The 271,330-nt window shown below is 34.5% G+C and overlaps 1 protein-coding gene and 2 long non-coding RNA genes across 3 annotated transcripts; all 3 read right to left on the bottom strand.

Moving 5' to 3' along the window:
• Positions 1–65,177: 65,177 nt before the first annotated feature.
• LOC138711833 (uncharacterized) lies at positions 65,178–105,182 on the bottom strand. The gene is made up of 3 exons (XR_011335488.1): positions 105,018–105,182; positions 87,739–87,800; positions 65,178–71,073 (listed from the first exon to the last, which is right to left on the bottom strand). It is a non-coding gene; the product is annotated as an uncharacterized lncRNA (long non-coding RNA).
• Positions 105,183–134,365: 29,183 nt separating this feature from the next.
• Positions 134,366–183,731, bottom strand: LOC138711560 (uncharacterized). Its single transcript, XM_069842730.1, has 3 exons — positions 183,611–183,731; positions 149,394–149,563; positions 134,366–136,772 (listed from the first exon to the last, which is right to left on the bottom strand). Exons 1-3 carry the CDS (start codon positions 183,663–183,665, stop codon positions 135,948–135,950), a joined length of 1,050 nt encoding a protein of 349 aa, XP_069698831.1. The 5' UTR covers positions 183,666–183,731; the 3' UTR covers positions 134,366–135,947.
• Positions 183,732–222,197: 38,466 nt separating this feature from the next.
• LOC138711832 (uncharacterized) lies at positions 222,198–263,914 on the bottom strand. The gene is made up of 3 exons (XR_011335487.1): positions 263,773–263,914; positions 243,636–243,694; positions 222,198–231,876 (listed from the first exon to the last, which is right to left on the bottom strand). It is a non-coding gene; the product is annotated as an uncharacterized lncRNA (long non-coding RNA).
• Positions 263,915–271,330: the final 7,416 nt, after the last annotated feature.

The following is a 271,330-nucleotide window of genomic DNA, read 5'->3' as shown; positions in this document are numbered from 1 at the left end:
AGTGTATTCTTGGGTGGCTCAGTCTGTAGATCGTTCGTGTACTAAGCGAAAAGTCCCGGGAACGACACCCAGCCCCGGAATAATTTTTCCCTTGAAATTATTCACACAATACTTTTCTTCGTTGAAATTCTCTTACTCGCAATGTTTGTATTCTAGTTCTGGTAACAATTGAAAACAGCTTAAATAATAGTCATAGACGGCTGGACTGACTGATATATTGAATAATGTGATGCGTATTAGTAATTAAACTGTAATTTATAACATTTTGATTCTCTGAGAATGTTATATTCCCAGTTCTTCGTTTCCTACTATTTACTTTAGAACTCCTGTTCCAGGGGATGCAAAAATTTTCTTGTTAATACTAATTTAAATATTTAGTAAATCGAAACATCATATGAATCAGAATGTTCCACAACAGTAACTACAGAAGCTCGAATCCTACCGTTCGTAATCATTCACGGTTCGAATCTTTGAAAATGATGATAGCAAAATTGAAAGATAGCGGCAGAAGAATTGAATATTAGATATTCCAGGAAGCAGAATGCGTCGACATTGTCGAACCCAATGCAGGTTATCGTCGATCTCTTATGCCTTTAAGTATCCTAGACCATATATTCTATCACAACCAAACTTTTTGTTTGACATGTTCAATATATTTTGAAGTAATTCATAAATTTCACAGGACAAATAAATTAATTTGAGGAAATGGAGATAAATTAGTATTGAAATATTGCTGGAACTATGAAAAGAGCAATTGAAAAAACTACAAGTAGCCTATATCCAACGAAGGGAATGACTAGAAGAAACGTTGGAAAGCTGAAAGATAATAAATATGTCTATCTGCACATATTTAATATAAAGTTATCACACGAAGGCTAAAATTCATAACATCCATATGACGATATCAATGTACGTTATGCCCACCTCTGATTTCGCTTTGTGAAACCATTAGATACCACCCACATGTCTCGACTGCTATTTGCCTGTCTAAAGAAAAATGAACGGCTTACGACAGACTTCCCATAGTATTCAGTTACTCTATATCCAAATGAAGCATGCTATTATAGTGCTCTGGCGGAGAAGAAATGAAGAGTCGTTTAAAGCCAGACCGAAATAAGTGTCTCTCGTGGATTAATTATGGCCAGATTTGTTCTGTATTTTAGGAGATATTTTAGGTAAAATATGTTCGATTATTTACTGAAAGAAACATGAATTGCATTAAATTTGGCTATTGTAATTAGAATGGGATACTGAAAAGCTTAGAGTCTATGAACATGTGGCATGTTATAGGGAATATAAATTCTTTAATAACTCAAGTTTGTGCTTATTTGTAATCAGAAATCTTAAAATAGAAAATAAGGTGATTACTGTAAATCGTACCTGTTTGTTGCAATAATAAAATTGTTTTCATCAATGCTGTACTGATGTATTCAAGATCTTGCTATTTGAAAGAAACTACTGTACTATTCTGAAATCATAATGTTAAGATTCAGCTATCTACATATGTGACTTCAAATACATTCTTACACCTGATACAGTTATAACTACGGTTCGAATAAAGTAGCTTTATCAGGATGGGCATCCTTGTCCGTGAGTTTTGTTTACAAACATTAACTAGGGATGTACTGTCCATTCACTGATGTTTGAGCTAGGAGGTGGGAAGCTCTCTTCCCAGCAGTTACTATTTGTAAACCAAACGCACGGACCAAGGATGCTTTTCCTGATACAGCTGCTTTATTCGAACCGTAGTTATAACATACAAAGTGAAATGTTTAAGTACTTAACCATGCAGTTACTCAAAACATAATCGGAGAGCTTAAAACACTGTACAATTAGCAGTAATCTGTGAAGGAATAGCTTGTTACACGAGTTTAATTTTTGCTTAAGTATTTAAAAATTGAAAAGTTATTTTTTACTTTCTTAAAAGGGAAAGTACAACTTCTTCCACCTTATTCTGTACTATATCGGTACATTAACTCCAAAACCTCTTATGTAAACAAAACACGATTTTAGAGTACAGAATAAAAACAGTTTATTATGAAGAATATAATTATGGACAGGGTATTCGAGGTTTGTTTTTACACAACATTTAGTCTATATATATATATGTAATTTAACTCTTGTGTAGTCGCCTGATACCATATACTTTTAATGGTCGCATCAGGGAGAAAACCTCCGGATTATAATATTTTATAAAAAAATGTATTCAAAATTATAAAATACATGTTATTCTGAGTTAGTCCGATATTAACACATGTTAACTTAATTATCCACTCTCTAGCAGTCTCAATCTAGGGGTAATAGAGTCAAAAGTGGTAGTCCTGTGAGTTTCTTTAATTGAGAAGTTGGTTGGCTATTTTTTCACTGTTTTCTCTCATGTGTGCTGGTGTATTTATCGCATCTATGGAAACACTTGTTCAATTATTAGAATTTTTCATTATTGGAAGAGCTTGAACGTTACAAAACGATACACGAATTAGCAAATAATGTTTATTACTATATTAGCTTACTTACTTATTTACAAATGGCTTTTAAGGAACCCGGAGGTTCATTGCCGTCCTTGCATAAGCCCGCCATCGGTCCCTATCCTTTGCAAGATTAATCCAGTCTCTATCATCATATCCAATCTCCTTCAAATCCATTTCAATATTATTCTTCCATCTACGTCTCGCCCTCCTCAAAGGTCTTTTTCCATCCGATCTCTCAACTAACACTCCATATGCATTTCTGGATTCGCCCATAGGTGCTACATTCTCTGCCCACCTCAAACGTCTGGATATAGCTATATTAGCTAATATTACAAAATGTGGAATCTTGGATGTTACGTACATTGTAATTATTTGATATTACACTTTATACACAATTTAAAGGATAACGCGGAAGATTAATTCTGCTGCGATTTTTAAAATGAACTGATTTCTTTAATCACACGGTATCATACTCTTCTTTCTTACCTTCACCATCATTTCCCTCCTCATGGGTGCATTTCCGACAGGAATGAATGGTGATTACTGATTTACAAATGAATCGGTGGCACTTGTAGCATCTTACAGTGGTTTGGCATTTTTTTTCCAATTACGAAAGGCACATTTTCCAGATTTTTGACGATCAGCTACAGCAAGTAGAGGTAGCTCCTGTGATGATTCAGAAATATTCGCAAGGTTGCACAATATCTTTGACCGAAGTTATGATGCAGCAAGTAATCTTGTACGCGAGCAATTTCAAGTACTGACTTCTTGTAATCTTCTTCTGGATTTAGCTAGATAAATAATGTAGCTATTTATACCACCAATTTTATCAACGCGAAAAATAAAACCAGTGGCCAACTCCGGGTTTGACGTGATAGAGAGTATGTTGCTTTCATTTGATCTAATATATCAACTCCTCCTTTCGTATTGTTGTAGAATGTCAGGGGGGCTTTTCAGCTTCACCAAAATCTTCGTCTATATTATCAGAGTGATGCATGTCGAAAGCAACTATTTTCATCTACAGTTTGTTACAAAATCCTTGTCAACAGTGTAACCGTGCTTGAAGATATCGTATTAATAGCACAACGAAGCATTACACTTGATTAATTTTTTACAGATGCAGATTGTTCATTAATGTTTTGTGTACCAGTTATATAGTTTTTACTCGAACTGGCTCAATTTTATTTTCGTTTACCTTGGCATAACGGCAGTCCAGAAAGAAATTTTCTGTAATGAATAGCCAATGGACTGATGAAAAGAATGTGCTTAACATGACGTGTTTAAAAACAATTCTAATTCTACAATATAATTTTAAAGACATGAAATATGTTACAAATCATGATTACCTCATGAATAAAGATGTTCTATTAGAAATTGCCACTATCTGGTATATACAGTATTTTATTAAGATAAATGCGCACAAGTTGTACATGAGATTACATCAATATATGACAGCATACGTATACCTTTCAGTCACTTCAAATATTTCACACAAAGTTCAACCAGTGAATTGTCTCGTTATCTGGTATAAATAGAATGGATATTGGTTCAAATATAAACGGCCAGGACTTTCTGAGTGTATGTCATATCTAAGGACTACGTTATTGAAGAGAATGTAGCAAAGCTAGCCAGAAAATTTCCAGGATAAAATTACAAACGAGTGAAGTCTTTTCTGGAAAGGGGTGTAAAGTGGATGACTCTCTAGCATTAACGCAATCACTGTTGTTAAGCATATTTGTCTCCCAAGAGCTGAAAAAAAATGAGAACTTCAGCTCTTCCTTAGACTCCGATAACTGAGTTACATTTTTTTTAAACTTGTAAGAATTTTGTACGATATTTTTAAAAGTCAAAAAATTTAAGAGAAAATAATAATTCAGGCGGGATATTTTTCTTGAAACTGAAATTCAGGACTATTTCTATTTTTTTAAATGTATAGCAACCCTATCCATAAGATATGATAAAACACAAAGCAACTGATACTCTTTCCCTTTCCCATTATGTTATATTTATTTTAACCACAATCATATTGGCATTATACTGTATAGCTATGACTTTTTAAGTTTACCCCAATCTTGTCTGCCACAGAAATAGAAGTTGGTGACACTGTGCAAATTATTTTAAAGAGAGTTTCCCTCATTATCTCAGAAAACGTTAGGTTCACTAATCACTTCCTTGTCTTGTACTGTTATACTAACGTCCTTGCGAGCGGAACAGTGATAGCGAAAGTGAGGTCGGCTTCTAGCTCTTATAAATGAAGTACTTAGAAAGGACGACAAAATAAGACAATCGTATAAGTAACCTGTAACGTGGGAGCCAATGAAATGCCAAGGCCGACTATCCGACAGCTGACCTTACGTCCACATGTATCAGTCAGCAGAGGTGAACAATCATCCAACAGGAATGAGGGTAATGTGTGGTCAAAACGATGTTCAAAATCCTGGTGGGTACCGGTTCCATATACTGACCGAAATTTAATGAAAAAGTTCCTTCCCATGGGAATTCGAGTCAATGCTCATTCCGTAACGTAATTCCAGGCATGTTATCTTGCACAAGGAAAAGGTAGGCTTCTATGTTAAAAAAAATATTCTTTCATGTTTCACTATGCTCTGTTCCAATGCACTCCGGTTCTATTGCAGGAATAAATCTAATTTTCTATTCGAAAATTCTTAACTTATTCGATTAATCATATAGGATGAATATTAGCGTCCAAAATATTGAAGAAAATATATTATGTACTATTTATTTGTTCCACCTCACCCTACCTCCACAACATGTCACTCTACGCTACCCACCCCACTCCACTTCACCGCACCACACCCCACCTAAATCCACTTCACTCCATCCACTCCACAATATTTCAATTCATTCCAGTTAATAAATTTATTTTCATTCACATATTTTACCCAACTTCACCCTTTTCCTGTATTTCCTTGCATAAAGTGAACATATTTGCGATGCTGCAAAATATCGACTTGGGGATTTTCAAGGTAATACACGTTTATAGCATTCCTTCTTTTTCATTTGTTGTCCAAATTGCCTGTTCTCATTGAGCTTAATTCCGTCATCTTCTCTTAATTCTACTAGGGCCTTTCCTTCTTCTAGGTACATTATCTCTAATAATTCTCATTATTAGAGCCCGGATGTTTGGCAAAATGCCTTTTTTACTGGGTGGAAATAAATAATTATTTTTATATACGTATATATATGATTTAGGGTCAATCAAAGTGATAGGAAAAATTTCTAATTTGCCTATTTTGCCTATTTTACCTTTTTACTAATTCAATAAGAATGCCTTTTTGTCAATTTAAAGCGATATTTCTTGTTTATTTGCAATTTTTAATTAATTGTAATGTACTATGTATGAAATTTAAATATGTGAAACAATGACTCACTTTACTAACAAAAGTCAATAAAAGTAATTTATTTCGGCGCTTAATCTGCTAATAATCGTGCTTTAATACTATTGCTTTAATAATGATTGACAATCTACAATTAAAAATACACTATCTACCAAAAAGTAATTTGGGCACTGTTTTTGCTCCTTTAGAACCTCGTGGTACCACCTCTTGTTGCTATAACAGCAGCCACCCTGTCAGGCATGCTCTCCACTAGTTTGGGTAGGATATCCACTGGAATGCGTCGCCATTTCTCTTGCAACATGGCACTCAGTTGGACAATAGAAGTTGGCCCCATGTTTCTGCGGCTACTATGCGGTGGTATGCAGACAATAATGCTCACCGGTTGGATTGGACTGCACAGAGTCCTGATCTCAATCCCATTGAGCACCTTTGGGACGAATTGGACCGGCGATTGAGGTCTCGGGAGATACCGCCAACTTCCATTGACCAACTGAGTGCCATGATGCAAGAGGAATGGCGACGCATTCCAGTGGATATCCTACAAAAACAGGTGGAGAGCATGCCTGACAGAGTGGCTGCTGTTATAGCAACAAGAGGTGGTACCACGAGGTTCTAAAGGGACAAAAAAGGGTGCCCAATTACTTTTTGGTAGATAGTGTGTAATGTCATTTCTTCTCGATACCAACAATCAGCTTTATAATTTTAAATATTAAGCCCATTCTCATAGAAGTTGCCACGAAGCAGTTTCAATTATTTGCTTTCATATTTTCAAATCTTACTGTTACAATTTTGTGCTACACGTGTTCATTGTTGTAGGAGAAAGAAATTTGAGTGAGGAACAGTCAGTTATTGTCGGGTGACAGAAGGTATAAGATCGGTTAGCTAGAATGCCTAAGTTCAGTACAATAATAAACTTCATGCTTACGTTAGTGAATTTGGTGCCCATGTGTTTTCAACCGATGAAACAGTTTTGTTATTTAAGGTTTGTGAAAAGACAGTTATTAACAAAAAAAGTATTTTATAAGGGAACATGTGTCAACTACGAAGTAAAAATGTGAGTTACTTTGATATTATTTAAATTTATTGCTAAAATATATTATGCTTTTTAAAATTTATAATGCCTTTTTCAAAATTTGTTATGCCTCTTTTTACATTCTTTGCCTTTTTTTGCTTGCCTATTTTAACTATTATAAATGCCTAAACATCCGGGCTCTACTCATTATTTATCCTTCGTGCATTCTATAATTTTGTCCATCCGATATTTTTCTTCCATTCACGCAATCATTCATTCTCCTATTTCTTGTAAAGTCTGATTCTATCATAGCGCGCCTTCCTCACTTACAGAAAAAAAAAATGATTTGTAGCATGTCGTTTGTCAGTCCTTTATGTGAACATCAGTTTCTCCTAAACTAATGGACGGATTCTGTACATATTTAACCCTCCGCAAGCTGATCTGAAATCCATACGCTGTAAGCTAAGAGGGTATGGGTTACAAAATGGACCCCGCTAGCTTGCCGAGGATTAATATCTACGAGTCGGCCTGGGTGGCGCAGTCGGTAGAGTGCTTGACCTTCTGTGCCCGAGGTTGTGGGTTCGATCTCGGCCCAGGTCGCTGCCATTTAAGTGTGCTTAAATGCGACAGGTCCATGTCAGTAGATTTACTGGTATGTAAAAACTCCTGCGGGAGAACATTCGGGCACACCGGCGGTGCTGATATAACCTTGAAAGTTGCGAACGTCGTTAAATAAAACATAATTTAAATTAAAATTTAATATCTACAGCTCAATTATCCGAGAACTGTATACACTACAGATGCTATATAACGTTTAGTAAAAAATGAATAGGTCTTTAACTTAAATCTCAAAGAAAAAATACCTTTCAAACGAATTCGGCTCAACCAAGTTTTTTAATGCCGATATTGTCTCATATGCGATGTCAATTTTGGAGCAAAACTTTAGTTGCAGTCTACTGTGATAGAAATTAATCTAATCTTCAAAATAAAGGATATTATATTTTCTGATCTTGGGCCACCTTTCAGCGAGGCTTGTTACACCGCGACGGTATCATATTGTTTTTTTTATGCAAAGAATTTGGTGACAATATTTCAACGACTTCTAAATTTTTGACACTTCTTCCACGAAGGAAACAGTAATCTGTCAGCATAAACATCGAAACAGTCATCTGTTAATATAATGTCAAAGCTATATGCCGGATATGGTAGTAGTTCGATTCCCCTAATTCCTTGATTTTTCCATGATTCTTCGTGCGGTGTGGAGTCTTCCATTGTACTGTTATAAGAGAATTTTATTTCGATATAGGTCTACTAATGCTAGATGCCTTTTTCACAAAACTTTATGAACTCGTTCTACCTGACGAGACTAAAGATCCACACCGACTGCACATCAGTTTGGAACCAATTCCAAGTGAATCACACTTTCAAAATTCCAGAAAACACATAACATTACTTCGAGGCCGAACAGATTTTTAATACGAAATATTTATTTTCAGGTCAATGACTTTACTTTCTATATATGTGAGGTGCGAGTCCTTACATTAGGGACTACATGATTTTAATATTATGAACGTTTTCGTCGGTTTCATACCAACATCATCAGATACAACATTTTATACAACAATATCATCTCTAATAAGTACATATGTCTCTACAACCAAATGTATGTACTTATTAGAGATGATATTGCTGTATAAAATGTTGTATCTGATGATGTTGGTATGAAACCGACGAAAACGTTCATACAATATTAAAATCATGTAATGTAAGGACTCGCACCTCACATATATAGAAAATAAATATTTCGTATTATATATCATAGACTTTTCTGAAAATTAATAAAAAAAAAACAGATTTTGTTTAACGATGACTTTGGAAGGCTGACTGGAACCGAACTACTGTATTGAGGTGGTAGCGATAATAACCTACTTTTTTTTATAACATGTAGTAATTCTCCTGATAAATCTATCATCCATGGGACTAACGATTAATTGACGAAGGTATCCATTATATGCTGAGTCTGTTCAGGCGTCAATTCGTGTGGTACAGATCTACAAGTTCTGTATGATTCTCTAAGCGTCTTAATGTGGCAATGTGTGTTACCTTTTGAATTACCAAGTTCCTCTGACAATTTCTTTGCGAATTTTCTTACAAAACTCTGCGTGTATTCTCAATATATCCTACATTACGTCTTCCAAGATGTGTAAATCGTTAATGTCTCCTTCTCCAGCATTGAAACGCTGCGCAGGAAGCATCGTTGTACTACATGTTCACTAACGACACCTTCACCCTCGACTTCACATTCGAGCCGCGGCAGCAGCTTTAGAGTCTTATTTCCGATAGTGTGTTAGAAGGACTCTAGTCTCTAACTTTATCACGTATATTTTACATTCCTTTTATTAACAACTGACAATTGGCACATGCTACAATATGCAATAATCACCATGGTATCCTTTATATTGCATTGTCCAACAAAAGAAAATCTTTAAAAATCTAACAAAACATCAACATTAACAAACCGTCATTACTTATAAGACGACCCAATGTTATTTATTTAACAAGAAGAGACTAATGGAATGATGCAGCCGGTAGGTGCTTCTAATCATGTGGTATAATTCAGATAATGTAATTATTGTTAATCACTGAGTTTTATCCATTTTTTGCGAATATTTAAATTTCAATGCGCACCACATTACATCACATTGAGTACTATACATTATCCTAAACACATTCATTTTATCTCGCGTCCGTGAACTGATCATGCAGATTATTTGTAACATTTATATAATTTGTAAAAGTGCGTTTTCATAAATATGGAAAATACTTAGGAATTAATGTTTTATATGAAGGCCTATTTATATTACGTAAACCTCTACAAATGTTAATTATACAAACATGCCATTCATTACTTGTTGAAAGAAACTCCTAATTCTTTCGTTGTATCTTAGTTATTCCATCCTTTCTTATTTATCACAATTTTCTATCTTTTAGTTTTCGTTTTTTTTTATTTTCCGTCTTTTTTATTTTTACCCCTTGTTCGTTCCTCTAAATATTTTTATACATTCACATTTTTTACTTCCTTCGCTCTTTCTTTATATTTTTCTTGATATTTCCATCTTTCTTACTTTTCCCATGCTTCTTGCTTCATTCTATTCCTTCTCAACCCTTTCATTCTTGTTCCTTCTATCCACCTCTCTTAACGTTCTCCACTTTCTTTTAATTTTCCCATATTAAATTATTGGGGATCATCAGTGTGGTTTTAGACGTAATAGATCAACTATTGAGCAGATATTTTGCATTGGACAGATAATGGAGAAAAAATGGGAATATAAGGGTACAGTGCATCAGTTATTCATAGATTTCAAAAAGGCATATGACTCGGGAAGAGAGAAGTTTTATATGATATTCTTATTGAATTTGGTATTCCCAAGAAACTAGTTCGATTAATTAAAATGTGTCTCAGTGAAACATACAGCAGAGTCCGTATAGGTCAGTTTCTGTCAGATGCGTTTCCAATTCACTGTTTTTAACCTTGCTCTAGAGTATGCCATTAGGAAAGTCCAGGATAACAGACAGGGTTTGGAATTGAACGGGTTACATCAGCTGCTTGTCTATGGGGATGACGTGAATGTGTTAGGAGAAAATCCACAAACGATTAGGGAAAACACGGGAATTTTACTGGAAGCAAGTAAAGAGATAGGTTTGGAAGTAAATCCCGAAAAGACAAAGTATATGATTGTCTCGTGACGAGAGTATTGTACGAAATGGAAATATAAAAATTTTAAATTTATCTTTTGAAGAGGTAGAAAAATTAAAGTACCTTGGAACAACAGTTACAAATATAAATGATACTCGGGGGGAAATTAAACACAGAATAAATATGGGAAATGCCTGTTATTATTCGGTTGAGAAGATTTTATCATTCATTCTGCTGTCAAAAATCTGAAAGTTAGAATTTATAAAACAGTTATATTACCGGTTGTTCTTTATGGTTGTGAAACTTGGACTCTCACTTTGAGAGAGGAACATAGGTTAAGGGTGTTTGAGAATAAGGTGCTTAGGAAAATATTTGGTGCTAGGTGGAATGAAGTTACAGGAGAATGAAGGAAGTTACACAACACAGAACTGCACGCATTGTATTCTTCACCAGACAAAATTAGGAACATTAAATCCACACGTTTGAGATGGGCAGGGCATGTAGCACGTATGGGCGAATCCAGAAATGCATATAATATGTTAGTTTTGAGGCCGGAGGGAAAAAGACCTTCGGGTAGGCCGAGACGTAGATGGGAGAATAATATTAAAATGTATTTGAGAGAGATGGGATATGATTGTAGAGACTGGATTAATCTTGCTCAGGATAGGGACCAATGGCGGGCTTATGTGATGGCGGCAATGAACCTCCGGATTCCTTAAAAGCCAGTAAGTAAGTAAGTAAGTAAGTAAGTAAGTAAGTAAGTAAGTAAGTAAGTAAGTAAGTAAGTAAGTAAGTAAGTAAGTAAGTAAGTAAGTAAGTAAGTAAGTAAGTAAGTAAGTAAGTAAGTAAGTAAGTAAGTAAGTAAGTAAGTAAGTAAGTAAGTAAGTAAGTAAGTAAGTAAGTAAGTAAGTAAGTAAGTAAGTAAGTAAGTAAGTAAGTAAGTAAGTAAGTAAGTAAGTAAGTAAGTAAGTAAGTAAGTAAGTAAGTAAGTAAGTAAGTAAGTAAGTAAGTAAGTAAGTAAGTAAGTAAGGAAGTAAGTAAGTAATCATCTCTACTTCATTCCGACTTATATTCTATTCTTGACTTGATTCTCTGCTTATGTCTTCGTTTATTACCCCTGATTTGAAATAATTTTATTGGTTTTGTAATTTTTATTGATTTTTTATGTTTCATTTAATACAAAATAGTTATTTATTGGAACCGCTCCCGAATACAAGCTTACTGAAATGGGTGTGCGCTACGTCAACAGTATGTACTGTATTTATTTTGTACTGTATGTAGCCATAAATATTAAATATTTCTTTTCCATCTTTCTCACTTCTTTTCATCGTTCTTACTTCTTTGCATTTACATTACTTTTCACAAATTCCTCAATTCTTTCCTTATGTCTTAATCCTTCTTTCCATTACTTAATTTTTCCTCTATTTTTATATCTGTCCCCGTTGTTCCATCTCCATAAAGCAGGTTTCAATAAACTTGGTTTGATTTCTTCTTAAGAAATTCACAAAAAAATGTAGCGCAAGACTTTCGTATTTGTTCTTTACTCTTGCGTACTTTGAATACCTTCTCGCATTGTTAAAAAATTGCGTTTTTGATTTCCATTTGTCATTATCATTAAAGTTTTGAATGTCATCACATAATCAACAAGTTGAGTGTCAAAAGAAGACGTAGAACATAAAATTTGGAGGCCTTGTTTTGTGATTAATAAAAATCGTGATTATTTTAAAGGAGGCCTGGAAAACCAATCCCTTATTAAAGCAGCAAAAACGTGTAATTTATGGTTTGAAATTGTTTTAAGATAAACATATTTCTGTTACGTCACAAGTACAATATTTCCTCTATTTTCAAAATACATATGGTAGCACTGAAATATTTTATCTATTGTAATAAATTACATTTCCTCTTCTGTTCAATTGTTAACTTATTTTGTCCTTATACGTTTACTAACAACCTGAAGAAAATGCTGTGACACCTTGGCCTATTAATTTGTTACTATCTTTAAAGGTAACAGTTTAAATTCCTTTGATATAGGGTATTCAAAATAGGAATGTCAAATGTAGATAAAGTTGAAATAGATAACGGACATGAAATGATGATACAACTATAAGGACATAACTGTGAACATTCGTTCATGTCAGAGATAATACATCGTAGAAAACTACTTATTTCCACATATTATTTTACAGTCGTGTCTTATTTTATTTTTTATTTATGAAATATATGGTCTGTGTCTCGAGATGTTTCAGAAATTATATTTTTTCATGATATTAATATAATATTACGTTTAATGCTCTCCTCTATCTACAGATATTTTTAGAAAGGATGAGGTGATTATATGGCAGTAATGGAACAATAGCAGAGTGAAGTCAAGAAGGGAAACCAATCAAGTAAGAGAAAATCTGTCATCAGAAGTTCTTTGTGACATAGTGTACCTATGAACATTTATTGTACAAATATTACAATGGATAGTGATTTTTAAACAGATTCAAAAGGTGCATATCTAAAGCACTAATAAAATTATGTCAATGAATTAAAACCTTTGTGTATAATTAGGTAGGCTTTAAATAGTCTACCTGTCGAATTGGCTTAGGCTTATTCCTTTATGTCGCTCGGATAAACATTTGTGTTAATGGTGGTTTTATCCTCTGATTTAATATCTTCGCACTTTTATATTTCCCACTCAATCTGATTGAACGTTCTTGGGTAACTGCTTCGTTTCTGTTTCCTTTTTGTCATTATCACCTTTCAGATAAGACTGAATCTACTTGTGAATGCAATAATATTATTCTTTCTCTCATTATTATTATTATTATTATTATTATTATTATTATTATTATTATTATTATTATTATCATTTCGGCTTCTAGTCGTCATGAAGAGCAGTCGACTTTTTGTGTAGCTCCGCTGTTTTCACAGTGTTTAGTTATTACTACATTCGTCCGTGTCCTCATTTAAGGCGCTTAGCTAACTGCATACAATGCCGCCTAGTAAAGATACATGTTCTAAATGTAGCGCTGCTTTCTTCGGCAGACAAAAGTTCCTAAAGTGTGTTGGGCCTTGTGGCCTAAGATTTCATCTTGATTGTTTAAATATGAGTGAAGTGGAATACGATTTTTTCATGAAGGGAGGCATTTCCTCCTTCAAGTGTGATGAGTGTACCAGTGCTGCGAAGGCGGTTCATGGTGATAACACTCCTGTGAAACCGACCAAGAAGACCGATAAGAAGATCATCTCGCCTACTAGAGAACTTGAACTACCTAATTTACAAAGTAAGGAATCTCTCTCTGTTCAAATAGAGACTGTACGATTGAATAGTGAATCCATTCTAGATACTTTAACAGTTATTCTGGAGCATGTTAAAAATCTTGAAAAAGAAATGGGTGAATTAAAGAGCGAGAATACTGCCCTCAAATTACAAATGGCCGAGATTTTGGTAAAAAATTCCTGTCCTTGTAAGCCTGATCAGTCAACATTCCACTGTTCACCCGGTTACTAAATCCTACAGTAGTGTTTTGTCTGACACTGTTAATTCTCGCAATCATGCGAAGTCAGCACCGAGTACTTCATTTGCTCTTACTCATCATAACAGTAATGAGGTAATCTCTGCTGTTGTACGCACAGACGATAGCACTGTTGCGTTATCAAATAACGTAGACTCCGATGGTTTTCAAACTGTCACTCGCATAAAATTTAAGAAACGAGATCCTAAAGTTGGCACTCTAACTAATAGCAACTTAGAAATGGCTCCAGAGAGAATCAGAACCAAATCTCTTTTTGTTTCTAGATTTAGTCCTAATGTAAACGAGAATAATATTAAGGATTCACTCTTTCATCAACGTAAATTAAGGTCTCTCGAAATAACTAAATTGAAAACAAAATACCAGTCGTATTCCTCTTTTCATATCTCAGTTGATGACAGGGATTTCGAGTTAATAATTCTGATGTTTGGCCTGCGGGATGCCTCATTGCACCCTTTTTTGGTAAACTTAAACCTGAGCAGCATTTTGCTCCACCAGGTACTTCAGTTGATTCTAGGGTTAATGCCTCTTAATATTATTCTCTAACTCTCAATGCACAGTTCTAATAATCATCTTGAGATATTTTACCAAAATGTTCGTGGTCTTAATACAAAAATTGATGAAATTTTTCAAAATGTAGTAAGTAATAATGATATCATTATCTGTCTTACTGAAACATGGTTATCTGAATCAGTATTAAATACAAACTTATTCCCTAACAATTATACTGTGTTTCGAGCAGACAGAACGTATGAGGACACCAATAAAAAAAGAGGTGGGGGTGTCCTAACAGCGATTAACAACCAGTTACCTTTTACCTGTCGGCGATATGATTTAGAAATTATTAATGAATGTGTCTGGATTGAAATTAAAATGGCTGATGGTATTAATTTATTAATTGGAAATCATTACTTCCCACCTGATTTCGGTCATAATCACTTAAAATCTTACCTCAATTTTCTTGAAAAAAACCTTGATACTCATAATTTTAGAATAGTAATTATTGGTGATTTCAATTGTCCTGGTATGAATTGGTCAACTGGTTTTAATCTTAATGATATTCATTACTACTCTAAAATTAAGTCCAGTGATTTATATTCCTCGTCTTGCCTTCTAGGATTAAACCAAATTAATTTTACTGTCTCAAATAAAAATCTACTTGATCTTGTCTTTACTAATATTATTAATAGTACAGTAAAACTAGCCAATCATTCTCTAGTTTTGGAGGATTCTTATCATCCATCTATCTCCATTAATCTTGAAGTGTATTTGTCGCTACCTGATCACTGCCAATCTAGTACCATCATAAATTATTCTCAAGGTGATTACTTGAAACTTTATTCCACTCTATACAATCATGATTGGAATTCCATATATCAAACTACTGATGTTAACGTTGCTGCTAACGCGTTATCCCAGATTATGAACAAAGCTATTTCTCTTGCCGTTCCTGTCACTTTCGTAAAAAAATCGCACTATCCTAAATGGTTTTCAAATACCTTGTGTATACTTATTAGGAAAAAGAACAAAGCACATAGAAATTTTAAGAAATTCAAAACTGATCACCATTATCAAATTTTTTCCAATTACAGAAAACAAGTTAAAGCTATGATTAAATCTGACAAATTTAAATGGTTACAATCCATTGATGAAAATTTGAAGAATGAACCTAAGAAATTTTGGAAATACGTAGAATCTTTTCGTAAATCCAATAATTATCCCACCGAATTATTAATAAATGGGATTCACATTACTGATCAGCAAGAAATTGCTAATGCATTTGCTAATCAATTCAAATCGATTCAAAAACAGCCTAATTCTAATCTCTGTTTGTTGGAGTATAATTCTACTGACTTCTTATCCTTACCTAAAATTACAGTTGAAGACGTTTCATTAGCCATAAAAAAGCTTAAACCTAATAAATCAAAGGGCACTGATGGCATTCCTTATTTTATTATTAAGGGATGTTCTAATATTCTAATACCCGTTTAACCTTTATATTTAATTTAAGTTTATTAACCGGTACATACCCTATGCTTTGGAAAGAAGCATCCGTTATTCCTATCTTTAAGAATGGTAAAAAAAATGTTGTTTCCAATTATAGACCTATTTCAATATAAACAATTTCTCAAAAATTTTTGAAAAAATAATCCACAAACATGTTTCATTTTATGTTAAGAATAAAATTAATTCAGCACAACATGGTTTTACTAAAGGTAAATCAACAACTACAAACTTAGTATCCTACCTTAATCTTGTTATGCCTGTTGTTGAAACCCAAGGTCAAATTGACTCAATTTATATCGACTTTAGCAAAGCGTTTGATGTTGTACCTCACAATATTCTGATAAATAAATTAAAAAACCTTGGTCTCTCTTCTAACTACGTGAGCTGGTTTGAAAACTATTTAACTAATAGACAATGTTGTGTTCGTCTTTGTGATTCTCTCTCGGACCCATTTAATTGTTTATGTGGAGTTCCCCAAGGATCTACATTGGGCCCTCTATTATTTTTATTATTTATTGATGACATATGTAAAAGAATAAGTTCAAACTACCTGTTATTTGCTGATGATCTCAAAATCTTTCGCTCAATAAATAGTTCTGCCGATTGCCAAACTCTTCAAAATGATATTAACTCCATTCAACTTTGGTCTGACATTAATGGAATGAAAATTAATGAAACAAAAACTTTTGTCATTTCGTACTCTCGAAAAACTACTTCCATAAAATTTAATTATTCTCTTAATAACGCCTGTATTATTAGGAAAAATTCTATAAAAGATCTTGGTGTACTACTCGATTCTAAATTATACTTTCACGATCATGTTCAATATATTTATAATCATTCAATAAGAATGCTTGATTTAATAAGGTCTATAACTTATTCTTTTTCTACTCCTGAGTCACTATTAATTCTATACTTTACTTTGGTTCGCTCTGAACTTGAATATGCATCTGTAGCCTGGAATTCCATTACTTCAACCGATTCGGTTAAATTGGAAAATATTCAAAGAAAATTTATTTCCTTATGTGCTTTTCGATATATACCCAATTCCACTGGCTTTAACTATGATATTACCTGTAAATATTTTAACTGTTGTAGCCTTTATGCTAGACGTCTAAATGTTGATTATCAATTTTTTTGCAAAGTTATCAAGGGTGATATTGATTATGAGTCTATCATAAACAATATCAGCCTTCGTATTCCTACAAAAGGTTTAAGATTTCAAAAAATTTTTTATAACCGAAATTCAAAATCACTTTCTCCAGTCTGTAGATGCATAAAATATGCCAATTTGCATGGGCACAATTTAGATCCTTTTAAGGTTTAGTTTCGTTTTGATTATTAGTTATTACTGTTTGTACTCAATTGTATTCGTGTATGTTTTTGTTATTTATGATATTATTTATTTTTGTTTTGCACCTTTGTATCTTCTGTTTGTGTATTGTGCTGAACTATAATTGGCCTCTGGCTGTTGTTCAGCACACAAATATAATAATAAATAAATAAATAAATAATAAATAAATAAATAAATAAATAAATAAATAAATAAATAAATAAATAAATTATTATTCGTAGAATGAATTAGTGGGGTTTAAAAAAAAGGGCGCGTCAGCTACTATGGCTATTTGCACCCTTATCTAAAATTTTCCACTAAACACAAATACAATACAATAACCAGTTAGTTAGTTAGTGGGGTTTAAAAAGGGCGCGTCAGCTACTATGGCTATTTGCGCCCTTATCTAAAATATTTCACTAAACACGAACACAATACAATAACCAGAATGCTTAAAAACAACTAAAAAGCTTTGTCACAGTTAGAACGAGGCAAACAAATGCAGTTTCAACAAGGTGATGCATAAAAACCATAAAAGTGAGAAGTTCCCAGACCCTAAGTAGTATTTAAAAAGAAACAATAAAACAAATGCCATCAGAAATAAATTGTCTGGCGCATTTATAAAATGCACGGATGTAAAAGGTCCGAATGTCAAATTTGTTAAAATCATATATTAAAAATTGTAAACCTCCGGATGTAAAGAGTTCGGAGGATAAGTAAAACGGGCCATTAAAAAAACTACATCACCCTGTGAAGTCCTGTATCCGATAAAAAATCTCAGAACTGTATTTGTACAATTAAAATCGTTTCCAAGAGCGTCACGTAGAGTCGGCCGAATTCCATACTGCCGACGGACACGGTCGAATTTTCTACACTGTAATAAAAAATGTTCCACGGTCAGTGGAACATGGCATAGATCACACTCCGGCTGAGGCTCGCCACGTAGGAGATTTATTCGAAGATGGGAGGATAATATTCAAATAGATTTGATGGAGATGGGATATGATGATAGAGACTGGATTAATATTGCACAGGATAGGGATCGATGGCGGACTTATGTGAGGCCGGCAATGAACCTGCGGGTTCCTTAAAAACTATTTGTAAGTAAGTAATTATTATATTATTATATGTCTATATTCATAGTTCGCATTAGTGCCATATGCAATTCGAGGTTCTGGTTCTGGACCAAAAATCATGGACACTGCATACTTTCGCAAGCCGTATAGCCACATCAACAAACGTTTAGGCTTGTAAATACGTCTTTCTCTTCATTAAGAATGGGGGTAACTTGGGAATTCGCTGTTACATAAAAATGCAACCCGCCGCTATTGCCGCTATGAGATAATGTATATGCCGTTGGATAGAGGAAAGAACACTGCATCTAACAAGATATGAACGTCCCCCTCTTAAATAAAGTATTTTGAATGCCACATAGCCTAAAATCTAAGTTGGAACGAACATAATTTATGTTCAAATTTCCATAGAAATCAGCCATTATCGCGTGAATAGATAAAACATATCCAGACAGACAGACAGATATACAAACAAAAATTTCAAAAATGGGATTGTTGGTTTCAGGATGGTTAATTATATATTTGAACACCATTTATTTTTATAAAAGCGAAAATTACCAGAAAAAGTTTGATAAGAAGCAAACAATTTCAAAGCAATTCCATTAATTCCTATAAGTTAAATAGTTGTGTGTCTAATAGTTGAAAGGCCATCTTTCAAGCCAGCATAAAATAATAATTGTTCTTTATTGTCAATGATACAACGTATGGGAATGTGAATGGTGCTCGTAACCAAACACCTAATAAATTATAAAATCTCACCTATTATGAAGAATCTGCTGTTATTTTTCTCTAGCAATTACACTTCCTGTCTGACTGTCTGACAATTTCCTGAGTTTTTGGAGCTATAAAGTACCTACATTTGCATGCATGTTCACCTTATGTGTGTTGACTCAATGGAGCATGCTCTATGCCAGTTAGAAACAGTCTCCTGTCCCCTATGAATAATATCTCATATCAGGCCGTTGTCCTGCCTGTCACAACATTGGTTACTGAGGATGTTTCTTTTTCGGCACATGTTCTGTGGTGTTACTTTGCAAAGTGGTTCGAATTATCGGGGTCAGCATTTGTCGAGTAATAATACGAAATTGTCAACTTGTAGATAAGTTTACCACCCAATTCTTCCTAATGGTATTTGGCCTCTCATACTGATGAAACACAGGACACTAAATAGTAACAGTTTACAGTATAACTCTCCTAATATTATCTTAAGTAATGATAAAGCCACTAATGCATTCTTGATCCACGGTATAAAATCCATGATAGGCTTGAATGTCTACAATTAGCTAAATTTTATTCTGAATCGTCAGTTACCCATTACATTCATAAGAGTAATCTATTCGATTAGAATATTTCTTTTCCGCCACATGTTCTGTGGTGTTACTGTGCAAAGTGGTTCGAATTATCGGGGTCAGCATTTGTCGAGTAATAAATAATACGAAAGCGTGGGCTCCATGATTGAGCACCTTTGAAACATTCTGATGTGGACAGCAGAGCAAGACGCATTTCCCTGTATTCTTGAACTGACGATTGCCGAGATGCTATACGTCAAAGCTTTTTTCTTTATTTGAACGGTACCCGACTGCAGAAAACTTCGTTTAGATCAAGCAATTCGCATTTAGACTTATAGGGTAAATTATATAGACCTATGCTAAGAAGACGTACAGGGCGAAATGTGCTTTCCGTGTCCTAACCGTTTAGAGGAATTTTTTGCCGATTAATGAGGAAATATAATACTTTAATCCGAGTATTCCCTATCACGCAGCTATATAGACCAAACCACCAATATAGAAGACATAGTTGAGACAATTCCTGAATATGTCGCGAAAATATCTATCTGATCACTTACGATCCAGATTAAAAAGAAATGAAGTGGTTGTAGGAAAAGAACTGCTGGTAAATTTTTATCCTACAACAAAGAAAGTTGTAACACACCGTTTATATTTTAGTAACAGCAGATTGCATTAGATATGTTACTTGACACCTCCTCTCTTCTCCATAAAGATCATAGCCGAATATAGAGAAATCTACCAGATAAAAAATGGTATTGGTTAAGATATTGTGGACTGAAGGAAATTTCGTAACTATAGTCCCGTCGTTCTAATTTCCGGCAGCCAATCGCGTTGCAGGTCGGCTACATTTAAACGTGTGCGTCTTGTGATTCGCTGACGAAGACGTTATTCATTTCTTAAGGCTCGATAAATACTTAATATAATAGCCCGCCATTTTGGCTCTTTCGTTGGCGTTCGCAGAAAGCACACGAAGACGTTATTTGCCGCTCAATAATTTGCTGAATTACAGTGCGTTTGATTTATTATCATAGGAGCTACGACACGAAAATGTTTAACGGTGTGGCAAATAGATTCCTCGTATGGTAGCTCGGCAACGTGCGGCGGTCGTCGGTCGTCGTCGTCTTTGTTGCCCACGACGCCTTTCCTTGCCCTCGGCTGCCAGCTCCGTCGTGTATGGAAAGTGTCTCGAGGCACTTTGATGTAAATAATTAAAGATGTACACTAATTAATTTGGGCGCCAGCCTCCTCGAGATTACTCCGATAGAGATGAGATTTCCCAGGTCAGCTGCAAAACGGTTGGGACATGGGGTTTGGGAGACTTGCTCGTAGATTAAAATGATGTAGGCGCACACCAGAAGTTGTTGGTAAGAAATCTCTATGAGAACGTTTATTATTATGAATTGTTGGTTTCGGATTAGCAGAAATGCGTGTCCAAGTGTATAATATCTTGCTCTCACTACATACAAGTTGGTAGACTAATTTCTGTCTTCGCGTAATTATATGTTTTGTACTATAAAACACCGGTAATATAACGGAGAGTTGATAACGTGATGATGATGTAATAATAATGACGAGAAAAGAATTCAGACTTATAAGAATGATACAACACACGACTTCTTACTAAACCCACTAAAAAATTCTAAGTCCGTAAATTGTTATCCTTCCGAGTTAGGTTCGCCGAGAATATGTGGAGTGCGTCCTCTCCGCACGCGTTCTATATGCCCGCTGTGTATCTGCCAAGTCTATCCTCTACTTGCAACCACCAAACATACAATTTCGCCCTCCTATCTATAAATCACGTGTCTCTATTATGCATCCTGATTGGCCATAATTACTCTTACGTCACTTAAGACGCGCTCTTCAAAAATTGTTCGTTAACTAGATTCTCCCCTACTTCCGGTGTTTTCTGACAATTCTCTGACATATTCCAGATCACCTCCTTTTCGAACCTGGCTTGGCGTCATCTTGCTGACCACCCGCAGGCAAAGTCCACACATTCCCTCATCGGTCAACTCCACACCTGGACACATGTTTCCTGTCCGCGTAGCGTCGCTTCGGCCTTTCTGCCCAGCTGTTACTTCTGTCTCATATTCTGGAACTTTCTTACACGCCTCACACTTACTATCCATATAAGAATATTAACACGAAATGCTAATCCGATGAAAACCTCCTTATCCTATACGAGGAACCGTCTCAAACGTAAGAACAAAAATGGCGAACGATACTACCTACCTAGACTTTATAGAGCCTTCACTTTCTAAGACGTAAGCAAAGAGGAGGAGTCACGCAGGGAATAACAGCGTCGCGACTATACATGGCTTGACGTCTTGTCAATCCTTGTCAGGAAACAGAAAAGGTCACGTACGGGCGTTAATTTTTTCATAGTCGTCTGTCAAAGTGAAAATATTTCACTGCAAACCCAGTATTCTCCAGTCTTTACTATTTCCGCCTTATGTCTACTAATTTTAGAAACTTCAAAATTCTTGACGCTCTCAAATATCAGTGTATTTACTACAGAGTATGTTTTCACATGGTATTGCTACTTTCAATAAGAAAACTGTATGGTATATACATTATATAACCTGGAATGATTCTCTTGGAGTACTTCAGCTTTTTCGGGCCTTTATTATAATGATTTTTCTTGATGCAAATCCTCAATCCGTTTTGCGTTCACTCCTGGCGCTGGGATCTCAGGTTGGATTGTTGTTCTTTCCGAACCACGTCGAAATTTATGGTAGCGAGGCAGCGAATGTTGCAATAAAAGACGTTGCTCTAAATGACACGCTGGTATATTAATGTAATAGGTGGCAATATGTATCGAATACTTAAAGACGTCTATTTGGTTGAAACGAGAAAATGATTGAATAAAATTTTATTAAGAATACTTTTCGATAATGACTTGAAATGATGTCTATTTTAGAGGTTGAAAGTTGGTCACTACCGCCTATCACAAGCTACATTCTACGTGACGATTTCCTACTAGAGTCTGATGCTTGACACGTTTCACTGATGGAAGATATTTTACTGCGTCCTAAGTACAGGCCCATTGCCAGGGGGTCAGGACAAGCATTGCCTATTCAGTCCTTATTTTCGACCGACCTAGGAGAAACATCACAAAGAACTATTCGGCCTACTAATATCATAATTGGACTACCCATTTGTTAAATACTAAAAAATTGCATTGTTAAAGACTTGTAATATAGTTAATATCACGGATACGTAACAAAACATGTAGTGGTTGTGTCAATGTTAAAGTATCGGCCGTGTTCCGTGTGCGTATGTTCACTGACGTTCAGAGATATCTGACCTACGAATTTATGATTGTGAAAGGCAAGACTGGGCAGCAAGAGCGGATTCTACTCTCTCACGGGGAGCCATATAAATTCTCTCCATCCCATTTCTTCTGACTGATGAATATTAAGCGTCCCGGTTTATAGCCTGGATGTGCTCCCGATGCCAAGCCCTGGATAAGCGAACTTTTTAACCACGGAATAAGTCAGAACAAAAGACATAAAAAAATTGAAAAACTTTGAAACAGTTTCGCTAGTTCACAATAGGTGGCATCATTATTGAGTCGGTTAAAATAGCGCCAGGGAAAATTATTACATAGATTAAGCATAAAGTATTCTCATAATTGACAATATTAGCGGTTTCGAGCTAAACCCAGTCTTGTTTTAAAATGAGCAGAGGGGATTTAAATATTGAAATGTATAATGTGAGTATATTTATGTACGATTGGCAACACGATTCGTCATCTATTCATAGAAGTTTTAACTAAAGAAGCCACACTTGCACCAAAAAATAATCGATCACAATCAATCAGTAGGGTCTGGTATCTTTGAACGTCAGTGTACGAGATCATGACCTCTATGACAGTGGCAGAAATTCTAGACCCCATAGTTACGACACCTCAGCCACGGCAGTATGGCAACACTGCTTCAACATTTCATCGATGCCACTGTTCTCGTAAGCCAGTAGATGTGAATTGTTTTGTGATTTAGTGCCGTTTATATTGTGATACAATGTGCGTTTGAGTGATTTTGTGCATCATTTCCTAAATACCGTCTTCTAAGACTTGTTATAGAATGGATGTAAGAATAATTTCTACAAGAGGACTTCACGGCAATAAGAATCGCATCGAGCTCCAACATTTCGCCGCTGCCGCTGTTCTCAGAAGTCAGCAGATGTGAATTGTTTGTGATTTAGTGCCGTTTATATTGTGATAGAATGTGCATTTCACGTATGGAGGAATCCAGAAATGTATATAGGGTGTTAGTTGGGAGGCCAGAGGGAAAAAGACCTCTGGGGAGGCCGAAACGTAGATGGGAGAATAATATTAAAATGGATTTGATGGAGGTGGGATATGACTGGATTAATCTTCAGTTTGTAATATTACCTATATTACAAGCTCGAATTCAACATCATTGAAGGATGAATTCTAGAAAGTTATTGATATGGTATTGTCTCAACTAACTGAATGCTTCTGTGAAAAAGAAAATCTGCTTCTCAACATATCCAACGTACAGGAGTTTGATGTATCAAAATTCCAGTTAGCCCAGCTTGGTGAACCAGGCAATGAAAGTTAAGCATATAATTTTGTTTTCTTTATTAATATTATTTATAATAATTGTTGTAAAATAATATGCTTATGTTATATTCAACTCCAAAGAGCATCAATTGGTCTTTTTCGCTATAGACATCAACATACCTTCGACTGAAGAGTTATCTGTTACAAAAAGTTTCCTTGTTAACTATGAAGACGAAAAAGGCAGCTTGAATATTTTGTTTAAATGCAGGGAATAACTTGCAGCTTCATACCAACTTTTGGCTTCAGCAGCTACATGTGAATGCGGTACTGTCACGTGCGAATTAACTTTTAATACCTTGGCAACAATCAATCGATGATTCATAAAATGGCAAACTTATTAGTGTTAATTATTATTATTATTATTATTATTATTATTATTATTATTTTAATTAACACTAGTAAGTTTGCCATTTTATCAATCATTTGTATTTAAGTGTTAAAAATAGTGTACGCAAGATTCAAGATGGAATCAATCGATCTTAAAGGCACGCCATGTCTCAATAAAGAATGACACATTTAAATTTCTTGGATTTTGAAAGGAAACACACAAACAGTATGGACATACGAGTAGAAACAGTGCTGAAGAAATTTAACAAGAGAAAGGGGGGACGGTTGCAGATGTTTTAAGTGTCAAGTTCTCTAGTGTATTATATCTGTAATTATTTTGGTAATTAGAGCTCTCTAAGAAAAATTATTCTTCACACATTTTATTTTTATATAAGTTTTATGTAAAAACACTCAAATTAGGTTGCTTCATCCCCTAAAACCAAAGACTGGATATGACAGTATTAGGAATCAATATGTTGTGCTATCTATGCTAAATGATACCTTTTTCAAATTACTTTTATGCCTGTTGTTTTAAATTGTATGGTGGGATGTGACAAAACAAGTACTATTCTTAATTATTATAGAACAAAACAACACAGTCCTGTAAGCATCAGGATACTATTTGGAAATAAGAATTGTTACTGTACCATTTAATTACATATCTCTTTCTTGTGAGTGCTGAACCATAATAATATTTTATGTAGACTATGAAAGAATAAAGACTGTAAATAAGGTAGGTGTCCCTGATATGGCCATGCTAAGGTTTGAGAATTTTTCTAGCCGCCATTTTGAAAAAAAAAATGTAAACCACTTTTTTGTTACTCGTTCTCAGTCTAATGGACTTTCATAAAATAATTTCATTTTCCCATAAAAATAGCTTCAATTATCCAAAAAGGCCCAAAATCCAAAAGTCTACCTAGTGGCCATATCAGGAACATGTGCACATGATATAGCCACCCTTGTTCCATGTTCTACAAATCGTGATTGTTTTCAGTTTGATAGCGCAGTTGTGCTAAAATTAAATAATTTTGGTATAAATTGAATAAACATGACACTCAATAATCTTTTTCATAATTCAAAATTGTAGTCAAAACAGGTTTTTCCATAAAAAAATTAAGTTGTTTTTCTTAAAATACAACATTTTTGCATAATCCCAGCTATAAGGTATGTAAATTTGTCAGGTAAAAAAAAATAAAAGTGAAATGAACTTGATATGGCCATGGTGCATTTGATATGGCCATATCAGGAGCAGGTAAGCTTTCACGAAAATCGTTTGATTATGAACAACTCGCAAAAGATACGCCATCAACGACAACACCAATCAACAGAACATTAAAAACGGAATGGATTACTATGGTTTTCATGAAACAAGTCTTTGAAAAACATGCATAAAACGAAGGAGACTTACCAGAGAAAAATAAGAAGAGGTCACATGAAAACCACAAAACAGGCAATTGACGCCATATTGCTCAACCTGACAGGATGGAAAACGGTCAAGTAACATAGCAGGATGCCCTTTCACTGGATGCTGCTGCAATTTAGCGAATTTTTTGGTTAACTAACTCACAACAGGGGGGTGGCCATATCAGGAACATGGCCATAACAGGAGCACTCATCTTATTATTGCAAATAAACTAAAATATTGCTGACGACCATTTCCAGATCCAAAGAATAATATTTGTAAAACTTTCAGGATAAACAATGTCAATGATAATCATAGATAAACCATTTCGGTCCAACTAATGATCAAATATAATCTACATAAACTGGGAATTGATACATTTACTAAATTGGAATCCACACTAATTTTGAATAACAGTATGTGCACCTGACTTTACGATCTTAATAAGGTCGAACGATAGGAGAAAGTGTGTTACAAACGTTACTAAGTAGAAATTATACAAAAATAATATTATTTGTCCGGCATAAGCTAAAAAGTTTGCATGCAGAGCTGTGTGAGAAAACGAACTGTCATTAGCTGTACCGGTGGCCATTTTGGCGGCCAGATATCATATGGAAAACAACAATAAATATATAGCTGTATGTCTCAAAGTGTACTGATATTTAATGGATCTATCGAGGACCAGAAATAATTACATAATCGATGTTCTATTGCATTTGCCTGCCTTCTCTGATGATGGAACAAGTAAGTAGCTACAAAACGTTGGGAATTTTCGAAGTTATATTGAGTGCAAAAACTATAAATAGGCCTAAATTGTACGTGTTGAATTTAAAAACTCAATGTGTAAGATTTTTATACCAATTTAATTTATTCAACAGAAACAATATTTCATTTTAGAATATCGAATTTATAACGCATTTTACAGAAGAATTTATTATTTTTGCAACTTGTTCATGTTTTTCTTTCTTAAATTGAATAGAATGGGTGATATGAAATCCCTAATGAATTTCTTTACAATTCCCCATAATTAGTAAAATTATTTAAACAGTCAGAAGCTTTTCCGGAAAACATGTGGATCTCATCGCAAATTCATGGTATTTTATACACAGCTGACAAATTTAAAAAAAAAGTACAAGTCAACAGTAAATCTGTTCCTCATGAATCTATAACTTGTGAGTTATGGAAATATTTTCCAACACTAAGTTTTACTCGGACGATAGGTTTTCATTAAAATTTTACATGTAGGACGAGTAATATGCAGAAAGAAAATTTTATAATAGTTTTGCCCATTTTTGCAAACTTTTAATGTGAATTGAACAAATTATCTCGCCACCGCCAGATATTATTATTATTATTATTATTATTATTATTATTATTATTATTATTATTATTATTATTATTATTTTGTATTCTTCACCTGACATAATTAGGAACATTAAATCTAGACGTTTTAAATGGGCAGGGCATGTAGCACGCATGGGCGAATCCAGAAATGCATATAGAGTGTTAGTTGGGAGGCCGGAGGGAAAAAGACCTTTGGGGAGGTCGAGACGTAAATAGGAAGATAATATTAAAATGGATTTGAGGGAGGTGGGATATGATGGTAGAGACTGGATTAATCTTGCTCAGGATAGGGACCATTGGCGGGCTTATGTGAGGGCGGAAATGAACCTCCGGGTTCCTTAAAAGCCAGTAAGTAAGTAGGCCTAATTATTATTATTATTATTATTATTATTATTATTATTGTCATCATTATCGTCGTATAAAATAATCTCGTTAAATTTCATGTTCTATTGATCGGTTACATTTTATATGGTGCAGTTTATGCTTCTATTGCATAAATTGAAATTTAGCTATATGTCAAGCAGCACTTTTCATTTTTCTTCAAAAACGATACACGAATGCAAGCTGACGTAATTATTCGGAATTACGTCAATTTGCATGTGCCAATCTGACCTCTATGAAATACAATTCAGTTTAATGATAAGAACTTGTCATCACTTATCGAGTGGAGGACGTCTAGTCGCTGAAGCGTTGAAAGCTGTTGTACGATACAAAACCTGTAATTGACTTTCCTGTCACATTCAAGGGTATAAACCTGTGGTCGTCAGCACTCGCTGAAATGAGTAAAGGATATGAAGTTTAACGAAATATGCTCTGTCTTGCAGAAGGGAGAGGAGAGTGCATACCCGCTAGCAACCACAGATGCACGCTAGTGCCTCTCTTATCCGCGGGTAAGAGACGCTAGTCCGAGATTTCGTAGGCCATTCATTCATGCTTAGTGGTAGAAATGGCTCAAAGTCATGTAAGTGTGGATGGAGGTTATTAGAAGCGATAAATACTTGGATTAATGAAGCAAGGGTTTCTTCCTCTGAAAGAAAGAAGTATGGATAAGATTTAAGGTCATTTTGCCTTAAAAGTATTTGTCTTATCGAACATAAATTTCTCATTATAGACACTTGATTTCAGTTGACGATATTTTGTCAGGGGAAGAACAATTGTTTTTATACATCTGAAATCTATACTGTATAGTGTAATATATTACTAGTCAGTGTTATATGCAGGGACCGGATTTTGATGGCATGTTATCTTTTTTTCCTCATGCAGTATGCATTGCTCTCAGATATTAAAATCCTGAATACGAATCTCTAGTTACAAAAATATTAATATTGTATTGTGCATTTTTTCGTCATATTTCCTGTTTTTGAAGTTTTAGATCAATTTTTCAAGTTTAAAGTCATTTTTTGGTCATTGTTTTCGTATAGTACTTCCTTTTCTGGCCCTTCTCTTTTTTTTTTTTTTGCAAAATATTAAATTAATTGAAATTATTATATTATTTAAGATTTATTTTTAATCTAACGAAATAAATGTAAGTTTAATCAGTGGCTCGACAATGTACACGTTAAAAGTCTTTATCTTTAGACTTATTTTTGTCGCTGCAACTAATTCTTCTACTTCCAACCTACCTGTAGTAAAAAAAAAAAAAAGAACAAGCCGCTCGACAACATACACTGACGTTCAAAAGTATCTGACTCTACTCATCGATTGTGACCAATAATTTGGTGGTATAAGACTAGTGTAATTTCTTAAGTTATTACTTCTATCTCAGATCACATATAAATTGCTCATTTCTATGTTAAAATCGGTTGTACTTTGAAAAAAACAACCGCCAGGTTCGCCACGCGTCCGCCGTAAACGAACACGAGATTTCAGTACAGTCGCTAATGCATTTCAAATGGGAGTTATGACATGACTCCTTATGTAACAACTAGATGGCAGCATAGTAAACCTGACAAAAGTTGTTACCGCCAAAGCCTATAACGCAGAGTAATCTGCGTATATATGATCTAGGCTTCTATGAATAGATGGCGAAGTTAATAGTCAGTGTTGCCAATCGTACATAAATATACTCGCATTATAGAATTCGATTTTTCATCCCACCCTGCTGAGTGTAAAACAACACTGGGCTTAGCTGAAAACCGATTATATTATCAATTATGAGAATAATTTATGCTTAATCTACATATTCATTTTTCGTAACACATTTTTAATCGCCCCAGTAATGGTGCCACCTATTGAGAACTAGCGGAACTCTTTTAAAGATTGTCAATTTTTTATATCTTTGGTTCTGACTTATGCCGTGGCTGAGAAGTTCGTTTACACGATCGTAAAATTGTAGGTCAGATATCCTTCAATGTCAGTGTACATAAATCTTGAAAGTAGTTACTTTAGCTACTTCCTGACGCGGCAAGTGTTTGATTATTTTTTTTCACTACCACAGATTTAGTTAATTACAGATTTTCAGAGAGGAATGTTTGGTGTTCAGTTTTCATAGTTTCATTCAGTGTTGCTTAAAATAAAGCTATATAAATCTTGTAATTTAAGACAGATTGTATCTGAATTTGGAGATGATGGTGAAGTATTACTTTGTAAGTTGTGCGGAACAAAGGTATCAGCCGAAAGAAAATTCACTGTTGAACAACATGTGGGTCGCGATAAGCATACACGCGCAATGGAACTCGCAAGTAAAAGGAAATCCACGCGACGTTTACTGCAACAAAATGTATCCATGAAGGAGAATAAATCGTCACATTTTTACAGAGACTTTATGAAGCATTTGATGCTAACTGCATTGAAGAAAATCTCACTGCCAGTGATTTAGCCATTTCAAGTATGCTCCAGTTGTATCAGCGGATGTGGAAAGGAGTTTTTCACAGTACAAAAATGTTCTTTCCGACAACAAGCGTTCCCTAACTTTCGAGAACCTGCGCATGCTGCTGGTTACCTAATACAATAATTCTGAATGAGATAATATTTTTATGCGTGCTCTTTCCTAGAACATACAAATTTGCGAATTTAAATTACTATTAATTTTTAATTTCAGTTGTAACGTTGTAGAAGTAAGAACAATGTGCTGTACTGTCATACCTTAAAATGAGGACAAAAATTTTTAAGTAATTTTTTTAGATCATTTTATTCATTTTTAGATAATTTAATAGAACATTTCTTTTTAGATATTTTAAGTCATCAAAATCCGGGCCCTGATTATATACAATGGAGAGGGACAGGAACTGGCCACCCTATCTTATTATCTCCTACGTTAGTTAATTTGAAAGGCATGGTGAGGACCGATAAGCTAATAAATTGAAATTAAGAATGGTCAGGGTCCGTCTGTGCTTATCTGCTTAACAAATATTAATTATTAGAATACTTGTCACATTATTTATTCAGTTTAACGTTCTGGGCTGAAATAAGCCATCTTCAGAAGAAATTATGCCTAGAAATACATGAATAGAATTGGTGCATGCGTGTGTATAGTAAAATATGGATAAATTAGTTAATTATGAGTCTCTACCGTTACAATAGTTAATTAAAATGTTAAAACAAGGGCTATATAAGCCATAGTCATAGATTATTAAAATACTAAAACGTTAAAACATTCCAAGCGTAAAATATTATTATAAGTGCGAAATGTTGGACCATCTGTGACAATTTCCAATGCTGACTTGTGTGAAGATGATTCAATATCGTGCGTAAGGTGATGGTAGCTCTGTAGTCAGTGGTGGTGGAAAGACTACGTTAGTTGTCTCATGAGCGATGTCTTACTAATGTCACTTATGAGGTTCCAAGCCTATTTTCGGACAGTTCATTAAACAACAACGGACGATATATGACGATATAGAAAGAATAAATTATTTTCTTAATGCTGTGAAATCAGTAATAAACACTAAAGATAACTCCCCAACTTTATTCGTCAGTAACATTCTGTTCAACATGTCCTTTCTGTCCTTTCTACGTCCTTAACTTCCCTCCCCCCTTCTTCTCCTTTTTGTAGCTTCCACTGGTGAAATGACTGAATCTTTAAAACATTTTTGACATGCCAGTACCATATCATAGTTTCTTTATCAATGTTGTCAGTTGTTTCTATGTAAGTCACTTCATGTTAAATGGATCCAGTTTTCATTTTATCGTTTCCTGCCCTCTAGTAATATACCACTGTAAAGATGTTTTCTTGTATTATTTTTGTTGTGTATTTCCCCTAGCTGCACAATCAATAAACACAAATATTTCAAGTTATTAAATTTTTAAAACACTTACTTCGAGTAGGGTAATTCGAATGTCTGACCAAACACCATATGATACTGACTGTTAATTTATTTTTCGTCCACCGCTGTGAAGTAACGGTTAGCATATATGTCTGTGAAACCATCGGGTCAGGGTTAAAATCCTAAAAGTGACAACTTTTTCCTAATCATTTTGAACCAAATTTTGAGAGCATGTTTAGGCCTACCATATAAAGGATTAACCAGATCCAAATTTTGAACTCCCAGATGTTTTCAGCTTTTGATTTCTATTTTTTTCTATACTTATCTGAAAGAAATATTTTCATACCGAAGTTTTTAGGAGAAGATCTCAATTTTTAAGTTTCCTTCTTTGTTTACATTCACAAGACATAGAGAAACATTTCTTATGCATTCATTTTATGAAATAGCTAATTTATTTCTTTCAAAAATTCTTTCGAACTTTTTAAAAGTTATGAAAACAAGTATTAATAAAATAAAGTAGCAGTATTTCTTATAAAATAAATGCATACAAACATGCGAAACATGCAGCTACCACATAAATACTTGAAGTAAAAAATTTCATTCAGATTGATTAATATTTGGCATAGAAAAGTTGGTTTGAATCTAGAAAAATAAACTTATCAAAAAATGGATTAGAAAGTAAAATGAATATTTATGTAACACATACCTATTAAAATCCTCCTCAGCTAGATTCATCTAGTAACTTCTTGGAGCTAACTTTACAAGAGAAACTTACTAGATATATAATCAGAAATTTGAAAAAGAATTTTTAATGAAACATAATTTTGACAGAAAGTTATAATTTATTAAACAGTTACATTACCGGTCGTTCTATGTGGTTATCAAACTTGGACTCTCACTTTGAGAGGGGAACAGAGATTTAGGGTGTTTGAGAATAAGGTTCTTAAGAAAATATTTGGGGCTAAGAGGGATGAAGTATTGGACGAATTCGAAGAGGAACTTTTAGCAGAGATACAGGAAGTCGAATTTGTGTTTGTTCTTTCTGATGAGACCACTGATATATCTAAAACGTTTCAGCTTGTGATTGTAGTTAGGTATTGTAACAGAGAAGAAAAAGCCGTGAAGAGGTTCTGAGGTTTCTTTAACCCAACCAGACAAGATACAAGTGCAATATCATACTGCATACTTTCACAGCTAGAAACAATTAAAAAAAATGAAGATAAGCTTATTGGACAGAGCCACGAAAGAGCAGCTGTGATGCGTGGTGTATTAAATGCGGCACAAGCAAAAGTAAGAGATTGTTACAAATAAGCATATTTTGTGCATTGCTATGCCCATCAGTTGAATCTCTTGATGAAATTTTAAAATAAGAACAATAAATGTTGTTCATGAGAAGAAGGAGCCATTGATAGAATGTTTTGAAACCATAATGTAATCTTAAACATCTAACAACATCGCAATAAATGAGGCAAACGCCCTGGTGCGCACTCTTGAAGATTCTCAATTCAATTTATGGCTCAGTTTTTTCATTTATTGATGCCTCATGTAGGTATATTATACAACCAACTACAACATCGTCAGTTAGACATTGCTAAGGTTCAAATCTGCATATCAAGCTTTATTAATGCCATACAGACAATACAGAACAGTGCACAGTTGAGCAGCGAGAACTGTGAAAATGAAAACCCTAGCAAGTGTCGTAAGGTCGAAGGGAATCAGACAAGGGTTGCAGCAGCCAAGGAAGTGTGTGACCTCATTATCACACAAGCTAACACCTGATTTCATTTCATAGATCATCTGATATTATCTTCTATTCTGTGTCAAGAAAAATTTGAATGCTACAAAAAGCTCATTTCCTGAAAATGACCTAAATGTATGTCTGAAGCTTTTTCCAATGTTCGAAAAAGACAAACTAAAAACGGAACTCACTGTGTTGTATCAGAGACAAGAAGCCAAGCTCTTGCAGTTTCTTCTATCTGAGTACTTGCAGGCCCCATTTTCAGAAGTTGTGAAACTACTACGCATAGCTATCACCATACCAATGACAACTTCCGAACCAGAACGTTGCTTTTCGTGTTTGAAAAGAATAAAATCCTATCTTAGAAATCCGATGAGAGAAGAGAGACTGATCGCATTAGCTATGTTGTCCATTGAACTTTATTGGGTTATTTTACGACGCTGTATCAACATCTAGGTTATTTAGCGTCTGAATGAAATGAAGGTAATAATGCCGGTGAAATGAGTCCGGGGTCCAGCACCGAAAGTTACCCAGCATTTGCTCGTATTGGGTTGAGGGAAAACCCCGGAAAAAACCTCAACCAGGTAACTTGCCCCGACTGGGATTCGAACCTGGGCCACCTAGTTTCACGGCCAGACGCGCTGACCGTTACTCCACAGGTGTGGACTGTCCATTGAAAAGACTGTGTTAAACGACATATCGGACTTTAACAAGAAGGTGACTCAAAAGCCTGCAACCTAACCTATGGGTACAAGACGAGGTGCATGGAAATAATTTTTAAATAAAGTAAGTTTCATGGTCTATAATATATTTTTGTATGCAGCCCCTATGAATTCAATACACACAAGCCGCCACTGATCCCATTTACGTTGTCTAAGTTAATCTTCTGACTTGCAGCTGTCTGGACTCTGGGACTGTTATTTATACGTACATCAGTCGCCATCGCTGTGAGTTACATATCGGGCAGAGGTGGCGATTTCTCGGAGCTGTGATTTTGAAATTGCAGTCATAGACGAAGCCAGTGACAAATCTATCACAGTGACAAAATCACAGATATTTAAATCACATCCCACCACTATGAGGGACTGTCAGATGCACCAATCACGCACTCCGTGACAGAGTTAATTGCACTTCGTCCAATGGATCTAGGAATAAGTCATACATACATACATACATACATACATACATACATACATACATACATACATACATACATACATACATACATACATACATACATACATACAATGTTCAACTGTATGCATGTATATTTACGAGTAATTAATATTAAATTACAATAATCCATCGGTAAGTCAAGCAGGAACATCATCCTTTCATTCAACGTTAGCAGGTCCTATAGTCTATGACGTAACTGTTCATGATGGTGATATTAAGAAATGCTGCATTCGTTTGTAGCTCCTAAAGATTTAATAAACCAACTAATTAATATTTTAAATCTTTTGGGTGCTTGACTTTTCGAATTAAATGCCTCGCAGTGCCTTTACACAAATGTCTAAGTATTAGTGTCACATTGTAGCCTATGTATATACTGTATATCTGACATGACCTCATTAACGATGAAACGACGACCTATGAAAACAATCTGTAGACTCCGTAGCTACATGTCATGCCATCAACTTATTTTACGTACGTTTCACACTTGAATGACAGCCTTCACACACTACGAGTAATCTACTTGCATGATATCATTATCCATTGTTGCCGTTAAGTTTCTTCCAATGACGAAACACGTCTTGTCAGACGCGTATTAACAATGCTACCACATTTTATAATAACATTGTATATATGCAGTGGCTTTTATAGAATTTTGTCAAGGGTAGGGGGTTATTATTAAAATTGCAAATCTGGCTTTGAGGTATTTATAGCTCTCTGTGACGCTGATTTGAATAATTTCAAGGAAAAAATTGCTCCGGGGCCGGGTATCGAACGCTGGTCCTTTGAGTGATCGCGTGAACGCTCTACCGACTGAGCTACCCGGGAACTAGACCAGACACCGGGTCAATTTTTCCATTTATCATTGGAGAAAGCTGAGTTTTTCAGTGAAAGACCTGCTCTTGGCCAGAACATTAAATGAAATGAATGAAATGAAATATTCAGATACCTCAAGTGGGCTTACAGGCCACATATAATTATTATTAAAATTGTTTACAATTTATATTTTCGGTATTTTAAATTTCTTTTATTATTATTATTATTATTATTATTATTATTATTATTATTATATTATTATTATTTTATAGACCTATTATTATTATTATTATTATTATTATTATTATTATTATTATTATTATTATATGTTACAGTATATTTATTAATATCTTATACTATGTTTTAATAGAGCATATTCATGACTACCCTTATAAAATCTGTGAAACGTGATTTTTTCGCAGCCATCCAATTGTTAACAAATTTTAACTTTTGTTTTAATTTTGTATAATAGAAATGCTTGTGTCATTATTACACTTGCATAATAACCATAAATATATTTAGTCAAAAGTTATTTGTATAAGATAGCCGATAGATAAGACACTTTACTTTCCATAACAGTAAATCCCACGAAAACAGTTATATGAAAACAAATTTAATTAAACACAATAATGGAAGATGGAACTCACCAGGCATGGAGAATGAATATATTGAAGGAGGAGTAGGAGCACTATGCCTTATATCCATGTAGATTTAGTTACTCTGACAGTTTTTTTTTCATTTCATGTATTATATTCCATAGATCTTACATTAGCAACGAAGCTTTAAGATGTGGATTAAGTGAAAATTTTACAAGATTACAATTACAAGTTTGACAAATTTTGTACAATTTTTACAATTTTTTACAACTTTTATTATTTTGCAATTTTCTACAATTTTCTACAATATTTTTTTTACAATTTTTTGTTGAGATGTAGTGAGGATGAGGTGGGGCCCCAGGATTCGACAAAAGATTACCTGGCATTTGCCTTATGGTTGGGGAAAACCTCGGAAAAAACCTAACCAGGTAATCAGACCAAACGGGGATGAAATGAAGTGAGGCCGAAGACTCGCCATAGACCATCCGGCATCAGTCCCACGGCTAGAAGGGAAAACGATTACGGATAAAAGAATACTCAAATCTAAATACGTCATATTTTTAAGTTCAAGGGGGTTCTCGAACGCCTCTGTGTGTATGTGTGTGTGTGCGCGTGTGTATGTATGTATGTATTTTTTTTTAAATGTTAGTTGAACGGCATGTCCCATTACAATAAAGGTAATACTACATGCCTTGTTACCTGTATGTTTATAATATAACACATTATGTCTCGTTTCTGTCACTCTCTAGGCGTATGTAAATCTGTTATTCTGTTGTGAAAATTTGAGTCTTTCATTATATCTATTGCCTACTCTTATCTATCCTAGATTAAATTATCCTACGATGTATGTATGTATGTATGTATGTATGTATGTATGTATGTATGTATGTATGTATGTATAGACTATGTATGTATTTATGTACGTATCTATGTATGTATGTAGGGAGAGAGTATGCGTGTGGTCGTACATTTTTTTTTTTCAATGTCGTGACAAGAGGTATATTTCTTGAAACAAGTTAATTACGACAACTTCCAAGAGATCGCTCGTTAAAAATCGAGGAAGATCACGCCATAGTTACGTGAAAAATCTGAAACATGAAGACGAGAAGAAGGTGGTATCTGGAAGGACAATTATTTAATTGTAGGGTTTTATTTAAAAGAGTCTTCAACCGCAAATTTTATTCAGAGTAAAAGTTCAATTTTAGCCTGAAATTATACTTCAATAATTTTGCCTGAAGTGTTTTCTGCATGCCGTAAATTTAGAGCGCGTGACTTTTCTACCCTAACTGAGCGTGCCACACTAAATTAAAGTCACCCTTTTAAAATGCATTGCCCGTGACCCGGTTCAACCCCGCGAACTTGGAGTCTAACTGCCAGCATGATGACTCTGAACTCTTCATTACTGAACTTCTGTTGGACCAACATTATTAACAAGCATTAGCCTGAGAACCACTCACTTTGTGTGGATAGAAGTACTTCACTAATATTTTCTTAATTAGCAGCATGTTATTTCAGACATGATTATCTATTTTAACACTTTTTCTTCACTTACAACGCCGCCTCACATACAGTAGACTTTTCTTTGAACAGTGGATTTTGAGCAATGACTGCAAATTGTTTATGATCCTGAATAATTTCAAGGCAAAATTGTTCCGGGGCCGGCTTTACAGGGAGCCTTACCTGAAAGACTAGATTTGCATAATATATATGTCACTGTGTACGTTAACAGAAAACCACAATTCCAAGTCACACAGAGATTGTGTGCACTCGATGTGGGTCTCTGGCGTTTCGTCAGCCCACGCGAGTTGTGTGGATATAAAGGGAAAAGTTGAGACGGTGTCGGGTGGAGTTCCCGGGTAGCTCAGTTGGAAAGAGCGCTAGTACGTTCAACCAGAGGTCCCGGGATCGATACCCGGCCCCGGAACAATTTTTCCCTTGAAATTATTCAAATCTGCTTTATAGGGAGCCTCACCTGAAAGACTAGATCTGTTTATGATCCTGTTCAGTAAGCCGTGGATATTCAGATTCTTGTTCAATGCTCAGGATTTTGACTTTATCGCCATTTGCTAATATTTGCTTATAATATAAAATGTTTGCACTACGTCAGTTGCCATTGCTTTGATATATATTTAAAATATCTGTTTTTCAAAAATCATCACAGCGTCATTCTTTTGATGTAAACTGATGAAGATTCTAAAACCGGCGTACGTCTCGCGTAGCAATGCTGTCAACCTGAGTAGCCTGCCAGACGAATGATCAGTAATGAAGAGTTTTATCAAAGCTGTCGATATTCAGAGATTGGCCAATGATCTACTACATACTACAAACAATTACGACATTATTAAAAACTCAATTAGACAATCTAAAATATTCAATTTCTTCTATTACTTCACAAGATTTCATACAGAAATTTATCAACCAGATGCGATGATTGGATGGCATGTCCTTTTTCCAATTTGTATATTAATCCATTAGAAAGAACTAGGGATTCTTTACACCTTTCAGATCTCTTCACCATTAGAATTTCAAATAATTATTAGCAAATAAAGCACGAATAGTTCGGTTTGTAATAAAAAGTCAATTAAATGTTCTTATACAAATTAATGTCTTTCCATCATTACTAAGAAAGCCATCCTGATTTGCTTTTAATTCTACATAATTCAAGAATCATAAGGAAAAATTTCGACGGATTATACCGAAACAGGAAGGGAGGCTGGCGGGCCTTAAACTACTTCCTGCATACAGCGAATGCTAAAACATTTAATTTCAACGAAAATTTCACAAATGATCTTTTACAACAATAAGAGTACAAGGCTGCAGTATTGTTTCTTGAAATGAAGCAGTTAGAGTGGATCGGGGGAAGATGCCTGACATTTATTTTGATTGAAAATTTAAGATACTGTTCATTTAGTTTTGATTTTCATATTGAAATTTCAAAGTATGCAATATATTTTGAAGCTATATTTTTGGTACAAAACAGAAAACATTTGTTACCTTGTTTATAGATACCGGTTTTCTTCTTGCCTGCACTGTAGGCATCTTTTCCCAACAGTCGGGTAAGGTGGCAAATGCAATTAATACTTTTACTGATATATGTATTTTATCTGAACTTGGTTTGATACATATATATAACATAATTGACTTAATCTAAAGCTCATGGAAACTTTTTCACTTGTTTATCACTACTTAGAAACACAGTCATTGCACATATTGCTGTGTGTAAGACTCGTGAAATCACTTCTTGCACACAATAAATTCAATCCAGTACATTATTTTTGTCATCAGTCTTTTTAGACGGCGTTTAAGGGTACAATAAAAAATCCCATATGCTTGCGATGCTCTAAAACAGTTTATACGCTCTGTTACAACAGGTTCCATCGCAAGTTGAAGACTGTCCTAAATAGACGGACATCAGAGTATCTTACGTAATGTTTACACATTTCCTGCAATAAAATAAAAAATAAAACTCTTGCAACAAGTTGTCATCTGACAAGGGAGGTGGTGTACGATCATCTTCTCCTCCTCTACTACTTCTTATAGTGGCTGTTATTCACCAGGTGGATGGTACATTGGAAGATTAGATGTGCGCAGTGGAAGACTTTTAGAAATAAATAGTGTGAATTTGTATAACAGATATTATTAACAATAATAGATAACAATATACATGAATGATAAATGAAATAACATATAAGTGTGAAATTAAATGAATGTAAATATAACAAGTTAATGTAAATAAGTACCAAAGCAATGACTGAATCGTGGAGAGTTTAACTACACTGGGCAAACATACTTATAGGTCGTAATAGAATCTAATACGCCCATCTCTCAATAATCAATTACTGACCCATTAATCATTTAGTCATTAAAACATTCTGTTAATATATATGTGTATATCCAACTAGTATAAACCTCAACATGAACGCCCAGTCAGTACACTAAGTCATAACACATGGCCCATTCAATTGTAGATAACATAATATCTGATTAACCAAACTCAACATACACATGAACTCAGTAAAACACAAAGAATTTACCCAGTACGAACCGTCACATGACTGATCACAATATACATTACCAATTCCACATACGTCTCACATAAACTGTGCAGATACCACTAACAACAATCTCTGTACTTTACAATTAAAGAATGCCCAACAGAGAGAGAGAGAGAGAGATACGATATGTGATAAGTAACCGACAATAATTTCAAATACCAAGAATCATTTGAATAGCAACGGAAAGTCAATGCACTCGATTCCAGAATACCGGCGTGGAAACCAATAATAACCAAAACGGAGTAGGAAGTACTAGAATAGGTAAATGAGGCCCATACTATTCTAGTTCATTACAGCGTCAAATACCATGTAACCCAAAAGATCGTAATCACTACGCTAACACCCAAACCGTCTTGGAACATCAAAACTCACATATCAAATAATATTTCCTCACGTAATCCTCTAATAGAATACAACCTCCAATATCACAATACATCACTTCACGCAATCGCAATTACTTAACCCAAGACGTATCATCAGCGAGTGATTTCCAATACACGATCCCGCACAATATCTCAAACACATATAACCAAAAATGAGAATATCACAAGCCCAAGTTTGCCTACTCCAATGATTACACATCTGATACAACTAATGCCGCGCTAAATCCCAAAATATATTCATATCAAACAAGGTTCCATATAGTCCGTAAATACTCAAGTGAAATATGACACACTATTCTCGAACAATCTACCAGGATGAACTTAAGTTACCAAAGTAGAATACAGTTCGAGCTCCATTTCCCGAGTGCAGGTCGATTGGCTAAAAGAAACTGTCGATACGTAAGCTGAATATAGAATTGGACTTAATATGGAACCTTGAGGTACTCCTGCATGAATTGGTTTGGAAGTGGAAGTTTGTTTTTGATAATGGACTTGAAATGTTCTTCCTTCCAGAAAGTTTGCTATTAGGTGAATGTATACATCAGGGATTGAGAGTTTTTGTAACTTATACAGAAGTCATCATGCCAGATAGCATCGAATGCCTGCTCTATATCTAAAAATGTAGCAACGGTATGTTGTTGAGATAAGAATCCTGTCTGTATGAAGTGCGTTAGCCTGACCAATGGTTCCCGAGTGCTATGTTCAGATTTGAATCCAAATTGTTCGTTTTGAATAACATCTGGAGCAGTTAAGATTGGACGTAGTCGTGATAGCTCATTCTGGTAAGTAGTAGCTGTACCAAAATATAGTCTTTCTTGCCACCGATAGATTGCATTAAAAATTAAATTCAGCATTTCGAAGGTAGTAGCCGTATTATATTTTGCGATTGCAAAGTTTAGGTTGAACATTACTTTGTTAGTTTGTTTTGTATTGCTCAGATTAATTTACACCGAGATATTTTTAACTTTTACAAAAATTAAGAGTAAACTGACTCCTAGAGCTCTCTCTCACAATGAAGAACTCCTCACATTACATGTGTCACAGGTTAATTTTTTCCATAAAGGAACATGGTTTTGCCGCTCTTTTATAATTAAATGACCTAGACGAAATTTGAAACCGTGAATGTACTATTTACTGGAAATCATGATAATAACATATTCTATTCCTATACATATTTATTTACGTCCGATTGAGGTTCTAGTTGATATGTATATGTATTATCACGCAATAGCCTATATCTCACTTGACGATATGTGTCAGAGGAAGAACAATTCTTTGTATGCATCTGAAGTCTGATTAGTAGAATATGTAGCTAATCGGCGATGTATGCATTTGAGGAGGGAAGGAACTGGCGACCCTACTACATTAGATTCTGACTTAGTTGCCTCATGAATGATGCCTTATTGGTGTTACTTAAGAGGTTCAAACCTGTCTTCGGACAGTTGACTTAACAACTTATCGTCGTTGATTTTACAGAACATACTTTTTTCATCGGAAAGAAAAAACACCGAGATATTTTTAATTAAAAAAAAAAGAGAGTAAACTGATTCCTCGAGCTCTTTCTCACAATGAGTAACTCCTTACATTACTGTACATGTCTCACAGGTTAAATTTTTCCAGAAGGAAACATGGGTTTTTCGCCTTTTATAATTAAGTGACCTAGACCAAATTTGAAATCGTGAATCTCTTATTTAATGGCAATCATGATAACTAGAGCTCGGATTTTATATAGCTACATATTCTATTCCTATATATCGTCATTGATTTTATGAAACTTCTTTTGTGACAGTACAGAGCATACTTTTTTTATGAGAAGAAAGTAATTAAATATCAAATGGCCTATATAAGAATTTTAGATATTTCTTTACAAAACGTTGGTAAATATGATGAACATCAATGAGATCATCGAGGATCAGCGTAGACCTATTCATATTCATTTAATTTTGCCTTCCTCCTGAATATGTTAAATCACAAAGTTACGTGATTGCAATTTATTATCTATATGATCATCGTCCCCAGGTTTCCTTTAATTGAATGACTTAGAATCAAACTGCACTTTGTCCAAAAATTTGATTTTTCACAAATGGCGGAAAACTAGCGCAGTTAGACTTCATTCGGGAATTTGACTACTAAAGTTTGTTGTGTTGTACACCACTGCCTATTCTCTTTGTTTCTTCTAACATCCTACCTGACATAGTTTATATTAACTCTTGCTAGATGGAGTTGGTAAAGGTTTGTTTATTTTCACTATAGAGGGCATTTTCTTGGGTAACATGTTAATCTTTTTCGTATTGCTTGCATAGAGGGCAACACTATTGTCATTTTTACTTGTCAAATTAAAATGTGTTTTCTTTTCCTGCGTTGAGAGGTTCTTCCTGGTCCCCCTCTACCATTGCCAACCATTGAGCCGTATGCAATCAGTATATCGGTAATTTTTGTATGACGTTACTGTAACACATCACCAACGACTCAATTAAAATGTGAAGCATGGACTATGGAATGATGTCGCTCTTTGCAGGAAAGCGCACTCTTCTGCGCAGGTAGTCCATCCACCTTGCGCTGATGCCTAATGGGTTGCATAAATACAAGGGCGCCAAAAACAATCGAAAAAAACTTTGGTTCTCCATTGCAGCCAAACCAAGCATGTCGGACATGGTTCCCTGCATGAAAAATGAACAGTTTCCTGTCTTGTACGACATACTTAGGATTGTCGGTGATATTTTCAATCACTCTCTATACGTTTCTATAAAGGTTTTCGCATGATTGCTTGAGTATGTACAGATACGGAAATAAAATTTGGAACTCTCTTATTGTTTTCGCTTACGTCACACTGCGCATGTACTGTAAACAAGAGCCCTTGTATATATAATATTTGTTGACAGTTGTGCAAAATTTTTGCCTACATACAGATGGACTCTCATCGAGACTCGATTCAAATTTTAATTTCGATCACTTATTTGACGCAACTTGTTTATTTATTTATTATTTTGCTAATAATTATTACATAACATATAATATATACAGAAAAAAACTTTAGCTCGCCCCTTAAAGGGGAGAACAAAACTAACATAATATCTGGTTTTACTCCGTACGCAACTAACTTTCTTCAAAATTGCAAACAAAGTACTTTGAACTCACGTGCGATGTTCGTTGCATGTGAGCCGTGTATCGGAATATGGAGTTGGATATTCCGATTTACTATTTAGACGAGAGTTTGACTCTTTACATTGTAACGGTTTGATGCTATGTCTTCAATTTTTATCTTATCATGTCATTATTTAACCATCCAGTAGTCCCGCGGCATAAAATATGTGCAATGACTGTGTTGCTAAGTAGTGATAAATGAATGAAAAAGTGCCCATGAGCTTTAGATTAAGACAATTTTGTTACATGTATCAAACCAAGTTCCGGTAAAAAACATATATCATTAAATGTGTTAATTGCATTTACTATCTTACCCGACTGTCGGGGAAAGATGCCTACAGTGCAGGTACCGTAAGAAGAAAACCTGTGTAATTAATGTTTTCTATTTTGTACCAGAAATATAGTTTAAAAATACCATCCAGACTTTGATATTTCAATGTGAAATTCAAAACTAAATGAACATTATCTTAAACTTTCAAACAAAGAAAAAGTCAGGCATCTTCCCCGATCCACTCTATTGTAATTCGAGCCACGACAGGTGTTGCAGTCAGGTGCATTTACAGTAATTTATACAGACTAATTATAAAATATCATAATGGTTCGTTCATTCCTTCTCTTAAATAAAGAACATTAATATTATGTGATATTAGTCTCTCTCTTAAATGTTCATAAATTAATTTGTAGTAAGGTTAATTGAACTGCATTTTTTGTACGTTGTGTTACCGCATGCAAAATTGTACAGAATACTTTACATAATATTGTATAATTTTTCTTCATTGGATATAAACCATAAAATGTCTATGGAATAATATTAAATATAAATTAGTTTTACAGTTTGAAATTTGTTTCTTGTTCCTGTATTAATAACAAACATTATAAATGAGGCTGATTAGTCGATCAGAGTAATTGTTTCATATTGAAACCTGCATTAAAAATTCATTAGAGTTTAAAATTTCGCGCTCCCTACATCAGACCTGTGATGGAACTACTGCATACCCAAGAAGAACAATTTGACTGGAACAGTTATGGTCTCAGAGAAAATTTCAGTAGCATTCCAGACAAGATGAGTGGAAGATATTTTTCTGACTCAGGGTATAACTACCCTATAGCACTTTCTCTATTGGTCTATGATCCATATTCATTTTAAGAAATATTTGAGAAATATTGTCACGCGTTATAAAAGCCTCGAGAAGGAAGTAAAGTTGTTGAGATTGCATTGTCTGGCAGGAAGGAAATTAGCTGACATAGCTACGAACTTTGGTCAGACGTCAGAAGACATTGACACTCAAATGGATAAGAATCACAGTAAATTTCTTTTATTTGTTGTTCTTATTCTAATAATTATACTTTACTGTACTTTTGGTAGAATAAGAATATTTTCATTTTATTTATTTTTTTAAGGTAGTCTTATTCCAACGTATGGTTGTGTTTAATTCTATAGTCCCGACGCTGTTATTTCCGGCGTGACTCCGCCTCTTTGCTTACGTCTTAGAAAGTGAAGGCTCTATAAAGTCTAGGTAGGTAGTATCGTTCGCCATTTTTGTTCTTACGTTGCCGAGCTACCATACGAGGAATCTATTTGCCACACCGTTAAACATTATCATGTCGTAGCTCCTATGATAATAAATCAAACGCAATGTAATTCAGCAAAATAATAATTGAGCGGCAAATAACGTCTTCGTGTGCTTTCTGCGAACGCCAACGAAAGAGCTAAAATAGCGGGCGATTATATTAAGTATTTATCGAGCCTTAAGAAATGAATCAGCGAATCACAAGACGCACACGTATAAATGTAGCCGACCTGCAACGCGATTAGCTGCCGGAAATTAAAGCGACGGGACTACAATCGGCTGTCGAGACGGATTGTTAACATAATTATTTTCCTGAGCGGAATTTCATTGTTTTTACTTACGTGGTACAGTCATTAAATTCTGAGACTGGGCGCATTGTGGCGGTGTGATGCACTAGTGTGGATAGGTGGCGCCGTGGTATGGTACCTTGTCAGTCTCTTGTCCCAGCAAGAGACAGTTGTGTGAATATAGTGTAAGTAGAACTAGTATCTCTGTTGTGACGGTGATTGGAATGCGCGCGTCGGAACTCGAGCATGTCGCACTTTGAACAACGGGAAAACGTCAAAGTTTGCCAGAAATTAGGCAAAACCGCTGCCGAAACGTTTCAAATGATACAGCAAGTTTACGGTGACGACGCATTGAGTCGCAGTGCTGTGTTTAGGTGGCACCAACGTTTTTCGCAAGGGAGAGGCAGTTTGGAGGATGATGTGCGTACTGGTCGGCCACAAACGATTCGAAGTGAACGCAAGGTCGAAGAAGTTCCAATGTTGGTGCGTGTCAACCGCTCCCAATCGGTAGACGATCCCGCAGCAGCAGTAGGGGTCAACCATGATACGTGCTACAAAGTTCTATCTAATGACCTGGACATGCCGCGTGTTACCCAGCACAGTGTGCCACGCATCCTGACGCAAGACCAACGTGATGAGCGCATGACGATTTGTGGTGACCTGATTAGTAGTGCTGAGATGATCCGATGTTTCTCAACCGGATCATAACTGGAGACGAAACATGGTGTTTCCTTTACAATCCGCAACTGAAGCGACAATCCGCCACCTAGAAGCGCCATTATCGCCACGACAGAAAAAATCGCGACAAGACAGGTCGAAAGGCAAGGTGATGCTTGAACTCTTTTTTGATTCATATGGAATTTTTCACATCCCTCAAGGTGAAAATTTAAACAAAAACCTTGGCCGTTTACGCGATTCAATTCGTCGTAAGCGTCCTGAGCTTTGGCGTAGGAAGAATTGGCTGTTGCTACACGAGTTGTCGTGTTGGCCCCTGCACATCGCTCTGTCCTTGTCCAAGAGCAACTTGCAAGGCAACAGGTCGCCGTTTTTCCACAACTTCCGTACTCGCCTGATCTCGCACCATGCGATTTTTTTCTCTTTCCCCGCATGAAAGGAATCCTACGTGGGCGTAGATTTTATTCAGCCGAAGAGGTCATGACTGCCACAAGAGAAGCTGTACGGGACCTTCCTGCCAATATCTTTCAGCGGTGCTTCCAGCAGCTATACCAACGTTGGCAACGTGCATAACGGCCAAAGGCGACTATTTTGAGGGAGGCTGTGGATCTGTTTAAGTGTACGCCGTGTTACGCGGCATCTTGTGACACATGCTGATTCGTGCGAGTGCTTACTCTCCAGACGTCAGTCTCAGAACTTAAGGACTGTATCACGTATATTGACTTTGCTGTTAAATATAATCCGACGTGCTAATTTGTATTCTGTCTTAATGATGATTAGCCGTACCCGTGCGCTCCGCTGCACCCGTTAGAAATAAATATAAAGTAATTACATAATTAAAATAGGACGTTTTATCCAGGGAACATTCGTGTTTGATAGAAGGATAAATCGTTTAATATGTTACTTAATTTAAATTTCATCCAAATAATTAAAATGCGATCATTTTGGTCCAGAGACACTCATTTGGTGCAATGACAATTCCTTTAACCTGTTTCTTAATTTTTATTACATGCAACCATAGTTTAATGAAGATTGACATCATTTAGATTTAATGTGTATATTTTATTTTACTTGTTATAGGTTTCCATTGAATTATGGTAATAACTTAATTTTAACCCTTGTTTTCTACGTATTAAGTAAATGGCGCTTGGCCCACTATGGTTGTGAACCCTTCAAATGACTTAAATTGTATTATATAATATTACATTACATATATTATATTATATTATATTATATTATATTATATTATATTATATTATATTATATTATATTATATTATATTATATATCAGAAGTTACTGTAATAACATTATAGCATTATGTCCATCTAGAGAAACTACACTTTCCAATGGTGAAATAATAGTTAATTATACAAATCAGTTAATTTAGCTTCCGATGTTACTTCATACAAACACAGAAACATTCTCTGTAGGCTATCTTTCATAGCTTTCGATTGTTGCTGTCCAAGGCCCCTTATAGACGAAGTCATTTGTTTTTTTAATTCATTACACGGCCTTAGATGGCAGTTATTTTAATTTTAAAACTCATTTATCCCATTAAATATCAGTCCTATCAAAATTTTTAAAGGAATAAAACTTATCGCAAATTATTTTTAAAGAAAGTTTTGTTACGTAACATTTTTCACAAAAATCAATAATAAGCGCGATATTTCGATTTATTTAATTCAAGCCCCCTTATAACCCCCCTTTTAAATAATGTATTTTGAATGCCATGTAGCCTAAAATCTAATGAACTTAATTTATATTACAATTTTCATCGAAATCCGTTCATCCAATATCGCGTGAAAAGGTAACAAACATACAGACAGACAGACAGACAGACAGACAGACAGACAGACAGACAGACAGACAGACAGACAGACAGACAGACAGACAGACATACAAACAAAAATTTCAAAAAAGCGATTTTCGATTTCAGGGTGGTTAATTATATATGTTAAGACCAATCATTTTTGGAAAATCGAAAATTACCAGAAAAATTTCGGCTACAGATTTATTATTAGTATAGATGACACTACGGTTTTTCTTAAGGCTTAAACATCTTAAGAGTAGTTTGCTTATTGATGGTGAGATGCGATTGTTGGGAATACTAAACCCGTTGCTCCGAGTTCGTGAGGATCTCTTTATTATCCAATTACGGTTGGCTGTTCACCGTCTAAGACTAGACATGGATTGCAGAATATATTTCAAGAAAATTCGGAAGAAATTATGGCATCAGTTGACCGATGCACGAACGAATGAAGATAGCTGTTTTATATAAGTATTTCGAGCCGAATGCAGTCCGTTCTGCAATCCATCGGACATAAGCTGTCGCGAATAACAAAATTGATGTTCAGTAGTACGACATCACAACAATTTGGTATTAGAGAAGCAACGCGGCCCAACAGTATGTTATACATTTCTCTGTTTCCCCTGAGTAACAATCCGTGAGAAACTCCTACTGTTCGGAACAGAGTGTTTGATTTGCTGTTCTTTTTTGGAATTGTTCTTTTCTGGGAACTATTTGAAAAGTACTTTTATGTTTCTATTTCCCATCTCATCATTACCCCATTCACTGTGGATGCAGAGGTGTTCCTGTTGAGTTTAGGCTAGATATTATAGATGCACAGTGTAATTCATTCATTCATTCATTTATTTTATTCCATAGATCTTACATGAGCAATGAAGCTTTAAGATGTGGAACATGTCAACATTTTACAATATTACAATTACAATTTTTACAAATTTTTATAGTTTTACAATTTAGTAATTTTCTACAATTTTTACAATTTTGTACAATTTTTTTACATTTTTTTTACATTTTGGCGAGATGTAGTGAGATGAGATGAGGTCCGAGGATTCGCCAAAATATTACCCGGCATTTGCCTTTTCGGTGGGGGAAACCTCGGAAAAACCCAACCAGGTAATCAAATCAAAGGGGTTGATGCCAAGGACTCGCCATAGACCATCCGGCTTCAGTCCCACGGCTGGGGAAAACCTCCGAAGAAACCAAAGTCCAAAGGGAGATCCAACCCAAGCCCGAACGCAGCTCCGGATCAGCAGCCCAGCGAGTCTGTCGACTGAGCAACATCGATGGCTCTACTAAAAGTATACAATACATAGCCAATCAGATTATTAAATTTACAAACGCAAACGATCATTCATAAGTTGAGCTGTATTATAATACAAAACAATTTAATTAAATTTAAGGCATAAACAATTCAACCAGTTGTGATATACAGAAATTAATAATACATATCATGCAAACTACTTCAAATTACAAACACAAACAATTTATCAGTAGAGCTATATAGATTACTATTCAATTTAAAGCATATACAATTCATCGGCCAAAACTATACAAATATATACAATACAAAGTAGCATACTTTCATTAAGCTATACAAATTTGTGCAATTAATATCAAGTAGATTAATTCAATTTATAATCATAAACAATTCATCAGTTGAGCTATACATATTACCATTCAATTTACAGTAGGTCTATATACAATTCATCAGTAGAGCTACACAGACTAGTAATCATTTTAAGAACATATACAATTCATCAGCCAAACTATACAAACATATACAATCAAATTAGTTCAATTTACAAACTTATTTTCGTTAAGCTATACAATTCATATGAAGTAGATTAATTCAATTTATAAGCTTAAACAATTCATCAGTTGACCTATACAGTATACTATTCAATTTACAGTACATACAATTCATCAGTTATGCTAAACAAAAAATACAATACATAGTAAACAGATTAAGTCAATATAAAAACATATTTTAGTTGAGCTATATAAAATTGTACATGTCATTTAAGTAGAACAATTCAATTCACAAGCATAAACAATTCATCAATTGTGTAGAAGGTATGAGTATGTAGAAATTTGGTGAATTCTTTTCTGAACCTTTTCTCGTTGTTCTTCAAATCTTTAAGATAATTAGGCAGTGCATTGAAGACAGTTATACATGAATAGCGAACTCCTTTTTTAAAACAGCTTAGACTAACAGAGGGTAGATGAAGATCTGATTTATGTCTTGTATTAAAATGATGAATGTCTTCATTAGTACTGAATTTATCTTGGTTCTTAATATACAACATCATTAGGGAAAGAATGTATTCACAAGGTAAAGTCAAGATTTGTAAGTTTCGGAAAATATTTTTACATGAGGTCCTTTTATGCACACCGGCCATTATTCTTATAGCTTTCTTTTGTAAAACCAAAACGTGTTTAGCTTCAGACGAGTTACCCCAGAATATTAATCCATATTTCATTACAGAGTGAAAATATGCAAAGTATGACATTTTAAGTAAGTTTATATCACCAATAGTAGATAAGGATCTTAATGCATAACAGGCAGAGCTCAATTTACGAGTAATACATTCTATATGCGTTTTCCAGTTCAAGTGATTATCCAATTCTAAACCAAGAAACTTTGTGCTTATAGATTCTTTGAGATGAGTTCCATTTAATCGAATACTGTAGGAAACCTGAGCACTATTGTGTGTACTAAATTTGACTGCACTGGTTTTATCAACATTAAGTGCTAGTTTATTTGCATGGAACCATTCATTCATTAGATTCAGCACTGTATTAGAAGTGTTTATAAAATGATCGTATTGTTTGCTTGAAATAATTACACTTGTATCATCTGCAAATAAAATTACATGGGATGAATTGTTTATAGTCAAGGCTAAATCATTAATATAAACTAGAAACAACAATGGACCTAAAATTGACCCCTGCGGAACACCATGTTTAATATTTCTAAATTCTGAATAAGTAACTTTATGACTATTTGGTACATTTATTTCTACTTTTAGTTTTCTATTTGATAAGTACGATGTAAACCAACCCAACATCTCATCTTTAATACCATAAAACTTCAATTTTTTTTACTAATATATTATGGTCTACACAATCAAATTCTTTAGCCAAGTCACAAAAAATCCCACCTACATGTAGTTTCGAATTTAATGAATTTAGTATTTCATCCACCAAACTAAAAGCAGCATTCTCTGTCGATTTTTGTTTTCTAAATCCAAACTGTTCTAAAACTAGTATATTGTTGGACTCCAGGTAATGATATAATCTATTATACATAACTTTCTCAAACACTTTTGAAAATGTTGTTAATAATGATATGGGTCTGTAATTAGCAATAGTACATTTATCTCCCTTTTTGTATATTGGTTTTACTATTGAATATTTGAGTCTTTCTGGAAAAATACCACATTGCATTGACAAATTGCATAGATAGCTTAACGGAGGGGATAATATTTCAGAACAAGCTTTCAGAACTTTACTTGGAATTTCATCATATCCAGAGGAATATTTTGTTTTTAGTTGTTTTATCACATGCATGATTTCTGCTGCGGTAGTGGGAATAAATTTGAGACCTAAAAACTCAGTGTTAAATGCATCAGTTAGGTAACCAAGTGCAGCATCTTCTGCACAATCTTGAATGTTTAAGTTCTGAATAATATTTATATAGAAGTCGTTAAAATGATTTGCAATTGATTTTGGGTTATCTATTTTACTATCATTGATTTTAATGCAAGTAATATTTTCACTCTTTGAATATCGATTAGTTTCATTTTTAATAATATCCCAAATAGTTTTAATCTTATTATCTGAATTTTGTATTTTTTCATTCAGATACATTTTCTTTGCATCTTTTATAACTTTTGTCAAAATTTTACAGTAATTCTTGTAGTAATTAAGAACATGAGGATCATCACTATTCCTACTCATTAAATATAGATTCGTTTTTCTAGCACATGATATTTTAATTCCCTGAGTTATCCACACGTTTTTACTTTTACATTTTATCACCACCTTGACTGGAAAACATTCATTGAAATAATTCGTAAATGTAGTGAAAAATGCATTAAATTTAGTATTAATATCAATGGTATCGGTACTATATACATTTTCCCAAGATTCATTTTGTAGACATGTATTTAAATGATGAAGAGATTCAGCATTTATAATCCTTTTTTTATTTTTAGATTAACACTTTGGAAGTTTTCACTCATATTGAAAACACTTAGAATTTGTGCATCGTGGTCAGACAGGCCATTGACTAATGGTACTGTTGAATAGGAATTCAATCTACTTTTATCTATAAATATATTATCAATGGCAGTACTACTTCCAGCTTGTGTTCTGGTTGGAAAACTTACTGTGTGACTAAGATTATAAGTTTCAAGAAGTGAGTTTAATTTTCTTTTACGTGAGCTTTCTGATAGATAATCTATGTTTATGTCACCACAGATTACAAATTCGGTATGTGGTTTATAAAGTCTTTTCAATAATGAATCTAAGTTAGTTGTAAATTTCTTATAATCTCCCATTGGCGCCCTATAAACACATAAGATAATTAAATTTGATATCTCATAACCAATTTGTATTCCACAGATTTCAATATCTTGTTCAAGGCAAAAATCAGATATATCAATTTTACTAAATAATAGATCCTCTCTGATAAAAATACAGGCACCCCCTTTTTGGAAGACATGTCTACAGAAATGAGAACCTAATACATATCCATGTAAAGACAGTTGTAGTATTTCCTGTTGCTTCATATGATGTTCAGTTATACATAATATCTGAGGTTTATGCTTTTGAGTTGCTAAAGAAGTGATCAATTCATCAGTTATTTGTTTTAATCCCCTAATATTTTGATGAAAAAGAGTGAAGTTACTGTGTTCATTTCTATAAACATCAGAGCATTTACAATTTAGTTGAACTTGTTTCAAACACCTTACTGGTGGGAGGTTTAACCTAAAAAAGGAGAAGCCCTAGCATTAACTAACACAGGAATATTACAACTCTGCTTTTAACATGGCTGCCTCTGATGCTATTAGCAATAAGAACCGAAAGGTGCTCCTTGCCTCTACCATTCAGATGCAGGCCATGTGACGTATATTCATACCTTCTTATAGGGCTTACATCTATCAAACCAATGTGTGATGCCCCAGGTCTCATCAGAGCCCGCTCAAGCCGCATATTCACGCTCCGCACCCTCCTGCGAAGATACGGCTTGTCGTACCTGCTGAAAAGACTGAGAAATCCCACATTGGTATGGCTGCTCATCTCAATTATATTGTTGACATCTTTCTTAATAGAATAGTTACAATCGTTATCAATACTATTACCTGGCCCACCCACTATAACTACATGATCCCTCTTAGAAAATTCTGAACTCAATTTCATCATATCCTCAACAACATTCTTGAGAGGAGCATTAGGCTTACATACACTAGATACTTCAAACTCATTGCCCAGTTTCGACTTCAAAAGTGAGGAAATACCTCTTGCATGGCTGCTTCCTAAAATCAATACTTTACTCCTACACTCATTAACCTTATCTGTTTTCTGACTTACCTTTACTAGTGTCGATACTGGGTCTGAGTTCTCCTGATCAACATTCATTGCTTGAAGAGCACTGAATTTGTTGGTCAGTTTGATTGATGCAGCATCATCCGCAGAGAAACGTCTACTCCTAGATTTGGAATTCTTCGGTTTCATCCAAGTGTGAGATCTCTCTTTATTCGAAACACTAATACTATCTTTCAAAGCTCTCAATTTATTAATTTCACACTTTGCCTCATCTAATTCCAATTCTAGGGCTCTGATTCTCTCCAATTGATCGCGCATCTTTCTATCATATATACAATCAATACATTCCCAACTACCTTTGTCAACAAAATTATCAGGATCTATATCTATACATTTCCAATGAAAACTGAAATTACAATTATTACATACCAATCCTTTCACTACAATCCTTCTACAACTACGACAGTTTCCAGACAGAGCAGCCATAGCACACATTATGTATATACTGTACCTTATTTACAAATTCAATTTCACTCACTTTTCAATTTAATGTACTTACGTATATTAGTTTTAGGTTATTTCTACCCTTTAGTATCACCACACTATAATATTTCAATAGGCCAACACTACACTTTATCACTTCACTATACCACACTTTTCGACGTTGAAACTACACGACACGTCACTGCGCTTATATTTCGGTCTAGATGAAACTTCACTATTTATGTTTTAAATTATTTCTACTTTGAAGTATCACCACACTACAATATTTCAATGGATCAACACTACACTTTATCACTTCACTATCCGGTACAACAGTTGTCGACGTTAATCTACACGATACGTCACTTCACTGCACTTATATTTCAGTCTTGATGCAACTTCACTATTTATGTTGTTTAACACACGCAATTTCTTAACCAACAATAGTATTTATATTGAAATGTGCTATTAATAATTTAGCCTAGTCCTTGTTAAAATATGTAAACACGTTCTATATTAGGTGTTACAATTAAGCCTACTTATGTATCAATTAAATATTTCAACTTTACAAATAACAAAGAGCCTTAAAATTAGTCAACTTATGAGTTAAGAATTACTCAAGTTAAAAGAAGAAAAGGTCGGGAATAGTGACCAAAGTGTTGATTTGAGGTTAACTGTTTACAATATGGCGATTTATGTTGTGTATGAAATGCGAAGTATATTATTACAAAATTGCGTGGAAAATGGATGTTATGAATTTATGATTTATATATCAAATGATTAGTGAGTATTTTAAGTATCTTTAAATATGATGCTATGAATATATATATATGAGAATTGTGTTAAATATGAGTATGAAAACACAGAGCTGCTTTATGGCAATCTTATCTCCTCAGTCACTACTACCAATCCCAATAGTGGAATGAAGATGAAATATGAAAATAGGGAAATTTTGTGTAATTTTCTTTTCGAATTTTCCATATGTCAGATTTCTCAGGCTTCATCAGCAAGCTTCCCGCATACTATGCATGTTCGGAACCATGTACATATGCGAACAGTTGTTTTCGTTAATGAAAATAAGCAAACTTCACCAAAGAAGTAATTTGTCGTGTTCAATTTACAATATTTCCAGAGATTATGCACTGCCGACATCATCGTGCCTAATATTGAATAATTCGTATGCAAGAAATGTTTCTGAAAACTAGCATTATAGGAGATCAGTAAATATTCTCATTAATGACCCATTAATGCATTTATGCTTCGTTTATATGAAGTAAGTTACTACGTAAATATCATTTAATGACAGATGGAGTATCCTACAATTCACTGTAATAGAGATAAATAATATCAATATAGGCTTTCAGTTATCATGTTCTGTAACTTTTTCTACCACATGTTTTGCAACAATTTGGTATGACACACATATGCGTAAAATGCAGTAACTAATATTACTCTATATTATATTTCATGACATATGAATATGAAAAAGTACAAATCTAAAATACATATTTAGTTTACTGCAGCTTTCATTTCATCCCTAAACTAAGAATAAATTCGTTTCTTATACTCGTAATAATTGCGGTTTGATGCATTCAGATTACTTAGCTGCATGTGATAATTATGAGAAACAATGATCAAGAAAAAGGAGTCGCCACTGACGTTACAGAGGATCCAGTTGATGATAACTTACAGACTAATAAGACAATATTTCTCGAAACGCCTAGAGAGAAGACATAATTACGTAGATATACAGTATGTATTACACGTTTAAAACGTTGTAGGCGGGAGCGAGATTCGAAGTCGGGACCTCTCCGTTAGAAATCCTCCGCTCAAACCATTTGTTCAGAAAGCACAGCTGCGGATATGTAGGTCAAACTTGCTGTCTAACATATAATCTTGAGATTTCTGATTCATAACGAGCGAGACATTATTATTATTATTATTATTATTATTATTATTATTATTATTATTATTATTATTATTATTACTACTACTACTACAGAATATTTAATTACTATTAATAATCTTAACATCGTAGTACTATACGAATTAATAATAATAATAATAATAATAATAATAATAATATGTCAGTTAGATGGCTGTAATAGTCAAAGCTGTTAGTACACCAAATATAGCCTACTTGCCTCGGACGCGGTAACAGTGTTAGCAATACCGCAAAGGCACTTTTAAATAAAAGAATTGCAACGGAAGCAAGTAGTCCTGCTTAATGTTGTGGTAAAACAGTATAGATCTTACACCAGAGGCTTTGGCCACTCCCTATGCTGTCATTTGGGTTGCCTATCCTTAAAAAAAATGGAGAGCGATTCAGGGACATTGTAGAATTAGGCCTAAATTATAAATAGGCTATTTTCAATTATTTTGCTACTCTGCACTTTTAACATGAACAGCAGTATTTTTATGTTGCTTTAAATTCGACTTTTCCCCAAGGCCTATCTGTCGGTCCAACTAATAATTTTATTCTTAATGAAAATAAGTTAATAATTATTAAATAGATTCCCTTGAAAACCATGTAACCAATAAATGGTTTAATTTCATTGTTTTTTTTTTATTTTTTTAAATAAAAAATGAACTTTCTACCCGTGCTCAATCAGGTACGCTACACATTAAATGAGAAAGATCTCTTCTAACGAAACAGAGTTAGGAAATGATCCCAGGATGGAGGCAGCATTCCCTCGCTGAACCGCTATTCCAATGCGTTGACGAAGGAACATTTAACATCAAATTACATCTTCGTCGCTTTTGCAGTTGAGACCTTTGGTCCGTGGTGTAGAGACGCTAAAGATCTACTCACCCAAATTGGTACACGCCTACTGTCCCGTACCGGCGATCCTAGATGTATCAATTTCATTGTTAAATTTCCATTTGAACATTTGAGCAATAAATAATAAGAAGTTTCTATATCCGAAATAAAATCAACAAAATATAGAGCTCAATATTTGTAGCTTAATGTGGAAAAAAGATAAAATTCAAACTTCTTTTAAAATGTCGAAGGGAAGATCTTTATTAATAAAATTCGCTACCTCTACCTGATTTATACATTCTTGGACTTGTAGTTTTGCTGTTTCATACTTAATAATGAGCAGTGTAATAAAGATAAATATGTAGGACAACTTACCTCTTTAGCTGAGTACTAACGGAAAATTATCCTTCCATCTGTCGTAAAACCTCTGTCTCCACAAACTCACTCCTTCATTAACATACATCTTCAACGCTTTTCTTTTATCATTCTAGTGATTGTTAGCATACCAAACCGATAAGCATACTGGAAATATTTATGGGCGAGAGTTGTAAGTACTATCAATAATATCAATAGTTATGACTTCAACTAACTTATGGGTCTCGCAAGCACGGATTACCGACGGAAGGAATGCGAATCAAACACTGCGATAAGGAAGAGCGGGCGAGAGGAAAGGTCACGAGATAACTTTAATGATATTTAGGAGTACAGTCGGAAGAGAAATGACATCGATAGAATCAGTCTTGCGTCGTGATAGTTACGTTACGACTTTAGTTTGTTCCATTGCATGTGAATGTGTGTGTTGTATCGCACGGTATTATTATTTCATTCGTAAACATATGTTGCGCATTTAATTAGCTTTGAAATTTTTTCTTACTACGTTATTTTTTTCCACTGCGATGTCCTCATTTGTTCATATTCTTGGAAGAGACAGTACTTCCATCGGCTCGCACCTCTCCTCCCTCGGCGTGCCAACATACACACGTCAAAACAGACAGCAACGCCACCGTTTTCGGTAGTCGTTTCTTGCGCGAGCTTATAACATCGACAGTCAAATTGCTTCCAATACTATAGAATATAGATAGTTCAGGCGGTTATTGATAGTATCGAAGAAGGAAACCCCAGTCTTCATAGTTTAAAGATGGCTTCAGCCAACTAGGTGGTGTTTGTTATTTGTGGACGTTTTTCAGGAAAATTTGGAGAAAATAAATTCATTATCAACTATGTTCAGCAATTGTAAAATGCACTGAAATTAGTAAACTCTACTGCAAATAAATAGAAGATTTAATGACTTACTATGTAATCTGCAATGAGGAGGCGATGAGTCGAATATGTGAACTATAATGAGGTAATAACTTAAAATATTTGCGCAGACTGTAATAAAACTTAAAAAATAATTCGAATAGCTTATTCTACGTAAGCATTATTACTGTTGCGCGAAGGTAAAACGGTTATTTTTAATGAAATTGAAGCGATCAATTTTTTCTTCTTGATAACAAGAAATTTGTCTTGGAGCGTAGTTCTATTTCTTGTTTGTGTGAGAATTTTGCCTCCATGTGTAAAATTCTCGTACTATTGAATTTTATGTAATTCTCGTTCTGATGAGAGATTAACTGGTCCACAAGACATATATCGATGGATGAGAGGAATAAAAACAAGAATTAAAACAGAATTAAAAGTTTCGCTTCCATTTGTTGTCCGGCCGGTGCAGTGTCTGCACAGTTCTCCTACATACTTGAAGAAATTACCCAATCTGATCAATATAATAGTCAACTAAGTGAGAAGAAAATTTCATTACACCCTTATTTTCAGGTTGTATGACATCAGATAAACGCAAACGGCTCTAATTGTAAGCAAATAAACCCGAATAAACATTGTAACCTGAGTAGAGTCTGAACCAAATTTTGTCGGAAAATTAATGAAATGAGAAATAGTGTAATTTTCTTCATTCAATGAAATTTGCCATATATAAAATGAGTACGATTTACATACAGGAATTCAGTTCAGTTTACTATATCCCTTGCGATCAGACATTACTTTCATCCCCACTTGCTTCGGAAATCCCCAAAACATAGCAAGTGACTATCGCTCATCTCTAAGTGAAAGTGATAATGTGCTTTGGGTAATTGTAAGAAACTGAGAAGAAAGTCGTCAATTTAACGTCATGTTTGTCTCAAAACATTATTTCAGAGGCTATTTCGTTACGAGCGCACAAATCTGCAAGAATACTGGAATGCTTGATGTAAACCAATAGTTGGTAATAAAATAATTCTAATTTTGAACACCAAAATTAAGAGATAATTCTAAAGGTCGAAGTAGTAACACAAACCATTTTTAAAATATTTAATAATGAGCACCAATTGGTAAAGTAGACTGTGATACATAAAATAGGCATTCATAGGCATTACAAAACTTGGCGCTTTTAATTGACCTTACATGGATTAAATTCCCTAAACTTTATTGGCCTACACAGGAATAAAATGGCGAGAAAAGCAATGTCCGAGCTCCAATGCTCACTTCATTAACACCACTAATATATTTTTAAAGTTAATGAATGATTGGATTAATGTAAATGAAATAGGAGTTAACGTTCGTAAAACCTATGTAATCCAATTTAGCATACATAATAGCGTTCAGTTTTGTTACAATAATATATTAACATTCCAAGTATCTGTAAGTAAAAATCTGTTGCTTTGGAATTCGATGATCACTTCAATTGGAATACTCAAATAGAATATAGACCTATTAGTCCAAAATGGAACTCTGATATTATTTTTTAATATCCTGCATAATTAGTCTCATTGAGTAAGCTCCTTATATTAGGATGACTCTGTCCGCAAATGATGTGCTTGTACTTTGTTCCATCCTTTAACCAGAAGGCCACGTCACGAAACGATAAATCTCTCCCCACTTTCTTAACTGCGCATGCTCTATCGGTGAAAGTTTTTGGTTGCTAAAGTTACGCTGGTCTCCGTTGTAAGCATAAAAATGTTATATTTACAACATGCTGAGCCCTTGGTTGACATGTACAATTTCTTATCTAGAAGGCAGTGGTTGTATAATAGGCGTACGTATTAGTTAATATATGCATGTCTATCTTTACTGTTTATAGATACTACTTTATATTATTGTCGGCACAATTCATTATTATTCCGCCTCGTGTTATCCAAGCCAAACGTTATTTTCAAATGTTATATTGCAAAATCATTGCATATAAGTTAATGTACTTGTATTAAGATTTAATTGTAGTAATATCTATATTAAATTGGTTTCATCAATAGCGTAGCTGTAAAACGACTTACGAATATCGTGTGACGCAATAAAATATAATATCTAAAGACGTAAAATTACTATCATTTTAGTTATTTTATAAGGATGAAAACGGAAAACCCTCTTGGTATCTTTACTTGCACTATGACCTCAAGAAATTATCCCATAGGAAAGAAATGGGTGTATCAAAACGTTGTATACTGTTTTCAAATTACCTGTGTCAAGAAATTTGGTTAATCGTTTCAGTAAAGATCAGTACATATTCTATCATAAATAATAAGGTCAATGTGGATATCCCAAGTAAATTTGTCGATTTATAAATCAAGGAATTTATTATGGTTTCTAAGATTTGCTGATTTTTTATGTGTACATTAAGAGGTTTTTCTGTCCTAGTTTTTCTTGTTTGAAATATAATTAGTTTTATCGGAGTTAGTAAATAACTTATTATTTTAAAAGTATTGGATAACACATTCATTATTAATGAAAGTTGAGATCTGGAAATGCACGATGTTTGAGTTGTTTGAGAAATGTTGTATCATCAGCATACATAGTAATCTACCCGTTGGTGGTTTGATAACATTAATAATAAACAATAAGGGTGCCAATATCGGGTCCTAGTTAATTTAATTTTCCTTCAATTTTATTTTCCGTTTTAAAATTGATCGCTTTGTATCATTTGTAATTTATTGGTTGGATAGGACTGAATTAGTTTTAATGGTATGCCCCTAACATCCTAATTATATAGTTTTCCAGTTAAAATATGACCTATACAATCAAATTTTTTATAAATCCATAAAGACACAATTTGTTGCTATTTATTATTGTTATTATCATCATTATTATTATCATCATCATCATCATTATGTTCTTGAAAATAATGATACGATATTATGTTCACCTTCTCTATTTTAGGTACCTACATGTTTTAATTGCCTATTTCAATTTGACTATTTACTAAAAATGGTACAGCAATGTTTGCACATCACAGGCATTATTAGAAACGTTTAAACAGTATAAGCCTAAAATGAAATTAAAACCATTGCTCACAAAAATACGCAAACAATTCAAGAGCTAATTCAGACTGCTTCAGACGATAATTCGATTTTTTGCTTACATCAGGGCCAGGAAAATTAGCCCATGTGCAGTAAAGAGAACCGAAGGTTGAGATTTATCCGCTCATGGTCACGCCGTTGTCGATTCTACGACCCACCAAGGCTCCATCTATCCGAGTGAATTACACTCTCCCTGTCTACCGCAGTCCGCTATTGAAGCCCCTACGGCTTCTTGGAATTTGTGCAGCTCCAGTAGACAGATGTCATCTGTAGGAGAATCCTGGAACCACATCCGATATATCCTCCTGATTGACGCAGAAAGTTATCCAGCAATTCTGCTTCATTTGGTTGAAGGAAAACCTAGGAAAAAAACCCAAATCATACTTCTTTCCATAAAGTCTGACCGAAAAGTAAACATTGCCAACAAAGGAGAAGAGAGGTATAATTGCTATTCAACCAATGACAGAGATTTCACTCCACGCTTGTCTTGAAGTTGGGCGGGGGTGGGACGCTTCAGACTGCCCAACTTCAAATCAATGGTGAAATGAGACCTCTGCCATTGGTTGAATAGCATTTATACTTCTCTCCTTCTCTGACGGCAATGTTTACATCTGCTATTAGACATTATGGAACGACGTATAGGTAATTTGTCTCAACCAGGGTCCGAACCCGGGTCCGCTCCTTTCACGGTCCGGCAAGCTAAACGTTACTCCACAGGGGTGTACTACAGACTCATATAAGTTGGCGCCACTGCAAATACACACACACAAATTGGCATACCTTGCACACTTTCACTTCATAATGAAATTGTGGAATAGTATCATCGGTTTACAAACAAAACAAATTAAGTCAATTATTTTCATTTTTTTACTTAACTGTACTAACCCACTGTATGTGTTTTTTGCCGCCTTATATACTGGTAATACCCATTAAATCCTACAAGGTCATCTTACTAGATAAATTTAATTACTTTCATTTTTACTAAGTCTGAGGATATGAAATTTTTTCAGGTAAAATAGGTTAAGTGACTGTGTGTTTAACCAGATTAACTTAGTGACTTAGTTTAACTTAATGTATTTTCACTGTTACATTTTTGTATTTCCTATGACATCACAATTCTTATTATCACCATCCTTGAAAATGCCAAAAACAAGTCAACAAGATCCAGTGTGCAACTTTTCTGAACTAAAGTTCAAATGAAATTGTTGTCTATTTGTGGTGTTATCTAGTCAAATATGTAGCAACAGTAGTAGTAATTGTTGTTTTATTTTGACTGGCAGAGTTAAGGCTATAAGGCCTTCTCTTCCACTCGACCAGGTTTCAATAATATACATAAAATACAAAATTATGTGATAGAATACAAAATAACACGAAAGAAGGTACCTCAGATATTACATAAAATATAGAAGAAAATTACAAAGAGGATCAGTTACATAACATAAGGGGAATATAAAATAAAGTAGAAAATTACATATAATCAAAATCAGTTACATAACATAAGAGAAATATATACAATTTATCAGACATAAAATGCTCGAGATAATTCGACGACTAATTCACTTGAGATATAATATACAGTTAATATACTAAGCGGAGAACACATGTGAGTTACAAGACATAAAAAGTTTAATAGAAAAAAACGTACTATATAGCATGCAGATACAAACAATTAAGTAATAGTAACTGCAAAGGATAAAATGAGAACAACAGAAAAACCTCCTTCGAGGGAAAAATTGGATCGGTGTCTGGTAGAGTTCCCGGGTAGCTTAGTTGGTAGAGCGTTGGTACATTTAACCAAAGGTCCCGGGTTCGATGCTCGGCCCCAGAACAATTTTTCCTTCGAAATTATTCAAATCAACTTTACAGGGAGTTACACCTAAAAGCTTGATTTGTATATTCAACTTTAAAAATAAAACAAAAATATCTCAGGACTCATGAGGATAAGTGTGACATTAACAAACAGAAGAAAGACATTAAGTTCAGTTATGTCACTTGCTAGAATTACTTAAGGCAAATAAAACAAATTAAGTCATTTTTTTCAGGTTAAGTACATTAAGTCAGTGTTATCTTTTCATAAAATCTTTTTATTATACTAAGTAAGTTTAGAAAATATTATTTCAATTCCACAGAGCAATTATACGTACCCCAATAAAGCAAATCCATATTTACAAAAATAAGAAACTCAAATCTTGGAGATTCAGTTTTGTTAAACCTTACAAATCCTTTTTTCTCAAAAGTAACATTTTTGACTTAATGTATTTTTCGTGTAAAACGACGATGTTATAGATTAGCTCATCTGAAAACGAAACATATTTTTGCTGCAGACTACAAAAGAATGTCTTGATAATAATGACAGCTGTGTAAAAGAACATCTTGTACAAAGTTGTTCCTGTCTTCAGATACGGTACATTAAACATTTCAGGACTTACATGCCAATGCCTATAGGGGAGGGAATGGTTTTCTTTGTATCACACATTAGGCACAGACACATATGTGGATCTCCTTAGCCTGGGATCAGCAGAGCATAGGGGCGTCCACAGACACACACAGGACAACACATCTACGAAGGACACTCATCCATGTCCGAGGCGGGATTCAAACCCACGAACCTTGGACCACTTCGCCTAAGAGGAGCGATTGTCAGACTGTATAGGCACTCTGTGTGATCCCTGATGATATAAAAATCAATATAGGCTACGTGTAATACTAACTAGAACATTCATATGTTTAACCACAAAATAAATAAAAAAAAAATCAAATTTAATGGCGAAATGTAAATGAAATGCAAGGCAAGTTTGGAATAAAACTAAAAATGTTGTTATTAAATTATTCTATTTATTATGCATTTCCACATCTCGAAGTACGATTTCTACAATGTAATTAAATGAAAGTTTATACACATAAACTAAAATTATATAAAATAGTTATTAATAGCAATGATTACAACGTTCTATGTACATACTGAAATTTATTACACAAAGCGGCTAATAATAACAATGATTCAATTATACTGACAACAGACAGTAAATGGAAGATAATTAATTTTAATGCTAAAAGACCGTAAATTAATTCTATAAAAATCGACATTACGTAAATTAAATGTAACACATTCGCATTAATAGACCTATATATTATGTAGAAAAAAATTATATGTTAAATTTATACACGATTATCTACGTAAACAGATCAAGAAAACTAGTTGAACAAACAATCATATATATATATATATATATATATATATATATATATATATATATATATATATATATATGTAAATTTACAAAATAGAATAATGTAGCAGAAATTCTAGAATGTAATGCGTGTTGCAACTGATTTCATATCCTATATGTAGCATTATGCTTTTCATGATAGTTTATAAAGTTCAAGTAGACATTTAATATTTGAGGAGAAAAATTCGCTCCGGCGCCGGGGATCGAACCCGGGTCCTTAGTTCTAAGTACCAAGCGCTCTGACCACTGAGCTACGCCGAATTCAATGCACAGTACCGGATCGAACCTTCCTCCTACAGTTTGTTTCCCGGGTTCGATCCCCGGCGCCGGAGCGAATTTTTCTCCTCAAATATTAATTGTTAGAATAACATATTATTCTGTTGGACCAATTAATAACATCCTTAGTAAATTCAAGTACACATACTAGAATATTAGCCAGTCAAACTGCAAGTTTCACATTCATAGAGTAATAACGATAACACTTCGTGATCAAAATTTATTTTAAATGGGTGGAAGGACAATATGAACTCGTTGTGTTCCAAAAAAGTTACAACGATCTTAGTTTCGATGAAAATGTTGCATCCTATAATTTACCTAACATAAACAGAAAATACAGTTATGTTGTATTGTTGTGTTTTTCCGATCATATGTTGATCTTGCAGCCTTTGATATATGTTTGTACAATATAAAGTAGTTTCTAGTGCTAATGATAGTACACAAATCATAAGCGCAGGCATCGTTGGAGCAGTTGTACCCTTAGCTGAAATATCTGCTTTCTCATTACCTAAGGGACCTGTGTGGCTACACACCAATGTGCATATTGAATCTAATCTTTGTCTTGGGACCTCGGGTCCCTGGAGCTTATCGATCTACTCGTCTGCGGATGGGACCTGGCTTTATCAGGGGCTGAAGTAGGATGGCGCACCTGTCAGCGTGGGTTTCATTATGCTGATTGAGTTAGGGCTTGGGACTTTTCAAGCTACTCGTCTAAGGATAGGGCCTAGCTCTGTGAGAGGCTGAGGCAGAATTGCCCACCTGTCACTGTCGGATTCACGAATGCTACCCAGATCATCTATAGGAATATGACAATAATCGTAACCTATATAATGGGCACACAATGGCCCAAATTATGCCTAAGTGTAAAAATGCCAAATCTAGCCAAGAATGTAATTAGTATTACACTCTAGTTCTTCTTTATTTCTAAAAACAATACATATATAGCATATACTCCTTTTTTATTAATATGGGAACTATGAGAACTTTCGGTAGACTATATATAGGCCTACCATGTCCCTAAATGATTATCGGAGTTTTAGATGGTTGGCATAGCTTTACAATCGAAAGTGGATGTAAAAGTGTAGTGAAAGAAGAATTGTGACTGTTTCATTTCCTGAGCGCAGCGTTTTTGTTTCTCGTCTTTATTGCGTCACAGCCAGTGGCGATTTCTCTTACGGAGCACAGGAGCAGTGCACCACCTCTTCAAATAACACATGTTTTAAAATTTATATCAATGAGCTGCAGTAGACTATGTGAGCGACATAATTCTTTATTATAATACTATGTAAAAATAACACTGCATGACTGTACTGTACTGTTCTTGTTGACGACTGGGACTTATGTTTACCGCTCGACACTTGCGGCACACTGTTCCATTCGAGCATGCGCAGTAGTACTGTTTCACTGGCAGGCTTTGGAGTATGGTAGGGAGGCAGTACAGTGTCCGTAGGAGGGGTTAGGAGCACTTTCAGATATGTTCTCAAGCTCGTTCCATTACAGATGTTACAATGAATAGTGTGTAAAATCTTTTAGATGTGTAATTTTCTATAAGACCTTTACACGAAAAGATCAAAATAAAGATGATGGGTAGACCTACATATGAATTAAAATTATAAGTGACGAAGTACAGTAAAGAAGTGACAAGAAAATTCAACATTCGGACTTACGAAAAATGCAATATGCGGCTGCAGTATAAAGACGCTATATTTTGTTTTCCTTGCCTATTGTTCGACGGCGAACATTTATTGACAAAAATAAGTACGTTTTATGAATTTCATTTATTAACTAAATAATTTTGATTATCGTTCTGCAGATATGATTGATTTGAAGCTCATGAATGAAAGAATTAAAAAACACGATTCTTCATCTGCACACATCAACAATAATGTTAAATTAGCAAGCAGTGTTGGGTCAAACAAACATACAGACACAATTGGATTCAATTGGATTGTTCAACTTCACAATGATAAAGTTACCAAGAACAGATATGTGCGTGCGGTTTTGTGGAACTTTTGAGTTGGCTTTAAGAGGTCACGAAGACGGAAACTCATCTTAAAACGCTAGTATTTTTCTTGGCCTCATCAATTTCAGTTCTGAATTAGACGCACTCTTAAGGAACATTTGGAAAGGGGAACAGTGCTTAAGAGCACATCAAACACTATACAGGCCGAAGTCCTTCAAGCCATTTTGATGTATGCCATGATGAGATTTCAAAGAAATAAAGAACGCTGCTGACTTTTTAGCAGTTAAGGCTGATGAGACGACACACATATCGAATGCTTGTGAACGTGTGAACTGTGTTCAAAAACGCAATATAGCGCCGAATGTCCCCAGCATTTGCTCTTAATGGGTTGAGGGAAAACTTCCGAAAAACCCCAACCAGGTAACTTGTCAGACGTGCTAACCGTTACTCCACAGCGGTGTTCCGAATGGTGGTCACATTGAATACTTATATTATACCGTATGAAAACTCGAGATTTTCTCTTTAATCTCATGTAAGGTTTGTTTTTATGTATCGCAAATGAGAGAAAATGCACAACCTTGAAACTCTGATAACTATTTAGGGAAACATTGTAGTTATTATGTACAATTTTATACTAAATTCGTCTAAAATACTGTTGCTTTGTGCCTGGTTAAGTGGTCTGTTTTGGGTTTGTAGGGTTATTCTATATTTTATACAGACACATGTCTAAAATACTGATGATTTGTACCTGGATAAGTAGTCTGTTGTTTTGTGTTTGTAGAGTTCTTTTATATTCTATACTGAAACATGTCTAAAATACTGTTGATTTGTGCCTGGTTAAGTGGTCTGTTGTTTTGTGTTTGTAGAGTTCTTTTATATTTCATACTCAAACGTGTCTAAAATACTGTAGCTTTTTACCTGGTTATGTGGTCTGTTGTTTTGTGTTTGTAGAGTTCTGTTATATTCTATACTGAAACATGTCTAAAATACTGTTGATTTGTACCTGAATAAGTAGTCTGTTGTTTTGTGTTTGTAGAGTTCTTTTATATTCTATACTGAAACATGTCTAAAATACTGTTGATTTGTGCCTGGTTAAGTGGTCTGTTGTTTCGTGCTTGTAGTGTGCTTTTATACTTTATACTGAAACGTCTAAAAAACTGTTGCAGTGTATCTGGTTAAGTGGTCTGTTGTTTTGTGTTTGTAGGTTGCTTTTATATTTTTATTTGTTAAATTTCTCTTTTCCTTAAAATTTATTATGTTTGCACCGAGAAGTCGGTTTGATACAACGGTTCCATTCCGGCTATTAACAGTGCTGTCTCAATCAAATTGTAGAAGGAGTTATAAATATTAATAGTTCTATTTTATTGGTTCTTATAATGTTAATAATGTTTATAATAATTAGATGTAGTGTAATATGAATTTTACTGTATTAAGGTAGATGTTTTATGATTGGTCTTATATATTTATATTTACTGATGAGGAAAGTAAAATAATCATCTACCAACAGTAGTAAGTAAAATTAACAATAACTGAACTTTAGACAGATTTTTCTGCACTCTTTTCCTGTGCAATGTATCACTATCTCGAAGGTCATTTATTACATGGTATATAAATTGAGATTTATGATTAAAAAACCTAACTAAATGTAGTACCTCTCCTCAAAAAGAACTCAGAGACAGCTATTAACTTATACCTAAATGAAACAATTGACTAGAGGGGCTAGTGTTCGTTGGCTCGTCTCTTACGTTATTCGCGGTGTACTCAATAGCTGTAGTCTCTAAAGTTGCTTTGAAATCTAAGACACTGAGTTTCAATTCTCTTCAGAGAGGCAAGTTTTCCTGTTACCACCATCGTGATATTTACTGATACAGCTACTGGGTGAATGTAACATGTCATGCTGACAATGCCACGGAAACCCCGTCATTTATTGAATCAAAATTATATTATCTCAGGATAATTCAGATACGAATTAAAGCGAGACTTTTACAAGGGCTCAAAATTAACACAGCTTTATTACAGTACATCTTTCTACCCTTGCCGCATTCTTCGGAATGGTAGAAGCATTGCTACAGCTGGAAGCAGGAACCTCAAAATCAATACAAACAAAATGCTTCTCAATAATCTGACAATTGATTTATTATATCTAACATTGGATAAAAATCCGAAAAATTCTGCCAATGTTTTTATCATATTTGCAATACCTGAGCCTACGAAAGGAAAAAAGATTTTTCCTGCATTATTTACTAAATTAAAAAGCAATCGAACTGCTGTTTGTATAACGTTTCCTATCGCTTTTGATAAATTCCTCAGTGGTTGGAAACCTCCACTTTTACTAGACTGGCCACGTAAAAATACTGACATTAGTAGTCGCCATATAATTGTTAGTATTGCTTTAAGAATGAGAGCAACAACAACGACGGAAACTACACGCATAATTAGTTTCAATAATCTTCTCAAATTTGAAGATTTTATGTTGCCCAAAATATGTGAAATTGGATTGATTCGATTCAGAAAAGCTAAGAAATTGCGAATGGGCAGCGTTATGATATTAAAAAATGGAATTCTTCCTAAAATATATGATACTGTACTGCTTATAAATTTTAACACAGTGTTAAAGAAATTTAGAATAAATTTGGCAGTGTTTGAAAGAAAATAAATTATTCTTCTTATAAAAGCTGTTACGTTACTTGGAAATTTTAAAATATTTCGAAGCAAAGTGGGGAATATTCCAGTTCTTCCTCCTAGTAATATCGAATAAATTGTTGTGAAGATGCTGCTAATAAAGGATGTAACAGTTTTAAATATATTTGTAAAAAATCTCAAAGAACTTGATATGAAATCTTTAATTCTTTGAATAAGAATATTAGGTATGTTGAGTATACGGGAAAGCGTCATACGAAAGAAAGATAGAATATTTCTGATAAATTTAAAAATATTTCCCACAGGATTTTGAAACCATTCTCTTATTCTGTTAGGTAAATTTCTTAATCTTATTATGGCGTCAACAATGTTCCGCAGAATTTGTATGAAGAATCTGACTGGGCGTAAGCGTGAACCGTTCACCAGACGTTCAAGTGCTCTGTCAACTATGTTTCCTAAAATATTGGTAGGTTTAAGACTTCGGATAAAGTTTCGTATTGATTGTAAGACAGGATTTTGTGTTGAAGGACGGTTTAGAATTTTCCTGAGCAATTCCCTCCAAAGAATTTGGCTGATGATTTGGAGAAATCGGTTCAGTATAACAAATATTATTAGAGAAGAAAAGAATGTGCGTACAATTTTAGGTCTATTAAAAATTTCTCGAAGAATTTTTATAGCATTTATAACAAGACGAGTAGCCACGTCTGCAATGATGTTCACAACAACACCGATAAATCGAAGGAAAACTTCCAAGATACCGGTGAAGATGTTTCCAACAAATAGAACTAACCGTCTAACGTGCCTCAAGAAACGCTGATAAAGTGAATCTGATATATTCATGACACGGTTTCTTATTGATTGAATAAAACTACGGATTGCATTTTGTAATGCGGAGAGTGCCCTGGACACCGAGGCATTTAGATTCATGACTGCTCTTTTGAATAACGCTTGTGGCAAAGAAGTGGAATTGGTATCACTCAAGAGATTTTGAATGGATTCATTGACAATTTTATTAAATTGTGTGATTGGAAAAAAAATTGTGCTCAATATGTTTGATGTTACTTGTCTCAGAGCTCTGAGTAGAAATGTCACTGGTGATAGAATTAATCGCAACAGATTCGTCAAAGTTGCGTTTAATATTGAGTTGTTGATAAGCGGATCGTTATTATTTGGGTAAAATATTCTATACAGAAGCCGCAGTGGACTGAGAAGAAATCTTAGCAGGAATGGTATAAGGCCATTCCCATAGAGTGGACTCAGTTGATTATTGTAGGAATCATAAGACGATATTGGTTGTAACTGCATATCTTGGTAGCTACTTCTTATAGGTCCGTTGTACAAATTATCATTAATATTGGAATTCGAAATGGGATAAAATGACCTGAATGGACTTACTATACCTCGTAATAAAGATGGTATCAGTCCATTCCTATTTAATATATTTGTTGGTTCATTATAATTGTTGTAGTATGGATAATAACTTTGTGAATACTGTGTGCCGTATTGCAGAAATGGTGACATGATAAAGGATTTTCTAATTTCAGTTTCAGTCTCGATTCTGGAAGGTGATTTTGTGTCGTTAATTTGTTGTGCTGAGAAACTCGTATTTTTATCTTCGACATTTGAATTTGTCATATTTTCTGTCGGTTCTTTTACATAAGCAAAATTACCCTGATTGGTTTCAAAATTAATAGAGTGTCCTGATGATAGTTTTCTTTGAAGTGAATCTTCAAATATATATTGGTTTGTTGGAAAAAGTTCACCTTTTACTTCTGCAAATACAGTTTCATTATTCTCTGACCTTGAAAACTTGTCATTGTAGACTGTATCATTGACTACCATTTGACGTCCCAATAATCTTTTAAATGTGTTATCAAATTTTAATCCTCTTGTGTTATGCAGTTTCCATGTACTTATGTTCATATCCGCAGATTGCTCCATCGAGGTGTTTGATGATAGGGACGTTGCTTCAGTTATGTTCTCTGCCTGCAAAAGAATAAAATAATAAAATTTATACAGTCGTAATATTTTACAATTTTAAATTGAGTTAGTAGTTAAGAAAGAACATTTTTAACGATAGTGTGTTTTCTCATCGTTACAGCAAACGGACGCCACTATTGAAAGCTGATTTTACTGAGTTGCCAACCTAGATAAGTATGTTGAAATATTATAAATAACTGCCCTAGAGTTGTAATGAAAACCATTGCCTTCTATGTATGCTACAATTCTACAATGCCTGTAATATTCATACACAAAAGGCAATATTAATTAATATATATTATGCGAAACAAATCACTGCATTTTAAATGAACAGAACTTTATTTAAACAATTCAAACTTCACTTAACAAAAAGAAATAAAAATGATTCCAATTGAACACGAAATATTACAAGTACCTGAATCATTATTCTCCTTCACATTGAAGTTGATGGTGAAGTTTGTATGTAGCCAGACTGCTAACATCAGTCAGCTGTTCATAGTGTAGTGCACATAATGTATACTATTAAGATTTTCAAAAAAAAATGTTATTTTCAAAAGTCCCGCGCCGTAGTGTCGCGGTCTAAGGCATCCTGCCTAAGACTCGCGTTACGGAATGCGCACTGGTTCGAATCCTCATGGGGAAGAAATTTTCTCATGAAATTTCGGCCAGTGTATGAGACCGGTGCCCACCCAGCATCGTGATGCACTTGGGGAGCTACGATAGGTAGCGAAATCCGGTTGCGAATGCCAGCTATAACGCCTGGGGGGACCATTGTGCTAACCACACGATACCTCATTCTGGTTGAATGATCTTCCACCTCTGCTTCGACATGTGGGCGTGAGGCCAGCAGCCTGCTGGTCGGTCTAGGCCCTTCACGGGCTGTAGCGCCACGGATTATTATTATTATTATTATTATTATTATTATTATTATTTTCAAAATATATTATTGTGCAAAAAAGGTGCTATACAATACACGTTTGTGAAGTACATTACAAAATCTCGGAAATTGAAAAACTCGTTCTGTTCGTTTTTCAAACTTTTCCTCGATTTTGTAAAAAATACTTTCCAACCTTGTACCGTAATATACTATTATAGCAGATAAAAGTGTAAAAGGATAGGAAGTTATGTTGATTCTTAAGACAAATTTATCTAATATTTCCTAGAAGGTCATCGTTTAAATATATAAGCGGAAGGAATACATGTCTAGTTAGTTTTCACTATGATAGCTAGAACCGTTTCACTTGTATGGGTGCAATCTCTAGAACTCGTAACGGATTACTTAATGAGATGCAGAAGTTCAGAGCCGTTCTGAAAATCCTCTAAGAATCCAATATGTTATTATCCAGATAATATCCATTGCTTTCTTTTGAGCTATATCGGCCATCTATAATTTACTCCCGTGGAATCAAAGATACAAATGAAGAGATACGTCAATATGCCGTTTAAGAAATTTCAACGGAGTAAATCCATAAAAATTAACAAACAACTTCTGAAATATGGAGTAGTTTTCCTTGATATCGTCATCAATCGATTTCACATCATATAAATCCCACATCATAAGCGTATCCTAGTACAGGTTACAGGAAGAAAAAAATTGGTAGAATGGAAAACGTAAAAGACACAGAAAAATAGAGAGAGAGAGAGAGAGAGAGAGACAAGAAAGACATTAAAACAGATATGCGTAGCCTACTCTTGAAATCACCCTTAGAGATTAGGTCCACAGAAATCTTATGGGAAGGCTGTCTTTTCCTATATTCGATTCGTAAGCGTTGTAATTCAGGATAGTTTGTTGGAGTGGGAGATCATACTTTACAACTATCATCATGAAACACAATAGCAGCCCATGGATGTATAACGAAATGCATAATCGCTTACTTGCAGATTATGCGCGGTATTTACGGTACCAATACAAATTTTTCTGAAAATCTTCAAATTATTAAGAATTGTTTTTCTTGTTGATTATGCTAAGTTCTGTAATTGTCCTAATAATATTTCATTGTAAATGTCCCAGATAATCTCACTTAATTAAGAATTTTTCTTAAACTTTTTTTATTATACTAACCTGTATTGTAAAACTGTACTCATATAGTTATATATTCTTCTAAAATATTTTATTTTTTACTTTAACGTGTCATTTTCCTTACTAACTGCTTTTAAGAAACCCGGAGGTTCATTGTCTCCTTCACATAATGGTTATTATAGGATAAAAATTCGCTCCAGCGCCGGGCATCGAACCCAGGTCCTTTATTTCTACGTACCAAGTGCTCTAACCACCAAACTACGCCGAAGTTCAATCCACAGCACCGGATCGAATCCCTCTCCTCTAGTGTTTTTCCCTTTTGCGGCCTGACTCCATGTTCAGCATATAATTATGTTGACATATTATATTAAGTCAACAGCCATTATACCAGAAGCGCACTCAAATGAGTGACTTTAATGGCCGGGATTCAACAGTATATGCACTGCTGGGTGAAGAATCTACGTAAAGATTAATTTCTGGTCCTACATCATTTATCTGTTATGATAAAAATGGTTATTAGAGGAGAAAAATTCACTACGGCGCCGGATTCCATAAGCCCGCCATCGGTTCTTAACCTGTGCAAGACTAATCTAGTCCCTATCATCATATGCCACCTCACTCAAATCCATTTTAATATTATCCTCCCATATACTTCTCAGCATCTCCAAAGATCTTTTTCACTCCCAACTAACACCCTAATGCATTTTTGGATTCGCCCATACATGTTACATGGCCTGCACATATCAAATGTCTTAGATTTAATGTTCCTAATTATGTCAGGTGAAGAATACAATGCGTACAGTTCTCCGTTGTGTAACATTATCCATTCTCCTGTAACTTAATCCCTCTTAGCACCAAATATTTTCCTATGAACGTTATTCTCAAACACGTTTAATCTGTGTATCTCTGTCAAAGTGAAAGTCAAAGTTTCACAACCATACAGAACAACCGGTAATATAACTGTTTTATAAATTCTAACGTTCACATTTTTTGACAGCAGACTAGATGGCAATAGCTTTTCAGCCGAATAATAAAATTTCCCGTATTTATTCTGTGTTTAATTTCCTCCCGAGTGTAATTTATATTAGTTACTGTTGCTCTATGATATTTGAAGTTTACATTTCTTCGAAGGATAAATTTCCAATGTTTATATTTCATACTATGTTTTGATTACGAAACATTATCATATACTTTTTCTGGTAAGGATTTACTTCCAAACATGTCTCTCTACTTACTTGAAGTAAAATTCCAGTTTTCCCTAATAGATTGTGGATTTTCTCCTAACATATTCACGTCAACAGCATTGATAAGAAGCTGATGTAATCCGTTCAATTCCAAACACTCTCTGCTATTCTGGATTTTTCTAATGGCATATTCCAGAGCGAAGTTAAAAGTGTAGGTGATAGTGCATCTCCTTGCTTTAGTCTGCAGTGAATTGGAAAGGCATCCGACATAAATTAGCCTATATGGACTCTACTGTACGTTTCACTGAGACACATTTTAATTAATCAGACTAGTTTCTTGGGAATACCAACTTATTTAAGAATGTTACATAAAAGTACCCTATCAACAGAATCATATGTCTTTTTGAAATCTATGAATGACTGATGTACTGTACCCTTATACTTCCATTTTTCTCCAATTCTGTAGAATACAAAAATAATATGACCCATAGTCGATCTATTACGCCTAAAACCATACTGATGACCTCCAATAATTTCATCTACATACGGAGTTAAACTTCTTAAAAGAATATTGGACAAACATTTTTACGACGTTAACAAAAGTGTTACTTCACGAAAGTTACTAAAGTTAGTTCTTAAAAACATGTACAATTATGGACTTCTTCCATTGTTTTGGTACAATTTCCTTTTCCCAAATAGCAAATACAAGCTTGTTAGTTTCTTAGCTTATTAATTTTGTTAATTTATGTAATTGTACTGATATATCTATAAATTTTCAGAAAAACTTTCCATTACTAAGCAGTTATTTATAATTTTTTTAGTTTACTATGTTGTATAATTATAATTATATTAAAAATTCTCCTGAAAATGCTTATGAAGCTTTTTTCTAGCTTATTTACTTCGCTTTGTCTTATAACTGCACTGGTATAAATATAAATTCTTTTTAACATTTCCTCCTATTAGGCAAAATTTTAGCTCCTTGCTTTTGCTAAGTTATATAATTGTAATGATCAGGGAACGGATTTATATGGACTAAAAATATATGAAATATGTAAATATATATGTAGTTATTTTTACCAAAATATGGAATTAAATATGGATTTTTACCAAAATATGGAATTAAATATGGACTTAAAATTATAAAAAAATGACTATGTACGTTAAATATTGGTACATTTTAATCAAACTAAACAAAAAATATAATGGACGTACCTTATCTTCCAATGTAGTTTCAACAAAACACAATTTTTATTGTCTGTTACCATAACAATAGGTTACAAACATACCTTTCAAGTGCTGAAAAGTGAATCTTCTTCTATTGTCTCTGAGGATAGATTTATACTGACTAAAAGAGCGTTCGACGTCACAAGAAGTAACTGGTACATAATTCAATTTCACAATGTCTGCTGGGGATAAGTCCAAGTTAATCTTCACTGTTGATTCACCACTCATCACAGCAACAACCTTTTGTAGTTCTTCATATCCAGGGTTTTTTGAAAGTACAGTGTCCACCTTAGCTCTTACTGCATCTGCAACTTTACCTCTACCACGATTCAGTTGTTCCACAGTACTATTTATAATTTCAAAACTTTCAGATAGTGAAAGGTGCCTATTTTGGAGACTTTTGAGCGTTTTTATGATGCATGAAAATGTATGCTGAATGTGAGCTAAGTCATTCTTCACACTTATGTCACAGGTAACTGTTTTCGCAGTATCAATTGAGACTGCATCTTCAGAGTCCAATGCAAGGAGAACATTGTTAATAGAGTCTATATGTTCGGCATAATATTCAACTGCTTCTAGCCATGTACCCCATCTAGTTAAAATTGGCTTTGGTGGCAATGGAATTTCAGGGTACATTTCTTTCAACACGTTAACTCTACTGGGAGCTTTGAGAAATACTTTTTTCACTGATGAAATCAACAAATCTACTTTAGGGAAATTGTTTCTGACCACTTCTGCCACACGATGAAATGCATGCGCCACACAAGTAAAATGAGTCAATTTAGGATATACAACAGATAATGCTTGTCCAGCTTTGACCATATAAGGGGCAGCATCGCTAATAAAGAATAACACATTATCGTACATAATACCCTTTGGCCACAGGATACCCATAGCTTCGTTGAACAGTTTAACTATAGTTTTGTTATTGCACTTTTCTAGAACATCACAATGTAAAAGAATTCGTTCAGAATATTGTTCACTTAACAAACCGATAACTACATTACCAACAAGTCTACCTTCTTTGTCGGGAGTCTCATCAATGGAAACCCAAATTGAACTATCTTTAATTTCATCTCTTATCTTCTGTATTGTCTCATCGTAGATGGATGGAGCATACGTCTTCCTAAGTGTTGACTCATCCGGGATTGTATGTTGAGTATATTTTTCAAGGAATTCCCTGAAGACCTTATTCTTTAGTTTGTAGAGAGGAATATCAGCAGAGATGAGAGAACGGCACAGGTCGATGTTAAACTCAGATCTTACATTCGATGTTGTTGGTTGTGTTAAAAACAATTGTCTCTGCTTGGAATTTAGTTGTTTGTTGGCCTGATGTTTACTAGTTGTAATGTGTTGTTGCACCAGGAACTTTTGTGTAGATGATACTGCACACTGACACAAATTACAAAATAATATTTTATTGTCAGTTGATAAACCATCTTCTTTAAATTCTGAAATGTAACTTGTTAGTTTTGATTTTAAATTGACTGAATGACGTACTTTTGGCATATTTACCGTCTTTATAGTATGATTTACAAAACTGAACCTATGTGTACTCTGACTGGCATTTAACTGTTGAGCTGCACAACTGAAGTCTGTTAAAAATTTTAAATTAAATTAATACAGTTTTGTAACTTACTTTCCCATTGTTGATAGGACTGCTAATTTTCAAATAACTCTGATGTTAAAGGGATTACTGAACATGTGTTTAAATCTCTATTGTTGAAATGTATTTTTAAAAGTTAATGGAATTTTGTTTTGTTTTATTGTTAAACCTAATATAATATGGACTGTTTTATATGAAATATGGAAAATATATGGAAATTAACGAAAATATGTACTAAACTCTAAAATATGGAAAAATATGGAAAATAAAAGTAGGATTTTTCAACCCTACACATTGTGAAACATAAAGATAATGCAAAATATAAATTATATTAGCTTTATAAGTAAATATGTATTTACATATAAATCCTTTCCCTGGTAATGATATTACAAGTTGTAATGAAAGCATTTTTTTAGCTTATTGATTTTGTGAAGTCTTATAACTGTGCTGAAATAAAAATAAATTATCCTTAACAACATCTCTATGAAGAATTTTTAGCTCAGTGCTTTTCCTAAGTTTCATGATTATACTGATGTAATTATTATTTTCCTGAAAAATTTCCTCTTATTATAAGCAATGTTTTCAGCATATTGATTCTGTCAATTTTTATAATTTATTGTATTGGCAGAGTTATAGTACCATCTTGATTTTACATAATTTATTTTAATTCAGGCAATATATCAAATGTTACAGGTTTGTAACTATTTGCTGTTTATTCTATTAATACTAAACTAGATTATTAAGCCTGTATACCAATAGCATATTATACTCGTATATACTAGATGAATATTTTTCATAGTAATGTTATGAAGGATGATTTCTCAGAATATTGCATGATTTTCGTGAATATTATTCCATATATTTTCCTGAAAACTGTGCAACATATTTTTGGTCTTCTACATAGGGTTCTCTTAGACCAGATTGTATACTACTATTAACAACTAGTTTTACTATTATCACAACTAATATTACTACTATTGTTCAAAGTAACTGCTACTACTACTGCTGTAAATCTGCATGGACATAAATATTTATTATTTCACGGCCTTTGGAAACATATTGAAACCTCACGTAGGTCACAAACTAGATATAACTTTTCCAGTTGATAAGAAGGCAGTGAAACATATAATTAAGATTATTGTATGTATCACAAGGCCGTTAGAAACGGCCTTGTGATAAGCCTATTGTTAAGGTCAAGAAATTGTATTTATCACGAGGAGAATTTGTTATTGGAATCACTGAATACAAACTAGTAAATTTATCAGCACTAGTTTTGAAAAACAATTGCTTGAAACTGTATAAAAGTAACAATACATCTAAGCTGATGACATAGCTGTTAGGTCAACTGAGAAACCCAAATATTATTCTTCAAATAACAATATAAAGTAGTGAGAGAATGAAAGAGAGAAAATAAATATCTACCATCGAAATGAAATTAAGAATGGCGATGTATCACTGAGTAAATTAAACACTAATTGAAAATACAGTCCGGATAGACTCGGGCTCTAATAAGTCATATAAAGTTGTAGTCTCCAACCTTTAGCTGAATTAAAGTTCACATCCTGGGAAGCACACCATAACAAAGTGAGCCACTATGTACATTAATAGCGTAGCGATGTCAGGGAACTTCCCTGTGGGTTTATGGACGTTAATGATCCCTCGTAGTGTAGAATACGAAAATTAGGAATGCTGGCCAGCGCGCTGTTAAGAATGAAACAGACCATCCCTTATTCTGTAAAGCGATGATATCCAAACGATGTTCCACCGGTGAATTATATCACACAGACGAAAGTCGTAGCTATCCAAATCAGCGGGGTTACCCCACCACCGCGATCACGTAATACGATGAGTTGACGACTATCTCAGCCGAGACGGGAGACTGCCCGTTTCTCTCTTGATGTCGTAACTCCGTCGAGTTCTCTCATATACACCGGGTTTTAATTTAGAAACTTTCCAGTCTAAATAATTACTTATTTCAATTTTAAATTAATTTAAACAAAAAACACGTCAATTTAGATATTGAGGGAGAAGTATAAAACCAGTGATATCAATTGCATTTTAGGTTTCATTCCTCAACCTCCTATCACCCGTTTGAAATTTAGGGAGTAGGAGTTGTCGGGGAGTTCAGAGGCGGCCCACAGGGAATCTGTAGCGCAGGGGAGGGGCATAGAGCATGCACACCATTCCATTCCGGGCAGTATAGTGAGCCTATCCAAGCGGTCTGTGTGCGTAGACAGTCCACAGCCCGTGCCCCTCCCCTCAAGGGGGACTAATAATAATAGGTAAACTATACAACGACGATCTCATCATACCCCTGCATATCTACAATTACTTTGAATCAAATTCTTTGTTCACCAACTGTCAATATGGTTTTAGGACTTCAAATAGTACTGTGGTGGCGGTGGTGTCCTTTGTTAAACGTTGTTTTGTGGGTATTGAAAATGGTTATCATATTAGTAATAGTTTTTATGATTTCTCAAAGGCATTCGACACAGTTTCTCATGAAACTCTTTTACTTAAGCTTAAATATTATGGTTTATTTGTCTTAGTGTAAAATTTTTAGCGTCTTATTTGAATGATAGGCATCAATCTGTTTTGGCAAATGGTAAAAGGTCACAGTATCAGGTATTAAAATATGGTGTGCCTAAGGCTCAATTTTGGGACCTTTATTGTTTATTATTTATGTTAATTATCTTCCCGACTATATTCGGGATGGATGTTCTGAGTCTTTCATGTTTGCTGATGATTTAGCCGTTAATACTATTCATAAAAATAGTGACATATAGGCCCGGTTTCTTCAACCTTTGTTAAATTATAACAGTGTGTTATTCCATTTTAACTGTAAACTTAACAATTGAAGCATTTCTTCAACTACTGTTAGTACTAACAGGCTGTTAAAACCTATGTTAATTTAACGACCTATTTCATGCAGTTAAATCATTTAACTCTCTGTTAGCATAGAAGTATCCAATATGGCTGGTGCGTTAGATGCTGAACTTATATATCTGGATTATTTAGAAAATGGTATCCATGAATACATAAACAGAGCGGATGATTTCTGTGATTTGACAGGCCAGAAGTTCATACAAAGATGTACGCTATTTTCTGCCAAGCCTCACGTTTCGCTTTCAACTTAGATCCGTTTGTTTGTTTATTCTCATTAATTGGTTTATACTGCGAAATAATTTCCAGCAGAAGGTTTCTTTCGAACGAAGAGAAATTAGTCCCACGACTTCTTTTTGTTCCAATGTTTTCCATTTCATAACAGCAATTCCAATACGCTACTCCATGCTATTGTGATACAGGCGAGGAAAGAAGCAGAAATCAAACCTGAGAGAATAGAAAGACTTCTATCCTCTCTGAATCAAACAACGGAAACAAGCGAAAATCGCAATTGTCAGAGTTGAGAAAACATAAGTGAGCCTATATTTGGTTATAGGTTATGGTTTAACGCTAGAATCTCTGGTTCTAACAGAGAGTTAACAAACAGAATGTTAAAATGTGAAGTGTAAAGTTGAAGAAACACAATATTTTAACAGCAATTCATACCTTTAACTTACAGTTAATTAACGCTATGTTAGGTGCATTTTAACAAACGTTGAAGAAACCGGGCCATTACCTATGGAACTTGCTGATGTATCAAGTAGGGTTGTTGATTGGTGTAGTGCGAATAACCTTATGATTAATTCTAACAAAACTGTTAAATTAAACTTTGGTATTAATCGTCTTACTACTGTTAGTAATAATGCTGTTAGGTTTCTGGGCATCTTTCTTGAGCCTAGAATGGGATGGAAAACGCATGTTAACTATGTTGCTAAGAAAATAAGTCAAGGCCTATATATGTTAAGGTTGTTAAGGAATAATTTACCTAACAAGGTATTGTTTACAATATTTCATAGCCATATACAAAGTCATTTAAATTATGGTATTATTCTTTGGAGTCATCATACTTCTGCTCAAGCTCTTTTCATATCACAAAAGAAAGCTTTAAGATTAATTCATGGAGTATCAAATACGACTCTTTGTAAACCTCTTTTTATAAGGGCACAAATTTTGACATTGCCGTCTATGTATGTATTGGCCTGTGTCCTTTACATTCGGTATAACATTAATAATTACTTAGCATGTACATCTGTTCATAAATATTCTACAAGAAATAATACAAATTTATATATTAACAAATGTAAATACAGTATTAATCAAAACAGTTTTCTATTCTTTGCCTTTAATGTATTTAATAGTTTACCTGTTGATATAAGGAATCTTCCATTCCGAGTGTTTAGGACACGAATTAGGACTATATTATTGGCAAATCCATTGTATGATGTCGATGAGTTTTTCAATATTAATGTATCTTAATTTGTATCCATTGTATGATATCATGTATTTTAAATTGTATATGACGATGCCATACATGTTCCACATGTTTTTGCAAAATAAACTATCTGTCTGTCTGTCTGTCTGTCTATCTATCGAACTTATGGGTCTATGTAACCGTCATTGATGTAACGGTTGCGAAAACGGTTCTCATAGTATCAGCAGTTCGTAGTTCATCATTAGTTTCATATAAATTTACAGCCACTGTTACTTTGACGTAGGTATCCCCCCAGGCTGTTGCCTGTTGTGATCAATTCGGAGGCCATGTTGGGGATGCACGGACGAACCATCTCTCAGGAAAGTTGTAGTTTAGGAAATCACGAACAGTAAGCCCGAAATGCGCAGGTGCACTGACGTGCTTAAACAGTATCTCATCCGTAACTCCAGGTCCAGTCAATTGGGTTATAAATGAAATTAGAAACATTTGTGTGTTGTTCAGTAAACAGTCCTTTCAAATAATGTTGCCAAATCGCACCATTTGCAGCAAAACCTTCCCACGTTATGTAACATGTAATGTACGCCTTCTTGCACCCCAGTTCGTTTCTGCCAACTTCACAGTATTGTTTGAAGGTGCGTATATACTTGGCGAATGAACAACAAACGAATGATGAAGCAAAATTTCGTTGTTCGTTCGCTGTTTGGAACAACGTACAAGTCATCAGCAAATGGTCAGAAATCATTCACGTTCGCTTATTATCCGCAATAAAGGCAGACGAAAATATAATTATAGCAAGTGCTGCCGTTGTTATTATAGGCAGTTTAACAAAAAGAAAGTTAAAAACCAAGAGGTGATGGTGGCAGACGCCACTCTACGAAAGTCGCAATCAATATAGAGGCATTGACTTGCTTAATGATTCACGTCGAATGGAATCGGGACAGTTTCACAACTTCTGTCGCATTTCAGAAACAGATTTCGAAATATTACTTTGCAAAATAGGGCCAAAAATTTCCAAGAAAGGCACAGGCTGGCGAGAAGCAATATCTATTCAGGAAAGGCTAGCATTAATACTTCGATATCTTGCTACAGGAGATTCGTATAGTCTACAAGTTTAATGTATTTATTCAAAGTGTCGCAACAGCTGATTACCAGGATTGTTCTAGAAGTATGTACAGTTGTAATTGAGGAACTGGAAGATTTTATTAAGGTACAACTACAAGACAGGGGAAAGTTACAATATACGGATACCTCACTGACAATAATTACACTAGCCTGCGAATTTCAACTTTGTGTTTGTTGCCTAAAGTAAGTAATGTGATTTTATATAATGTCGATGTGCTGAATCCGAATTTTCAATCCGTTTGCTTCTATCACGTCAGGTTTGTTTGCAAAATCACTTTAAATGTATTTTATAATTACGTGAATTTCATCACAAACTTTTTCATTTCACTTTTTTATTTCAAATTCAAAAACAATATTTAAAAGACACAACTTGCTGAAATTATGTGTATATTTGTTCATACATGTCACTACAGTGTTTTTGCTTTGTTTTGTCTTGTTTACTTCACTATTGGATGTATAAATTAGCACAATGTATCACACAAAAAATTACACCACTCGCTTCTTAGTTGAGAAAGTCCTCCTGTTCCTCTTTCTTTTGTTTCTCTTCAGGTATTTCACGCTTTAACATCCAACAATAATCACCAAGCATACTGATGCTCCCGCGTCCCTGGCACCTTCTTTCGAACTCCTGCAGATCCTTGTGAAATCGTTCATCTTACTCTTAGCTGAAAAATCCTAAATTTTTGGCGAAATAATCTAGGTGAGAAAACAGAACATGAATTTTGATACTCATGTTACAACCAAATTCCTTGTATGATTCAAGCATGTTAGCCACAATGTTTCGGTAATTAGGATCCTTGATGCCAAGAAATTTTAAAACAACTTCACAAAACAACATCCATGCTGATTTCTTCTTTTCACCCATACTGTTTTTAATTGCTGCACCAGACATGTTTTCTTATGTCAGGACCATTAAATATATATCTTCTTTCAATTTGCTTCAGATAGTAGTGGAAATTTCTCACGTATTTACTTAAAACAGTCTTCTTCCTTATTTAAAGCTTTTACAAGCTGTTTCATTAAGCCAAGCTTGATGTGGAGAGATGGCAGCACAACTTTAGAAGAACTGACAAGGCTTTGGCGCACAACATTCTTACAACCGACTTCCAAATTTTGTCGAGGTGGCCAGTCTTTCATAGTCCAGTGATCAACTCGTGCCCTACTATCCCACAGGCAAAGAATGCATGGAAATTTGGTAAAACTAGATTGTTGACCCAGTAACATAGTAAGGACTTTGAAATCATCACAAGCTTGCCAGTTGTGTTCCTATAGTCTAGTCGCAATAACAGCAGTTGCAAATTTGTGTATGATTTTTTGAGGATCACTGAATAGGCAACGGGCACTGAACCAAAAATGTTTCCGTTATGAAGGAGGAAATCCTTTAAACTTTGCTTGGAAGCATCAATGAACAGTCTCCATTCACTAAGGTCATAGTATGGAAGTCCAAGTTTTAGCATAAATTATTTCACATTACTGCAATATACAAGATTATCATCTTCGGAGAAAGAGTATTTAAAACCTATTTCACGTTATCAGTACCAATAGAATGATGTTTAAGATTTTCTGGTCGCACAGGGATTGGTACATTAGGCACAGGTAAAATGGCTAACTGAACAACTGAATACACGATTTGATTTTTATGTTTAGAATCGTACCCCTTCACATCACACGAACAGAAGTAGCAGTCATTACTATGGTTCGACTGCTCTCTCCAAACCATAGGTACTCCAAAAGATAGCAACGGTCTTCTCCAATTGATCAAATGACGAAGTTCTTCAGTGCATACTCTACATACATTGTGTGGTGCCCAAGGTTTACTTTGGTCCCCAAGTTTGATTCCAAAATAGACATGGTATGACTTTTTCACTAAATGTGTAATATTATACCTCTACTTAGGCAATGTGTAAATCCTACATAAGTTATATAACAAAAGTGGTCTGAATTATTTAGACATCCTCGATGGAACATGGTGAATACTTTCTTACTGAACTAAAAACTTTCAACATTCTACTCCACAATGGAGCTTCAAACTGATTTCGTTTCATTTCCAGATGAAATGCAGACTAATGAAATGTAAGAGAAACTAGACGAGTTGAGTTCAGTCTCTCACCAAGGAGTGGCTGACATTTCTGTCTTTCACAAATAAAAATAATGACAAGGCTGCACGTTATTTCACCCTAACTTCCTTATGTGCTTGCACCCCCTATCTGCTAAGAAACATCCAGTGTCCTTGGTTTTCAATATAAACACCTTAAAAATATGTTGAATACATTTGGTTTTCATATCCTAACATAGTAAACCTACATATGTTAAAATATTACAGTTTAAATAATTACGGTATAAATTGTCGTATTATATTATAAGAAAATTAAAATAACAAAAAATGGTATGTGACAGGAACTTTTTGGCTTTGAATTTGATTTCAGCATGCTAAAAATACCCTAAAAACATTAAAATTTTGGAGGCAGGAATTTCATCGCAGACTAGTGTTATCTTAAAATACTAAAAAGAGAGATGTTGCCTGTGTTTGTCGAATGCGCATCATGCTTACGAAAAGGCACTTTTCAGTGCCAATAATTATTTTGTGTGCACAAGGTTGGAACTTTGTTTTTTCTGGGCGTGAATTTGTCCAAAAGGAACGACATATATTTATACGCTAACCAAGTTCCACTTCATGACTCCTCATTCCAGATTTTTTGTGGACTTCTGTCTTTCCCTCCGGAATGATGTCTGTAAGGACTCAAATTTCTTTTTGACTCATGCTCCCTACATTAAACAACAAATATGTATCCACTGAAAATAAATAAACAAAAATAATTTTCAAATTTTGCACGTGTTTGATTCGCCTGACTTGCAGTTGAACATCTTTCCGATAGCTTCCCAAACATAATGCTTTCTTACTTTATTTGCGGTAAGTAGGATGCTTGGGATTCCATAAAATTTCCTGCTCCCTATATGCATTAATAAGATTTATAACAGCGTCTTCCGTCGATTCCAGTTTCGACATCCTGTTAGTGAAATTGAACTAAGCGCTGCATTCTGCTACGAACTACAAGCTAGTGGCAAATCCCGTCCACAACGAATACCAACTTCCTTTGATGTACCGACAAGCGACGGATCACTTCCGAAAGCAAACCAAACGATCGGTTTGTCTTTGCTGTGACGTACACACGTTCCGATTTCAATCAGCGAATGCATTCGTTTGTCGTTCGTTCGTTGTTCGTTCGCTAAGTGTGTACGCACCCTAACGCATCACTTGTTGTAAAATATTTGGGACGATCGTGTTGTTTTGTAACAGAAAAATATACATTTCGTCTGGGATCTTTCGTGGATCCATAATTACGTAACCCAGCGCTCTTCAATCGAAAATCTTCTTATATCAGTCATCTCGCGACCAGTTGTCCTAGGTCCCGGGTAACTGAAAAAAGCGATGTTTACCTCACCAGTGACTGCTAACAACCGTTTGTTTACTTTTCCCCTTATTCTTGGTATGACAGGTATTTTTAAATAAATCTAGCTTTCAGGTAAAGCTTCCTATGAAGCAAACTCAAATAATTTCAAGGGAAAAATTTTTCCGGGACCTTTGGCTGAACGTACCATCGCTCCACCGACTGAGCTACCCAGGAACTTCACCCGACACCGTCACAATCGTTCCCTTAATGTCCGCATAACTCGAGTGCGGCTAAGAGGGATGAAGTTACAGGAGAATGGAGAAAGTTACACAACGGAGAGCTGCACGCATTGTATTCTTCACCTGACATAATTAGGAACATAAAATCCAGACGTTTGAGATGGGCAGGACATGTAGCACGTATGGGCGAATCCAGAAATGGATATAGAGTGTTAGTTGGGAGGCCGGAGGGAAAAAGACCTTTAGGGAGGCCGAGACGTAGGTGGGAAGATAATATTAAAATGGATTTGAGAGAGGTGGGATATGATGATAGAGACTGGATTAATCTTGCTCAGGATAGGGACCTATGGCGGGCTTATGTGAGGGCGGCAATGAACCTCCGGGTTCCTTAAAAGCCAGTAAGTAAGTAGTAACTCGAGTGCGCGACAAGGTGCCAGAAACCCACTTCGAGTGCACAAAAACTCTGTGTGACTTGAAATTGTGGTTTTCTGTTAACGTACCTACAGTAAATTATATATTATAATATAATATTATAATATAATTTTATTATCTATCTATATAAAATTAGTATATATATATATATATATATATATATATATATATACGTAGTATACAGTATAACCAAACTAAAACCCTAGCATACCACTTGGTAAATTAGGGTTCTTTTGAGCGGATATTTAATAGTAATAATAATAATAATAATAATAATAATAATAATAATAATAATAATAACGTAATTATGATGTGGATTTCTGGCATCTTGTCAGACCACTCGAGTTATGTGGATATAAAGGGAAAAATTGACACGTTGTCGGGTGAATTTCCTGAGTAGCTCAGTCGGTAGAGCGTTGGTGCGGTCAGCCAAAGGTCTCGGGATCGATATCAGGCCCCAAACAAATTTTCCCTTTAAATTATTAAAGAATTTTTAAGTTATTCTGATGATAACATCTGTGCAGTTCGTAGGTGTACAGTCACTTATGATCTATTCTCTATAGGGAAGGGGCTTTTAGAACTTAGGAAATTCACGAAGGAGAGTCTATGTAACGTGAAAATTTAACATTATCGTCTATACGGAAATTCTATTTATAAGACATGGTATTCAATTTGACTGCGCTTTGCCGTATATTTTGTGATATAATAATAATAATAGTAATATAATAATAATAATAATAATAATAATAATAATATCTTACAAGATGAATTTTCAATGCAAACGGAGCAATTCCGCTAAATTAACGTACACCAAATCTCTACTATGTTATTATTACGAGTTTTGCCATTATCAGATTTAGTATATTTAGATAACAATCAGTCTGAATTTTTTCAATTATGCGGACGATTTCATTCTAAATAGTTTCAATGTCAGTAAATAATGGAACGATATTGTGAAGGATGCTTTCTTCAATTGATTAAATTTCATACGCACATATTATTAAAGTACTATTTTATATTCATATAACTTTATTACTCCCAATGAGCAGTTGTCTTTAAACTAGTATGGTAAATAAAGAATTGCATCCACTTTTTACAAACATCATAATATTAGAATGACATTATTTATACACTCACCTTTGTACTGTTAGCACCCATCACTGTCCCGTTAAGATATGCAGTTTCAGTTTCGCGTACATCTGCATGAGAAAGGGAAAATATTGTTGTTAGTGTAGAATATATGTAAATTCTAAAAGGCGGTATTAAATAAACGATGCAGATGTAATACACGTTCAATTGCATCAACAAGTTTCTAGTTGCTCCTTATCCTGTAGGCAGGATTTTTCAGGTTGCATAACGTTTCCGATGAAATATGAAATACTTTCAGAAAAAGAGCCTAGTTTTTCTTTAATATTATTGTAACTTCGCTAATCGTTAACAATGATTAAGAAAAGCATTTGAAAGTTTACATCGAGCTTCGTCATCGTGTGAGGAATAGGAGGAAGAATTATACTGTTTTTTATTATTTATCATTTTATATCACCAGAAAGTGACAATCTAAGCCAGCTATGTCTAAGTGAGCCATAGATGGCAATTACCATAGTCGTCGTTCGACTTTATAAAGTGGCCAGATGATTGACAGCTCATCAAAAGCTCGAAATTAAGGATCACTTGACTCATGTCAGGGAACGTTCAAAATGACTGACAGCTTGATTTTATGTTGTGATAGCTGTGTGCACAGCAAGAGAATCGATCGTTTCATCTTTAAGACGTTATTTTGATACAAGTTGAGAAAAAGAAATGTTTGTGCAAATCTAGTTTTCGGGTAAATATCATCCTGCTACACATATTTTAATGTCATATTTCTCAGGCTGCCTATTATACCAGTTTTTAACTTTTAACGATTGTTTTTTACTGGAATATCTTAAGTGTTTATTTTATGTTAATATGTTTTTAATGTGACCTGAAGATGCTAAATTTATTGGCGAAAGCATTTGTCATAATTTGTAAATACTACTTCATGTAATAACATAAAGGCTCAATACATGTAATATTGTTAAGTAATTGACTGTAAGAACTTATACCATTTAATTGATACTATACTTAACGGACCCAACATGCCTTTAAAATTGCATATCGATGGTGTTTAGGTAAAATGACTTAACGTACAAAAGAAAAAATGTCAGGAACATCAAAATTATATTTTAACAAATTATTATTAATTAACTTACATGAAGAAATGTAAACATAGGCCTAATAGTTGTCAAGAAACATATCTTCACGTAATTAAATTTTAATTACAGCGACATAGTCACATTAAATAAATGAGGGTTAAGCCATCGATATGTTATATAACTAATTACCTTGATATTTTAAAATAAGCATGTAAGCCTATAATATTAATTTCCGAATAAACCACTTTTATGAATTTGTTTAAATGCGAACAAACATATTGTCCACAAAGTTCAGGACTTCATGTATAGTACCATAAGTACAGTGTAAAACGTAAGTGTTCGAAGAATGTAGCTCATAGTCTGTGCCTACATCGAACCCGAACTGTAGGCAACGACGTCACAATTAGACAGGTGCTACGACTGGCACGCTCACCACAACTCTCTCGTAGTAGACGGTGTCCTTGACAGAACTGGTCTAAGCCCATAATTAGAATATTTTTGTTCAGATATTGGACGAACTTGATGGAGCTCGCATAGATTTTGGGCCTCCTTTTAAATTTACAGTTGAACTAGGTTATAGCGTCATCGTAGAAACTGAATAAATGACGGCACAATAAACGTATGTCCGCTTCAATAACACTAGCCTGCAAATTTCAACTTTGTGTTTGTTGCCTAAAGTAAGTAATGTGATTTTATATAATGTCGATGTGCTGAATTCGAATTTTCAATCCGTTTACTTCTATCACGTCAGGTTTGTTTGCAAAATCACTTTAAATGTATTTTATAATTACGTGAATTTCATCACAAACTTTTTCATTTCACTTTTTTATTTCAAATTCAAAAACAATATTTAAAAGACACAACTTGCTGAAATTATATGTATGGTTGTTCATATATGTCACTAGAGCGTTTTTGCTTTGTTTTGTCTTGTTTACTTCACTATTGGATGTATAAATTAGCACACTGTATCACACAAAAAATTACACCACTTGCTTCTTAGTTGAGGAAGTCCTCCTGGTCCTCTTTCTTATATTTTTGTCTTCAGGTATTTTACGCTTTAACATCCAACAATAATGAGGATGCATACTGATGCTCCATCGTCCCTGGTATCTCCTTTCGACCTCCTGCAGATCTTTGTGAAATCGTTCACCTTGCTCTTCGCTCAAAAATCCTAGATTTTCGGGGAAATAATCTAGGTGAGAAAACAGAACATGAATTTTGATACTCATGTTACAACGAAGTTCCTTGTATGCTTCAAGCATGTTAGCCACAATGTTTCGGTAATTAGGACCCTTGTTGTTACCAAGAAATTTTAAAACAAATTCACAGAAAGATATCCATGCTGCTTTCCCCTTTTCACCCACAGTATATTTAAATGCTGAATCAGACATCTGTTATCTTTATTCAGGATCATTAAATATGTTTTCTTTTAATTTGCTTCAGATAGTAGTGGAAATTTCTCACATATGTACTTGAAACAGTCTCTTTCCTTATTTAAAGCCACGTTCTGCAGCACCCGACTCTGGTAGATAGTCACTGTCACTCATCACAATTTCCCTCACCACTACATCAGACTCAGATGAAAACTATTCAAGATTGTCTAGTCGCACAGTGATTGGTACATCAGGCCCAAGTGGTACGGGTAAAATGGCTGACCGAATAACTGGATACACGATATGCTTTTTATTTTTAGAATCGTATCCCTTCACATCATACGAACAGAAGTAGCAGTCATTACTATGGTTCGACTGCTCTCTCCAAACCATAGGTACTCCAAAAGATAGCAACAGTTTTCTGCCGTTAATCTAATGATGAAGTTCTTCAATGCATACTCTACATGCTTTGTGTGGTGTCCAAGCTTTACTTTGATCTCCAAGTTTGATTCCAAAATAGCCATGGTATGACTTTTTCACAAAATATGTAATATTACGCCTCTGCTTAGGCAATGTGTATATCCTGCATAAGTTACATAACAAAAATGGTCTGGATTATTTATACATTCTCGATGCGACATGGTAAATACTTTCTTACTGAACTAAAAACTCTCAACTTTCTACTCCACAATAAAGCTTCAAAAACTGATTTGGTTTCGTTTCCAGGTGAAACACAAACTATTGAAATGCGAGAGGAACTAGACGAGTTGAGTTCAATCTCTCACCAAGGTATGGCTGACATTTCTATCTCCCACAAATAAAGATAATGGCAAGGCTGCACATTATTTCACCCTTACTTCCTTATAAGCTTACACCTTCTATCTGCTAAGAAACATCTGTTAACCTTAATTTTCAATATAAACATCTTAAAAATATATTGAATATATTTGGTTTTCATATCTTAACATACTAAAACTACAGTTGTTAAAGTATTATAGTTTAAATTATTACGCTATAAATTGTCGTAATATATTATAAGAAAATTAAAATAACAAAAAACATGGTACGTGATAGGAATTTTCTGGCTTCGAATTTGACTTCAGCATGCTAAAAATACCCTAAAAACATTCAAACTTTGGAGGCAGTAATTTCATCGCAGACTAGTGTAATTATATAATTTATAACCCCATATTCGTACTTTTATATAACTTCTCTTAACAGAACTCCAGGTTTATGTTCAACGTATCTGCACCAAAATTATGAGTGACGTTTTAAGAGATATTAAGAAGTTTTGTACGTGCGTTTAAAATTGTAAAACATAGTAATATTTTATTATTTACTTGTTATCGTCTGAAAACAACACTTTATACCAGCATATTCCTAATATCCGTAGAAGCAAGATATTCTTTCGTGCTACATACTTCTGAAGTAAATCATTAGATTTCTATTTTCAGTTGTGTTGTAACACTGGGCTGATACTACTCTATTCCCTTCTGGATATGCCAAGATACAGAATCGTCATGGTCGTTCTGATAAAATATTGCAAGATAGGCCTATACTTAAGTGTTCTGGTCGAGCTTAGACTTGTTTACTCTCATGAAATGTATCTGCATATGTACGAGTAGTAAGTAGGAGAACGAGTTCATTACGTCAAATAGATGAGGTAACATTGAAGACAATGATATGAAATACAAGTTTCTAATCTTGATATTGATGCTCGCATATTTTTCATGTTTGCAGTTCGTTTTCCGCATATACTCCAGTTACATTATTATTATTATTATTATTATTATTATTATTATTATTATTATTATTATTATTAAATTGGTATTAGAACAAATTAGTATTAATATTACTTCATGTTCTCGAAACCATTCATAAACACTTAATTTCCCGTTGTCAATAAACGCAGTGAAATTCGGTGAATTATTTTTTTAACTATTTCCTGACTGTAGTGCAAATGTATTTCTTCCATACATTTAAGCAGCATTTCTTTGAAGTAGTACGAACAATTTCTTAATGATTTTCAGATATGTACTAAGAGGAATAATAAATTATTTATTAATGATTTTCAGACTCCTTTATTGAACAACTGTTTTCAGAACATGGGAGAGATCATTGTAAGATGAAGAAAAAAGTCCGTAAGATTTGCTGATGATGTGGAGTAGTTAGCAGAAGACAAACGATATGAACGTTTATGCTACTGGAGATAATAATAGCTATGAGCAATATGGGATAAAAAGAAAAGCAAACAATACGAGGACCATGGTTGTCGGGGGGGGGGGGAAATATATATATATATAACAGTGCGAATGCGAAATGAACCAGTGGAACAAGATGACACCTTCAAATACTTGTGGTGTTAATAGGAACTACTGCAAGGAAGTCAAAAGGAGGATAACAATGACAAAGAAAACTTTTAATAGGAAAAAGAGCATCTTCTGCGGACCACTGCAAAATAACTAAGGAAGAGATTAGTTAAGCGCTTCGTGTGGAGTGGAGAAAAATATGAACATTACTTGGAAGTGAAAAGAAACGACTGGAAGCAATTAAAATGAATATGGGTGAGAATGAAGCGTGCGAAATGGACAAACACAATACGAAATGAAACTGTGCTAAAACTTATCAAGAAGACAAAAAGAAATTGGCTGGGTCACTGGGTGAGAAGAAACTGTTTACTGAATGATGAAAGTACTGGAAGGAGATCATATGCGGAGACAAAGAGGAAGGCGAAAATTGAGAAAACTAGAAAATACAGGTTATTCAGTGAAAAATCTGCTTTAGGGCACAAAACTATGTATAAATGAATTCAGATCTCTTGAATTATACTTGTTGTTCAAATTGATATTGAAATTCTCTTACATTTTAGTCAATATATCGAGTAACCTCCCTCTAATTTTAAATTATTTTTAATTCATCTCTCCCAAGTTAAATAATTATACAAATTACCGTCGAAACATATCTTACACATCTTTCTTTAACGTTCCTGAAGAAATTCATATAAGTAAGTAATTATATTAGTGCTTAACATAAGTCCTTATTATTTGCTTCGTAAGAATTTATGTACAGCCACAATCGCTGTTCTGCATGGTTCCTTTCTTACAGCAACGTCATCTAGCAACAATGCGCTAGTCCGTCCATGACAGTGGGTCCCATGGCAACCGCCTCGACCACACCAAATGAATCAGGGAATACTAAAACGTTCTAAGTCACTATTTTTACGAAATTGATTTAATGGCGGGAAGTCATTCTTTGAAGGTAAATACAACTATATATGCAAAAATATTCTAAGTCAAGTCTCTTTGTATGGTGATATAAGAGTTCTGTATTGCGTATTGAAAACAAAAACGTTCTGAGTCAGTGACACAGAGCCATTTTGTTTCCATTGGCCAGACTGACTCAGAAGTTTTTCGTTTGTATTGGCTAGACTGTTCTCCCGGTAAATTGAAACGGTGACAGCTGAGTTTGTTTTGTAAGATTTCAGTGTTAGTAAGAGATTGAAAATGGATGGAGAATTAATCAATCAAAAACGTTTTATTCACGGCTTCAGTCTGAAGTATGTCCTGACAAATCTAAAGATCAACATCATGTTCTTGCCATTGCATTCGATTATATGCAGAACATTTCATTGCCAGTTATCCCTGTACAAGGCACTTTTTATCTGAGACAGCTAAATGTCAACTCATTCTGCATTCATGATGTCAAGAAAAACCATGCAACTTTGTACATTTACAATGAAGGCATCGCAAAAAAAGGCCCTAATGAGGTGTGTTCTTTCGTTTTCGAATACCTTAGCTCTGTCCTAAATGATATAAAAGAAGTTCGTGTTTACTGTGACAACTGTGGAGGTCAGAATAAAAGCCACGCTCTTAATAGTGTATTTTTGGCCTTCACAGATTCGGAGAGATTAGAGAAAATTGAACAATTCTATCCTATCAGAGGGCATTCTTTTTTGCCCTGCGATAGGGATTTCGCAGTATTGTCAAAAGGACCATGAGAAAACATGACAGATTTTACAGCCTGCATTAGTTGACAAAAATTATCATAACTTCAAGTTTATCTGAAAATTTTACAGTAGTAGAAGTTGAAATATGTGACATTAAAAATTTTAAAGACTGGTGGCAAGAGTTTTACAAGAAAACATATGTATCCGAGGAAACAAGAGGGCGACAGGTACAGAAAAAGAATCTAAGTGCAATTTGGTATAAGTTCTGTAATGCAGTGTACTTATGATGGTGACACAGCTGTTAAAGGTACCATAGTCACAAGAAGCCACATTGATGGGTTATTAGTAAACACGTACAAGCTATTGTACAACAGTGACCCTCGACCATCTTTTCCAGTGCGATTAGCGTACGAGACAGGTAAAGTATATATAAAACCCCAAAAAGTACAAGAGATTAGATCACTATTGCCATATATGTACCTCTAGCGTACACAGACTTTTATGAAGAGTTGTTAAACTTGCCCACTGGAGGCGTAGATAACGGCGCGTAGGAGCAAGAAGTTGATTAAAATAATAAAAATTGGCCTAAAATACGTTTCTATCCAGTACACTTTATTAAAATGTGAGTTTTAGTTGACACTATTGTTTGTACACAAAATAGTTTAGACAATATAAATATTCCATGAACAATTTTTCAATTTCTTCTTAATTTTCCCTCAAGTAAACTAAAAGGTTCTAAGTCACACACCCCAATTCTATTTTTTTCTCATACATTTTATTAAAATGTGAGTTTTAGTTGACACTTTTGTTCGTACACAAAACAGTTTATACAAAATAAATATTCCATTAAGAATTTTTCAATTTCTTATTAATTTTCCTGAAAGTAAACTAAAAGGTTCTAAGTCAGACACCCTAATTTGAATTTTTTAAGGTTTATAGAAGGAAAAAAAGTGATTTTGGTTATGATTTAGCTCAAGTTTAGGTCATATATTAAAATGTAATTTTTTCATATTATTAAACAAACCCAGAAAGTAAAGAAACAGTTTTTTTTTTAGTTTTCCAAAAAACAAGGTTGGATGACTTAGAACGTTTTAGTATTCTCCGATTCGAATACTCTCAAGGTAGCTTCTTCGCTCAACAACCACACTCTTGCTCAGCATCGGCCAGTGGTCACTCCTTTCATCTAGAAGTCCATACGCTTCCATAGAAGTTACTAAGCTTATCTGGATTGTCCACCATTTCCACTTCCGGTTGTCTCGAACATTCTCGAAAGGAATCTTCTAATAATATCCAAGATTATTCACTTAAGGAACACGCACCTCACTTCAGTCAGAGTTCGGAATTTTTCAATGTTTCTTGTGACATTTCACACACATTAATCCTACAAAGTTTTTGGAACTTTAATAGTTAGGCGAGAAAAATTTCACCATGCTGCATCTCTTGAATCCAAGCTTCTAATTTTCCCTAATTTGCCAATCATTGTCTTTCACATTCCTACCCTTCCTTGTTTCTCTGACTTCATTATTCCATGAGAGTCGGGATCTTCCTCTTTTTCTAGACTTTAATGGCTTTGAATAATATGTTTTTGAAGACAAGTTCTCCTTTGTCATTTTTCTTACTTGCCCTTCCATCTCCATTCCTTTTACTTTTCATTCATTTCTTTTCAAAATTTTCCACATTTTTGCGCCATACAAAGTATTACTTTTTACAATTATTTTATATTATAATATTTTTATAACTTTTTATCTGGTATAGCCTACTAATAAGTTATTACTGTAGTTAAGATTGTAAAACTGTTTGTTATTACTTGCCCACTTGTTAGCAGAGAACGTGGGAAAAAAGAAGATAATGACATAATAATATCATCAGATAATTTGTTTTTGAAGTAGATGATTTAGCGCTAAAGTAATTATGTTCACCTCGATGTGCAGATGCTGTAAAGTTTGGCAAATGAAATGAAAATCGAAATAATTGAATAAGTTGAGAAAATGTGGTACTTTTATATAATGATGCATGAAATCATAGATGTGGCAAATCATGGGGAACTGACTATTGTGTTGAAATATGCAATATGAGTTAAAATCGAAGAAGAATATCTCGGTGTTTTTGAGACAGACCTTACAAATAAATGGGGACTCATCGTATCGCCTAATTCTGTCAGTTCTGAACGATGTAGGTTCAGAGACCTCTAATATAATAGCTCAACGTTATGACGGGGAAACAAATATGTGTGAAAAAGGTGTGGCAGAACGATTGAAATTCTCACATAATCTCTGTGTACTATTAAGTGCATTTTTTAAAATTTGTTCTTGTCGATTTGTAGAATATTTCCATGATTGGCAATGTTTTCAGTATAGTACAGTAGTCCAAAACTGTTGTTATATTGAAGCCTCATCAAAATGCCAAGAACAATTATAAAAATAAAGTAAGTCGTTATCGGTTATATTAATAGAACAAACTTGTTTTTCAAAATACTGAGTGACATTTCATTTATCAGTAGATAAGGAAGTCTGCGTGCTGTTCAACAGCACTTGCAAGAAATAATGCAAACTGCAAATTTCATTGAATAATACTAACTGAACTGCAAATAAATAAAAGACTTAATGATTTGCGAAGTAAACTGCACTGGGAGGGACAGATTCCAACATGTAAACTACACTGAGGTGGTTCTCTTGAAATGTTTGCACAGTTGTTGGACGAAAGGGTGAAACTGCACTTTTTTGGGGGTGAATTGATGTTCCCAGAGTTGACTCTCTCCATGCTAGGTCTAGCAGGTGGTGTGTCTTAAAATTGCTCTTTTATAGCTATTTTCACAAACTGGAATGACATTGTTTTTGAGTAGGTTAGTGGGAACAGACTCTTTCTTAGCCAAGGAGTCTGCTTGTTCATATACATAGATCGAGCAGTGACCAGGTATCCACTGTTGAGCAACTATTTTATTGATTGCTATTGCTTGGACTTCCCCAACAAAAGCTGATGTATTCTGGCCTACAGGGATATAAAATGAGAACAGGCTAGTACAGATTCTAGCTCCAGCATTCAAGTGTTCAACTATTTTGGATTTATCAGTGTAGATGTGTAGTCAATTGGATCCTGAGTGTGGATGGTCTCAGATTAATTAGGAAAGTTTAAGACTCATCTGATTTACTGGCGAAACGCCTCTCCCGTTTTGGGAAGACAACGTATTGAAAATTGTGTAACTCTAATACAGAGATGGACCGACATCACCTTTCAGTATGTTCTGGCCAACAGTGACTCACAGAAGTGGAACGCTATTGAGAAACCAGAAAGATGTTTTTTTTTCTATGAAATTGTTTTTAATCTTTCTTAATGTTTGTTCACTTGTTGTTTTCTTTGTGGGTTAATGATTCTGTAATCAATTTACCAGCAATTAGATAAATAAATAATACATAAAAGAGTTTAAATTACCCGAAGTGCACAATATTTTATGATACAGAGAAAACGACAAAGAAAATGCGTACTGGGGAAAAACCAACACAATCCATTCACCACGTCTAAAACAACAGAGTCCATTCAAAAGTATTAGTTCTTTCTGATGACGATTAATCATGAAACAGTTTCATTATGGGGTGTAAGTCCAATTTAGTTATTTTAAACCTGAATTGATTTTTTATGATATTATTCATTTGGGTCTGAAATATTTTGTTCTATTCAGAAAATATACAGCTTACCAAAATATTTCATTCATCCAGCTACATAATAAAGTTTACCTTTCTTCTAATATGATCTTAATTTTTCAGAATAATGAGTGGCTAGGTTTACATTGAGAAAGTTAGTAATATTAAATCTGAAGGTACCTGGCTATTCTGTGGGGACGTGCGATTATTGTTCCCGTTTTAACGTTTAGTGTGTATGGTATTATGAGTGATTTAGTTCATTTTGTAACTGAATCTAATTCCGAGAGTGATGAAAAGTCACTTGATAGTTAAAAAACGGCATAGAAGCGGAAGATGGTAAGCAAAATGAAGGTAGCGTCGGATGTTCATGTGACTAAACCATATTTGAGCACTGGGGAAAATGATTGACGTCAAAGTACAAGAAAAAGCTTCTAGTAGCCAGAAGGCTTGTTTGACAATTAAAAATCTGTGAGAACAAACTTCATTAGCGAAGTACATAGAGAACTACAATGGGTCATTCATTTTTACTGTGATGACGGAGAAGAAAAGGAGAGGATGACGTTTACCAATGACCAATTTCAGACCAAGTAAACTAGGTGAACTAGAAAGGCTGTATAATATTCTCCTCCAAACTTTCTGTGGAGAAATATCGTGATTTGGAGGACCATGTAGGACTCTATGAAGACAAAGGCTTCCCGGAAGTCTATTGTCATCTTCTTTCTGAACCTGAGGCTGTTGGTCAATAAGAATACTCAGAATATGATGAGTCTGATAAAGATTTTTAAATGGTTAGTACTACGAGTATTGTCAAGGTCTGCACTCTCCCGTCTCTTACGCCCACACTATCTTGCTACCATATCGCCGAATTTCATCGACTGGGAGTAATCATTTCTCCCCCATTTCAGGTGGGAACACTATCTATGGAAATTATGCTCTTGAAATAGGAAAGTTAACTTATGTAAAATATATATTATATAAAAAATTGAGGAAGTCTGATATGCTGCATTAAAATAATGTACAGTAATAATATTTTTATCTAATAACATTACTATATTTAGCATTATTTCATTAAAAAGTTGAGGAATTTTGATATATCTCCTGTATAGAGTATATACGTAACAATTTTGTGTTTACTGATAAACTATCTTTAAGGGGTTAAGTACAGCTTACAGCAGTAAAATTTTGGAAATATTCAACATTTTTCCTCCATTACTGTATTTTATACAACAATGAAAATTAGTATGTGTAAAACACTGTCCTTCTGCTGTATGAAAAAAATATTTTTACGATTAAAAAACAAATTATCTACATTTTTTTTTTCAAAATTCAATTCACTGTGCAGTGATGACGCGTTTCCCATATACCTAAAAAAACTATCCAACATCCCATGATGAAATTTTTGTGGGTATTTATGCATTTCATCTACAATGTGATGCAAGATCACTTCTCTACCTTTGATAGATTGTCTGATAAAAATAAATTCATTTTAAAAAATGGTCATATATCAGTATTTTCTTCTAACACAAAATAAAAAAAATATGATTTATTAAGGAATGTAGTTGAAAGAGCATGATATTGTAAAAATGAGTTCAGCAATAAAATAAAAGAGAGAGAACATGAAAAAATTAACAACTTTTTGAGTTATGACGGAAACGCTTGATCACTGCACAGAGAACTGCCATCATTTGGAATCTTGAAATTTATATATGTATATATATATATATATATATATTTTTTTTTTTTTCAAATCTTAAAAATATTTTTTTTTCATATAGCATAAGGACAGTGTTTTATACATACCAATTTTCATTATTGTACAACATAGAGCAATGGAGGAAAAAAAAATGTTGAATATTTCCAAACCTTTTACTGCTGTAAGCTGTACTTGAACCCTTAATACTGTAATTAATAGTAACCAAAGTTTGTTTGAAAGTCACGAAATCATTCAATAAGAAAAGAAATTGGCTATACTTGGAAAAAATCAACAGTGTTCAATTAATAGTTACGTAATTAATTAAAAACTCTGAAATTTATTGGTGTCTTTACATCATATTACCAGTTGTGATTGATAATAATCTAAGGAATTTTTTTAAATATTAATCTCCTATATTAACTCTTTCTTTAAAGATATATAAGTATTTTCTTTTTGAAATTAAGTTCCTGAAATTTGTGTAAATGGACTCAGTTCTCCCTTTGTACCTTAATTTAGTAATATTTTGTTTAATAATATGGGTACGTTTCTGTCAATTATCAAAATTCACTACTACTATTCCAGTCAATTATTCCCCCTTTAGGAGAGGACTCAGACTGGGAATGTTATCTCACGCAGGCCGCTCGTGTGGACCCTTTGTACTACTCGGGATGGATTGATGTGCATTCCTTAAGGCCCTCCGCGCTACAAATCCCTTCGCGCGCCGCCACCGAACTCTCCTACAGCTTACATGATCCTTTTACCTTTTTCGCATAGGCCTCATCGCGGTCCATCAACTCCAGTCCCAATTCTGCTTCAATTGGTTTAGGAAAAATCTCAGGAAAACAACAAGATAACTTGTCCCAACTACCGTTGATCTGGTACTACAATAATTTGGCATTGTTATGTATGTTTTCTAACCTCTCACTTCTTTTATTTAATACATTCTCCTCCAAGTTTCTCCCTGAAGCGAATTATACATAGCTTCTACCATCGGAATTTCCTCTTTGAATTTATAGTCTTATCATCATATATCTTCTCCACAGGAATCAGCCAACGCAATTTGGCTCATGATGTAAATCATCGTTTCTCAAACTTTTCTGAAGTAGGGACCACTTTTTAAAATCAGAACAGTATTGCGGACCACCTTACTCTTGTTCCCTTCGAAAGCAAATTTATCATTTTTGTAGCATATTTTAAACCAGTATACTTATAGCCTATTTTAAAATAGAATTAATGAATTAAAATTAATTTAATGTAATTAATTTATATTAGTATTAACTAATTAAGTTAATGTTAATAGAAGAAAAATCGTTTCCGATTTTTTAATAATTCAAGGTATTAGAGTTTAGATAATCTTTAACTAATTACCTTCTGTTTCGAATTTCATTTCGAGAGTTCAATTAATTTTTTTTTCTCACTCAATGAATGTGTGTTGTTTTCAATAGTCCAATGAAAGGGATCACAAACCCATAAACATTCGTCATGTTTACTTGGAAAATAAGTTTTAAATTGTGTTGTATTATTGGTGTACGACGTACAGTATGTGACCATTTGAATGTGCAACCTGGGTGTCGGAAAAACTATTAAGAAAGTCATAAATACATGAAAAGGTTCGGTACTTGGGTCCTCTGTTATGAATTCGGGTGGTCCTTGACTGGGTTACAGGCGCCAGATATACAGGGGAAAGATGGCGAGAAACACCACATTCATAGTGCTTTAAATCCCTCTTTTGTTGTTGAGAGTAGAGTGGGAAGTCGCTAGACAGGAAGGGTAATAAATTTCATTAAATGTCAGTACTGGGAGAAAAAGTGAAAGGCGATTGCTATGTGTCATTTCCAAACTCTGAGATTTTCAGCTATAGTATGACAAGCAATTCGTTTGAATTTTATTTTTTCTTCTGCCTTTTTTGAAGGACCAAAAGGTGAGACCTCGAGGACCACAAGTGGTCCGCGGACCATAGTTTGAGAAACACTCATGTAAATTATTTAATATGATATGCATTTTATACTTATCGTATTTCTCTCTGTTTTTATTTCTTCACAATTATACCATTAAATGGGCTAAGGATTATTCAAACTGAATTTCTCCTCCTAGGGAATGAATACATGCCTCCCCTTAATCTACGTGGTATCCTGTATTGTCTTTGTCGTACTAAATTTCTCATTATAGAAGTTCCACCTTATATCAGTCAAATGTGGGTGTAGAATAAATCCAGCTTGGGGTCTTGAAAACACTTAACAGATAAAAAAGGTCCCTGGGTAAGAAAAGTTTAGCGCTAAATTAATGACTCGCTGTTAGTAAAGAATGACAGTTTGTAACAGCAAATATGCTACATGGCTGTAATATAGTGTGTTGTTGATAACATTGTTTTTACGGTTACTACTCAACAGAACCCATGTTTGGTCAAGGCATTGAAATGGTATTCAACTTGTATACTTCTGATCTAATAATATATATCCGAACTCTATGGGCATAATTAAAAGATGTTTTCGGAAGAGTTGTAAGGCTTTGTTTTTACATAGAGAATCCATGAACGAAAAACTTTACTAATGTAGCAAATTCATAAGTGTGGTACTGTTAATTGCAATTATTTTAGATCTGAACGTGTCTTCATAGCTTATTTGACTTACTGCTGAAATCGTTGCTAAAATGTTACATTTAAGTTCTCTGATAACCGGTTGCATGTAATTGCTTTTTATTGGACACACTTTATTAGATAAAGTTACTGATTTTTGTTCTGTTCCTTCTACAGTATTTTACTATAACTTTGTATAGTATCGTGTATTGTCTCCAAATTGAATATATCATAAGGTACACTTGGACATCCCCAATGGACGACTGGAGATATGTGATAGACTACATAATGGTGCAGGAAAGATTAATAAATTGCGTAACAATGTAAAATCTCTACCAGGAGCGGATAATAACTGAGATCATGTCCTTCTAATAGGCAAAATAGATACACCTCTGAAGAGGATAAGAAGAAGACAGGTGCCGAAGAAATTAGACATGGAAAAACTTAAGAACGAAGAAGAAAGAAGAAAATTTGAAGAACATTTTGAAGAGAAAACAGCTGAATTAGAATTTACACCATAATAGTAATGAGTACTTGACTCATATAAAAACTGTATAGAGAAAACAGCAGAAAAGGACAATAGGATAGAAAGAAATTATGAGTATTGGAAGACCCTGGGTCATAGGGAAAATGCTGGAGAAATAAGAGAAAAGGAGAAAATGGGATAACACCAACGCAGAAAAAGACAGAAGGAACTACAGGAAATTAAAAGACTAAAAATAGAAACCGTTAAGGCAAAGAAAGGCTGGATGAAAGAGAAATGTGAAGAAATAGAGAATCTGTAGAAAAAAGTAGATATGGTTTAATGTATAGCGAATTAAAATATTTGGACCTCAAAAATAAGAACCGATATTCCATGTGGTTGATAGAAGACAAAATCGTTAATGGAATAACAAACAAAGGAATACTGAACACATGGACGAAATATGTAAACGAGCTATATAAGACAGAGAATCGTCGAGATACTTTAGTTACAAAAGATAAAGCAGCCGTATCGGAAGTTAAGTTGAGTTTCCTACGCCAAAGAAAGAAGTTAGGCCTAAACTAGCATTGAGAAAGGAAGAAGGGAAAGCAACAGGAGCTCATGAAAACCCTATTGAATTAATGAAATGCTTCCGTGAAGACAAGAAGAAAATGATATCATGCACTATCTTCTGTGAATACCGAATCGACGTTTATATTTTAACAGTAAGATGTTAGGAAAGTTGGAAGAAGAGGAATTCGGCTTAAAAATGGGAAAAAATACGAGATATGCAATTGGACTGTTGCGAATAATCGAAAAAAGATATCTGGAGAAAAATAAAGACGTGTTTGTATCTAGTATTTGTGCACCTGCAAAAGGCTTTTAAGAGAGTATAGTGGAATAAACATATGGAGATCCTCAAAAAAGATTGGAGTGGATTGGGAAGAGCCGGGGATATTAAGTAATCTTTATATGAAACAACAAGTCAAAGCCAGAATAGAATAAGAAATGTCAGAGGGAAATGGAATAAGGAGAGAGGTACGACAAGGATGTCCTTTATGATCTATTCTGTTCTACATCTTCTTGGATAATTTAATGAAGAACAGTTTTCAGTATATGGGAGAGGTGATAGTAGGAGGAAGAATAATAAAAGGTGCACAAGATTTTCTGATGATATGGCGTTGATAGCAGAAGAGGAGCCGATACTAAGGCATATACTATTGTAGCTGAACGACAGTGTTGTGAGCAGAATGGACTGCAGATAAATGCAAACAAGACGAACAACATGGTTACCAGAAGAAAAATAATGAATAAAAATAAAAAATTGCGAATTCGGAATGAGTTAGTGGAATAAGTAGACAGATTGAAATAATAGGGATGTAACATCAGCTACTGCCAAGATGTTGAAAGGGAATTAACAGTGCAATAGAAAAAGAAACATTTTGTACGACGGGAGAAATGTTGAAGGACAAAAAGTTATTAGTTGATAGGCAACATTAAGATATGTAGTCCACACCTGTGGAGTAACGGCTAGCTCGTCTGGCCGCGAAACCAGGTGGAACGGGTTCGATTCTCGGTTGGGGCAAGTTACTTGATTGAGGTTTTTTCCGGAATTGTGCGATTATTAAACTTTGTCGCGGTTATTTAATGAGAAATGAGTTCACAAACATATTATACGGTAAAACTCATTAATTGGATCACAAAAGAAAATTATTCATTTGAAATCAAGGAGAATGATAATAAACGACAGATAAATTATGTATTAGTGTAAAGAAAATAGGAGTGACTTAAATGCACCTGGATATCGTAATGCAACAACTAGGAAATAGGAAATGTATCCACCATAAGCGCCAATTATGCACATGGAGATACAACGGTGAATCTCTGTGCCTTCTTGACCTTGGCACTAGAAGAAGGTGGTGTAATACAACAATAATACATCACTTAATTTTCAGTTAGCTGTATGCTAGAGTAGATCATGAGACATAGCGCTCAGAGACAGAAAATCAGCTACCTATACCTACCTAAATAAGCTAATAAAGTGATAACTCATTCAATATAGATCTCTTGATTAATCGTGTTATGAACACGAAAATGGAAACAGAAAGCTGAATCTACACAATACCACCCAAACTACAATATTTCAAGCATAAGTTCTTATATGAAAATTTGTCGAGCATTATTAATTTTCACAGAGAGAAATAAAATTTCAGAAATGTAGTTATGGGAAGTAATTTACAAAATATTTAATGAAATATAATATCTTACCTAGAAAGCACGTACCCACGGATAGGGCAATGGAAGTCTACTACAAAAAAGCCTATTCTTTGTTATAAAATGAGAGGAAAATATGTTGTAAGAGACCGAGATAAAAGTAACTACATTAATTCAAAATTTTGATTTTCAGAGAAAGACATGAGATAAAAGGAAAAGTCATTTAAAGTTTCATGAGGAAAATGATGATAATTACAACTATATTACGTAGTAGTATCCTCTCTGCTATAGATTAAAAAGTAACTGAGACTAACATATGTACAGTATTTCGGAAACTTACCTGAAATTATGGTGAAAGCGACGAGTGAGAGAAGAAGAATTTTCCTACGGAGCGTTGTTCCCCAGTTCTTTAAAAGAGGCATCATTGGTCCGTGCGATCTGTAGCGTGGTGGGTTGTTGGACATGTTTACTTAGCGTTTAGCGGCATAGTAAACATACTGTGAAATATAGGAATTCAAGGCATACTGAAAACTTATCTGTGTTACGCTTCAAATACGAAAACTTTTCAACCGCTTCGTTTTCCTACACACTACGAGTAACACCCCGCCTACGTCATTATGGAGATATGCACACTTGCCTACGTACATAACACAGAACGTAAAGAACACTGACAAAGATACATCCTAATTCACTCCATCGTGTCGTTCAAAAAGCGCGCCAGTTGTGATATATCAAATTATGGAATTTATTTTGGGTATTCTTTAGACCATTTCCCACTACTGCAGTTATGCCGCTTTTGCTCACAATGGTATATAATCAATGTCGCCAACATAAGAAACAACATGTTAAAAGTAATGCTAATATGTAATAATCCCCTAAATACTAAATTCGGTACGAAACGTTGGTTAATATGACGAAGGTTAGGTTTGGCTTGTTAAGGTTTTTAAAGCTTGTTCTCATTCGAAAATTCTGATAACAAATAATGATGCCTGAAGTATAGGAATTTTTTCCACGGCCTACATTAATTTCAAACTGCCATGATATACGACTACTGAAGACAAGGTCAATGCAGGAACAAACCTCCCCCGCCCTACATCCCCAGTGCAACCTGTCCATGCAACTTCCCCACCTACTTCAACCCCTGCTAAACCTACCTCACAGCTGTTGAAGCAGTTTTTCTCACTCCAGCCCACGTCTCTGAAAATAGCACATATAAATGCTCAAAGTCTGTTATCTCATTATGAAGAAGTATCTTCAATTTTCTCTAACCAAGACCTTCATTGTATTCTCGTCAGTGAATCATGGCTTAAACCCTCTCTCCCGTCCTCTATTGTCCATTTAATTTCTTATACTCTATGCAGAAATAACAGATTACATAAGCGAGGGGGTGGGGTATGCGCTTATATTAGGAATGACTTGGAACCAAAAGTTCTTCTGAAATCCCAAGGCGATGCTTCACATCCCGAATACATATTCATCGAAATACAAGCAAGCCTACAGAAATGTCTTGTAGCCGTTGTTTATAAGCCCCCTAAGGGTAGGTACACGTTGGAGCAACGATAAACGATAAAAGAAATGAGCTAGCGACGCTTTGGTATTATCAAAGAATCAAGTGTTCATATTGGAGCAACGAGGACGCGGGAAGCGAACACTTTGATTTATCAATAGAAGATATTCTATACATTCTCTTAATGAAAGAAGATATATAGGAAATATCAGCTGCTAGGTTCAAGTTTAATATAACTTAAATACGTACAAAATTGAACCCGTTTCTCATCCCAAAGGTAGTATAAATTCGTTGTGCTGTGATTGGTTATTGTGATCACATAATGTATCACGAATAAATACACAACTGATCAATTTGCCAATATCTACACAATTAATTTAATATGCCGAAATAATAATAAATATATTAATATTCAGATATATTGATAACCATCGGTCATTATACAGATCAATATTATCTTAATCAGAGATTATATAAACGACAAGAGCGAAGAAAATGGAACTTATATTTTTCGTCGCTTTTATCGTGTATCTTCGCTTTTATCGTTACTCCAATATGCACACCTCAATGACAATGCATGCTTCAATTCTCTCTGATATAGCATCGCTGCTTATTTTATCGTTTATCGTCGCTCCAACTTGTACGTACCCTAAGGCAGGCCATTTATCTGAACTAGAAAGTCCACTAACTAATCTTTTATCGCAATATGAACACGTTCTAGTTTTCGGTGATTTCAACACCAATCTTTTAGCTCCTAAATCAAATGGGACTAAACAACTGTGTAACATGTTGGAAGCATTTAACTTAAAAATTCTCCCCCTTAACCCCACCCATCATACAGCTAGCCTACTACTGAAACTCTAAAACATCTAATTTTTACAAACAGTCCTGACAGAATTGTAACATCAGGACAGTTGCCTGTTCCTGGAATTTCCGCACACGACTTAATATTCGTAGAGTATTCTCTCCAGTGCCCGAAAGCTGTACCGAAATTCATTACATATAGAGATCTAAAACATGTCGACGACGATCAATTAATTTCCGACGGCAAGGAATTGCCATGGCATACAATATTTAACTTAGTCACTATTGACAGCTTTTAATAACATGGTGATACAATTGGTTGATAAACATGCACCATTAAGGAAAAGACGTGCCACTCATCGTCCTGCTCCATGGATGACTGATAACATACGTAACCTCATGGCGTCACGTGACGCTGCCTACAGGAAGTATAGACACAATAAATGTGAGGAAAATTTTTACAACTATAAAAAAATTAGGAACAGAACAACGCAAAGCAATAGAAATGCCAAACGCCGTCATGCTCTCAGTCTTGTCGACCCCTCCATTTCCCCACGGTATCTTTGGAAGCATTTACGTGACATGGGAATAGGAAGTAAAACTACAGAAACTGAAATCCCAAACATATCACTTGATAAACTTAATCAGTCCTTTACTTCACCACCCACCTCACAACCTGATAAACAACAAAAACTTAACACCATGAATACTCTCTTAGCCATTCTTTTTTCTGCTCGCGAAAAGTTTTTCTTCTCTAATATTACAGACACTGAAGTTAGGCAGGCTCTTAAAAACACTAGATCATACCTGCACAAACAGCGCTCAACGAGCGCGCGCGCTCCTTCTTCTTCTTCTTTTTTTTTTTTTTTTGTTAATTTCGACCGGCCAGAGGCCGTTTTCCAAAGTTATCTATTTTTGTTTTTCTGTTTGTTTACCTTTGTTTCTACTTATACTAATACAATCACAACACCCATACCCGAGGCGGGACTCGAACCCACAACCCTTCGGACCAAGCGATAGGGACATGCCGTGCCCCTACCGCTGGAGCCATCCGGGCCGGCCCTTCGGAGCTGAAGAGCTGTGTTTACCGCTAGCCGAATAGGAGAGGAAGATACGTCAGAATGACATAGACTTGCTATAGGTAGAGGAGAGGGAAACGACCACTCAGCTATCTAGTGGAGTGCAGTGCGTATTCTTAGTAACTGTTTCACGTTGCTTACCTAGTGCTACAGTACAGCATGAAAAAATCTAAAAGACGGAAAAGTTTTGGTTAGGAAAATTCTTTCAATGTTGCATGGGAAAATGCTTATTTTTTCATAGCTGCTGGAGTAAATACTCAGTGCTTTATCTGTCACAACATTTTGAAAGGTAGAAAGAAACGTAACATAATGCGTCATTACGAGTCCAGACATAAAGGTACTAAAGATATTAATCTTCAACAATTTAAATATCTCTCTTCAGGAAAAAGGCCAGCTCATTGTTGATATGTTGAATAAATTACGGGATTTCAGTCGTAAACTTACACTTTTCGTAAGTCAATTTCGGGAAGGTAATATGGCTTACTTTCAATCGATAGAAACTGCTCGTGATGAAGCCATGTTAAACGATTATGTGCAAATATTAATTGAAATTCAAAATTAATTTAATTCTAGGTTCCAAGATCTTGTCTTCAGGTCCTGTGGAGTAACGGTTAGCGCGTCTAGCCGCGAAACCAGGTGGCCCGGATTTGATTCCCGGTCGGGGCAAGTTACCTGGTTGAGGCTTTTCCGTTGTTTTCCCTCAACCCAGTATGAGCAAACGCTGAGTAACTTTCGTTGTTGGACCCCGGACTCATTTCACCGGCATTTTCACCTTCTCATTCAGATGCTAAATAACATAAGGTGTTGATAAAGCGTCGTAAAATAACCTACTAAAAATCTTGTCTTAATTGGAAAGAAGTTTAAAGTTATCATAATAAATTCCTTCAACACCAGTTGAAACAATGTCGTATAAGTTACAGGTGAGCCTGGTTGGCGTAGTTGGTATAGCGCTGGCCTTCTATGCCCGAGGTTGCGAGTTCGATTCCGGGCCAGGTCGATTGCATTTAAGTGTGCTCATATAACCTCGACAGTTGCGAACGTCGTTAAATAAAACATAACATTTAACGATTTACAGATCGGACTTATTAATCTTCAATGTGGCCTAAGGGCTAAAGATCGTTTGAATAATACTACTAGCCTGGTTGAGTTTCACAAGACTAAACATTAGCAATAATATCGACGACTACACAGGCTGACTGTGAAAATGATTGCTATGTTTGGCTCAACATTTATATTTGTAAGCAACTGTTTTCTATAATCAACATTAATAAAGGCAGGCATCGAACATCTGTTACTGATGTTTCATTACGATCAGTAGGCTACTGTTCCTTTCAGCTGTCAACAGCATAAAACCTCGTTTTGATGTACTGATAAATAAAAATATAACAAAATGATATTGTACATTTAAGTAAGTATAAAATTTCTATTATTTCTGTAAAATAAATATTTCTGTATTAATTAATAAGTCCAAAATAGGTTTGCAAACACTGAACGGGAATTCATTTCATGAACCTCGTAGTAGTACTTCCTTTTATGTACATCTTGTACGAGATCATCCCTTCTTCCAGTCCACCCTTATACAGAGCGCAGCTAATATATGCATTGCGCTCATGACCTGTGAGCCGGCTCGGAGAGCGCAAACCTTGTGCAGGCCTGCTTTAGACCATATCCCACTACTGCAGTTATGCCGCTTTTGCACACAGTTCTATATAATCAATGTCGCAAACATAAGAAACAACTCGTCAAAAGTAATGATAATATGTAATAATCCTCTAAATACTAAACTCGGTAGGAAACGTTGGTTAATATGACGAAGGTTAGGTTTGGTTTGTTAAGGTTTTTAAAGCTTTTCACATTCGAATAATCTGATAACAAATAATGATACATGAAGTATAGTAATTTCTTCCACGGTCTATATTCATTTAAAACTGACATTGTATAGTTGCTTCTTGGTAATGAAAGAAAAGGCAATGTGGCGGATGTCAGTGGGAAATGGTCTAAAGTTTCTCCTTTATTTTTTCAAAATACTTTAAACTAGGATATAAACATGTTCAACTCACCTTCCCATTTAAGGTATGGAAAATGATGTCGGGCATATGACCCCATCTATTGCGCTGGCATACAAGAACTCTGACCGTGAAATTCGCTATGACTGCCTGACAAATTTCCACTTGGATTTCGCCTACAACTGGTCGAATGTCCTCATTTAACTCCCGGATGTTTAGGGGTTTATTGACATACACCAGTGATTCAAGATTGCCCCATAGAAAAAATCGCATGTCATTAAATCACATGACCTTATTGGCCATTGGTGGTCACTATTACGCAAGATGAGATGATCCGGGAACTGCTCATGGAGTAACTCAAATTGTTTCGCTGGCAGAGTGACTGGTGGCATCATGGTGGTAATGGAGATCATATCGGAGAATTCGCCGTACTGAAGAACATTCTATGCCTAATTCTCGGGAACGGCAAAGAACCGATTTCATTGGACTAACAGTCACACTGTCACGAACTACACGTTGCGCAATAGTAAACTTCTCCATGGCTAGACACACAATGACGAAATGCGAGAAATTCAGACTGAAGCAACTATCGGAATGTTTATGGATATCGAAATGAAATAAAACAATGTCGACACACGACAAACAAAAAAATACCAAGTGATTCAAAACTGGCGCGCTTTTTGAACGATCCTATAGTGCGTAATGCACTCTTTTATACATGGCTAACATAAATTTCGTTTCTGAAAAAAGAAATCCATTTCTATGTAGTAGGTTGTATCATTATGATGCAACTTTTTGGTGCAGCATTAGGTATATATATATATATATATATATATATATATATATATTATCATCGTCATTATTATTATTATTATTATTATTATTATTATTATTATTATTATTATTAATTCACGTGGTTTTATGAATTCCACAATTTAAAACGCTTCCAATTTTTTGCAACTCCACTGCTGTTCCGTTGACTGAAATCAGAATGAAATTTTAAATCATTCTTCGAAAGTTGTACACCGGCGAATTATTGAAAGTCCACTGTAATAATAATAATAATAATCTTCAATATTATTTCTTTTACAAATAGTTTCATAAATTTGAGACAGCTATAAAAATAGTACGATTGAAAATTGGAGAGAAGCTTGAACGATTTTCAGCTATTGTAGACGCACTATTCGTCTGTAATGCATTGTGTATCTGGATGGAAATTACACGAAATATAAATGTTATATCTGGGAAAACATCGGTATGCATTACACATACAGTAGGCTACTTGTATTCTGGTAGAGAAGGCCTGATGGCCTTAACTCCACCATATTGAATAGTAATAATAATAATAATAATAATAATAATAATAATAATAATAATGTACACATTTAAAGTTGAATCATTGTAAAAGGAATCTCAAAGTTTTATCCATATATCGCTCAGGAACAAGCATCAGCTGGTGACTTTAATTGAGCTCAATAAGCATTTCCATCAAAAAGGAAAACTTTTCATACGTGTCCTGCCTAGTAGAGTTGAACTCTGTTACTGTTATTCAGTGTTCTTTACCTTTGTTATTCCCATTAGAAGCCATGAACGCCCACAGAATGGAGAGAGGTTAAGACTCTCACATATGGAGGGAGTTTTTATTAATGGCAGTAGGAATGTCAGTCCTAAGCGCCCGCCGCCTTTATTTGCAAGGAAATACCCCTAGTACACATTTCTGATAGTGTTTTTGTGGAGAAAATCTATGATCCCTGTAGGGCAATGGTGGGCAAAATGAACGCAACCCACAAGACAAGATTTAAATGGCAACTACATAGTGTGAGAGGGGTTGCACTCTACAGTGCAGTGACGGATTTACAGACAGTTGCGCCACTACACTCCTACCTACCATAAGTAATTAGAATAGTCCATTCACGTGATATTTAATTAATTATTTTTCAAAGTAATTTCTTCGAAATTGGGATTTATATCTGTGCATGCTATTTTCAGTTGCGCAAGGAGATGAGCATTGCTTGAGCGAGATCTGTGGCTGGACTTTATAAATTTTATTTTAGAAAACCGCCGTTCGCACTGGTAGGTTGATGGATACATACCGTCATTTCCCATAACTATGGTCCTGGAACACAAATATGGTCCACGATACAACCATTCAAAGATCATTGTAGAAGTAACATAGACCGTTCGTAGATAGCTGCAGTGACTTTAATTCAAACTACAGTACAGCAAGAATATAGATAAACGAGGTACTACGTTATGGAGTACAAAATTTGAATAGTTGTATCGTGGACAACAGTTGTGTTCCAGGACCATATTTATGGGAAATAACGGTACTCATTATTTTTTAAGCAAACTGTCTAAGCAGTGGATATGTAGTACTGGACATCTTTTAAAAAATTTCAGCCCCCAGTAGAACTTCACATTCTACTTTCAAGAAGCCATCATTCTGCAAATCCAATACCTCTAACTGCAGTTCTGGGATAAAATTTTCAATTTAAACATGAAAAGGAGTGGCAAAAATATTGAAATCTTTCTCCATCCTATGAAAATCACTGAATCTGTGTTCTTTGAACTCGTATAACAGGTGATCTATTTTAAGAATGTACATATTTAAGTTCGAGTTCTGAATATTTGTAACTAATCCTAAATATGAGAAATGAAAGAACAGCCTTTCTTGTAAGTGTGATATCCTCCCGATTCATATGATTCAGCGAAAGACATTGTATCACTAATGAAGCTCCGAAGTACAGCAATCCAGTATAATCCGACACGTACACGAGCAGTATTTTCATGGAGTGGGAGAAGGGGAAGGTAGGGCATAAGTTTGGTGCGTCGCTGAGGTCTGACGTCACTGCTGCAATGCCGCAGGAATGCCCACCATTGCTATAGGGGAATAGCGAAACCGCAACCTTCCTGCTTAGACTTTTGTTTGAACCGTGACGGTATTGCGCATCTCAAAGTTTTGCTTGAAAGCAGAATGGTTATAAAGTCTTAAAAAGGAAAAGCATCCGCTTTGAGAAAACAAATTGAGGATTTATTTTTATTTTGGATAACTTACCTTTGGATCAAATCTATCTGGACACATCCATACTTTTTACTCAGGTGGAATATAAAATACTGGGTGGCGCATGAAAAAAGCGCGCCTCTCCTTCGAATGAATGTGATATTTGACAGCTTGAAATCCATTATCGTATCGTATTGTGTAAACATCAACAGCAATTATCAGTTTTATGCAATAATTGATAGCTGGCGATCTTCTGCCAGCAGTTTATTTCATTACATTAATCGAATCACACGTTTCAGTTCGCATTCTGCAAGTTGATTTACTGGATAGAAGAAAGAGTGCAAATTGAGGAAGCATACTGTATGTGAAAACGATTTGTTTAGGAAAACCCGTGAATTTTTTAGGGACAAGTTTTCGCGTAGAAGTCAACCAGCAAAGAGAGCTATATAGGCTTTGGTTAATAAGTAGCTCTGTATGAGATCTGTACATAACGCCAAAAAACAAATAGTCATTCAGTTCGCACGCCAGAAGTTATTCCTCCCGCAAGTTCGCTTCCACGAATCGAAATCGTTATCGTAACGGTCGTCAGGGTCAGAGATATTGAATGGCCATTCGACAATGTTTGACTAACATAATTTACCTCCATTAAAACTGGTTACTCACTATAATTCCCCAAATTCATCACGATGCTGAAAGACACCGCACCGGTCCCATAAACTAATGGGAATTTCATGAGAAAATTTCTTCCCCATGAGAACTTAAATCAACCATCATTCCGTAATGCTTATACAAGACAACATAGATAAGAAAGAAGGAAAATTAATTATGCATACACAAATAATAATACATTTTAGTGTAATATTTTATGGAAGCAAGATAATCAGTGTAGCCAGTAATAACTTCATGCCACATAATTCTTGGGAGTGTCGCAATCTTCCTACTGTCACTAACTTGGTTGGAAGAAATGAATAAAAATTTTGACGTTAATAACACAGTACATATCGCATTTTATTATCTTCTGTGTGTGGTGACATATTTCTCAAATATTAGCGCATGATTAGAGCATAAATGAGGGCGATGACTATAAAGTGAAGGCCATAAGCCAAATAGTTTCTAGTTATTTGTAAGTTATTAATTATCCTTTCACTAATGGAACATAATTAATGTACACAAATAGTGAGTCACATAGACTCATTATTATTATTATTATTATTATTATTATTATTATTATTATTATTATAAGAAGCGGTATGCAGGATGCAGTGATGCTGGCGCAACGTCTCAAATGGAAATGAGGCGGACACGTGAGTAGGATGGACTGCAGCAGGTGGACGTATGCCTCGACCATGTGGGACCCACGCATCGGGAAAACAAGCAGAAGACGTCCAAGGAAAAGGTGGTCGGATGCTTTCCGGAGAGAGACTGAAGCGCAGTGAACGAGAACAGCGAGGGACAGGCAGGCGTGGAAAAGACTGGAAGCAATTATGAACATTATGTAAACTGTGTATAGTTGTGCATTGTTTATACATACAATAGTTTGTTCTTTTTGTGTGTGTTAGTTTGGATAGTTTGAGTCCGTGTCAACTATATGTCGGTAACATATAATGGGGAAATGCCCCATATACTGAAAAGACTACAAATTTGAGAACCATTTCGGCAGATAGGATGGATGGATGGTTGGACAGACTGACGGACGGGACGTGACGGGCGGGCTGGCGGGCAGGCAGATAGACGGATAGAACAGACTAACAAAAGGAAAGGCGGACAGACAGATATTTTATGATTTCTGATAAATGGTTTAAGTATTGGCTGTAAAGTTCCTCCTCTGCTCTGTTCATAGCAAGTAAGGAACCCTTATCACAAAATATTTGGCTACAATATAAGAATATTCTATGCTAGCGAAGTATCGCAAGAAATTGCTAATGAATTGAAGAGTGTTATCCCAAAACGTATTCAGTCAATTTTTATTAAAGAAAAGGGCTACTTTTATTTTTATCCAACGGTCTATGAACTTTGCGAGTTTTCAAGTAACATGCACAATAATACAAACTTTCAGACAAAGTTTGGCGCTGTTTTGGAAGAAAACAAACTTAAAATATAATGATAGCAGTCTCAAGCAAAATCATATATATATACAGGTGTTTAAAAAATACGGGGCATAATTTCAGGTATGTATTTCTCACATGTAGACAATCAAAATAGTTCATTACAACATGTGTCCGGAAATGCTTTATTTCCGAGTTATGGCCTTCACAACATTGAAATTCACCGGAACGTTTTTCTTTCCGCAGGTCGTTGTCATTACAGAAGATGTTCAAAATGTCCACCTCCTGCTTGAATACAGACCTCACATCGATGTCTCATTGACCTGCGAAAAAAGAGTCATGTTCACAGCCTTCAAAATCTCCTCCTGTACTTCTGGAGTTGTAGATCTTGGTCGTCCCCTTCCCAAACCAGGAGAGTTAAATTTTCCATACTCGCACAGACGGTAATGGAGACGTACAAATGTCTTCCGATGTGGACATTGTCGCTGTGGGTACCTCTCCTGGTACAAACGACGAGCCAGCGCAGCATTGCCGTCCGCCTTACCGTACATGAAGTGTATCTCTGCCAGGTCTTGATTTGAATACATGTCGCACAGTCTAACGCCTACACAACACTGAATGTAACATTCGCCTCGGAATGAACTGTCAGAGTGCCCTCTTAATGTCTCCTTTGACGGCAACGACCTGCGGAAAGAAAAACGTTCCGGTGAATTTCAATGTTGTGAAGGCCATAACTCGGAAATAAAGCATTTCCGGACACATGTAATGAACTATTTTGATTGTCTACATGTGGGAAATACATACCTGAAATTATGCCCCGTATTTTTGAAACACCCTGTATATATATATATATATATATATATATATATATATATGTAAATCATAAAAATGACAAAATTGACTGAGCGAATTTTGGGATCACACTTTTGAATTTCATTCCCAAAAAATCGCCAATAACTTTAATAGAAACTGATGTAGTACCTCGTATTGGTGTAACTAAGTATTTTGTAATAAATTCAGAGTTATATTTTCAAAGTCTTCAACAAACTTCGTCTTAGCTACATCGTAACATTTTTAAACGTACTTGAAAATGTACAGTTTTAACGCTGGCCCACACCTCAACATTGAGTTGAGCATTGTATTTTAACAGCAGATTATTGCTTTAAGGTATGTCTACAATGTCTCGGATGTCCATTTAATATGCATCTTTTATTGCTGTTGTGTTACGACGGCGTCTATACAGGGTGATTCACGAGCATTTACCGTCCTTTACGGAGCTTATTTCTGAAGACATTTTGAGCTAAAACTGTTATATGAACATAGCTCTTACTCTCAATATTTTCAGAGTTACACTAAATTAAAGTTTTTGTAAAATACGTTTTTTCTTTAGTTTGAAGGTAAACGAATAATACAAATAGAGAATGAACCATTCAGAAATATCATTTCTTTAATTGGCAAGTATTATGAATCTAAAAATGTGCTGTGAACTCCTTAGTTGCTTCGTACAGACATCTTTTTCTATTTTTAACTAGAAAATTACAATATTCTTACGCACTTATCAAAACAATTATTACAAATCACACCACTTCCACCGACTTAATTATTTGTAGTTCAATTTTGCATCCTAATTTACAGTCTTAGGGGGTTTACAATAAATTTTTAAAAATGTCGCCGTCCGCTTGAGTACACTTGGCCGCACGCATGTGAACGGCACTCGTCGCTCTACGTAACTGCATACTGCTTGCTATCTTTGATTTCCGTAGCGCTCGCGCTGGCTGCTGGCTGTACGCTCACCAAGATCACGCGTTCACAGTAATGCATTAAAATAACGAAATGTTAACTCTGTAAATATTGAGAATAGGACCCATGTTTATATGTCATTTTTTGCTCAGAATGTCTTCAGAAATAAGCTCCGTAAAGGAGGGTAAGTCCTCGTGAATTACCCTGTATAAAGTATAGACGTTTAAATTTTTAAATTTAATTTCTCAAAATTTCTCGGAAAACCTCGAAGAACATAACCCATCGTTCATACTTGTGTCTAATAGAAAAAAAATAATAGGATTTTTTTACCGCAGGTTCCAAAAACTGTTCTTTATACTCATACTAATATGTCGTATACAGGACACGTATCCTGATTTGGTAATTCGGAGCAGACAACAATTAATTACCATCTCCAAGTTCTCTCAGTTTAGCGTCTCGAGCATTAGCAGCATACAGCACTGAGAAGTCCTCGTTTTTTTTTTTAATTCCGCTACGTATGCATAGACAATAAAGTTAAAAAAAAAGTGGAGGATAACGAAACTTAAGTTTAAGAGTCACTATCTAACATTTCTAAGTTTTGTGGACAGATAATAATTATAAAAATTGAAATGAGAGAAATATGTTAATTTGTGGATTAAAATATCATAAAATTATCCATATAAACAGAATCCGCGAACAAATATATGCATGGCCTTCTGTATTAAACACATTTATTATTCTAGGAGTTGAAAATTCGTGTAACGAACAAACTTACACATGGCTTCCTGTATCAGTTCAATGCCCGTTCGTTGAGAGCAGGGAAATCAGTATCGTCTTGTGGATTACAAAATAAATGCTCGTTCAGAATTCTTACCGAAATTTTAGCTCACAAGCAAACGTTCTGATGGGGGCAGATAAAAAAGTTAATTTTGTTCCTTCCACCATTTTAATAATGTCAAAAGAAGTGCTTATACAAATTTTGACCACTCGACCGCAATTACGAGGCCGTCCAGAAAGTGATTTTCTGGGGCCGTTTATAGAAAAAAAAACACAATTGCATAGAAATATTTATTGAAACAGATACAGAAATTGTTGCGCCATTTGTCAACATATCCCCCACTGGAACTGAGACATTTGTCATACCATAAGATCAATTTTTGTGTCGTAGAAGTCGGCCGCCTCAGATCGGAACCAGCGTTTGACTGCGTCTGCACCACTCTCTGTCGATCCCATGATATGAGAAATGTCTCGATTCCGATGGAAAATATGTTGAAAAGTAGCTCAACAATTGTTGTGCCCGTTTCAATAAATTTGTCCAATGAAACTGTGTGTTTTTTTGTGTTAGCGGCCACTGGCGAACTTATTTTTTTACAGCCTTCGTAATTGCGGTCGAGTGGCAAAAATTTGTATAAGCACTTCTTTTGACATTATTAACATGGTGGAAGAAAAAAAAATACTTTTTTATCTGCCCCCATCAGAACGTTTGCTTGTCAGTGAGCAAATTGTTTGAATTTTTATTAATTTTCATATAATCTTGAGAATCTAAGTTTTAAAATGAGTGATAGAGGGTCACAATCGAAGCTTTCATGTGCTTACAATTTCGTTACCATATATATATATATATATATATATATATATATATATCGCAATTTCAACAGGACAATATTATTATTACAGTATTATTATTATTATTATTATTATTATTATTATTATTATTATTACTATTACTATTCCAACTGCTCTTGTAATTCTATTAATTCTATACTACATATTAATCAGATCTAAACTATAATATGTATCTGTTGTCTGGAATTCTACTTCTACTGATTCGGTTAAATTGGAAAATATTCAAAGAAAATTTATGTCCGTATGTGCTTATAGTTTTTTTTTTTTTTACCTAATTCTCTTTTCAATCACAAGCGCACTTGTAAATATTTCAACTTTTCTAGGCTTTATGCTAGACGTCTTGAACTTGACTACTTCTTCATTTATAAGGTCTTAAAAGGCGATATTGATTGTGAATTCTTCAAAAGCAATATCTACCTTCGGAATCCTTGTAATGGATTAAGATTTCAAATCTTTTTTTATACCCATAAGCCTAAATCTCTCTGTCCAGTTATCAGATGCATGGAAGCTGGCAATTTGCATGGTATTAATTCGGATTCGTTTAATGTTTTGTTGTTTGGTTATTCTTATATTAAGTATACATATCTACTTCATATCCATTACTATTGGTTGATTAGTGTTGTTTTTTAGTTATTCTTCATAATATAGTTTAACAATAATGATAATAATAATAATAACAATAACAATAATAATAATAACAATTATTTATTTATTTATTTATAGCCTACTGGAAGAGTTAAGGCCATATGGCCTTCTCTTACACTCTACTAGGTCACACAGTATACAAGCATTGAAATTTAACAAAAAGTTCAGGAACAGAATACCAACATATTACCACAGTCTAGTATATACAATCGCGAAGCTTGGGGTGATTTTTTGCATTCCTCGCGATAGTTGCTAGCCGCTTGGAGCGCTGTGTGTACTAGGAACAATAGACTGTGTCACTGGTATCGTGATCTAATACAGGCCTTAAGGCAGACCATGTGACTCGCTTAACCCGATCACGAAGGGCGGCGTTTCAACCATATAAATTAATTGGAATGCATAAAAAGTAACATATATTTCTCTAAAATGTAGTGTAATTGCATTAATAAAATTTAAAACAATGATTACTAGACACTTCAGACATAATTCTTTGCGAGTTAAGTTGTAATATTTTTGGTGTGAAAATTACGTTGTTCGTATGTGTAATAGACCTACCTGCCTTTATTTCTATTAAATATTGCGAAATTATTGTACATTCATTTATGCACGATTCAATAATTTTCAGTTGCACCACACGAATATTTAGATATGTTGAAATTATAGGTTATCTTTACTGTACCAGTTGCCCCTTTCTGTCTAATTTTAGTGGTCTCCAATGAACTGCCATTCATATGGAAATATTTTAGGTTATGTTTACTATATCTTATATTTCTAAATTCGCAATTATACATTATAATTAAGCATAATGTCATGTATGATACTCCGCACATTCAATTTGTCTGTATTTTAATACTACAATTGAGTATTGAATTATTGTATTTATCTACTACCTAATAGACGAAGTAACAATCGTACGTACACTAAATTCATAAGAGTGGTATGATAAATTTTCTGTCTTTATCAAGGAAGGTAGATGTGCTATATTAAAATCACAATATAAATTCTTTTTTATTAAACCTCAAAATAGCTTCCATTCTAAACTTAAAATGTTGATGCGACAAGATTATGTTAACATGTAAAATTCTCTTCACATTAAAATAACAAAGTTTTGTAATTATTTCTGCAACATAGGCTATTATGCAACAAGAAGTAAAGGGAACTTATGGACACATTACACTAAATGAAGCTCAGCAATGATGAGCAATAAGTTATAATATAATAATTCACTGAGCTCCATACACTGAAATAGAAAACCCGAACATATGAGTATATACTTTATGAAAATAATATATAAACCTTATGTATTTCGTATTTCAATAGTGGAAGGAAGGTGTTAATTTTTCAAAAGAACACGATATCAAAAGTGCAATACATTTTATCGTCTGCTAGGGAAAGAGTCTGTGATGAGGCGATAGTAGGCTAGCAACTATCTATGGATGCATATTTCAACTGTCTATGTTTGCATATTTGGTATGTATTGAGCTTCGCAACTGTATATACTAAACTGTGATATTACGTTATTTCCGAGCTACCCCTTTTAGTGTAGCCTATGTGCAGTGACTTGTATCCGAGGGTTTTTTTTCCGTATGAGAAAGTGTTCGTTCTATCCGCTCGGGGGTGAAGTTTATTTCCCAATAGCAGATAGTGGAGAAGTACAGATATTTAAATATATTGATATGTGTCATAGGTGATTTCTATTTGCGTCTGCTTAAATTGCACAGCGTTATTGTGCGTGTAGTGGATTTCACTTACCGTTTGGAACGTGTACTTTAAACAGGGTAGGCTATTGTGTGCTCGGCGTTTCTCATTTTGATGTAAATTACAGAACTGGTACCGGGGCGAAGAGTTATTTTATGGGGGACATGGTACATGGTTTGTGTTTTAAGAGGTATATTGTGAATGGTTCACGTGAGTGCGTTCGTAGCTCGACCGAACCGTTCCGCGGCGGCCTTGGACTGAGTGAAAATTGGCGCGCCTGCCGCCAGAGTTAGGCTTCGGCCACAGTGCAAGCCGTATACTATTATAACGTCTTTGGTGCAAGCGGTAGGCGGCGCGGCGCGTTGAGTGGCGGCGTAGATGAATCACAAACGCATGTTAGCAAATGCAGCTGCCATAGTGTGAGCGGACCGCCATTTTGGAGGGGAAGTTGGTTCAAGGACAACGCTATACGCCGCTGGCCGCTCGCTCTTGTTTGAGATTTTAGCGGCGCCACTCACAATTGCAAGTATGAATTGTCAAGAAATGAGAAAGAAGTTATCCTTTAAGAAGTGAAAACCCGAATATTCCTGTGGAATAATTGGGAGAAGAACTTCAAAAACCTCTCCATGACGAGGAATATGTAGGAAGACATTTTACTGAACGCGAATAATATTTTAATAATATGTCGTGTGATGATTATTATTATTATTATTTTTTTATTATTATTATTGTTATTATTATTGTTATTATTGTTATTATTATTATTATTATTATTATTATTATTATTATTAATCATACTTCGTAGAATATTGTCGGGATAAACGCTCAGTACTGCGTACAATATTAAACATTTTCCAACTCCGAAATAAAGGTACAATTATATGATTAAAATATTTCTGTTGTTACGATTAACAATCGTTAAAGCAAAGAAATACCGGCAGGATTAAAACTATTAGGTCAAAAGTAATTATTTACAATCTCATACAAGAAATTGGCACTTCTGTTATGAAAAAAACACAATCTATTAAGTACAAATTATAATGTTATATTAACATCTGCGACTGACTGAAATAATCAGTGAAGTTATCCTTATTTGTCTATCAAATTCACTGCAACTATTATTTCTGCGATCTGAGTTCTAATGAGTTTACACATCATCAGTTCTGTAAATTTGTAAAGTCGTTTCATGATAATGCAGATCATTCTTTGTCGCAATCTTTCCTCAAATGAAAGATTATAATATGTGCTGGCTCTTTTCACATTTGTGTCCATATTTCTATCGTGAATCGCCACTTAGCACGCAATATTCAGAAAGCACATTCCACTTATTATTTTTCGAACACTAGATAAACGTTGATTAAAATTTTCCCTTCTAGGCGTTAGTTCTCTCACTATATATTGCCTCATAAGATAAAGTTTTAGAGGATGGGCTTCATCTCCAAAAAGTACAAGTGATACCGTTACATGTGAGTTCGATAGTTCAGGCACATTGAACCTGTTGGTCTCCAACAAATTGAAAAGTGTAAAGTTGTGAAAATGCCTCCATCACTGTGTTTTCCTCTTCCCACCAAAACAATGGCTAAATTTTAGTCTGCGCCAGCAATACTCTGTAGTAATACTAAGTAAATTAAAATACCTGGAATCGAATTTATCAGGACCCTTTACCTGACCATGCTTTTCGTCGTTTTTTACGAAGCAATTAGGGAACCACAACGTTCGTAGTAATCACTGACTACTTCGTTTAATTTTTCTTTATTTGGTTCTGGTATAAATTCTTTAATCGATTCATTTTATATTACCTCACACGTTTCTCTTGCCATTACAATTGCTGTAAGTTTTCCTACCTACCCTGAAGGAAAATGCCAGTGATCGCAATGATGTCCCTGTGGCAAAAATAAATGGTAGAATTTAAAAGATAAATTTGAGAAGGAACTCCAGAAGCTCCCAAAGATACGAAGCGGTTCCGAAGCTCTTGAATCACTACATCGTTATGGACGTTTTTCGACCTGACGATGTTTATGAAGGACGTCGTCCTTTCTGATAGGACTTTAGGAAATCTTTCCTTCCAGGAGATCCCATCGACTCCAAACAGTCCTGATTTGGGGGAAAGTAAAGACAATTGTCAGCGATGATAACGTATCACTTCAGACGAATATGTCTTCGAATGCCTCAGCACCAAAGCCAAGGGCTCGAAAATAAATATAAATTATTTAAATATATATAAAAATATATTTATGTTAAATCTATTTATCAATAATTGGTTATTTAAAATAGCATCTTATAGGCCTATCCAGTGGTCCTGAGCATAATTTTTAATGTCTCTTTTGGCGCATATGCAGTGGAAAAATTAAAATTGCACAGCACACAATTGTAAGAAGTTTTAAATGCAATAAACAAAAATGAAAAAAAAAAAAAAATTAAATATTGAAAACTGCTCATTTCTAATGTTAAATTTTCGTAAGTATAAACATGTGTTTGCCATGTAAGATGCAGCCCATGCAATTATTCGTAATGAATGAGACTTAATTCCATCAACACAAAATTTTAAGGATTCGTAGGACTATTCTTATTTAATTTAATTTATATGCAGTATAGCCTAACTGCATCATTTCTCGAAGAATGCATGATCCCGTGTCTTTAACTTAAAATAATTTTATTTTAATATAATGATTAGCCATTGTGCAATAGTGATAGATCTCCGAAATTTGATGGCTTGCTTCTGTAGTCGCTCCTTATTTTTCTTTAGAAAATAGTCGAAAGTTGTAATAGGCATGCCAGTATACTTCAAATATCTATCTGGAAATGTCCCTAATTCTCCGTACAAACAATGAAATTCTCTGAGTTTCACATCTCTTATTAAATGGATGAACATAAAATTCTCTTCCATTCCTATTTTAAGCTGTTCTTTCTAGATAAGAATTACCTAAAAGCAAACACTGTCATGATCTCATCTCCACGCCGCGCCGCGCAGCTCACCAACTCTGCGCTATATGGCCACACCAACGCTCTTTCCTCCCCACTCCTCAATTTTTCGAGAGCGGTACCGCGTCGCTCGACGCTTCCACTGTGGCCGCAGCCTAAGGCTCTCGAAAAATTGAGGAGTGGGGAGGAAAGAGCATTGGTGTGGCCATATAGCGCAGAGTTGGTGAGCGGCGCGGCGCGGCGTGGAGATGAGATCATGACAGTGTTTGCTTTTAGGCAATTCTTATCTAGAAAGAACAGCTTAAAATAGGAATGGAAGAGAATTTTATGTTCATCCATTTAATAAGAGATGTGAACCTCTGAGACTTTCATCGTTTGTATGGAGAATTAGGGACATTTCCAGATTGATATTTTAAGCATATTCGCATGCCTATTACAACTTTCGACTATTTTCTAAATAAAAATAAGGAGCGACTACAGAAGCAAGCCATCAAATTTCGGAGATTTATCACTATTGCACAATGGCTAATCATTATATTAAGATACAATTATTTTAAGTTAAAGACACAGGATCATGCATTCTTCGAACAATGATGCAGATAGACTATACTGCATATAAATTAAATTAAATAAGAATAGTCCTACGAATCCTTAAATTTTTGTGTTGATGGAATTAAGTCTCATTCATTACGAATAATTGCATGGGCTGCATCTTATATGGCAAAAAAAAAAAAAACACATGTTTATACTTACGAAAATTTAACATTAGAAATGAGCAGTTTTCAACATTTTTCATTTTTTTACATTTTGATTTATTGCATTTAAAACTTCTTACAATTGTGTGCTGTGCAATTTTAATTTTTCCACTGCACTTATAGGCCTAATTATTACTTTTCATATGCGGCAAAACAGACATTAAAAATTGTGCTCCGTACCACTGAAAATATGCTCTCTTGCCGTTGCTTTATTAACAGGATATCGAACTACTCTAGTTTCAGCATCAATAATTTTTTATAATATTATATATATAAGGTCCTATTTTAAATAACCGATTATTGATAAATAGATTTAACATAAATATATTTTTATATAAGTGATATATATTTAAATAATTTACATTTATATTCGAGCCATTGTCTTTGGTGTTGAGGCATTCGAAGACATATTCGTCTGAAGTGATACGTTATCATAGCTGATAATTGTCTTTACTTTCTCCCAAATCAGGACTGTTTGGAGTCGATGGGATCTCCTGGAAGGAAAGATTTCCTAAAGTCCTATCAGAAAGAACGACGTCCTTCATAAACATCGTCAGGTCGAAAAACGTCCATAACGATGTAGCGATTCAAGAGCTTCGGAACCGCTTCGTATCTTTGGGAGCTTCTGGAGTTCCTTCTCAAATTTATCTTTTAAATTCTACGACTTATTTTTGCCACGTCTTCTGAAATAGAATGCAATAATGAATATTTAATGAATTAGTGACTGAAATATTAATATATTCTAATATTAAGTCTTCTACTAAGTTAAAATGAACAAAAGTTAAGGTAAATTTCTAACATTACTCTTTCTTGTAGGTTTATAACCACAAGGACATCATTGCGATTACTGGCATTTTCCTTCAGGGTAGGAAAATTTACAGCAATTGTAATGGCAAGAGAAACGTGTGAGGTAATCTATAATGAATCGATTAAAGAATTTATACCATAACCAAATAAAGAAAAATTAAACGAAGTAGTCAGTGATTACTACGAACGTTGTGGTTCCCTAATTGATTCGTAACAAACGACGAAAAGCATGGTCAGGTAAAGGGTCCTGATAAATTCAGTTCCAGATATTTTAATTTACGTAGTATTGCTACAGAGTATTGCTGGCGCAGACTAAACATTTTAACCATTGATTTGGTGGGAAGAGGAAAACACAGTGGTGGAGGCATTTTCACAACTTTACACTTTTCAATTTGTTGGAGACCAACAGGTTCAATGTGCCTGAACTATCGAACTCAATTGTAAAGGTATCATTTGTACTTATTGGAGACGAAGCCTATCCTCTAAAACTTTATCTTATGAGGCAATATATAGTGAGAGAACTAACGCCTAGAAGGGAAAATTTTAATCAACGTTTATCTAGTGTTCGAAAAATAATAAGTGGAATGTGCTTTCTGAATATTGCGTGCTAAGTGGCGATTCACGATAGAAATATGGACACAAATGTGAAAAGAGCCAGCACATAATATAATCTTCCATTTGAGAAAAGATTGCGACGAAGAATGATCTGCATTATCATGAAACGACTTTACAAATTAGAGAACTGATGATGTGCAAACTCATTAGAACTCAGATCGCAGGAATAATAGTTGCAGTGAATTTGATAGACAAATAAGGATAACTTCACTGATTATTTCAATCAGTCGCAGATGTTAATATAACATTATAATTTGTACTTAATAGATTGTGTTTTTTTCATAACAGAAGTGCCAATTTCTTGTATGGGATTGTAAATAATAATACTTTTAATCCTACCGGTATTTCTTTGCTTTAACGATCGTTAATCGTAACAAGAGAAATGTTTAAATCACATAATTGTACCTTTATTTCGGAGTTGGAATATGTTTAATATTGTACGCAGCACTGAGTGTTTATCCCAACAATATTCTACGAAGTATGATTAATAATAATAATAATAATAATAATAATGATAATAATAATATAATCATCATCATCACACGACATATTTTAAAAATATTATTCGCGTTCAGTAAAATGTCTTTCTACATATTCCTCCTCATGGAGAGGTTTTTGAAGTTCTTTTCCCAATTATTCCACAGGAATATTCGGGTTTTCACTTCTTAAATGATAACTTCTTTCTCATTTCTTGACAATTCATACTAGCAATTGTGAGCGGCGCCGCTAAAATCTCAAACAAGAGCGAGCGGCCAGCGGCGTGTAGCGTTGTCCTTGAACCAACTTCCCCTCCAAAATGGCGGTCCGCTCACACTATGGCAGCTGCATTTGCTAACATGCGTTTGTGATTCATCCACGCCGCCACTCAACGCGCCGCTCCGCCAGCCGCTTGCACTGTGGCCGAAGCCTTACACGTAAACTACCGGCAAGTCATGGGTACGGAACACTAACTACTCTACTGACATTAGGCTTACCTGCATCACAACAGATGTTGAAAGTGATGACCTTCAACTCGAACAAATTCCCTATATCTCCGAAAAGAATTCTGGTTCACTCGCAAAAGTTCATATTGACTGATTGCTTGTATTTCTCTCGTGATGTCCTTCAATTCTTGTAACGTGTGCGGATTTTATGCGTACACTCTATTCTTTAACGTTCCCCATAAATAAAAATCGCATGGAGATAGGTCAGGGGAACGAAGTGGCCACAATCCTCGACTAATTATTCTGTCACCAAACACACTTCGCAATTGAAAGGCTCAGAGCCAAAGGCGACTAACCCACAATTACAAACTGAGTAAATAAGAGTTGATATTAAGAGAATCCTGACAAAAATGATTGGTTTCACAACTTATTTTAATTGGTCTACATTGAATAAATACAACAAATATCATGAATCTATAACAACAATGTATAGTTTTGAAAAAAGGCTTAATAATGGCCAATACAAACTGTAGGTTGGTCGCCTTTGGCTCTGAGCCCTTCAATTCATGCATAGAATTCGCAGCGGTGTGAGTTGTAGCTGAATCCTACTGAAACCAGCCACTCAATCGTTCATTTCTTGTTAGTTGCGAAAAAAAAAAATATTTAAAATTGAAGTTACATAAATGTGTGAATCGACTGTTGTGTCGAAAAATATGAGACCGATAATTCTACTCGCACTCACTGCACACCAAACCCCAACATTTGCAGCGTCGTGAGGAACGTCATGAATAATATGGGGATTTTCGGTAGACCATATCTATTGTTCTCAGTAGAAACGTGACCCTGAAGATGAAACCACGCTTCATCAGTGAAGAACGTTAAAACTGGCTCCACGTCGCCATTATGAACGGACTGCAAAAACCAATTGCAATAATGAACCTTACTTACAGGATCTAGTGGTTGTAAAGCATGAACTACAGTTACCCTGTACGACTTAAGTTTCAGAAGTTTCGTTGCCACAAAAGCTGACGTCTTGGAAATGTTAACCTCTTGTGCTAAACGTCGCAGTGATTTGCGGGGTGAGTCCTCTAACCGGGCCCCTACTTCATTAAGCTTGTCTTCTGTCAGTACATAGCGTTGTTGAACACGATTCTTGTTCAAAAAGGATACTGTAAGCCTGACTTTTTTGACAAGGTCATGAATAGCTGACCTGCTAGGAATTCGAACACCTGCAAACCGATGTTCAAATTATCTTCGACACCTTCTTGCAGTAGAGTCTTTCACATACGCATCATAGAGAAAAATACGTTGTTCTAAAGTGTATTCAACCATTATTAATAGACACTCTACCACAACGAAACAACACAATTTTACTCAGAACACGCGCACAGACATCTTTCCCTCACGACAGATCCAACTCGACTGACTGGCGCGTCAGCGGTAGCTACAGCGCTACTCTGGCGGCAGGCGCGCCAATCTTCACCCAGTACAAGGTCCCCGCGGAACGATCCGGCCGAGCTACGAACGCACTGTATGTATTTGCAATTGGAGTGCGTGGCTATGTAAGAGTGTGCTGTGGAATATAGTTGGTGTAAGTTTTCTTTGGATTGTGCAATTGTACATATAATTATATAGATATTCTTTTAATTGTACTTTTATTAAAGTTGTTACGTGTTTAAGTATAGCTGTTCTATCTTTATCTTATTTATTCAATAACGTAACTCGAGAGTTTACGCGAGGTCTATGGGAGCCGAGAAACGAAGTGTGGCACGAGGCGCGTTACAAATAATAAATTTAATTTTAATTTTAAGTTATTTTAAAGTATAGGGTATTTCAAAATTCAGTTGAAACATTAAACCACTATAAATATTATAATATATGAGATAGGGGAAAAACAAAATCATCACAGTGTTGGACAAACAATGGAGTTTACAAAACATTGGGAAGATGTCCGCCGTTCTCTTGTTCAACGTACAGCATTCTGTCGCGACACCATGCACGGAATTTTGCAGATAATGCCTGGGAATATGGGAAATTTCTTGCGAGATGGCATCTTTTAGTTGGAATAGGGTTGTTGGATGTGTCAGGAAAACTCGTTCTTTAAGGTAACCCCAAGTCGGCCGGATTGAAATCTGGAGATTCGTTTTCCGACCAAAGTCATCAGTAGGCACGTTCTAATAAGTAGCCTTCGCGATCTCCAGATTTCAATCCGGCCGATTTTTGGTTGTGGGGTTAGTCGTTAGTCGTTATTGTATATTTTCAATAAATTTATATATCATTGCTTCATTGATTAGACATAAGTTAATTTTTCAGAAATTTCGTATAACTTAAATTCTGAACAAATGCCAATAATATATTATTGAGGCGCTCAGAATAATAACGGCAGATTCCAACCGAAGTCCATTTTAAGAAAAGTGACATTATAGTTTTGTTTTTCAAACTAGGCGAATTTTTAACATAATAACTTCATTTCTTCAGAATTTGTTAAATATGGTCCTTAAAGTTCACCTAAACATTTTGAGCCCTTGTTATTAGTGGTTTGTCTGTTTTTGCTGATGTTTACTTAATAATAGAGTATATGAAAATTAAAAAAATAGGATAATAATGAATTTTATTTATTTATATATCTAGTTACGAATAATCTATATGAATAGCTGATTTAAAAAACAAATAATACGCCATTTTTTTCTACTTTCGTTTTTTTTTCGGTATTCTGATTTTACGGAGCTAGACACATGTGTTGAGATCAAAAACACCACAAGGTTCCGGATAGTTTGCGGTTAAACATGATACTCAACATTGCAGTGATTATAAAAACAAACTAGACTATTTGGTGGACATAGGGTGTTTTTTCACTCAACTTTTTCAAGAACTTAATTTTCGATTGATATACAACTTATTAAAAGTAAAATATCCTACGTCCATGATAAAATACGAATATTACAATAAAATATTCAGAGAAAATTATAATTATAGATCTGGAAAACCGCAGATTGACAGTTGATTCTCGTATTATGAAGATAGATGCAGTCAAGGGAGCTGCTGTGGCAGAATTAATTATCCATAAACGGCGTGTCAAGAAATTCTATACTGCATTACAGGAGGCACAAAAATATCAAGATAACAAGGAGGCTTTGGGCATATGTTTTGATTATATGCAAAATGTACAGCTATCACGCGCTATTGTACAAGACATCTTCTACTTTCGACAGCTTACTGTCTTAGTATTCTATGTGTATCCATAATCTAACAACTCTGAAGTCTGTTCTTTTCATTTACCTCGAAGGCAATAGAAAAAAAGACCAAAGGATGTGTTGATATGAAATTTTGAGGTGGCCCACCACTGGGATGGAACATGTAGACCTTCCAGCATATTTATTTATTTAATTTCTTCCTCTAACCACTACATATTGCCATCGATAAAGATAAAATAGAGTAAATGCCTTGAGGCCTGGTGATACATTGTTGTTAGAGTGAAAAATAACAATTTGAATTATATTGAAACACATGATATTAAACGAAGTAACTTCAAGGAGATGCGAATTAGTCATGGTCCATATGTATGATGCCTGAAAATAGCTATTGAGCCTTTGAGTGCTGCAATTGTTAGATTTCTTAAAATATTTTTATGCTGGCCAAAAGATTTACAGAAGTCGACTAGGAACCAGGGTATGGTCTCACGGGCTCCTATCATTAGTCCCGTAATGACGATGGATTCCAGATGGTATTTGTCCTTATAAAAACTGATGGAAGGTTCATATATATTCCTTTTTTCCTCGTGTACTTCTTCTGGCTGGTGTTTGTGCGATACGAATCTCACAGTAGGGTCTATGATGTAACCTTCAAGAGAGGGAGGTTTAAATGCAATTATGTCGATTCTTCGATTACTGCCCTCACTGGATATGCCGTGTATTTCTTCATATACTGAATAACCTTTGTTCCTTAAGGCAGTTGCTAGTATAGATCTTACTGTATGATGCCGCGTATTTCGTAGAAGTTCACCGTGTGGACAGGCCCCCAGGACATGGGCAAGGGTTTCAACCTCCCTACAGCTACAGAAGAGTGAGTGAATGCTTAGTAAATGTGATATGCTATATTCCTATTTGTTCACAGTTAGGACAGTTCATTTCATAATGGTTTTGCAGAACATAATCTGGATACTTTTGTAAAAAAAATAGTATAAAATATTGATAATGTAGTATCACACTTATGTTGATTGCAGAAACAACGTATATCCACAAAGTTTGAATAATTATATAAAAATAATTACACTCGTAAACAAAATAAAACTTTTTTCTTTCATAAGAACTAAATTAACTGAATCTAAGTGTCTTTGCCATGCTGAGTTCAAATACGAGTATGCTATCAGATTTTTTTCCATCAGGGAGGAGTTTTTTGTGACACACATTTAGAGTTTTTATAAAATTAGTACTTACATAATGCTAAGTGATAAATATACACCTTAATTTGGCTTGCTTAAAAAGTTTTATATGATGATTTTGGGGCATATTTTGCCTTTGGGATGTCTCTCTTCATGGTCCAGTAGTAGTCGGCCAGCATACTGTAACTCTAGTTACCTTGATATCTCCATTACATCGTAGAAATCTGCTAATGAAAATGCTCTCCATGTTCATCACTACAGTATAAGCCCCAAAATTTTCCGGAAGAACACTGGGTGAGAGTTCAAGAAGTGAACTATTAAAGACATGTATCTTTGTATGAATTCACAAAATCACTATTTCAAAATAGTTTTCTCCTTTGTGATCCCCCAGAAAACTACAACAGATATTTTTTTAGTGATTTCGAGGCTGATTTTTCTAGTAGATGTAACAGTTTCTCAAAGCTTTCATTATCCAATATTCGATCTTATTTTTGGTTCTATAAAAATGCCTTCCTTCAGTTTTACATCACTAGCTTCGGGAAATTTAGATTTTAAATAAGTACATAAATGCAGCAGAATTTGTGTCAACTCTTTTTATAAAATTTTTCATAAATCACAGTTTTTTATGTAGGGGAGGTAATATACTTTTTAAAGATTTACTAATCAGGTATTTGGCACATTTTTATGCTCAGGAATAAAAAAATTCATCTTTAGGCCATTGTTTCCTTATGTAGTGAGTCTGCTCTCCCATTCACACAACAAACAACAGAATTTAATGTCTCCAAGTTGCAAATCCAGCAATAAAGCTATCATCTTCAAAACTCCACATATATACCAGTTATATTTTGTATACTGGATTTTTCTACTAGTAATTTCAAAATTTTGATATGTTTCTTTCATATCAGTGACATGAGCCACAGGTATTGATGGGAACTCATTACCATAACGCAGAAGTACAGACTTGATAACTTTCGGAAAGTCTGTGAACAATCGCCACTCATCTGGCTGGTGCTGATATCTGAATATGAATAAGTGTGCACAATGTTGCCAACCATTCTAAATACAATTTTTCACGTTTAATAAAAAATTGTCACTTATTATGACTTGAAAATTATAACAAAGAAAGCCTGATATATATAGAAGTATACAGAGTTAGTTAAAAGTCTCGCACCACCTAAATAACTTTTGAAGCATGTGGTTCAGTGACAAGAAACTTGGTATGTGGGGATAACCATATACTAAGAACTCAACAATGGTATTACCGAGTTTTTTCTACTTCCGTCTGTCTTATTTTAAATGGAACACCCAATATATATTTTTTATTTTTGAATAGTGCTCTTTAAGAGCTTTTCAAAAATACCCACTCTTGATACGTCTATACAAATTCAGTGTTGCTAAGTCAAGAAAACAGAAAAGTATATCGAATATTGAAATAATAAATGCACTACCTAAATAACTTTTGAAGCATACGGTTCAGTTATATGAAACTTGTTATGTGAGGATAACCATGTGCTAAGAACTCAATAATGGTATTACCGAGTTTTTTCTACTTCCAGTTTAACCGGAATAACTCCAACTCTCTTATTTTAAATGAAACACCCAATATATATTTTTATTTTTGAATAAAGCTCATTAAGAGCTTTTCAAAAAGTACCCACACTTGATACTTCTGTACAAATTCAGTGTTGCTAAATAAAAATGGAAGTGGTGCAAGATATTTCTAAAGCCTAGTTAAATTATTCCTTAAATGGTTTCTGTGATCGAGTGACACATTGTAAAGCAGCTGAGAGCTACCAATTTGAACGCATAATTTTGAAGGTATGCTAGCTTTGTTTTTTTTTTTTGTTAAGGAAGGAGTATTTTATTATTTTAATATTCGATACACTTTTCTGTTTTCTTGACTTAGCAACACTGAATTTGTACAGAAGTATTGAGTGTGGGTACTTTTTGAAAAGCTCTTAATGAGCACTATTTAAAAATAAAAAATATATATATATATATTGGGTCTTCCATTTAAAATAAGAGAGTTGGAGTTACTTCCGGTTAAACCGGAAGTAGAAAAAACTCGGTAAGACCAATATTGAGTTCTTAGTAATGGTTATCCTCACATACCAAGTTTCATGTCACTGAAAAGTATGCTTCAAAAGTTATTTAGGTGGTGCGGGACTTTTAACTAACCCTGTATATTATATACAAAGAGACTATGATCGAAAAAACTATGCCTGATGGAAAAATTTTAATTATTACATATTTGAATTCAGGATAAAAAACGCATTAGAATCAGTATTCAGTTTCCTTGTGAAAAAATTATGTTGACAAATGTTATTTGTAATTGCAAGTGTATGTGCTTCATAGTAGGTGTAAACAATGTATTATTTTCTGAATACACAATTTGTTAAACAAAAATGGTCATAATTTGAAAGTAATTCAGTTTTTTTTTTTCAGTTTTCCTGAACTTTACTCTTTGCGATATACGTTGTTTTTTAAATCAACCATTCATATATGATTGAATCTGATTCATTTTTACTACGTAAATCCAAATAGGAACAATATGAATGTCCAGTAAAAGTGTAAGTCAATCTTGCGATGGTGATTAATATTTGCGGGCGAGAGCTATTGTATGCCCGCTGCGCGCGCGCGGAGCTCTTTTACCTGTAAACATTGCTAAAGAATGTACAGATCTTAGAACACAGCGCATCATGACGGAACGGGAGCGCTTAAAGCTTTCAAGGAAGAGTGGAACATACAATATTTATGTTTCGAACATGGTGATGAAGTCCAGTGTTTGTTGTGTAAAAAAATATCGTTTGCAAAAAAAAAAAAAAAAAAAAAAAAAAAAAGCAACATAAAACGGCATTATGAGATGCAACGTGAAAAAATATAGGCATTATTCAGGAGAAGAGAGAAATAAATTCATTTCGAAATTTACATCGAAGGTAAATTAATTTACATTTGGGTCAGCAGATAGTATCTAGATTCATTTTATTTCTTCTTTTTAAATGTATTGTTGATGTTTTATTTATTACTTGTTTCTGGATATTTACTTTTATTAGACTACTGTACGTGTTTCTTTAATTTAGAAATAATATTTTATCTTTGATTGCACTTTAACTTATACTATTACTAAACTCAAAATGCTAATTCACTTTTATTCCAGTAACTATTTTCAGGATTTTTAGCAAATATGAACTAAACATTTTGAAAACTTTGATGCAAGGAGCTTTTTTAGTAACGTCAATATAAAATATAATTTCAAAACTATTAGACATAATTGCACAAAATTTTGTACAGATGATATTATTATAGATCTGCTTATATAGTTTAAATTTCACAAATTTTGGCCGAAATTGTGGAAGTTTTAAAAGTCATACATATCCCCTTAAATTATTGACCCCAAAAATTACGATGGCTCTCAATATCATAATTTAATCAATTTGTTTTTTCGTGTTACTTGCATCTCACAAATCACTCTATTAAAACTCATTACATAATCACGACAGGAGAGTAAGGACTACATTTTCACAATCACACAATCAATATACTCTATTTCAATCAATATTGTCATTATTATTTTTTCAACAAATACTCAAAAGTACTTATAGATCACACACGTCGAGCAGGTAGACCCTATTAGTTTCTTCTAACCAATGAAGTGAAGTATTTCCATAATAAATAATTGCTTTTAACAATAAAATGGTTTACATACAATTAACTTTTCCTATTTCTCTTTTTGTTCCTAAAAACCCTTCCCTTTGCGATTTGTTTATATATGTACATGTATATTAAATAACTGAGTAATTAGCCCTATTACATAGCCAGAAATTTAATAATGCAAGTTATTGTAATAATTCCTGCCTTTATTCGCTGCTTATGCATGTACATCCCTGTTGTGTACGTTACGCTATGCGCTCGTGATCAAGGTCGAGCTCTTCTACCATGATTGGGAGCTAATATCGTCTCATCCCTGATGTAAGTGGACGCCATCCTATTGACTACAACGCCATTAACTTACAGTGGACGCAAACAAAAACCCACACAGTTGGAATATGTCATTTATGTACTGAGAAAGCTATCTTTGTCACAAAGGACTAATTTTTAATGTGGAATACGAAAGCTTTGGCATATACCAATTATTATGTTACTTCACCGTTTGAAAGGTAAATGGCAGGAGTACATAGTCATATATTTATCTCAAAATTGGAGGTCGGTTGGGATCTGCCGTCATTATTCTGAGCGCCTCAATTTTGAAGACAAAATTGAATCACAGGAAGCTGTATTTTATAATACGTGAATATTTATTTTGTTATTTGATTTCACAATATTTGCAGTTACATTATTACCATTAGAAATTACATAACAAAATACCATAACTTGATGAGTAATACTTCACAACACACACCAATATTTCCCATAGTGCTTTGAAAATATTAAGAATTTGACTGTGAATTACAAAAAGCAAGCAAATGAGTAGCAAATATTTAGAGGAAGTTTATAATTCTTAATATTCCTGTGATATATTAAATAATGAAACAAAAGCTTGGACTTCATCTTATTCTCTGAGAATAAGAAATATATAATTTCTTTGAATGTATTAAAAATAATAATTTTTATAAAGTACTGTTCTGTAATTTTTCATATCTATTTTTTTCTGTGCTACATTCCCAACTTTGCTTTCCACATTAACTTATTCATACACTACATACAATTTTTTTCACGTTAATCATGCAGGTTTAAGTAAGCCCCAATGATATCTAGAATTCTATCCACTGCATTCTGAATGAAATGTGAGAAGGGAAGAAATTTAATTATTTTTAGTAATGAATGGGAAATAAGTCCTACTGTACTAATTATTTCCTTTGAAAAGTTTTTAAATACGAATTTTACCTGCGGGCCTACAAACTTCCAAATACCCTTAGTTACACCCCAAACTGAGGCGACAGGTGACGACTGAAGAAATGTATCGAATAGAGGTGCACCAACCTTTGCTTGAAGGTAGTGAACGAAAGGAATCACTTCCCATTTGAAGGACATCGAAAATAGCTCGTCTATTTCGTCCAACTTTTGAATTATGTCTTGAGTTGTTTTTGGGAAACTGGAAAGCAATTGATTAATGATATTAGTGTAAAACTTCTGGTGACGTGTAAAATACCCTCTCATCGCGCGGTGAATATATTTCCTTACTGCTTGTATGAAGATCAGAAATCCTTTCAATGCTACATTAAAGCCTGTCCAGCCACTCCTGAAAACAGCCCAGGCTGGACTGAGAGGAGTAGCTAAGATTGCTGGGCCTACCAGAGGAAATACGTAATTATTCAGAACAGGCAACACGACAGTGAGGGTGTAATTCACCAAAGGCTCCGTAATATTAATCAAGCGCTCCACTACAAGAGCGGGAACACGGGGAATTGGTTTGATAAGCTCTCGTCCGAAGCGAGTACTATTCAGGATGATGCGCACAATAAAATTTCCACGCTCGTACAGGATTCTGAAAGGATTCTTCAACTCTGGGAGAACTTTGTGGAAAAGCACGCCCAAGCCATCCTGTAAAAAGAAAATAATAATAATAATAATAATAATAATAATGTTTTATTTTCGCTGGCAGAGTTAAGGCCATAAGGCCTTCTCTTCCACTCAACCAGCCTTAATCAATGCAATACATATTTAAATTACAAATATATAAGTTTTAAAGGCTAGTAGACTACATATTTATTTAAATTTAGATAAACGTATAAGGTAAAGTAGTAACTTAATTTATGACTTAATTTAATTCAATGAATTATAATTAATTTGAGATTTGAGATAGCTAGTAAAATGATGAAAATTAATTTAATATAAGCTTACTAGAACTATGTTACAGGGAGAGAAAAAAAAAAAATATATATATATATATATATATATATATATATATAAATCTAAAATATATTTCTATAATGAGAATATTGATGTACTCGTAATTGCCATTAGAGGTTTTGTAAATCTATTTAGAGAAATTAATTAATAAGAATGGACAGAAGTTAGTTTCATTATATGTAATAAATATTAATCAGAAATTAATCTGTTAAGTAAGAATTTATGTAATTTTGACCTAAATGAAGTTATTGTCCAACAATCCCTTACATCGCTCGGTAGCGAGTTCCAATTTCTAGCAACTGAAATAGTATAAGATGAAGTATATAAAGATGTCTTGTGGTAGGGTATAATGAGTAAATTGTTATGATGAGATCTTGTACTTAGCTGATGATACTTACTTACAAATGGCTTTTAAGGAACCCGAAGATTCATTGCCGCCCTCACATAAGCCCGCCAGCGGTCCCTATCCTGTGCAAGATTAATCCAGTCTCTATCATCATACCCCACCGCCCTCAAATCCATTTTAATATTATCCTCCCATCTACGTCTCGGCCTCCCTAAAGGTCTTTTTCCCTCCGGTCTCCCAACTAACACTCTATATGCATTTCTGGATTCGCCCATACGTGCTACATGCCCTGCCCATCTTAAACGTCTGGATTTAATGTTCCTAATTATGTCAGGTGAAGAATACAATGCGTGTAGTTCTGTGTTGTGTAACTTTCTCCATTCTCCTGTAACTTAGCTGATGATATGCGGATAAATTTTGAAAACGAGAAGCCAAATAGATTGGGGTAGAGGTGCGCAGAATTTGAAATAAGAGAACAAGAGAATGCAGGGCTCGTCGATCGCTTAGCCTTAGCCAAGACAGAGTTTGGAAAGAAGGCGAAACATGATCATACTTACGAATATTACAAATATATCGGACGCACGCATTATGCACACGTTGTAGCCTGCTGCTCAAATTTGCATTTAGGTTACTTAATATAAGGAAAGTTTTCTTTTCTCAATCGTACTATCAGGGACTGGAATGCTTTACCTGCAGACTTACTAAAGGCTTTACCAACAACCAAAAATGTATTTAAAAATAGGCTTAAGGACTTTACTAATAGACGATAATTATACACAGTATTTAAAGAGTGTAATTAATATTTTGTTAGTGAAGTGTTCCATCAGTGAAGAATTAGCCTATGTTGTGTCAGTGAAGTGTGTTGTGTCAGTGAAGTGTGTTGAGTAAGTGAAACGTGTTCCTGTCAGTGAAGCTTTATAGTTTATAGTGGCAGTGCAAAGTATTTGAACAGTGAAATGTTTTTGAAGTGTTAGTGAAATCAGGATAGAATCAGTGAAATGTGTCATAGTTCCAGTGCAGTGAGTGAGTTGACAGCGAAATGAGTGTAGCGCTGAAAGGTACTTGTGCAGATATGAACATATCATAATCGTGGGTTTTAGTTCGAACATAGGTTTAAGGTACAAATTAGATTTTAAATGTTATTTTAACTGATCGTGCTTCATTTAATTTAGGATGTTCCCTGTTATTATTATTATTATTATTATTATTATTATTATTATTATTGTTAGTATTAATTATTAGTATTATTATTAATTGTATTTTTTATTAATTGTGTTTATTATTGTCTTTATTGAGTGTAATTAGTTACTACTGCCACCGGGTATATACCCATTGCAGTGTGAATAAATACATACATACACATAATATCGCAGTAGTCGAAGTGTGGCATCACGAGTGTTTGTACAAGGATTAATTTTAATTTATCAGGAAGAAAGTGCTTCAGTCGCTTTAATGAGTGAATAATAGAAAATATTTTTTTTGGAAGTGTGATTCACTTGTTCATTCCATTCCAGGTGACAATCCATATAAATGCCATGGTTCTTCACAGTCGAATATGGATTAAAAATAATTTTAATTTGACTTTCCTGTTGTGAATATGAATCAGTTTTGCAACAGTGTTGTATTGAATGTCAATTTATTCAACGTTTCGGTTCAATGATATTCCTGGTGGATACTTTACGCAACAGTTCCAACAGTTAGGTTCTGTTTTCCCCACATTTGGTAAATTTGGAGCTGATACATAGCTCCGAAACTTTGGATGTTTCTATGTTTATTACATGTTGTGAAAAACCACGTGAATAACTTGAAATCATTTAAGTTGTAAATAAGTTATCTTAATAAGTATATGGCAGATCGATTGTTCTAAGATACAATAAAAATAAAATTGCTAAGTGAAATGGAAAAGTAATGCAATAAGATGGAAAAAAATGCCTTAATGATATTCATGGCAGGTCTTTCACTGCAAATTCAGCATTCTCCAATGTTTCCTATTACCCGCCGTCCTCTTAGTCTCCGCATATGATCCATGTAATCTGTCTGAATTTTTTTTACCTTGGGGAATTTAATTGAATTGAATTTATTATGGCAGGCAGAGTAACTATCTCATGCCTCCATGTTTTAATTTACTACCAGTGCATTTCATTAGAACCAGGTACCCAGCTTCGAAGCCGTTAGCCCTGAGAACTTACAGTGTATTTATTTATCCCCTGTTTTCATATTACAGGGTTGTTATCTAAGAAATTAGCAAGTTCTTTGTAATAGTAGAAGAGAAAGTGTGGGGGAAGGGAAGGATCCATTTCTTTTAGGGCTCATCCCGACATTTGTCTTATTACTCAAGGGAAACCACGGGAAACCTTGAGCAGGATGAGGTGTCGTACTGACGACAAACCAATTGGCTTCATTGGGATATGCATATATTCAGGAGGAAGGTTGACTTTTAATCATAATTTAAAGTACAAATACATAATAAACCATATAAGCAGTTACAATAACAACTTTTTTTTTTCAATACATACTCCTATGCATCCAAGAACGTGATGGCCTTGAAACAGAGAAATATCATTATTAGTGCAGTGATATACGTATGTTTGTCTTCCGAGTCATCTTGTTGTTTAATGTTCAATTTGGTTTGCGTCTTGTACGTTTTCGTTCCAAGCTAGAATGTGGAGTACGCTTTTAGGTCGTTTGTGTTTATCTAAAGCAGGGTTGTAGCTACCTAGTGAAGAAATTAGTGGCTTGGTGCTGCTATACGACTTGGTGTATGTGCAGAAGGCTTGATTTGAGATATATTCTTGAATTGTCCAAATTTCGAGTTCTTTGTGAATCAATGTAACAGGTGTTGCTCTAGGAAATCCTGTAATGAATCTTAAAAGTTGTTTTGGAAAACCTGTATTTTTTTAAGGACTGTAATAGGTGCATGTCCCCAAGCAGGACAAGCATATAATATTACTGACCTAATTAATGTTTTATACAAAACCAAGGCTGTGTGTGTGTTTAAAATTCTGCTTTTATTTAATATTGGATAAAGCTCCACCATTCTAGAATTGGCAAGACTGAGTTTTTGTAGTACATGTTCGGAGAAAGTGAGCCGCCTGTCTAGTGTTACTCCGAGATATTTAACTGAAGTTTTGTAATCCATTTATAGCTAATTTTATGTGATTTATTCCTGGTCTATTGAGTTTATTTATTTTCCTAAATAAGATGGCTTGTGTTTTTGATATATTTAATTTGATTCTCCATCTATGTGGCCAAGGTTCAATATCACGTAGGTGATCTTGAAGTCTGTTTATGGTAACAGTTGGCTTCCATGATGCCGTGAGAAATGCCTAATCGTCAGCGTATAGCGCTAAAATGCTATTGTTGAAATTTGGATTAAAAGGTAGGTCATTAATATAGATTTGGAAAAGTATCGGTCCCAGAATGCTGCCCTGAGGCACTCCAGCGTTGATACCTCGCGACGTGGAGTGCACGTCGTTCAGTTTAACCTGGAACGTTCTGCCCCGAATATAATAAATTGTCCAACAGTTTTACTAGGTGGCAATTTAAATTATTGTTAATTAATTTGTGTATCAAGCCCGCATGCCATACTCTGTCAAAGGCTTGTGTATAATATAGGAATATAGCCCTACTGTTCGGTTTAAATTAAAGGCAGTAGTGATGAATTCCGTTGTGCGCAGCAATTGCTGTGTTCACGAATGACCTGAACGGAATCCTAACTGTTCGTTTCGGATGAGATCATTGTTTCCGAGTTCGGATTTCAATCTTTCTTGTATGTTTTTTTCCGCAATTTTACCTAAAACATTTAGTAAACTAATGGGGCGATAATTATGTGGATCAGATTTATTCTTTCTGGGCTTAGAAATTTGAATAATGTGCGAGTGTTTCCAAATGTTAGGAAAATAGCCTACCCGAAAGATAGCGTTTATGATACTTGTAAGCAATTTAAACGCTTTTGGTGATAGCTCTTTCAGTACTTCAGCCTGTATGCCATCAGGGCCAGGAGATTTTTTTATTTGGCAAGTGTCTAACTTGCCATTTTACCTCGTGAACACTAGCAGGACGGACCTGTGGGTGCGTCGTTGTTGTTGAGGTCCACGTTAAGTACGTATTGTGTCTTGTGTTATTTTGTCATGTATTTGTCTGTCATACAAGTCACCATGTGGATTGAATATGTTCTCGAGGACTTCCGCAAAAATCGTAGGCTTCTCTTCTGGACTATTGTATGTTGTCCCATTGTGCTCGATGGGAGGGATATCAGTATATGGCTTTGTGAAGAACTTTGTGATTTTGCACATATCGCTCATATTGTCGGTATCTAATTACTAACTTTTTGAGTTCAGGCTTGAATGATCTGATCGTTTATTTTCTGAGAAATTTCCCTTTTTAAACGATTCATCCGTGGTCTTAAGCGAGGGTCCCGCGTTCTTTGTCAGGTGCGCTGACAGTCATTTCTTTCCCTGATTAATTTTAAGGTGTCATTTGGAAGCTCTAATTTCCCCGGTATAATAATTTTTGTTGGAATTACTGACGTAGATTCCTGTATAGCGTTCGTTAGCATTTTAGCAGCATCGTCTATCTCAACAGATGACGTAGGAACCAAGTCCAAGTGGGAGCGTCCAACTTATCTCTAAAGAGGTCCCAGTCGGCTGCTCTGTATAGTAGCACAGTTTTTGGAGGGGATAATTGTAGTTGCGCTCGAAACGTAATGATAACGGGTTTATGATCTGAATTTGCTAACGAATCATGTACCGAAATTTTGGTATGGAAATTTATGTTTTTGAATAAAGAAATATCTAAAATGTCAGGTTGATGGTGAGCATTGTCTGGGATATGCGTGGGTGTACTCGGGGCACAAACCACATAGTCACTCTTAAGGGAGTGGCGATAGAGTTTATTGCCATCCGAGTTGCCCACACGACAGCCCCAGACAGTGTGTTTTGAATTTAAGTCTCCGCCGACTACCATCTTTCGTCCAGTAGCCTATGCATGAGGATGTCTACATCCCTAAATTTCAGTGGTTGGGGTGGACTATATACTGCAATAAACATTATAGGTTCAATTAAGATCTGTAATGCTATCGCGGTGGCTTCCAGTTCCTCTAGTTGAGGGAGCAGTTGCTCGTAATGAGGAATTCCTCTTTTAATTAGTATGGCAGTGCCCCTTCCCCTGACTGGTCCGTCCTGTCCCGGATTGACTGAACGATCCGTACGGTACACTTTGTAATGTCTGTCTTAATGTTGTCTATCATCTGATATATTCTTCTGCCCTGAACTTTTCCTCCGTTCACCATTCCTTCCAGTAGGCAGTTTCTTCTAAGCCAGTAACCCAGCCAGTTTCATTTTATATTCGTAATCATTTTCAGCATTATTCTTCCTTCACCCACTATTTATAGCACAGTTTCATTTTTTATTCTATCTGTACATTTCACAAGCTCCATTCTTCTTCATATCCATATTTCAGATGCTTCTAGTCTCTTCCCTTCAGTTGGTCGTGATGTCCATGTTTCTGCCCCATACAATGCCACACTTCGCTAGTTTCTTCCTTAGATCTTTTTCCAGAAGTTCGCAGAAGATGCTCCTTTTTCTATTATAAACTTAGGCTACTTTGTTATTGCTATTTTCGTTCAGATTCCTGGCAACAACTCATGTAACTACTAGAACACCACATAATTCTGAAGCTGTCCACTTGTTACACAGCCTCATTTATAATTTGCAAGCTTATCTTCTTTAGTCTTCGTCCGAGTAAGAGGTACAGAAAAAAGGTGAAATCCAATTTATTGATATTAAGGGCTAATATGTAATGACGTATAATAATAATAATAACAATAACAATAACAACAGTAATAATATAATAACAGTAATAATATAATAACAGTAATAATAATAATAATAATAATAATAATAATAATAATAATAATAATAATATATAGGATCTTAAAATTTCACAGTAATTAAGAAATAACTAATGAAGTAAATATTATGAAATTATTAATAAGTTTGAATACACTTAAATGAGTAATAGAAAATATTATTAAAACAAGACTGATATTTTATTTCTTTATCGGAGCTTCCTCAAATTAGAGGCTGCCATTAGACAAAGCATACAAAACAATACAAGAACAAATAGATGATGAGAGCTAAAAGAGTAAGAAAAAAGGCAAACAAATACACAAACAAACAATGGCAGTTTACAGAAGAAAAAAAAATTTCAAGTAAAGAATCAATGAAAGCTAAGAAGGAAAAAGAAAAATGATAATGGTGCGTCAATTTTTTCCATACACTGAATTAGAGTCCATATAGATGGTTCCGTAAAAGTTTGACTGACTCGCTAATTATGAGGAGGGCCAGTTCATTCAGAAAAGATTGTGCAGTCCTAAGGTCTTAGAGAATTTAGAAGAGAAGTTGGGTATCGTTCCTCTTGCTCCAAACATCAATCCCGTAACACTGATATCGTGAAGTTGGTATTTATCTTTATAATACGGGTTGGTTGGAACAGTATATAAGAAATTAAATGCACAAAATTGACTATAGTGTATTTTATAGATATGCACCGGCACATTATGGAGAAAATTTTAACAAAGTTTGAAATTGGTTTTGGAAAAATATGAAATTATGAAATGAATATTTAATTACTGAAATATTTCATCCCTAAACCAGTTGGATTTACAAAATTGGGCTTTTTAGAGTTCAAAGGTTTTGCCTATATTTAATACGCTATCAAGTAAACTACCATGAATCTGCATAATTAAGCAGTTTTACTAGCAGTATCAAATCCTTACCCAATAGCAAGAGCTAGGTAACTCAATTTTTAAACTGAAGAGACAAAAATGCTTACATTTACTAGGTTCAATATTGTTTACAGTACAACACAAGTATCTTTTCTATATGTTCCGGTAAAGTACCACACATTCTGTCAGTTAATATTGTTTTGTATGTTGGAAACCGACGAAGCTGCAAAAAGGGGGGGGGGAATTTAAAAGACAGCAAAATGTATGGTTGAAACTCATTCATACCATCAATCTGCACGTGTAAAAGTAGACATGGCAACACTGAAAAGACTTTCACTGGATTCGAAGAAATGAGCAGAGTTGGAATAGGAACCACTTATATTGTTTTTTTTTTAATTCATAGATGTTACGAGATCAATGACTCTAAAGAGGAATTTGGAGCTTTACCTTGCCCTTCGGAATCCCAGAAATTTGGTGGATAGGACAACTTTTTCTTTCTTAATATTTCCTGGAAAATATCTCTATTGTCTCGCTATAATGAATGGAAATCGCAATTCAGTGGTAGCTATAGAAATATTACCGGAGGGCAAGAATGGTAAAAAATATGAAAACATATGAACGTTGTTATGAAATATGAAAATTTTACCAAATACTCGTACTATGAAATATGAATGTGGTTTTAGGCGTAGTAGATCGACTATTGATAAGATTTTTTTGTATTCGACAGATATTGGAGAAAAATTGGAGTATAGGCCTAAGGACACAGTACAGTAGTTATTCATAGATTTAAAAAAGACATACTGGCTTTAATTGCATTCTACACACCGTAAATCAGTGATGTCAAAGGAAGCGCATTTTTCTGACCTTGACGTCGTGCGCGGGCAGCAAGCGCTAAGTATGGAAAGAGGAAGTGTTGTGTATATGAATAAGCAACCTGTTGGATTAAGAAAACAGTGGTGCACAAACTTCAAACGGAACGTGAAATTTTATGTCGTTATTTTTATATGGCTTCTTTCTGTTTAATTATCTATATTTTCTGTAAAATAAAAGTACTAACATTGATTTCTTAATATTGTACTTGTGTTTTAAATCTTAATAACATGATAGAGAGTTAAGAAGGAATATTTACTTAAATTCCATAGTAGTATAATATTATACTTTATTAAGTGGATGGAACACATCATTCATAAAGAAAGTGATATTCCAAAGAAAGAGATTGAGTATGATATGATAAGTTGGAATTTATATTGATGGTATCTTTAGCTTACAAAAGTAATCAATAAACTAATCAAAACAATATTACAGTACAAAGCAAAGTTACCTAGATACTGTATCTGTTTTAAGTGTAACTAATATTACATAACAAAACTCTTATCGCATTATTCTTTTAAGGTGATATCTGTAAGCAACTTCCTATCATCAGAATATTAAATTATTTTCTCGAAATCTGCTGAAGCTATAGAGCTGACATTTTTACAACACATGGGCACGTATCTTTTGCTTATGACGTAACAGTAGTTGCTTTGTTAATTCATTTCTTTACAAACAATTTCCATGCGAATATTTTCACAATTTTCAATACAATATCTTCAGTAATACGTATATACGATATATTAGATTTACGAAAACATTATGTAAGGCTACTAAATAAATAGGCCTATACCTGAAAATTTCACTTTTCTATGCGAAAAGTTGAGAAAGTATTTCTTTTGAATATAAAATTCAAACTTGTGGAAAATTAGCATTAAAATTAAAATTTACATTCTTATAATGCACTTATACTTCTCAAGCAAATCTAAAAATTAACATGGATACAGTTTTAATACGTTCTCTTCCCTTTATCTATTGAATCAGTGCTGGCCATCCCTGAATATAGCTCGACCAAGCGGCATATACCACCTCTTTCGTCTGTCTCTTTCCTTTCCGCTGTAAAGCGCTCAGGCTCTCTAGGGCTCTAAAGCGCGCGCTTGCTCCTGTGAGCATCAATTGACATGCCTGCCGTAAATTGTGGAAATGATTTTTCTTATACTGCTAGTATAGAATATTAAATTTTCATATTTTACCTACCTGTATTAATATTAATAACGTACAGTTGGAAACTGGGTTATAGGTTTCCAATGTACTGGTTGAAATATTTGAGTTCTCTGAAGTTCATTAAGTGGAACGTATAGAACATTGTATTATTTTGTTTTTTGTTCTGTGTTCTGACAAATAGGTTGCATGACCATACCCACTTTTCGTATCAGGGATGTTGAGTAGGTGTATTTCTGTCTGAATCTCGAAAGGCAATTTTTGCAGATAAGGTATACTTGGTCAAAATTAAAGTGGCCGGCGTCTGAGAGACTAAGTTCGAATCGGGTATTTCCGTGAGCGCTTGGGACAGCAAGGCTTTGTTCGAAATATTGCATATATTCTTCTAGAAGTTGTAGTGCGGAACACATCTATTAATCATTAAAATCTTCCGAAAAAATAATTCCTATACGAGATTTAAAACAGACAGATTGTTCAGAGTGTTTAAACAGTGAATAGCTTTTTTAAGTAGGTTATTTTACGACGCTTTATCAACATCTTCGGTTATTTAGCGTCGAATGAGATGAAGGTGATAATGCCGGTGAAATGAATTCGGGGTCCAGCACCGAAAATTACCCAGCATTTGCTCATATTGGGTTGAGGGGAAAACCCCGGGAAAAACCTCAACCAGGTAATTTGCCCCGACCGGGAATCGAACCCGGGCCACCTGGTTTCGCGGCCAGACGCGCTTACAGTGAATAGTCTATTGTAATGCAAACACTAGACTGTATAACAGGTTCTCAAGTGGAGTATAACTATTGCTCGTTACAATGTCATTCTGACTGCAGTAAAACGGTTAGCGTAGTTTGTAGAGCGGTAGCTAAGAGCTGATAAGGTTGCAAGTTCAAATCTTCGTGGAGTTACTGAACTGTCTTTTTGTTGCCTTATAAATGCATCAGTGAAAATATAACAGGTTTTCGTCATTTTTTTTCCCTTAGAATACTTTTCGCTTTACTATTATTTTCGTGTTAATACTGTAGAAACTTTTGACGCTAGATGGAAGTAACACTAAATACGACAATTAGGGGCTTTCATATTAAAATGCTGTGTTAATTATTTCATTAAACCCTGCTGCTTTGCACTCTATTGCCTAAGTAACATTCAGTAAATTAGAAATGACCAAATCACAAAATCACTATATTTTCCCACAGTTAAAGATAGACTAACCGTAAAGAATTATGAACCATCTTACATATCCACGCAATTCATGATTGGACACGGAAAATTTAATTCATATTTTGAACGTTTCAAAATTGACAACCCAAACGGCTCTTCATGTCCCTGTGAACACCCCACACAAACAATCGACCACCTGTTATTTGAGTACCCACTACAAGAACGCAAGAGATACCGGCTAGAAACCCATCTTAGCATGTGCGATACAACTTTCTCACCACCAATAACAAAAGTTCTTCTGAAGCAATGTTGCATAAAGAAATTTCACAGATTTATTACAGGTGTATTTAAGACCTTGTAGAAAATAACAGTATTTAGTAACAGTGTCCTATTTATTCTTTTGCAGCCAAATTTGTAACTTTTAAAAGTATAGTTATCACGTTGAAGTGTATGTGTTGTAGAGGATGCTTGAATTTGTTGTGTATGTGAGTCATAGTTATGGGATGCTTGATTGTGATTGTGTGACTATTGTGTATTAATTTATGATGTATGTTAGGGAAAGTTGCTTAATTGTGTTATAGAGTACCGCTATAAGAAATGTTATGTTTATGTGTTGTAGCTGTTTTCTGTATGTCTCAATTGATGCCTGATGTTTGATTTGCAATCGCAATGTTTAAATTACGGATTGTTTATGTTTTATTTCCATTGTGTAAGCTAATTAATTTTTCTTTTCAATTTGTTTTATGCTTAGGCATATTTTTTGTGTAAAACTATAGCCCTAGCATACATATGTAAAATAGGGCTATCCCCCATTGGAGATTTAATAATAATAATAATAATAATAATAATAATAATAATAATAATAATAATAATAAATATGTTGACGGTTAAATTATTGGCAATAATTAATTTGCAATTTGTGCTACAGGGAATATGATTATTATACTAATCTAAATCCGTGATCATCAGGGCCTAAACGTAGTAATTGTAAACAGGAAGAGAAACCATAATTCTGATAACAAAATATATTCTGATTTCCTGGAATTTTAACAACAAATTTTCACCAGTTTTGTAATTATCTGTAAGCAACATGAATTAACATAACCAAATTATTTGACTATATTACACTAAAAGGAGTTGTAAAAAATAAAAGAAAGAATAAAGCAAAAAATTTACTACGGAGATTCGAACTCGAACTGTCTGCATAGAAGTTAAGTAGCTTAACCACTGCTCCACGCCAAGCATGTTGTGGAGGTACTATTAAAATACTGTGTTAGCTAATTTATTAATCCCTGCTGCTTTACACTCCACTGCCTAAGATACATTCAGTAAATAACATGTTGACGGTTAAATACTTGGCAATAATTAATTTGCAAGTTGTGATACATGGAATTTGATTATTAAATTAATCTAAATCCGTGATCATCAGGGCCTAAACGAAGTAATTGTAAACAAGAAGAAAAACTATAATTCCGATGACAAAATATGTCCTGATTTCCCGGAATTATAACCACAAATTTTCGCCAATTTTGTAATTATCTGTAAATAACATGAATTACTTACTTACTTACAAATGGCTTTTAAGGAACCCGCAGGTTCATTGCCGCTCTCACATAAGCCCGCCATCGGTCCCGATCCTGTGCAAGATTAGTCCAGTCTCTATCATCATATCCTACCTCCCTCAAATCCATTTTAATATTAACCTCCCACCTGCGTCTCAGCCTCCCCAGAGGTCTTTTCCCCTCCGGTCTCCCAACTAACATGAATAAACTTAAGCAAAATTATTTGATTATATTACATTTAAAGGAGTTGGAAAAAAATGAAATAAAGGACAAAACAAAAAATTCATTACGGAGATTCGAAGCATGCTGTGGAGGTAGCCCAAATCAGCGTCTTGTATTTTGGAGTTAACTGAGGCGGCGCACGGAGGTTCACGGTAGTGAACTGCGCGCTCACCCGAAGGGACTTTTGAAAATTGTCGCTGCTCAAGAGACTTGCCACTTTCATTTTGACCAAGTGTACATCCTTTGACAACCTATTTGTTAGTACTTACGTCAGTACTATTTCCCGTAGTATTTCCCGTTGTCATTTCTGTAGTGGTTCGTAATGTTTCTTCCGTAGTATTTCCTGTTGATTTTTTCGCCATGTTTCCGGTCGTAGTGTTCGCGATTGGTCCTTCCGTAACGTGTCCAAGAATTACTGCCGCGTCAGCGATGTGATGGTCTATGAACAAATAAAGAATGAAATCACCATATTATTATACTTTTCTTCAACAATAAAAAACCTCCATCATTCAAAACAATACCTCAGTACGCAACACAAAATTATGGATTCATCATCCAATTTTACTTTAACTTCACATTTTTGATCGTCAAGAAAATGTTGTTACTTGATATTGTTACCTGACAAGTTTATTTATGCCTAGTTGTTGTTTAGTCAACTGTCCGAAGACAAGTTTGAATCTCATAAGTGATACCAACAAGGCACTACTTATGAAGCAACTAGGCCAGGAGATAATAGGGTAGGGTGGCCAGTTCCTTTCCCCCTACATTGCATACATCATCGATTAGCTACATATTGCACTAATCAGACTTGAGAAGCATATAAACAATTGTTCTTCCTCTGACACATATTGTCAAGTGAGATGTACTACCTGATAATAGATGCACAAAAGATGCCAACCAGAATCTCAATGAAGGGTATTACACCTGGTATAAACGATATAAACTGCCATGGAAATATTGTTACTTAAGCAGTTTGTTTATGACCGGTATAAACCATATAAACTTCAATGAAAATATTGTTACTTGACAAGTTTGTTTATAACCGGTATAAACCATATAAACCACCATAAAAATATAGTTACTTGGCAAGTTTGTTTATAACCGGTATAAACGATATAAACTGCCATGGAAATATTGTTACTTAAGCAGTTTGTTTATAACCGGTATAAACCATATAAACTTCAATGAAAATATTGTTACTTGACAAGTTTGTTTATAACCGGTATAAACCATATAAACCGCCATAAAAATATTGTTAGTTGGCAAGTTTGTTTATAACCGGTATAAACCATATAAACCGCCATAAAAATATTGTTACTTGGCAAGTTTTTTTATAACCGGTATAAACCATATAAACCGCCATGAAAATATTGTTACTTGGCAAGTTTGTTTATAACCGGTATAAACCATATAAACTGCCATGAAAATATTGTTACTTGGCAAGTTTCTTTATACAGAGTGAAAACTATATAAACTACCTGAAGTAATTGTTAGTAGATCATAAATACCTGAAGAGAAAATTGAAATAATGTATTTCTGCAACTGCGAAGGTTTTCCCAGAAAAAAAAAGGTTGTATGAGTGTAATTATTTTGAAAATGAGAATACAAGTAGACAGCCATTTTTTTTTTTTTGCCTCTATACGTAGGGGAAACCCGGGAAAAGCGGATAAGCTAAGAACAAATAATGCCGCAGGCTATATTTTGGTGCTCCCAAAATAAAATCTTCATGATATTGGTTGTGACAAATGTCCATATATATATATATATATATATATATATATATATATATATATATATATATATAAACCAGCAATTCGTTTCTCGTACCTAGGGACAGTGATATGATTTGAGAAAGAAAATATAGTTAATTATTCGCTTTGCCCGGGTACACGGGCAAAGTGAATATCCCTATAATATTTTCACATTTCTATTTAATTTTTATTCACTGATAATAAAATTAAATCAACACATAAACACGGTGTTAATGAGTTATATTGGACGATAGGAAATGTTATTTACAGCCCGTTACAGCACGTTAGCTTAGTACAAAATACAAATTTGAACAAGTCGACGTTTCACTAGCACTGAAGACTTGGATTTCTTCTGCTTTTACTCCTGCCCATAAGTTACTTCTCTTTCAACGTTTTTAGACGTATAGATGTAAGAACTTCAGAGCGCTGACATTTTCTTCGTTTACCTTGTATCTTTCAAGCATCCACTTTTGGCACTAGTCTAAATCAAAAGAACTGACTTCGATTCTCTTGCTGACGATGTTGAGGGTTTTAGTGTAACCGGAAGTGAAAATCTGAGTATAATTGGTGTATTCAATATTCCTTCAATCTCTGAGGATAACGATATCACAGAGGTGGTTGATTCTGAGTGAGCATTAACTGTTTCTTCAGCCGCTGAAGAAGATGGCACCGCAGAATTTGTTAAATCTAAGAAATCGCTGATTTTTATCTCAAGTGGGCGATCTGTAAGTTGATCTTGAGCAAGATCTTCATCAACAAACACATTATGGTTGTATGGCCAGATAGCAGAACCACTGATTGGAAGATTTTATTTCTTCAAGTGCTTTCTTCATGGCTTCTTCAGACCATTTGGCTTGTTCCGTCTTCCTCTTGAAAAATTAAACCATCTGAAAACACATTACGATCTTTTAAGTAAAAATTGAGATCAGTGTTACTGATTTATAATTTAATTAGTGTGACTTAATGTCTACACTATGTAAAATGATCTAACACGCTTTATTACAATAGACAAATACATACAAAAATACAGCTAACACTTATATAGTCAATTAAAGATGGCAGGGCAAAGCGGATAAGTTATCCACTTTGCCCTATTCATTTTGGCCTCAGACGCCATTTCGCTTTTCATTTAAGGTTATACAAACATAAACGTCAATAATCTTCATCGTAAGTACGGCACTTTAGAAGTAATCGTATCGCCTATATATTACTATCACATAACAAAAATTTTCTGCAGTATTGTGTGTTGTACATTAGTTTCTCTTACCTTGAAATATTTTAAGAAAAGTCAATTTTCTTCAAACACACGCTGACTTCTTCTCTCACTAGCTAGAATGACGACAAGTCAGTTCCAGCAGCGAAATCTGGTTGGGATTCTTCCCCAACATAGCAGAAAGCGCTGCCTGTTGGCGTTTCTAAGAAATATGGATTATTCTCTTTGCCCGGGTTATTCGTTTTGCCCAGGTCTCCCTTACTCTGAAGTAGTCTTTGTTATTCTGTTGTGTATTGGTATATGTTGGGCACAACGTAATTGACAATGACATTCAAGTTCAGTCGAAATGTAAAAAAGAAAATAATTAAACTACTATCAATCTTGAAAACATGATATTTTACAAATTAATAATACAATTAAAACAAATAATTAAGTTTCTCTGAACCCACAATTATAAGCCGAAATTGCAATATAAAATCTGAAAAAGTACAAGTCTCCAGGTATCGAACAAATTCCACCAGAATTAACACAAGAGAGTGGAAACGAATTAGTTGGTGAAATTTATAAGCTTGTACTTTCTATTTGCGAAAAGGAAATTGTACCAGAACAATGAAAGAAGTCCATAATCGTTCCTATCTTTAAGAAGGGAGAAAAGACTAACTGCAGTAACTTTCAAGGAATATCACTTTTGTTGACGTCGTATAAAATTTTGTCCCCTATACTTTTGAGAAGATTAACTTCAAATGTAGTTGTAGATGAAATTATTGTGGATCAGCAGTATGGTTTCAGGCGTAATAGATCGACTATTGACCAAAATTTTTGTATTCGAAAGATATTGGAGAAAGAGTGGGAATATAAGGATACAGCATAGGCCTATCAGTTATTCATAGATTTCAAAAATGCATATGACTCAGTTAAGAGGGAAGTTTTACATAATAGTCTTATTGAATTTGGTATTCCCAAGGAACTAGTGCGAGTAATTAAAATGTGTCTCAGTGAAACGTACAGCAGATTCTGTATAGGCCAGTTTTTGTCTGACACTTTTCCAATTCATTGCGAGCTAAAGCAAGGAGATGCATTATCACTTTTACTTTTTAACTTCGCTCTAGAATATGTTATTTGGACAGTCCAGGAAAACAGAGAGGGTTAGAATTGAACGGGTTACATGAGCTGCTTGGATATGCGGATAACGTGAATATGTAAGAAGAAAATCCATAAACGTTTAGGGAAAACACGGAAATTTTACTTGAAGTAAGTAAAGAGACAGATTTGGAAGTAAACCCAGAAAAACAAAGTATATGATTATGTCTTATGACTAGAACATAGTACGAAATGGAAATATAAAAACTGAAAATTTGTCCTTTGAAGGAATGGAAAAGTTGAAGTATTTTAGAGCAACAGTAACAATATAAATGTCATTCGAGCGGAAATTAAACGCAGAATAAATATGGGAAATGCCTATAATTAGTCAGTTGACAAGGTTTTTTTCATCCAGTCTACATTAAAAAAATTAAAAGTTAGAATTTATAAAACACTATATTACCGGTTTTTTGTATGGTTGTGAAACTTGGACTATCACTTTGAGAGAGCAAAAGAGATTTAGGGTATTCGAAAATAAGATGCTTAGGAAAATATTTGTGGCTAAGAGAGATGAAGTTACAGGAGAATGGAGAAAGCCACAGAACGCAGAACTGCACGCATTGTATTCTTCACCAAACACAATTAGAAACATTAAATCCAGACGTTTGAGATGGGCGGGACATGTAGCACATATGGGCGAATCCAGATATGCAAATAGAGTGTTAGTTGGGAGACCTGAGGGGAAAAGACCTTTGGACAGGCCGAGACGTAGCTGGGAGTATAATATTAAAATGGATTTGAGTGAGGTGGATATGATTGTAGGAACTGGATTAATCTTGCTCTTGATAGGGACCAATGGCGGTTTTATGTGAGAGTGGTAATGAACCGCAGGATTCCTTAAAGGCCATTTGGAATTAAGTAAGTAAGTAGGTAAGTAAGTAAGTAAGACATTTTTCAGCAGACCTTTACCTACTATCCACATAATTTGGCAGTTTATGTCACTTACAGTCTGCATTTTTTGTCTACATATCATGTTAAACATATTTCGATTTAAGAGTTAATTAGCATTTCATTCATCTTAAACACTTACATTTCTCACATTCATTACACAGTACAATTCACATAAAATACTAAGAGTAATATAATTAAAATACAGAGTGGCCGAAAAAAATGTATACAAGGTTTTATGGCCATAACTCTCAAATTAATTGAGAGGTGAAAGTGTAGCTTAATGTTCAAACTATTGAAATCAATGTAGGTGTTCAAAGTAGTCACCATTAACATGCATACACAGGCGATGCCGACTAACTGCTGCACGAACTGCCGACTGAAACGTGTGCAGTTGGACATCTGCACAGGAATGTACGATGGATTCTCGTAGCTTATCCAATTTGCGTGGCTTTTATCGAAAAACGACGTTCTTTAGTGACCCCCATAGGTTAAAGTCCAGAGGTGTTAGGTCAGGGGATCGTGGTGGATATTCGACAGCACCTCTTTGTAGATTTTCGTTGGGATACCTCCAGATCGTAGAATGGAATACTGCGAGTGGTTTGATAACATGATGCACAACGATGAAGCGTTTGCATAGATGATTGTGTGGTCTGATGAGTCGCGATTTTAACTCAGTGGTACAGTAAACCGCCACATTTGCGTGTCATGAGCTGTCGGAAATCCGAACGTCCTTGTGGACAAAACCATTTACCCGGAGTGAATGTGTGGTATGGATTGTCTTTTCAGGGTTTGATTGGACCGTTCTTCTTTGACGGCATAATTATCTGTGAGATGTACCTGGAGAAGCTTGAGATATTCATCTTACCTGTCACCGTAATCTGGACTTTTATCTATGGGGGGCACAAAGGACCAGTGGCGTAGCGTCAATGTAAGCTAAAAAGCTTAGCTTCCCCAGTTAATAATAATTTCATAATAAACCTGCAGTTTATGGAGAAAATTATTTATTAATTTTAATAGAATTTATATTTACGCGTTAAATATTGTGATGCGGCAGCTCAGGATTATTTGTGATGCAGCAGTAACCAAGAAGCCTGCACGCACCAGCTCCCAAGCAGACCGGTTTCTTCTGTGTAATCCACCCCACAGATTTTCTATCCCTTTTAAACTACCCTAGTCGCAAGGCTCGAAAAAAAGCTAGCTTTGACATTGAAAATAAGTAGTTTCCGAGTTATCCCTATTCGTCAGTTGTGTTCAGTTGAAGTGTTAGTGTGCATTGTGGCTGATATAATAAATAATGAGCGAAATAACAGTTCCTGACACTAATTTACTTGAATTTTTTTAGGACAATTGTATTATCAAGACTGACTTACGAACAAAAGTGTGATTTAAAAAACAAATGACCGACTCCCTTGCTGTCAATGAAGGACACAACCAAAAGACAGACGCATACTTACGTAATGATACTAATATTGTGATTTCTCTAAGTATGACAGGGAGTGAGCTAATGTTATACGTATACGTGTCTATTTGTTAAGAGATATGTGTAAACCGTGAAATCGTATTTTATTACGTCTCATTTGAGGTCATGTCTTATTGGTGTTACTTACGATGTTCCAGCCAATCTTCGACTGCTGACTTGACATTAACTACTATTTATTTTAAGACTGTATTTTTGTAATACGTTTTCTCATATTGCATGAAAGACAACTTGAGTTAGCTTCCCCTGCTCAAAATTTCATGCTACGCCACTGCAAAGGACGTCGTTTATCGACACAAGCCACGCATATTGGACGAGCTACGAAAATCCACTTAACCTGACAAGCATGACTTTTTCTTACCTCATCATCATCATGATAACCATTTCACATATTTGACCTAGGGTCTGTTATGGTCTCTAGCCAGCGTTTTTTAAGTCTTCTCAATTTTCTCCGGCCTCTTGGAGAATTGCGTAAGATCAATTTTGGCAAGCGGTTGGAAGGCATCCTGGCAACATGTTCTTTCCAGTTCAGTTTGTATTGTTCTATGTACTGGGTAATTGAATCTACTTTTATGTCTTTAAGATTTTTTTTACCTGCCTTAAGTAATCCTAGCAAGTCAAAATTACATAAATTCTTACTTAACAGATTAATTGCTGATTGATATTTGTTACTTATAATGAAACTAACATCTGTCCATTCTTATTATTATTATCATTAATTTCTCTAAATAGATTTACAAAACCTCTAATGGCAATTACATTAATATTCTCATTATAGAAATAGAAATATATATATATTCTCCCTGTAACATAGTCCTAGTAAGCTTATATTAAATTAATTTTCATAATTTTACTACCTATTTCAAATATTAAATTAATTATAATTCATTAAATTAAATTAGCTCATAAATTAAGTTAGTAGTTTACCTTATAGATTTATCTAATTTAAATAAATATGTAGTGAAGAATATTGCTGGAGAACCTTTTAAGTGTAGTGTAAATATTTGTAATTTAAATTTATGTATTGTATTGATTAAGGCTGGTTGAGTGGAAGAGAAGGCCTTATGGCCTTAACTCTGCCAGCGAAAATAAAACATTATTATTATTATTATTATTATTATTATTATTATTATTATTATTATTATTATTATTATTATTATTATTATTATTATTATTATTATCACTGGACTTAATATCTTTCTCTTATTTATTAATACAGCATTTATAGCACATAATATGAGATCTTAGAGCTCAGTTTAAGCACTAGGTAGTAGTGTTATAAAGAAGTTTATTTATTTATTTATTTATTTATTTATTTATTTATAATTACATAAAGTCTCTGCGCACCAAGTTCCAGTTGAAATACAATAGAGAGATAATAACGGAGACGCCTACTTGAAATTGTGAATTAACACGATGTATATTTGAGAAATGAGAACTGGAAAATAAAATGCACATAATGAGAAACAACTTAATAAAAATAATAATAGTATTTCAGTTACATTCGAAAAAGTCCACCATTTTTCGGGGTTTTCCCCTCACTCCTTTGGATGAATATCAGGTAACTTTATCAGGCGATTGGAACCCCACTCATCTTCGCCACTTCCTTTCCTCCCCATCATCCTTTTCTTATCATCTCGTTTCTGGTTTCTCAGATCACTCTACCGGCGGCCTCCCGAAGCTGCTGACTCTCTCGACCGGCCTCCGTGGAATGTAGTTAAGCGATGTTGGATGACACCCGAGGCGGACCTACTCGGGGGAGGAGTTTCGCCTCGCACCGACAGGGGGGCCTTAGGGGAATTTGTCGGAGGAGGAATGGTATATGGATTCTGTTGGCTGTAGAGACCGGTCGTTAACGGAGTCATGTGATTAGGGCGGTGCGCGTAGGGATCTGTGGCACGCAACTCATTCTATATAGACATCGCAGTAGATCTAAATAGGTCGCAGTGCTGGGCCATCCGTGCCCTCCTCAGTTAAATTCCATTCCATTCCATACATAAGGAAAATAAAAATATATGGTAATGCACTATTAGAATTAAAATTAGAACTAGAAAAGCCCATTACATCCTTATCAGTCAAGGGCCTCCTATCATCGGTAGGGCAGCTCTACTTTTGCTCACAGGGTGAGCTAGTCACTGTGGGCCTCACTCAAAGTTGAGTCACTTCACTTCTCCGCACTTTACTTCACGTCACTGGTTTGTGTTCTACTGTTACTTATTCTAAATCTAAAATTATGTCTTTCTACTTTTCTCTGTCTCTCGCAATACGCTTCCACTGCGGTCCTATCACGTCAACGAAGTCCTGTGCCCACCTCCTTCTTGGTCTTCCCCTTCCTCTTCTTCCCCTCCTTGGGTCCCAGACTGTAGTGGCGTATGCCCATCTGTCGGCAGGTAGTCTGGCTACATGTCCTCCCCATTTCCATTTTAGTCTTCTCGCTGTCTTGCAGGCCATTTCGATACCGCTTTTTAATCTCAGTTCTTCATTTCTTACTTTGTCCTGTAGTTTAATCTCTAATATCTTTCTCTCCATTTTGCGTTGGCATACCTGTATCTTCTGTGCTTGTTTTTTAGTCAACAACCAGGTTTGGCTGCCATATGTTAGGGTCGGTATGATACAGGTCCGTAGGGTTTGCAGTCTTAATTGTATATTAATATATTTGTCTAAGAGCAGGAATTTGAGTCCCCAGAATTTCCCCCATGCTATGTTAATTCTTCTCCAAATTTCTTTGTCCCTCTTTTCAGTTAGGCTGACTTTTTGTCCCAAATATACATACTGTTTACAGTACTGAATGTGTGTGCCGTCTATCATTATTGGTGTCTCTATGTCGTTTGTCATTGCTTTGGTCTTTGTAGGGTTCATCTGTAGCCCCGCTTTTTCGCTTTCTTTGCTCAGATCTGCTAACATTTCCTGTAGTCCTGTGGCGGATACGCTATAGGGGAACTAAATATATAACTTTAATAACAATAAATTTTACTCTTAGGAAAATAAATGTGAAGTAACGGTAGCATCTCTGACCTGAAACGAACGGGCTAGGGTTCAAATCCTGGTTAACACAAGTTATATGGTAGAGGCTTCTTTACGGTTTTCCCTCAACCCATTAAGAGCAAATGCTGCGTAAGTTTCGGCGCTGAATCCTGGGCTCATTTCGCTTGGACGCTAGATAATCATCGCAGTTGATAAAGCGTCATAAATAAATCAATTAAACATAACTAAATAAATAAAAAGAGCAGCAATTTAAATAATCGTTAAGATTACTTATATGCTCCTGGGAAAATGTGAAAAATACATAATGAAATGAAGGTTGGTAATATAATCTAAAATATTAAGTTCGAGAATGTGGAAACGTTATAAGACAAAAGCTGACCGGTCTAATCCTTATTTTCTTCTTCTGAGTCTGCTTTAGCTGACTGAGCCGTTGTGTCTTTTGCAGAGGAAGATTTCATACAGATGAGATATATTTTTATCGCATTGTTTCAAGACATCATGCTTCTTCGCTTCAGAGATGGGAAACTGTCTTGAATAAAAATATGGCATCATTACATCTTCCAGTTTCTCTTTCCCTTTTCTGTTCAGAAGCCGTCTTGATGATGCAATATTTGGAGGGTTCAGAACCATAGTGGGCCAAGCGCCATTTACTAAAACCGTAGAAAACAAGGATTAAATGAAGTTATTACCATAATTCAATGGAAACATATAGAAACTAATATAAAGTATGCACATTAAAATTAAATTATATATCAATCTTCATTAAACAATGGTATTCACTCTTGCATTCTCCCGTTTTAATAAATGGCGCTTGGCCCATTATGGCTCTGAACCCTTCATTTATCTTTTCATACTTATTTGCGCGAAGATCGTAATTATATTGTATGATGTTAGGCATTTCCTTTTCGTATCTGGAACACTTTACCTTTATATAGTTTATAGTGTGCCTTTTCTCATGTTTTTTTTTTTAGTCACTGTTATTTTGAACCGGTCTCTTTAAGTTCAAAATGCATTGTGCAATACGTCTCGAATATGATACTTTGATTTATGGTTCTTTCTACTGGAGCATGCAATTTTGAAGACATTTTTATATTCGTGTTGAACAGAAACTTGTGAGCTATCACTACTTCTACTTGATGGCAAACAGTTTTTGTCTGTAATGTAATCGTCAGAGTCACAATCAACATTACTAACTCGACTGTGTTGCAGATAGGGTTCAGAAACCTTATTAACTTCATTCAGAACTAAAGTATCGTTACTGTCACTAATTATGGCTCGGAACCTATACCTATGATAGCATCATCCTGATCTGGTTGTGGATCGTCTGTATGTGTAAATTTAGGTAGTGCAACCTGAAACTTATTTTAGTGACCAAATAAATCTTCTGAGAACATAAGTAGGGCTCAATGTATGATAATTTTCTCGCATAGTTTCAGAAAATTATTGTTCTTTGCGTCAGAGATGGACAACTATGTTGAATAAAGTTATGATATCATTATATATATCTTTCAGTTTCTCTTTCCCTCCTCCCTGCAGAAGATGTCTTGATGATGCAATATTTAACTTCTGATATTCATTTGCACGAAGGTCATACTTATATTTTTTTGTTCTTATTGGTCTTTCTATTTTGAAGTAATGTAAGTTCAGAAATTCATTGTACAGTACTTCTCGGATAAGTATCCTATTCTTCTGGATGAATTTGAAGTAATAATAAGGGAGTAAAGGGTTTTTCACCTTCACCATTGTGTAGATTGTCGTATGCTGAAGGCAATGGTATTATGGTGGTAACAATAATTGCTAGAAAGTGAAATATAAAGTAGACTGCCTTAAGTTTCACATTTTGCAGAGTAAACTTTATTTTATTATTTACATCATATAAAAATGAACAGTTACCGACTCACTTTATATATTCTTTCCCACGATAGTTCGACTTTATAAAAAAATAATATTTTCAACTGTTGCTATTATTGAATTTAAATTAGACATTTTGTTTAGGCCATAACAAAAGTGTTATGAAAGAAAAAGTACTTTTAAAACACAATTTTTTAAATCTTAATCTAGTCCCTCCTATTGATGTAATATTTAAACGTGTATGCATTGCGCTGCCAAGATATTAGCACGTGGACGTAATAATCGAGACGTTGCCCGAAATAACATTTTAAAGTATGTTTCGTCGTTTTATCCTTTTTCAGCATATATTAAATTCTTAACGATACCTTTCCACCCTGACGAAACATTATTATCCTCCAACAATCACAGCGCTCTCTACTAGAAACATTTGAATTTCGTTCTGCGTAATTCTGTTATACCAAAACTAAAATACTTGTTTCAGTGCAGCTCAAATTCAAGATTTGGTAATTAAATTCTTGTTCTAGAGAACGTCTTAATTATGCATGCCTTTTATATGAATCCATTTTTGTTTTGAAATAAATAATAAAACAATAATTCAACTACATAAATTTATACTGGCGCGATTAAAACAAACCTTGACAGTAGAAAGTAAGCTTTCCTGGCTTACCATATGATTTCATCATTAATAATTAATTAGAAGTAAATATGATCTAAATTTCATCAATTTGCTGCACATTACAAAAGCATAAAATAAAATTAACAGTTTTTTTAAGAGCATAGGAGTGTTTTCTGTTATTCTCATTTTGTACTTTGCAGTTACACACTTGAATAATCAATACCGATTCTACAAAAAACCGACAATTATTTTATTAACACCAACATTGGAAGAATAGTTCAAAAAATTTTCACACAGGATCTTGTTGACTTGTTCTAGACGTTCTCAAGGATAGCGACAATAAGAATCATGATAATTGTGTCACAGAAAACACAAAAATGGAACAATGAAAATGAATTAAGTCAAACTAAGTCACTATGTCTGCCAAAATTAATCTGGTTAAACACACTAAGTCACTTAATGTGTTTTACCTGTGGAGTGTTCATATCCTCAGACTTAGTGAATGTAAAATAATTAAATTTACCTAGTAAGTTGACCTATTACCAGTGGATGGAGCGGCAAAAATCATATAGGTTAACGTAATTAAGACGAAGAGTGAAAAAATTGACTTAATCTGTTTCGCTTGTAAACCGACGATATGTTTCTGACGACGAATTTGTGAAACATGTATTCCTGTTACTCGTGGACACATTGAACATATTTTGTATGTATAGATACAAGGAACTGGAATGAAAAACTTGTACAGAACTTGATTCGTATTGCATTTCCGCAATCATTTCAGGGACACTTTGTTGTATATGTATATATTTAAGAAAGCAACGATAGTAGAATAACAGATAACGTCAAGCTATGTCATCACAAAGTAGAGATAAAGAGTTTTCTAAAGAAAAATTTATACAGAAATGTTGTTACGATGAATACTTTAGTTACAGAGCAACTTTAACTTTCAGAATTGTATTGAAGCTTTGGATATAAACAAACATACTACTTATGACACTTAGGAAGATATTACAGGTCTATTGGATGATCGGTAATCCAATGGACCGCGCTGATGAAAATAGCTCAAACATTATAAACGAAAAGTAATTAATTCGTTTTTAACTGACTACAAACTAACGAGGACAAATAAAATAGTGATAACTTAAATGAAGCAAGTTATTTCATCATTTACAACCCTGCTTCATTACATGACATCTAAGTATTTCTCTAACATTCATCGTTTTAAAGGAAATCGTTAAGTTTCTATGAAACATTTGGCAACATCACGGCTGCTGCAACAACTCTAAGCAAGCGCTGCTTCCACTCCTTACCTTCCTCTCCCCCTCTGCTGTATTCAGTAGGTAAAACGCTACGTTCGCTGCGTTGCAAGATTTATTTCAATGATTTTCGCTATTATTTTGTTTAAAATCATGGCCGAATGTATTAATTGGTAAAAAAAAAAAAGAAAGGATTCAAGGCATTGTCTGTTCATATTATTTTTACCTATCTGCTTGTTTAGCAGTCATCTATTTCTCTCGGGCCGTTAACGCAAAGAGCGCTGCAAACATTGGCTGAGACTATTTTTTTCTCTGCTTAATGGTGCTTCATGGAAGGAAAAGTGTAATACAATTTTGTTATGTTTAACATGTAGAATCACCTCTACATGCTATAGGCTATATATATGTATATGTATATGTATATATATATATATATATAAGAACATACAAAGTAGCATATATTAATACAATCGCGTTTCAAAATTAATTTCGTCGCCCAGTTTTAAAGACAATGTGTGTTGGCCACTTCCTTAGTCAACTTTGTGATCACAGTCATTCTTTGCCATCATTTTTAGGACGGTCTTCTTTTATGACATTGACAAAGTCGCCTGATAAACTATGAACCAAGCCATCAATCAATATTATCCATAATAATTTCCTTGCCTGAAAATTTAGTTGCCTTGTATATATTTGCACTTCTATATATCTCTATATATGACTAATTTTAATATAGGCTATATAGTGTGATCTATGGTAAGAGAGCAGTTTTCTTTCATTTACTGTAATTGAGAACCCAAGTGAACATTAATAAGATACAAAGAATGTTGATGTAATCGTACTTTTTTGCTTGTGTTATTTGAGTTTTGCGAAAGACGATATAACAGACACCATTCGTATTGTACAAAATCAAGTAAATATATTACTTACGAACGTTAGAAAAATATCTTGCTGTGCGATCCATGCTGCATAAGAAGAAAATTTGGCCAGAGATAGTTAATAAATCGATTAATAGAGCTGAAAAAAAATCTGCACAAAATTAAAATTGAACGAAACCATTGCATTTCAACTTCAGCTAATAGGGCTCATGTAACTTGAAATCTCTAAGACTTATACTTATTCTTAAGGACCTCGCCCACTCTGTAATGAATATTGTATATTAGATAACCTATATAGTCGTCACATATATATTCTTATATGGTTTATTAACGACGTTCGCAACTGTACAGGTTATATCAGCGTCGCCGGTGTGCCGGAATTTTGTCCCGCAGGAGTTCTTTTACATGCTAGTAAACCTACTAATATGAGCCTGTCGTATTTAAACACACTTAAATACTATCGACCTGGGCCGGGATCGAACCCGCAACCTTGAGCACAAAAGACCAGAGCTATACCGACTACGCTACCTAAGCCGATGTCACATATATAATACTTACTTACTTATTTACTGGCTTTTAAGGAACCCGGAGGTTCATTGCCGCCCTTACATAAGCCCGCCATTGGTCCCTATCCTGAGCAAGATTAATCCAGCCTCTATCATCATATCCCACTCCCTCAAATCCATTTTAATATTATCTTCCCATCTATGTCTCGGCCTCCCCAAAGGTCTTTTTCCCTCCGGCCTCCCAACTAATAGTCTATATGCATTTCTAAATTCGCCCATACGTGCTACATGCCCTGCCCATCTCAAATGTCTGGATTTAATGTTCATAATTATGTCAGGTGAAGAATACAATGCGTGCAGTTCTGCGTTGTGTAACTTTCTCCATTCTCCTGTAATTTCATCCCTCTTAGCCCCAAATATTTTCCTAAGAACCTTATTCTGAAACACCCTTAATCTCTGCTCCTCTCTCAAAGTGAGAGTCCAAGTTTCACAGCCATACAGAACAACCGGTAATAGCCTATAGCTCTTTTATAAATTCGAACTTTCAGATTTTTTGACAGCAGACTAGATGACTAAACTTCTCAACCGAATAATAACAGGCAATTCCCATATTTATTATGCGTTTAATTTCACATATGTAATATATACGTATATATAAATATATATATATATATATTATTGGAGAAAAATTAGTTCAGGCACCAGGATTCGAACCCAGGACTTTTAGTTTGGTGCGCTGAGTGCTCTTAATCAACTGAACTATGCCAGGCACCGAATAACAGTTTGAATGATTTCAGAGTGATCGAACAACAAAATATAAAGAAGTTATTGATGTTAATTAATAGTGACTACGTTGGGAGTAGCTGTGTTAAGAGCCACATCATTTGCTACTGGACCTCTGCACATCCAATGTCATGTTTTAGTTTCACAGACAGGACGTGAAAATTCAAGTGTTTATGCTATCCTTGCGTTTAATTTATTTCAACTAGAGTTCTGAAAACTACTAGAAATATTGACTTTGTTCCTTAGTAAACAGACAAATATAGATAATTTTTCACCATATTATGCAGAAAAGTGTAGTTACTGAGACAATTTCACAAAGAAGGAGACTAAAAAATATTCGGCAATTGTACGTTCATTTATGAATTGTAGTCGACTCGCTTTCCATAATCAAATTTATATTAAATTATCGAAGTTGACAGAAAAAATACGTCTAGAACCTTTACTGTAAACCACTGGCATAAGCTAAATGAATTATTAAATAAATTTCTTGCTCAGATTTTCAATATCGTTAATTAAGAACTTAATCTTGTTGCCGGAAATATCTTAAATGATCGGAGATATGTATTCAAAGTACAGTAGGATTATCCTTTGCAATACTACATTTAATTCAGAACAGAATAGATATTGGGTTAGGATTTCTCTGGGTGTCTTGCACTGTGGCCTTAGTTAGAGTCAAGTTACAGTACATGTAATCTATGTTTCGAACATAAGGGGACTTGCCGAGACAATGCTAAACTGCTCCATTTTGCTCACCCAATTCTGAAGAAACTGATGTGGCTAAAGGCTTGAAATGTTTGCTACAAATAATTTACAGTGTATTGATGTCATTCATATTTTTAACTTATTGAAGGCTTTGATCATGTTGAGAAATTATTAAATTAAGATAATTATTAATATATCTATTATTTTCACTAATATTATTTCTTTCTCGGAACTTTAATTTCTTACTTCCCAGCAAATTGATTCAGTCCAAAACACATTAAGAAAAATTACAGACGTGTAACTTCAGTACTTTCTGAGTTAATGTGGCATTGTGTTAAAAAAATATTTTAGGTTTTCCATAAATTGTAATAAAAGATTTGGGACTTTGTAAATCATATTAAGAACATGAATACTTTGAACATTTCTGTGAAATTAAATAAGTATACTCTTTGCGCAATTTTTTGCCAATCTATGGAGAAAAGAACAGCGATTTTTTTATGACACAAACAATGACATGTTCAGACGGTATTTTGGTGGGAGAGGTTTCCTTAAGTAGTACATGGGTCCAAAATAATGCAGCTGTATTTGATCTATTTGTATCTATCAGGAACCACATTGGAACAGAAAATAAGGCAACGTTTCAGTTTCTTTGCCTCATTTCCTACACCAACAGTTACAAATTTCTTTACATGCATATATGATGACTAGTGACAAGCTAGTTTCTCTCATGATATAACTTCTGCTCAAAGTGCCTATATACTGGGACTTTTACAGACTAAGTACAGTGTAATTACCGGTATTCTTATCAAGTCACGAGGTTGCCTTTTGACGGGCGGCGCGTTGGATTTTCCCCGCTTCTTTTTTGTTTTAAGCCCTGCAAACAACACAATCGGTAGATTGTCCTTATTAACTTAGTTGTTGCACGAAGTCGATGTTACAATACGCACACCTTGTCAGGAAAAACCAAGTGAAAAATAACAAAAAAATCACATATCAGAAACTACTGAATTTATTGTCTCAATGTTTACACGTTTAGAAAGAGAAACTGACATTCCTTTGTGGATGCACTCGCAGTGAGCTATGCACATGCGCATACCGTTTTGCAAGGAGAAACAAAAAATGTTTTGCCTGCATAGCGATTTTTGACATTGTTGCTGTCAGTTTGGCTTTGCAATTTAATCTTGTATTCTTTGGAATTTAATCTTGAACTGGGAATGTGTACCGGAGAAGGCCCCGTGCGTTTTGTGTCTGACAGACTCAGTGATGATATTCGACCGGTTCGCACCGGTTCGGACGAATCGGTTTTTAATTCTAGGTAATATTTGCAATTACCATGGACATATTCAGTATATGTTTAACATAGGTATATACACATGAGAGAATTGGTAGTGAAACTTCTTGAATATCACCAAACTAATATGCAGCCGACCAAAAGACGTTTTCAGACAGAACGAAACAGAATTCCACCGACATGTGACAGTATCCTGCACTGGGGACAAGCAATTTCGGGAGACGGGTAGTATTGTATGTGAGAGCGGAAAGGCAAGCAAACAACACTTTTTTAACGAAAAGTTTCCTGATTCTTGACTCGTCCGAAGCCTACCTGCGTCATTGTCACAAAGATCGTCGGACTCACACCAGACATTTTTATTTGGATTTATCAAGGCTCGCGTGTACACTGGCGTTCTGACCTACGATTTTCTGATCGTGTAAGCGCACTTTCCAACCACGGGATAAGTCAGAACTAAAGATACTCTACTGCAAACTTTGAAGAGTTCGCAACAGTGCTGATCGTAGAAGCGTCTTATCGAACAGTGCTCTGACATGTTTTGTGTTTATGTAGTTGCGCAGTGTTTTCAAGTTCATATTTAGTGGAATCATATTATTATCGCTTAGTTTAACGACATTGTGTGGAGTTTGTTTAAGTTATAACTTTATTTCTTCATAATTTTTGTGTTACGTGCACGATCATAATCGAGTGATTGTGTAGTAATTACTTTAGCTGGCTCTCGGAGCCAAGCATGGTGTCTGTTAAAATGACGCAAAATACTAAAGACTAGTGTCTAATCGAAAACCAACCTGGCATATATAACATAGTGACTTCACATACAATATCAACTACAACATCTGTAACAACCATTATCCCTACACCAGCAATAAATATATGTGATCCTAGTCGCGTACCCAATTCAACTAGCAAACAAATTAATCCCGCTGAAAACGCAACTTCAAGTAAAAGTAAAGTAAGTGTTCATGTCATTAAGAAACAGAAACTAAATACGGACAAAGCCAAACCAAATTCTACAGTTTCCAATACACAAACAACTTTATCTCATGAAACATTAATTCATCCGGATATCAAACTACAAAATATTTTTGATCCTCTTGTCCATGAAAGGGATACCGACATATCACCACCAAACCAAAATAATCCTCAACTAGGGAATCAAGAAGATAACACCAATACAGAATTTTCTAGACCCAAATCAGCTCGAATACCATCAATAATTGTGAAGAATATCCCAGCCGGAAATTTCTTTGCAAATAATAAAAAATTACAGTCACTACTTAGCCAGTCAATGAAAATCACATACTCTGCTGAAGGAATGAAATACTTAACTAGTTGTCGTGCTGATTATGACAAATTATATAATATCTTGGAAACCGAAAACCTTCAGTTTTATTCTCACGAACCTCGGGAAACTAAATTACTACAAATAGTACTGAAAGGACTTCCAGCTTTTGTAGAATCTGCTACTCTCAAAACAGAACTTGAACTCTTAGATTTTCAAATAGAACATATTCGTCAAATTACTGTTACTTGCTCCGACACTGATGGCATACCGACACGACGTCCCATCCCCATCTGGATAATTACACTTCCAAATAATGAACACTCCCGAACCATATACCAATTGCAAGATATTAACAATCATATCATAAAAATTGAGTCATATAAACCTCGTTCACATATTACACAATGCCATAAATGTCAGGATTTTGGACACACCTTACGTCGTTGTAATGTGTAGATGTGTTAAAAGTGGAAATAATCACTTATTCGCAGACTATCCTGTGAAAGGTCCTATACATATCCCTAAATGTGCAAATTGTGACGGCGCACATACTGCCACCTATAGCCAGTGCCCCGTTCAACTGAAGAAGAAAGCGGAACTTCAAGAGAAGATGAAGAACAGGAGAACTCTTTCTGAAGAACGTTCTACACAACCAACTTGGAAACACAGTGACTTTCCTTTACTTGCAAATCCTGGCAACACCAAAGCTTTCCAGTTAACATTTAATTCTCCCAGTGCAACATCAACATCATCAGAATCAATATCAGACTCCTTCAAAGATATTGTTAACATCCTACGCTCACTGAACATTCAACATACAATTCAGCTTATCCGCACTAAAATTGAAATAAAAAGTGTCATGGAATTTACGAAAGCTTAAGTACTTCCAACCACATTTTCTTAAAAATAACTTAAGTGCACTTAGGCCTATACCCTTTGATTCTGACCCCCTCAATTATCTTTATCTTGTAAACAACTTGAAAATACTATACTACCTACAAAATTAAAAAATTATGTGAACAGCACATTTAATACTTCAAACTTCGTTAATCATAAAAAAGAAAATCAAACTCATTTTTATTTTAGTTCTTAAATTTCTTTATGTCCTGGGTGTTCCTGCTACTTTCTGAAATTCACTGTACATTTTCGCCTCTGTGAAAAATACGCTGAGTACTGGACGTATGGGATTTCTGCACAGCTTGAAAGACCTATGTGTAAATATTACAACCATACGAAAAACTGAATTTAAGAAAAAATTTGACTTGTTGGGTTTCTTCAATTCACGATTCAAATATAAATATAATAAATGGAAAGATATAATCATGATACAATGTAAAGAGTAAGTGAATTGAAATGATATACGCGCTGTAACTTCTTAAGATCTCTGTCCCTTTTACTAAGCAGGAGTCCGAAGGCTTGCACCGAATTCTGAGGCTTTTTGTGCTTACCATCTTGTTGCGAGAATGTTAATTGTCGCCGATTGTCATGCTCTTGTACATAGGGCCTACGTATACAGCATGCTGCTTCATAAACTTAATTGGAGCTACAGTAATGGTGATAATGATATATGAGTAAATAATAGTGAAATGAATCCGAGGTCCAACTCCGAAAGTTACACAGTAATTCTGCTTGTCCTGGATACTCTTAACTAATTAGTGTTGTTGGATTTAATCTATTAATCTCATCGTTTAATTGATCAATTTCTATTGCAAGATTAATCGATCAAAAATATTTAATCGAATAATCGAGTCGATTAAAATTAATCGCTTGTACTTGATATTAAATATTTTGTTAATGCAAACTCTGACTAAAAATTCCGACAATATTCGTCTCTCAGAAATTACTTACTTGTAAGCAGAATAGTACGGTTATTTTGTAACTAGCATAGGACAAATATTTGCACAAACACTTCAATGCGAAACCCTTGATAAGTTTTACAATTTTCCAAGAAAAATTCCACCTGGTTGTCAGTTCGAATTCCTAGTATATGAAATGCATACTTTTCTGGAATTTTTCCCCTCAGCCATGGCTACACTGTGTGCAAATGAGAGAATATCTACCTTCTTCTCTATCTAAAGTTTTGTAATCCGATTACAATAGGGACCAGTCTGCTGTTTTGACGACTGCAGTTTCTTTACTGAGTTCATAAATGAAGCGTGTGTGTTTAGTTTGCTAAAGAAGAAAAATCAGATTTCTGTGTTGTGTGAAAAGTGATAGAGGAAACATTGTTAGTAAACGTAGAACGGCACTTATTTCGGAGCATGTGAATACCCTCACATGGATGACACAGTATTAACTACGCGAATCTTCATATTTTTTTTGTATTGTTTTATAATATAATGATACATTATAAACAAATATACAACATTTTATACTTATGCTTTGCCTATTGCCAAACACAAATTAAATTTAACAATAATTGTGTATTACAGTATATTATAACTTTTTTCAAATTGATCATAGCTCGATTAATCTATCGATTAATCGATTAAATTCAAATAGTTAATCGATTAAATATTTTGATCGCTCGACAACACTACTCTTAACTCATGTTCTTAGAAATGTCACCTGTATCACTTTGCTTCTGACCCCCTCAATTGTCCTCCGTCTTCTTCTCTAAAAGTTTTTAAAGATATAATAAGCATGATTGTTACATCTACTCTGTCCAACAGCCTGCTACTCAGAGCTTCTGGTAAAGAAATATTTTCAGAACATGAGACGGATAAACGTAGGAGGAAAAAAGAATAAAGTGCATATTAAGATTTGCTGATGATATGGCATTGTTAGCAGAAGTGGAGACGATACTAAGGGATATGCTACTGGAGCTAAATTACAGCTATGAGCAATATGAGATGAAGATAAATGCAAACAAGACGAAGACCATGGTTGTCGCAAGAAAAATAAAGAAAGTCAACCTGCGAATTCTAAACGAGACAGTAGAACAAGTGAACAGCTTCAAATATTTTGGATGCACTATGAACAGTAACAAGAGTTGCAGCCAGGAAGTCAAAAGGAGAATAGCAATGGCAAAGGAAGCTTTTAATAGAAAAATGAGCATCTTCTGCGGACCTCTGGATTAAAAACTAAGGTAGAGACTAGTGAAATATTTTGTGTGGCACTGCATGTGGCATATGTATTAGGTATTAACTTCAAATTAAATTACTAGTAGGCTTATATAAATTTTAAATTGCATTAAACAGGACACAACATATAAATATCGATTGTTAATTGAGTGTTAGATAACTGAGGTTAGATTATTTTAAATCGGATGGTGCAACGTTAATCTCTAGACAATTAGAAGTCGAGTTATTCGCAATTTAAGATTTCCCCCGCGTGACGTCAATAAGCCAGGTTCTGACTTGCAATCTAATTGAGTTAGTTATTTAACATGCCAGTTAAATGGCTTCACGTGTTTCCCTGTTTATAACCATTGTTAACAACTTACAGTTCACAACAATGACACTAAATTAACTTCATTAATAAAATCAGTAGTGTAAACTTTGCATGCAAATTTTACCCTGAAACTTATTATCGAAGCTATTTCTAAACCACTTGCCTTTATATTTAATTTGTGCATATCTCAAGGTGTATTTCCCTCACCCCTAAAACATGCTGTGGTGATACCAATTCACAAGTCTGGCGATAAAAATAATCTTAATATTTACAGACCCATTTTACTATTACCCGGTCTCTCTAAATTATTTGAAAAATGTATAAACACACGTTTAATACAATTTTTAGAAAAAAAAATACTAAATGATAATTTGGTTTCAAAAAAAATTTGTGCACTGGTGATGCTATTATGGCAGTTACTTCAAAAATAATTAAACAATTAGATGTAGGAAATAAATGTCTAGGAATTTTTCTAGACTTACAAAAAGCTTTCGATACAGTCAATCACAGTATACTTTTGAATAAAATGGCTAGATTGCTAATTAATGGAATGGTTTTAAAATTATTTATATCTTACTTAAGTAACAGAACTCAAGCAACTAAAATAAATGATCACCTTAGTGAATCACGTAACATTGATATATGTGTACCTCAGGGGACGATTTTAGGTCCTGTTTTGTTTTTAATATATATCAACGATTTACTTAAAATTGACATTGAAAAATATTCTGGTACTCTGTATTCTTATGCTGATGATACTGTGGTTATATTTAGCGGTTCGAGTTGGAATGAAACTTATCAAAATTCTAACAGTGGTATTAACATTATTAAAGAATGGCTGGATGCTCACTTATTTTCTTTGAAAGTTTCTAAAACAAAATTAATGCCATTTTCATTAACATCACATAGCCTTGAGCAACTAAAAATGAATAATAACAGAAGTATAACAATACATGATTGTAACCTACCTACTTGCTCATGTAACGCTTTGAGTATATCCTCACAAGTTAAATATTTAGACGTTATTATTGACCAACATTAAAGGAGCATCGTTTCGAAACGTATTAAGTCCCCCAGTGGGCGAAATTAAATTTGTTACTTTCTATTTAGGTATTTATCTTTCATGCTGTGAAGTCTGATGGTTCCAAGTCGTCATATTTGTAAACTGTGAAACCAGTACTTAAAAATGATTTTGTGTAGTGTTTTGAAAACTTCTCTGGTTAACGAGTAATCCAGTTTTTCGTCGTTCGTGTAAAAAAAATTGTAAGTTGCACATAATACGTTTTGAAACGATACTTTAAAATGGCACAAGCATATCTCCTTCCTGTGTAACAGTTTGCGTAAAACAATCCACAAATTTTCCATTCTACGCTCTTATTTGATCCTCACGAATACCATACGAGACAAAATTACAGTTTCTTTCTAAACACTCCGAAATGTCACACAACTGCTGGATTAAAACACAGCAGAAATTTTGGACCCAAAATATATAATGAATTAATTAGAGCGTACCCTGAGCTAAGTACACTTAACACACATAGATTTAAGAAACAAATCAGATTAATTATTTAATTGTTTAAGCTAATTTAGTTAAAAATTGATACTCTAATATTTATGTACTTTTTTATTTTCTATTTGTATATAGACTCTATTATTACATGCTATATAATTTTACCATTTATTAATGTTATTGTGCTCAATGAACTCTCATAATTTTGTGATATATTCTGTATAACTGATCTGAACTGCGCCCGAGCACGAGCTTCTGCTCTTTCGGGTTGCAATGCCTAATGTAGATCAAGTGTAAAGTATTAAATAAATAAATAAATAAATAAATAAATAAATAAGTAAATAAATAAATATATATATAAATAAATAAATAAATAAGTAAGTAAAAAAATAAAATATTATGTTGTAATACAGTAATATGAAGTGTACTTTTGTAATGACGGCTAATTTATTTTTCTCTAAGCTAAACCAATAATAATAAAATTCTCTCAAGAACTAGTGGATCTGCGTCTGATATTAAGTTATTATAAAATGTATAACCAAGCCTACCTGTTATCAGTGTTGTTTTGGAAATTGGGTGAACATTCTGCGAATCATTTTCCCTGCAGGTGGCACGCGAAATATACTAAATTGCATTCCAGATAACATTAATGCCGATGCAATTAACACATTGCCTCTTGGACGTTATTGCATTTTCTGTGAATACCACTGTACATTGTGACCCTCTTCACAAATAGTCGTAACACACAACATTGCTCCTTTAGTATAACGACTCACAAAATGTAAATAGTTTATCTAATAAATCCATAAAATTATAAACCACGTCACTTCAGTACAAGTTTCGTTGTTTATGTCTTCGCTATCATTGTCTTCAAAGGCACTGTCACTATCGGGATTTTCACTCGGTTCATAACATCCATCATTACTAGTGTAACCCAAAAGCATAAAAAACATAAAAGTATAACAGCACTTTAGACATATGGTTGCTACCTCAAACATGATTTTGGTTATCAAGCTGTCTCGATGAAACAAATGTTAAAAGCACAATAAAGAACAATTTTTAAAAATAAAGTTTGAAAGATTAAAATTTAAAACAGAGCATAATTCTTGGAAAATGAACTGCCTGCTTCAATGCACTATTTATAATAATTGTGACAAAAAATTAGTATTAAAAATATTCACATTAACAATGAGAAGCTAGTATTTCAACAATGGAAATTTGAAACTTAAAAATTTAGGTTACATTTTAAATTCTTATCTACTGTAATATTTTGTAGTTCTGTGAGGAATAGGACAACAATTATAATAATATTACAGTAGGGATGGGCAAAAATAACCGGTTATTTTGAAAACCGGTTATTTTCTTTAGGTTAACCGGGTAATTACCGGTTATTTTTGCTTGCCGGTTTAAACTGATAACCGGTTATTTTCATCAATAACTGAACTACCGGTTATTTTTTAAAATACAGTAATCCTCGTCAACAAATAATTGTACTCTTCTGTCGTTCTTACATAGAGCATGGGATGTTGCTTTAGTTATTTAATATGTTCATAGATGTCAAAATAATTTCGACTCCAATTCAACTGTCAATCTTTGCCTATCGTAATCGCTGACTTTCTCTGATTGGCTAAAATATAAATGTGCTGGTATTGGAGCATTTCATATGGCGGACAATTTCCACTTGTCTGATTGGCTGATATGAATGCGCGGGTTACTGGCACATTTCAAATGATCCATGATTTCAAATGATGTCGTATCTCCTGTTTTTAAAAAATAACTTTTCTGCTATTTAAGATAGAAGGGTACGTGGCTTTCTAACCGTCAAGTGTGATAGGTGCAACTACTTATTAAATTATTGTATTATACATAAGTATATGTTCCACTGTGAAAATGTCCTGTACGAAAAGTGTTGTATGGGATTTTTTTTACGAGGGAACCAAATAATGCGTGTGTGTTTATAATTTATGTGGAAAAAATTACCAAACAGGTGGTGGAACAACTAACTTAAAAAATCATCATCTTCGTAAACATCCATCGTGCTTAAAGTTAAAGGAAAATGCACAAACTAAGACATCTAAAATAATTTCATATAGTTCTGATGAAGCAGATGTGTTGAAATTCAGGTAAGGTAATAATTATGATTATTGTCAATAAGATATTTATATTTTAAACTTATTAATATATACATTTACGATATTATAGAGAAATACAGCAAATTAAGTGTAATTTATTTATTTTTAATGTTAAGGTACAGTTCCACCCATCATTATTACCCTAATGTGAGTGAAGTCTTGAAATTTCATAAACCTATTATTTGTTGCATTTTATTCAGATACGTCGTTGATGTTCTTGAACATCTGATGAAATCATTTTAACTATCGTTTGGTTTTACAGTTAATTGTACATTTTTATTTGATGTGTATTGGCAATACCCTCTCATTTTGTTTTCCTGATTAATTTCACGAATTTCAAAGTTAAAAAAACGGTTAACCGGTTATTTTTGATCGGTTAACCTCCTTCAGGTTAAGTTATTTTTAAAGTAACGGGTTAACTGATAAACGGTTATTTTCCAAGAACCTCCCATCCTTAATTACAGAGTACAAGTTTAACGGTTTTATGGCCAGTTCAGTCCAGTGTTGCCAACTTGTGAGTTTTCCCTCCAAACGTCGGGAAAACACTTGTGCAGGGGGAAGTTTCGGGGGATAAAAATGTTAGGGCGATTTTCAGAGGAAACATAAATATTAGAGAGGTTTTTGGGATGTTTTTCTGAACTACGTTACTAGGATTTATTTTTAAAATGAATTAGGGGAATTCGGGGGATTATGGGTACGTAGGCAATATGGGTAATATTAAGTTTTCATGTCTAAACTTTTGCAACGAATTATGTTTCTTCGCTAATAACGGTTAGTATAAAGTGAGAGTATCGTAATGGTTGCTGTGGGAAGCGTGCTGTGCAGTATTGCCTCGTATTGTTAAAATAGCCATCTGAAACTTGAGTATTGACTTCCAAGTATAATAAAATTTCACAATACCTATTTTAGATATGTTATATACAATAGATTACACATAAACTTTAGGAAATAGTTTAATGCAATATTCTTCAGAACTTCTTATTGCAATAATTATACTTTGCTTTATGTACTATTGGTTACCTTTTCACTTTTCATAATTAATGTTATGCCAGTAATTTTGTCGAATTTACTATTATTTAACAATTTCTTTGTTTCTTCCTCCATGTCACAGAAACATTTTCCCTTAACAATATTAAACAGATTGCCATGACTGCATAACTGCAACAGCAGTGAAGACAGATAGCCTTCGTTGACATACACGTCCACTCCGTGGACAACTGAAAACATAATTCCTAATATTTAAGTAACAACATTTAAAAAAACCTTGGTCAGTTATCTAGAGGTGTTAAGTTATATTAATAAAGACGTCTGACCAGTCAACTTAACATTTTAGTACATTTATCATAAATCTAATTTTGTTCTTCAATTTTGTACCTTATGCAGAGAATGACCCATCTGTAACTGCGACACAAATGGTTCGCGACTTTCCTACAGACACTTGTTTAGAGTGTATTAATTTCGAAAAATCCTATTGTGTAGAAACATTAAAGAGTTCGCCGGAAAAACGATGAATGTCCCATTTCTGTTAAGGATTAGATAATGATCTAATTGAGTCTATAACTGCAAGAAGTAGTGCAGTTTCTATAGAAAATAAAGGAAAGAATTACTGTATTCGTGGTGATAATTCTCCTTTTTACCATTTTTCATAAGAACAACATTAAATTTCGCAGTGATCCATTGAATTAGATAATGACATCAACCTTAAGAAAACTGTGACATTTATCGTTTTTCCCGCGAACTCTTCATGTGGAAACTTTTAAGCATAGATCTCGGAAACAGAGTGATGGACAGGGTTCAACTTCAGGTGGTCCTAGCAGCGTACGTGCCAGTACGACATTTCAAGTGTGGCAGCGTTTGTAAAAATCCAAGGATAATATATAAGATCTTGTTGAAGCATTCACTTCTGCTGGAATTTGATTGAATGTCTTTCGTAACCAACAATTTCGTTAGTGGATAGCAACAGCCACATATATGCAGCCGGCTCCCAGTGAAACCACGCCAAGAAAGTATCTTGCAAAGTGTGCTACAGACGACTTTCAGAAAACTAAGTCAACATGTGAGGGAAATTCTGTCTATCTAATGATTGGTGAAATACCCGATATAAAGAATCGTAAGATTGTGAATCAGTGGCGTAGGCAGCGGGTGGGCCAGGTGGGCCCAGGCCCACACAAAAATTTGCGAATTTTTGCGTTTTTTAAGGGAAACACTCAACATGAAAATTAACCATGGATCCAGAGCAATAGTTACAATCGATAGACTTAAAATAAGAAGTAAAAAATGCGTTCATTTCTTCAAGCGCCAATTTAACTGTGTTAGGTTGGGCCTAAAAAATGTCTGGCAGCGATATACAGAAGGAAGTGTGGAGGCTACTGGATTATTACATCAGCTAGAAAAATTTGACACCTTATTTTATTTGGTATGTTTAAACGATATTCTTGCTCTTGCAAATTAATTATTGGACGCACTTCAGTCTCCAAAAATGGATATTAGTAAGTGTTCGTCGCTCATTAAGCAACGATAGAAAGCTTTTCAAAGCTTCGAAACGAAGAAAAATTCGAAGAATTTTATTCCAGTGCTGTCTGTATGGCAGACGTTTTCGGAATAAGTGTCTCTGCACAAAAAAAAAAGAAAAAAAAAAAGAAAAAAGGAATTGGCCACCTTAGTCTCTGGTAACAGACTATTTCGTCACTGATGATGGTGGTGCTTCGCTGAAGAGTTCCAATTCAGAGTAACAAGATAAGATTTTGCTGAGAGAAAGTTTGTATAATATACTTGATAATGTAATATCAGAAATGAAAAGACGGTTTGAAGAAAATTCTGTTAAGCAGTATCAGCTTGCAATCCAAAATCTCCTGATTTCATGAACTTCAAGATGCTGCGAGAACTGGCTGACTTGTATGGATCTTCAAATTGTGTGTTAGACATAAACAAGGAACTTCTAGAAAAACAATGTTCCCTAGTGAAATCGATGAATATTGAATCAAAACATGTCTGTGACCTGTATTCTAAATTACGGAACATGAGCATGGGTTTGGAATTCCAGGACCTAACTACTCGATGTTTTACAAATTATACTGATCACTCCCATCACACTTGCATCCGCAGAAAGGACTTTTTCTGTATTACGACGAATAAAAACTTACACCAGGACAACCATGTCAAGCACAAGGCTCTGTAATCTAGCAGTTTAATCCATCGAGAGGAAGAAAACTTGGAATTTGTTGAAGGACCCATCATCAGTGATCAACATATTCGTTGCTAGGAAATTTGGACAACTCCAGTTCACCTTATGAAGCGTTTGTACAGATTTGTCTTGCATGATTTTTATCATAATTTTGCATGTTAATTAAATAAGACTTCCGGGAATGAGTTTCACGAGACGGCAGCGGCATTGTCAGGAGATGGGTCGTGTACTTTCTAACTCTGCATATCTTGCCCACCCAAAATAGTCTGACTACGTCACTGTGGTGAATGTTCTCGTTGTGCTACTGGGTGTTGTGAATGAAAATCCCGTCTTGTGAAAACCAAAATTGTTGAACACTGCAATGCCGATGTTATATAAAATTTAATACTTGATACACTAGATCTTATTGGTGTTCACAGAAGCATTTTTATTTTTTTTTTAATATCAGACAGTGCACCATATAGGCTATGCTTTTTGCTGGCAAGTGACTGGCTGGAATTGCACCTCAGCTTTTTACATTCTACATGTTAGACTTACGTTGGGCTCTTTGTGCTGAAGAGATTAGATTTTCACTAAAAATTTCTGATGAATTCATTGCAGCTATTAAGGCTGCTTTAGCGAAAACTCCAGCCAGAAGTGAGAGATTGCTGGACTGCCTAAAATATTTGTTCTACCTCCAGTTCCTGTAATAACTCGCTGGAGGACATGGCTGAAGGCACGAAAATATCATTGCATAAATTTCAATGCAGTCAAACATTGAATTTATTTGAAAGATGGTGAAGACAGTGCTCCTGTAACAAATTTAAGGCGACTCCTTGAAAATAGAGAACTTGTACTTCAACTCTACACCTACAATTTCTGATGGACTCTGCAATCAAATCAGGTTTTGGAATCAGATAATCAAATACAACAAAGGTCTAGCTTCTTTTGTCATCAATTCTTCAGGTGGTTCTAAGTTCAGGTGCAACGTGCAAAAAATGGCAGGATATGTAGTATGAATGAGCGTCATCCTGTTCTAAATTTCTGGAAGGAAGATCAGAATTTAGATCCAACATTAGCTGTTCCTGGGAACATTTCTTCGGTTTTTACTTCAGGTGAACTGAAATGTTTCTCTGCCATTGATGTTCCAGTGGAAGAAGTATCAACATATGCAGCAATGGTACATGGAGAGAATTTGCCTTCAACTTCTGTCTTATTCTTCTGGCAGAAAAATTTCACCAAGATGCCTATCCTAAGTAAGCTGGCAATGAAGGCAATTACGGTTCCTCCATCATCTGCTTCAGTTGAGAGAAGCTTTTCTACTCTCAATTGGATTTTGAACTCTAAACGGTCATGTCTGAAAGAAGAAAATCTACAGCCTCACTTACAACTTGCAATTAATCAAAATGAACTTCAAGGGGGTGTTGTTCATCTGGAGAGTGTGAGTGACAGTGACAAGGATGATTAGAATTTCGTTCATTTCGTGACTAGATTGTTTACAGTGTATTCTTTTGCGCATGAACAATATTTGACTTACGTTTATTGGTATAAAAGACATTATTACGTATTATTTATATTAAAACAAATTTGAAATAAAGCATAATGTGAGTTGCTCTAATCACTACAGACCAACAAAAAAAAAAAAAATTTTTTTTCTTGGTGCCTTGATTTTTAGACCTGTTCTTAGAGTTATTTGATGCGTTGGTTCAGAAAATTAAATTGGATAGGCCGTATCATCTCTAGTTTCTTAGATATTGTTGAATTAATGTACTAATTATATAATATATATTATTATTCTATTTTACAAATTATTTGTAATAACATCTAGATGGATTTCATGGAACCAAAAAATCATTTTGATGGCGTATTTTTTTATTTGCTAATATCACAGAAATCAATTAAAATAATCTTATCCTGATCTACCTTTAGCTATGAGATATCTGCCGTACTCGCATCTTTTACTATTCCGTCCTTCCATGAGTTAGCACAGCTCTCAAAGGATGGATCTTATATGTCTGATATAACACAAGGTAAAGAAAGTGGCGACAGTGATTTTCAAACAGCTTCACATATGAACGCTTTGACCAGAACGAGTTGAGTGACGTGATTAGAGACTAAATCTTTCTAAGGAGTCTTCTGAAATGCTCGCCTCCAGACTAAAGGAAAAGAATATACTTCAGCCTGGAATAAAAATTTATATTTTATTGAAAGAGAGAAAGAGATTTTCTGCCTTTTTTACTGAAGACAAAAACATAGTATTCGACAGCGACTTCGGAAGCCTTCTGAAGAACATGGGTGTATCATAAAATACCCCAAGTGAATGGTTCCTTTTAATCGACAGTTCAAAACGGAGTTTGAAATGTTTCTAGGAACAATGACAACAAATAAGCCTCCATTCCAATTGGTCACTCCATCACGATGACAGAAGAGAACAACGTCTTCTCTTTAGTGTTGTAAAAGATAATTACTACGAGCATTTGTGCAGACTTGAAGATGGTTCATTTTCTTTTTAGTCAACACAGTGGCTAGAAAGAATATTCCTACTTTCTATGCCTTTGACCAAACACGTGCATTGGATAAGAAAGAATTGGCCTTCAAGAGAAGATATTGTGGTTGAAGAACACATTGTAATAAATGCACCTTTGATAGCGCGAGACAGAATCGTTGTCACCATTACACATAAAATACAAATTAAAGGCTGTATTAAAAATGGTTTGTGTTTTGAATACATAGCGCATAAATTGTCTGGACTTATCAGGAAAAAAAGTGAAGCGGAAATTTTCGATGGTCCAAGATGAGGCAACTCATAAATGATCCACATTTCATAGAATCAATTGATAAAATTTAATCTTGTGCCTGACCTTCGTTTCTTCTGCTTGTGAAAACTTCCTTGACAACAAGAAGGCAGGAAACTATGCATTAGTAGAGGATATGCTCTCTCATTTCAACAGGCTTGGATGTAAAATGAGCATTAAAGTTAATTTTCTGCACTTTTACTTAGATCGTTTGAGGAGAATCTTGCTGACTTAAGCGAAGAACAAGATGAAAGAATTCTCCAGTACAAATATGAAAATAATAGAAGGCAGATACTAGATGGGATGCACCATGATGGCAGATTACTGTTGAAACATTATGCGTTTTTGTCCTGGCAGATCCAACACTCGGAAGTCTTACTACAAAAGGAGCCTCTTCTGTTTTGAATGACTGGAATATGTGTATCATAAACTCGTGTTTTTCGTTTCAGATAAGTAGATTTAGTATATTTCATGTTTATTATAATTTTATTGTGTTTCTTTTATGCTACAAAGAGATTAATTAAAACAGTACAATAAACTATCTTGAATTTTGATGACCTACCAGAGTGAATAGAGGTCTATGGCATTTATGCTGTATCTCAAGAACTAGAGCTGATCGGAAAAAACTGGTACCATTTTTGGAATCAGCGAGTCCAAAATATCTAAGAACAGGTCTAACATTGGAGGTACCAAAATGTGTTTTGGGTAGTGTTATAATTGTCAAAAGTTTTGTCGATACATTACTTTCTTAATATTTCAGTTCCCAATTCGCACTGAACTTCTTTATCCACATTAAATGTTTCTTCTGGATTTTGGGATGAAATTTCCTCATTAACTATCACGTCACAAGTAGATGTGTAATGTGTTTGAAAAAGTGTGGATAAAATCTTCTTCCACTCTTTCGTCTCATATCTTAAATTTCGCGGTTTCTTTTCTTCAAATTTGAATACAGTTACTCCGGATTTAAGGGTAGGTCCTTTTCTTTTATCTGGCATTAATTTTAACTTCATAACCTCAGTTTCATCGTAATCACACAGTAAAAAATGGTCAGAGCAAATAACTCTATTAGATATTGAGATGAAATGTTTTCTCTTGCAAAACTGCACGCAGGCCGAGTGCCTCTTTGGAGAGCAATCTCGTTTAGAAAATGGGTAGAAGAATTTTCTCTCTTTCTGTCCTTGCTTTTATATCCAGAAATTTTGGAACAACCATAAACCGCACATTGAGGAATTGTAACCATTGCACAGAATGAGGAAGAAGCTCACTTGACACGTGCCTTACTACTACAGCTACGCGACAGCTTGCCAAAGTGACGTCATATTATTTCTAAGAAAGGCTCTGCTGTGAAAACGGTGACGAAGTGGAAGTAAAAACTATTACATTGTTGCTTTGAAGGACGAATACATTCATTTATTTTTTTTGTGCTGTGTTCCCCTTTTAAGAGTAGTTTTCTTTCTCCTTTTTTAAATTTAATATAATTAATATTGGTTTATTTGTTTACAACCCGGAAAATCCTCGTTGCATTTATTTATATAACTTAAAATAATGGATAAATAAACGATTTAAATGTAAATAAATAAATGGAGGTGAAAATATAGAAGTAATATATGTATTTCAAGGGAAAAATTCTTCCGGGGCCGAGTGTTGAACCCGGGACCTTTGGCTAAATGCACTAAGGCTCTACCAACTGGGTTACCCTGGAACTCTACCAGAACCTAACTCAATTTCTCCCTTTATATCCACAGACCTCAAAGTGGGCTGACAACCGTCAAGCAACCAACATTGAGTGCACACAAACTCTCAGTTGGTAGAGTCTTGAATTTTGGAACAACCATAAACCGCACATTGAGGAATTGTAACCATTGCACAGAATGAGGAAGAAGCTCATATATGGAACAAAATATTTAAAATACGGATTAAATTTTATACATCTGACTTCACTTCAATTTACTTATGCAAAATACCTTATTATAATGTATTCTAGTGCTATATCAGTAGCAAATTTAATAGAAACACAATTTAAATATATTTTTTTTGCAATATTTCAAATATAGAACATATATAGGAAGGAAAGAACTAAATAAAAATGGAAATAATGCACAAAGTCTTGTGCAACATAGGAAAGATTTTGGGATAATAACTTTAAATTGGACGTCAGTAAAAGAAAAATCTGAAAGTTAAAATTAAGTACAATTTGCACTGATGATGGAATCACTTTTTAAAAATAAATTATGTTATATAGGTAAATACAGTGTTGTATATTAACAGAATTTAAGAATAATGTTAGGAATGAGGAAAAAATGAAGGTAAATAAAGAGTGAAGAGGGAAGAACAGAGGGAAGAAAGAAACAACTGAGAGAAACAAAGAAATCACTTACATAAAATGAAAATATAAACAATCCTAGTCTCTTGGAAATGTGTCCTTGAGATATAATCTTGTGTTTGAAAAAATAATGGAAAGAAAATCTTGTATGCGAAATAAATACAATTTAGTTAAACTGAATATACATAATTTTTCACTGTTAAAATTTAGTTCATACGGAATTTTGATTTAAATAATTTGTTACTTTAAATGTTTATAAATGGATAAAGTGGAAATAAGAAAAGAAAATATAAAGACAGTTGCAGACAGAGAGAAAGACAAAAGGAAATGGAGAAATGAGAGAAGAAGAAAAGAAGCAAAATCAGAAATAAATGAAAAGAGAAGTAAAAGAGTGAAGGAGAAATAAGCAGAAGTTTCTGTAAGCTAGAAAAGAATTTAGTAACCGACATTTATATTGGACACAAAAAGAGGAGGAAATATAGAATTTTCCTGAACAAATAAATTAAAGTTAACTACATAGTATATAGTGTTATTTGTTATTAACTTACTTGAAATAGTAATGAATCCAAGAAATATGAAGAAATGCGACATCTTATGAAACATTATTACAAGAGTAAATTTTTGTTACGTGTTTCAAGAGTGCTTGCCGAGAACCATGCGTGAAATAAGTCCCAACACAAAACAAACTCATTGTCATTAGTAAGGGTCGCTTCGAGTTATCTTCATTTCGTGATACTTATCACATATTATTAACTTCGTGTTATATAATATACAACGCTAATTATACATTTTTATATTTCACCTTTCATGTGCAAATTTGTGCCGAGACCACTGAATGATATCAGTTGTAAAGGAAACACCACAACAATAATTTAATATTTTGTATTCTAAGAAAAATTACAAAGTTAAATTGTTCTGCCGTGCTAGGGAACATTTCAATTGTCTTACTATGTTTTTTATTTAGCCACTCTAAAATACTCTAATTACGTGTGACGTAACTGTATCCTAATGACGTACATCAAATTACTGCTTTTCATTACGTTTTTGTAACTATCGATTTCCAACTAAGCATATGCGACATTCAATAAAGCTAGCTTTCAGCTATAGCTCGTTGTAAAGCTGATTTAAATAATTTCAAGGGAAAAATTGATCTTGGGCTGGGTGTCGAATCCGGGACCTTTGGTTAAACGCACCAAGACTCTACAAACTCAGCTACACAGGAACTCTACCAGACCCCAACTCAGTTTTTCCCTTTATATCCACAGACCTCAAAGTGGGCTGACAACCGTCAAGCAACCAACATTGAGTGCACATAAACCCTGTGTGGCTTGAATTGTGGTTTTCTTTTAACGAACAGTGACGTGTATTATGCTACTATAGCTGTCAGGTATAGTTACAACTACCTGTGAAGCTGATTTGACTAATTTCAAGGGAAATTTGCTCCGGGGCCGGGTATCGAACCCGGGATCTTTGGCTAAACGTATCAAGACTCTACCAACTGAGAGTTTGTGTGCACTCAATGTTGGTTGCTTGACGGTTGTCAGCCCACTTTGAGGTCTGTGGATATAAAGGGAGAAATTGAGTTAGGTTCTGGTAGAGTTCCAGGGTAACCCAGTTGGTAGAGCCTTAGTGCATTTAGCCAAAGGTCCCGGGTTCAACACTCGGCCCCGGAAGAATTTTTCCCTTGAAATAGTTCATATCTGATATTGATTCATATCGTACACTCAACAACTCTCAAGCTTTGAAAGCAGCAATCCAAAATTGCAGGCTCGAGTTTTACTCAATTGATAAACAGAACATTCAAATAAATATTAGCCCAACTTCAAACATTCCACTAGTAGCTATTCCCCAGATAAATTTCACAAAATGCACAATTAACAATCTATATTTAAAATAAAATAAATTCTGTTCATGTTAATTTTAATAGCCTAGTAAATTGAGTTCATTTCCTGTGCTTTAATGTGCGTTGGTCTGAGGTTAAAATCTCGAAACCAAAGCCCTGCAAAACATAAAGGAATAATACTGCGTAGAAGCAAAAGTGCTCCGTGTCTGCCATCTGTTGCTCTAGTCGGGAATACGGTGGAAAGACACTCATGGTTTCCATTTCGTTATTAGTAAAGTAACAAGGAAAGATAGCATATTTGTAAAAACTTAAAACTTAGACATTTAATTATGATCGAACAAAAACAGTCGTATGCATCTTGCCTATAATGATAATTATTAAAACGATTGTATGATAATTATGATGCTAGCGTTTTAATTACTACCATTGTAGGCTCATTGCATAGTATATTATTATACATTTACACATTAGAACTCATTTGAAACAGCAAAGTATCTTTGTGTTCACCGTGTCCAAAATTGCATTCATGTTTCAGAAAGGAAAGAAAAAATTATGCAGGGCACACAGGGATAAATAATAAGCTCGAAATATACAAAATATTGTACAGTAAATAATTATTGCTAGAACGTTTCAGGTATAAGAGGTAACTATTTCTAAACAGTTATTTTTACTATAAGTCTCGCATGACCTGCTGATACCCAAGAGGAAATACTCGTGATGCATAACTGAATATGACTAGCCAGGAAAGAACATCAAGGTAAATTTTCGTTTTGTAAATCCATCATTTTGCCTCTTTTATTTTCATAATAATTGAGTAGAACGAAGGCTGTCTAGAGAGAGCCTAGGTGTAAATATATTCTTACAATTCTTCTATATTTTAACTGGAATTACAAAACTTAATACTTACTTATAAAATGGCTTTTAAGGAACCCGCAGATTTATTGCCGCCATCACATAAGCCCGCCATCGGTCCCTATCCTGTGTAAGATTAATCCACTCTCTATCATCATATCCCACCTCCCTCAAATCCATATTAATATTATTCTCCCATCTACGTCTCGATCTCCCCAAAGGTCTTTTTCACTCCGGTATCCCAACTAACACTCTATATGCATCTCTGGAGTCGCCCATACGTGCTACATGCCCTACCCATCTCAAACGCCTTGATGTAATGTTCCTAATTATGTCAGGTGAAGAATACAATGCGTGAAGTTCTGCGTTGTGTAACCTTCTCCATTCTCCTATAACTTCATCCCTCTTAGCCCCAAATATTTTCATAAGAACATTATTCTCAAACACCCTTAATCTCTGTTCCTCTCTCAAAGTGAGAGTCCAAGTTTCACAACCATACACAACAACAGGTAATATAACTGTTTTATAAATTCCAACTTTCAGATTTTTTGACAGCAGACTAGCTTATTATATGGATTCGTAACAAGCTGTTTCTTACGGTCATGGGTTGTTAGCCCTTCGCCCAATCCCCAAGCTGGAGGACCACCCCTTTTGGGCTGTCCACGACTGCTTATTCAATATATTCGTAGCTACCCTCCATATCTGGAGGCCATTTCCTCTATCAGCAACTTGAGGACGCGCCATGCTGTGGTGATAAGGACCCACAATACATGGAACTGGAATTACAATACTGAAATAAATATACTCTATACCTTAAACGAAGTAAAATGTCATTCAATATATGAGCCTATCAAGTGCAAAACTCGCCTTATCCAAAATTAAAATAAAAAAATGATTTACGTATGGGATGTTGTACTTCTTGATGGTTTCTATTTACTGTGCAAAACTTGTCTAATTCCTCTTCCATAGAGCTCAGAAAACTACTGTCAAATGCAAAACTGTTCATATCCATAATGGTTTTTCCTGTTTTCTGACAAATCACTTTACCTGGATAAGGTGAGTTTTTATAGCCTCATATCTTTCACAATAACACCAGGATATCAATTGTGGCTTATTTCATATACCACTTATCATCATCATCATCATAATCATCATCATTATCATCATCATCACTATCATCTTCCAAACATGTATTTGGCCATTTGACATGCACATTTAAGAGTATTTTCGTCATCAGAATAGTTTTTATTTTTCTCAGAAAACAAGGCAAGGCATTTGCTTCATCGGGTATTGGAAGATAACCGTGGATTTAAGAAGCTGCAAAAAATTGGGGACATTTTAATTGGAGACTGTAATATCGTCAGTAATGTATAGAACGTCAGTCAGTACAAAAATGTCCCAATAATTTCCTGCAATGTTGAAAATGTTTTCTCACTTTTCAGTATATAAATTAACTTGTACTTATGTCATATTAGATATTATTTTTATTGGATATTTCTTTTTAAATTGTAGTACATAGTTCAAGAAATTTAAATGCGTAAGTGTATTTCTTTTTTACAAATTTTAGTGCACAAATATCCGCAGCCCGCTAACAAACGATATTAGAAATTAAAATATCTGAAGTATAAATTGTTACAAACTACAATGGCGAGAGAATGGACAAGATTTTGTCATAATGGGGTGTAAATCATTAGGAAAATTAGTAGTAATATCCGCAATGGCTGTAGTAGTAGCAGCAGTAGTGGTAGAACTAGTACCAATGGTGGTAGTATGGGTAATAGTCGTAGCAGTAATAATAGGAGCATCAATATTAGTAGCAGTAAAAGTATTATTGGTAGTATAGTGGCGTTTATGATATCTCTAACATGGATAAATATGTAATAGGATGCGAAACTGCGGTCAGCACCATCTGGCGGCGCGGGGCTGAAATAATATGATCAGCACCCAACGTCGTAGGTGGTGAAAATTAGAACTACGTGTTGGGTACATTACCCAGAGTTCTCTATTTCTCCGTTCGAGATATTGCTCGAATCGAAGAGACAAAATGGCAGACAGAAACTTGCTAATAAGTGGACACAAAGTGATACTACGTGTCTATAAGCAGTGTATGTTAAACAGTGATGTTTATGGACGTTGTAAAAATAGTGTTGTTGAATGTATTGTAAAGTAATGGTAATATAATAAATTGAACTATCTAAGTTGTTCTTGCAGACTTTTCCCTTGCGCTGTACAATAAGTACCCAAAGAATACTATCCCAATTATCTAACCTTTTGCTTTATTTTTTTTGTCTCTGTCTGGTTATATTTTAATTGGGTAGTGTAAAATAGATCGTATCTTTTATCTTCCTGTTGGCTCCGGTAAGAATTTTCAGTAAAAGATGCTGTAATGAATAAAAATGTAAATGTTTTATTTTAAATTGGGTTAGTTTTGAATATCGATGAGGGTGGGTGGGAATACTTTCTGCACAGTTTAACATTTTCGTCACCAGATGCGCTGCTAAATGCATGGAGTAATTAGTTAGTCTTTTCGCTACTTTGTGCGCTGCTAGATGTAATAACGCCCCTCCTCCCAACAGGTGGCAGCAAGATCAATTTCTACAACAGCACCTCTAGTATGTGTAACGGGAAACTCAATAAGTTTCGCATCCTATTATATATTCTTCCATGTCTCTAAATTGAGCGTGACGAAAGGAAATTCTAACATCTGTGAACGAATTTCACTACAATGAATAATAGGCAAGTTTCTTCTTTTGTGTTATCACTAATACTTTTTGATATAGTAGTACGTACAACTGAATATTTATAACTTATTTCAAGGAACTAGAACATAAAAAAAATCATGTTTATTGACTTCTTCCCTGACCTTCGACGCCTATTGTTATCAGTGCTGTCTAATGGCTTTACGATTGCGTACATGGACTGGCAATTATTAAGATAAGTGTAATGAGTGAACAATGGATATTTGAATTGGAAAGGCCACAGTTTATAACACACAGGTAGGTCCTCCGAAACTTACTTTTGGGTAACTCTAAGTGAAACACCTATTAGAGCATTGGTGAAATTCTCAATAGTGACATAATTATGAAAGTATCCAAATAAAATTAATTTATTCATTCATAGTGTTCTGCCCAAGAACAGGTCTTTCTCCAGCCTTTCCTATTTTCTGCCCTCCTCTTTGTCTGCTCTTAAGATCCATATATCTTAATGTCGTCTATCATCTGATACCTTCTTCTGCCCCGAACTCTTCTCCCGTTCACCTCTCCTCCAGTGCGTCCTTCAGAAGGCAGTTTCTTCTCACCCAGTGACCCAGCCAAACCTTTTTCTTTTTTCTGATCAGTTTCAGCATCATTCTTTCTTTCCAACACATTACTAATTCTGTCTGTCCATTTCACACACTCCATCCTTCTCATTATACACATTTCAAATGCTTCTAGTCGCTTCTCTTCACTTCGTCGTAATGTCCATGTTTCTGCCCCATAAAATGCTGCACTCCACACAAAGCACTTCACTAGTCTCTTCCTTAGTTCTTGCTGCAGAAGAATATATTTCTATTAAAAGCTTCCTTTGCAATTGTTATTCTCCTTTTAACTTCTTGGCAGCAACTCATGTTACTGCTTATAGTACACCCCAAGTATTTGAAGCTGTTCACTTGCTCTACTGCCTCATTTAGAATTCGCAAGTTTACCTTCTTTACTTTTCTTCCTATGACCATGGTCTTCGTCTTGTCGGCATTAATTTTCATTCCATACTGCTCACAGCTGTCATTTAGTTCCAATAGCATATCCCTTAGTATCATCTGCTCTTCTGCTAACAACGCCATATCATCAGCAAATCTTATGCACTCTATTGTTATTCCTCCTACTATCACTCCCCCCATGTTCGGAAAACAATTCCTCTCTAAATCCTCCAAGTAGATGTTGAATAGGGTGTATTAATGTAATTATATTTGTTACGAAATAAAAATATATACTTCTATAGAAACATACAAACTTTGTTTTAATCACGTACCCACTGTAGCAGTTTAGTCGTCTAGGACGCTTACCTGCTGTTCCAGTTTTGCTCTCTGGCGCGGGTTCGATTCCCGTTTGAGATGATTAGCAGGTTAGGATTTTTTTAAGTGTTTCCCAAACATAGGCGAATGTCAGGTAATCTATGGCGAATCCTCAGTTTCATCTCTCCAAATATCATCTGGCTATCATCAATACCATGAACGCTAAATAAAATAGTAGTTGGCACAATGTGTTAAATAAACAATTAAAAAAATTGAATCACATGCGCATGCTTATAGACTTTTCCTTGTAGTTGTAATACTTTGCTCTTCATGTTATTTTAACAAAATTGAGTTTCTTTATCGTTATAGTATTTTACCTAGTATAGAACAGTAATGATTATGTTAGGCCTACAATCGGAGCTTTAATACGTAGCATTTTTCTGTTTGTTTCTGAAGCTACATTTAATGTAGATTTATGAAATGACTGCAGCAAGCCACACATGAGTGAATCGTGTATTTAAGGTACAGGCTATGTACACCCAGAAAACGCAAAAAAAAAAAAAAGATGGAAAAATTAGAATTTTCAAAATATAACTGTTTTAATGCAGAATTTTCTCCCCTTTAATTTGATATAATAATTTTCGATTTATGCCTTATGGTTTTCCAGATAAGTCCCATTTTCCAAAATTCTGCGTCATCAGGCACAGTCACTTCTACGAAGATACTCCAAAAGCAATGCACAACATTTTTTAAAATTTATTTTTTTATTCTAAACCTTTAAAATTTATGGAGGTCATTTTAAAGGTGCAGGGATTATGTGGAAAAGTGACATATTGTTTCTGAAGGATGTATCTACATTCTATGAAAATAGCAAAGCTGTAGGATTAAAATGTAATTTTTAAATAAATATTGTGGATTACTTTTGGAGTGATCCTCGTATCTGTCAATCCCCTCGTCCAGTATTGCTTGTAAAATAAACTTCTTTCTAGTCCCAAAATAGATGCACAGATTTCAGGGCATGATCATTAGATTGAAAACACGTTTTTACATAATGAAGTAATTTATGACCTTTCACTGTTAGTCATAAAACTGTAAATTTGTGTGTCAGTGATGTACGTCATTTTAATAAGAGTCCAAAAGTAGAAATTAAAATTTAGAGGAGGATGGACATAAGCCCTGGGACAATATGTTAGATGCTTTCGCCCCCAAGGACGAAGAGATCAACGATAGTGCAACTCATAAGCGAATTAGAGAGCTAACAACGGAGGCCATACGTACTGAAGATGATAAACTCTTCACTCGTGAAGACATTTTATATACGATAAAACAATTCAATCCTAAGAAAGCACCCGGGGAAGATGGACTGACAAGCGAGATACTCCTTCAGGTTTTCAAAGCTTTTACAGCATTTATGACTGAGATATACAATAAATGTCTCAAAGAAAGCTGTTTCCCACAACGATGGAAGAAATCTAATATAGTGGCGATAATTAAGCCTGGCAAAGAAGAGGTTAAGGACGTCTCGAAATATCGACCTATCAGCTTGCTAAACGTGGCGGGTAAAGTCCTAGACAAATTAATGATCAGCAGAATCCTGCATCATGTGCATACTAATACTGCTGGTTTGAACAGGAATCAATATGGTTTCATGCCCCAAAAAGGAACAGTGGACGCATTGATGGCGGCTAAGGAGATCATTGAAGAAAACTTAAGTGAAAATAACTGTATTGCAGTAGTTAGCTTGGACGTCCGAGGAGCATTTGATGCGGCTTGGTGGCCGGGCATTCTTTACAATCTTAGAGAATTGAAATGTCCTAAGAATCTCTTTAATCTTGCAAGAAGTTATTTCAGCAATACAATTGCTGCTCTAGGGACTAATACTTTTAAAATAGAGAGACCTGTGACTATGGGGTGTCCACAAGGTTCTTGCAGCGGTCCTGGGTTCTGGAATATACTGTATAATTCGCTGCTCAATTTGGACTTCACTCATCGTACGAGGGACATTGCTTTCGCGGACGACTTAATGGTTCTAACGCAAGGAAAAACCACTACGGATGCAGAGAATTATGCCAACCTAGATTTGAAGAAAATTGAAAAATGGGCGAGAGAAAACAAAATGCACTTCAATGAAAAGAAGTCCAAAACATTATTGATATCAAGGAAAAGATCAGGAGACGACAAAACACTGAACATCTACTTAAACAATAAACGTCTGGAGCAAGTATCCGAACTAAAGTACTTGGGTATCTATCTCGATACCAGATTTAATTTTGACAAACATGTAGATTACATTACAGAGAAATGCACTCCGATAATAAACATGCTAGCAAGAGTAGCTAAACTCAAATGGGGTCTAGAACATCGGGCACTAAAAACCATATACATGGGTGCAATTGAACCAGTACTAACATATGGCGCACCGATATGGGAGAAGGCCTTAACAAAACAAAACAACTTAAGGAAATATCAACGTGTTCAAAGACTAATGAACATAAAAATAGCGAAGGCATTTAGAACACTTTCATATGACGCCTCATGTGTAATAGCAGGAGTTCTTCCAATTCGTCTAGTCATAGAAGAAAAGGTCAGAATTTATAGAACCACCCACAAAAACATGGAGTACGATGCACCTCTGGAAGTGATCCACTGGCCACACCCAGCTGAAGAACCACTCATAAGAGCGCCTATGGAGGATACGGCAAACAAAATAGATATATACACGGATGGAAGTAAAATCGGAGGAAAAGTTGGAGCTGCTGCGGTCATAATCCAAAACGACATGGTCATCCACCGATCCAAATACAAACTGCATGAAAAATGTTCTAACAATCAGGCAGAACAAATAGCAATCTTGAAGGCACTACAACGTATTGAGAATGTAGAAATAACATAAAAAACAGAGAATATTGCAGTAGTTAACACAGACAGCAAAGTGACACTGGACACTTTACAGAACAAGAATAAACATAATCCAATAATTGAAAATAAAAAGAGAGAATTGAAAAAATTGAAGAGACAGCAGTGGACAGTTCTCTTTAGGTGGGTGAAGGCCCATGTCGGAATAGTAGGGAATGAGATAGCTGACCGTCTTGCCAAACAAGCCGCCATAGAAGATGAAGGGGAAATAGCTTATAACAAAATACCGAGAGATACCATAGTAACAGAAGAGAGAGAAAAGACCTTAAGAAAATGGCAAGAGCAGTGGGCTATCTCAACTAAGGGCGCAATAACGAAATCATTCTTCCCATCAATTAAAGATAGATTGAAGATAAATTTACTTGTCGGGGCAGAATTTACTTCTGTTGTGACAGGTCACGCCTTCACAAGATCGTACCTTCACAGATTCAAGGTTATTCCAACTCCAACGTGCCCTTGCAGACTAAAAGAAGAGCAGACAGTCAACCATATAATATTAAGATGTGCCACACTGATAAAAGAAAGGAGAATCCTACGAGCTAGTATAATACGCACAGGTCAAACCTGGCCTCCACCTTTTGATCAGTTCACAACAGCATACCTCAAAAGCTTCAGAAAATTTATAAAATCCATAGAATTTGGCAAAATGTAACAGAAATTGAAATTAGAAATAATATTAACAATGATGGTAACCTAAAATATAAGAAGTACAATTAGGCAACACTTGTATCTATAAGAATTTCAAGATCACAATCAAAATTGTAAATATCTTGTTCTCATGAATTATGTAACTAATTATTGTAATATTTTATGTAAAGCATGTAGTATTACTCCAATGTAATGGAGCATGCTGATATACAAAAAAAAAAAAAACACCATCGCAGGATTTGTTGCATAAATGGAAAATAAGGACAAAAATGCCAAAGAAAAACATTCAACACTTGAAGTTAAAACAAGGAGGAGATATTTCAGAGGCAGAAAGTAGCTGAAACTGGACCGACATGAAGCTGCCTAAGGGGTGACATATGATGATGATGTCTTCTAGGCTCTGAAAGTTTGTGGCTCATTTCTTTTAAACATGATATCTCAGCCAAATATGGTGATACCAAGAAGATATTGGTGTCATTTTGAAGCTTTAAATGTCCCCTAGTGCCTGACAATGAGTAAAATAACATTAATAAGGTTAATAATTATCTATGGATTTTTTACATGATTTATGCAACAAGAAATATTAGTATAAGTTACATATATGGTAATATTTAATTAATGTAAATGAAAATAAAAATAGCTATATGTCAGGAACTAAAGAATAGTTTTAGCTATAAAACAGTGAAGAAACTGTGGCTCTATTTTAAAAACTATATGAGCTATAATGTTTCAAGTTGTATGTCAAACTTATGAACAAAATAATTTTTATATACAATTTAGACATAATTTCAAGGGTTCTATTCACTTCATTCTCTTTCTGGTACCATTCTCAATTGTATAAAAATTTTACAGATCAAAATTATGCAAAACAAAATTTTTTGTATTTAAAGGTGTACATATACCTTAAATGCCTTCAGGGACACGTGTGTTATTCAGCTGTTGCATAGAATTAAACTAGGAAAAACGAATCGTTCACAATGAAGTTCTCTTTGACATAGAAAATATCTACGACGTTTTCTGGTAACCGGTCCTTAATAAAATATATTTTTATTTATGAGGAAAGTCCGCAAGTGTTGAAACAATTTCGTGAAATCCCGTGTCCTGTTATTCTGTGATGCCATAACAGTGGTGTACTAGTAATTAATTTTGAAAATCTATTAAATTATTCAATTTGTTATCATATCAACGTTAACGTCATCATTTCAGTGGGTTCAGAATCTTCTTTTCCACAGCGTCTTTAAATATGCGACAAATAGAACTCCAGTTCCTACTTAAACTCTTGTTATTTTAAATTTGATGTGAATATATCCTCTGTCAGTTGGCAGAGAAGAATTATTTTTCAATTCCTTTATCTATAATTCTATTTTAATGATTTTTACTTTGATTTCCAAACTCTCATTTTCTTTCCTTGCAAGAAAGACATGGTGAACACTTCATGGACTCCGACCTTGACCACAAGCGAGAATGGTTCATCAGAGCTCTCAAGCGTGGCTAACCTAGAGGATTTGTAAGTCTGGCTACATAGTGCTGAAAACATGAAGCACATATTTGGAATAGTTTCCACATGCTCGGAACTCAAAATTACGTAATCACTCATATTGATACAATCGGTTTTCAACAGGTAACATATATTCCTTTTTATACATGATTGTGAATTTTACTATACTAATTTTTACCTAGTTGGATTATCGCGAAACTAGCAGCAAAATTTTCACCCATTTTTACAGATGATTTTTACTTTTTGTACAATAATATTTTCGCGCATTGAAAGAGAATGATTAGTATTCTTATAATACAGTAAAACCTTGCTAAAACGTGCCCTCTATAAAAAGGAAACCTGCACAAATGAAAAATAAATTTGGGAACGGAATGATTTCCTTTGTAAAATAATACTTTAAAACGGAAAGCTGCTTAACGCGAAAACGGGATTATTTTTGGTCACCATTTAGGTAAAAAACCTGACTAAAACGGATAATATTAAGCGTGTAACTGTTGCTAAATTCTTTCAAAACAATTTTAATTTTGCGATAATACCACAGTCTAGTATATGCAGTCACGAAGCTTGAGTTGTGAGAGTGCTAGGAACAATAGACTGTGCCGTTATTTTCTTTTTCATTTCATTTATTTAATACTATACAATTGAGGTACATTAGGCATTGCAGCCCGAAAGAGCAGAAGCTCGTACTCGGGCGCAGTTCAGATCAATTATACAAAATATATCACAAAATTGAGAGTTCATTGAGCACAATAACATTAATAAATGGTAAAATATATACAGCATGTAATAATATGGTCTATCTACAAATAGAAAATACAAAAATGCATGAATATTAGAGTATCAATTTGAACTCAATTAGCTTAAACAATTAAATAATCAATCTGATTTGTTTCTTAAATCTATGTATATTAAGTGTACTTAGCTCAGGGTAAGCTCTAATTAATGCATTATATATTTTGGGTGCAAAATTTCTGCTGTGTTTTAATCCAGCAGTTGTGTGGCATTTGGGAATATTTAGAAAGAAACTGTAGTTTTGTCTCGTATGGAATTCATGAGGATCAAATTTAAATTTATCGTGGGTTTTATGGAAGTAAATCAGCAATGTTTGTTTATAAATTTGTTCTAGATTTGATACACCAAATTCCTAAAAAATTAATTTTGTTGGGTAATCAAAAGGTTTATATAGACAAATTTTGATAATTCTTTTTTGGAGCAAATTTAAAGGATGGAGAGTCGAATTTGCCATTCCTCCCCAACCTAATATACCATACTGAAATATTTGATTGAAACAGAGCTAAGTACACAGTACGCAGAACATAAACAGGTAAATAAGAGCGTAGAATGGAAAATTTGTGGATTGTTTTACGCAATCTGTTACACAGGAAGGAGATATGCTTGTCTCATTTTAAATGTTGGTCAATAATAATGCCTAAATATTTAACTTTTGAGGATATACTCAAAGCGTTACATGAGCAAGTAGGTAGGTTACAATCATGTATTGTTATACTTCTATTATTATTTATTTTTAGTTGCTCAAGGCCATGTGATATTAATGAAAATGATATTAATTTTGTTTTAGAAACGTTCAAAGAAAGAAAGTGAGCATCCAGCCATTCTTTAATAATGTTAATACCACTGTTAGAATTTTGATAAGTTTCATTCCAAGTCGAACCGCTAAATATAACCACAGTATCATCAGCATAAGAATACAGAATACCAGAATATTTTTCAATGTCAATTTTAAGTAAATCGTTGATATATTATATTAAAAACAAAACAGGACCTAAAATCGTCCCCTGACGTACACCTATATCAATGTTACGTGATTCACTAAGGTGATCATTTATTTTAGTTGCTTGAGTTCTGTTACTTAAGTAAGATATAAATAATTTTAAAGTCATTCCATTAATTCCCAATCTATCCATTTTATTCAAAAGTATATTGTGATTGACTGTATCGAAAGACTTTAGTAAGTCTAGAAAATTTCCATTGTCTGTAATGAGGCGATATTAGCGATCCTAGTGGTTAGCAACTATCTATGGTTGCATATTTACTACGTATTGAGCTTCGTGACTGTATATACTAGATTGTGATAGTGCTGTACGAAGCAAGACATATTTTTTTGTGTGACTGTACATGCAATGATCTGGAAGATTTTCGCTATTCTTTGTCCGGGGCTGGAGCTTCTTTAACCATGTCACAATTCTGTGCTTATTGTCAAGGATCCTCTCAGATTACTGACATTCTGTACCGTTACTTCTTCCAACCCCCTTACATTTTCTTTCATTTATTCTCATGTTCGTGCTAACAAGCCAATAAAGTGATAAAGGACAGTGCGAGTAGAATAAAACTGTGAATAATTGTAGTGTAGTGTCAATTTAGTTTCACAATTCCGTTATTTATTCTGAGTTTTGTGTTAATATGCCAATACAGTGTTAAATAACACTGCGAATAAAGTAAAATTGAGCGACATAATGAAAAGCCTAGATGACCAGCTCTATCATGGAAGAGTGGCTTCATAATTTTAATGGAGCAATGAAACGTCAAGGTCGTATGGTCATACTGTTTTTAAACAATGCTACCTGCCATTGATTTGTCTAACGTGAAGTTAATCTATTTTCCATCAAACACAACTTCAGTTACAAAACCGATGGATCATGGCGCAATTTACACTCTGAATTGATGCAGGGCGCAAAGGAAATCCTACAACGTTCCCTTCAAAAAATGTCGCGGCACTGCAGTTTAAAAGAAATGTGGAGGCCAAGAAACTATGGCGCAGAGAGAGAGAGAGGCTGCAATTACGTAAGTTAATAATTATGAAAATAAAATTTACCTTGCATGAACAGTAATAACTTTTATTTCAAATTATTTCTTCATTGTGTTCTTCCTACAGTGAGCATATTGCAGTAGTCTATTTTTAGTTTTGCCAAAACTCAACCCTTTGTAAAACGAAACCCTGCGAAAACGAAAAAAAAAAGTTCTGGAACGATCGCGTTTCGTTTTAGGGAGGGATTACTATATTAAACGATAAAATTATAATGCGAATTTCAATTTCATCAGTGAGAGAATATACGAGAGAATTGTGTACTGTTTCACATCGTTATTATATTCTCATAAACGAAGACCTCCTCAGAATAAAGAAGTAGCTAAAAATATTGTAATTCATGTTTCAGGAGAAAGGAAAATACTTTCTGGGGCACATTTCAATAGTCCTACATTTACTTACACAATCATTTGACTAATGAAGGATACAAGTTTTTTCAGCTATTGAATGGAATACTTTATTTTTATAAATAAATGCTTCAAAATTACTCTTTCCCTTTAAATCACATATTTCAATAATTTGATGTAACATCCTATTTCCGAGGAGATCTTCAATTATGGCATTATCAAATTATATGTATAGAAAGTCAACCAATGTCATTGTAATCAGTAAAAACTTAGAGCATGTCACTATTTGCCCTTAGCTGAGATGCGAAATTTACGTCGGAAAAGGTGTTTATTCCTCAAATCAGAATGAGCACATTAAATGTCTCCCATCACGAACAACGCGACGATTTTTCTACACACAATTTTGCCGTCATTCGAAGGAGGCTCCAATTTATATTATGATGGTGATGATAATGATCACGATGCTAAATGTACATGTAGCAGTGGGGTCACGAAATCAGCACTGCAACTTATAATTTTGAAGTTTTTCGATACACCGCGTGATCCTTTTTAAAAGACGGCATATAACTGCGCGACTACCCAGCGTTCGGGCAGGAATGCAGAAAGTGTTACAGTAAGTGAGCAATTGTAATTGTAGAGAAAATCACAGTTATACGAATAAAGGAAAATCATGATCATACAACTGAAAAAAATTATGTTATGAATGTCTGAAATACGTCATGTACAATAATAACAATCAACAAAAATAAATAAATTGTTATGAATTTATTCAATTCAATTTCTAGAGAAGACAAAGGAATAAGGCACAAACATTATAAGAAATTTGAAATATTTTCGATTTCGTATACAGGGTATATATTTCATTTTAAAAGTTAGTAAAAGCGCCAAAGCAAATACCCTAAAACAATTATCTTTTTTTCTTCGAGTGTAGTGTTCTCTTTTGAATGAAGGTGTATCTCGGGGAGATTTCGACACTGTGTTTTGGTTAAGATCTCGACATGTGTCGAATTCTCCCTGATCTCGCCTATGGTCCTTCTGTGGGCTGCCTCTATAAACATTTTTGTGTTCTTATTCTTACGAGATTTTGAAATCCTGCATAGAGCTTTTTAATGCCACATTGTCCTCCTATCTGTTTTTCTATATGTGTTAGAAACTATACATCTTCCATTGAACTAATCTTAATTAAACTTTATATTTTAATTTTCATTGATATCGGGCAAGTAGGAAAAGGCAAAACAATCGATACAAACGTGGAAGATCAATCAATTCGGCATATTCTTCGCCTTAATTCTAAAGGATTTATGAAAGAACAATTAACGACGTAAGAGAATTCACATTCTGTCGTATTGTAGGACAACATATTTCAGTACAATCTGGTTCAGTATAATCTGGTTGATGTGAAATTCGGGTTGAAGAAGACATAACCACTCCACCAAAAACACCACAGACGTCATCTGCACAAGGGCTTACTTACTTTCAAGAACTGAAGTCAGTTCCTGCTAACACTTCTTTCTGGTGGCAAAGAGTAAGAAAATTGCAATAGGAAACAGCTGAAGGGGACTAAACAACAAAAAGAAGTTAGGCTCTCCCACAAGAGGAAGCCGTGTGTAGGGAGAGGGAGCTAGTTCATCAAATAATCTGAACAATTGAAAAAAAAAACTATTGTGCCACGTATAGTGCATATTACTACGATGACAATGCTAGAGATCTTTGTATTCAGTGTGTTGGAGAATACAAAAATGGTTTCACAAGGCATGTGTGGAAAATGGCACCGATGAAAAATTCATGTATGACCAATACGAGTAGGAGTACTACAAAATATATAGAACTATTTCAGGAGCAAAATTTGTGTTGCAAATATTGGGTTTAAAGTTTTTCCTAAGTTTCTAATGCTGTGTAGAAATCTCTCCTCTTATTGGAAAAGTCGACACTTTGGTACCAATTTGTATTATTTAAAATACAGTGATACGAAATAATCACATTGGCACCAGATATATTAAATGTACGGACAACATTACCGTACCCGTTAGGGGAATGGAATGGAATTTAACTGACGGGGACACGGATGGCCCAGCACTCCGACCTATTGAGATCTATTGCGCTAATCCTCGATATGGACTGAGTTGCATGCTACAGTTCCCCTATGCGCACCGACCTAACCACATGACTCCCTTAACGACCGGTCCCTACAGCCGACATAATTCATATACCATTCCTGCTTCGGAAAATTCCCCTAAGGCCCCCTGTCGGTCCGAGGCGAAACTCCTCCCCCGAGTAGGTCCGCCTCGGGTGCCATTGCAGAAGCCATCCTACATCGCTGAACTACAATCCACGGAGGCCGGTCGAGAGAGTCAGCAGCTTCGAGAGGCCGCCGGTAGAGTGATCTGAAAACCAGAAACGGAATGAGGAAAAGATGATGGGGGAGGAAAGGAAGTGGCGAAGATGAGAGGGGTTCCAATTGCCTGATAAAGTTGCCACATATTCATCCATAGGAGTGAGGGAAAAACCCCGAAAAAACCTCACTCAGGCAACTCGTCCTGACCGGGAATTGAACCCGGGACCGCGGGTCTAACTCGCTAACCCCTCAGCCACAACGGTGGACACATGTTAGTGGACATTATCAGAATAAAAATTTGCAAGAAATTGTTCTCAAAATTAACATTTTTTCTTAGCGTGTCGAGGTGTCTCTAAATGAACCTAACTATATTCCTATGACTATTAACTTATAAGTTAACAATATTTCACGTTAAATAGTACTGTATATTCTTTTAAGAGAAAAGATTATGTACTTGAATGATATTGTTTCACATAGCATTGGAAGAAAGAAACAAATACTGGTACATAAATACTTACACAAAATGAAAACAGACAAGCTAATTATCTTCCAAGTTTTCATTTTATTGCTCATGTATTGCAATAATTGCAATGTGTATAATTTCGAAAGACATTTCTCAAATTACAAGAGTTCAGTTATCTCACTTGAAGGGCCTGCTACGACGTTTGAAGTCTATTTTTAGTTATAACACATTTTCTGTATCAAGTAGTATTATTTTAGCAGCTGCAAGTGAACGAAAATGATGATCATTACTCATTAGTCTAGATTTTTTGTTTCATGAATGAAAAACTGTCCACATCTATACGTACTGCCGAACAGTGATACTATTTCTGAAACAAATTGAAGTAATTGAGGAAGTTGTGATGATTTCAAAAGCTTGGTATTCTTTAGGCTGAGTTCGAGTGATTCACTGCATTAAATTTGTACTCCCCTGTCACGTCTAGCATAAGATCGATGGTAAAGAGAAGCTTGGGGAAAGGGGAGGTATGGTGCTACTGCTGGAACAAAATCGTAATAGAACCGCATGACATCGCTGATGTAGAGAATGAACTAGTTTACAAGAACGTAAGAGAGCATTATTTCTCTCAACCAAAAGAAATGTTCTTACAGTAATAACGTGGAGTATAATATTGTGTCAATTGTGAACATGTTTAATTCTTCCACAAATTGTGGCATATGTTATATCGAAATCCTGAAAATGCCTATTTCACTCTGTTGCAGATTTCATGATATATACAGATTTATTGTTGAATTCATCAAATCGACATTTCTGTTCTTACCGATTTAATTAAATAAACAACTGTAATAAGTGGTTTATTAATTAATTAATTAATTAATTTGATGGTGTCAAAGACACATGTCATTACAAGTTCCAGGTCAAGTGGACCCTTGCCTTAACAAGCAATTGCTTAATATAACACGAGTACGTAAATGAAGTGTGACCATCTTCTCCATCAGAAACGGAGATTTGTAAGCTGGATATGCAGGTAAACTTTCAGTCAATGAGTTTTGGAGAAAAGTTAACATTACTTGATTGTTCACTGAATGTTATGTGTAATTATGGTTTAATAAGTGGATTAGAATGTGTTTGTAGTTTCTGAAGATAATTTTTACGTAAGTGCTGCACGTAGTCACCGAATAAAATGATTTCCAGGTCACTGTACAAATGTGCGTTAGTAATGTAAAAATCATCTCCTGTGATGGTTCTGCACACAGCTCTTTGGATTCCATCGAGTTTCTTGATGTGGCGGGGATGGGTTTGAGCCCAAATTTCTAATGCGTAGGACATGTATGATCGTACAAGTAATGTGTACAGCAATAGTTTGGTTTTGAGGAGAATGAAGCTTTTAAGTATTGGATATAATGCTAAGAATCTTTGCAGAGTTCTGTCTCGTACTAAATGTATAAGCTTATGTTGTCTGTATGTCAAACGACTGTCTAGTATTAGACCAAGATATCTGACCGTTGTTTTGAAAGGGATTTATTGATTCTGAACACAGAGCGGTTGTAATAATCGTGGAAATCTCCTTGTAAAAACTACTGCTGTACTTTCTTCACCGTTAATTTTCAGTCGCCATCTTGTAGACCATTGGGTGAGTGACTGACAGAGAGTCTCGCTCTAACGGATAATATTTGTACTACAGTTTTACAGTTGTTTACGAGAGATCTCGCTGCACACAACACAGAAGGAAAAAAAAGTACATAATAATTCAAAATGACCTCAAAATTGTAGCAGACCATTCTAGACACACGAGATGATCACTGTTCGTTTTCTAGGCTTTATTCCCGATGGATCAGCTATTCCGATAGACTTCACTTCATTCTTCTTCTTTACTAACGTATATCCTTCTACAGTCGAGAGATTTTGGCGTCCTTTTGTTTTATTAATATACTTGTACGAGTTAATTGGCATAAGATCTATACTTTAGAATTTCATATTTTTTTATTTTTATTTTATTGGGTTATTTTACGACGCTGTATCAACATCTAGGTTATTTAGCGTCTGAATGAAATGGTGATAATGACGGTGAAATGAGTCCGGGGTCCAGCACCGAAAGTTACCCAGCATTTGCTCGTATTGGATTGAGGGAAAACCCCGGAAAAAACCTCAACCAGGTAACTTGTCCCGACAGGGATTCGAACCCGGGCCACCTGGTTTCACGGCCAGACGCGCTGACCGTTACTCCACAGATGTGGACAGAATTTCATCTTACAGAGTTTCATGTGCTGATAAAGAATACGTCCCAGCACAATTTCGTTCTCTATGAGTGTGTTCGCAGCCACCGGCGTAGCTCAGCCGGTTAAGGCATTACCGGTCTGAATTTGCGCTCGGGCGCGGGTTCGATCCTCCTGGTTGGGGTTTTTTCCGAGGTTTTCCCCAACAGTAAGTTGAATGCCAGGAAATCTATGGCGAATCCTCGACCTCATCTCGCCAAATTCCATCTCGCTATCACCACTCTCATCGACGCTAAATAACCTCTTAGTTGATACAGGGTCGTTAAATAACCAACTAAAAAAAAGAGTGTGTTCGGTAGTCACCATAGCCCATAACGTTTCCGAAGGTGATTAACAGATTGTTGATTTCATGTTTGTGCTGCTTGCATTGGAAAAAAAAAATATGGTTGATATCTCCCAGGGCTTGTTGGGAGATACTTTGTAGGGAATCCTTTTGGCCAATTTTATGTACATATTGTGGAGTATGTGTAACCTTGAATTTTAAGCATGAAATAAAAGAGATGAGCGGCCGGTTTCCATTGATTTTCATATAAATGCAAGGAATGTGATATTGCTACTGACAATTCTGGCGACAGTTCGATTTGGTGACGTGTAAAATCTTGATGAGTAGGGTTAAACTGATTGAAATTTTGCAGTGTTATTGCGTCTTTTGCTAATTTATCGGCCATATCATTTCCACTTATCTTTGAATGTCCTGAGATCTAGATCTGTTTGAGCGTATTGTTTTGAGCCAATTTATAGGGGTGCTGTTTTATGTTGATCTCCAACCAGGAATATCGGGCATGCAGCTAAGTGTTTATAATCGTCTGAATGACGCTCTTAGAGTCTGATAGTAGTAGAATGTGGCTGTTAGTCGTCGTTATGTGGGATGTTAGAGCTTTACGTAGGGCTGTGAGTCCAGCAGTATATGTGGATCTTTTATTTGTTAGTTTGAATTTGGCGGACTCTTCACTGTCTGATTGAACCAAGCTGCCCCCAGAACCGCTTTAGTTTTTGAACCATCTGTGAATACAATATGAGTATTCTGGACCAGATGGTGTGCATTTGCCATATACTCAGAAAATATTTGAGGTGTTTGTGGATCCTGTATTTTGAAATATGGTAATATCATGTGGAATTTGCTGTAATAGAATATAATATGGGGCACAATAAACTGGAAATCTTGGAAAAATGGGATGGTCATGAGTGAGATAATATCTGAAATATCTGATAAATAGGTGGTAATTGGAACTTGTAAATAATACGGTAAGTTTTTCAGCCTACTATATAACGTAGAAGTGCTATTAGTAACTATTGATGATAAAAACTTGTGGACCAACCGTCGTTATCGAATGTAGGCCTATAAGAGGGTGTAGGCTATTTCTCTTAATGTTGTATTCATTTTTGGGTTTAACACTCACTCCAACCATTATTCTGGCCATCTGATATTGCATTGTTCAATAATTTTTTTATTGCTCTGTTTAGTGGGCTTGGGTAGTATTCGGAGAATATAGTCTAATAAACTGATAAAGATATCGTTATAAATTATCTGCTCCATTTTTTATGCGCCAGATATTTTGAATAAGTTTGACATTTGCTGCAGCTTGATTATAGTATTTTAATAATGGTTATTTATCTTTAAGTTGTGGTTAAAAGTAATACCTAAAATCTTTATCCTGCGTTAAGCGGTGATCTCTGTGTTGGAAATGGAGAATCTATGTGGAATATTGGGCAGTTGACGATGTTGTGAGAATATAGTCTGTTGAGTTTTATCTGCGTCAATCTGTATTCCCATATCATGAAGATAATTCTGTATTATGGAGATGTCATCTTGGATTTGCTAGAAAACAGTTGGATCGAGTGTTCTGGATGAAATTCGAGCTGTAATTATTATACCGTCAGCAAACTTGATAATTCTGGATCTTTGTAAATGCAAGTGAAATATATGGTATGTGTACACTTCAAAAAGAAGGGAGCTTACAGTCAAGCCTTGTGGGACTCCAGAGTTAGTTATACGGCTATCTTGGCATAGATAATACTATGAAAAACTGATTTTTCTGTTCATCATTAGCTTAAAAATGAAGTTATTTAGCTGTTGTAGGATGTCAAATTTATCTAATGTTAATGAGTCTATCTATCTATCTATCTATCTATCTATCTATCTATCTATCTATCTATCTATCTATCTATCTATCTATCTATCTATCTATCTATCTGTCTGTCTGTCTGTCTGTCTGTCTGTCTGTCTGTCTGTCTATCCGTCCGTCCGTCTGTCTATCTATCTTAACTGAGTTCTTGCGGCTGTGTGTACCATGAAAGACATCTATTGGAGACTCTTTGACTCTTCATAATGATGGCAACCAGCCTCGGTAACATACAGTATCTCTGAAATGAGGCTTTTATCCTCAAATTTGGGCCAGCAACCCACTACTTAAAAATCAATCGGCAAAAATTCCACACAAATTATGAATCCGCATTGATCTATGTCTGAAATACATCCGCAGGTTAGGTCTGAATTGAACGCATTGAATGGACTCAATAACTGAAAAGCATAAAATATTTACACAAGGAAATACATTATTCATAAAAGGAGGAACGAGGTAACGTCAGGAACGGGAAAAGATACGAATGGAAGTGTGTGGAAAAGTGAGGAGATAATATATAAGAGAAAAGAAGAAAAGGAAGAGGAAGAGATGAATCCAGAATTGGGAGAAGAAGAAGTAACTAAACTTGATATTAGGGCTATTGATAGCAGAATTCTGAGTGCTTTTGAAAGGAAAATTTAAGTCACTGTGAAGAATATTGAGACCAGAGTACTAGCGATGAAAGAGAGTAAGAAAAAGTTATTGGAAACAAGTTAAGGAAGACAAAAATAAAAGAATAAACACAGAGAAGAAAGTGACGAATGTGGACACAGTGGTGAGAAAAGATACGAATGAAAGCGTGAGAAAAGAATCAATGAGTGAGAATGAGGGGATGAATATATAAGTGAAAAGGAGAAGAGGAAAAGAGGAAACCAAAGATGGAAAAGCAGGGGAATTAGCTAAAAGTGAATATTAGTGATATTAAGAGCAGAATCCTACGTGCTGGTGATATAGCAATGAAAGAGAGTGAGAATACTGACAACAGATTACTTAGCGCTGTAGAAGTAGCGATGAAAGAAAGTGAGAAAAAGTGAGTACAAATGAGTTAGGGGTGAAAAAAGTGACAGAATAAGCACAGAGAAGGTGACAAGCAGAATAGAACTAAAAGTTAGTGAAGTGAGACGGATTAGGAAACAAAGAATTAAAGTAGAAAAGTATATAATATTAGACAAGGAGGGAATGATAGTGGATAAGTGATGAAATATAAAGATGACCGGGGAATAACAAACTCAATAAAAATAGGTCAAAGCTGGATAATGTAATAAAAGGGGTTACTAAGAAAAATAGTGACAATAGGAAAATTAGTATATAGATGCTGGATAGGAATGGTAGAAAGTAGTAAGGAAATTGTAATTAAGTAGAAAGTATAGACTAATACTAGAACAAAGATTAGAGAGTAGAGTGTAGATAAAGATGAAAGGTTAAGAGTTATGAGTATGGAATCTGAAATGGTAGTAGGGATTAAAGTCTTAAAGACTTAGAGTTGAGAAACTACAAGGGAGGAGGATATACATAAATATAATAAGAGAAATACAAATCCAGTGTTAAAAGAATAGTAATGCACATGTAAAAGTAAATGTGGTGATGGCACTACATACAGAAATGTTAGGGCCGTCATTACATGTTAAATGTAACGGCCGTTGACAATAAATATTCATATTCTAATTTATATTGTTCATAATTGTGATATGTTTATTCTCAAATAGATCTATTTTTATGAACGATTAATTATTTGACAACGTGTTTTGTACCTGTTTTTTTAAAAAATAGGCCTACTTGAAGTAAACTAAAGCTATAATGCATACTAGAATTATGACTTTTTTGTAACCCCATGTTTCTGGTTCATAAATCGATTCGAACTTTAGCTCATAAGTAATGAAAAAGCTATTAATTTGGTTGAGTTTGTGAAAAAGGTCGGTCAACCCTAAACCGAAAATTCAATGTTACCGTATACGTTTATAGGGTAATAAAATCACAATATTTTAAAAACGTTATTTGTCAATTCTAATCATGTAATTGTATAGTACGGTATGTATTCAGTTTTTGAAGCACTGTTTATTGATAACACAGCTTATTGCTATAGCATAGCATTAGGAATAAAAAAAAAGTACAAAATTGCAAACTCACATATTAATTCTACAAGTGCGAATAACTATATAACAAAAAACATTGTGGAGTATTCAGCATAATTACAGCATAATTCATTTCTACAATTTGGAATTTCTCATTAGAGATATTTCCTAATTGTAGAATTTGATACACCTTCACAAATGCTATTGTTTTGTCTTTTGACTTGCGTCTTTTGACTTTGCTTTGCAAGTAATTCATTTCATTCAGTCATTTAGTGCTCTGTCCAAGAGCAGGTCTTTCACTGCAAATCCAGCATTCTCCAGTTCTGTCTATTTTCTGCATTCCTCTTTGTTTTCTCATATGATCCAAATATATCTTAATGTCGTCTATCATCTGATATCTTCTTCTACTCAAACTCTTCTCCCTTTCACCATTCCTTCCAGTGCATCATTCAGAAGGCAGTTTCTTCCCAACCAGTGACTCAACCAATTTCTTTTCCTCTTCCTAATCAGTTTCAAAATCATTCTTTCTTCATCCATTCTTTCCAACATAGCTTCGCTTCTTATTCTCTCTGTCCACTTCACACGTTCCATTTCTTCCCCATACCCACATTTTAAATGCTTGTATTCGCTTCTCTTCACTTCGTCGTAATGTCTATGTTTCTGCCCTATACAAAGCGACACTCCATACAAAGCACTTCACTAGTTTCTTCCTTAACACTTTTTCCAGAGGTCCGCAGAAGATGCTCCTTTTTCTATTAAAAGCTTCCTTGGCCATTGCTATCCTCCTTTTGACTTCCTTGCAGCAGCTCATGTTACTGCTTATAGTAAACACCAAGTATTTGAAGCTGCCCACTTGCTCTACTGCCTCATTTAGAATTCGCAAGTTTGCCTTCTCTATTTTTCTTCCTCTGACCATGCTTTTCGTCTTATTTGCATTTATCTTCATCTCATACTGGTCACAGCTGTCATTTAGCTAAAGCATGTCCCTTAGTATCATTTCCTCTTCTGCTAACAACGCCATATCAGCAACAAATTACAACATAATATACAACTATTATGTTTCGTTAGACAAAATAAATCTAGGCGGAAGTTTCTCCTTTTTATAGACGTCATAAAGATCTTGAAGGCACTTGATTTCCCGTTCTGCACACAGATTTGTTCTGAGAATTTCCAGTCTCGATGGTTCTTAATTCCAAAACTTTTTCACAGACTTCAATGCCTTTGCATTAACCTGCAAGCTGCTACATAGCTTCTGATTATGAGTTGCATTGTACATTTGGTCAGAAAACCAATGGTCTGCCCACCTGTAAGAGATGAATCTACAAATTTCAGGTAGTGAGTCTATTCTCTCTGGTATGAGATTAAATGTCAGAAGAGCTAGTATTGCTCGGGAATTCCATCTTGCATTAGTTACATTAGGTATTTTCTGAAACTCCACTTGCATAAGTCTTCCAATGTCTTAAAAAAAAAGCGGACAATTCGAGTTAAATGAAATAGAAATTTCATATTATCACGCCATCTACAGACTTCTATCAAGTTCTAAAAAGCTCCAGAATGTTTCTCAAAGCTCTAGAAGGTTTTGCAATCAGAAACTTGTAGAAATATCCTGAATGTTCCAGATAGTTCCAGCATGTTCAAGAGAGTTCTAGAAAGTACAGAAAGTCATAGCGCTACTACTTGCTTATAATACTTATGTACGATTTTATCAAATTCGTGTTGGGGTGAGTTTTTTTAAATAACTAAACAGAATTATATCTTGTTCATTGTTTTTAGCAAACGTTCATCGATTTATGATACAGGAAATCAATTATTTTGCAAAAAGTAGAAAAGTCATAACCCTAATGCATACCCACTGAGTCATTAGTATAAAATGCATAACGGTTTTGAGGTAATAGAGGAAAAAGTGTAGTGGGAAATTACTACATACTTCAAAGGCTGAAGAGATGATATTGCAGTAATTCTTGTTACATGTGGGAATAGATCAATGCAAATTAGACTTGTGTAGTTACTTTTTCAAGTTTTTAATTTATAGTCATGTAACAAAAGTAAATGCCTGAAGAATGAAGTGAAACATATACAGAGTGGCCCACATAATGTGTTACAAGTTAATATCTCTTAAATGAATAGAAAAAACCGAATGCTTTGTCTTCTAAATTTTACTGGGGGAAGGGGTCTTCCAAACTGATATATAGGCAATATATCCTCGGAGCCCCTTTACGGGGCGCCGGGTTGCATCTTCAGATTTTTAAATAAAAAGCATGGAATTTTTTAAAACTATTTTATTCCCCTCAATAAACTAAGCAACTTTTATTGAAACTTTTTTTTTTGGAAAATAAATTGTTGAGCAATTACAAGGTGTTTTCATTGAAGTATACAGTAGTAGAAAAGATTACAAAATGTATAAGAAAATCAATAAATACCAAGATATTTACTTTACATTATGTCATTAAGTGCTCAAAGTAACCTCCATTAACATCTAAACACTTGGCGATTATTGTGGAAAAGTTTTCTCTAATTTTTAACAATACAGGGGCTAGTAGTGCGATAAGCTTCACTTATTCGACACTTCACATCCTCTTTTGTTGTAAGTGGTGTAAACATGACTTTTTGTTTTATGTATCCCCCAAAAAATAGTCCAATTGTGTTGTATGCGGCAGGGCGGGTTACCCACCCTGTAGGGTGAGCGAGATGGCCAGGCAACAGGTCCAGCACGTCCAATCCTCCTGTCACCAAATTTCTGATTTAATAGTTCACGTGTACGTATTGCAAAATGTGGTGGTGCGTCACCTTGCTCATAACACATTCCTCTTCTCGAATTGAAGGGAATGTTTTCCGAGAGGGAAGGTAATCCATCATTGAGCGAAAATGGTAATATGAGTCAACAGTAACTGTGCCTTCAAAGAAGTAAGGACCGATGACAAACTTACCAAGGATTTCACACCAAACATTCAGTGACCAACGGTGCTGAAAAGGCACAATTCTCATCCATTAGGGGTTTTCAGCTGCCCAATAATGCATATTATGCCTATTAACATGTCCAGTATTTGAGAATGTCACTTCATCTGAAAATAATTTGTTTGCCAAGAACAAACCGTTCTCTCCAAAAGCATTACGTAGCCACACACAAAAAACAACTCGAATATGAAAATCTCTTTGTGTGAGATCTCGATGCATACATATATGATAAGGACGTTAGAGGTGATGCGTCAGTATTCGCTGAAGTACTGCTCATTCCACTGTCTTTGGCCAATTCACGTTGATTTATCTGTGGATTTACTTCTACAACTGCAAGAATATTGATAGCATTTTTATCATTCACTTTTTGATTTCACCTTCAAGCGATTCTTGTTCTTTACACTTCCATTGTTACGCAGCCGTGTATCCAGTAGCTTGAATTTCATTATGAGACATTTGCATCCCATATCTTTCATTGAACACTACCGCTACAATTCTATAGTTTCTCCTGCATTCACCTAGCACTAACCAAGGCTTCTAAACTTCCCATAGGTTGCATTATTATCGAGCTTGTTGGCGAGGGATTGACGGGGAAAGGAGAGCGATTCTGACATCACAAGATAGCTGAGCGCGCCAAAGCTCAAATGCTTCAAAGCAGTATCTCGTGTTTTTTTTCTTTTTTATGTTGTTTTGAATGCATTATGCCAGGTCAAAGATGTGCTGTTGCGGTATGCAACAATTCTAACGATAAAAATAAAGAGTTGTCTTTCTTTACCATTGCTAAAGATTTAGGAATTAGAAAAAAACTGGGTCATTGCGTGCAAAAGACAGGATAAATTCAATCTTGATACAAGCAGAGTGTGCTCTGATCATTTTAAAGATGACGATTTTGTTCCTGATTTTCGAGCAGCATGAATGAAACGACCGAGAATGTTAAAGCCTACAGGTAAGTTTAAATAAATCACATAGGCCTATATAAGTAGCCTATGTTAATACTTTGTATAATTAGATTAGGTTCATCTATGTTAACTTACAAATTATTTTCTTTCTTTTGCAATCATGCTACTTATACTAACAGTTGCATACCAAAGGGGTGGAGGGTTAACGACTGACACCAGTGATGTTTTTTCAATATAATTCTCATTATATTTATTTTATATGAACGATTTATGACATTTTGTCATTGTGGCATAATCAGTGGGTTAATCATAATTCATTGTTGAGTTATAATGATTATTGTAAATGAACGTGTTGTTGACATTTCATTAGCGGTACATGCCCCTTTTTCCAAATTTTAGAAAGAGATATTAAATCAATCAGTGTTAGATTTTTTATAAACATACATTTAAAACAAAAACACCTCTATCTTGGCCCTCTTTAAATTTTAGTACATTATTCTTTCTTTTGAAGGTTTAATCATGCCATCACCAGCATGGCTAAGTAGTTTCAATAATACTGACAAATTCTGCAATGAGTTTCATGGCAAGAACAGGATTAAAAAGGGGCGGAATATTATAAAAAGAACCAAAGAATATGTGGCAATGTTCGTACATAAGGTTCCACGTGAAATTTTATTGTTGACTAGCCGTACCCGTGCGCTCCGCTGCACCTGTTAGAAATAAATATAAAGTAATTACATAATTAAAATAGGACATTTGATCCAGGGAACTACTTTTACAACAGCGCAAGATAATCTGCTTCGCTCATTACCCATTTTTTTTTGCATTGCATTTATTGCATATATATTTTATGTATTTTAACACGATTCAATTGATCATAGTTAAAATTTGAATTATAAAATAATGGATTGCTAAGCTAACGTACTATTACTGCATACTAAATCAATACACTCTCGTTGTTCGTTAATTCTCTGAGATAAAAATGAATTTATACATAAAAATTATTTTAGGAAATACATGAAACGAATGTACAGAATAGCCTGTCAAGTTTTCTGTGCATAAGAAGCTATTTTAATCTTACCTGTCCTCAATTCACTCAGACATTACTGTAATAACATTATAGCATTATGTCCATCTAAAGAAACTACACTTTCCAATGGTGAAATAATAATTAATTATACAAATCGGTTAATTTAGCTTCCGATATTACTTCATACAAACACAGAAACATTCTTTGTAGGCTATGTTTAATAGCTTTCGATTGTTGATGTCCAAGGCCCCTGTTTCGATTGTTGTTGTCCAAGGCCCCTTATATACAAAGTCATTTGTTCTTAATTCATTGCACCGTCTTAGATGGCGTTATTTTAATTTTAAAACTCATTTATCTCATTAAATATCAGTCCTGTCAAAATTTTGTAAAGAATAAAACTTATCGGAAATCATTTTCAAAGAAACTTTTGCTATGTAACATTTTTCACAAAAATCAATAATAAGCGAGATATTTCGATTTATTTAATTCAGGCCCCCTTATAGCCCCCCTTTTAAATAAAGTATTTTGAATGCCATATAGCCTAAAATCTAAGTTACAACGAACGTAATTTATATTCCAATTTTCATATAAATCGGTTCAGCTATTATCGCGTGAAAAGGTAACCAACATACAGACAGACAGACAGACGTATCAAAAATTTCAAAAAAGCGATTTTCGGTTTCAGGGTGGTTAATTATATATGTTAGGACCAATTAGTTTTGGAAAATCGAAAATTACCAGAAAAATTTCGGCTACAGATTTATTATTGGTATAGATTGTACAGTCAAAACTAGGTTCTTTATACGACTCTAGTATGTGAACACAAGACTGGAACTAGCAGACGAAAACGGACGGCAGACACTGAGAACAGACGAATTGTTAAGAAATACAGAAAAATAATGCAGTGGCTAGTGTAAGTACAGCTTTTATATACACGTTATAAACACTTTCAACGTATTTATTTTATTCCATGATACGTACACACTTGGTTTATATTCCTTGTAATGTTTTTATTTGAGGCGATTATGTTTATAATGCACGCTTATCAATCTGAAAATAAAGGACCAATCAGCATGGACTCTTCGCGCGTCATCAGCCAACTAGCTATTTGATTGGCTAATGAAAAACGAGATAACCTATTGACAGTATAGAAGCCTTGAACACTAACATCATATTACTTCCACATCATAAACTGCCATATTTATGAATCTAGAAGAACCACACTAAATAATCAACATGACCAGTCACATATTTTGAGAGCTGAGGTGGCTTTGAAATTATAATACTGAAATAAATGGAACTGTAATTGAGGGGTTGGGTGCAAGAAAGGTACTTCTCTCAAATGCAAGTTTTGAGAAAATTGATGTTGAAAATTCAAACTGTAATAAAATTACCTATGCACGCCTTTACATTTTGGGTACTTCTGACCTCTGTGATCACAGTATTGAACTGATGATCATATGCATAACAGGTCAGAGAACACAATAAAGCGTTTTACTCAAAAAGGGCACATCCTCTTGCACCTAGCCCCTCAATTTTTTTAGAAAACATTTACCGTGTGTTTAGATGTTAATTAAGGCTATTTTGAGCAAATAATAAAATTATGTGAAGTTATAGCATGGTTTATTATTTTTATCTTATCGGATATGTCTCTTTTCAAACACCCTATATCATTTTGAAATTTAAGTATAGAGAAAAATGTTTAAACAAAAGTTGCTTAATTTGTTTAGTACAATCAAAATATCTAAAAGTTTTATAATTGTTTCATTTAAAATTCTGAAGTTACTCCCACGGAACCCCATTTTGGGGCACGCTGAAATGTTGTCCATGAAGGCCCCTTCCTCCGAAAACTACAGGAAAAGTCAGCCTTTAGTTATATTGATCCATTTAAGAGATATTAGTTTGTAACACTTTATGTGGGCCACCATGTTTTATGTGAAAGTCATGTCCTTCACTTTGCCTACACGTTGATATTGCACGCAAGCTAGTTACTGGGCTAGAAGAATGGTGTTAGTTGGTGACTTAAGTTAAATATATTATCACTTAACCACAATCGACAAATTAAACTTTGTTTAAGAATGTGTAATTTCCTCACATGGTCTATTAAATATCCAAGAGAACTGAAATTGAGGACGTGATTGATAATAAATTGATATCATACTTTTTTGTTTTAACTTATATTTCACAAAGGAGTGCTATGACTTTTGTTTCCGATTAATTTATCTTTAGCCTTGAACTGCCCCAGTTAGTTTGTTGCTTTTTGAATATTTAGTTTCACTTTGAAATAACCAACTTATCGTCAGGAATTTAAATTTGTATTGTACTATAAAGTGTCCCGAGCCGTGGCATCGTCGTCTAGTACATCAGGCTTAGGACTCGCGTTATAGAATATGCGCTGGTTCGAGTCTCAATGTGGGAAAAAATATTCTCATGAAATTTCGGCCCGTTTATGGAACCGATGCCCATCCAACATCGTGATGCGTTTGGGGAGCTACGATAGGTAGTGAAATCCAGTTACGACAACCAGCTATAAACGCTAGGGGGATCATTGTGCTAAACATTTTTTTATTTTATTGGGTTATTTTACGACGCTGTATCAACATCTAGGTTATTTAGCGTCTGAATGAAATGAAGGTGATAATGCCGGTGAAATGAGTCCGGGGTCCAGCACCGAAAGTTACCCAGCTTGTGCTCATATTGGGTTAAGGGAAAACCCCGGAAAAAACCTCAAACAGGTAACTTGCCCGGACCGGGATTCGAACCCGGGCCACCTAGTTTCGCGGCCAGACGCGCTGACCGTTACTCCACAGATGTGGTCGTGATAAACACGCGATACTTCATTTCTGGTTGGTAGATCGTTCACCTCTGTGGAAGCATGTGGACGTGAGACCAGCAGTCAGCTGGTCGGCCTTGTCTCTCATTGTGCTGTTGAGCCGCGGATTCATTACTTTATTACATTGAGCTCCGCGCCCTACCGCGTAGTAGTGTATGGCATCATGCCTAGTACTCGGGTTACGTAACGCCCGCTGATTCGAATCCTCATGAGAAAGGAACTTTTTTATGAAAATTTTGCTGGTATATGAGCCCGGTGCCCAACCTGCATTGTGGCGAATTTAGGGAGCTGCCCAAAATAGCAAAATCCGGTTTGGAAACCTACTGTAACTGCTGGAGCATCATTATAGTGACCACACATTACCGCGTTCTAGTTGTTTGATAATATAATCTTCTGCTGAGACATATGGACAATTTTTTTTGTTATTTTTTTTTTATTTATATCTTTACTGTTTCGAGGAATATCACTTTTGTTGCCTTCGTACAAAATGTTGTCGAATATTCTTTTGAGAAGATTAACTCCATATGTAGATGAAATTGTTGGGGATCATCAGTGTGCTTTTAGGTATAATAGAAAGACTATTGATCAGATTTTTTGTATTCGACAGATATTGGAAAAAAAAAATGGGAGTATAAGGGTACAAAACATCAGTTATTCATAGATTTCAAAAAGGCTTATGACTCGGTTAAGAGAGAAGTTATATATAACATTCTTATTGAATTTGGTATTCCCAAGAAACTAGTTCGATTAATTAAAATGTGTGTCAGTGAAACATACAGCAGACTCCGTATAAGCCAGTTTCTATCTGATGCTCTTCCAATTCACTGCGGTCTAAAGCAAGGAGATGCACTATCACCTTTACTTTTTAACCTTGCTCTAGAATATGCCATTAGGAAAGTTCAGGATAACAAAGAGGGTTTGGAATTGAACGGGTTAAATCAGTTTCTTGTCTATACGGATGACGTGAATATGTTAGGAGAAAATCTACGAACGATTAGGGAAAACACGGAAATTTTGCTTGAAGCATGTAAAGCGATAGGTTTGAAATTGAACCGCAAAAAAGACAAAGTATATAATTATGTGTCGTGACCAGAATATTGTACGAAATGGAAATATAAAAACAGGAGATTTATACTTTGAAAAGGTGGAAAAATTTAAATATCTTGGAGGAACAGTAACAAATATAAATGACACTCGGGAGGAAATTAAACGCAGAATAAATATGGGAAATGCCTGTTATTATTCGGTTGAGAAGCTTTTGTCATTCTAGTCTGCTTTCAAAAAATCTGAAATTTAGAATTTATAAAACAGTTATATTATCGGTTGTTCTGTATGGTTGTGAAACTTTGACTCTGACTTTGAGAGAGGAACAGAGATTAAGGGTCATTGAGAATAAGATGCTTAGGAAAATATTTGGGGCTAAGAGGGATGAAGTTACAGGAGAATGGAGAAAGTTACACAACGCAGAACTTCATGCATTGTATTCTTCTGCTGAAATAATCAGAAACATGTTTGAGATGGGCACGGCATGTAGCACGTATGGGCGAATCCAGAAATGCGTATAGAGTGTTAGTCTGGAGGCCGGGGGGAAAAGACCTATGGGGAGGTCGAGACTTAGATGGGAGGATAATATTAAAATGGAATTGAGGGAGGTGGGATATGATGATAGAGCTTGGATTAATCTTGCACTGGATAGGGACCGACGCCGGGCTTATGTGATGGCGGCAATGAACCTCCAGGTTCCTTAAAAGCCATTTGTAAGTAAGTTATCTCTTGTGTCCCCTATTTTATTTCAGCATCGTAAGTATATTATTGAGAAATATAGAACATATATATTTATTTTAAAAGAAACGGTCCTAAGTCTTTTCTCAATGTATCTTTGAAATTTATTGTACCTAATCAACTCCTTGAGAAGGACAGATGTGAGTAAACTTCTTTCAGGGGACGTGTAGCGTCAGAGTACCACATATTCAGATCACACAGCTTCGTGACTTTCAGCGATTGGCGAGAAGTACTTAAAATGACGTCTTCTCTGTCCATTACGGTCCTCATAAGACTCAGTACAACCACTTCTCGCCAGTGCCACACAGAGACAGAAACTCTTGCTCATGTTCTGGGTTTCTGTACTACGGAGTATTATTTCGAACCCACTTCATCACAGGATATGGTCAATGATCGCATAAGAACTCCGATCGTTCATTTCTGAGTTTATTAAAGAAATCATGGTAGTCCTAGGTACAAGATGGATCGATATACTAAAGATCCTTCTAAATAGCAACAAATATTGTATTATCAACCAGATTTTTAGGTTCGAGAAACATAAAAACCAAACCAAAAAATGTATGAGAGAGAAAAAAATCCTTATGTCTATATTTCCTTATTTAATGGACAAGTATAAACTTCAAGAAATAAGTGAAAAGTAATAGGGTTGATGTTTCGTGCCAGTAGTATAGTAGAAGAGTATAATTTTATTCCTATGAAAAAATTAAAATTCATTATTAGGATAATTCGATTCCAAAGTAAAGTATTTCGTTACCACCTAAAAAAAAATTGACCCTAAAATTGATACTATAAATTATATTACTATCAGTGATTTGCATGAGTTAATGTTTTTTCTTCGCCATTTCTTGTGTAACGGAGTCTACATTTTTCGAATTCATTTAAATAATACATTACATTTTTTAGTCTAAATAAAAACATTACAACGTCAAAAAGGTTTTATCGTTAAAATTTTCGTTTCATTCATCTCTGGTATAATTGCTTCTGTTCATTATTTTATTTTTTACTAACTTCTGTTGTTTGCAATGTCCATCCCTAGCGTCCTATGTGCAAAGCGTTCTTCTCTAGACTTAAGGTTTGCGGGTTCAAACCAGTCTGGTGTTATCTTTCAGGACGCGAAACTCTGGAACGCAAGTTCTCCTGGAGGGACTTTAACCCATTATGTACTAGTGTGATCATATGGTTACAGTTACAGCTACAACGGTCGCTGTTTAAATTATTTTTTCCACACTAATTTCTATTGTTGGAAATGAAACTTGTTTTGACATTCATTCCAAATGTTGGAAAAACTGTCCCGTCAAATGGGAAGATAACTCTTTCACTCTACTGGTAGCAGCTAAGTTTTCTTTATTCGTCATTGATTTGCCGTGCTGGTTTTTGTAAGGAACATGACACAATCAAGAGGAAAAGTGATTTTTTTATTCTTATTATTTTTTCACTGTTATTAGCACTTCTATCGTTTTGTTTAGAGATGACCTAATTGAATGGCGTTATGAAACTTGATGGAATACAATTTACTAGTCCAGTGTAGCCAGGAACATTCTTATGTTACCATATGGTTACACTAGTCTTTCGTGAGTACATTTTTTATGACTGAATTATTTTGCTTATCAGGTTGACTGTGACTACACTTACAATAATTGTGAAAGAGTGTTACTGGCAAGGTGGATGAACAATTTATTTGTAACTGTAGTCTCAGCAGTACATGGAATCAGTCCAATGACATCAGCTGATCGGTATTCACGATCAGAAGAAAAGAAAATCAAAGTTCAACGTCCAAATCTAATCACAATGTACAAAACATACATGGGAGGAACTGACCTAATGGATGCACTATAGGCATATATCGTATCTGAATAAGAGGTAAGAAATGGTGGTGGCTTATATTCACCTGGATGATGGGCACTGCAATGCCTGGCTACTCATGAGAGGAATTGGATCTAACATTTCTCATCTGAACTTCAAAAGGACAATTGCGTAAACATATCTTCAGTGTTAAAAAAATATCCCCAAGAATCTCAGGAGTCCTTCAACCTAGAAATCTGGTGGACACACTCTTGCTGATGTGAGGTTGCTGACCTGTCTCAGGAAATAGAAGGGAGAGATGTCCAGGAAAATTCTGTCCAAGTGTAAGTCGCACACAATGAAAGAATTGTGAAGTTGAACTCTGTGTACCATGTTTCGTGGCTTTCCATAGGAAATAATATTCAAGCATGTAAAAAGAACACTCCTTTTGGGGAAAAGAAATTTAACCTCATAGTTCATATCTGTTTTTATAAAATGTACATGTACGTGTAGGCTATAGGTCTAGCGTGACCGTATGGTCACAGCCTGTATCTATTATACTACAGTGTTAAAAATAAAAAAGAAACGGATTATTTTTGTTAGAATACGATGTATTTGTACCAAATTAGATAAGAAAAGATGAATATGAAAAATTCCGTCCCTAATGGGTTAAGGCGTGTGTTCTGTGTCGGAGTTTTCAGACACGTTGAAGCCCTTCAAGCCTAAATTACAGCCTCTGGACTAAATTTCTCCCCTCTCGCATTCTAGTCATACCTACAAGGAATTAAGCTAGACATATATACCGACAGGGAGCAGAAGGATAAGTGGTAAGCTTATCGCCTCAAACGCCACATAGGCATTTCCAAGCGGACTATAAATTTTATTATGACTCTCATCAGCTATGATGTTAAGTAGAGAGCGGAATTTCATAGCCTAAAAAGTGGCATTTTAGGCGTCTAAAATAGGCTCTTAAACTCCTTTATTTAGGCTCTATAAAATAAAAATAGTTTTTTTTTTTGTTAAAGAAAGTCACTAATACGGGGTGATTCATTATTCCATGTAAATACTTTGTGTGCGTAATGTAGAAGTAAAACTAAGACTAAAACGTTCTATACAACTTTTTCTCAAAACCTTTAATTCCAGAGTTAACGCCATTTTGCGTGGAACTTGCGCTGTAGTAACCACTGGCAGAACTGTCGACGATGCGGATAATCTGCAGTTGTCAACTCTTGTACTTTCTGCAGGTGAAATGGATAAAGGTGTAGTCTCCGAAGCATGCACCATACAGTACATTGCGAAATTCCTAGTGCTGCACTAATTGCTCTAGTACTTATGGCTGGATCCTGATCTACCATGTCCAAAACATTGTCCTCTACATGCACACGTGGTCGACCTGTACGTGGCGCACTTCGAATACCGTACTTCCTCATATGCCTGTCCACACCTGCAAATGTCTGATGACTTGGTAATTGTCGTCTAGGAAATAGGTCACGGTATCGTCGTCGTGCTGCAAATGCATTACCTTCTGCTGCACCATACACAAGGTGCATATGAGCATATTCAATGTTTGTGTACATCTTTCCCTCAACACCACTGCTGTGTAGTACGAATAACTCTAGCCGACTGACGCTGCATCAGGAAGAGCAGTAATGCCTATGCAGTTACTACAATTTAAGTGTCATCTACTGGAACTCTGGAATTAAAGGTTTTGAGAAAAAGTTGTATAGAACGTTTTAGTCTTAGTTTTACTTCTACAACACACACACACACACAAAGTATTTACACGTAATAATGAATCATCCTGTATAAGATCCAACATTTATTTAATGCAAAATTCTAGTATTAAAAGAAACTTCCACACAATTCACAAGGGTACACACGCGTACACAAAATGAAGACATTGTCTTTAAGTAAATGTTTTTCATTCACCAATCACATTTCCATAGTTTGCTTCACAATAGGTGATCAGCACCTATTGTGGCTATTGTGTCGGGTTGTTATCTGTCTTGGAATTTAAGAGAATGCATATTCGGGTAAAACCCAGCGAGTTTGTGTCAAATTGCTGACAGACAGAGGTAAATGTAATAATAATAATAATAATAATAATAATAATAATAATAATAATAATAATAATAATTTGTCCCGCAGGAGTTCTTTTACACGCCAGTAAATCTACTGAGATCAGCCTGTCGCATTTAAGCACCTTTAAATGTCATTGACCTGGACCGGGCTCGAACTCGCAATCTTGAGCACAGAAGGCCAGCGCTATACCGACTACTCTATCCAGGCCGACTGAAAGTTGGAATTTTAGGGTTGAAAGATTGTAAGAATGAGAAAGGGTGGCCCGGAGGTTCTTCTCTATTGTGTTGTTCACTGCTAGGAAGGAGTTGTTTTTATCCGTCTTGGAATGTAAACTGTACAGAATGTTAAGAAAAACAGTGAACAGTGACGAAAAATGTTGCAAAAATAGGCACTAATGTCAAAATAGGCATTTTAGGCACTATAAAACCCCTTTATTTATACCTATATTTCCATTTAAAAAATGTAAACATTAAATTTCAAGCCTTTATGTATCAAGGAAAAAAATAGGTTTTTGCCTAAATTCCGCTCTCTAGTGATAAGACACTATGAATTAATCATTCAAGGCACGCCTATGTATTTGATTGAAGTTACGGATGGGGGCTTCACGATCCAGCACTGCGACCATTCGGGATCTCTTGCGCTAACTCTCAAGCTAGACACAATCCAAAACCCACACTGGCTGACTACTAAAGTTCGCTATGTATGTACTCAAGTTTCGTCCTTAGACAAATCCCTCTCTGCGTCTCCAGCCGGCGTTCAAGGAATGCTACGGAATGGCGAAGAAATGGAGAAATGCTGACGGGATGATGTTGATATCTAATACGGACAAACGGGAGAATTTCGAGAAACCCTCCAACTGCGATCTTATCTTCCACAAGTATTAATATCAAATTTTTAATGAAAAATGCCAGAACCGACTGAGACTCGAACCTGGACTTCCTGCGTAACAAGGCGAAGATCAACTCACTCAGCCACCGCAGACCTCAGATACAATATTTATAAATTTTCATTCCTCTATTTTACAATTGAACTGCCGATGTGTAATAGCATGGAAGTCATAGCAATCCGACTTCAGTGGCTTTATAGGATCGAATAAGTGGATTGCAAGTTGCCCTATGTCAATATTGTAAGATTTCAACTTGTTCTATTGACGTTTTAATCTCTCCTTTTCATGCCCGTATATAACGGTGTAAATTTATTTCACTGCCTCTCCGAAGTCTTGACTTAGGTTCGTTTGAAAAAATATACATGCAAATATCAGATATATTTTATTAATTTTTGTCATTTTTCTCATAACTTGTCATATTCATTTAGGCCAATTTGGAATCCATCTTTTCGATTGTAATTGTATAGATCCAATATTTTTGACACACTGTACTCCTATTACAGTATATCTCATTCGAAAAATGCTCAATATTTAAATCAATATCTGATCTCTCTGGTATCAACTTCTACAGATCGAGTACGAAATTGAAGTTCGAAAAGTTTTCGATAATTTTGTTGCTAATAAAATTTCTTATTTTAAGTTTAGTTCCATTTTATCACACAGACCCTTGAGAAAGGAAGGAAATGAATATTATTTTGATGTATAAGTTCACAAAATTTATTAGTTTAAGTTCATTTACATAAATTGCACGAATAAATTACATCAGAAAACATATAGATTGCTATATGTACAGAGTAAAACGTGCAGAATTTTGATATATGTATTTCACCCCTAGAATATACCATAAATACATGTAACTTCTCCATCGTAGTACAAATGCACATATAATGGCATAACTCCAAACTAGAAATGTAAATTACCGATACTCGACAAATTATTACATATAAGTCTTAATATGAACTTTGAATGAACAGGATAAAAATACTACTATCTCGTGAAATTAAAATTATGAGACGTTCGTGTGAAAATTCTGACATGGAATTATTTCATAATTTGATATGAAAATGCAATGAAAAATTTAATCGTTCATACAATTACCACAGAACTGCCAGTCCGACATGATGATCCTGGAGAACAGAGAACTCATGAAGTGTTCAAATAATGTCCTTCTAAAAAGGGAGTTTGAGCTTAAAAATAAGTGACAAGTAGATGTGACCACTATTATGGGAGAAAGTAGTTTAAATGAAAAGATAGAGGAGGATGGTAGAGGTAGGAAACCAAAATGCGTAAAGCGTTATGTATGGGTAATTTACATTTTCCAATTGATAAGTGACATCAATGGTTGAAGTAGTGACTTCTGTTCGTTCCTGAATAAATAAATTATTTTAGACATATTGTAATATTTTTCTGTTCGCTTCTTTAGTGTTTACAATAATATAATTAGGCCTGTATGTAGTATAACTCCGTTAGTATAAAATTCAACCAACACAATTTACTAAAACTACATTAAGAAATATCGACACTTCAGATTTATCAGTATACTTATATTATAATTCTATACACTATAATTTTCGCAATATTTTAACGACATAAATTCAAGTGCTTTTAATCTTGTACTACGAAATATTTTCAACGACCACAGCTTAATATTTATCCTGGAAAAATGCACTTTCTAAAAACTGGAAGTATGTTACAATTGAATTACAAGATTTACTACTTAGATAATTACAACTGTTTGTCTTAAATAGTTTTCACTCCTCCTCCTTTTCTTAATGATAAATTTTCTCATTTTCAGTATTATATGGTTAGATAGGATTATTTTATTGAGATGGATTGGCGCCAAGTAGCCCAAGCGACTTTCAGTGTTGAAGTTCATGAGGGTTTCATGAGGAGATATAATATGTAGTTGACAAGTATTGGGAAAATAAATTAAATAAGTGACAAGTATTCCCATTGTGATTATTGAAGTTAGATAGGGTTTTATGAGAAGATATGGAGACTGAAGACAAGTAGTGAGAACATGAGTTATATGTATCAATATTTACATTTCATAATCACATTTTTATTTTTCGGCAAAGCCACAAATTAGACAAGTTATTCAAAATTGGACTTTTTTCCATTATAGGTTTGCATTACGTAAAACTCATGATTAGTCATTCAATCTGTTATGAATATTACTGTTTACAACTTAATGGACTTATGTTTAGATTTCGTCAATTTTTTTAATATCTGATGATGCCGTACAGGCGAAAACGTTCATGATTATATTTTTCAAGATGTACTAGCAAATAATAACATTTGTAAATTGATAAATCTTATGATTGAACATTTGAATAAATAAATTTATTATAAGTAGTGAGAAGATAAATATAGTTTGGTGACAAGTAACCATACTGTTATTATTAAAGTCACGTAGGATGTAATGGAAATATTTGTTGACTGATGACGAGTAGTGAGAAAAAATAAATATAGATTGGTGACAAGTAGACCCACTGTCATTGTTAAAGTTAGGTAGGATTTGATTGGAAGATATGCAGTGAGAAGATAAGTGTAGATTGTTGACAAGTAGCCTCAATATCAGTATTGAATTTAGATAGGATTGATGAGACAAGTAGCCCCACTGTAAGTGTTATGATTAGGTAGGGTTTGATGTTCAGGTACGTAGGTTGTGACAAGTACCCCACTGTCAGTGTAAAAGTTAGGTAGAGTGTGTTGATGAGGCATGTAGATTGGCGACAAGTAAGCACACTCTAAGTTTCAGTGTTAATTAATATTAAGTAGGATTTGTTGAAAAGTTCGATTAGTGACAAGTAGTCCAAACGATAATGATACTATTAGGTCTGGTTTGATTAAATATATTGCCGACAAGTAGCCCCACTGTCAGTATTAAAGTTAGGTGGGGTTAGATGAGGATATAGATTAGAGATAAATGTTTCACGCAAAAACGAATCATGCGAATATCAGATCTACTACTCATCTGTTCCGAATGAATGAATAATTCTCTACAATTTAAATCTTAACCAAACAACTTGTGATAACAGGGACATTAATCCGATACCTTTCGATATCTCTGTTCCATATATATGAAATTAATAGTCGCATAGACACTCACAATTTGCTCTCATTTAGGCGTAGTAAATGAGAATGAGTCACTGTGGGAGGCGAACCTACATTTTTGTCTACAAAATTATTAGACAGCTCAGATTAATAAATGTCACATAACATACTTAGAAATTTATTTGACAACAGGGAAGATTTTTCTTGGAAATGACAATACAATTTTAATATAGATTGACTTCACACAAAGTTGGTAGCATTTGAAGAATAATATATTTAATTACATATAATTAGTATGAATGATAGTTGTATTAGAATTAGCGCTAACTGGAATAAGGAAAGAATTAATGAACGTTTGCGACGGAAATGGGAATGCTCCTCTTTAATTTAGTAAATACGTATGAGAGTAAATTGCGATTAAGTCACGAGTGTGTGTAGAATGATGTCTAGTAGAATTGTAATTGATGTTCTACTAATGAAAATTTATTTTATTGACATAAGGTGGCCATTCACGACATCAATTAATTTTATTGTATTTAGACTTTGCACATCGATAAAAAACAATATTTTACTGAATGTAGGAAATGTGTAAGTGAAATCATAGCATAAAATTTTAATGTAAATAAGATGAAATTGAGATTATGCCCGTAATATGGATAGCATAAAATTTTCATTGATGTTATTTCGTAATAATGGAGTAACAAATTATGTTACTTGATATGATTATAATTGAAATTTGTAATTATTTATTACGTTTTTTTCGAAATGTTTAATAATCTACAAAAATATTTCGAAAGACCTTGGGAACTAATTTCCTTGATATTATTATTTTATATAGGAAAACTAATGTTAAAATTTTTTCAGCTTTTTTTAGATAGGTTACACGTTATTGTTGCAACAATTTACAGTTAAAGAACATTCTCCATCATTTTAAGTGGTGAATTTAATTTAAATTTTCTGGACGAATGACAAGTAATTTTACAAAGATTTTATGTATTTAATTTTTTTTTTATTGTTTTGGTTTTCATGCAATAGTTCATGAAGTAACTAGACGTAGATGAGGTATAGGTAGGCTATAGTCCATTCGTTTTCGTAAGCCACGTCGCACCTAGATAAGAGTAGCAGTATCTCCACTCAAGCGAAACAAATCCCCGACCTCCACTGATATCCCAGCTGTTGTACAGTGTAAGGGTTGTCAAAACCTTTAAGCTTGTAGCTATTCATTGGTTATATAATTTGGTACACACTATAACTTTCATTGAGAATTATTTAATACCAGGTTATAAGCTAGAAAATAAATAATTGTTGCAAAAAAAATACTCGGTTATTTATCGACGCTGTATCAACCACAAGGTTATTTAGCGTCGATGGGATTGGTGATAGCGAGATAAGGCCGAGGATTCGCCATAGATTATCTAAAATTTGCCTTATGTTTGGGGAAAACCTCGGAAAAAAACTTAACCAGGTAATCAGCCCAAGCGGGAATGGAATCCGCTACCGAATGCATCTCCGGATCGGCAGGCAAACACCTTAGCTGACTGAGATCGCTGGTAGCTTTGTAGCAAAAATGCACAAATTAAAAATTATATTTGTCTAAATTGCCAAATGCTTGTGCAACATTATAAATAATTCTGCAGGAAGATAAAATTAATACAGTATGGATAAACAAAAAGTTATGTAATTTGTTTCTTGCAGCTTTATTACTTTGAATCCATCTTTTCACACTCTAGATATATTTATGTAAGTAAATTATTAGACCTATGTATGTTTAGAGTCAATTACTGCTGAATTTACATTACATTAAAATACGTTATTTTATGGTCACTCCAAACATTTCTTTCCTAGTAGGCCCTTCAAGATTTATGTTAGCAGAGTGCTAACTCATTTTACTGAAAGGCGGTTTCTAATTCCAGTTTTTACAAGATTCATGAAACTAAATCCTCGCTCACAATTTACAGTAAGCGATGAAATTTTATAAATCAATGAGAAGAAATTGTTCACTTAACTTACATGAATTGCACCAAATCTTTGAAATCAATTTCCGAACATATATTGCTCAATAACCTTTTTGGACATGCCCATGCCATTATCATTTCATTTAAATTCAGACTAGTAAACACATCTCCAATTTCATTTTCTCCATTATCAACTTGGTTTCTGAAGTCCAATGTGATTTCGCATTTTTTTCACATTTACATTCAAAGTTTGTTGCATTTTAGAAGTCGAGTAACAAAATGCGACAAATGCGACTTGGTTTAAACCCTGTTTAATACTCAATATAAATGAAACAAGCTTACATAATAAACATATGGATAGTTTTGTTCGATGAACTTAATAGTAACTTTGAAGCAGCTGTATCCGCACATCCTTTGCAAATTGGACACATGTTTACAGGAATATTTTTACTCAGAATATTTCATACTATTACCCCCTAAAATATTTACTGGAAGGAAATCTTAGAAATCCTGTGAAGAGGTGATAAAGAATAATTCTTCCATATTGAAATGTAGGATCCTCTTCATTAAATGCGTAATATAATTTTTATTCATACACTGTAAGACAGATTCTGTGATGGAATTGCTTGTACACTGACGTTCAAAGGTATCTGACCTACGATTTTATGATCGTGTAAGCGAACGTTCTACCCACGGGATAAGTCAGAACCAAATATATAAGAAATTTACAATATTTGAAATAGTTCCGCTATTTCTCAATAGGTGACCCTATTATTGGGACGGGTAAAAAAGTATTTGGGTGAATGTCGATGTAGATTAAGTATAAATTATTCCCTATAATTGACATTATCAGCGTTTTCCCGCTAAATCTGATGTTTTTACACAATCACTAGAGGAGGATGAACTATTGAATTTTATATTTATGTACTTTTGGCGACACTGACTGTTACCTTCGCCATCTATTCATAGAAGTAATAATTAAAGAAGCGACACTTACACGAAGAAGTTATCGAAAACTATCGAGTATCCGGCCCGGATGGCTCAAGCGGTAGAGGCACGGCACGTCTCTATCGCTTGGTCCGAAGGGTTGTGGGTTCGAGTCCCGCCTCGGGCATGGGTGTTGTGTTTGTATTAGTGTAAGTAAAACAAAGGAAACAAATGAAAACGAAAACAGAAAACAGAGATAACTCTGGTAAAACGGCCTCTGGCCGGCCTAAATTTATACAAAGAAAAAAAAGTCAGATACCTTTGAACGTCAGTATACATAACACGTTGGACGACGTATTTCGAAAATCCATCAACTTTCATAAGTAAACCTACTTTTATTTTTATACTTACTACAGCTAGTACCTCTTCACAGAGCATAAATATTTTAGAAAGTGATTAGTATGAAATATTGAGTAAAAATGTTCATATAAACATATGTCTAATTTTCAATGGATGTCGAGATAAGCAGTTTGAATGTTACGCATAAGCCTTCCGAGTGGTAAGAAGGAGAGATATTTTATATTTATGTTTTCAGTTAATATAACGTTTAATGTTGTTATACAATAATTGTGCTTACATGAATACGTAATACATGTTAATGAAATGTTCGTGATTCTTGTTATTAAATTAGCCGAGCAAAAAAAAAAAAAAATCTTAAATATTTTATGTCCAGCAGTGGGCCTAATATATATTGAGGCCTATTACATTCATATGGGATATTAAATGATAGAATGAAAGTTACAGTAGCCTATGTATCAATTTTACCCGTAGCTCATGATAAAACCAGTGAATAGCTACAAGTTTATAGGTTTGGACAACCCTTACATTGTACAGTAGCCGGGATAGGAGTGGAGGTTAGAGGATCTATTCTGCTTGAGTGGAGGTACTGTTGCTCCAGTCTGCTCAAGGTGCGATGTCGCTCACGATAGCGAATGAACTATAAGTGTATTGATAACATTGATAACATCTTTACACTCAGATATAATTGAAACTACAGTTGGTACAATGGTTGGTTGGCATTATGATGTTATTATTTTGTAATATTGCAGTTACTAATTTGTCACGTCGAGATAATAAATCTGAAGTTTTTACAATAATTTTTAGGATTCTTATGGATTGGGGTAAAATCTATTTTTCTAATGTCCCAGATTAATTGGTTACCTCTTTATACTACACATAGCTTAGATGAATACATGATACGTTTTAATTCGCTTTTTAATACTGCTACATTCTTATTTGTCTTAAATATAACTTTTCCTTTTAAAACTTTTCCTAAGAAACTGACTTATAAAAATTATTTAGTAATAATCTGATTAAACTTATGAATTCTTGTATGAGGTTGTTTGATAAATATATATAATGGCACAGGAAGTGCGAAAAGGTTATATTTATCCTGTAAAACTTGTATATTTAAGAAATTAAATTAGTTAAAGAAAGGTGTAATTTAAATTTCATTATTGGGTCTTCTAATAAGCCCAAAGCTATTTGGTTCATGTTTAAGAATACTTGTAATATCAATGACAAACCTCGTATGATTGATATTAATCTATCTACAGATGCATTTAATAATTTTCTTTTTAGATTATTGATGGTATTTTGAGACGTACAAAATTAAGTGCACATAATTGTTCATTCTATTTGGAGATGACACGTAATTGTAATAATAATTGTGGTGATAGTGATAATACTGGTAATGGTAATATATCTTGATTCAATTATAGTGAAGTTTCAGTCGAGAGTGTTTATAGTAAGATTATATCTCTTAAGAAGTGTAAATCTTTAGACTTATTATAGAATTAATGTAATTATAATGATTTTTTCAGCGTAATTTTTTGTTGAACCTTTAACATTAAAAAAATAAGTGTATTAAGCAATGTTATTTTCCTAAAATATTTAAAGTTACTGAGATCACTCCTATATTCAAGAAAGGAGATAAACATTATGTGAAAAATTATAGATCAGTTTCTACTTTACCTAAAGACTCCAAAGTGATTAAGTCAATTCTTAATAATAAATCATTGAATTTTTTTTTAGAGTAGCAATCTTTTCTCTGACTATCAATTTAATTTTCGTAAGAAAAACATAGTAGACCCTACCTGTTATGCTGCCAGGATTGGTCTTAATTTTAAGAAATCCACCTCGTATGAAATGGATAATTTTTATAGAGTTTTCGGTACAATATCTCATGAAACTTTAGTCAAGAAATTATGTTTTAGGCTTTAGTGATGAAGTCTTAAAAGTAGTCCAGACATATTTAAACAGAAGACTTCAATATTTGTATTTTATTGGTGATATTTCAGAATTTAGCTCTATAAACATGGTGTACCTGAAAGATATATTTATTTGTAGTTTTGTTTATTATTTACGTAAAAGATTAAACTAAGGTATGGTCTGATAGTTGTATTAATGCAGATTATTTTACTATTAATGTAGTATCTGATTGCGACCTTAATAACTTTAATCTACTGAAAGCTAAGGATGTTATTGTTAAAGACTGAACTGCTGCGAAGAAGGAAAAGGGATGGAACACGTATGGGTGAATCCAGAAATGTATATAGAGTGTTAGTTGGTAGGCAGAGGGAAAAAGACTTTTGCGTAAATCCGTACGTAAATGAGAGGATATATGAGAAGGTGGGATATGATGGTTGGGACTCTATTAATCTTGCTCAGGATAGGGCGGCAATGAACCTCCGGGTTCTCTAAAAGTCACTTGTAGGAGCAAGTAAGTAAGTAATGATTGTAGGGCTCATTTTACACTCTTATTTACTTCATCAGAGATTGTCAGCCTACCATCAATATATATTAAAGCTGGCGTCAGCGTTTTTGGCGTGTGTCGTAGATATGTAGTGCCCGTTTTTGAGCACGTTGCTAGTGCAGCTGAGAATGGTACCACTTCCTATACACGTCACATCAGCCATTTGTCAAGCACAATTGACAGACTGACTGCGACAAATGTAAAACACTCGCACTTAACGTTCCCATTACTTATTTCACACGCCAAAAACGGTGAAAAGGACTGTAACACTGTTTGTTACACCGGTACGTTAAAAAAGTATCTAATTTTATGTCACTCAACGTACATACATATTATACAAGAAATTGTTCCAGTATGCTAGATGAACATTATTCATTTTCAACAACACAAAATAAATGTATGCATATGCCACTTAAGTTTTATAATAATTGCTTGCCTATTGTGACCAAAAATTAGGATGTTAAAACTTTTAAATGTTTGGCAACAAAAAGTTTTAGAGACTTTCTATTTTATATAGGCCCCTAAGATACATAATTATTATGATTGTGGTAATGATTTTTATAGGTTTTAGTATCGATGTTAACCTTCTAATTATATACTGATAATGCCATGCATATATCATGTCTGAGCAATAAAGAATATTTCTGTCTGTATTTGTATTATTCTAGGATTTTATGATTAAAAATAACCTGCATTGTCTTGCATTTTTGTGGTTAGCATATCAAATTATAAATTTAAATAACGAGTTTTATTGTTAGCGATGAGCTAAACTTCGAATTACATTTTTCTTTGACTGTTAGTCTGCGTTGTATAGTTTATTCCGAAAAACGGGTAGAGAATCTGATTTTATATCATAATTTATTTAGCTGTATAGGAAATGTTACGTTTAAAAATAAAGGTATGTACACAGTCGTATGATTAATATTATTTGTTATTAATAATATTATGCAACAAGTCTAAAATATCTTCACATGTTTCGTAAATAAACTTTCCAATATTTCCAAATCTCTTCGCTGGAATTAATACTTTCAAAATAGTTCTGCCAATAGTTATTAACAAGTTCGAAATTGTTGTAAATATCGAGGAGACTGTAGGGCCAATTATTTTCCATACAAATTTAACGATAGGTACAGAAGGACCTATTGGTGTAGACTGAATAAATGTATCTAATAATGGTATTCCAACAGCTCCAGCAATATACCGCAGTAGAGGAATACCATTCCACTGTAACATATTGTATATTAGATCTCTTATAAGTTCCAATAGCTCCATCGAATGCTCTGGCGTTGGAGGAAAGCTAGAAAAGATTTGCTTAAGCTGAGAAATATAGTAAGAGATATGGCTACCAAATTCTCTGCTTGAAACGTTATTTACTACATCTAGAGATGAAGTTGCCGCAGTGTTCAATACTTGAACAAATACACTTGAAACCGTCCAAAGAGATCTCAAAGGAAGCCATAATGGAGCAATTGGCAGGAACAATACGTCTAATATAGGAAGTATAAAAGTCATTTTTGGTGCCAAATTTTTGAGATAGATATTTGTTAGCCGTTGTATAAACTGAGCAAATTGTAAAGGTTTCTCAAGTAGTCCACTTGATTGCTGTGGACCGGTTTCATTCTGGACCTAGAAAAGAAAGTAATAATAATAATAATAATAATAATAATAATAATAATAGTAGTAGTAGTAGTAGTGGTAGTAGTAGTAGTAGTAGTAGTAGTAGTAGTAGTAGTGTCATCCTCTGAGGAGTTTAGTGCTGAGAGGAATGCGGTTCCGACTAGTCTAACGCGGTACTGGAGCGGAAGGGAACAGTGACAGCGGCAGTCTGGAAGGAAGTACAACCATACTGAAAACATTCGCCCAATTTACGAGAGCAATATGCCCATTAGTCTTCTAGCGTATTTTTGGAGAGATAGAGATACAACCATTCGTACTTACGTGTTCAGAAAAGAAAAGTATTGTAGAAAATTTTATTTATTTATTTATTTATTTATTTATTTATTTATTTATTTATTTATTTATTTATTATTTATTCTGGTGAAGTTAAGGCCATCACACCCCAGAAATGCAAATACAATAAAATAAATAAAAAGAAAAATCATAATACAACTACAATAATTTAAATGAAAAGAAGATTATACTATACAATTTAGTGAGTAATAGAATTGAATTAAATTTGTAAAGTAATCAATTTAAATATACTGTACTGCTGAACTCACTTGAGAAGTAAAACTATTTGTATTGTAAGATATCACCAATAAATGATTTTCGCATGACATTATAGGAATCTGTTTTTCACGATACCAATCACACATATTCTAAAATTCCAATAGAATAAAACCAAAAACTTTTCCACAACATATTTCCTTAAAAATGACTTGTAACAGTGAAATATTTGATATGAGTAGTTCATATAATATTAACATAGCTAACATCAGGGAGATGTATGAGCAAAAATTGCAACAATATATTTAATATATTAATAACAAAACCATATAGGCTTCGGTAAACAATATGTATATGAAATATTCACACACTACTACAAACTGAAGACTGCATATTTTTTGACTATTAATACTTCCCATTCCGCTCGGCTCGGCATGGCTGTAGCAACAAAAGAATCTACCTGGAACATCCCCGCACCGATGGCAAGAATACCTCAGGTCCCAGCACTCAACTCGTCGGAGGAAGACAGTAGTAGTAGTAGTAGTAGTAGTAGTAGTAGTAGTAGTAGTAGTAGTAGTAGTAGTAGTAGTAGTAGTAGTAGTAGTAGTAGTAGTAGTAGTAGTAGTAGTAGTAGTAGTAGTAGTAGTAGTAGTAGTAGTAGTAGTAGTAGTAGTAGTAGTAGTAGTAGTAGTAGTAGTAGTAGTAGTAGTAGTAGTAGTAGTAGTAGTAGTAGTAGTAGTAGTAGTAGTAGTAGTAGTAGTAGTAGTAGTAGTAGTAGTAGTAGTAGTAGTAGTAGTAGTAGTAGTAGTAGTAGTAGTAGTAGTAGTAGTAGTAGTAGTAGTAGTAGTAGTAGTAGTAGTAGTAGTAGTAGTAGTAGTAGTAGTAGTAGTAGTAGTAGTAGTAGTAGTAGTAGTAGTAGTAGTAGTAGTAGTAGTAGTAGTAGTAGTAGTAGTAGTAGTAGTAGTAGTAGTAGTAGTAGTAGTAGTAGTAGTAGTAGTAGTAGTAGTAGTAGTAGTAGTAGTAGTAGTAGTAGTAGTAGTAGTAGTAGTAGTAGTAGTAGTAGTAGTAGTAGTAGTAGTAGTAGTAGTAGTAGTAGTAGTAGTAGTAGTAGTAGTAGTAGTAGTAGTAGTAGTAGTAGTAGTAGTAGTAGTAGTAGTAGTAGTAGTAGTAGTAGTAGTAGTAGTAGTAGTAGTAGTAGTAGTAGTAGTAGTAGTAGTAGTAGTAGTAGTAGTAGTAGTAGTAGTAGTAGTAGTAGTAGTAGTAGTAGTAGTAGTAGTAGTAGTAGTAGTAGTAGTAGTAGTAGTAGTAGTAGTAGTAGTAGTAGTAGTAGTAGTAGTAGTAGTAGTAGTAGTAGTAGTAGTAGTAGTAGTAGTAGTAGTAGTAGTAGTAGTAGTAGTAGTAGTAGTAGTAGTAGTAGTAGTAGTAGTAGTAGTAGTAGTAGTAGTAGTAGTAGTAGTAGTAGTAGTAGTAGTAGTAGTAGTAGTAGTAGTAGTAGTAGTAGTAGTAGTAGTAGTAGTAGTAGTAGTAGTAGTAGTAGTAGTAGTAGTAGTAGTAGTAGTAGTAGTAGTAGTAGTAGTAGTAGTAGTAGTAGTAGTAGTAGTAGTAGTAGTAGTAGTAGTAGTAGTAGTAGTAGTAGTAGTAGTAGTAGTAGTAGTAGTAGTAGTAGTAGTAGTAGTAGTAGTAGTAGTAGTAGTAGTAGTAGTAGTAGTAGTAGTAGTAGTAGTAGTAGTAGTAGTAGTAGTAGTAGTAGTAGTAGTAGTAGTAGTAGTAGTAGTAGTAGTAGTAGTAGTAGTAGTAGTAGTAGTAGTAGTAGTAGTAGTAGTAGTAGTAGTAGTAGTAGTAGTAGTAGTAGTAGTAGTAGTAGTAGTAGTAGTAGTAGTAGTAGTAGTAGTAGTAGTAGTAGTAGTAGTAGTAGTAGTAGTAGTAGTAGTAGTAGTAGTAGTAGTAGTAGTAGTAGTAGTAGTAGTAGTAGTAGTAGTAGTAGTAGTAGTAGTAGTAGTAGTAGTAGTAGTAGTAGTAGTAGTAGTAGTAGTAGTAGTAGTAGTAGTAGTAGTAGTAGTAGTAGTAGTAGTAGTAGTAGTAGTAGTAGTAGTAGTAGTAGTAGTAGTAGTAGTAGTAGTAGTAGTAGTAGTAGTAGTAGTAGTAGTAGTAGTAGTAGTAGTAGTAGTAGTAGTAGTAGTAGTAGTAGTAGTAGTAGTAGTAGTAGTAGTAGTAGTAGTAGTAGTAGTAGTAGTAGTAGTAGTAGTAGTAGTAGTAGTAGTAGTAGTAGTAGTAGTAGTAGTAGTAGTAGTAGTAGTAGTAGTAGTAGTAGTAGTAGTAGTAGTAGTAGTAGTAGTAGTAGTAGTAGTAGTAGTAGTAGTAGTAGTAGTAGTAGTAGTAGTAGTAGTAGTAGTAGTAGTAGTAGTAGTAGTAGTAGTAGTAGTAGTAGTAGTAGTAGTAGTAGTAGTAGTAGTAGTAGTAGTAGTAGTAGTAGTAGTAGTAGTAGTAGTAGTAGTAGTAGTAGTAGTAGTAGTAGTAGTAGTAGTAGTAGTAGTAGTAGTAGTAGTAGTAGTAGTAGTAGTAGTAGTAGTAGTAGTAGTAGTAGTAGTAGTAGTAGTAGTAGTAGTAGTAGTAGTAGTAGTAGTAGTAGTAGTAGTAGTAGTAGTAGTAGTAGTAGTAGTAGTAGTAGTAGTAGTAGTAGTAGTAGTAGTAGTAGTAGTAGTAGTAGTAGTAGTAGTAGTAGTAGTAGTAGTAGTAGTAGTAGTAGTAGTAGTAGTAGTAGTAGTAGTAGTAGTAGTAGTAGTAGTAGTAGTAGTAGTAGTAGTAGTAGTAGTAGTAGTAGTAGTAGTAGTAGTAGTAGTAGTAGTAGTAGTAGTAGTAGTAGTAGTAGTAGTAGTAGTAGTAGTAGTAGTAGTAGTAGTAGTAGTAGTAGTAGTAGTAGTAGTAGTAGTAGTAGTAGTAGTAGTAGTAGTAGTAGTAGTAGTAGTAGTAGTAGTAGTAGTAGTAGTAGTAGTAGTAGTAGTAGTAGTAGTAGTAGTAGTAGTAGTAGTAGTAGTAGTAGTAGTAGTAGTAGTAGTAGTAGTAGTAGTAGTAGTAGTAGTAGTAGTAGTAGTAGTAGTAGTAGTAGTAGTAGTAGTAGTAGTAGTAGTAGTAGTAGTAGTAGTAGTAGTAGTAGTAGTAGTAGTAGTAGTAGTAGTAGTAGTAGTAGTAGTAGTAGTAGTAGTAGTAGTAGTAGTAGTAGTAGTAGTAGTAGTAGTAGTAGTAGTAGTAGTAGTAGTAGTAGTAGTAGTAGTAGTAGTAGTAGTAGTAGTAGTAGTAGTAGTAGTAGTAGTAGTAGTAGTAGTAGTAGTAGTAGTAGTAGTAGTAGTAGTAGTAGTAGTAGTAGTAGTAGTAGTAGTAGTAGTAGTAGTAGTAGTAGTAGTAGTAGTAGTAGTAGTAGTAGTAGTAGTAGTAGTAGTAGTAGTAGTAGTAGTAGTAGTAGTAGTAGTAGTAGTAGTAGTAGTAGTAGTAGTAGTAGTAGTAGTAGTAGTAGTAGTAGTAGTAGTAGTAGTAGTAGTAGTAGTAGTAGTAGTAGTAGTAGTAGTAGTAGTAGTAGTAGTAGTAGTAGTAGTAGTAGTAGTAGTAGTAGTAGTAGTAGTAGTAGTAGTAGTAGTAGTAGTAGTAGTAGTAGTAGTAGTAGTAGTAGTAGTAGTAGTAGTAGTAGTAGTAGTAGTAGTAGTAGTAGTAGTAGTAGTAGTAGTAGTAGTAGTAGTAGTAGTAGTAGTAGTAGTAGTAGTAGTAGTAGTAGTAGTAGTAGTAGTAGTAGTAGTAGTAGTAGTAGTAGTAGTAGTAGTAGTAGTAGTAGTAGTAGTAGTAGTAGTAGTAGTAGTAGTAGTAGTAGTAGTAGTAGTAGTAGTAGTAGTAGTAGTAGTAGTAGTAGTAGTAGTAGTAGTAGTAGTAGTAGTAGTAGTAGTAGTAGTAGTAGTAGTAGTAGTAGTAGTAGTAGTAGTAGTAGTAGTAGTAGTAGTAGTAGTAGTAGTAGTAGTAGTAGTAGTAGTAGTAGTAGTAGTAGTAGTAGTAGTAGTAGTAGTAGTAGTAGTAGTAGTAGTAGTAGTAGTAGTAGTAGTAGTAGTAGTAGTAGTAGTAGTAGTAGTAGTAGTAGTAGTAGTAGTAGTAGTAGTAGTAGTAGTAGTAGTAGTAGTAGTAGTAGTAGTAGTAGTAGTAGTAGTAGTAGTAGTAGTAGTAGTAGTAGTAGTAGTAGTAGTAGTAGTAGTAGTAGTAGTAGTAGTAGTAGTAGTAGTAGTAGTAGTAGTAGTAGTAGTAGTAGTAGTAGTAGTAGTAGTAGTAGTAGTAGTAGTAGTAGTAGTAGTAGTAGTAGTAGTAGTAGTAGTAGTAGTAGTAGTAGTAGTAGTAGTAGTAGTAGTAGTAGTAGTAGTAGTAGTAGTAGTAGTAGTAGTAGTAGTAGTAGTAGTAGTAGTAGTAGTAGTAGTAGTAGTAGTAGTAGTAGTAGTAGTAGTAGTAGTAGTAGTAGTAGTAGTAGTAGTAGTAGTAGTAGTAGTAGTAGTAGTAGTAGTAGTAGTAGTAGTAGTAGTAGTAGTAGTAGTAGTAGTAGTAGTAGTAGTAGTAGTAGTAGTAGTAGTAGTAGTAGTAGTAGTAGTAGTAGTAGTAGTAGTAGTAGTAGTAGTAGTAGTAGTAGTAGTAGTAGTAGTAGTAGTAGTAGTAGTAGTAGTAGTAGTAGTAGTAGTAGTAGTAGTAGTAGTAGTAGTAGTAGTAGTAGTAGTAGTAGTAGTAGTAGTAGTAGTAGTAGTAGTAGTAGTAGTAGTAGTAGTAGTAGTAGTAGTAGTAGTAGTAGTAGTAGTAGTAGTAGTAGTAGTAGTAGTAGTAGTAGTAGTAGTAGTAGTAGTAGTAGTAGTAGTAGTAGTAGTAGTAGTAGTAGTAGTAGTAGTAGTAGTAGTAGTAGTAGTAGTAGTAGTAGTAGTAGTAGTAGTAGTAGTAGTAGTAGTAGTAGTAGTAGTAGTAGTAGTAGTAGTAGTAGTAGTAGTAGTAGTAGTAGTAGTAGTAGTAGTAGTAGTAGTAGTAGTAGTAGTAGTAGTAGTAGTAGTAGTAGTAGTAGTAGTAGTAGTAGTAGTAGTAGTAGTAGTAGTAGTAGTAGTAGTAGTAGTAGTAGTAGTAGTAGTAGTAGTAGTAGTAGTAGTAGTAGTAGTAGTAGTAGTAGTAGTAGTAGTAGTAGTAGTAGTAGTAGTAGTAGTAGTAGTAGTAGTAGTAGTAGTAGTAGTAGTAGTAGTAGTAGTAGTAGTAGTAGTAGTAGTAGTAGTAGTAGTAGTAGTAGTAGTAGTAGTAGTAGTAGTAGTAGTAGTAGTAGTAGTAGTAGTAGTAGTAGTAGTAGTAGTAGTAGTAGTAGTAGTAGTAGTAGTAGTAGTAGTAGTAGTAGTAGTAGTAGTAGTAGTAGTAGTAGTAGTAGTAGTAGTAGTAGTAGTAGTAGTAGTAGTAGTAGTAGTAGTAGTAGTAGTAGTAGTAGTAGTAGTAGTAGTAGTAGTAGTAGTAGTAGTAGTAGTAGTAGTAGTAGTAGTAGTAGTAGTAGTAGTAGTAGTAGTAGTAGTAGTAGTAGTAGTAGTAGTAGTAGTAGTAGTAGTAGTAGTAGTAGTAGTAGTAGTAGTAGTAGTAGTAGTAGTAGTAGTAGTAGTAGTAGTAGTAGTAGTAGTAGTAGTAGTAGTAGTAGTAGTAGTAGTAGTAGTAGTAGTAGTAGTAGTAGTAGTAGTAGTAGTAGTAGTAGTAGTAGTAGTAGTAGTAGTAGTAGTAGTAGTAGTAGTAGTAGTAGTAGTAGTAGTAGTAGTAGTAGTAGTAGTAGTAGTAGTAGTAGTAGTAGTAGTAGTAGTAGTAGTAGTAGTAGTAGTAGTAGTAGTAGTAGTAGTAGTAGTAGTAGTAGTAGTAGTAGTAGTAGTAGTAGTAGTAGTAGTAGTAGTAGTAGTAGTAGTAGTAGTAGTAGTAGTAGTAGTAGTAGTAGTAGTAGTAGTAGTAGTAGTAGTAGTAGTAGTAGTAGTAGTAGTAGTAGTAGTAGTAGTAGTAGTAGTAGTAGTAGTAGTAGTAGTAGTAGTAGTAGTAGTAGTAGTAGTAGTAGTAGTAGTAGTAGTAGTAGTAGTAGTAGTAGTAGTAGTAGTAGTAGTAGTAGTAGTAGTAGTAGTAGTAGTAGTAGTAGTAGTAGTAGTAGTAGTAGTAGTAGTAGTAGTAGTAGTAGTAGTAGTAGTAGTAGTAGTAGTAGTAGTAGTAGTAGTAGTAGTAGTAGTAGTAGTAGTAGTAGTAGTAGTAGTAGTAGTAGTAGTAGTAGTAGTAGTAGTAGTAGTAGTAGTAGTAGTAGTAGTAGTAGTAGTAGTAGTAGTAGTAGTAGTAGTAGTAGTAGTAGTAGTAGTAGTAGTAGTAGTAGTAGTAGTAGTAGTAGTAGTAGTAGTAGTAGTAGTAGTAGTAGTAGTAGTAGTAGTAGTAGTAGTAGTAGTAGTAGTAGTAGTAGTAGTAGTAGTAGTAGTAGTAGTAGTAGTAGTAGTAGTAGTAGTAGTAGTAGTAGTAGTAGTAGTAGTAGTAGTAGTAGTAGTAGTAGTAGTAGTAGTAGTAGTAGTAGTAGTAGTAGTAGTAGTAGTAGTAGTAGTAGTAGTAGTAGTAGTAGTAGTAGTAGTATAGAATTAATCCGAACATGACAATTTTCAGAATTTTCTTGTTAGTATACTAGCTGCATCTTCTTGCTTAATTTAGCTCTTTAATATAGCAGACTTCCATTTTTTAAGATCTGGATTTCATATTTTCTGCAATGTGGTATTTTCTCTCATTTTCGTCACCAAAAGCATATCAGTTGTGTTGAAGACTTATTGATGTGTTGTTCTGACGCCTTCAATGGATACAACTCCACGAAAACTCACTGAAATTTATTGTAACATTAGCAGGTATGTCCCATGACACAAAGGTAAAAGTGGTGTTGGCTTAGCTACAGTTAATTCCAATCTAAAACGATACCGTGAGACTGGATTCAGCCGAAAGGGGAGATTTCACCGCAAGATGAGAGACTAAATGCTGTCGACTTAACCCGCGAGTTAAACCTTCAACAGGGATAGAAATTCACATTAAAATAATGTGTCGTAGACATTTGTAAGTAGGGTGAAAGACTTGTAAGCCATTAAAAAGCAATTGCTAACATCTTATACGTACAAAAAACGCTTAATATGGAAAAAAATTACATGAAACTGAACAGTGAAAGACTGGAAGAAAGTACTATTTTACGATGAATCTCATTTCGAGGTTCATAGCCACCCTATTACGTCCATAAAGGCTACGAAATGGTTTCATCAACTGATCCCCAAGAACACCGAAACACTCCCAAAAGTAGAAATCCATTTATGAGTCCTGCATCCCTTATCTAAGTGAGAAATATAACATTCCCACTAGTCAGTGGAGTGTTTCTGGTCTTTTGTTTGGTGCAAGTGGCACACTTCCTAAATTCACATGTGATATTTTAAAAGCACTCGGACTCTGATTTTTTTGAAATTAAAAAAATTTTGTTGAATATTCTTAAGGATTCAATCCAAATATTACATTACCATTTATATTTTGGCCATTGATGATTGTGTTGGGTTTGCATTTCTCTGAATTTTTACTAAACAATTCCTGTTTTTTAAACTATTCTGTAGTGCTTTTATTCTGGATCTTTATGGTCACCCTCATTGAGGGAAGATTATTTTCTTTAAATATTTATATATTCTGGGGTTATTTTACACACAAAGGGTCTGGATAATTAATTCATATCATGGAAATGAATAGTGACAAGAATATTCGCATATTGGAAATTAGGGTCTTATCGCAGTCGCAGAAATCATTTTCGAATGGCAATGATGTGTTTCAACAAGACCTGGAAACATGTCATACACTATACAGTACCTGGCCACATTATTATAATCACTCACATTTTTACTATACTTTACATATTACTTCCTCATTTGAACTCTGGTTTCCTTTCTTAAGCAGAATTCACATTACATATTTAATTTTTAATAGTACATTATACAACGAGCCTATAATGAAGGTAATTAAGAAGCGAGTTTCATAATTTTCATACGAGCTTCTTAATTACCATTATGGGCGAGTTTCATACGACTTTTTATGCTCGACCATATTTCTAATATGATATTATTAATTTTCTTTGTATCTGACCTTGACCAATGTCCCATATGTTGTGAGATGTGCGCAGACGCGAAAGTATTGATTTTTTCCGAGGAACAGATGTTCACATTGACCTTGCTAGGCCATAAGAACCTACAGAGATAACATTGAAATTAAATTAGATATTGAAAAACGAGATGACAAATTGAATTTATTTGAATGTTATTTACAATTAACGCTAATTATTATAGTAACCGAACATAACCTTCTGCGACAGTATTGGATTTCCAGCCTCCGTGACTTTTCGCTAATTCTCTTTCGATTGCGTATCCGAGAATAATCGATACTTGCGGTTTTATAACGGTAGAAAGCTGACCTGTCATTGGCTGAACAGTTGTAACCTGAGTCGTCATTGGCTGAAAGATCTGACCTTTAATGAGTAGGTATACTTTAATGACATGCATTAAAGGTCTGCTACCAGGTGTATAATTACTACATTTCGGCATGGTCGAGCATAAACAATATTAAGTAAAATTACAACAATGTTACTTCAAGAAATATTGATAAATAACCAGCCACACCTCATTTTTACAGAAATTTCAGTATTTCGTACGACCTCCTTCCTGGCCATGGCAAACGTTTCTGGCTTCCAAAAACATTCCACTTTTGCCATGGCCAGGAAACTCGACTTGAATCCCATTGAGAATGTCTGGAAACTCGTAAAAAGAGAGATGGCAAAATAACTTATTACTACCAGAGTTCGACTTATTGAAAGGCTGATACATGTTTGGAATCACAATGAGAGGATCCAGGAAATAATAGAGAAGTGTTTGTAAGCATGCCAAAGAGAATTGAAGCTGTAATTAAAGCCAAAGGAGGTCGTACGAAATACTGAAATTTCTGTAAAAATGAGGTGTGGTTGGTTATTTATTAATATTTCTTGAATTAACATAGTTATCATTGTAATTTTACTTAATACAGTTTAAAAATTAAATATGTAATGTGAATTCTGCATAAGAAAGGAAACCAGAGTTCAAATGAGGCAGTAATGTGTAAAGTATAGTAAAAATGTGAGTGATTATAATAATGTGGCCAGTACTGTATATCATACTGTACACCTCAAATGTTTATTAAGTCCTTCAACCAGAATAATATCCAGATATTCCTCTGGCCAGGCAAATCACCCAATATCAATGATTGAGAATGTGCGGTAAATTTGCAAAGAATGAAAAACATCTCCTATGAAACAGGGAAAGATACTGGTTTTCGACTTGGAGGGAATTGCAACAGTGAAATTCAAATGACGTTATTCATTTTAAAACAAGTTAATGGGAAACACTTTTAAAGAGACAATAACCATATTGAATATCTAATCTTAGGCAGAGAACGGTGCAGTAAAACTGTTACTAACCCACAATTATTCAGGACACTGAAAGTTATGGTTAAGCAACACAGAAAAGCGAGTTTCTAGTAGATTATTTTTGTGATTGCGATACTGATCTGGGACGAACAATTTCTCAGGAAACAGTCTTGGGGAGCCTTAAAGATATGAGAAAAAATTACTAGAAATGTACCATTTTAACCATTTCTGACAAAGAAACACGTCGAAAAAAAACTTTCGTTGTAAAATACGACAATTTCGCAGACCAAGATCGGAAAGTAGTCATTTTATTTGATGCATAAAGGCTGAAGAAAAGTTAATTTTGGACTGCACTGTTGAAATTAAGAAGGTCAATGAATGTGTAATTCACTGGTGAGCGTATTGTTCTAAAGGTGTGGAAGGAATTTAATTCTGTACAGACTCGATAAATTAAGAGTACAGGGAAAAAATCGAAGTCACATTTCTCTTAAGGATGATGTCATCTTATAATTCAGTATATTACTGAAAAATTTATTGATGTTCCTAATGAAAAAGCAGGAAAGGATGACTATATCGGTGGTGATAATTCTTCATTATCAGTTTTCGTAAGAAAAGCACAAACTTTGCAGTAATATACTGAATTATATGATGACATCACCCTTATGAGCACAGTGACTTTGATTGTTTTTCTCGTGTACCCTTCATATGGATTAAGTTATTGTGAGATCGCTAAAATGAATTGATAATCACCTAGAAACTATTTGAGTGTTATCAGTCTCTAGCCTTTCACCTACCAATTGTGATCGAGATGGAGTTATAGGGATGCATTTTTCCGATTAGGACTTTAAGTGCATATAGTTGTCACCAAATTTAACACATATGAACTACATTAATAATTTGTTGTCCACAATGGTCTCAAAACTAAGTGACTATAACTGTAGAAGTAAGAAAGAATTCTTGAAGAATTTACATATACCTATTTATGGTATCATGAAATTAAATCTGTTGTGTGAAAAGTCTTTTCAGTTATTGCCATAAATTGTTCAGGCACTGGAAAACAGTAAAAGATTGGGATATTAAAAGTTGAAAAGTATGTAGTACCCTCCAATAATATCCTAAATTGTACTGAATGAAAATTGCAATTCAATGAACTACTCAAACATAATATTCTCTGCTACCGTACTTCAATAATATTTATTTCAAGCTTGCTTTCAATATAAATATGTCAGTTGGTATATATTTTAGACGATACTGTAAGTAAATTAATAATGGTTATAAGCTATCGGATAGTTTTGTATTTTGCTCATAATTTGATGTTTCATTTCTAAATAAATATTTACCTCCTACTTTAACGATATTTGGTATCGCCTGTTCACCATCAAGTTGGCTGGTTTGATAAATAAACCATCTGACGTGGTTTTAATGCAAGATTATTAGTAGCTAAGAGTATTAGATAGGCATACAGTCTAGTTTAGATTTGAATCTGAATTTTTTCTTCAATTCTTGTTTAAGTAAGTAAGCAAGTAAGTCATGATGCACACAATCCTCAAAGAAAATAGAATTATATGTAAGCACCATATTGGTAATCAAAACAGAAGAAGATTAAGAAGAAGAAAGAGAAGAAGATAAAACAATGGTATATGTTAACTTGTAATTAAGAAAACATATTTATTGAATCCTTAACTGAAAATGTTTACATTGACCAACTGTGAAGCTGCCTGGAGATTTCTTGAAGTCATACTTTATTAAATGAACTCACCTCAGTGTCGTTTCGTGTTTCATTTCCAAGAATTTCTGCAGCGTTACTGGGCTGTACATCTGCGGACATAGATTAAATATGTTACTAATCATGTTTACGTCACAGTTAACTAAAAATATCTTGGTCAGCATTCGCATACCAGCCTTAAAGACACATTTCAGTTTGCCAAAAGGAATGTAGAGAGACCAGAGGTATCTTAAATTTAACCGAAACTTATCTTCATTATCTAAATATAATGTATGTAAAAATGATAAAGAATCAATTGGTTTCAGAAAGTGCTATGCTACATAGAACTTGTGCCAGATTATCTCTCCAAAGAGAGAAAAGGGTGGTATAATGATTGTCATAGGACTACATGATTTTGCTCTGACTTTTATTCAAGTTACACGAGTTGTATCATGATCGAGAGTGATTAAATTTTAGAAAGATAAATCATTCTTTCAGAAAATTAAGTTAAACTATTTTCACGATGCGATATATAGTTACTGAGTGTAAAATTCTTTAGTTTATGGCTAAAGATGAATCAAATAAACATTCCATCTCCAAAACTACAATTTTGTTTTCAGCTCTTGGTAACAGAAATAATATAAATAATGTTTGCAGGTATATCCGATAGAATAGGGTGGGACACCTCGATTCACCATCTCGCTTGTCCAGAGCGATATCAATGATGTGCTAGTACCAGGTACACTAATTGAAAATGAGTATCAATTGGGACATTATCCATTGTGAATAGTCAATGGCTTAGTTGCTAATAACTCATCATTAGAAGCAAATCAATGACATTAAAAATTCTTGGGTGGAATATTTCCTCTCTACTGGATTTTTAAACCAAGGGATATTTAAAATCGATGTCATGGCACAATGCGTAAATATTAGATACTATTACTATGTTACTATGATGTACGGAAGGACATGTGATATTTCAGTGCAGGAATTCTGTGTTACCATATGGTGAAGAAAGGGTAGAACGGAGAAAAGTTCTCTCCGGCACTTGCTGACGATTTATCCACTAAGCCACACCGGATTCCAGTTCCGATGCTGCATTGAATCCTTCTCAGTTTAAGTTCTACCATCTCTGGCCTTAGCTGGCTTACCCTCATGTACTGTGTCACAGAATATGTGACAGTGGCACAATGTCCAACACACTATGTACAGAGGTGCACTCATTACGTGTGACTAAGTGGCCGGGATCCGACGGAATAAGTGCCGTCTTGAATCACAAAGTGATTACTTACGCTTATCATATTACTATGATATACCGAAGTATATATGATATTTCAGTGCAGGAGTTCTTCTTTACCATATGGTGAAGAATGGGTGGAACGGAGAAAAATTCATAGTAATATGATACGGCTTCGCATTGGGTGCTAAAGTTTTCACTCGCGCATGAAATCCAATTGTACTTCCTTATAATTGTACTTATGTTTTATAAATTACTAATTATTCTCTTTGTGAATTATAATTGACTCTAGATGGAAGTACTTATTATCCCACAATGTTCAATTTAAATATATTTTTATTTTATTTACTTGCTAGGTATCAACTAGTAGGTCATTTGACGTCGATGAGATTGGTGATAGCGAGATGGTATTTCGCGAGATGAGACCAAGGTTTCGCCACATTACCTTGGATTACCTGACATTCGCCTTACGGTTGGGGAAAATCTCTGAAAAAACCAAACCAGGTAATCAACCCAAGAAGGGATCGAATCTGTGCCCAAGCGCAAATCCAGTTCGGCAGAAAAGCGCCTTAGCCGACTGAACTACTCTGGTAGCTATTTAAGTATCCAAGATTTGTAATTTGATAGGAATTATGTCGCTTTGTACTTCAATTCAAGTTTAGAATTACGGTATTTCTCTCCTTATATAATTTGCTACTTTTATTTTAACTCATCGCTTAAACAAATCACTTAAAATGATTTATTAGAATTAACAAACGCTGAAGACAGCAGTCAGAAGTACTTGAATTTGAAGTTACGAAGAATGGCTTGAGAAGTGCACAGTTATTAAGAAGGTTACAAGAAAATAGAAAGTTCATACAAGTTTAAATCGCATATAATTGGGACAAACACATTTCTTCAATTTTTAGAGTGTCCTGCGTTATAACTGCAAGGTGTGGAAACGGAGGAGAAAGTGAGACTGCAAGAATAGACAATTTAAAGCGTAGTTCAACGGTGCCATAACAAGTGGTCCGGAACAATAAGGAGACGAATATTGACGAAGAAACATTAAACAAAGTAGATTGAGCTGCTATAGGCACCGTGCAAGCTCCTCTGGTAGCGACTGTTGTTACTAACTGCGGGACAGCAGCGATAGAGTTGTGCTTGAAGTGTATGAATATACTTAACATCTCAGGTTAAATGATTAGAAATATGGATGATCCTAAAAGCGGAAAGGTAATGCAAATTGCTGTGTTCTTAAGTGTAGTAATGCTTATAGGAACACACCAACCGATATTGTTTTTATTCATTCCCAAAACAGAAAACTGAAGCGCAACGACGCTAATTGTGGATCCATGCAGTACGCAGACGAAAGTAAATAAGGCTACACTGCTTGTAATCATACAGTAGTATTATATACTAGGCCTGATTTAAAAATAGAATGATAATAATATTAAACTGCCCCCATTGAGGGTAGCCCTTACGGACTCAGTATATCCTCAAAAAAAATTATTGTACATAATATTATGTTTATAAATAATCATTAAGTTAACAACGACAAGAATTTATCATTTAAATTTCAAAAAGTACATAATTACTGAGTTCTTTATATATATATATAATGTATAATATTAGCAACAATAAATAATAATATACTTAATTTTAAATGTATTCATATCGATGTTTAATTCTTGATTTCAAGTGCTATGGTTCACCTTGGAAACCAACACCCGCAGCAAGAATTTGCGGTATTCATTTTATTGGGAACGAGATCAGTACACCCCCAAAACTAGCATACCGTTCCCAGTATTTTTATAAAAGATGACAAGAAAAAGACTGCCTCATCTCAACTAACTCCGGAAAGGTACGAAAGAGAAGAAGAAGAAAATATGAAAATTTAAGTTTTATGGAAGGCGAATGCTCAACAAGTGTTATTTCGAAAAATGAAGTAGCCATACAGGCAGAAGTAAATGAAACCATTCTTAGTGATTTTGTTTATTCTTTCACAATTGAATTGTGTGAATTGTCTATTCAAGTGTCTATTCCATTACATGCCAAACTGAAGTCGCGTAAGAAATGTTATGACAAGCGTTCAGGAACAGATGATATGTTTAATGAAATGCAAGGTTTCCGAAATTATTCTACAATAAAATATGAGACAGAACTACCAGACTTGTGGTTTCGAATATATTGTTAAAATTTCTGCCAATTGAAACACAATCATACCCATAGAATCATAATAAGAAATATTTCCAATTCTATCATTTAACCCAAAAATAGCTACCATAGATAGTCGAAACGCCCCAAGATACATATTATTTTTGCCATTTTTATTAGTGAATTTCACATCGCAAGCTTTCGAAAAATTCTGTCCAAGAGTAAGATTAGTAAAGAAAATCGTCTACTCATATTTTCCAATTAAAATGAAAACTGGATTGTCGTATTCTGCTATGAGGGTGATGTTCGGAGTTAATCGTACAATTATAATTATGATGTATTTTTACCGCCACTTTAATGTTGTTGACATCCACAATGGTTATTGTAATTTTGGGTTTTGGCCTAGCAAAGAAAGTATTCAGGAAACAATGCCTACAATATTGAAAAATGTAGAGTGACACTTAATTGTTCAGAAGTGGAACAGCCACCCAATGTGGATCAGATGGTGGCCTTCAAATCTAAATGCTACCGAGACAGATCGAGAGACACATTCATAACAACTGATTGCGGATTATTGACTTTATTAGAAGGTGGTGATGAAGTCAGGTTTTCCCGGAATAATAACAAACCTCTCCGATAAAGGGATCATTGTTGTTACTCCACCCTATCTGAACGATGGTAAATTAACAGCTGAAGAAGTCGAAACTATTTACAGCGTTGCCAGTGTTCGAATTCATGTTGAAAGGTGCATTCAGCGAATTAAAATATACAGTATAACATTTTACACAAACTATCAATTGAACTACTTCCGCATGTTGATCTCATTGTTTATTCAACTATCCAAACAGAAGCCTGAACCTCATAAGTGATACCAACAAGGCACCACTTATGAGGCAACTAGGCCAGAATATCATGGGATAGAGTGGCCAGTTCCTTTTCCCTTCCATTGCATATATCGCTGACTAGCTACAAATTACACTAGTCAGACTTCAGATGCATACAAACAATATTGTTCTTCCTCTAACACATGTCGTCAAGTGAGATGTACAGCCTGATAACAGATATACATATCAGCCAGAACCTCAATCAGAGGTAGTATGTTGATGATATTGTTCATATGCGTTGTGTTTTAGAGAATTTGCAGTTGTCCATTATTCAGGAAGTGTAATTAAGACTACTTTTAGAATTAAATCACATTAAAATACGTAATTTATAGAGACATTATACACACAAATATTACACACGTCATGATATCAAATATAAGTATATCAATGTTTTCGTAACGTGACTGTTCACCCTCATTCAATTGTCTGAAATCTGATTTAAATGCCAAACAACTTCACTGATATTTCAGGAACTTTGTAGTTACATTTTTACACTCCTCTAGCAGTACTGAACTTTCCACTGAGTCTATAAAATAATTAAAGACTAGAGATTACTGGGTTTGCAGTGAAAGACCTGCCCTTGGGCAGAACACTATGAATCAATGAACCCATTCTTACTAATATTACAACTTTTTATCGGCAGAAAGCCGCATGTAATTTCTATATCACACATGACTAGTGAATGACTGCGAGACTGTAGTTAATTAGGGATTGAGACACAGCGCGGCGCCACCAGTACGATTTTGAGACCCATGCACGGTGCCTATTGGAAAAGAATCGTACGCATGTGGTCGGAACCGAGAAGAGGAGGATATAGAAATCATGTATTAATGGCATTTTATCAGATCTGAGAATGAGGAATTTGGATATTTCGAATGTCCAGGAGTGGCATCTCTGTAGGATGGACCTGGATTGACGACGGTCAATCGTATAAACCGATATATGGTTATATGAATTAGTTTATGGAAACTTAGAAAGCATATTGTGATGATTCAGACTGGAATGTCATACATGCAAGAAAAAATATATAGGACAGACTAAAAGAAACTTCAAAATTAGATACAATGAACACATTTCGGACTTCAAACACAATCTTAAAAATCCACATACGCCTCCCATTTAATAGAAACTGGACACGAATTAGGCCCGATCCACAAAACCTTAAAAATCCTAAAATCTGGAATAGACACAAAATTAATAAATTCTGCAGAGGAATATAATATTGCAAAACAGATTCAAAGGGATAACTGTATTCTTAATGAAAATTTGATTCAAATCCGGAATCCTCTGTATAACTTTTAAACCCCACCACAACGTAATATCCTTCCGCGTAAGCTTTCTACGCGAGCACAGTACAACGCTCGCGTCACATTAGTCGGTGAATCCAGTCCAACAAGGTCGTCTCATGTCCTCGTAAGTATGTTCATATAATTGGTATACTTCCACATTTCAAAACTTACATATTTTGATACTAAAGTTTTCATTACAGATAAATACTACTTCACATCGCAATGAAATATCACAACTGCTTGTGCAATATACACGTTTAAAACGTGAGTACATTTGATAACTCAATTTGACCACATTTTCACGTTTGAAGTTTGTATATTTCAGATGGAATTCACCTCCCAAGTCGAACCTTTGAGACAAGATCTACACATATCAGTATTATGAAGTTTAAAATGAGGAACATCACTACATGTTCATAGTTTTCATAATTTTATGTATCATTGCAATGCAATCACAGTTTTAATTTTACGCACATAAGTCTGTACATTATTTTATACATATTAATTTTTAAACAGTTCATTTCATTAAATTATCATTTTATTTTACTACAGAGACTAATAATGAGATATTATACACAGAGCCTGATAATGCCCGAAGGGCGAAAACGTTCGTAAACTGCATTATACAGAACATAATGACTACATATATGAATAAGTGTCATTAGTTTTAATAATATTGATTTGTCATATGAGTGAATAAATAAACAATTTTATATTGTATTATATTGTATTAGTTTATGGAAGCTTTAATCCTTTTTTGAGGGACCCGAAGACTTGCATCGTAGTTTTAGGCTTATTGTGCCAAGCTTCTTATTATGGAATGATTATTGAAGTCCTTAGGACAGCATTTCTGCATCTATGTGATTAACTGCTTGGTGTCATATTATCCATTCAGCTGTTGATATTCTGCAGTCTGCGCGAATCGGTGACCTCTGTTTACCACGTACTAGTCTTGCTACATCCTATATTGACTGAAGAACGCAACACCCTAGATCCGCAATTCACCATGATACCATCTGCCTCAGGGAGCTATACAGCTCTACAGCTGTAGTAACTCCCTGGTTTGTCCTAATCCGCTAAGAAAGCCTCTATGCCTCCTTCGGATCTTACGCAGGCCTCCCCCCCCAGACAGATGAAATATGTAGCGAATCACAGTACCATGTCTGCTGCTTCTCCTAATAGATGAAGTTGAAATTAAGGAAGGCAGAATGAGTCCGAGGTCCAACTCCGAAAGTTTCCCAGCATTTATGCTTCAAATGTTTGAGAGGGGAAAAGTTCTGATAAATCCCCAACCAGATAACTTTTCCCAACCAGGATTTGAACCCGGACTCGCTCGTTTCACGGTCAGACATGTTAAGCAGTCTGGAAGTTTAGTACACAGGATATTCCAAGCTTTCGTTCATATTTATACAATGAAGTCCTTATTTATATCCGTTTTATAATAGGTGACTTATATACAACATTGCGTGTATTTTTTTTGTACAGACTAGAGCATTGTAATTTTCAGCAATTCATCGTGTTGATAAGGTAATGGAATACAAGGAAAATTAGTTACGAATTTTTTCACAAGCACGTAAGATAAGATAATACAGTAAAAAATAATAAAACAAGTTATTTATATCTGAATTTCATTAGCGCGTAGACTGCGTAATGTTTAAGATTGACATGAATTAGAATTGAAATGTACTGATTATGGACAACTAAATAAAACAATTGTGGGTATTTTATAATCCTTTAGAAAATCTCAAGATTTTCCTACATGACAAAATATAAGAGGTGGGGGGGAAGTAGAAAAATAATATACTAATAATAATAATACCTTTATTAAAATAATTGTTTCAGGCTAGAAGTGAAATAATCCTTCAGATTGAAAGGGACGATAGAGTACACTTAAATATAAAAAACCTATATTACGTTTTGTGATTAAATGCAGGTCTAATTAAAACGTTAACTACGAAGTTTTAGCAGTCTGGCAACATCGCCGCTAACACAATTTTTTTCTTCTCGCAATAGAGATGTAAGAGGTCAACGAACTCAGACCTCTCTGTACGCAAAACTCCCTCTCTCGCTACCACGTTGCAATCTACTCACATCTTTCATTGACTTGAAATTAGTGATTTTTAAATTAAATTTACATGAAAACCATCCATGATATCGAAATACACCAGAGAGATAAATTATTTTTTCATTAGATTTTCTATCGATATGGACAATTCATGATCCTACTCGCAATATTTACCGAATAAGAGGGTATTAAATATTTGGGAAAAACATTTTGTCTGAGAAAACTGTGGACTTTCCACCAATATGGCATTACATTTTATTGTTACATACAACATGATCTATTCACTCTGAAAATCTGCTTGGTTATTTCATTTCACTTGTAGTATTGTATAGGCTAATTATGATGAAATCGCTAGAGGTAACTTTGATATCAGTGATTACACTTTAGAGTAGGCTACATTAATTTCAATAAAACTCTTTACGTGTTATTATACAAATGAACCACAACACTTTGATTGAAATGAACTCTACTCTGAAGTTTGAGCAGTTACATCAAAGTTAACTCTAGCGATTGCAAAGTAGTTATTTTGCGAACATAGGAAATAGTGTGGAGTTAAGTGCTGTAATTTATGTTATAGAAATTTAAACTGCAGGTATAGGGAACTGTATGAAAATGTTGAAATTTTTTAGAATTAAACTTTTCAAGCTAAATTGATCATACTATTCTAAACAAGAATTTATGTCAAAAACTTAAACTTTCTTTTCTCATAATTGTCGTATTTTATATGGTTTCCCAGGCAAGTTTTTTTTTTCGCCTTGGAATGAACTTAAAAATTAATTTTGTTATTTTAAAGCTTTATAGGCGTTGAAATATTGGATGGCATTATTATTATTATTATTATTATTATTATTATTATTATTATCATTATTATTATTATCATTATTATTCCTTTAAAATGGATTTCAGGGAGGTAGCTACTGGATTAAACTTGCTCAGGATAGGGAGCGATGGCAGGCTTATGTGAGGCCGGTAATGAACCTCCGGGTTCTCTAAAAGCCGTAAGTGACTACCACCACAACCACCACCATTAAAATTACTACTACCACTACTACTACTACTACTACTACTACTACTACTACTACTACTACTACTACTACTACTACTACTACTACTACTACTACTATTGTTATACATAGTCATCTTATGTTACAATTATGTAAATTTTATCTCTGTAGAGCATAGAATAAGGTCTATATAGGCCTATACTACGGAAAATAGACCTACTTCATATATGAATTTCTCAATACAGGGATATTTTGCAATACGACGGTACAATCGAAACCGAATATTTGGTACTTAAATGTCGAAATGGTAATGATGACTTCATAATTTCTTGTGAAAACACTTCTTGACAAACTAGATTTTAGGGTTTATTGGGATACATTTGAAAACATACTTCTTACTTGAACAGGATAAGAAACAAATTCCTAGTCTTAAACTTGAAAAGAAAGTAAATCTAGAATTTGTGATAAAAAGTAACGTTATAAACAATTGTCATTAAACTTATAATGAATATCACTGTGTATTAGTCTTATATGCTGAAGATATTGTTGATTTCTTACGTTAAATTTCCCCATGTCTATCATTTTACAAAATATTCAGTGTTCACCTTTAGGAATTTTGTGCACATTGCAAAGCTTTCGGTCTTACTGTGTAATGATGTCAAAGGATTTCCCTCCGACAAGTAACTATGTCCAATCCTTTGTACATAAGCATGGTTAAAACTGAATTTCTCAGCAACCAAGTGGTTACATGCATTATATAGGAGGTTCGTGCTCTCAGGACAATTTTAGAGTGAAGAGAGTAAGTAAGAAGGATACAGAATCTTTGTCCCGGAATATGCACTGAGGGCCGATCATGCCACATTTTATTAAAATAATCTCACAACTTATCCTAGCTGTGGTTTCTATGGGTTTTCTGGGGCGCTAAGAGAATTGAAGGACTCAGCCCTAAAAGATATGGGCTACGGATCTGTATCTTCACTTCCCATACAAATATTGGCATTTTCAACATTGAAATCTTCTGAAATCGGAGGCTTGGCGATCGCATTTCGTATTCGGTGTTCTAGGGATAGCTTACTGTAGAGTCGCTCGCATAATGCAAGGGCCCATATCCCTTCCTCCACTCAAACTCACTGTCGAGGCTTGTAACATCATCGGTGATACCTCTTTGTTCTTGTTCTGTCGTGCTTCGTTCCATTTTCGGTTTTCTTCTAAAAAATTGTCTAATAATAATAATAATAATAATAATAATAATAATAATAATAATAATGAATAATAATTTATTTTTTAATCTGGCACAGCTAAGGCCAGTAGGCCTTCTCTTCCGCCCAGCCAGACTCTGATTCTAATTGAATACAACTGGTTACATAGTAATTACATTCATATCTAGACCATAAAACAACATGAAAGTAAATAATGAAAGTTGGATAAGTAATGTTAGTGTGACAATAATAAACAATGGTAAGAAATAGTTATGATGATAATAATAATAATAATAATAATAATAATAATAATACTGAGATAATTTCAATATTTATTCTGTGATATATACTTTATAATAATTAAACATTGAGAAACCTGAAAGAGTTATTATTGTTAACAAGAATTGTTAGAAAAGTATTTCGTTAGTCTATTCTTAAATTGGTTTGATGTCTGACAGTCCCTGAAATTACTCGGTAGACAATTCCAAAGTCGAGGAACAGCCACAGTGAAAGAAGATGAATATGAGGATGTTCGGTGGGAGGTAATGGATAATATTGAGGAGTGTTGTGATCGTGTGTCTAGGTTATGATGGGTGGATAGATTTTGAAAACGAGACGCAAGATAAACAGGAGTGGAGAAATGCAATATGTGGAAGAGAAGGGAAAGACAGTGGATTTTCCTATGATCTTCGAGACGGAGCCAGGACAACATTTCGAGGGATGGTGTTACGTGATCAGCCCGGCGAATATTGCAGACGAAACGGACGCACATATTATGAACACGTTGTAATCTCTGCGTCGAAGTAACGCTTAGGTCAGTAAACAGAATATCACAGTAATCGAAGTGGGGCATCACGAGTGTTTGCACTAACATTTTTTTTCATGGAAAAGGGTAGAAAATTCTTCAATCGCCTAAACGATTGGATTAATGAGAATACTTTTTTGCAGGTTTCTGCAACTTGAATGTTCCAATTTAAACTTTTATCCATATAAATACCTAGATTCTTTACTGATTCACTGAACGGAATTTCGGTGCCGTATATTTTAATCGGGGACAAATTTGGTATGGTAATAGTGCTTAACAAACATGAATGGCCCGAACGACGAAATATGGAGTGAGGTTAGTGACCAATAGGCTTAGACCTCACATAGACAGTTCTTCTTTGCCATAATTTCCCTCGCAAAGAATGTTTTCGAGTACTTTTTAAATCGTTTTCCTTCCGTTTCTCCTCATTAATTAATTAGTAGTAAAAATTCTAAGCAACAACTGAAATGTCCATTAGCACAATGTGGGAACCCAGTCTTGTGCTAGCAAATTGTTTGTCCGCTGTTGATATGCTATGTTACAAGTGAAATCTCAGATTTGTGGTGTCTGTACTCAACTGCCGTCTCATCATGTGATTGAGCAGTTTAATTCGAAAGAAAATAGATGTATGGACTTAAGTTAACTTGCGATAGAAGCACTTAAGATTCTTCGACATTTAGATAAAATATTCTGGGCATGATATCCTTTGCAAAAAAACGTGATTTCGACGGTAAAATGTCTCAGATTTACATCTTAAGTTTATACTTCATGGGTAGCACGCGACCTGGTTTGAAATACAAAGCTGCCCCAAGCTAGTTTTATTGTCGAAGTGTCACGTTCAGCATTCTCCCTGCTTTCTTTCCTGATAAGAATTAATTAACATAGTGTAAATTGCAATGTAGCTAGACCACGTGCGGAGTGAGTTAATAAAGAAGATAAATTACTAACGCTTTACGGCTACTCCAGGTGGAATGAGTAAGGTTGACAACTGACCCAGCAACGGAAACCCGCGGCATGTAAAACATAGTCTAAACTGACAGCCTTTAATAGACAATACTTACCGACTATTCTTCGATCACGAAATTTCATACTTTGCAGGCAGATGTCTTTCCACAGTGGAATTTAGTGGGTCATATATTATTACGATGTACCGGACAGAATTTTTCTTTGTTCCACTCATCGTTCATCATTAGTGCGTCATGCAATAGCCACAGTCCCTTTCTTCTCAACAGCAATTTTAAGAATATGTGTGAATTGTTAGTAATTATATATTGTTAGTAAAAACATGTAGAAAAAATACAGTCTTAATTATTCCCTGAAGGAGTAAAGACTCGTGCTCAGGGAGTTATCTAAACACATACTTAACACAAAGATAATTATTTGACACAAAGTGGGTCAAGAAAAAAATTATAGGACTAAATTAACTTTAAAAATGAAGAGTCCACTGCAAGAATGATGGATGTCACTTTTTTGTCGAAAATGAACAAAAACTGTCAATGCATAGCTTAAGACATATAGAATGTACATACAGAGTTATATGGCATTAACACTGATAGTCATTGTCCAGTAATGATCGGAAAATCACAGTTAAGCTTTGAGCACTAAGCATTTCAAACTTTCAATTGCTTCTCCTGCAAAATGTATTCCAAATGACATCCGTCATGCTTGCAGTGGACTCTTCAAATACAATTTCAATTTTAACAATTTAACTCGTACAAATACATATGCATATTAAATCAATATATATTGTTAAAAATTAAATTCTTAACGTTATTTTTGAAATTTCTGATATTAAAATTTTCCAAATTTGGGTATTTTTCAATTATTTTATTATATAACCTTGGACCAAAGTAAGTACCATGGTTAAGAGCTGTGCTTGTGAAACACTTTGGTTCCTCTAGTCGTAAAATCGGATCTTTTAGTTCCAACTTTTATGATGATACAATTTGAATTTATTGCGATTTTTATGTGTAAAGTTTAATAAGGCAATATAATAAATTTGTTTAATTTTCAAAACTTTAAAATTAATGAACAAAAGCACGGATGAGTAATCAATTGGTTTATAAGGCATATTTTAATTATTATTTTCTGAAGAAGTATTAGTGGAGTGAGATTAGAATTGAATCCTCTAGATTCAAAACTCCCTGAAGACCATTTTGTTCATAATTGAGTTACGCCCACATATTGCTTGCAGAGAATGAATTATAATGATTTATATAGTTTGAATTAAGAAAGCCACTAAATTTAAAGCAAAAGGTTTGTTAAAAATCACTGTCAGGTTGAAAACTCCCTCAATTTTTCACTATTTATCCTACTCATCCTTCCGTTTTGTGAAAGTAGATATAGAGGATTTTGAATCTATAGGATTCAATTACAAGCATTTCCCCATCCTAAAATTCCATACTGGAGAATGGCTTGAAATAAGCTAAATAAAAATGAAACGTAAAATATTAACTGGTAAATGTGACCGAAGTGTAACAAAGATATAAATTGTTTCACGTAATCTATTGCATAAATATGTAATATTTTTATTCTATCGTAAGTATTGGTCGATTGTAATACCTAAATTCTTAACTTCTGAGGATTCGATTAATATGGGACAGTCACTTGAGAAGAACAATAAGAATAATGAATTTTGAGCCTCAAAGAAGATTGAGGAGATTTAAGACCACTGAACCTTAGTGAAAACGAAACAACAGTTGTTTTGGATGTGTTTAAGGAAAGAACGTTTGAATTAAACCACTCTTTAATTACCAGTAATCCATTATTCGCATTAATATAAGTGCCTTTCCACCAAAAAGAAAAGAATTACGGTATCATCCGTATATGAATATATAACCCCATTATATTTGCGTAAATCAGTTAATAACAAATCATTCATATAAATCAAGAATAAAATTGGACCAAGAACAGTGCCCTGAGGGACTCCTACTTTTGTGTTTTGAGTAAAACCAAATTCATTATCAATTTTAGTTACGTGACTTCTGTTATCCAAATATGACTTAAATAAACTTAGAAAATGACCATTAATTCCTAACAAGTTTATTTATCTAATAAAATATCATGGTTAACGGTATCAAATGCTTTTCGAATATCCAAAAATATACCCAAGCGTTTATTCCCTCAGTCTAGCTCACATAAAATTATATTGTTTGTATCACATGAAATAGATCATCTGTGCCAAGTTTATTTCGAAAACCGAATTGATTTGAAGAAAGTACGTTGTATTTGTGTGATTTAAAACAATTTCATATTCTCATAATTCTCTTTTAGGACTTATAGTTCAATCTTAAGCCATGACATAGTACTGAGATCAAACTGTAACACCTAGCAATTCTGAAATTCTGATTAACTGTTAATAGTTAAAATAAGTCCTGAATTGAGGTTAATATATTGAAATTACTCTAATATATTTACTTCCCGATTTTCTATTTTCACTTAACTGAAATAAATGACAATCATAATACAGTGTGTCCACCATGAACCTGACACATTTCATTTGGCTGCCAAAAATCAATGAATGGAAATAAGTTGGTAACATGCATTGCAATATGTAGAGAAACTGTGGAAATTTCGTTGGCTATTTTTAAAAACCCGCGCGAGAGGTTATAGTGGCGCTGCGGTAGCTTGAGTCAAAATGGCGACAGCGCAAGAGCGAGCACAAGCGATCTGGTGGTATGCCGAAACAAATTCGGTGATTCAAGTGCAACGCAACTTTCGGCGCGTGTTCCAGAAGGACCCACCATCACGGAACACCATTAAGACATGGAAACAGCACTTTTTGGCAAAGGGAAGTGTGGTGAAATTGCATGGTGGCGGTAATGTGCGCGTATCAGAAGAGCGTGTAGCAGCAGTGAGACAGGCGTATGAACGAAGTCCACGCAAGTCAGTTCGACAAGCGGGACGAGAACTGCAGATGCCGAAGTCCACAGTACATAAGATACTGCATCGCTCTCTTGGATTTCATGCATGCAAATTGCAGTTGGTTCATGTACTGAAACCAGATGACGGTAATAAGAGGCAGGCATTTGCTATCGACATGTTACAGCACATTGATGAAGACCCAACATTTTAACTCGCATTGCTTTTTCTGATGAGGCCACTTTTCATTTATCGGGCAAAGTCAACACACATAATGCGCGTATTTGGGGGTCAGAAAACCCACGCTACATTGTGGAACACATTCGTGACAGCCCGAAATTAAATGTGTGGTGCGGATTGATGCACAATTTGATCATCGGCCCCTTTTTCTTTGCAGGACAAACAGTTACGCGCAATACCTACCTCGACATGTTGGATCAATTTGTTGTGCGTCAGTTAATGCATTTGCAGCCGAAAGTCATCTTTCAACAGGACGGCGCCTCACCACATTCGAGCCTGATCGTTCGAGAATTTCTCGACACAATTTCCCGGTCGCTGGATTGGGCGTGATGGACCGACAAGATGACCACATCGATCACCGGATGTTACCCCTCTAGGTTTTTTCTTGTGGGGATATGTCAAGAACAAAGTTTATACAGGCCACAAAATTCGTGATCTTCAACAGCTACGCGGCCGCATAAGAGATGCCGTCAATTCCGTTACATCGGAGATGCTTCAGAAAACCTGGCAGGAAATTGAATTCAGGCTAGATGTTCTTCGTGCAACGAGAGGATTTCAGGTTGAGGTGTATTGATTTTTTTTAATAAAACTTGGTGAGTTACTCTTGATATTGCATGCATTCTTTTCTTTTTACCCCAAGCAGTATGAATTATACAGCAATTTCAAATGTGTCAGGTTCATGGTGGACACCCTGTATTACACCATTTACCAATAGTCGAATTTTTAAACGAAATCTAGTAGCCTATTTGTTTGACTTCTTGCAATGTAGGTTCAAAAGACCACATTGGTAACTAAAATTAAAAAAAAAAAAAAATTCTAAATCAATTGAAAATCAGATAAAACAACTAGAAATTTTAGTGAAGAGTAATATAAGTTAATTTTAGCATAGATAAGCTAGGAATAAACATTGTGGTAAGTTAAAGAAAGTGACTTTGTGTTAGAGAAATAGAAAGAAGAGACTTGGAAGAAGCCACCTGAAAAATTCAATGCAAAGATCAACGCAATTTGCAAACATTGGAAAGCTATTAAATGTATCCATGGAAATGAAAAAGAAGAAAGATTCGGTGACGAAAAGTATATTATGTAACAGTCAATCTTCACTGATTGCAAATCATAATGGGAAATAAACATTTACTAGGTTCACAACTTATTGATAACAGATCAAAATTTCATTATATTACAAATTAATTTTTATTCTATTTTTGAAAATAACTTACTTCTTGTCTCTTCTGGAGTCAGCCAGAATAATGAAGTACATTCTCTTAATCTCATTACAAATTCCAATAAATAATTCCTAGATTGATATTAAAAAACAACAACATTTCCTGACAATGAACGGCACTTTCCCGAACTCTAATATAATAAATTTAACCATTACGTTTGTTTTAAACAGAACAATTTGAAAATTTGGTGGTTTACACTAAATTAATATTTAAACATAATTTGAGAGTTACACTAAAGTTGAAAATAGTTGTTACTTTGAACTACAGTTTAAATCTGAATTAAGTAATCCTAGGTGAAGCTTCTATAGTGAACACAGCCTTAAAGTTCATATCTTCATTGTTCCTGCAATAACTCCTATGTGCAAAATATAACAATTTTCAGTAGGAGGAAAAAACACATTTATTCATACTATGGAAACCGTACATAGGAGACTGTGAATTCTTACATTTTCGAAACAAAGAAATATAATTACATATAGGAGATTTTATTATTTCCTGTATCACTATTTAAGTTATTTAATAGAGCAAAAATCAGAAGCTCGATTAATAGGGCCTATGTCATATAGGAGTCATTGCAGGAACAACGACGATATACATCAGCTTATATGTATAACATTTTAAGAACTCAAAAACAATAAATCAGTAGGTGCAGTCCATGTTTGGGCAATTAATTTAAATAATAAACCTCACTCAGTTGACATTACGAAGCTATCTATATTCTGTGTAAGAAATGGATAATGGATAATTCGACTACGTCACAAATTTTTTCGAATACTGCTGTCTAAGTTGCTAATTTCTCTTTCAAATTATCCTAATATTTTTGCGAGAATGTAAGGTCAAATTTCAAAATCAAATTTATTTACAATTTACCTTTGAAATGAATACATATGAATAGATACCCGAAATGAGCATATGCTCGTGCTCGGGTACAGTCCAGTAGTCTACATAAATTTTACAGAGATCAAATAATAATGCTGATGATAGAAATAATAGTAACAATAACAATAACAATAACAATAATAATAATAATAATAATAATAGTAATAATAAAATTATTAGTGATAAAACGAAAATATTTACAATAATAAAATAAATACTAAGACGGATAAAATAAAATATAAAACCACTAGCGAGAGTTAACACAACTGAAATAAGCATATAATAACCGGAAAAAATGACGAACTCGAAAATCAACAGAAAAGTTCGTTGTGTCGCAGACGACAGCAACCGCCGTATTGACATTGTGTTATGCATTAATGTTAGTAGGGGGGAGCCGAAGGTAAAGGAGTAGTTCTGGAAGGTTAAATAAATTAAAAGTTACGGATATTTTCGCTTTATTGGAAAGGATTCCGAGGTTGTGGACAAAATCATGTGAATAATAAGTCTGCTAGCTACTTGTCTCACTCAGAACAATATAGGAAATATAGAAGGAGAAAGAATTACACCTGTTTGTCACGGAATTTAATTGCATCACAAGAGTTAATGAGCTCTCTGCCACGAGCACTGAAATAACGGTCTAATTTCAGATAACAGCAATTCTTGTATTACACGTGGGCAACAAATCACTCATATTTCTTGCTGTAATATTTCACATTCGTTTCTGATATACAACTATGCATGTTCCGAATGTTCTTACACAACGAACCAGGAATTACTCAGAGTTTAGAAAATCGTGAAAACTTATCATTTATGGAAAGCTTTTCTGCTGCCTGCTGTGTTGAATAGAGTTATGCCAGTGCAGTATTTAGACCTCATAAAGGTTATGGTTACGTATTATAAGGCCTCCCTAACAAAATAAAAACCACCGGCGTGGCTCAGTCGGTTAAGGCACTTTTCTGCCGGTCTGCAGTTGCGTTCGGGCGCGGGTTCGATCCCCGATTGGGCTGATTACCTGGTTTGGTTTTTTCCGAGGTTTTCCCCAACAGTAAGGTGACAGATGATACAAGTATAGTAATTACAGCCAATAACTCCAACACATTCCAATCTTCAACACAGGCAATTCTCCTCAAAATGTGTGATTGGTTCTCAACCAATAAATTATTATAAAATTGTAACAAAACTATCATGATTCGATTTCAATCCTGTCCAAATGAAACACAGACGTTAGATTCTCGTTATAATGTCCACAATTTTAATGCCCATTTTATTATGTCCATTATACAAAATTCCATTACACTATGTCCATAAATATATGTCCAATGAAGTATATGTTCACTTTATTTTAGTCCAATTGCACAAATTTTATGTCCACATTTTTACGTCCACTACATGATTGTAAAATACATTATGTTCAGCTAAAAATTTACTTCAAATCTGTACTCAATCTCTTCTGCCTGTTCCTCTTCATACAGCTTCAGATAACTAATAGCTTTGAGGTAAGTTCTGATGTGTAGGCCTACTTCTTCGTTGTAGTGGTTGTAATTCCGAACAATCTCTTCTACTCGATTTAAATTTTGTAGGTACGATCTTTCAATAGGGTATCGCTCATTCAAATGCCCGCCAAGCACATCTCTCTCTTCATATCTCCAGTATCCCTTTTGCCCATTACTGCTGTATAAATGATGATAACAAAAACTTTGTAATAGCAAAGGTTTTTCTTTTTTAGACTGGATCAATTTTGCTTCATCCATGGTTGTGGCTCAATGCACACTATAGAGGAAAGAAGGTAGCCGTTTCCATAATTTCAATGAACAATGAAACAGGAAGCTAAAAATACTGCTGATCCAGTATTAAATAAAAGTGGACATTAAAAAAGTGGTCATAAATAAAAGTAAACTATAATAAAAGTGGACTTCAATAAAAGTGGACATAAATAAAAGTGGACATAACAGTCATGGACCCAAAACGATGGATGCAATAAAATGCGGACATAAATGAAAGTGGACAAAAATATTAGAGGACGTAAGTTATATGGACATGGTTTCAATGGACGTAACGTCTTGGAAGCGTCCAAATTCAAGCTCGCAAATTTCAAGCGGAATAATTAACAATGGATCCCTATTAGAAACAACAACAACCAAATTTCTTGGTTTGCAAATCGATAATGTGTTACATTTGGAAAATTGTATTAAATAAATTACCCCTAAACTAAACTCAGTATGTTTTGCTATTAGATCTATGCAAGAGATAGTAAATATCAATACCTTAAAAACAATATACTTCGCACACTTCCACTCGGTTATGAGTTTTGGAATAATATTCTGGGGAAATTCTACAGATAGTATCAGTATATTCCTACTACAAAAAAGAATAATTAGAATAATAGTAGGTGCTAAATTTAGGGAATCTGTAGAACTATTTAAAAAAAAAACTAATTACAAATAATGTTCATGGCTTGTAAGTACCGGTATATATATTTTTTCATTATTAATCTTCCTCGTATGTAATCATGCAAACTTTGTAACTAATTCAACAGTTCATAGCATGAATACGCTTCAAAAATAACTTATACTCTATCGACAAATCTATCGTGCTATCAAAAATGAGTGCGTTGTGTAGCAGTAAACATTTTTATTAGCCTTCCTATAGATATAAAACATGAAACTCAAAACATCACTATTTAGGGCGAAATTAAAGAAGCACCTAATTTCTCACGCCTTCTATTCTGTAGCTTAATTCACGACATTCAACAACGCTTCATGAATATTTCTGTATTGTATTAAGTATCGATACTAAATCTTTATCTTGTATTAGTAAACTATATTGTAAAACTCTCCTGTATATATTTCAACTTGACTCTGACTATAATTAAGACTCTATAGTACTATTAAGATTTTTTTTTTTCGTTTGACATGTTCAATATTCTAGCTGTGAAGCGATGTACGAATACCATGGAATATAAATAAACACAATACAATACAATGCTGAAGCAATGTAATATCACCGTAAATATGCTATTTCTGTAAATTAAACTCTCCGTGACTGGAAGAGGCCTTTAATTCATGATGATATTGCTGTTGGTGCTAATGTTTACGATAACGAAAATGTTGTTAGTACACATAATATAACGGTTCAATTATAAAGTCTTAGGAAAGAAAACATAAGACAGAGAAGAATGGGCTGACGTGAATTCTTTAAACGGAGTGTTATCTCATAGCGACCAAAGCAGGTCTTTGACATAGCAAGTTTTGATATTGTTGTTGTTCCTTGTTTTTGGTGGTGATAATGATAATGGATATAATGTTGTTGTTGAAACATTACTTAATATGTAAATAATAAATTTGTTCGTCGAGGTATAAAATTACTTACTTGTTTGTAAAATTAGAAATCCAACAAAGATGAAGATCCAGCATGTAAGACTGAAATGTGATTTAAAGTTCGTCATCGTGGACATTATGGAATGAAACAGACCTTTCCACTTTGACGATAAGTTTTACGTATGTCCGCTAAACCCTTGGAGGTGGAAATAGCACATGAGACACGTAGAGTGTGGAATTTATACTGGCCGGAAGCTTATCTTCGTTCTGTAATACCTGCCGATTATTGAATGCAACATGTTTCGCAAGCTTTTACTAATTACGCAAGGGAATTTTAAGGAATTAACATAATGTTGATTCTTAAGTATGAATAGTTAATAAGATAATTTATGAGGAAACAAACGAACAAAGAGGAGGAAAATAAAGCTATTTGTGAAGCCTTTATTCTTGTACTATGTAATTGTAATAAAGTAACTTAGATAAGTTAACCTACATAATTGAATCTATACATGATATCAGCTGCAGTATAGAATTTCCTTCATTTGAAGAAGTTTCTTTACTTTTTAATACGGATCATATATATAAATACATCTGTATAATTTTTATTCTTTATATGAAACGTGTGCACTACTGGTACTTAACATTTTAAAAGATTTGGATATATCTTTGCTGACACCTTTGCTGTGGTCTGAAATGGATAGGCTAGTCAAAATATTAGGACAAATTAAGAACTAAATATGTTTAAGCAAGTAAGTATAGAGATTCTTCAAATAACTGTCGTGTTTAACCTAAAAATAATACAAATAAATTACATTAGGTCATTTATACAATTGAAAAACATGACAAGCGCTTTCGCCAAATTAATGGCATCATCAGGTCAAAATACATATGATAGTGATACTGTGAGCATAAAGACAAGAATAATATTGCAAAACAATAAGATTTGATGAAATGTATGGTAATATAAATATGATGGGTTAAAACGTATTACATAAAATGACTGTACGAAAATATTGGGCTAATAAACACTTAAAAGCGTGCAAAAATAGTGATAATTGATTAAATGGCGATCTTCTCGTGTTAATTGTGTAAGCATGTGCGGCTTACAGCTGTTTCCGTGCTTCTTAACACCATCCTCAGAGCCTACTAGATCTCGGCGTCATCTCGAACTTCGCTGCCTGTTGTGTGGGTGCGTTCGATTGTTGAAAAGTGTTGAAATGTGGTGTCAAATAGTGTGTATTCTGAAATTTATCTGTGTGTTGAGAATTTGATCAGGGTGTGTTTTGGTGTGTCTGTATATTTCATATTATTCTAGTGTGTTGAGTTTTCGGTTTTTGGGTTGTATGTGTAGGATTTCCATGTCTGTATTTATGTTATTGTATGTGTGGTTAGCATTAGTTATATGTTCGGCATATGTAGATGTATTGTGTCCTCTGGGTATTGCTTTAATGTGTTCTTTGTATCGAGTTTGGAATGATCTGTCTGTCTGTCCAATGTAGAAACTGTCGCAACCATTGCATGTGAGTTTGTATACGCCTGTGTGGTTGTATTTATTTGTTTGTGTTGTTTGTGTGTTGAGCTGTCTTTGTAGTGTGTTTTCTGTTCTGTATGCTATGTTGTATTTCTGTTTTCTGAATGAGGATGCGATCTTGTGTGTGTTTTTGTTTTCGTATGTTAGTGTGATGTATTTGTTGTGTTCAAGTGTTTATGCTGTATTTTGTGTGCTTTTGTGTTTGTTGAGTTTTTGTTTTGTCTTCCTTATGATGTTTGGGTTGTAACCATTTTCTTGTGCTATATATTTGATTGTGTTCACTTCTTCATTGTAGTGTTGTTGGCTCATGGGTATGTTGAGTAATCTGTGTACCATTGTCCTGAATGCAGCATGTTTGTGTTGTATGGTGTGATTAGATGTGTTATATATGTGTGTGGTGGTGGTGGATGGTTTTCTGTATATTTTGAAGGTGTGTGATTCAATAATGGTTGTAATTAAAGTGTCCAAAATATTAAAAATGCCATAAGCATACATTAAATGGAAGACTTGAAGAACATGTGTGCAGCATGGATGCATGAAATAACATAGTTAAATAGGGTAAATATATGTAGCAGTCATCACGACGCAAAATGAGTAGCGCGATACAAATCTGTAAGAATCGATAAAAAAAGTTTGAATAAATGAAAAGGATTGCAAAATATACGGAGCAAAATAAAACTTATCCAATAAGTAGGAAAGACTTACTAAAGTTGATCCCCGTGGAAGAATATGATGCTTGCAAGCAACTTTAGTAAGTCTTTCCTACTTATTGGATAACTTTTATTTTTCTCCGTGAAAGAATCTTATGCTTGCAAGCAACTTGTATTTTATTCGTGCTATGTTCATTTGAAGCGTGCATTTCCAGAACGTTGTAAGTGCTAATTTGTAAAGTTTACAGTAGGAACGAAAAATAGTTTCATACAGCACATACAACGTTGTGACTTGCGCGACCTGAAAGTGCACTACTTTATTACTTGGAGCTGCACTCTCTTCATAACCTTTCGTAATATTTTCAAATAGTGCACCTACAACTGATATATGTGAAAAAATAGATTCTCCCAGTATCGGCACTTACAACATTATGGAAATGCACGCCTCATTTATATTTCGCTATGCTGTCCAGGTGTGATTTGAATCGCTGTAAAAATACAAAGGGAACAAGTGGAATAAATTTGAAAATTGAAATTTCATTTAGGAAACGTTTGAAAGTGCCAAGCTATTATTCTGTATTTAAAGGGCAGATGCCAGTCTAGTGATATTTGCATAACAGACAGAGCAAAATTACGTTTCCTGGAGGAAGGTTCCAAGTCTAAGATTTCAAATCTTTCATAATATTTATATGTTCCCAATCCTGAATGCTTATGATGTCTTGATAACATGAAAACATATGATCCCTCTTGTGGCAAAGACGTATTGCAAGTTGCATTTTTGTGTATTTGTTGTTTTATACCTCATAAAATGATCATAGAAACTGTACAACACAGTACTAAGATTAAGAAGAGATCGAATCTTCCAACAACGTCAAACATTCTGTGGTAATAGAGGTACAATCTAAGATATTAACCCTTTGAAGCACAAATTATTTTTTTTTATTTTTATATCATATATCATACCAAAGCTTCAATCAATTTTTTTCAACATTTTAACTCTACACACAATTTCAGAACACTGATGACACCTCTCAAGAGGTGGTTCCTTGGTAGAATATATGTGCCATAAAATTTAGAAACAAAGAAAGCGGTGGTTAATCTGATTAACCACTATGCCGCAAAGGGTTAAAGACTTCAAAACTTGATGATCACTTTATTATAAGAGGAATCGATTTCAGAGCAAACTACATCAAAGCGACAAAAAGTTGCTGTTTGTTATTAGAATTTTGATGCATATTGTGTACGATTGTGAGAAGCCAGGTTGCATCGTGACGTATAGCACTGCTAATGGCGCTGTTATAAATACTTTCGAAATCAACAAAGTAGGAAAAGAACTCCTGTTCTCCCCACCCAAGTAGCTTCCCACCAAACAAAATTCTTATAAAAAGGCTAAAATAAATTACATCAGGAAAGTTCTCCTCTACATACCTCAAGAGTGTCAAGAATTCTACACTGTACATATTAACTGGTCCACAACTGAAGATGAGGGGGAAACAAAACCAGCCACCTACATCATTATCTCCTGACTTAGCTACCTCATGAGTGGTTCCTTATTGGTTTCACGTATGTGGTTCAGATCTGTTTTCGGTAAGTTGACTAAACAACAAACAACTGAAGATTTTAACACAGTCAGTGATTGAATACCTTGTCAAAATCAATATGTGATGTGCTCATACTACGAACCCTAGTAAATCAATTGCTAATATAGCAAAGACAGAATATTGTATTTATTTATAAACGTCATAACAATTGTTAAAATAAAATAAAAAGAAATCACAAAAAATATTATTTGAATGAAGCTTGTAGCAGCTTATCCTAGCTCAGTGGTGTTAAAGCATGCGCATTTTTCTGACCTTGATCTCGTGCGCGGGCATCAAGCGCTAGGTATGGAAGGAGCAAGGATTATGTATGTGAATAAGCAGCCTGTTGGATTAAGAAAACAGTGCTGTACAAGCTTCAAACAGAACGTGAAATTTTATGTCGTTATTTTATATGGCTATTTGCTGTTTGATATTATCTATAATGTCTGTCAAACAAAGTACTAACACTAGTTTCTTATTGCAGCTAATAACATAATGAGTTAGGAAGCAATATTCACATAAATTTCATAGTAGTAAAACTATACTATATAAGTGAATGAAACATCATTCATAAAGAAAGTGATATTCCAAAGAAAGAGATTAAGTACGACATGGTAAGTTGGAATTGATATCGAGGTATCTTTAGCCTTATAAAAGTAATCAATGAACTAATCAAAACAATATTACAGTACAAAGCAAAGTTACCTAGGTATATGTTCAACTATAACTAATATTACATAACAAAACCCTTATCGCATTATGCTCTTAAGATTATATTGGTGCGCTACTTCCTGCCATCAAAATGTTAAATTATTTTCTCGAAATCTGCTGAAGCTATAGAGCTGACGTTTTTACAACACATGGGCACATATCTTTGTTTATGATGTAACAGTAGTTCCTTTGTTAATTCATTTTCTTACAAACATTTTCCATGCGAATATTTTCAAAAATTTCAATACGTATCCTCAGTAATACATATTTACGATATATTAGATTTACGAAAACATTGTTTCAGTACCTGTACGGCTACTAAATAAACATATCTGAAAATTTCACCTTTCTGTAAAAAGTTGAGAAAAAACTGCGTTTGAATAAAAAAAGAAACTCGTGAAAAATGGGCATTAAAATTGATACTTAAATTCTTACAATGCACTTATACTTCTCACACAAATCTAATAATTAACATAGATATAGTTTTAATAAGTTCTCTTCCCTTTATCCATTGAATCAGTGCTGGCCATCCCTGTATATAGCTCGACCAAGCAGTATATACTACCTTTCTCGTCTGTCTCTTTCCTTTCCGCTGTAAAGCGCTCAGGCTCTCCTGAGCTTTAAAGCGCGCACTTGCCCATATGGGCATCAGTTGACACGACTGTCCTAGCTTATAAGACCATCAAGCTAGCAATGAGCCATCGTAGCGGTTAGGTAAAATATACAGTGAAACTTGACATGTGAACAATGCACAAATATACGAGTCAATATAAACTTCTATGGCATAATACTCTTGTAAGATCAAGTACTCTAAAGGAAAATTGTATGTCAGAAAGAAAAAAAAAGCGTGCTACAAATAAGGAACAAAACTATTGCATTGGGAGGGAAGGATAACAATCATTAAGAAATATATATCATGATGTACTCTTCTATGACGTTTTTAATAAAGTAAGATGTGCCTACCATTCTGCTCTTTATTTTCGTAACTTGAACATGAGAGACTTGAACTTATGTGAGGAAATAATAGGATTGTTTAAATGTTATCCAGAATTATGTTCTACTTAGATTAACATCCACTGATGTCAGTAAGGTTGAAGTACTATTGCGTAAAATTGGAATGCAGGTTATCTGAAATGTAGCATGTTACTGCTGATTTTTCGTTTCATTGATACTAACCGAATCTACTGTACTTGTCCTCAATTTATAATCGCTTGAGCTAACGTGGAATAAGTGCGCATTTTAGCTTGATTTTTAGGTTGTAATATGTTACACCTGTCACTCGCTCTGCCTGATTTAGGCAAAACAGTCATGCTAGAGACTTTCTTTGCACTTCTCCCGTAGGACATAATTTCACTGCAGGAACTCCTCTGATTACAATGTCATTAAGAAATATGATTCTAGTAATCTGATAAAGATGTTCTTGTTTTTTTATTTATGAGGAGTTAATAATAATAATAATAATAATAATAATAATAATAATAATAATAATAATAATAATAAAAGAGAATGGAAATATATTAACAATATGTGAAAATTCTGCAAATGCATAGTGTTCATAGAAACATTTCACGATTATAAACTACTATAATTTTGAAACTATAGGCCTACGTATTATGAAATTCATACAGGTGCCATTATAAAGAACAGCCCAAAGAATTTCAGGGGATGTGTAATTATAATTGTTGGCGAAAAACAATAAATGGCACTATAAAAACACGCCTTTCCCGCTGTTCGCTTGCCATCGTGGTATTGTTGGATAGAAGCAAAGTTTGTTAAGTTGTGTGAATGTTTTACATTTTAACTCAGGATAAATTCTACAACATTTAGAGAGTTAAGAGGCAACTTGTACTCCCGAAGTGCTAAAAAGCCTTGGAAGAGAGAAAGGCAGACGGAGTCAGCCGCAGCAGTTACAAGTTGTTTGTAGTTTCGCTGCAAAAGCCACGTTGCGTTCTGGCGGCTCATGCAGGTGGTCGTGATATCTATTCCATGATTTTAATTTCAGAATGACGCATGGTACAATAATTACAGTAATTTTAAACAGACTGTACTTAAACATTCATAACAAAATTATATTATTTCCTAGCTTTGTAAATTAGTTTAGTACTAGAAACACAACCTGAATACAATCTTTTCAACACTTATTTACTATTACAATATTTGTTTATATTTCTTATTATATGTTTTATTTCATACATAGAACGCGAGAATTTATAAGTCTTTATACATTAAAGAGTATTCCTCAGTTTCAGAAAGGTAATAGTCTATAGCCTATTCGCAGACAATCACAAATTCAAGGAAGTATTTTTTTACATGTCAAGGCAAATGAAATAAACTTACTTCTGAGCTCCTTCTGTACATTGAGAGCTTTTACACTCCTTTCTTGTATTAAACTCTGCCTCAAGTACATACAGTATATAATATGGAAGCAAAGAGTATATTTGGAAATTCTGGCTTAGGCAGCATTACCAACAGTTCGATTCCTGATTGCTGGAATCTGAGTGGCGTGCTGTTCTGTAGTTTTATCAGTTCAAGCTATAAACTTTCAGGATATTCTGTCGGCTGTAAAGCAAAAGAATTGCAGAAAAATCTCGATTCCTTGTCTACTGTCACTGTTTCTCCAAACTTACCAGTGAATTCTGCTGTAGTCTTGAAGTAGAGTCTTATATTTGATAAGAAGATTTTCTTATCACCCTTCAAGATAGTTTATAGTCAAGGAAAGTGAAGTACTCTATGTTCTACATGATCCTGCCACATTTCAAATTTATCCATAAATGCTCTTAGCTAGTCGATCATATGTCGTGCAATTCTGTAACTCGCACGCACAACGTGCTAACGATATTTGATATCAGTCTCATCTTGATATCCCATTTTTACATTTAGCTGTTCTAAAGCAGATCTAGACAGTATTTACTAAAACCTTCACTGTGTTTATTTGTAACATAAAATGTCATGCGTAAGAAAGTGTAATAGAACATAATACAAACAATACCCCATCTCAATAAAAAAAAAAACCTTTCTCTTTCGGCTCATTACTAAAGGGAAATGATGTGGGCATTATATTGTTTTTCATTTAAAACGAGCCGCCACTTATTGCAGACGCGACCACATATAAACAATACAACTAGTACAGAGTCCGTT

This window comes from Periplaneta americana, chromosome 13 (genome assembly GCF_040183065.1).
Source record: "Periplaneta americana isolate PAMFEO1 chromosome 13, P.americana_PAMFEO1_priV1, whole genome shotgun sequence".
NCBI lineage: Eukaryota > Metazoa > Arthropoda > Insecta > Blattodea > Blattidae > Periplaneta > Periplaneta americana.
Note: the sequence above shows the minus strand (reverse complement) of the source record. Positions and strands in the feature narration are given on the sequence as shown.

What these genes read in the sequence shown, in the direction of transcription:
- LOC138711560 (XM_069842730.1), bottom strand. Translation starts at nt 183,665, where the DNA reads ATGTTTCATAAGATGTCGCATTTCTTCATATTTCTTGGATTCATTACT. An exon ending in TGGATTCATTACTATTTCAA is followed by an intron (nt 149,564 to 183,610) that starts GTAAGTTAATAA and finishes ATTTGTTCATAG; the next exon opens with ACCATCACATCGCTGACGCG. An exon ending in CTACGGGAAATAGTACTGAC is followed by an intron (nt 136,773 to 149,393) that starts GTAAGTACTAAC and finishes TTCTTTTTACAG; the next exon opens with GATGGCTTGGGCGTGCTTTT.